This window comes from Phalacrocorax aristotelis, chromosome W (assembly GCF_949628215.1).
Source record: "Phalacrocorax aristotelis chromosome W, bGulAri2.1, whole genome shotgun sequence".
NCBI classification, from domain to species: domain Eukaryota; kingdom Metazoa; phylum Chordata; class Aves; order Suliformes; family Phalacrocoracidae; genus Phalacrocorax; species Phalacrocorax aristotelis.
Genome location: NC_134310.1, coordinates 14,885,741 through 15,174,098, shown reverse-complemented (window position 1 = coordinate 15,174,098; position 288,358 = coordinate 14,885,741). Strand labels below are relative to the sequence as shown.

Genomic DNA, 288,358 nt, shown 5'->3' with positions numbered 1-288,358 from the left:
AGAAAGGTTGGACTAGATGATCCCTGAGGTCCCTTCCAACCTGTGATTCTGTGATTCAGTATAAGCACTACCCAGCAACAACTGAAACATCAGTGTGTTATCAACATTATTTTCATACTAAATCCAAAGCACAGCACTATGCCAGCTACAGTGAAGAAAATTAACTCTATCCCAGCTAAAACCATGACAAGAACCCAGAAGAAAGAGATGTTGAGCTTTACTCAGCCACGTGGCCAAAACTGCTTACAGCATATGCTAACTTAAATGCTTGGATGTCATACAGAAAGTTTCTCAGTCAGAGTTATGAGATTTTGAAGCTATTGCAAAGATTTTGCAAATGCTCCACCTGCCCAACCAGCATATATTTTCCCAGTCTTTGTACTGTACACTGACTGTTCTTCTACGATGCCAACAGAAGTCATATGCCTTTTTTAGTTGTAAATGACAGCCTTAATTTTCACCTGTGCTTGCTTAAATCACACAGTGAAGAGGAAAGGATGGAGGGGGAATGGAAATATTTATTCTAGAGACACTAAGTAACAAAAATTGACAATTAGATGTAGATTACAGTTAGCGCTCAGACATCTTGAGAACATCCACTCACAAACAAAAGTATGTCCTGGACTCTACAAGTTAACAGAGCTGAGAAGCAGCCTAAATACCAAACATCATTAATTTGCATTCAAAGCTCAAAGTGTAGCCATGCTGTGAATGTGTATTAGGGAAAGACTTACTAGGCAAAGAAAGGCAGATAAATTCCACCAATGTTAGTTTCTTCTTGCCAGCAGATAAGTCTGAGAGATGTTGTATAGGAGAGCACAGTCCTTCCTTGTTGGGCTTTTGTTTGTCATAGAATCATAGAATCGTTAAGGTTGGAAAAGACCCTTAAGATCATCGAGTCCAACTGCTAACCTACCACTGCCAAGTCCACCACTAAACCATATCCTCAAGCACCACATCTACCCTTCTTTTAAATACCTCCAGGGATGGAAACTCAACCACCTCCCTGGGCAGCCTGTTCCTATGCCTGACAACCCTTTCGGTGAAGGAATTTTTCCTAATATCCAACTTAAACTTCCCCTGGTGCAGCTTGAGGCTGTTTCCTCTCATCCTATCACTTGTTACTAGGGAGAAGAGTCCGACCCCCACCTCGCTACAACCTCCTTTCAGGTAGTTGTAGAGAGCGATGAGGTCTCCCCTCAGCCTCCTCTTCTCCAGACTAAACAACCCCAGCTCCCTCAGCTGCTCCTCATAAGACTTGTTCTCTAGACCCTTCACCAACTTTGTTGCACTTCTCTGGACACACTCCAGTAACTCAGTGTCCTTCTTGTACTGAGGGGCCCAAAACTGAACACAGTACTCGAGGTATGGCCTCACCAGTGCTGAGTACAGGGGCACTATCACCTCCCTGCTCCTGCTGGCCACACTATTCCTGATACAAGCCAGGATGCCATTGGCCTTCTTGGCCGCCTGAGCACACTGCCGGCTCATGTTCAGGCGGCTGTCAACCAACACCCCCAGGTCCTTTTCCTCCAGGCAGCTCTCCAGCCACTCCTCCCCAAGCCTGTAGCGTTGCATGGGGTTGTTGTGACCCAAGTGCAGGACCAGGCACTTGGCCTTGTTGAATTGCATACCGTTGGCTCCAGCCCAATGATCCAGCCTGTCCAGGTCCCTCTGTAGGGCCTTCCTTCCCTCCAGCAGATCGACACTTCCACCCAGCTTTGTGTCATCTGCAAACTTACTGAGGGTGCACTCAATCCCCTCATCCAGATCATCAATTAAGATATTGAACAGGACCGGCCCCAACACTGAGCCCTGGGGAACACCACTCGTGACTGGCCGCCAACTGGATTTAGCTCCATTCACCACCACTCCCTGGGCTCGGCCATCCAGCCAGTTTTTAACCCAGCACAGAGTGCACTTGTCCAAGCTGTGAGCAGCCAGCTTCTCCAGGAGAATGCTGTGGGAGACAGTGTCAAAGGCCTTACTAAGGTCCAAGTAGACAACGTCCACAGCCTTCCCCTCATCCACTAAGCGGGTCACCTTATCATAGAAGGAGACCAGGTTAGTGAGGCAGGACCTCCCTTTCATAAACCTATGCTGGCTGAGCCCGATCCCCTGGTTGTCCCGCATGTGATGCGTAATGGTATTCAAGATGATCTGCTCCATGACCTTTCCTGGCACTGAGGTCAGGCTGACAGGCCTGTAGTTCCCCGGATCCTCCTTCCGACCCTTCTTGTAGAGGGACGTCATATTTGCTAGTTTCCAGTCATCTGGGACCTCCCCGGTTGACCAGGACTGCTGATAAATGATGGAGAGTGGCTTGGTGAGCTCCTCTGCCAGCTCCCTCAGTATCCTCGGGTAGATCCCATCCAGCCCCATGGACTTGTGAACATCCAGGTGAAGGAGCAGGTCTGTGACTGCCACCTCCTCAACAACTGGGACTTCATTCTGCATACTAGCTCCATCTCCCAGCACAGGGGCCTGACAACCCCGAGGACAACCAGTCTGACTATTAAAGACTGAGGCAAAGAAAACATTAAGTACCTCAGCCTTCTCCTCATCTTCTGTGGCAAGGTTACCTTCCACATCCAACAAAGGAGGGAGATTCTCCCTGGCCCTCCTTTTGTCACTGATGTATTTATAAAAACATTTTTTGTTATATTTAACAGTGGCGGCCAGTTTAAGTTCCAGCTGGGCCTTTGCCTTCCTAATCTTTTCCCTGCATAACCTCACAACATCCTTGTAGTCCTCCTGAGTCACCTGCCCCTTCTTCCAAAGGCGGTAAGCTCTCCTTTTTTTCTTGAGTTCCAGCCAAAGCTCCCTATTCAGCCAAGCCGGTCTTCTCTCCCGCCTGCTCGACTTACGGCACATGGGGACGGCCTGCTCCTGCACCTTTGAGACTTCCTTCTTTAATAACATCCAGCCTTCCTGGACTCCTTTGCCCTTCAGGACTGCCTCCCAAGGGACTCTGTTAACCAGACTCCTTAACAATCCAAAGTCCACCCTTCTGAAGTTCAGGGTAGCGGTTTTGCTGACCCTCTTCCTTACTTCTCCAAGAATCGAGAACTCTGTCATGTCATGGTTGCTGAGCCCAAGACAGCCTCCGACCGTCATATCACCCACCAGGCCTTCTCTGTTTGTAAACAGCAGGTCCAGTGGGGCACCTCCCCTGGTAGGCTCGCTTACCAGCTGCATCAGGAAGTTATCTCCCACACACTCCAGGAACCTCCGAGACTGCTTTCTCTCTGCTGTGTTGTATTTCCAGCAGATATCTGGTAAGTTGAAGTCTCCCACGAGAACAAGGGCTAGAGATTGTGAGACTTCAGCCAACTGCTTGTAGAGTACTTCATCTGTCTCCTCATCCTGTTTGGGTGGTCTATAACAGACTCCCACCAGAATGTCTGCCTTATTGGCCTTCCCCTTGATCCTTACCCATAAGCACTCAACCTTATCATTACCATCGTTGAGTTCTAGACAGTCAAAACACTCTCTAACATACAAGGCTACCCCTCCACCTCTCCTTCCTTGCCTGTCCCTTCTAAAGAGCTTGTAGCCATCCATTGCAGCGCTCCAGTTGTGCGAGTCATCCCACCATGTTTCCATGATGGTGACCACATCATAGTTTCCCTGGCACGCAATGGCTTCCAGCTCCTCCTGTTTATTGCCCATGATGCGTGCATTGGTGTAAATACACTTCAGTTGATCTATGGATCTCATGTCCAACACAGGCATGCCACCCCTAGGCTCATTCCTAGCAAGCCTGGTTTTATCCCCTTCCCCCTTCATATCTAGTTTAAAGCTCTCTCAACGAGGCCTGCTAACTCCTGAGCAAGAATCCTTTTCCCCCTTTGTGACAGGTGAACCCCATCTGTCTCCAGCAGGCCTGGTGCCATGTAAACTGCCCCATGATGAAAAAAACCAAAATTTCACCGCTGGCACCAGCCTCTGAGCCATGTGTTAATGAGATGGGACTTCCTGTTCCTTTCCGTATGTCTCCCAGCTACCAATGGGATGGAGGAAAACACTACCTGCGCTCCTGATCCTTCAAGTAATTGCCCCAGTTCTCTAAAGTCCCTTTTTATTGTCTTTGCACTTCTCTCAGCTACCTCATCACTGCCGAGCTGAACAACCACTAGTGGATAATAATCGGACACGTGGATCCCACATAATGAACATGATGTCTGATACTCTGAACAGCAATATTATATTAAAACTACCCAGCCTTCACTGTTTAAATGGTACCTCTTCTTTAGTGAAGGGCCTTCTCTCACTGAGGTATTCTTACTTCTCTGACTGAAAAGACCCTGGTTCCCCAGATTCCCTAATCCACTTTGATCCTGGCAGGTCTGCTAGCTTCCCCTTCTCTGTGGTTGACTTGCAGTCCTGTTTTTCTTCCCTCCCAAGTCTTTAGATGATAAGGCTGCAATGATATTGATGTATGCTGGTGACCCAGCACAGGTACTAGAAGAATGTTGCTCTGTTTCAAGTGCAAGCCAACTAAGAAAAGGCAGAGGCTGGAGAAAGCAGGGCTTATCCTAAAAGCACACTATCAAAGAGAAGAAATGAAACCAACAGAAGAAATCTTATTTAGAGGAATGTAAAAAGTAGTTCTCCAAGGTCTAGATGTAAAATCAGTTAGCTGGACTAGTATTATAAACTAAGTAACAAGTTATTTAACAACATCGAAGCAGTGTAAGAGCAAGACCTTCAGAAGGAGATTTGAATTAATGGAAAATAAGCCTCAGGTGCCCTACATTTCCTTCTTCTTACAGAAGAACCCTCAGAAACTGATGGCTTAGTATATTTTTGGTGGGCCTTAGAGAGAAATCAGTAGCTTTAGTTCTCTTATGAACATATTGTTCACTTTTGTTCTCATCTCAAATTGTCCTTGCTGCTCTTATGACCATTTACATACATGAATACAGTAACTATAAAAACGTTCTTCACAGCACATGCAGCTGTAATTGTACAAACAGCTGTGGTACTTGCAGGTACAAATACAGACAGTGACAAGACAAATGCTTTTGCATAAAGAACAAGGATTTGTTTTCCAGAAGCCGTCTAGCAAGCAAGATATTTCTGATGTTCTCTCACTGGATATGGCGTACACATCCTCTCTTTCCTCTTTTGCTTTCACTGCTAAGTTAAATAATAAAAATCTTAAATCTCAGGCTGAACTTGACTATACCTCAAGTTTGACAGGATAGCATCATTTCTGACCTTTCTGCCTATGCCTTAGGAACAGTCTATCCATTATGCTTCTGAGACAGTCTGACTTCTACACTGAACCAGCAGAATGCTCTTTTATCAATCAAGTACCTCTGTGCTGGTTTTGGCTGAGAAGGGGTTAATTCTCTTCACTGTAGTGCCTGTGGTGGTCAGGGACCTTTCCAGCTTCCCATGCTCTGCCACGTGGGTGGGAGGCTGGGAGGGGTGGGGCCACAGCCGAGGCAACTGACCCCGACTGGCCAATGGGATGTTCATTCCATACCATGTGACACCATGACTGGTATATTGATGGGGGCAGTTGGTACACAGGGGCTAGTGGTGCCAGGTTAGTGGGTGGTGAGCAGCTGTGTCATGTGCAGGCTTATTTTGGTGGTTCATTCCCCTTCTTCCCCCCCCCCCCCCCCCCGGGTTTCACGCCTCTCATTGTTTTCTTTTTCCATTGCTTTTTTTGTTGTTGTTTTATTTTAATTATTAAACTGTTCTTATCCCAACCCATGAGCTTTACCCTTCTGATTCTCTACCCTGTCCCACCGGTGGGGGAGTGAGTGAGCGTCTGTGTGGGGCTGAGTTGCCAGCTAAACCGCAACAACCTCCGAAGAGCAAATTCACTCTATAGCAGCTTCTGGATCATCTCTGCCTGTGAATGACCTGCAACAGACAGCAGTTCAGTGGTCATGCTGCAAGCCAAGTGAAAAACAGACAAGGATAATCTCCATTCTCTATTGGATGCAGGGGGGAACATTGCCATGGAGGATGAGGAAAAGGCTGAGGTACTTAATGCTGCCCTTGCCTCAGTCTTTAACAGTAAGACCAGTTATCCCCGGGGTATTCAGCTCCCAGAGCTGGAAGGCAGGGATGGAGAGCAGAATAAACCACCCATAATTCAGGAGGAAGCAGTTTATGACCTGCTGCTACACCTGGACACTCACAAGTCTATGGGGCCTGATAGGATCCACATGAGAGTACTGAGGGAGCTGGCAGAGGAGGTCACCAAGCCACTCTCCATCATTTTCCAGCAGTCCTGGTTAAGAGGGGACATCTTAGATGACTAGAGGCTTACCAATGTGATGCCCATCTACAAGAGGGTCCAGAAGGAGGATCTGGGGAACTACAGGACAGCCAGACTGATTTCAGTACCAGGGAAGATTATGGAGCAGTTCATGTTGAGTGCGCTCACCAAGCATGTGCAGGACAACCAGGGGATCAGGCTGAGCCAGCGTGGGTTTATGAAAGGCTGGTCTTGCCTGACCAACCTGGACTTCAGTAAAGCCTTTGACACTGTCTCCCACAGCATCCTCCTAGAGAAGCTGGTGGTTCATAGCTTAGACATATGTACTCTTCAATTGGTAAAAAACTGGCTGGATGGCCAGGCCTGGAGAGTTGTGGTGAAGGGAGCTAAATCCAGTTGGCAGCCAGTCACGAGCAGGGTTCCCCAGGGCTCACTGTTGGGGCCAGTCTTGTTTAGTATCTTTATCAATGATCTGGATGAGGGGATGGGGTGCACCCTCAGTAAATATGCAGATGACACCAAATTCTGTGGGAGTTTTGATCTGTTTGAGGGTAGGAAGGCTCTACAGAGGGATCTGGACAGGCTGGATCGATGGGCCAAGGCCAATTGTATGAAGTTTAACAAGGCCAAGCACCAGGTCTTGCACTTGGGTCACAACAACCCCATGCAGTGCTGGCTGAAAAGGACCTGGGAGTGCTGGTTGACAGCCACCTGAACATGAGCCAGCAGTGTGCTCAGGTGGCCAAGAAGGCCAACAGCATCCTGGCTTGTATCAGGAATAGTGTGGCCAGCAGGAGTAGGGAAGTGATAGTGCCCCCGTACTCAGCACTGGTGATGGTGCACCTCAGATACTGTGTCCAGTTTTGGGCCCCTCAGTACAAGAAGGTCATTGAGTTGCTGGAGTGTGTCCAGAGAAGGGCAACAAAGCTGGTGAAGGGTCTAGAGAACAAGTCTTATGAGGAGCAGCTGAGGGAACTGGGGTTGTTTAGTCTGGAGAAGAGGAGGCTTGAGGGGAGACCTTATTGCTCTCTACATCTACCTGAAAGGAGGTTGTAGTGAGGTGGGTTTTGGTCTCTTCTCCCAAGTTACTGGTGATAGGATGATAGGAAATGGCCTCAAGTTTCATCAGGGGAGGTTTAGATTGGATATTAGGAAAAGTTTCTTTACTGAAAGAGTGGTCAGGCATTGGAACAGGCTGCCCAGAGAGGTAGTGGAGTCACTATCCCTGGAGATAATCATAAAACACATAGACATGGCCCTTCAGGGCATCGTTTTGGAGACATGGTAGTGTTGGGTTGACGGTTGGACTTGATGAGGTCTTTTCCAACTTTAATGATTCTATGATTCTATATAGACCCTTTGCTCTGTTTGGAAAACATAGAGAATGGCTGTAATTAGCCAGCTGAAAATTTCTTTGCTAAGTATGACCAAACATGACAGGAATGAAGTACATGTCAAACAAGATTATAGTGAAGACATTAGTTTGCAGAAGAATATCCTATATTTGACTGGCACAGCTTTCTGCTCCTATTAATTATTTTTTGAGCTGCAATATGCTCTTATATCTAAGTTGTTTCTCAAATCACAAGTGGCATTAATTGTTTCCACATATCTTAGCATCTCTTGTAGGCTTCTCCTCTCACTATAGTGTTCCCTCAGTTCCCCGTGCCTCTGACATCTGGACTTCAGGTGATTTTGCACTGAATGCATTTTAAGAAACTAAAGATATAAATCCACAAAGGAGATGACTGAATGTTTATTAATTGAAGGTTTAGAAGGAGCAGAAGTTACACCAATTTTTCAACTATTTGTACCTTCCACATTCATGTTCTGGTCTATGCAGTCTTAGAGACGGTCTAAGAGATTACCTGTTACTGACCTACATGACAATCAAGGTCAGATAGTACCTTAAGACACTTAATTTCCTATTCAGACACATAAAGATGCTGTTATTTATTTATCATCCATAAAATACCTCCACTTACAGTATAAGCTTCTTCTAAACTGACTAACAGGCTTTGTTGATATCTAAACTCAGTGAAAAACCTCTTTTTTTGTTCCTCAGGAGATCATCTTTTGCAGATACTGGAGCAGGAACTGTTTTGGGGAAGACTGATCACTTTTTTTCTTTTGACCATAGAAAAGGGCAAATGTATGTGTGATTAATTTAAATTTCTGTACCTTTTCCTGAAACAAAGAAGAATACATTTTATAAAATGATTAAGCAAAGTTATTTTCAAATTAGAGGCTGATAACACTTTAATGTATTGGAAATTGCTTGAATTCTGTATCCTTTAGGGTCTCTTGGAGCAACGAACTTCCAGCGTGCAATGTTCCAGCAGACTCTGTGTTGCTTTTATTACTCTGCATGACGTTTTTGCAGACTGCTAGTATCTGTTCTAGATACCTACTGTTTAATTAAAAGAATAATAATTAACTGTCCTTGTTTTGGCTGGGATAGAGTTAATTTTCTTCCTAGTAGCTGGTATAGTGCTGTGTTTTGGATTTAGTATGAAAATAATGTTGATAACACACTGATGTATTAGTTGTTGCTAGGTAGTGCTTATACTAGTCAAGGACTTTTCCAGCCTCCCATGCTCTGCCAGGTGCACAAGCAGCTGGGAGGGGGGCACAGCCAAGATAACTGATCCAAACTGGCCAAAGGGATAATCCATACCATATGACATCATGCTCAGTATATAAACTGTGGGGAGTTGGCTGGGGGTAGTGGTCGCTACTTGGGGGCTATTTGAGCATCAGTCGGTGGGTGGTGAGAGGCTACATCACTTTTTTCCCCCCGGGTTTTTTCATATATATATATATATATATATATGTGTGTGTGTTTTCCTTTTCATTACTATTATTATTATTATATTTCATTTTAATTATTAAACTGTTCTTATCGCAACCCATTAGTTTTCTTACTTTTGCCCTTCTGATTGTCTCCCCCATCCCACTGAGTGGGGGGCAGTATGCAAGTGCCTGTGTGGTGTTTAGCTGCTGCCAGATTAAACCACAACAGTCCTTTTATGGTGTCCAACATGGGGCATGAAGGATTCAAGATAATGACAGATCTGACCAGAGCATTATAAAACAAATTTGTGTTAAGCATTCATTATATTAGTTTAATAGTCACTGGTCAAAATGTTGATTTATTTGTTCTCAGAGGTGTGTTATATAACACGTTACTTGTTCATCAGTGTTTCATAGAATCATAGAATAGTTAAGGTTGGAAAAGACCCTTAAGATCATTGAGTCCAACTGCTAACCTACCACTGCCAAGACCACCACTAAATCATATCCTCAAGCACCACATCTACCCTTCTTTTAAATACCTCCAGGGATAGAAACTCAACCACCTCCCTGGGCAGCCTGTTCCAATATTTGACAATACTTTCAGTGAAGAAGTTTTTCCTAATATCCAACCTAAACTTCCCCTGGCGCAGCTTGAGGCCATTTCCTCTCATCCTATCACTTGTTACTAGGGAGAAGAGTCCAACCCCTGCCTCGCTACAACCTCCTTTCAGGTAGTTGTAGAGAGCGATGAGGTCTCCCCTCAGCCTCCTCCAGACTAAACAACCCCAGCTCCCTCAGCTGCTCCTCATAAGATTTGTTCTCTAGACCCTTCACCAACTTTGTTGCCCTTCTTTGGACATGCTCCAGCACCTCGACGACCTTCTGTTTATCACCTCTGGGAGTTGGATTAAAGTTATCACTTTATTGTAGTGTTATTGGTGATGAGAATGTACTCAGCAATGCTGTCATCCCTGTACTTCATAAGCCATCTCTTGGACACTATTAATAATCACACCTTTTACCTATTCTCTTCAGAGAACCAATCTATGGGGGAGAAGGGGGGTGGGGAGGGACTACACATGGACACATTTTCCCCAGACCCTTCAGTTTTGCTTTCTCCTTCAGCCTAGTTACAACAGCTCTTGAGAATTTTGAATATCCTCGGGGTGTTCAAACCAGCATGGTCCTATTGCTACGTCTCCTGAATATGGTGCGGGCCTTGTTTAGGGTTAAACAACTATTCGATAGTTAAGAGTGGAAGGGTGTATGGGATAGTACGGGCAAATGCCTAGGATGGTGTGCACCTCCAGTGTTTCGAAACTTGTCATGGTTCAGTCTCAGTTGGCAACTAAACACCACGCAGCCGCTTGCTCAATCCCCCCACTACTCTGGGATGGGGAGAGAATCGGAAGAGCAAAAGCAAAAAAAAAAAAACTTGGGGGTTGAGATAAGAACAATTTAATAATTAAAATAATAATGATAATAATGATGATTATTATAGTAATAACAATAATGATGATGTAATAAAATGGAAAAGGAAAAAAGGGAAAATACTAGAAACACAAATTATAAAACTGCTCACCACCCGCTGACTGACGCTGCCGGTGCCCAAGCCGCGATTGCCGCTTCCCTCCCCCAGCCAGCTCCTCCCAGTTAACATATTGGGCATGACATTACATGATATGGAATATCCCTTTGGTCAGTTTGAATCCACTCTCTTAGCTGTGCCCCCTCCCCTCCTGGCTTCTTGTGCACCCAGCAGAGCATGGTAAGCTAGAAAAGTCCTTGACTAGTGTAAGCACTAGCCAGCAACAACCAAAACATCTGTGAGTATGAAAACAATGTTGATAACAAAGTCCAAAGCACAGCACTATACCAGCTGCAGTGAAGAAAATTAACTTTATCCCAGCTAAAACCATGGCAGTATCCACCCCTTATTCCATATCATTTACATCATGCTCAGGTACTATACTATCCAATACAATTTCAATAACTCCTGCCTCCCTTCTCATCCTTTAATAGAATATACTGATTTCATTTATCATTCCCCTAGTCTATGGACCACCCCTGTAAAATGTCCACTGAGTTCATTTAGTCCATGACTTTGGGTTCCATCCATTGTACGATTCTTTCAGAGAGGTGGTGTGTGTGGTGTTGGATTGTTGCACACTGAAGTAAGACCTCGTTCCATCACCACTGCACTGTTAGTCCTTGTTCTATAACTGCTGCATTTTGCTTGGTTCAATTGAAAGTGCTTTTTGGTTTTTATTATTAATTTGGGAGATCCCCACCATGATACCATCGATATGGCATATAGCAACCATAGTAGTGATGACATACAACATTATATAGCAATTAACAGCATACCGTTCAGTTCATTGGCTGTTTTCACACAAAATCAAATTCCCTTGAGGTACACACCAGACTCCTCCATCCTCCCGCATCACTCACCAAGTGCACCCAGGTCCTTGAGCAAAACCAATCCCACAAATGGGTTGGCCTTTGGCTGAGGCAGGAATAACCCAGACTGTTTTCCCCAACATACTTTTAACATGCACTATAGACACTCTGTCCCATTCCACAGTATGTAAGGGTTCTGATTGGCCAGGGCCAGCTTGATTGGCAGATCCCCTAGTGCTGACTAACCAGGTGGCTTTTGCTAAATGTGTATCCCAGTGTTTAAATGTTCCACCCCCACATTGCTCTCAGTGCAGTGTTTAATAGTCCATTGTATCTTTCGATTTTCCCAGAGGCTGGTGCGTGATAGGGGATTAAATACACCCACTCAATGCCGTGCTCTTTGGCCCAGGTGTCTATGAGGTTATTTCGGAAATGAGTCCCATTGTCTGACTCAATTCTCTCTGGGGTGCCATGTCGCCACAGGACTTGTTTTTCGAGACCCAGGATAGTGTTCCAGGCGATGGCATGGGGCACAGGATATGTTTCCAGCCAGCCAGTCGTTGTTTCTACCATTGTAAGCACATGGCGCTTGCCTTGGCGGGTCTGTGGGAGTGTGATAGAGTCAATTTGCCAGGCCTCCCCATATTTATATTTCAGCCATCGTCCCCCATACCACAGAGGCTTTAACTGTCTGGCTTGCTTGATTGCAGCGCATGTTTATCATTCACGGATAACCTGTGCAATAGCGTCCATGGTCAAGTCTACCCCTCGATCACGAGCCCACCTGTATGTTGCATCTCTCCCTTGATGGCCTGAGGTGTCATGGGCCCATCGAGCCAGAAATAGTTCACCCTTATGTTGCCAGTCCAGATCCACCTCAGCCACTTCAATCTTGGCAGCCTGATCCACCTGCTGGTTGTTTCGATGTTCTTCAGTGGCCCGACTCTTGGGGACGTGAGCATCCACATGACGTACTTTCACAGCCAGGTTCTCTACCCAGGCAGCAATATCTTGCCACAATGCAGCAATGCAGATAGGTTTGCCTCTATGGTGCCAATTGTTCTCTTTCCATTGCTGTAACGAAGCCCCACAGGGCATTTGCCACCATCCAGGAGTCAGTATAGAGATAGAGCACTGGCCACTTTTCCCGTTCAGCAATGTCTAAGGCCAGCTGGATGGCCTTTACCTCTGCAAACTGGCTCGATTCTCCTTCTCCTTCAGCAGTTTCTGCTACTTGTCATGTAGGACTCCATACAGCAGCCTTCCATCTCCGGTGCTTTCCCAGAAGGCGACAGGACCCATCAGTGAACAGGGCGTAGTGCTTTTCATTTTCTGGCAGTTTGTTATACAGTGGGGCTTCTTCAGCATGTGTCACCTCCTCCTCTGGTGATAGTCCAAAGTCTTTGCCTTCTGTCCAGTCCACGATCACTTCCAAGATTCCTGGGCGACTCGGGTTTCCTACTCAAGCCCGCTGGGTGATCAGTGCAACCCATTTACTGCACAAAGCATCAGTTGCATGGTGTGTAGAGGGGACGTTCCCTCTGAACATCCAGCCCAGCACTGGCAGTCGGGGTGCCAAGAGCAGCTGTGCCTCAGTACCAGCCACTTCTGAAGCAGCAGCTCGGACCCCTTCATATACTGCCAATATCTCTTTTTCAGTTGGAGTATAGCGGGCTTCGGACCCTCTGTACCCCGACACCATAAACCTAGGGGTCGACCTCGGGTCTCCCCATATGCTTTCTGCCAGAGACTCTAGGTAGGACCATTCTCCCCAGCTGCAGTGTAGAGCCCATTTTTTACATCTTATCCTGCCCAGACTGGCCCAAGGGATACTGCATGAACTCTTTCCTGTTTAATCTGTTCAAAGGCTTGTTGTTGCTCAGGGCCCCATTTGAAATCATTCTTTTTCCAGGTCACTTGATAGAGAGGGCTTACGATCAGACTGTAATTTGGAATATGCATTCTCCAGAAACCCACAACGCCCAAGAAAGCTTGTGTTTCCTGTTTGCTAGTTGGTGGAGACATGGCTGCTATTTTGTTGATCGCATCCATTGGGATCTGACAACAACCATCTTGCCATTTGATTCCTAAGAACTGGATCTCTTGTGCGGGTCCATTGACCTTACTTTGTTTTATGTCAAAACTGGCCTTCAGAAGGATTTGGACTATTTTCTCTCCTTTCTTAAAAACTACTTCTGCCGTATTGCTCCACATGATATCATCAATGTATTGTAGGTCTTTGGGAGCCCCACCTTGTTCCAAAGCATTATAGATCAGTCCATGACAAATGGTAGGACTGTGTTTCCACCCCTGGGCAGTCGATTCCACGTGTACTGGACACCCCTCCAAGTAAAAGCAAACTGTGGCCTGCACTCTGCTGCCAGAGGGATGGAGAAGAATGCATTAGCGATATCAGTTGTGGCATACCACTTGGCTGCCTTTGACTCCAGTTCATATTGAAGTTCCACCATGTCCGGCACAGCAGCACTCAGTGGCAGTGTGATGTCATTCAGGCCACGATAGTCTACTGTTAGCCTCCACTCTCCATTAGACTTCCACACTGGACATATGGGACTGTTAAGGGGTGAGTGGGTCTTACTGATCACTGCTTGGCTCTCCAGTCGACGAATGAGCTCATGGATGGGAATCAGGGAGTCTCGGTTCATGCGATATTGCCGCCGGTGCACTGTTGTAGTAGCAATCAGCACCTGTTGTTCTTTGACCCTCAGCAACCCCACAACAGAAGGGTCCCTCGAGAGACCGGGCAAGGTAGACAGATTTTAATTTCCTCCATCTCTAAGGCAGCTACTCCAAAAGCCCACTTGTACCCTTTTGGGTCCTTGAAATACCCTCTCCTGAGGTAGTCTATGCCAAGGATGCACGGAGCCTCTGGGCCAGTCACAATGGGGTGCTTTTGCCACTCATTCCCTGTTAGGCTCACTTCAGCCTCCAATACAGTTAGCTCTTGGGATCCCCCTGTCACTCCAGCAATGCTGATGGGTTCTGCCCCTATATAGTTTGATGGCATTAAGGTGCACTGTGCACCAGTGTCCACTAAAGCTTTATACTCCTGTGGGTCTGATATGCCAGGCCATCGGATCCACACAGTCCAGTAAACCCGGTTATCCCTTTCCTCCACCTTGCTAGAGTCAGGGCACCTCTATTCCTGATCATAGTGTTCATCACTCACTTCCTGTAAATGTGAATCCAGAGTCTCTCTATTAAGCTTAGAAATAAAATCAGTGCTTCTACTCCTCTGTCTGGGGAGTTGCTTACTGGAAATTGGAGCAGCAGCTTTCCTGGAAGAGCCTCCCTGAGTGACCGTTCTTCCTTGCAGTTCACGTACTCGTGCCTCTAGGGTCGAGGTAGGCTTGCCAGCCCACCTCATCATGTCCTTGCCATGGTCACACAAATAGAACCATAGGGTGGCCCATGGTGTGTATGCTCTCCTTTGAGCAAAAGGATGCCTATTCCTCAAAGCTGAGACTACGCCGTACAGGTGGGGAGCAGGACCTATCTTCTTTGAGTTGCTTGACCTCTTGGGATAGTTTCTCCACAGAGATGAGTGAGGAAGAGGTATTTGTTTCATAATCCCAGAGTCTATCAATCACCTCCGCCACCATTGGTTTCTCGTTCTCTCTCCAGGGCATTATTGCCAATGAGTTTGTATACGAGTATGGTGCGCTCCATACAAACTTCCTCCACATGGGTCATGAGCACTCGGCTTCATCTGGATCTTTGGATGACCGTTGATCATCCAGGTCACCAATCACGTTGAGCACAGCTAATTCCCTTAGATACTGGATGCCTTTCTCCATGGTTGCCAATTTTCCTAAGCGATATGTAACATCTTTAAAGGGATACCTTTCCTTCACTCCGGACAGGAGTCGTTTCCAGAGGCTGAGGGCTTGCGTCCCTTTTCCAATTGCTTTGTCAACATCCCCTTCCCTAGAAAGGGTTCCCAGTTGTTTGGCTTCTTTTCCCTCTAGTTCCAGGCTACTGGCCCCATTATCCCAGCATCGGAGCAGCCAGGTGACAATGTGCTCACCTGAAAAACGGCTGAAATCTTTTTGCATATCTCACAACTCACTCAAGGACAGGGATCAGGTGGTCTCCGTTTCATTTATGACTTCTTCCTCCTCTCCCCATGACAGCCCTGCTGCTTCATCATCCCGTTCTAAATGAGTTGACATCTGCTTCCAATAGTTCGTCTTGTGTATGGGGCAACTGATATTGGTACAGGTTGATTCTCTGAGCCAGCTCCAGTACTTTTGTGGGGGTTTGAGTGGCCACAGTGCCTGTCACTTTGCCTTTCAATCCAGAGACATTCTCTTCCCCTTGGGAGCACTGAATACTGTTGAGCAGGGCTCGGTATGCATGGGCCAGGCCCCAGCACGTTGCAGTTATCTGTGTCTCTCTGGAGTTCCCAGCATAACAGCATACTTTCTCCAAATATTCTACTCATTTTTCAGGATTCTGCACTTGTTCAGGGGTGAAATTCAAAAACACTGGGGGTGCCCACTGCCCTAGGTATTTGCCCATACTATCCTACATGCCCTGTCACTTGTAACTATCAAGCCTTGGGACGGATTTCTGGGTGATATTCTTAAGTTGCTTTCTAACTTTAGTCAAAACCAAAACAACATGTCCAAAAACTAACAATAAGTGCACCTTAACCACCTAAGGATGTTCAAGATACAAAAAGGTGGTTGTAATAAAGGAGGAAACATAGAACAAAGTTGCAAAGGTACTATTCTCTATTTCCTCCATATAAAATCTCTCAGAGGAGGAGGTATAATTGCTAATTGCCTCAACAAGGTGGTATCCAAAGTGCAGTAATGGTTCCAGCAAAAACCCCAAATACCAGAAAAAGCTGAAAACCAGTCTTTGCAAAACAAATCTCTTAAGCAAAACATAGCAGACTAAAGAAACCAACACCAACCTTTAACATAAACTGCAAAAATGAGAACATGTTGCTGTGACCAGCAGCTGTTATCTCAAACCCTTGAGCCCCACATTGGGCACCAAAATAGATTGTAGTGGTTTAGCCAGCAGCTCAGCCCCACACAGTTCCTCACTCACTTCCCCACCAGCGGGACTGGGGAGAGAATCAGAAGGGTAATGCTCATGGGTTGAAATAAGAACAGTTCAATAATTAAAATCAAACAACAAGAAGAAAACCCACAATGGAAACAAAAACAATGAGAGGCATGAAACCTGGGGCAAGGGGGACAACGACACCACCACCGACACCACCACCGACACCACCGACACCACCACCACCACCGACACCACCGACACCACCGACACCACCGACACCACGACGACGACGACGACGACACCACCACCACCACCACCGACGACACCACCACCACCACCACCACCGACGACGACACCACCACCACCACCGACGACACCGACACCACCACCACCACCACCACCACCACCGACGACGACACCACCACCACCACCACCGACGACGACACCACCACCACCACTACCACCGACGACGACACCACCACCACCACCACCGACGACGACGACACCACCACCACCACCACCGACGACGACGACACCACCACCACCACCACCACCACCGACGACGACACCACCACCACCACCACCACCACCGACGACGACGACACCACCACCACCACCACCACCACCACCACCGACGACGACACCACCACCACCACCACCGACACCGACACCACCACCACCACCGACGACACCGACACCACCACCACCACCGACGACGACACCACCACCACCACCACCACCACCACCACCGACGACGACACCACCACCACCACCACCACCACCACCACCACCACCGACGACGACGACACCACCACCACCACCACCACCACCACCGACGACGACGACACCACCACCACCACCACCACCACCACCACCGACGACGACACCACCACCACCACCACCGACGACGACACCACCACCACCACCGACGACACCGACACCACCACCACCACCGACGACGACACCACCACCACCACCACCACCACCACCGACGACGACACCACCACCACCACCACCACCACCACCACCACCGACGACGACGACACCACCACCACCACCGACGACGACGACGACACCACCACCACCACCACCACCACCACCACCACCACCGACGACGACACCACCACCACCACCACCACCACCACCGACGACGACACCACCACCACCACCACCACCACCACCACCACCACCACCACCACCACCACCACCACCACCGACGACGACACCACCACCACCACCACCACCGACGACGACACCACCACCACCACCACCGACGACGACACCACCACCACCACCACCACCACCACCACCGACGACGACGACACCACCACCACCACCACCACCACCACCACCACCGACGACGACACCACCACCACCACCACCACCGACGACGACACCACCACCACCACCACCACCACCGACGACGACGACACCACCACCACCACCACCACCACCACCACCGACGACGACGACACCACCACCACCACCACCACCACCACCACCGACGACGACGACACCACCACCACCACCACCGACGACGACACCACCACCACCACCACCACCACCACCACCACCACCGACGACGACGACACCACCACCACCACCACCACCGACGACGACACCACCACCGACGACGACACCACCACCGACGACGACACCACCACCACCACCACCGACGACGACACCACCACCGACGACGACACCACCACCACCACCACCGACGACGACACCACCACCACCACCACCACCACCGACGACGACACCACCACCACCACCACCGACGACGACACCACCACCACCACCACCACCACCGACGACGACGACACCACCACCACCACCACCACCGACGACGACGACGACACCACCACCACCACCACCACCGACGACGACGACACCACCACCACCACCACCACCACCACCGACGACGACACCACCACCACCACCACCACCACCGACGACGACACCACCACCACCACCACCACCGACGACGACACCACCACCACCACCACCGACGACGACACCACCGACGACGACACCACCACCACCACCACCGACGACGACACCACCACCACCACCGACGACGACGACACCACCACCACCGACGACGACGACACCACCACCGACGACGACGACGACACCACCACCGACGACGACGACACCACCACCGACGACGACGACACCACCACCGACGACGACACCACCACCACCACCGACGACGACACCACCACCACCACCACCGACGACGACACCACCACCACCACCACCACCGACGACGACACCACCACCACCACCACCGACGACGACACCACCACCACCACCACCACCACCACCACCGACGACGACACCACCACCACCACCGACGACGACACCACCACCACCGACGACGACGACACCACCACCACCGACGACGACGACGACACCACCACCGACGACGACGACGACACCACCACCGACGACGACGACACCACCACCACCACCACCACCGACGACGACACCACCACCACCACCACCACCGACGACGACACCACCGACGACACCACCACCACCGACGACGACACCACCACCACCACCACCGACGACACCACCACCACCGACGACGACGACACCACCACCACCGACGACGACACCACCACCACCGACGACGACGACACCACCACCGACGACGACGACACCACCACCACCGACGACGACGACGACACCACCACCGACGACGATGACACCACCACCACCACCACCACCGACGACGACACCACCACCACCACCACCACCACCACCGACGACGACACCACCACCACCACCGACGACGACACCACCACCACCACCGACGACGACGACGACGACGACGACGACGACGACGACGACGACGACGACGACGACGACGACGACGACGACGACGACGACGACGACGACGACGACGACGACGACGACGACGACGACGACGACGACGACACCCACCAACTGCCCCCGTTAATATACCAGTCATGGTGTCACATGGTATGGAATGAACATCCCATTGGCCAATCGGGGTCAGCTGTCTTGGCTGTGGCCCCACCCCTCCTGGCCTCTTGCCCACGTGGCAGAGCATGGGAACCTGGAAAGGTCCCTGAATTCTACAGGCACTACAGTGAAGAGAATTAACCTTTTCTCAGCACATGCATGTGTAATTGAAAGGGTTTTCTCAAATTTGGGAAACTCAAGGTAGGGGCTTCCATTAATTTTCTCTTATATTCTGACTGCCATTCCCTTAATTGTCTATGTTTTAAAAAGAAATTTATCACTGGATCTAATCCCTTCTGGGCTTCCAATTTAGTAGGGTATTGTTTCTTTCTTACCAGCTGGGCTCCTGGTTTTAGTTCCATCTTTATCAGAGGCACATTCTTCGCCCGTCCCGGCATTTGTGATGACCACACCATGGGTATGATTGCATCTGATACCTTGTCTGGAATATTTCCTTCTGCAGGATCCTTCTCGGGTAGCAGGCATATCTGGGCTCTCCATGCATTCTCTGGAGGAATATGTAACTGGATAGAATCTTGGGAGAAGGTTAATTGTGCATTTAATTTACAGAGTAAATCCCATCCAAGTAATGGTAATGGACATTCTAGCATACAGAGGAATTCATGTGTTGATTTAGTATTCCTGATCGTGAGCTCTGTAAGGCTATAAAAACAGCATAAAGGTTTCCCTGCAGCACCAACAATGCTTACATTAGTCTTACTGAAAGGTCCCTTGCAACTAGTTATCACAGAATAGGTGGCCCCACTATCAATCAAAAAATCATTTTTTTCATTCCTCAGCTTAATTGGAACCAGAGGATTGGCTGGGGAAGCTTTAATAGATTCTTCCAGTCCCGTTTGGTCTAATTCTATTATTTCTGCCATTACCCCAAAAGTTTCTTCGTCATTATAAAGATGTGGGCATTTTTCCTTCCAGTGACCCTCCTGTTTGCAATAGGCACATTGGTTCACTCATGAAGGTGTTTCACAGTGATCTCCACTTCTACCTCTGTCCCTTCCCCTTCCAGCTATCAGAGGGGACTGCAGTCTGGCTTGGCCTCGCCTTTCTTTTTCCTCTCCCTTTTTCTCAGTTAAAGAACATATTCCATTCTGGTATTTCAAATCCTCCAAACCACATATGCAGTAGCAGGGTTGTTTTGTTTCTACACGTGTCGTGGTTTAGCCCCAGTCAGCAACCAAGCACCATGCAGCCACTCACTCACTCCCCCCCGGAGAGAATCGGAAGAGTAAAAGTGAGGAAATGCCTGGGCTGAGATAAAGACAGTTTAATAGGTAAAGCAAAAGCTGCACACGGAAGCAAAGCAAAGCAAGGAATTCATTCACTACTTCCCATGGGCAGGCAGGTGTTCAGCCATCTCCAGGAAAGCAGGGCTCCATGAAGTGTAATGGTTACTTGGGAAGACAAACACCATCACTCCAAACATTCCCTCTTTCTTCCCCCAGCTTTATATACTGAGCATGACGTCATATGGTATGGAATATCCCTTTGGTCAGTTTGGGTCAGCTGCCCTGGCTGTGTCCCCTCCCAGCTTCTTGTGCACCCGGCAGAGCATGGGGAGCTGAAAAAGTCCTTGACCAGTGTAAGTGCTACTTAGCAACAACTAAAACATCTCCACATTATCACCACTGTTTCCAGCAAAAATCCAAAACATAGCCCCATACTAGCTACTACGAAGAAATTGAACTCTATCCCAGCCGAAACAAGGACAACATTGTATTTGTATTTGGAATTCCTACCAAAGGGAGAAAATCACAGAATCTTAGAATGGTAGGAGTTGGAAGGGACCTCTGGAGATCATCTTGTCCAACCCCCCTGGTCGAGCAGGTACACCTAGAGCAGGGGGCACAGGAACACATCCAGGCAGGTTTTGAACGTCTCCAGGGAAGGAGACTCCACAACCTCTCTGGGCAGCCTGTTCCACTGCTATGTCACCCTCACAGTAGACATGTTTTTTCTCATGTTTAGCTGGAACTTCCTGTGTTTCAGTTTGCGCCCTTTGCCCCTTGTCTTGTCACTGGGCACTACTGAAAAGAGTCCAGTCCCATCATCCTGATACCCACCCTTTAGTTAATTATAATTATTGATGAGATCCCCCCTCAGTCTTCTCCAGGCTGAACAAACCCAAGTCTCTCAGCCTTTCCTCATAAGGGAGATGCTCCAGTCCCCTGATCACCTTGGTAGCTCTCTGCTGGACTTGCTCAAGCAGTTCCCTGTCCTTCTTGAACTGGGGGGCCCGAAACTGGACACAGTACTCCAAAATCTTTATTATGCTAGTAAGGAATTAAGAATTGTACTTAAACCCAATGCCAGTCCTGTATATTTACTAATTCTTTATTAGCATTGTAAAATGTGTTCATCTGATTCGTGTCAATATGGAACAATGCTAGGGCCACACGGTGAAGTGTGACCCTCTAACATTTGACCGTTCTGTTTGTGCTTGTGTAACCGAGGGCCGTTCAACTGACTTGTTAACTGTCTTAATGGTTGGAATGTTGATTGGCGATTTGTTAAGTTAATTGTTAAGAAAGAATTTTAGTTAGGAGTAGAAACTAACACCTGAGAATTTTAACTAGATAATAAATAATGCTTAGGCCAGACAAGAGGGCGTTAGCAATGAATGCTGCATTGACAAGAAGCCTCCTAAAAAGATACAATTCAGTAGAATTTCAAGGACTAACAGTGGAAACATCCTGCTACAAAGGAGAGTGCCAAGATAAGGGAAGGCCACAAATCAGCCAGTAGTGATAACAGGGAACTTCTTGGCTCAGAAGGCGCTGAAGCATGGAAATTGGGGGGAAGGTAATTCCGGCAGGGGGAGAGTGCGACCACCGACCCAATTCAGGACCAAAAAGACTTGCCCCCCCCCCCCCCCCCCCCGTAAAGAGCATGCGGGCTAATCTACATGGCAAGCGTGGCTAATTTAACTACGGCTGACCAACGGCAAGTGGGATGCTTATCACTGACCAATGAGTGTAAACTTAGGCGGTTTTTTTACTAATTGTTATTAAGTAACTGAATATAAACCCTGTAATTTTGTATGACGGGATGCACGTTAGGTGGAAGGATCCCCCGTGCATCCAGCGCTGCTTGCTTGTCTCTATTCAATAAATTGTAAACTTTAATTGAAATTCCGTTTAAGGCTAAATTAATTATAACAGCATGGATCCAATATTGATATAAACCCAAGGTAACACTGAGAGTTACTCTGTTAAACATAGCTTACAGGGCAGTGGAGATCTGTATCATTCCACTGGAAATAGCAGGAATGTAAAGTAGCCATTTTCACCCTCAGCTACAAAAAGGCTGCAATTCTACCTGGCATTTTCATGAGCTGCCTAAGGCAGGGAGAACTCCTGAGCCATTCTTTCCTCTGCTCATGTGTAAAAGAGACCCTAGCTCCAAGCAAGCACCTGAAGATATGGTTCCCTAAGAAAGGTATTTTGCCTTCATTACAACTGTTAGAAACAACTTCCAGTCTGACTCTCCCAGTTTGTCTCTCAAGAAAATTAACTAGGTCTACTTTTAAAAGAAAATCAATTGTGTCTTTGAAATGAAATACCAAATAGAATAAAATGTTGTTAGATGTTCCTTTAAAAAATACAATCCTTTCCTAAAATCATATGTGATTTTGCTCTGATAAAGTTCAGTCCTTCTCATCTGAAAAAAAGCAAGTCACCTAAGACTCAACAGAAGCTTGTAACTGTACAGATTTGTATGCAAATACTGAGTATTAATCTTAGATCTAATCCTATAGAACAGTCTATTAGTATCAAGCAGGATGTTTAAATACTTTCCAATTTCCCTCTTAACAGAATTATATATCAAGATTACATTTTATCTCTTTCATTATTCACTCTAGTGATGAAACTGTCCTCCTCTCCTATCACAAATGACCTGCAAATATCCAGGCTGGTCAGCGGTGATCAACAGTATGTCATTTCATTGTGTGCAGATGGCAACAGTATCTGGAAGCAGAAATTTTGCTGCAAACTCTCCTGAGACTAGCATATTAAAAAATTGCCTTTGTGTTGACCCAAAAACTTGGGTCCATTACCTGGTGCATGTCACCCAATTTACACACAGTCAAGGTATTTTCCTTTATTACGTAAATGTGAAGATATAGGTGCAAGGTACAAACCAGCACACCCTTGGTGGATAATAACAGTTATTTATACACAATATAGTAATCATCTAATACATATTCATTGTTATTCTGTTAAATGATTGGTTAAAATTCCTCGCCTACCATGTAAATAACTATGCATGCCCACTATGATTTTTGAGACCTTTGCTTCCTTAATCTCTTGGGTCAGTGGATTTCTTGAGTGGGTGGTCTTTGAGTCAGTGGTCATGATCTCCCCCTGCCAGAATTACCTTTCCCCTAGTTTGGCAACACTAAGCAGTCCTTCACAGGCCGTTAACAAAGCAGACTATCATTCACTTTGGGGCTTTTGTTCTGAGACAGAGCTATATGCCATAGTATTGTTAGAGTAAAGTGAGCTAAGTTAATCTTTATCGATATCAGTTGTGGAGGGTGGATGTGGATGTGGTAGGCCATTTACCATTTAAATAAATGTTGACATACTTAAGGGCTTTAAATATATCAACATTTAATTTACAAAATGACAGGGGAGTGTGTAATATGTATACACTGGTACTATAACACACCATGGCTGTGAAAAATAAAAAGCAGCAGTTGATGCCCCATGTGTAGAAGCAATATGTTATTTCTGTAGCTGCTCCTTGTGCATTGTGCTATATTTCTAAACAGCCTTAACCATGAAAATCTGTAGGATACACTTAATATATTCAAAACACAGAAATGCTTCCCTACTCTGCTGTCATAGTGTCATGGTATCCAGAGGGAAGGCATCAGGCAAAGCACAAACTTCTTCAAGAACATTAGCATTTTCTAATAAACAGTTAAAAAGGAGGAAAATGAAGTTGACACTTCTGAAGTGCAAATATGACAAAAGGGAGAGGTGCCATATTCAAACACTACTGTTGCAAAAAAATGTGAGTATGAGTATTTGCACTGAGTAGCTTATAGCCCAAAATAAAGTCTCTATGTTCTTTCACTGAATTTTATTTGCTACAGTGTAGGTCCAATTTAAATAAATGGAAAAAGGTATTTTCATCTTTTTAAAAAAAAAAAGACAATACAATAGATCTTGCTGGCTACCATGTATCTCGCTAGGGTCGGATATATCTGTGGATAAAACACCATAAATAAAGCCAAAACTGGGTACTGAAAGGACAACTTTGGTGTTCACAAAATCCTCTGAACAAGCACCTGACAATGAAAATGACCTTCCTGTTTGTGAGGAATATCTCATTACTGTAAATGTATTCTAGTGGTAATTCTAATAGCACATTTTTAACACAGGAACTTGCAAGTCAGACTGATTTCCTGAATCTTTCACAAGAGATTGGGTGTGTCTGTTCAGAAGAGTGCAAAATTAAATTGTAATGAATAATTAGCAGCACACCTTGAGAACAGAGAATCCTCTTTTCCGGTGATAGAGTAGTTTTCCAAGTCTTACTGTCAGAAGGGATAAGAAACCATTAGAGAAACCAGACCAATAAACCCAAGCCATTCATTGGTACAGAAAGTTTCTGACTTTTCTATCTAAATATGATGGGAATTAAGTTGTTTGTGAGTGCAACATAGCCTTACAACAACTTCCTGGGAACTGTGAAATATGAATACTAGTTGTATAGAATGCCATCATAGGGAGCAATTCCATCTCAGTAACCCCAGCACATTTCTCTGCTTACAGATGCTTGGGAATTTTTCTGCTGAGCATCTATCTACAATTTCTCTCTTCTCATCTCATTCAGTCCTGTCTGGCATTTGCTCCTCTTCATTGACAAGTTTTTTTATTTCATACTTAGCAGAGCATTACACAGCCCACCATTGTCATCAAGTTAATCACATATCAAGAACTCACTGATATTTATTTTCACCCTACAAGACCCAGGTCAGAGTGCCTTGCTACTCAGGCAATACTGAAAGGAAAGTCACATAAATAGAAACATATAAAAGAGAATTGGAAAGTGCACTCTTTCTGTGGTTTTTTTTTACATAACTGATGTTGCCAAAACTTTTTGCTTGTGTGCACAGCTAAAAAAAATCTCTCCCCAAACAATTTTCAAGATGTAATGCTCATATTTAAGGACCTTACTCTGGCCTATAATAATTCTTAGCTTATCTGGTTTTATCATAATGATTGTCCAGTAACCTAGCAGCATATTTGTTTAATAGCAATCTCACTATCTTGGCAAACACAAAGGTGTGTTCATTTCTTGGTGCTACATGAAAATTATGTAATTAATTTCTTGGTGCTATGCAAAAGTCATGCATTTCACAATTCTTTTTATATCCTATTGGAGTCCTCGTTGATTGGAGATACTATATGTAACGTAACCTGGTTGATTAAAGTCATCCAGTCCTTAACGCTTATTTTTTGCATCCTGTACAAGGCAACAAGGCAAGTTCTAGGTCTGGGATAATACTATAACCTTCAACTTACTGTCCCAGCCTTTTCACTCAAAAGAGTGGGATTTCTCCACTGAAATTATGTCAAATTCCTATGACATTCAGGTGTCTTTGTGTTACTGTATGAAACAACCCTTTTCATCCAGGATATTGTAATCTTCTCATCCCCACTTATTTTTCGTGGTTGGGTGCCTATCTGGAAATGCAGGCCATAACTTTATGTATGTCTTGAGCCAAACAAGCCAGCAGTGCTGCCAAACAAGAAGTCTTACCTTCTCATTGTTCACACCTCCACAACATTTTCCTTGTCCTGGCAGAAGTGCTTTCCCAGCCACAAAGTGAAGCACCTGGCAAAACTAGCATAGGCAAAAAGTAATGTTAGTTCACTGACTGATAGGGCTCGCTTACTGTAAGACCGGTGCTAGGACAGACAAGGGGCTTATAGTAGCGGTGAATTAGGAGAGCAGGACAACTTTGTTTTGGCAGTGCTAGCTAAAGCCAAATTAAACCATTTACCTTAGTTTCAGTTAATTTATATCTGGAGTCACAAACCACTCTTCAGTTAAACTTTGTATGTCAAGAAAAACAACCAAATCTTCATTGCTGCAGGCTTTTCAGAGCTTTGTCCTATTGCTCAGTATCAATGATTCTGCAGTTCTTGGAAAACTGTAGAGAAAACTAGGTTCTTTTCTGCATTTGCTCCTTTTATTAAAAGGACACAGAATCACAGAATGGTAGGGGTTGGAAGGGACCTCTGGAGATCATCTTGTCCAACCCCCCTGGTCGAGCAGGTACACCTAGAGCAGGGGGCACAGGAACACATCCAGGCAGGTTTTGAACGTCTCCAGGGAGGGAGACTCCACAACCTCTCTGGGCAGCCTGTTCCACTGCTATGTCACCCTCACAGTAGACATGTTTTTTCTCATGTTTAGCTGGAACTTCCTGTGTTTCAGTTTGCGCCCTTTGCCCCTTGTCTTGTCATTGGGCACTACTGAAAAGAGTCCAGTCCCATCATCCTGATACCCACCCTTTAGTTAATTATAATTATTGATGAGATCCCCCCTCAGTCTTCTCCAGGCTGAACAAACCCAAGTCTCTCAGCCTTTCCTCATAAGGGAGATGCTCCAGTCCCCTGATCATCTTGCTAGCTCTCTGCTGGACTTGCTCAAGCAGTTCCCTGTCCTTCTTGAACTGGGGGGCCCAAAACTGGACACAGTACTCCAGATGTGGCCTCACTAGGGTGGAGTAGAGGGGGAGGATAACCTCTCTTGCTCTGCTGGCCACACTCCTTTTAATGCAGCCCAGAATACTGTTGGCCTTCTTGGCCACAAGGGCACATCGTTGGCTCATGATCAGCCTGCTGTCCACCAGCACTCCCAGGTCCTTCTCAGCAGAGATGCTTTCCAGCATGTCAACCCCAAACCTTTACTGGAGCATGGGGTTGTTCCTCCCCAGGTGCAGGACCTTACACTTGCTCTTTCATGAGGTTCATGAGATTTCATGAGGTTCCCCTCGGCCCAGCTCTCCAGCCTGTCCAGGTCTTGCTGGATGGCAGCACAGCCTTCTGGTGTATCAGCCACTCCTCCCAGCTTGGTATCATCAGCAAACTTGCTGAGTTTACACTCTGTCCCTTTGTCCAGGTCATTGATGAATATATTGAACAGGGCTGGACCCAGTACAGACCCCTGGGGAACACCACTAGTGACAGGCCTCCATCCAGACTCTGCTCCATTGATCATGACCCTCTGAGTTCTGTTGTTGAGCCAGTTCTCTATCCACCTCACTGGCCACTCATCCAACCCACACTTCCTTAGCTTGCCTGTGAGGAGGCTAGTTGAGATAGTGTCAAATGCCTTACTGAAGTCAAGATAGACAACATCCACTGCTCTCCCTTCATCTACCCATCCAGTCACACCATCGTAGAAGGCCATCAGGCTGGTCAAGCATGATCTCCCCTTGGTGAATCCATGTTGACTACTTCTGATAACCTTCTTGTCCTCTACATGCCTGGAGATGACCTCCAGGATGAACTGCTCCATCACCTTTCCAGGGATGGAGCTGAGGCTGACTGGCCTGTAGTTTCCCGGGTCCTCCTTCTTGCCCTTTTTGAAGATTGGAGTGACAACAACGACACAACAACCCTCTTGCCTGACACCACTCATTTGTGTTGTGATCTCTCCATCTCTTAATGAAAAATGTTTGTCCTTGTATCAAATCATCTTTCTTTCATGTTCTATTTTAATTAGATGCACTCCTCATTTTTTTATAGCTCACAGAATTTTATTTGTAAAATGCAATTCTTACTATCCTTGCAAGTACTTGCTATTCCCAAATTCACGTCCATCTTTCCTACATATTAGACCTTTACATTAATACCTAAGTCTCACAGAAAACTTCACTCAAAACAGCTTGTAAGATTTCATCCTTTTCAGCATTTCAGAAAGGCATTTTTCAATTCATTCTGTCCATATGCATTTTCATTTTGAGAAACCACTTTCCTTCAAAAAACTTAATGGATTTAAAATATCAAGTAATTTAAATATTGTACGAGGTCATGGCAAGAGAGGTCAACAGCTACCTACTTTCTGAGGCTATTGCTACTTGTGTTTGCTTATACCACTTGGCTGGGAAGCATGAGCAGCTAGAACCCCTGAGTACAAGGAAGCTTATCTCTACTGTAGCACAGCACGTATGAGGGTACCTTAGGCATGTCCAGGTTTGATAATCCATATTGTTGATTCCAACTGCTAGTATATTCTTCTCTACATTGGTGCTTCACCTACATGCATTTAGCCCTAAGATTTCCAGGAACGGACATGAGGCTCTTTGTGCTTCACCAGCTAGATCTGTTTCTCAATATGCTGTTGGAAAACTTGTCTCTTCTTTCTGTAACTCTTAGTGGAAGTGATTTCAGCTCATCTGTATATTTTAGCCGAAAACCAATAGCTTCTAACTTCCTGCGTGAGACCTCCTCTGTGACATGCCACACTGGCTGGTACTTGCTGCATCTTTACAGCTTAGCTATGAATGTTGAACAGACTGAGAACTTTCTGCTACTTCAGATGCTCTTCTGGAAAATAGGTTTGATAGTTGAGACCACTGGATTGTGGCAGGTGATCTATGACATAAATTCCCTAGCTAGACTGGACTTAGAGTGGTATGCTCTAATCTCCTTGGACTGTCCTGACTGGCCTAGAGTTATCTGCTGCATGAAACAGTTGCCAGGATCATCTCTCTTGAATAGGATTGCATTTGGAATGCTTTAAGGGCATTAAATCTAGGCTCCTGGCAGACCAGAGACTTGCTCTAGACTAGACGATCCCTCTGACAATGAAGAAGATGACAAAGTGGACTCTGGTGGTTTTGCAGTGAGGGTGCTTCCCCTACGTCCTTGGTGTCAGTTACCTATGAAACCCTGTCACAAAATCACAGGACTTTGGACTGTCAGAAGTTCAAGTTCATCTCCTTGCTGAATATCTGATACAACTTTTCATAGAACTGGCAGGTAAGCTGAGTTCTTGTCTTCCTGTAGACATAATACAGCCTTGAGTTTCCTGAACTTGATATTTGTCAGTTTATGTGAAGATGCCCAGCTTCAACTCAGTATCTTCATATTATTGCCTGGGAGCTTTCCCAGTAGTGGAGACCTATATCTAGTAACAGTCCAGACAAACATTTATCACACCTCAGGTCTCATAGGTTGTACTACTTTGTGTCAGCACTATAGCTCCTCACAGATGCAAACTAAAAATAACTGCTTTCTGGGCTGCTAGGCACAGCCTTTTATAGAGCCCTCTGGAAAATGTGGCCTGCAATTGTGGAAAAGTGGTAAGAACATGAGGACTTGGACTGCTAGCAGCCCACAAGGCCTGTAGAGTTACTCTTGGAGGACTATAGTAGGCAAAGAGACAAATTTGCCAAGGACCACTGTATTGGGTCTGGCTGGGATGGAGTGAATTTTCCCCATAGCAGCCCTCATAGTGCTGTGCTTTGTACTTGCAGCTAGAACAGTCTTGATAACACACCAGTGTTTTGGCTATTGATGAGCAGTGCTCACACAGCATCAAGGCTGTCTCTCCAAACAAAGGCCAGTAGGCTGGGAGGAAAGAGGTTGGGAAGGGATATAGCCAGAATAGCTGACCCAAACTAACCAAAGAGATATTCCATACCATATGACATCGTGCTCAGCAATAAAAGCTAAGAGAAAGGGGGTGGGGGGCATTCATTATTAAGGAGTATGTCTTCCGAAGCAACTGCTATGTGTACTGAGACCCTACTTCCCAAGAGGTGGCTGGACATCGCCTGTTGATGGGAAGTAGAGAGTAATTTGTTGTTGTTGTTTTCCATTGCTTCTGCACACAGCCTTTGCTTTTCTTTATTAAACTGCCTTTATCTCAACCCATGAGTTTTTCAACTTATTTTCTCTCACTGTCATAGTTTAGCCCCAGTCCGCAACTCAGCACCATGCAGCCACTTGCTCACTCCCCACATGTTGCTGTACGCGTCTATGGGAGAACTTATCTTGGGCCGCATATCTCCGGGACACAGGGCTCTACCCACCCTGGGGACAGTGATGCACAGACATCAATACGATGGATACAAAATGTCCGTTTATTTAACTGCGTCACACGCTTATATAGCTCTTGCGCTTCCTGTTCCTGCCACTCCTATGGGGAGGAGTCTATCTTTCCGTCACATCCCGTGATCTTCCGGTCGCCGATCCCTGTCTATTCCCCTACACCCACACAATGGGCTGGGGGAGAGAATCAGAAGAGTAAAAGTGAGGAAATGCCTGGGCTGAGATAAAGACAGTTTAATAGGTAAAGCAGAAGCTGCGCATGGAAGCAAAGCAAAACAAGGAATTCATTCACCACTTCCCATGGGCAGGCAGGTGTTCAGCCATCTCCAGGAAAGCAGGGCTCCATCAAGCATAACTGTTACTTGGGAAGACAAATGCCATCACTCTGAACCTGTCCCCCCCCTTCCTTCTTCTTCCCCCAGTTCTTTTTTGCTGAGCATGATGTCATATGGTATGGAATATCCCATTGGTCAGTTTGGGTCAGCTGTCCTGGCTGTGCCCCCTCCCAGCTTCTTGTGCACCCGGCAGAGCATGGGAAGCTGAAAAAGTCCTTGACTAGTTGTCATGGTTTTAGCTGGGAGAGAGTTAATTTTCTTCACTGTAGCTGGCATAGCACTGTGCTTTGGAATTAGTATGAAAACAATGTTGATAACACACCGATGTTTTAGTTGTTGCTGGGTAGTGCTTGTACTAGTTAAGGACTTTTCTAGCTTCCCATGCTCTACCATGCTCTGCTTTTGCTCAAGGACCTGGGTGCACTTGGTGGGTGATGCGGGAGGCTGCAGTCCAGCGTGTACCTCAAGGGGATTTGATTTTGGGTGAAAACAGCCAGTGAACTGATGGTATGCTGTTAATTGCTATACAATGTTGTATGTCATCACTACTATGGTTGCTATATGCCATATCGATGGTATCATGGTGGGGATCTCCCAAATTAATAATAAAAACCAAAAAGAACTTTCAATTGAACCAAGCAAAATTCAGCAGTGATAGAACAAGGACTAACAGTGCAGTGGTGATGGAACGAGGACTGACTTCAGCATGCAAAAATCGAACACCACACACCACCTCTCTGAAAGAATCGTACAATAGATGGAACCCAAAGTCATGGACTAAATGAACTCAATGGACATTTCACAGACATTTTACAGGGGTGGTCCATAGACTAGGGGAATGATAAATGAAATCTGTATATTCTATTAAAGGATGAGAAGGTGGGTAGGGGTTATTGAAATTGTATTGGATAGTATGGGACCTGAGCATGATGTAAATGGTATGGAATAAGGGGTGGATACTGCCATGGTTTTAGCTGGGATAGAGTTAATTTTCTTCACTGCAGCTGGCATAGTGCTGTGCTTTGGACTTAGTATGAAAACAGTGTTGATAACACACAGATGTTTTGGTTGTTGCTGGCTAGTGCTTACACTAGTCAAGGACTTTTCTAGCTTCCCATGCTCTGCCAGGTGCACAAGAAGCCGGGAGGGGAGGGGGCACAGCTAAGAGAGCGGATTCAAACTGGCCAAAGGGATATTCCTTATCATGTAACATCATGCCCAGTATGTTAACTGGGAGGAGCTGGCTGGGGGAGGGAGGCAGCACTCACGGCTCGGGGACGTGCAGCATCGGTCAGCGGGTGGTGAGCATTTGTATCATTTGTGTTTCTGGGTTTTTTAACTTTTTTATTATATTATCATTATTGCTATTATTATCATAATCATTATTATCATTATTATTTTATTCTAATTATTAAACTGTTCTTATCTCAACCCACAAGTTTTCTTTCTTTTACTTTTGCTCTTCTTATTCTCTCCCCATCCCACAGGGGTGGGAGCAGTGAGTGAGTGGCTGTGTGGTGTTTAGTTGCCGACTGGGTCTGAACCATGACACTAGTGTAAGCACTAGTTAGCAACAACTAAAACATCGCCACATTATCAGTGCTGTTTCCAGCACAAATCCAAAACATAGCCCCATACTAGCTACAGTGAAGGAAATTAACTTTATGCCAGCTGAAAGCAGGACACCTGCCTGTCCTGCTGAAGAGGGGGAGTGATAGAGCAGCTTGGTGGGTACTTGGTGGCCAGCCAAGGTCAACTCACTACAGTCCTTTGTGGCTCCCAATATGAGGCACGAGGCAACGGTAGTTTTTAATTAAGTGTGCTATAGTTATAGTAGTTATTAAGTGGCAGCTTTTGTGCAGATTACAGAGTTTGCTGGCTGCACTGCTTATCTCTTTATTTTGCTGAGCCTGGGTAGATGTTAATACAAACAATGGCTATGCACTTGGCCCTGGCATTGATATCCATACTGTGTGAACTATCTTGTAGAGAGGATGAGGGAATATACCTCCCTCTTCCTATCTGGGATTCATGTGGGTGGTTTTATTGTGCAGGCTCCTGAGGTCCTGAGGTCCTTGTTCACCCTTACATGAGCTGTTTAATACTACTAATTAACACTGTTGGTATATTGTCAGGTTTGTGGAATCTGGTTTGGTCCTGGCATAAGAGAAGACAACTTTTGGGTGAGGTGACACTGAAACTTGCCCAGAGGCAGCCAGTCTCTGGGTGCCAGGGTTTGTGGAAGGATTTTGGCAGGTGCCGAGGGCAGTTATCACCTCCTATAGCCTGTGATTTTACACCTGAACAGGCAAGTAATCCTGGTAAATTGACATGCCACCTGATAGAAGGGTGCTTTGCCTACCCCAATGAAAACCAACAGCTTCTAGCACTGTACTGGGGACTGGCCTGTGCCTATCGAGCCACAGTTCAGTACTCTCAGAGGACTGTGGTTGAGACAGGGACCCAAACTAACTCTGAGAATGCCATGACTGAGACGGGGACACAAACTACATCTAAGAATATGATAGTTGAGACAGGCACCCAAGCTGCATCTGAGGACATTGTGGTTGAGATAAAGACCTAAACAACAACTACAGTAATTGCCCCAGTAGTGAAAAAGAAACAGTGGACAAGGAAGTCAATGGGTCCATATCATCGATTAGTAAGGGAGGAGAAAGAAGAGGAAGGGTTTGATCAGGAAGCCAGTCCTTCAGCAAAGAAACAGGAAGAAGTGAGAGGAGTCAGACAAGAGGCAGAAACTACCCAGTTGCTGACCTTGAAAGAACTTCAAGACATGCAGAAAGATTACAGCCACCAGCCAGGTGAGTGGATTCCTGCCTGGTTGCTCCAATGCTGGGATAGGGTGGCCAACAGTCAGCAATTGGAAGGTAAGGAAGCCCAACAGCTGGGAACCCTTGCTAGAAACTGGGGAATTGAGAGAGGACTTGGAAAAAAAGGCAGCAATTTGCAGTTTATGGAGAGGGCTCCTCTCAAGTGTGAGGGCAAGCTATCCATTCAAGGAAGATCTTGTGAACTGTCCAGGAAAGTGGACTACCATGGAAGGCATCCAGTACCTGAGAGAATTAGTGGTGCTGGAAGTCATCTACAGTGATCTAGACAACAATGAGGTCTCCAAAGATCCAGATGACATCCTGTGCATATGGGCCATGTGGAAGAAGGTGGTCCAAAATGCCCCAGTGTCATATTCTAACAGCTTGCCCTGGTCAGAAGGAAAGGGAGCCCTAAGTGCATGCCATGTGGCATGCTCTGGTTCTTCCTGTGTGACCAGGGGGAGGACATGAGGAAGTGGGATGGTTAACTCACCTTTAAGCTGGAAGCCCATGTATGTGAACTGAGAGGGAAGACAGCTGTTAAGATGAGGCCACCCAAGAAGGCTGTCAGCTTAGTTGCTGTAGAGGTGCAAGAAGGCAATCAGCAGTTTCCCAGACATAGAAGAAATGAGATCACCTCCCTTTATTCTGGTGAGGGAACTTCTGGTCTGGCATTACAAGGGTCAGACAGTGAATACACCAACCAGGAACAGGAATAGAGGGGCCCTGCCTCCAGCCAGGAGGAGGAAAGGGATGACCAGGTATAATGGACTGTGCGGATCCGATGGCCTGGCACATCAGACCCACAGAAGCATAAGGCTTTGGTAAACACTGGTACACAGTGTATGCTGGTGCCATCAGGGTATAGGGGCACAGAACCCATCTGGATCTCTGGAGTGACAGGGGGATGCCGACAATTGTCTGTATTGGAGGCTGAGATGAGCTTAACAGGGGACAAGTAGCAAAAACACCCCATTGTGACCAGCTCAGAGGCCTCTTGTATCCTTGGCATAGACTACCTCAGAAGAGGCTATTTCAAGGACCCGAAGGGGTACTGATGGACTTTTGGTGTAGCCACCATGAAAACAGAGAAGATCAAACAGTTATCTACACTGCCTGGCCTCTCGGAAGATCCCTCTGTTGTGGGATTGCTGCGAGTTGAAGAACAGCAGGTGCCAATTGCTACTAGGATGGTGCACTACTGGCAATATTGCACCGAGACTCCCTGGCTCCCATGCATAAGTTGATTCATCAATTGGAGAGCCAAGGAGTGATTAGCAAGACTCGCTCACCCTTTCACAGTCCCATATGGTCAGTACAGAAGTCTGACAGAGGATGGAGGTTAACAGTGGACTATTATGGCCTGAATGAAGTCACGCCACCATTGGGTGCTGCTGTACCAGACATGTTGGAGCTTCAGTATGAACTGGAGCAGACAAGCAGTATGCTACAATTGCTATTGCCAATGCATTTTTTTCAAACCCTCTGGCAGCAGAATGTAGGCCACAGTTTGCTTTCACATGGAGGGGTGTCCAGTACACCTGGAATTGACTGCCCCAGGGCTCTAAGCACAGCCCCACCATTTATCATGGACTAATCCAAACTGCACTGGAAAATGGTGATGCCCCATAACATCTACAATTCATTGATGACATCATCATGTGGGGAAACAAGGCAAAAGAAGTCTTTGAGAAGGGAGAAAGAGTATTTCAGATTCTTCTGAAAGCTGGTTTCACCATAAAAAGAAGCAAGGTCAAAGGACCTGCACAGGAGATCCAGTTCTTGGGAGTAAAATTGCAGGATGGACATCATCATATTCCTATGGATGTGATCAACAAAATAGCAACTATGACTCCACCAGCTAACAAAAAAGAAACACAAGCTTTCTTAGGACTTGTGGGATTATGGAGAATGCATATTCCAGGTTACAGTCAGCTTGTGTGCCCTCTCTATCGAATGACACAAAAGAAGAAAGTCCTGAAGAGCAATGGGGTAAAGGAAGGCTGGGCATTCTTCAACAAGGAAGTCTTAAAGGTGCAGGAGCATGCTGTCCCCCGTGCCAGAAGACGAACCGGCGGGGAAGACGACTGGCCTGGCTGAACAGGAAGCTTTTGCTGGGAATCAGGAAAAAAAGGAGAGCTTACCACTTTTGGAAGAAGGGCCAGGCAACTCAAGAAGAGTACAGAGACCTCATTAAGTCATGCAGAGAGAAAATTAGAAAGGCAAAAGCCCACCTAGAACTGAATCTGGGCACTGCTGTAAGGGATAACAAAAAATATTTTCACAAATACATTAACAACAAAATGAAAGCCAAGGATAATCTCCATCCTCTATTGGATGCAGGGGGGAACATTGCCATGGAGGATGAGGAAAAGGCTGAGGTACTAAATGCCTTCTTTGCCTCAGTCTTTAATAGTCAGACCAGTTATCCCCAGGGCTGGAAGACAGGGATGAAGAGCAGAATAAACCACCCATAATTCAGGAGGAAGCAGTTTATGACCTGATGAGCCACCTGGACACTCACAAGTCTATGGGGCCGGATGGGATCCACCCGAGAGTACTGAGGGAGCTGGCGGAGGAGCTCACCAAGCCACTGGCCATCATTTATCAGTAGTCCTGGTTAAGAGGGGAGGTCCCAGATGACTGGAGGATCTCCAATGTGACTCCCATCTGCAAGAAGGGCTGGAAGGAGGATCTGGGGAACTACAGTCAATCAGCCTGACCTTGGTACTGGTGAAGATAATGGAGCAATACATCTTGAGTGTGCTCACCAGGTCGTGGTTTAGCCCCAGTAAGCAACTAATCACCGCAGAGCTGCTCTCACACTCCCTACACCCCACTGGGATGGGAGAGAGAATCAGTAGAGAAAAAGTAAGAAAACACGTGGGTTGAGATAAGAACAGTTTAATAATTAAAATAAAAGAGTAGTAGTAATAATGGTAATGATAATAATGATTATGATGATGATGATAATAATACTAGAGATATTATAATGAAAAGGAAAATAACGAGGGACAGAAATGAAACCTGGGGGAAGAGAAAGTGATGCAACCACTCAACACCTGCTGACCAATGCCCCGCCAGTCCCTGAGCCACAATTGCTGCTTCCCCCAGCCAACTCCCCCCCAGTTAATATACTAAGCATGACATCATATGATATGGAATATCCCTTTAACCAGTTGGCATCAGCTGTCCTGGTGGTGCCCCCTCCCCTCCCAGCTTCTTGTGCACTCAGCAGAGCACGGGGAGCTGAAAAAGTTCTTGACTTCTGTAAACACTACATGGCAACAACTAAAACATCTCCACATTATCAACACTGTTTCTAGCAAAAACCCAAAACACAGACACATACTAGCTACTATAAAGAAAAACTAACGCTATCCCAGCCAAAACCATGACAGTATTCACCCTTTATTACATAACATCTACATCATGCTCAGGTCCCACAATATCCAATACAACCTCATTAACCACCACCCGCCTTCCCATCCTTTGATATACATATATAATACCCTTAGTCTATGTCAGGCTGGTGCATGACAGGGGCCATGATACACCCACTCAATGCCATGCTCTTTGGCCCAGCTGTCTATGAGGCTGTTTCGGAAATGAGTCCCGTTGTCTGACTCAATTCTCTCTGGGGTGCCATGTCGCCATAAGACTTGATTTTCCATGCCCAGGATAGTGTTCTGGGCAGTGGCATGGAGCATGGGATATGTTTGCAGCCAGCCACTGGTTGTTTCCACCACTGTAAGCACATGGGCTTTGGCGGGTTTGTGGGAGCATGATATAGTCAATTTGCCAGGCCTCCCCATATTTATATTTCAGCCATCGTCCCCCATACCACAGAGGCTTTAACCATTTGGCTTGCTTCATTGCAGCACACGTTTCACATTCATGGATAACTTGCGCAATAGCGTCCATGGCCAAATCCACCCCTCGATCACGAGCCCACCTGTATGTTGCCTCTCTCCCTTGATGGCCTGAGGTGTCATGGGCCCACCGAGCTAGAAATAGTTCACCCTTATGTTGCCAGTCCAGATCCACCTCAGCCACTTCAGTCTTGGCAGCCTGATCCACCTGCTGGTTGTTTCAATGTTCTTCAGTGGCCCGGCTCTTGGGGACGTGAGCATTCACGTGACGTACTTTCACAGCCAGGTTCTCTACCCAGGGAGCAATATCTTGCCACATTGTGGCAGCCCAGATGGGTTTGCCTCTGTGCTGCCAGTTGTTCTGCTTCCATTGCTGTAACAACCCCCACAGGGCATTTGCCACCATCCAGGAGTCAGTACAGAGATAGCGCACTGGCCATTTTTCCCCTTCATCAATGTCTAAGGCCAGCTGGATGGCCTTTACCTCTGCAAACTGGCTCGATTCACCTTCTCCTTCAGCATTTTCTGCTACTTGTCGTATAGGACTCCATACAGCAGCCTTCCATCTCCGGTGCTTTCCCACAAGGCGACAGGACCCATCAGTGAACAGGGCATATTGCTTTTCATTTTCTGGCAGTTTGTTTTACGGTGGGGCTTCTTCAGGACATGTCACCTCCTCCTCTGGTGATAATCCAAAGTCTTTGCCTTCTGTCCAGTCTGTGATCACTTCCAAGATTCCTGGGTGACTGGGGTTTCCTACTCGAGCCCGCTGGGTGATGAGTGCAACCCATTTACCCCATGTAGCATCAGTTGCATGGTGTGTAGAGGGGACCTTCCCTTTGAACATCCAGCCCAGGAGCAGCTGTGCTTCAGTACTAACCACTTCTGAAGCAGCTTGAACCCCTTCATATACTGCCAATATCTCTTTTTCAGCTGGAGTATAGCGGGCTTCGGACCCTCTGTATCCCCGACTCCAAAACCCTAGGGGTCGATATCGGGTCTCCCCTGGTGCTTTCTGCCAGAGGCTCCAGGTAGGACCATTCTCCCCAGCTGCAGTGTAGAGCACATTTTTTACATCTTGTCCTGCCCAGACTTGCCCAAGAGCTACTGCGTGAACTACCTCCTCCACTCTATGTTAGATTTCTGCACTGGCCATATGGGACTCAAAGGGTGAGCAGGTCTTATTGATCACTATTTGGCTCTCCAGTTGACAAATAAGCTCATGGATGGGAATCAGGTAGTCTCGGATGGTTCGATATTGCCGCTGGTGCATTGTTGTGGTGGCAGTCGGCACCTGTTGTTCTTTGACCCTCAGCAACCCCACAACAGAAGGGTCCCTCAAGAGACTGGGCAAGGTAGACAGCTTTTTAATTTCCTCCATCTCCAAGGCAGCTATACCAAAAGCCCACCTGTACCCTTTTGGGTCCTTGAAATACCCTCTCCTGAGGTAGTCTATGCCAAGGATGCACAGAGCCTCTGGGCCAGTCACAATGTGGTGCTTTTGCCACTCATTCCCGGTGAGGCTCACTTCGGCCTCCAATACAGTTCGCTCTTGGGATCCCCCTGTCACTCCAACAATGCTGATGGGTTCTGCCCCTATATAGCTTGATGGTATTAGGTTACACTATGCACTACTGTCCACTAGGGCCTCATACTCCTGTGGGTCGGATGTGCCAGGCCATCGGATCCACACAGTCCAGTAAACCCAGTTATCCCTTTCCTCCACCTAGCTGGAGGCTGGGCCCCTCTAGTCCTGATTGTAGCATTCGCTAGTCACTTCTAAATGTGAATCAGAAATCCCTCTATTCAGATCAGAAATAAAATCAGTGCTTCTACTCCTCTGTCTGGGCAATTTCTTACTGGCAATTGGAGCAGCAGCTTTCCTGGAAGAACCCCCCTGAGTGATCGATTTCCCTTGCAACTCATGTACCTGTGCCTCTAGGGTTGAGGTAGGCTTGCCATTCCACTTCTTCATGTCCTCTCTGTGGTCACGCAGGTGAAAATATAGAGAGCCCTGTCATGTGTATCCTATCCTTTGAGTAAAGGGACACTTCCTCCTAATGGCTGAGGTATTGGTCCATAGGGGTGGGGAGGAGGACCCCACTTCTTTGACTTGCTGAACCTTCCGGGACAGTTTCTCCAGACCTGAGATGAGGGAGGAAGAGATATTTGCTTCGTAATCCCAGAGTCTACTAGCCACTTTCCCCACAATTGGTGCCTCTTTTTCTTTCCAGGACAGAATTGCTAATGAGTTTACATGCAGCAATGGTGCACTCCATACAAACTTCTGCCACATGGGTCGTGTGCACTTGGCTTCATCTGGATCTTTGGATGACAGTTCATTGTCTAGGTCATCATAAATCACCTCAAGCATGGCTAATGACTTCAGGTACTGGATACCTTTCTTCATGGTGATCCATTTTCCTAGGTGATATGTAACATCTTGTTTGAAGGGATACCTTTCCTTCACTCCAGACAGGAGTCGCCTCCAGAGGCTGAGGGCTTGTGTCCCTTTTCCAATTGCTTTGTCAACATCCCCTTCCCCAGAAAGGGATCCCAGTTGTCTGGCTTCTTTTCCCTCTAGTTCCAGGCTACTGGCCCCATTATCCCAGCATCAGATCAGCCAGGTGACAATGGGCTCACCTAGATGACCATCGAAATATTTTCACATATCTCGCAACTCACTCAAGGACAGGCATCGGGTGGTCTCCATTTCATTTATGACTTCTTCCTCTTCCTCTTGTCGTTATGGTCCTGCTTTTTCATCATCTCATTTAGAAAGAGTTGACTTTTGCTTCCAAGATTTCTTCTTGTGTATGGGGGCAGCTGATACCGAAATGGGTTGATTCTCTGGTTCAGCTGCAGTGCCTTTTGTGCAGTTTTGAGTAGCCACAGTGCTTGTCTTGGGGTTTGAGTGGCTGCAGTGCCTGTCACTTTGTCATTCAATCCAGAGACCTATTCCTCTTGGGAGCCCTGAATATTGTTGAACAGGGCTCAATAGGCATGGGCCAGGCCCCAGCACATGGCAGTAATTTGTATCTCTCTGGAATTGCCAGGGTGACAACATACTTCCTCCCAATATTCTACTAATTTTTCAGGATTCTGCACTTGTTCAGGGGTGAAGTCCCAAGACACTGGGGGTGCCCACCATCTTAGGCATTTGCCCATACCATCCCACATACTCTGCCACGCATAGCTATCGAGCCTTGGGGCAGATCTCTGGATTATATTCTTAAATTGCTTATTAACCTTAGACAGAACTGACACCATCTGCCAAAGCAATACCAACAGATGTATCTTAACTACACAAGGATGTTCAAGATACTGAAAAGTTGTTGTAATGAAGGAGGAGACATTATATAAGATGGTAGCTAAGGTGCCATTCTGTATTTCTTCCATAAAAACCCTCTCAGAGGAGAAGGTATATGTGCTGGTTTTGGCTGAGAATGGGTTAATTCTCTTCACTGTAGCACCTGCAGTAGTCAGGGTCCTTTCCAGCTTCCTGCACTCCGCCACATCAGCAGGAGGCTGGGAGGAGCAGGGCCACAGCTGGGGCAGCTGACCCTGACTGGCCAATGGGATGTTCATTCCATACTATGTGACACCATGATGAGTATATTAATGGGGGGCAGTGGTTCCTTGAGTTGGGGCTGTGTTGTGTGTGGTTTGTTTTGGTGGTTCATTCCCCTTTGCCCCCATGACCCGGGTTTCGCACCTCTCGTTGTTTTCTTTTCCATTGCATTTTTGTTGTTGTTTTCTTTATTTTTTATTTTTTATTTTAATTATTAAACTGTTATTATCTCAACCATGAGCTTGGACAGGAGTGTGGGAATGCCAAGAAAGAATTAAGCCAAAACAAATGATGTAACGCGAATAGAACAGCCTATTGGAATATAGCATAAGGCGTGTGCTTAGAGCTAGAGATAATAGAGCATCCTATTAGAATGTAGCATAAGGCGCGTGCTTAGAGCTAGCTGACAAATAACAGAAATTGTTTGTGCGCGTGATCGTGTGAGGAATGTGTCAAAAAGTTATATAAGCAGTGAAAAGCTGACAATAAAGGTCTTCTGCAGAACATCTGTCAGGAGTCCGTGACATTCATCCCTGCAAATGGTGACCCCTGACGTGGGAGAGCAACGCTGAGGAGCAGCATCCACAGGGATCCCAGCCGGACAAATCAAGCTGATGGCGGGACTGCAGCTTTAATCCTGGGACATCACCTTCATATTGCAGGTGAGCGGCTGGGGCAGTAAGCATGGGAGCTAATCTCTCTGCCGAAGAAGAGGCAATTGTTAAGTTACCGATTCAGTTATTGAGCAAACGAGGCATTAAATATGATGCTTTTAAAGTTAAGTTATTACTGAAATTCCTGCAAAAGCATGGGGCTCCATCAACAGTCTCAGCAGTGTTCGATGTTAAAACATGGGAAGGAGCGGGACAAATGGCAGAGAAATGGTCCCGAGCTCCGTCCCGAGAGCGGCGATAATCCCGGCGCGGAGGAAGCGGTGCCGGGGGCTCTAACGCCCGCGCCACCCCGCGAGGGACCGGGGCGGCGCCGGTACCGGGGAGGGGCGGAGCGGAGGCCGCTGTTGGCAGCGCGCCGTTCGCAGGCGGCAGATCGGCAGCCAGAAACCGATGCCGGAGCCGCACATCCGCGGCGGCGCCGACCCGGGACCCGCACCCGCGCCCGCCCGACCTAGCCGCCAGCACCCACGCCGAGAGAATATGAAACAGGAGCCAAAATGACATCCCGATTTGGAAAGACCTACAGCCAGAAAGGGGGAAACGGCAGTTCCAAGTTAAAAAAAAAAAACAACCAACAAGATGAAGATGTGTTTTCCAACAAACGAACACATGCACAGTCAAACTACTACTCCAAAAACAAAAAGAGGGAGATAGCCAAGAAACCCCGCACAACTAATTAGCAGAAATATTATACGTGATGAACCATTTGTCACTACCATTCCAAAACGATGATACCCCACCTATAGTAAAACACTATAAAGCCATGGGCAAAGCCGTGTTGGAACAGGTTTGCTTCTGGAGGGACTGCAGCCAGCCATGGGCAAGGGGGGGAGTTCATTGCAATGTTAAAGCCGATAACCTGGCCCAAAGGGGCCAGGGGTGGAGATTGTAATGGTTCTACCTTTAAATTGTTGTAACCTGTGATTTGAGTTGCATGTTATAGGAATTGCTACAGCAGGAACCACCCGAACCAATGGAGGACAAGCCTTTCAAGGAGCAGTGCAAGTGCAGCAGTGACCCGACCTGAGCTGGCTTTGGTGCCCAGTAACTCCACGCAACACACCACCTCTCCTGTCCTGAGTGACCACAAGAACAGATGGAGACCAAAGCCATGGACTAAATGATATCCATGTATTTTATCAAAGGATGGGAAGGGGGGTGGAGGTTAATGAGGTTGTATTGGATAATGTGGAACCTGAGCATGATATAAATGGTATGGAATAAGGGGTGGATACTGTCCTGGTTTCAGCTGCGATAGAGTTACATTTCTTCGTAGTAGCTAGTAAGAGATTATGTATTTAACAATATTGGTGGCAAATATTCGATGAATAGTTTACATCTGTTAGACTGTCTGTTTGTATGGACCAGCAATGCATAACTCATCTTCCTAGAACTGCAGAACAGTCATTAAATGGAAAAATTAAAATTATTTGGGTGCTTAAACTACTGGCAGTTCAAATCAGTGTAAAATTAGGGCTTTTCCTTAAAGCTGATAGTTCTCGCTGTGATCTAATACTAGACCAGAATACTAGAATAACTCTATTTACATGTCTTTGGCAAAATAATAAAACACCCAAGAAGTGAGGCATGCTTTTGTTTTTGATAGAAACTTAATCCCACTTCTTTCTTAATCTTCTGTTGGTGGTGAGGTAGCAGGTTTTTACCCCTAGACTACTCTGAGGTTTTGAGCAGAGAATTACTTTAAATATACACAGCTGACTATGCAGCAAAGGGTGAATCTAAAATACGAAGATAACTGGGTTTTATATTGATACCCTTCTGGAAGGGAGGAGGAGAGGACATAGAGCTGTTCTACTGTGCTGGTTTTGGCTGAGAAGGGGTCATTTCTCCTCACTCTGGGGGTCGGCTACCTTTCCAGCTTCCCGCGCTCTGCCGCGTGGCGGGGGGGGCTGGGAGGGGCAGGGCCATGGTGGGGGCGGCTGACCCCGACTGGCCAATGGCAGGTTCATTCCATACCATGTGACACCATGACCAGTATATTAAGGGGGGGCAGGTTGCGGTTTTGGAGTGGCGTGGCATCAGGTGGTGAGTGGCTGTGTCGCGTGCGGCTTGTTTCGGCGGTTCGTTCCCTTCCCCCCTCCCCCGGGGCTTTGTGCCTCTCGTTGTTCTCCTTTACATTGCATTTCTGTTGTTGTTTCTTTTAGTTTTAATTATTAAACTGTTCTTATCCCAACCCACGAGCGTTACCCTTCTGATTCTCTCCCCCATCTACCGGTGGGGGAGTGAGCGAGCGACTGTGTGGGGCTGAGCTGCCGGCTAAACCACGATAGTCTTTTTGGCGCCCAACGCTCTTGGGATCCCCCTGTCACTCCAGCAATGCTAATGGGTTCTGCCCCTTTATAGTTTGATGGCATTAAGGTGCACTGTGTGCCGATGTCCACTAAAGCTTTAAATTCCTGTGGGTCGGACGTGCCAGGCCATCGGATCCACACAGTCCAGTAAGCCCGGTTATCCCTTTCCTCCACCTGGCTGGAGTCAGGGCCCCTCTAGTCCTGATCATGGCAGTCACAACTCACTTCCTGTAAATGTGACTCAAGAGTCTCTCTATTAAGCTCAGAAATAAAATCTGCGCTTCTACTCCTCTGTCTGGGGACCTGCTCACTGGAAATTTCCTGGAATAACCTCCCTGAGTGATTGTTCTTCCTTGCTGTTCACGTACCCATGCCTCTAGTTACGAGGTAGGCTTGCCATCCCACCTCCTCATGTCCTCTCCATTGTCACAGAGGTAGAACCATAGGGTGGCCCATGGTGTGTATCCTCTCCTTTGAGCCAAAGGACGCTTATTCCTAACAGCTGAGACACTGCTCTGTCGAGGTGGGGAGCAGGACCTATCTTCTTTGAGTTGCTGGACCTCTTGGGATAGTTTTTCCACAGCAGAGACGAGGGAGGAAGAGATATTTGTTTCGTAATCCCAGAGTCTATCGATCACCTCCACCACCATTGGTGTCTCGTCATCTTTCCAGGACATCACTGCCAATGAGTTTGCATGTGAAGATGGTGCGCTCCGTACAAACTTCCGCCACATGGGTCGTGTGCACTTGGCTTCATCTGGATCTTTGGATGACTGTTGATCATCCAGGTTACCATAAATCACCTCACTGTGCGGGGGGTGGGGGGGGGGGAGGGAAGGGGAATTACCGCCGAAACAAACTGCATGCGACACAGCCACTCATGACCTGACGCCGCGCTGCTCCCGAGTCGCCAACTGCCCCCCCTTAATATACTGGTCATGGTGTCACATGGTATGGAATGAACATGCCACTGGCCAGTCGGGGTCAGCCGCTCCCACCATGGCCCCGCCCCTCCCAGCCCCCTGCCATGTGGCAGAGCGCAGGAAGCTGGAAAGGCAGCCGACCCCCCCACAGTGAGGAGAATTAACCCCTTCTCAGCCAAAACCAGCACAACTATAGTAGCTATAAGCCACTCCAAGATGTGCAGTAGTCATATATTTGATGTAATTCTCAGGTGGATGAAGGCAAAATGCAATCTTATTCTTTACGGTTTATTACTATAATCCAAGTAATTAACACCTCCTTATCATGTATAGACCTCAAACAGAAATGTAAACTGACATTCCCTTATGTATTGTAAATCACTAATATCATTCCATATAAAAATCACAATGTAAGATACACAGCCCAGTTAGCCAAACATGATTAAAATAAGCAAATTGAACCCGTCAAAGGCCCTCAAGCTTTGACAGTCTGCCTCTGTTCAATGTGTCAAATGGTCTCATTCTTAAGTATAACCTATCATATACCCCCCCCAAATCCTGCAGAAACAAATAAACAAACAAATATAAGCAAGCAATCCACAGAAGTTTGTTACCACAGAAGTTGATTATCATTCCAACTGTAGACCATCAAAACTATTCAGTGAAGCTCAAGATGGATTTTTTCAGAATCGGGAGAATGAGATCAGCATAATTTGCATCATATCTAATTTTTGCAACCTATTTCACACTGCTGGTATAGGCTTTCTGCTGTTTATGAAATGTCCAATATTTGCCTCTTTATGAATGAAGATGAAAGAGACATTACTGAGCTGATGTCTGAGGAGGCATGGAATGGAGAATAGGTGTCCTGCACCCACAGAAGAGAGCTTAAAAAACTAGTCTGTCGTCGTTCAAATTAGTAGTATTTAGCTTGGGACTATAATAGGTAATGATGCATTTATAATGAAGAGAAGAATACTGAAAGGGTGTTGTTCTGTGGCCAGAATAAATCAAAAGAGAGGAAATAATAAATGATATTCACTTTGCAAATATGCTTGCATAAATAAGTCATGTTGGGTAGCAGTAACACAAAAGTATATCAGATTAATTTTGGGTCCCCCTTTGCTTGATTGCACTATCCGTAAGATTTGTGTTGTAAACACACCCAGAAGTCATACAATCATAGAATCGTTAAGGTTGGAAAAGACCCTTAAGATCATCAAGTCCAACCGCTAACCTATCACTGCCAAGTCCACCACTAAACCATATCCTCAAGCACCACATCTACCCTTCTTTTAAATACCTCCAGAGATGGAGACTCCACCACCTCCCTGGGCAGCCTGTTCCAATGCCTGACAAACCGTTCGGTGAAGGAGTTTTTCATAATATCCAACCTAAACTTCCCCTGGCGCAGCTTGAGGCTGTTTCCTCTCATCCTATCACTTGTTACTAGGGAGAAGAGACCAACCCCCACCTCGCTACAACCTCCTTTCAGGTAGTTGTAGAGAGCGATGAGGTCTCCCCTCAGCCTCCTCTTCTCCAGACTAAACAACCCCAGCTCCCTCAGCTGCTCCTCATAAGACTTGTTCTCTAGACCCTTCACCAACTTTGTTGCACTTCTCTGGACACACTCCAGTAACTCAGTGTCCTTCTTGTACTGAGGGGCCCAAAACTAAACACAGTACTCGAGGTGTGGCCTCACCAGTGCCGAGTACAGGGGCACTATCACCTCCCTGCTCCTGCTGGCCACACTATTCCTGATACAAGCCAGGATGCCATTGGCCTTCTTGGCCGCCTGAGCACACTGCCGGCTCATGTTCAGGCAGCTGTTAACCAACACCCCCAGGTCCTTTTCCTCCAGGCAGCTCTCCAGCCACTCCTCCTGAATCCTGTAGCATTGCATGGGGTTGTTGTGACCCAAGTGCAGGACCAGGCACTTGGCCTTGTTGAATCACATACCGTTGGCTCCAGCCCAATGATCCAGCCTGTCCAGGTCCCTCTGTAGGGCCTTCCTTCCCTCCAGCAGATTGACATTTCCACCCAACTTGGTGCCATTTGCACACTTACCGAGGGTGCACTCAATCCCCTCATCCAGGTCATCAATGAAGATATTGAACAGGACCGGCCCCGACACTGAGCCCTGGGGAACACCACTCGTGACTGGCCGCCAACTGGATTTAGCTCCATTCACCACCACTCTCTGGGCTCGGCCGTCCAGCCAGTTTTTAACCCAGCACAGAGTGCACTTGTCCAAGCCGTGAGCAGCCAGCTTCTCCAGGAGAATGCTGTGGGAGACAGTGTCAAAGGCCTTACTAAAGTCCAAGTAGGCAACGTCCACAGCCTTCCCCTCATCCACTAAGCGGGTCACCTTATCATAGAAGGAGACCAGGTTAGTGAGACAGGACCTCCCTTTCATAAACCCATGCTGGCTGAGCCTGATCCCCTGGTTGTCCCACATGTGCTGTGTAATGATATTCAAGATGATCTGCTCCATGACCTTTCCTGGCACCGAGGTCAGGCTGACAGGCCTGTAGTTCCCCGGATCCTCCTTCCGACCCTTCTTGTAGAGGGGCATCACATTCGCTAGTTTCCAGTCATCTGGGACCTCCCCGGTTGACCAGGACTGCTGATAAATGATGGAGAGTGGCTTGGTGAGCTCCTCTGCCAGCTCCCTCAGTATCCTCGGGTGGATCCCATCCAGCCCCATGGACTTGTGAACATCCAGGTGAAGGAGCAGGTCGGTGACTGCCACCTCTTCAACAACTGGGACTTCATTCTGCATACTAGCTCCATCTCCCAGCACAGGGGCCTGTATTTCTGCTGCTTCATTTTAAAACATAGCACTTACCATATTTTATGTTGTATCTGCTTCTACATGGTGAATCAACTTACTTATTAAATACAAAAGCTAGCAAGGTGAATGTAGCATTCTTTAGCAACCAATCATAAAGTGTATGTTTTAGTTTTCTGTCGTGGTTTAACCCCAGCCAGCAACTAAGCCCCACACAGCTGCTTGCTCACTCCCCCCACAATGGGATGGGGGAGAGAATAAGAAAAGTGAGAAAACTCGTGGGTTGAGATAAAGACAGATTAATAGGTAAAGCAAAATCTATGTGCGTAAGCATAGCAAAACAAGGAATTCATTCACTACTTCCCATCAACATGCAGGTGTTCAGCCATCTCCAGGAAAGCAAGGCTCCATCATGCATAATGGTTACTTGCAAAAATTCCATAACTCCAAATGTCCCCCCCTTCTTTCTTCTTCCCCCAGCTTTATATGCTGAGCATGACGTCATATGTTATTGAACATCCCTTGGGGCAGTTGGGGTCAGCTGTCCCAGCTGCATCCCCTCCCAGCTTCTTGTGCACCCCCAGCTTACTCACTGGTGGGGTGGTGTGAGAAGCAGAAAAGGCCTTCTGTGTAAGCACTGCTCAGTAGTAATGAAAACATCCCTGTATTATCAACACTGTTTTTAGCACAAATCCAGAACGTAGCTCCATACTAGCTACTATGAAGAAAATTAACTCTATCCCAGCCAAACCCAGCACACTTTCTCATACAGCTTGCATACTAATTTGTAAAACTGCTCAGATTAAATCAACTGGTGTCTCTCCTCTACAACAAAAAGTATAAAGCATTTCAGCCAGTCCCCCAAAGAACAGTGTTCCCTCCCAAAACCACAATACTTCATCTTCCCAATTCTGTTCCAAAATAATAACTGATATTGAGAAGTTCCAGTATTCTTTTCATAGCTAAAACTGATACCAGGTTACTCTTCTGCCACTTTGGTTTAGTACTATTGTAACCCACACTGGTGTTTTTCCTCTGCCTAGAAATTGCAAGACACACACTGAATATAAAATAGTCTCTTCCTTTGAACTTTGAAAGAGAGTCATCATACTTTTTTAATGCAGAGCATCAGAAAATGATATGACTAAAACATTTTTATTTTGTTTCACATTTCATTGACCCTAGATCAAAGATAACTTTTTACTGGTCTGTCATACTTCCCGTAAGTTTCATTTCTTTGTAAATGCATGTGCTGTCTGCATATAAAAAAAAACATGAACAAATTTTGCTGTTCACTAAGTATTGACTCAGTTCTGCTTCTATTGATATCAGCAATTATTTTTCCATTGATTTGAGAATATATATAATTATGATCTGTGCAATTATATAGACATGGCACCTTCTCTTTAAATCTCTTCAGCAATTTCCACTTAAGGCAGATTACATTACTTTCTCAGCCATAATCAGGAGCTCCAACACTAAACTCTACCTAATCTTGTCTGATTAGAAAGCTAACGCTCTGTTCTGGTGATAGGATTTATTGTGTTCAAGATTTCAGCACGTGAGTGTCTCATGATAATTTATCATTTAAATTCTCAAGGTGAAGATCTTTTACTGCCTGCATCATTAAATACAAGAAGAAACACTTATAAATTGCCTTCTAAATTTTAATGCAGCTGATAAATAGAATTCTTTTATTCTTGATAATTATTTCCTTCATTGAATTACAGGCTCAGCAACAGAATCTTCAGAAACAACATGATTTGCTAATTTGTATGGGAGGTTTTGATAACTGTAAATATAAACAGAAAGGTAATCTATTTTTCAATAATATATTAAAGGACTAAGGTATTTAGAAGATAAGACATTAATTTTGTCTGTAAAAAATTTTAATAATGTCATTTTCTTAGCTTACAGAATAAAGATAGTGAACACAATGCAGTATATAGTAAGATTTATATTAAAATTATATGCAGTTAAATCTTCCTATCCTACTTGTCTTAGAAGAACTTCTAAGAGAAACATCTTAAGAGGAACATTAGAAAAGCTATCACTCAAAATATGTGATGATCTACAACATACTACTTGAATAAATATCCAGTTAAGAAGTGTATGCAAGTCTTCAGTGGAGTTAAATGCAAAGCCATATTCATAATCGACAAGTACATTGGTATTCTAAATACGTTCTTAGGGCCCTAACTTACATCATTGAAATTCATGGAGTTTTGGTCATTCTGGTTAACATGAGCAGGATCAGAAGTTGTCACAGAGTTTTAACTCAAAGACAATGGTCTGTCATATTTACCTGAAGTACATTAAATCCTTTGAAATTTTTGACACAATTATGTTACCAGTGGAAAAGTTGGCTAATCAGGGAATATACCTAAACCTCCAGATTGAAAATTGACTCATTAATTTTGGTGAGGCAAAAACAAATGTATATGAAGATAAACATGATGATGATTATTTTTCTTATTCAGGAAAAATTTTTGCTTTTCTCAGCCCCTAACTGAAAGTGTTTCTCACATGCATTATTCTTAATTACCTCAGTCTCTTTAGTTACCCTGCTGTAACTGCTGTAAGAATGGGGATCATTTTTTTGTTATGGTTATGTACAGGATTTCCCAGTGTGGGAGGTTAAGAAGGAATGGGACTGACCTACAACAAAACCAGTAAGCAGTAACTCTGCAGGAAGCTTCAAACTGTTATGTTTAGGTGAACTCCTGTAGGTAATATTACTCCACCCTTACTTTTGGGTCTTTTCCCAAATAAGTTGTTAACAGAAGAAAGGGATTCTGCTTTTAGCTTATATTTGAAAAATCATACTTTTTTGAATTAAATGTTATTGTCATGAAAAATAAAAAAGCCATTTATCTTTTCAGAAGGTGGACCTGAAGAAATCCATTTCTCAGAAAATGATGGTAGAAAATAATCCTTTCAAACAACAAAGTTCTTTCAAAATTTTTTTGAAGTAATTTCCTTGTAAATTATAATAAAATAACTACAGTAAAATTACATTATTGATAAAGAAAAACACATGAGAAAATGGAAATAGAGCTTCATTAGCCAAGGCATTTGCATCAGACATTATCAGTGCTGGCAGTAAATGTCCAATAAAAAAAAATATTATTTTTTAAACAGATAATGTAATCTTTCTATGTGTCCAAGCACTGAATTTAGCTTTGTAATATAATATAGTCTTCATCAACTCCTTCTTGTTTTGTAATATTCATAATATTAATAATATGTATAAGACAGACCATAAAATCAGAGAAGCAGAGGGAAAAAATAAGAGATGGATACAAAAATTGGATCGGGGAGGAGATTGTTATATAAATTAAAAAAAAAAGTAATCTACAAAAATAGAAGAGGATTAAATAAACTAATATTGTCAGTCTCCCCAAGTAGCTAAGTAGTTTGTTTCCCAAAATTTAGGAAGGGCTTTTTTAAAAGGAGAACTGCAAGGTTGACAATAGGATATAGTCATGGAATGAATAAAGACTGCAGCAGAAGTGTAGGCAATATGAAGTCACAGATTTAAATTGTAGTCCAGAGGATTAATAAACAAATGGACACAATGGAGATGCTGAATGACAGAACTTTTGGGGGACTTGATTTTTCAAAAATATCATTAATATATGATCACAGATGAGTGAGAGTAGGGATATGAAAAATCAGAACCCTAATTTCTGAAGTACTTATTAGCAAAAACCTTCATAATATAGTAACCAGAAAAAGCAATAGGGATTAAACAATGATAAACTGTACTTAACTGGAATGGCTATGTACAAAGACCACATATTTAGATCTCTCTTGTGAAATATGGAGGTATCAAGTGAATTGCCCATCACTGCAAGCAAAAATTTACATTTTTTTAATAAATCAGTGAGACTGAAAAAGACATGTTTTCACTCTCACTGTTGTACCTTTATCACAAGATTACATGAAAAGCCCAACACTTCAAAGAATGAAACGAGTGCTGTCTGTGTTAGCAAGTAGCACAGGGCAATAGGAGTCCATTTGTGCAGTGAAATCATTGATGCTGAGGACCTATGTCCTTTCTGTCTGTGTTGCAGGCCTCGGTCCTGTGAACTGAATGACCATTAGTGGTTAGACTGCGTTAGGTGCGCTGGTGTGCACATCCTGGTTCAGCATTCTCTGAGACTGTTTTGCAATGCAGACCAAAGCTAAGTGAAATAGTTGCTTCAAAACTAAAAAAACTAATGAAGATGCACCTTTGATTGATGATGCTAAGTGAATACTGAACCAATACCATGGCCTAATGATAGAATGGTGTTGAGGAAAGCACTTTTTTAAAGAAACAACACCTTAAAGGAAAGGCATTGTGGACATTGAGAAAACCAGGAGATGATGAAGGGAAATAAAAACCTGGTTTACTTTTAAATATGTGTCACTTTTCTATGGAGAAACTAATTCTCTTCATATGCAAGTTTAGGATTTACAGATTAATTTGAATAAAATTTAACTAAGTGCTAATGCACCCAAACTTGCTATAACTTTATCCCTGGAAAAACATTGAAGACACCCCAAAAGGAATATAATTAGGTAAGTTTTCAGACCAGATATTCAAATCATGTAAAGCATGATTTGAAGTCCTACTGAAACCAACAAGGTGTCTCTTTTCTTGTTTACTATTATTATCTGGGTTATCTACCACCCAACAGCCTTGATCATGGTCCTAAATAATGAGCAAAAAAAAAAAGACATTACCTGTTTCAAAAAGATTACAGTATCGCCTTCAAATACAAGGAAATTAAATAGATAAGGTATGTGCAAAGAAAGGGACAAAGTAGCAGTTAAACAAGAAAGTTATTCAAAATTATATAATGTTGCTAAAAATGAGCACAGTATAGTCATTATAAGCATCATGGGAAAAGACTTGGAAAAGAACTGTGAAACAAATTACTTCATTGGTTTTGTCACAAGAGTTTTTCCCAATTACAGGGACCAGAGGAGAGAAAGCATAATGGATGCTACCTGAAGGAGTAGACACTTGTTGGGCAGAAGAGACTGAATGTTGCTGGTGTGAAGACTGAAATCAGCTTTCCCATACATCTGTAATCCAGCAGAGCAGGGCAGGTGCTAGTAATAAAACCTCTAGAGGACAGACAGTGGTTGTTTTTACTGCAATATGTAAAAACTAAAAGAACATCATATGAGAATATTGTCTATTTTTTTTCACTTTGGAAAACGCAACAGAACTGAGTTGTTACATAATTCTCTAGAAAATGTTTCCTCCTGTACTTCTTAAAGATGCAAAATACAAAATAAGTTAAATATAGGTACTTAGTCATTTGCTTCAAGTGGTCCACTGTAGGCCAAAAACCCTGTATCATATATACAAAGACATAAAATCAGATTAGTCTGGATTTCTTTTTATGGTTACCATTCCTTTGTAAACATTAAACAGCAGAAATAAAAAAATCATGAACTGGGAAAAAGTGAATTTCCATTCTGGAAATGACCCCTATACTCCTTGTCTTTTCTAATATCACAACCATACAAAGGCTGTGTTATACAACATAAGACACAAATTGTAATAGCTTGTTGGAATAATAGCTGCTCATGAAAGCCATGCTAACTCCTTTAGAGCCTAGCTCTTTTTAAGTGCATAGGAAATTCTTACTGACAGTATTAGATTTTAGGTCAGGCCCCTTATCATCCCTGAATGATTCATCAAGCATATGCATCAAATACACAGAGCAAAACTATACTACAACCATAATACATACCTTAACTAAAACACAGAAGACACTGAAATGTGTTATTTGAAATAGAATCTACCCAACACACACAAGAAAGCAGACTAACCAGTGAGAGCTACTTCCACTGCTTACACAGGAAAGTCATCACCATCACCATTGGATTTAAAATCTACAATCCATGATTACCTTGGACAATTCCAGGTTTCCTTATATCCTTAAACCATCACAGCTACCACACCACTCTTATAACATCTGAAATGTAGCTCATCAATAATAAAGTAAATATAATAATAAAGCAGAAAGTATCAAAAGCAAATCAATAAATCAAAGGCAATTTTTATAGCAAACTCCTTACTGTTTTCAGCTTGAGGACTTGTATCATCTATGAGTTTCTGTAGTCTGTGGGGGAAAAAAAGTTAAGATGCAATAAAATTTATTATTCACTAATGTGCATAGTGTTAATGGCCAAAGAGCTTCTTGGCTGCAGCTCCATACTTGAAATTTCATTTAATATTGCTTGATATTTTAAATGTAGTACCATAGTCAAGACCAGCCTCAAGACAGCCACTGCAGTGGCCAGGGAATCAGATTTACAAGTGAGGTTCTGCAGCTGTTGTCTAATACAGATTCATTAGAAATAAATTATTTCAAGATAGGTATAATCTGAAGGATTTAAAATCAAAAGACTACATCAAATCAGTCCTCCTTGAGAAAGAATTCTGGCTTTACCTTCCTGTGCTGGTTTTGGCTGAGAAGGGGTTAATTCTCCTCACCGTGGGGGGTCGGCTACCTTTCCAGCTTCCCGCGCTCTGCCGGTTTGTTTTGGCCTCCCTTCCCCTCCCGGTTTTGCGCCTCTCGTTGTTCTCCTTTACATTGCATTTCTGTTGTTGTTTCTTTTAATTTTAATTATTAAACTGTTCTTATCCCAACCCACGAGCGTTACCCTTCTGATTCTCTCCCCCATCTACTGGTGGGGGAGTGAGCGAGCGACTGTGTGGGGCTTTGCTGCCAGCTAAACCACAACACTTCCTTATATTACTGTGGATCTACAGGTTACTTGGAGGAAATACATTCATATAGGCCACAAAAACATGTTCATCATCAGTGTCTCATAAGGGAGATGAAATTTGTTCATATTCTTTCTTGCAAACTTACATTCCAGCTGGAACCTAAAAATGCAGGTCTCCTGCTTTTAAAATCACAATGTAAATCTTTGCCTGCATTAACAGAGGACAATCATTCAGATAAAAACTATGTTTATTTACCTTGCCACTACTCTGTACCTTCTTCTCACAGCTGACTTCATTCTGTAAAGTAGATATAAAATCTAAGAATCATAAAGAATTGACATGAAACTCATTTAGTCCATTCTCTTGCCCAAAGACAAGATCTAGACTATACATAGCACCTGTTCTTAAACCTTCAGTGACAGAGATTCTACAATCTGACCAGGCCATCTACTCCAGTATAACTACCTTGGTGTGAAAACATTGGATTTTTTTCTCTCCAATGCTTAACTTAAATTTGCCTTCCTGCAAACTGAGATGTTATTTCTTCTCCCACACAGAGCAAACATTGGTGTTCCCCTTGCCATTTTTGGATACACTTTGCATATTTGAACACAGTTCTGAAAGCTTCCTCAAGTCATCCTTCTTTTGGCTGAACAGCCTGAATTCATTCCAAGTTGTTAGGCAGGTCATGTTTTCCAGAAGGTTATTCTCATTGATCCTTTGTAGGTTTTCTCCAGATGTCCAAAACTTTCTTGAAATACAGTGATCAAAACTGAACAAAATACTCTAGGCTTTATCAGTTTGGACTTTAAACAGGTTTATCTCCTGATATTCTGCCTCAGAGCAAGGATGTGTGCTTCAATATACATGGTAATATCTTATTCCTCTTCTTTTGTCTGTCCTTCCTAATAAGGTTTACCATTCTATATTCATATTTCAATCATGAGACTTATCAAATGAAGTTACTGTTAGGCCAAACAGATCATAATCTTAATTAGGTAACAAGATTTCCACTGTCTCCTCTTTATTTTGATACTTTTTGGGTAAGTATACCATACTAGAGGAAATTACTTAACATGGAGGAGGCAAGGTGACATGCTGATGCCAGTAGTGTGTTTGGGACTGGCTGGGCATTTTAGGAGCTTTTAGATCCACTTTTATTTCTCCTTCCAGCATCACCAGAGTTTCCCTCCTCACTGGCACAGTGGCTGCTCATAACAGGCCTCATCTACCTGAACAGGACTGGGAGAAGAAAAGAAAGGGAGGGCACAGGAACAGTGATGGGAGACAGGGTTTGGAGTGACAAAGGCACAGGCAGCGGCCACAGGGGCAGCCCAGGGTGCCGCTCAGTCAGGAGTCCAGTAGCTTTCTTGAGTGCAAATCATAATATCCGATGTACTGAGCCAAAATCTGCTCAGTAGAAGAGGTGTAACAAACAGGCTAATGGGAGTCCTGAGCATAAATGCAAGTAACTCGACAAGATTTCATACAAACTGTTTAAGAACTGGGGGCTTGCAGGAATGTCACGGACTCCTGACAGATGTTCTGCAGAAGACCTTTATTGTCAGCTTTTCACTGCTTATATATCTTTTCAACACATTCCTCACATGATCACGCGCACAAACAATTTCTGTTATTTGTCAGCTAGCTCTAAGCACGCGCTTTATGCTACATTCTAGTAGGCTGTTCTATTTGTGCTATCTCATTTGTTTTTGCTTACTTAAATTCTTCTTGGCATTTCCCATGTTCCAGGCTGTCTTTTACTGCCGCCTTGCTTCAGTTCAAGGACGTGTCAAACAGTGCTAAGTTATTTGCAAATTCATCCCTCGCACCTTCCCTGTTTTTATTTTGTATTAGCTACACATCTTTTACTGTTCTCTCTATTAATTGCTGCACTGACAAAAAAATGGCACAATTAAAAGCAAAACAAGGAATTCATTCACTATTTCCCATGGGCAGGCAGGTGTTCAACCATCTCCAGGAAAGCAGGGCTCCATGAAGTGTAATGGTTACTTGGGAAGACAAATGCCATCACTCCAAACGTCCTCCCCTTCCTTCTTCTTCCCCCAGCTTTATATACTGAGCGTGATGTCATATGGTATGGAATATCCCATTGGTCAGTTGGGGTCAGCTGTCCTGGCTGTGTCCCCTCCCAGCTTCTTGTGCACCCGGCAGAGCACGGGGAGCTGAAAATTCCTTGACCAGTGTAAGTGCTACTTAGCAACAACTAAAACATCTCCACATTATCACCACTGTTTCTAGCACAAATCCAAAACAGTCCCATACTAGCTACTACGAAGAAATGTAACTCTATCGCAGCTGACACCAGGACAGTATCCACCCCTTATTCCATACCATTTATATCATGCTCAGGTTCCACATTATCCAATACAACCTCATTAACCTCCACCCCCCTTCCCATCCTTTGATAAAATACATGGATATCATTTAGTCCATGGCTTTGGTCTCCATCTGTTCTTGTGGTCACTCAGGACAGGAGAGGTGGTGTGTTGCGTGGAGTTACTGGGCACCAAAGCCAGCTCAGGTCGGGTCACTGCTGCACTTGCACTGCTCCTTGAAAGGCTTGTCCTCCATTGGTTCGGGTGGTTCCTGCTGTAGCAATTCCTATAACATGCAACTCAAATCACAGGTTACAACAATTTAAAGGTAGAACCATTACAATCTCCACCCCTGGCCCCTTTGGGCCAGGTTATCGGCTTTAACATTGCAATGAACTCCCCCCCTTGCCCATGGCTGGCTGCAGTCCCTCCAGAAGCAAACCTGTTCCAACACGGCTTTGCCCATGGCTTTATAGTGTTTTACTATAGGTGGGGTATCATCGTTTTGGAATGGTAGTGACAAATGGTTCATCACGTATAATATTTCTGCTAATTAGTTGTGCGGGGTTTCTTGGCTATCTCCCTCTTTTTGTTTTTGGAGTAGTAGTTTGACTGTGCATGTGTTCGTTTGTTGGAAAACACATCTTCATCTTGTTGGTTGTTTTTTTTTTTTAACTTGGAACTGCCGTTTCCCCCTTTCTGGCTGTAGGTCTTTCCAAATCGGGATGTCATTTTGGCTCCTGTTTCATATTCTCTCGGCGTGGGTGCTGGCGGCTAGGTCGGGCGGGCGCGGGTGCGGGTCCCGGGTCGGCGCCGCCGCGGATGTGCGGCTCCGGCATCGGTTTCTGGCTGCCGATCTGCCGCCTGCGAACGGCGCGCTGCCAACAGCGGCCTCCGCTCCGCCCCTCCCCGGTACCGGCGCCGCCCCGGTCCCTCGCGGGGTGGCGCGGGCGTTAGAGCCCCCGGCACCGCTTCCTCCGCGCCGGGATTATCGCCGCTCTCGGGACGGAGCTCGGGACCATTTCTCTGCCATTTGTCCCGCTCCTTCCCATGTTTTAACATCGAACACTGCTGAGACTGTTGATGGAGCCCCATGCTTTTGCAGGAATTTCAGTAATAACTTAACTTTAAAAGCATCATATTTAATGCCTCGTTTGCTCAATAACTGAATCGGTAACTTAACAATTGCCTCTTCTTCGGCAGAGAGATTAGCTCCCATGCTTACTGCCCCAGCCGCTCACCTGCAATATGAAGGTGATGTCCCAGGATTAAAGCTGCAGTCCCGCCATCAGCTTGATTCGTCCGGCTGGGATCCCTGTGGATGCTGCTCCTCAGCGTTGCTCTCCCACGTCGGGGGTCACCATTTGCAGGGATGAATGTCACGGACTCCTGACAGATGTTCTGCAGAAGACCTTTATTGTCAGCTTTTCACTGCTTATATAACTTTTTGACACATTCCTCACGCGATCACGCGCACAAACAATTTCTGTTATTCGTCAGCTAGCTCTAAGCACGCGCCTTATGCTACATTCTAATAGGATGCTCTATTTGCGCTACTTCATTTGTTTTTGCTTACTTAAATTCTTCTAGGCATTTCCCACGTTCCTGTCCCTGTCTTTTACTGCCGCGTTGCTTCAGTTCAAGGATGTGTCAAACACTGCTAAGTTACTTGCAAATTCATCCCCCACAGGGGCTGAGTGACTGATGCCCACCACAGGCAGTTCTCAGGAACATGCTCGGGCATTGAGTGCTTCTCCAGACATCTTATTACACTAATGTTTTGGAGTATTCTAGATACACTGTGTTCTTTAAGATCGATTTAAAATGTCAGTGTATACAAAAAATACTTTTGGCTATGAAGTGATTATACTGTGGCATCTTTGAATTAGAGGCCCATAATAAAAATTTCTCAAGAAAGCGAGGAACTGGGTTCTTTGATCTGCACCTAAACAGAAGGAAACTGAGGGCACTTAAAATGTTCATGAAGTAACTGATGTAAGAGCAGCTATTAGTGATAAACATGAGAGCTTTCCATCATACTAAAAATATTTCTGTAGAACCATAAGCATGTGCAGTGCTTCCCAGGCAACTATGAAATGCCAAGGCCACTTCCTCTGAGAAACTCTGAAACTTAAAAGCAAACCAAACCCACACAGACTAAACGAATAAGGAGCATAAAATGAGGTAAATAGGAGGGATATTGTCTTTGGGAAGCCAAATTAAATTTTTTAATGTGATATTTTCTTCTATATGATTAATAAGAACATTTATTGTCTGCCCAATTACTCCTAAGTACCAGCTGAGTAGTATAAGCAGTAATACTGTGGTAACAGTATATATGGAGAGTTCACATACTAAAGAGAAAGACGTAAGAGATTGAACTACATTATAACAATGGTGGTCCCTCTGGGGCACACCAGTGAAACAGCACCAGGAAGTTTGCATTAATCATTGTTCCTGTGCTATTTGGTTTTTTGTGGATAAATAAGGACTTCAGTGCACTAAGCTAGCAATCCAGAACCTTTCTTGAGCTCTACATTAACACATAACCAAAAATAGCATTTAATTAAGAAAAAGTTGCAGTATGTTTTTGCAGTCAAAGGGAAGTGTGTATGCTGGAGGAAAGCTATTAGTTTAATAGTACTGTAACTTTTTGCTTGGCACATACACAGTTTTAAGAATTTTTCCTTTAAATTTTTGCAGATGAAAAGAAAACATATTCCTAAAGGCAATAACTAGCTACAGCTACCAAAACATGTACTTGTATTTCTAAAGCCTGATTATTACATGTCTATAACATGTGAAGTTATAACATGTGAGGATTATTACAGGTCTATAACAGGTCTATGATGTGAAATTTTCTATTTCAGGCATTTTGGCATCAGTATATAGTATTTGGAATGAAATTTTGGGGAACTGGACAAATTATATTTATTACATGTGAAGAGCACCAGCCATAAAGAAGTCTCATATAGACATCTATGAATTGCTTTTAGAAGAGGGTAAAGCTGTTATGAGGCCTGCTAAGAAAAACATTCATTTAACTATACATATTTGTTTTTATTGTTAGGAGGGAAGGTTATTGAAGGAGTGAGAAGGAAAAAAAAAAAGATGTAAGTATCTGCTGAGGATAACCAGTTTCATAGATTGTGAATGTTCAAAGCTAGTACTTTCCCAAACAATTCCTGGAGTTAGTGTGAGTCAAGAACCATTCCCAATGGGCAGTAGATGCATGTGACTATCCTGTTTTGAAGAATAAAAGGGTTTAATAATAAAGGCATAAAACATTGCATGGCTGCCAGCCTCAATGCCAGAGAACAGTCCCAGGCATTTTTAACCTATTAGTTTATATGTAGCCATTGAATCTTTTGGCTGAGATGGTTTTTAACAGCCTAAACCCAAGAAGCTCTCTGTTTTAAATCTTCTTTTTACTGGCAAGTTCATTAAAAAGGGAGTGACAAGGCATTTTAAGCATGATATGATATTCTCAGATTTCTTTAATCCATACAAGTGTGGCTTTCAGCTTGCACTGAATACAACAGTCCATTAGGCCAATTTTTAATTTCTGTCCTTTGACAGAAGATGAATGTCCAGATTAACTTGCTGGCCCATGAAGCTGCGTTGATTTACCTTTACACCTTAAAAAGTGAAAAAAATTGCCCAAATGTTTTTATCTTCATCTCTCAAAATAATCCCTCACAGCTCTTGTATAAAATTGCACAGGATTTGTTATGTAACTGTCATGCAGTTCTATATCTCCATTATAAAACATGACAGTAAGTTGCTTTCCCAGTGCCTAAAACAAGAATTTTTAGAGGATAAAGGCATATGAGGCTCAGATTAAAGAAAAGAAAAAATGTGGGAAGTTCAGGAAGTTATAGCAGGAATGGTACCTGCTTCCTTTCTGAAGTTCACCAATAGTGAATCCACAGAAAAGAGCCTAAAGAGCATCTTTAGCCAGATTTCTTTCAATGATAATGTATAACTGATCATTTATCTTCCCTACAAAAACAACTGTTATTAGGTCTGTTCTTATAGCCCTAATATAACAATACCGGGACAATCTACTTGTCCAGCAGAGTAATCTATCACTGACCTCTTTCTGTTATATAATGTATTTTATTGTTATATATATTTTATAGTCTAAATTACATATTTTACATTATCTATATTTTAACTTTATTCAGAATCCCACGTGCCTTGCATAATCAAAACCTGACTGTAACATTCAAATGAAAATACTAGAGCTTTGTCTTCTATAATTTTTCCTCCATAGAGAACTGTTTTTTACAAGTATACATTTTAAAAGATATATTTGACATAGAATTCATATCCCTTCTTCGTACAAACAGAAGCGCATTCTTAACATGGTAGAGAGTGCAAGTTTGTCACTTAGAAAAAAAATTAAAAAATAAAATATTATTATTTCATTCCATATGAAATTCTTGCTGGCAAATTATGCTAAATAATTAGAATAAGAAAAAAAAAACAAACCCCAAACCTCCATATGGCTTACTAGAAAAAAAATCAGTAGTTACCATCAAGTGACTTGATTGTCACTTGACTGAACTAAACTTAGAGCAAGTACCAATGCAAATATTTTATTCCTCAATCTGCAGGCTTCCTAGGCTTTTATTTTACCTGTATCACTGAAGGCCTCATCTGATATTTAGGTTGCTTACTTCTCATGATGAATATTCCCCAGTGAATTAATTACATGGTGCTATTATTTGCTCCTTTGAACTAAAGTCAATACAAAGAACATAACTTTATCTTACTTGTCATACAGCATTCATCATTACATTCTTCCTATTTGCTGTTGTAGTCCAGCCTTAACACCAGATTCCCAATTATTTGAATACTTAAATTTAGGATGATAGCTATATGATTGCATTACTATATTACATTCAGATAATGAGCTGAGTTCCTTTCAATTATTAAAAAAAATTTTAAAATATACCATGATATTTATATCACATTTATTTAAAAATCCTGCTCAGAAATACATACTACCTATAAATTGCTAACGGGTAAATATAACAATGTTTGTGCATCCCATTAACAATTTTAAATGACAAGTACCTGTATATTATACCAGCCTTTAAAAAGACAAAAATGGAAAAGCACAATACATTTTTCATTCATGCTACAGAAAAAAAAATCAAATGACAACAAGCAAACTCTAAGAAAATATTGGTGTCAGGTGTGTTTTTACTATAATATTACGTGCTGTCCAAAATTTATGAAGCTGTATAACAACATGCAGCTGTCAGGGAAGTTAACATCGGAATGAAAAGGGCAAAGAGGTTTCTTCACTATTTTCAACAGTGTACACGTGTACACACACATACTGACTTTATAACAAGAAAGCTTTTTATCTCAGTACACAGTTGTAAACAGCAGCAAGAGTGGTACCTACAACTTCACATATTTTTTTTGTGAAAATGGCTTGAGAAATAAATTTTTAAAACAGTACTGTCTGCATGAAGATCTTTAATTCCTGCCTTTTAAAGTTACACTAAAAATACTGAATTATTGGTGCTCTTTGAAGAACAAGAAATTAGTCTTGGAATAACTGACTGTGCAAATAGTGTAGATTTATGGGAGCCCAATCATTTATTTAGGGCAAAAGACACATTCTCTTTTGACATCAAAGGAAGGAGGATTAGGTTCTAAAGCTTTATCCCGAAACCTGCAGTTCATTTTCAGGACTATATAGGTGTGGATTTGTCAGGGGAATTCAGAGAGTTTTGCCTTCCTTTGCACTGCCAACAGCTTTGTTTAGTGTAGTGTACACTCCTTAGTGTGCCACAGTCATGGTTGTATGACTGCATAGTTTCTCTCATACAGACTGGGGCCACCTCCACCCCGTGACTAAGGTCTGGAACAGAAATAAGGTTTAATGTATCTTTTGATATACTTTCCGGTAATATTCTGAAATACTTGTTTTTAATCCCTTTTTCTGGGCATTTCAGGCATAATGAGATGAACCCCATGCATACTAAAATATTTTTAAGAACGTAGTGAGCCTTCATTCCGCAATAAATTGTTGTGAGTGGACCTTTGAAGACAAAAGGAATACAAGGAACCACTTGTCTGAATGCAATGGAAGAATTTGCACTTTCCTTTTTAAAAGTGGATTACAGTAATATCTAATGGAATAAAACATATTTAAGTATTTAATTTCCCTTAATGAAAAAAAACAATCCTGATTTGCTCATGCGCATTACACCACCACCTTCTAAAACAACTAATGACCTAAATTAGTTGTTTTCTTGTGCAGGTAATAACGTCACAGTATTCAGACAAAATAGCCATTTCTACAAATTCTTTTAGTTGAACGGGATTTAAAAAAACCATAAAATGGTCCAGTGATATTCTCACTGGAAAATTCCAACAGAAACAAAGTAGTCAAATAGGCGTTGTGTCTTACCATGATGTTTGTACTGGCTAGACCATATTTGATACAGAAGACATCTGGTATTTGAAAAGCAAAATTTCAGTATTTAAATTTTATTTACACACTAAATCACCAATTAAGAAAAAAATCGTTATATAAGTTACTAAAATCACATAAAGACTCCATCAACATGAATTGGTAACAATCAGAAGTAGATTGAAGTAGTATTCCTGGGCCAATTTTGTAATTTTAGAATCATATTTTCCTTTTAATTCATAGGTGTATATGTCTGCATACATATGTGTATGTGAACTCTAAATAGGTAGTTTATTAAACTGTAGTTTCTTACCAAAAGAAGATATTTTCCCCCTTGACTTAGAGTTGCAATGTATTAAATTAAGCCCAAAGACTTATGAATGTGCTTCATTTACTACACCATTTCTCTCTATTTCAAATGGATAACTTGAAGTTGTGAATGAATAAATTATAGGATTGGGACATTTTATATTAACTTGGAACAAAGGTATATAATAAATTTCTTTCAGAGCCCAGTTTACTCTGTCTCCATTAAACTTACATGAGCATGTACCCATTAGATATTAGTATTTCCAGTACTGAATTATCATATTCTCCAATGCCATCTTCATTTCTGTACTTTCAAACAAAAACACACACTTGTAAAACAAACTTTGATTCATCCAACATTACAGATTTAATAGGTCTTTAAGCTTGAGAGGCATTTTAAATCTGTATTAAAGACAGAGCATTATCCAAGAAATCCTAAGACTTGGAAAGTTTCAAGTGCATTGGTGTAAGATATTACCCCTTTGTGCAAATAAAATACATCCAGAGCTGAAAGGGTGTGTTTATATGTCACAGGATATTTAAAGCTAGCTGTGCCCAACTGTATGGCTGAATACCGAAGTCCACAGACAAGGAAGGCTTCCTCTAAAAATCAAAGGGCTTTTGGCCAAGCAAAACGACATGAATAGGAAAAGACATAGTTAATTCATCAGATATAAATGTTATTATCCCATTCTATGATTATTCACAGTTTTACCTGTACAGAGGAAAAACAGAAAATCTTTCTGACTAGGACATTCTCTTTCACCAAACACTCCTTCACAACGCACAATTAAAGTATTTCCAGTAAATCTGGTGGTGGTGGTGAGCATCAGCCTCCAGCAAAGGGTCCTTCATCTGAACATCAGCGTCTTTCCCCGTGCTCGTCCAAAAAGGTTGTTTTTAAAAGCCACTCCAGTTCGGTATGTCCACCTGGAAACTCCTCACCCCAGCAATGCTTTCAACATCGGGTGTTTCAGTTCCTGCGACGCGGCCTATTTACACCCCCAGAGATGGACACGAACGATAACAGTAACTTCAGCAAGTGTTCCAGGCCTGACACATCTCATCCGCTTGGGCGGGGGGACGACGACGACGACACACACGACGGACTGCCACCTTTGTGGGTTCATTTTAAGACGCCTTTCTAAGTCTGCCTCCTGCGAAGTAGCATTTTGCAATCCTCCTCCCCACCATCCTTAAGGAAGTCAAAAATAAAACCCAAACCACGTGTGTTTTTTTTTTTTTCAACAGTCACTTCATCACAAATCACTGTCTGCCTTCCTCTCAGCGCAGGCCTAGCGTAAACTCCGGTCTTGTTCCACACGCCAGAAGGTGAGATATAAGAAAGAGAAACGCGGGCAGCAGCTGAAGGGAGAGATAGAGACGCAGCGAAGATTCAGTTGTGTCTGCTGCTACCAGGCGAGGCAAGGCGGAGGGAGCGACTCCAGCTGCAGCGGAGCTAGAAGAGGAGCGGCGTGGAGCAGCGCAGTAGCGGCGGCGGAAGCGACGCTGGTTGAGCGAGTGAGAAAGGGACAGTAGAGGGAAGGGGGAGGTTGTTGGTGTTTGGCGCCGGTGGAGGGAGTCATTCCTGCAGCTGCACTTCCGGTCGGCATTTTGTTCTGAGAGGGAGCGAGACACACACAGAGGATCCTTTCCTTTCCTTTTCTTTCCTTTCCCTTCCCCCCCCTTTCCCCCCCCCCCCGCTCAGTACCGACTCACTGTGCCTAGGCTGCCATCTCCCACCCTTCTGCACTCGCATATACAAAGGGAGCGGCGACGGTCCCTTGGCAGCTGCCCCCTCCCAGCCACCCCTCTGCTCCCCTGCGGCTTGGAGTGTGCCTCGGAACCGGTTCAGTTCGGCCCGGCCCGGCTTGATGTTGTGAAGCAGCCTCAGGGGGAAGGGATTTGTCTCGGCCGCTCACTCCCTAGCTCTACATGTTCGTTGCACTGAGGAGGAGACGGAAGAGGAGCCAACCCCCCTCCCGGCCCGGATTATTGTTGTTATATTATCTCCCCTCCTCCTCCCGTTCCGCGGCGGCAGCGGCCTAGCAGAGGCAGCAGCTCCTCTGAGGAGGGAGGGGGACGGATTTCTCCCCCCCTCTCTCGGATTCTCGTTGGATTCAGACGCCGATTTGCTCAGGTAATCCCCGCTCCTTGTCTCCTCTTCCCTTCCCTGCCCTCTCCAGCAGCGGCCCGGGCCTCCTAGCCCAGGCGGCCCAGCGCTGCCGGGAGGAGAGGGGATTAGCTGTTATCTAGGGTAGAGGGGAATAAGTGGCAGCCAGAGGTGTTTATTTCGTAGCCCTCCTTCCTGCTCGCTCGGGTTTGGCGGAGGAGATTGGTTTCTTCCGGGCTGCCGGGAGGCCTAGGCCCGGCGGAGAGTGCAGGCCCGCCGGCCAGCGCCTTTACTCTAGCTCGGGGATTAGAAAGGCGAAGCGGCTTCTCGGTGACAGGCCTCAACCCGGAGAGGAGCAAGAGGAGGAAACAATACAATTAGCCGCAAATGTGCACTGATCCTTTTGCCATAATTATAACTTCACCTAGGGCAAGGAAGGAAGGTCCCAGCGCAGACACCCCTCTGAAGGAGTAAGTGGAGGAATAGGGGATGAGAAACAATGTAAATACCCAGAAATAAAAATATCAACTCTTTTCACTATTACCTTCTCCTTATAACCAACTCCGTTCTGAACATTCAAAAGTTCGAATGCGCATGGACTTAGAATGCGTAGAGGTTTAATCTCTAAATAATATAGCGATTGATTAGTGTGTTAATCACTTAGTATATTTATAGCATAAAACTAGCGCTTGTGAGATGATTGATACAACACAGACACAGGAAATACAGATAGACAAACATATTGTGTCAGGTACTCCACACAATCTCAATGTTCATATGCTGTATATGTTACAGGAATATGTACTAAATTCAGACGAAATACTATTTTATAATATTAACAAACAGAAAATGGGAGAGGGGTCATGTGTAAGGTGCTACGTTTATGACATTTCAGGGGCCAAGGTGAAGATGAGATCTTGCTCTAAGTACTTGAGAATCAAGAGTAAATTAAGTGAAAAGTGAGGAACACTTAAAAAGTGTCATCCTTTCTTGTCAGGCCATATCACTTTGAGATCCTGAGGTTGTTATTGGCTGTTTGTGTCCATGATGTTTGAATATATAATTAGGTTTCATTTTAACAGGTCAAATATGTTTTGTAAATGACGGTTGATTAAGTGTCAGATCTTTATTTATGAATGGTAGCTAATTTAAGGTAAAGTAAATCTTGGACTTATTCTGTAGTACAGTTGAGAGTGTTATTAAAATTTGAGGTAGACTTAAACCAAACACCCTGTGAACTAATAAAAATACTCCTACAGAAATTACATAATTGAGGGAAATTTTAAAATACCAAGTTTATTTTTCATATAGAAAACAAATTTGTAAATGGCAAGCAAGTGTCCACGTTACATTTGTCTATTTTTCATTAGTTTTTTTTTTGGTTATTCATGCAGATCTGTTATTATAAGTAGTTAATGTATCTAATAAAGTAACTTTTTGGTATATTGTATTTAGACTTATAAACTGTGCTATCCTGTCTCTGAATGCCCTGATACGTGTTTAAAAGAGTGAAGTTAATATAGCTGTCACGTAGAAGGTGTGTTTTTACTGCTGTAAATCCGTGTAGTAGTCGGTAGCGTGTGTCCCTGATTTGTATTGGTCAGGGAGCAGTTTGAATTTTAAAAAGCCTGAAGATCCTGCTGAGCCCCAATCCCGGCCTCCCTCCCTCCCACTAATCTCCCATTCCTGTCTTTGTGCTGCCTGGTCCTGTTAGACACTGTTTGCAACAGGGCCCCAGGCCTCTGTGCGTGGAGAGGAACCATTTACACTTCGAAAAAGCAGCTTTTTATTTTTAAACTTTGTGAATTGCTGAGGGAGCCGCAAGTTGCCTCTAACTGTCCCTATATCTGTGTGTAGCTGAATTGCTCTTTTCTTTTGGTCTGTAGTATGCATAGAGGCCGAGTGTAACTCTGCTTTACAGGAAAGAAGGGACTGTATTTGTAGTTCTTGGGTACTTTTCATCATCAGGAAGTGACATGAGCTCTAATATTTCTTTTGTCGTCTGTTTCAAACAGCTCTCATTTTAACAAAAATGAGTTTAAGCTAGCAGTAGTGAACTTCTCTGACTTATTTTTCATTTAAGGAGGTTTGCTTTAAATATACCAGATAAGAGCAGGAAATGAGCTACTGTAGTTTTGCAATTTCTGTCAAGTTTATCTTGCCAGGGTTGTGTTTACAGTGCTGTGTGGATTTTTTTTTTTTTTTTTAAATCAGAAAGCATGCACTTTTCTGGTATGAGGAATAGGCGTATTTATAGAGGGAAATTTAAGATGCTGCCTATTTGTAATGAGTGTTTTGGTTTTGTTCTTCTGAACCATCTGTGGTTAATCGTGGATTAGTTGCATTATCACAATTTCTGAGATAAAGAAATTTACAACTACATAAGAAATGTATTTAGCATCCAGAAATACTTAATGTGGAAATGTTTATAAGATGACTTATTTTTGGTTTAGATTGTATTAGCACATTTAAGAGCGTCTGTGTGGGAAGCAGGACTGTCACTTTCATACTCCTTTTTCTCTAGTGTTAGGAGTTTATACTGGTCTACTGCTTATCAGAAGAGCTAGCTGCTTAAGGAGGATGTAGTTATTTTATTAATGTTCTAGAAATAGAAAATTATTGTTGAGGTGTTAGTTTTAACAATTATTTTAACTGAAAGAGGAAAATATTTTCTTCTTGTTTTCTTTTATTTTGTGCTTTTGACTACCTTGTACATTTGGAATTTGTTTCCTGTGTACAGGTTTTATTTCTCTTTTTCCTTTTGCTATCTTTTAAAGCTGTTTATACTTTTTTAAAAACATACAAATAAAAATTTATTTATTTTTTTTTTTACATTTGAAAAGTTTAAGTTTTGATTTAGGAGAAACAGAACATGGGGCAGAGAAGCAAAATTATACCACTAAAACCATTTGCAGATCCCTCTTTTACATAAGAGTACATGTACCCCGGTGCAACCTGATTGCATGTTTGAGACTCCATGTACGTTAATATGACTCTTCTTGCAGAATCAAGGCAATAGATTGTTCTAACCCAAGGAAATGACTATGTTTTTTGTTGTACTTGTATGATGATTAAGGTAATACAACCTTAATCCTAAATGTTTCATGTATATATTGCTCTGTAATATAAACAAACTATATTTTGAAGGATACTAGATGAAAAATAGTCAAAGTATGAATTAATTTGAGCCAGGAATGGGTATAACAAGTTTCCTGTTGCAATTTTCTGTGTGTTCAGTGGCAAGTGTGGTACTTTTATGTATGTATGATATTACAAAGTGTTAAAGTAATGATATTAAATTTTCTATTAACATTTACTTCATAACTGTTGCACAGGAAACGCAAAGTTAGTGGACAGTTGCTAGTAACTAGAAGGGAAAAATATACTTCTGAATATCTAGATGTAGGAAAGAATTTAAGTTTCAAAATCAGAAATTTATGCTTTCTAGGAATTATTCTAGAGGAGTATATAATAATTGCTGTCAAGATGTCCACATGTTGATGATTATGGGCATACTTAATTGGAAAAATATGAGTTGTGATAGCTTCAGAGTTTGGTGTCTGGTACGTGTGTGGTGGATCATCCAGTGTTAGAACCGCTATTTAGTGTCGCAAAATACATCACTAGAAATATTTAACACTTAAACTGTCCATTTCAATATGAGTTTTTAAGGGAGAGTATGTAATCGTGCAGGTTGGGAACTGAGATGCAAAAGTTGGTCTTTATAACTTTGGAAGTCCAACTGGAGCAACTGTAGGACCTGAATTTTAAGTTAATTTGATTTTTTTGTATCATAATGTGTATGATAATATTAGAACAGATTTTGTTACTTTTGGTTATAAATATGACTAATCAGTGCTTCTTCAAATTGGGCTTTGGAGCATGCAGGAAGAAAGGAACACAGAAATATTTACCATTAGTAATAGAAATAGAATCAGATTCCCAAGAGTGGCACTTTTCTGTTTCCTGCTATCTGATCTGCAGCCTCTTTCGCTCACTCACTTCTCTCTCATTTTTACTCGAAGTTGGAGAGTCATGTATACAACAGACCATACAGCCTTATGAATAGCCTCTGATTCATTTCCAGAGCAGATCCTTCCTGTAAACTGAATGAAGATTGGGCCAGGGGATGGGAAGGGAATGTTACGTAGTTATATAATCCAAAGACTGTCAGAATTCTTGAGTGTAAGGGGTGTTTAATAACTTTTGATTGACTTCGCAAATGTGATCTTTCAGCCTGGGGGGCGTGGGATTTCTCCTGATAGAAGTCTAGAAAGCTTTGAATTGATACACAGAAAAAAGTAATGTTTGAGTATTTGTTGATGATGGCTTTTCTGTGTTGAATGCTCTGTTTTAGAGGGCTTTTAAAAAGTCAGATCTTCAACATCACTTTTAATATGAATTTTAACATATGGAAATGCATTTTAAATATCTTTTTAAGCATTGCCTCGTAAACCAGCTGACACAGTGCAGTAAGTAAAATTTATAATCTTGATTTCTGCATCATAAAAAGGAATTGGAATGAGATCAAAAAGGGACTTCTTTGTTGTGATACTGCTGTTGAATAGGTCAGCCCCTGAGTGTCAATCACAAGTTTGAGATGTGTGCATGCAAAATGGAACTCTCAGATCCTGTGGTGTTGAGCAAAGGATCCATATTGGTTAGTCAATAGAAAACACTGAAGATATTTTTACCTCCTGAAAGAGAGTTTAAATAAATTTATTTTGATAATCCTATTCTCTCAGGCTTTTTCCCTGTTCTAATTAATTTTCTTTGCACTGTGATGTAGTACTCATTCAACAAGAGAAAGGGAATGCTCGCTACCCCGTTAAATCTTAGAGCCAGTTGAAGACTCTAATGGATAGTGACAAATGCATATTTGGACCTCCTGCTGCTGAGGAGGATGTTAGAATCTGGGTGTCTGATATCCTGAGCAAGTGCCCTTCCTCTGTCCTGCCGAGATTTTGAGTGAAGGGATGGAGGTGGTGGCTAGTACGCAGTGCGAAGTACTCAGTTTTGTGTGTTAGGCATATTCAAAGCATGTGTGTATGACTGGACTTTCCTACTCTGAGGATCTTGCCTAGGCTTAGGTATAAAACAGATGTTGAGCTGCTTAGTTCTGCAAAAGTAGTGGCAGTTCTGGCATACACTGAAGCAAAGTTGTAGGTGAATTTTTCTGGTGATAATTTAGGTGACTAATGGCTTAGAGAGTTGTAGGAACACACTGTGCAATCTAAAGTCACTATTATAAAAGATTACTTAGAGTTATGGCTCTGCATATTTATTCACTGTAGTAATTCCCTCTGGTTCTATCTAGCATGATATAAAGTTTAGTCATGTTATTTACAGAAATAGATCACTTATTTTTACCATGGAAAATATAATTAAAATATGTTGGGAGTTGCAATAAAAAGGTATGGTTTTAAAAAACTGTTTTATCTGTAATTCTCTAAATATCATTACACGAACAATCAATCATAATACTGCAAGGTAAACATTCTCAGTTTTCATCTCACACTATAATCTTAGCCTGTGGAAGAATAATGAAAGCTACTTATTTAATTTAGTGACATGTTAAATAACTATATTGAATTAGTAGAATTCAGGATAGGAACTCTCTCTTTTTCTGTAAATGTTTGTGTTTATTCCTGACAAATCCTTTTTCTAGGCTCAAAGTAGACACATGATGTCATGGGATTAAGCAAATTCTTAATCACGTTTTAAATAATTAGCCAATGAAGTCTTATAAAACGCTCTGTAGATGGACTTCTAAGGATTCAACATAACTTGTTAAGTCCTGGCAATTTGAAGTTATTGCATGCTCAGCTACAGTGAATGTTCGATTGTATATATGTAGCTTGTGGCAATTGCACATAACTTGATTTAATTTAACCCTGTTTCATTGCTGGCTAAGAAAGGTTGAATTAGTTTGCATTTTTCATGGGCTGAGTGTATATGTGCAATTACTGAAAGTCAGCTGATGCACAGTAACTTGGGAGTCTGGGCTAATCAACTTGCCCAAATGTGGCTGAGACTCCATGTAACCCTATGTGAATTCGGGAGAGAATGATATTTGTCTGAATCAAACAAAACTGTTGAAGGTATCCTACCTGCACCTAATTACTGATACAGGTGTAAATTTGAACAAGTGCTTTGGTAAGGATGGTAAAAATGGATGAAATATCTCACTGTAAAATACATGAATTTTGAAATCCTGTTAGAAGATATCATAAAGCTTGTTATAGATATATGCAGATAGCTGTTTTAAGCAATAACAAAAAACCCTCATCTGTTATGATCATGAAGCTTACATGCTTATGCTATTTTGTAATGAAAACCAAAGAAAAATTAGAAGATAAATGTAGTTTAGTTTTAAAAGTGACCCTGTAGAAATAGCATTAAATTTGCTGTACAGAACTTAGAGGTTTTATTAGTAAAATGACATTCACCTTGATAGAAAGAATTCAGTTTAGTTTCATGTGCATGGTTATGACATAAATATTCTGTAAATCAAGTTGTATACAGGTTCATTAGTGGAGTTGTGCATCAAATAATGTTTTAAAATTATACTTCTGCAAATGCATTGCCCTCAGTGGGTTTATATAGGTATAATTACTTGAAACAGATATATATCAACGTATTTGCTTCCTGAAATAAGTTAGAATTTTAGTTGGACTTTAAATAGGTTAGTCCCTAAATCTTAGGGTATTCAAATATAGTAAAACATTTATTCACTGAACTCAATGATTATAAATTGGTGCATACAAGATTAATTAAGAAGTATTTTTGGTTTTCTTTAAATAATCTACAAAATTAGTATACATTAAAGCTACTGTTGGCCTTAATGGGGTAAATCTAATGATTCTGTCATAGCTACTTAGCATTATTCTTGTGGTTGATTATGACAAAACCCAAATTATTGTTAAGCATTTTATGAATCTTTGTGAGTTAAAGATGTTTGCATTTTTTTGAGTGGGTGGGTTGTGGCCTGGAGTGCTAATTGCTAAGTTGTAGTGGTAGGCTCCCACTTGTTGCAATTTCTTTGCAATAACTTTCTGAATTCTGAACATAGTTTAATAAATTCAGTGCTCATGTAGCTAACATACTTATCAGCAGTATGTTAATGTAGATGATGTTAGCTTCAGATAACTTGAGAGAATTCTTATAATCACCTGTGTGAAAGGGTTATATATATGATTTGATAATAACCCAGATACTTGTCCACTGAAAAGGACAGTCATGTTTGAAAACTTGCCTTAAAATCTTTTAGAAATGAGAAACACCTACTTGACAGCCAGTGTCTTAGATCTAGAAAAGGATGCTTGCTGTGAGTAAACATTAGGAATAATTAGGGGGGGTGTGTGTGTGTTTAGCTCAAGTTCTTTGTAATACAAACCTGGAAAACACAAATGTAAATGAATATTGAATAATGTGAAATAGCAGTTTAGTACTCTACAGGATACTACTGTCAGTATAGATTTGTGTGTATCAAATATTATCATGTGTGCCCAAGCATGCAGACAGTCACATCAAATGTGTGGACTGGGAAGGCCACTTGTGGTTCTGCAAGCTCTAATTTATGGTCTCCCACGGCAACTGTTAAAGAGAGAAAAAAGGATTATGAATTGATATGTGTCCCTGGATAACATCCTGTGAGTTTAATGTGAAGAGTTCATTTTTTTTCATTGAGGAGGTAAACAGCCTGTTGTCACAGGAACAGATCATTTTTCCATATTGCTGCTACTTAGCTGTTCCCCTCTCAGTTGTATGTTTTATCACAGAGGTTGGTGGTAATTTAGATGATATGCTACTGGAAAACAGGACAGGAACTCAGTAGTCTGAAAGCCTGGGTGAATAGCTAGCAAAAGATAGCATCCCTATCCATATAGGTGCCTCAGTGTCAAATGAAAAAAGGAAAGACAGGGAACTGAGAACTAGCTACTTGAGTGTATGTCAGTCTTGATGCAAGTTTAAGGTAGTTGAGGCCTGATCCATTTCAGCTGCTTCTGGTCTCTGTTTAAATGGCATGTGAAGGAAACTAGAGGGGTATCATGCTTAATTTTTTAGTGCTTCTGTATTGCCAGAACATACCCATAAAGATGTGTAGTCTCTGGGTCTCCTTTGTGCTAAAGTAATTTCCAGTTTGGAAAAAAAGCAAATGGATTCTCTTCCTTGTACAATAGGAAAGCTGCAGAGAACTGAGAATCTTCTCCAAAATGAGCCTGTGACTTGTGAAATAACATTCATGTTTCACGTTAGAAAGATTGAGCTACCTCTCTAAAAGGTGGGTGTATGTCACCTGCATTCCAGGGAAGACTGCAAAGATCAGCTTTAGTTTTTCCCTCGCAGGTATTGCCCACAGATAGCAGTGCTGTGCTTCACATCTTACTTTGTGTATATACTTGTTTACATTCGTCAGTGAATGATGGTAGGCAAACAGCTATAATTGTAATTTTCTCATAACAGGATGACTTGAAATATATAACACTTATTTTAGGATATTTTAAAATGTTTAATTTTTAAGTAATTAAAAGATATAGTGATGATGATCCCGTTTCAGTGGGGTGTTTGTTTTTTTTAACATATGTAAAACTCTCTGTGACACTTCAAATATTTATCTGCATTTTAAAATCCATCCCCTTGCTAGAAAAAAGGGATACTTCATTGCAAATTGTTGCAGTTGAACAAATTACAAAAATAAAGTGCTCAGCATGCAATTGTGTAAATCCTATTAAAATTAAAAACTTAAGCATGACTGAGTAATCTGGTCTTCAGTTTATTCATTGATTTGATTTTTCTGCATGGTCAGTTGTGGCTGTTCGTGTATCTGTAGCATATGGGTCACAGTTTACCTTTGCCTTAGCAACAGCTGGGACAATAGTGCTGTCTGAATTCTGTAGTAGAAAGCTTTGTATTAAGGCCTCAGAGAAATTGAGGGCTATAATTAGCCCTCTCTTCCACAGTAGAGAGTTTTAGATCCTTAAGGAGAGATGGTAGTCATTTGGAGTGAAGTGCCTGGAGAATAAAGTACTCAGAAGATAAGCAGAACATCTGTAGGTTGCATACAGGCAGAGATGGAAGGATTCGGTGTGGATTGTCTTGGTGTGATCCTGTGAGGACTGATCTAACTTCATGGAGCAGTTCTTGGGCCTTCTCCATCTGCCCGTAACATAGTCAGCTTGGTAGTTCAGTCAGTAACTTGGAACTGTGTCCCTGGCCTAAGACTTGCTTCTCTTTTATTTTAGCATAACAGTTTAGAATTTAGAGATGTATTCATAGGATGTATGTGGATTTTCATTTAATCAATAAAATGATATCTGCAACTCGTAAAGAAAATTCACAAATGGGAAAATGCAGTTTTTGCTGTTTCAGTCACTAATTGATGACCAACTTTCTCATATTGGAATGGGTGACTTCCTCATATAAATAATGAAAAAATATTTGTCATATATTAATGAATAGCGAGGTAGTAGCAGTGCATTTATCCTCTCTGAGACTTTACCAGTCACTTCTTTGAAGAAGTAATTTTAAGAGCACTGTTTTTCTTTTACTATGTAGTTTTTTGGCCATATTTTTTAATTTGTCAACCTCATTATCATCTTGCTTTTGTAAGTGAGAGCTTGTATATGTGATGTAATTTGAATATGCTTTCTGGAAAGGTTATGTGAATACTTCAGTAATTGAAGTTGGAAACAGGTTTAACTAAACCAAAATAAGCTGCTCTTACACTGATACTTAGATTTCTGTATTTCTTTGATGTTATTTTTAATATCCTACTTTAAAAAAAAAAAAAATCCTTTTCCATTAGTAAAGGCTTACTCATCTTTCCCCCTTCCTGCCCTCCCCCCAATTTTGAAATTGGCTTGGCTGTTTAATCACTAACTCTCATAAGGCAGTGAAGAAGCTGCATCATGAAAGACCTCTCTGGGGGGGGGGGGGGGGGGGGAAATCTTGTCCTGTTTTACTTTGGAGCACTGAAAGAAGAGGTTGGTTGGGTGGAGTATGGATGAGGCTGTCTTTCTCTGGTTTGTGTGTTACAATAGATTAGCAAATGAGAGCTTTGCAAGTGTGTGAGGTGAACAAGATGGAAAGGCTTTAGTCCCTTTCTCACCTTGCAAAATATGTACAGGCATATTTCAGCTTGGGTAAGTTTGTGGGAGAAAACTTGATTTCTGAGGGTTTTTCTGAGAAGGCATGTTTGATTTTGGTTTTGTTTTACAGTATTGCAGTATTTGATTAAAAATATTTATAAATGACTTAGGAATACTGACTTTTAAAGTGTGTTACTAAAATAGGTCCCGGAAATGTTTTAGCTGATTGGAAGATGTTAACAACTTATAGATTTTTAGTATAATAGAACAGATAGCTCTGCATGGTTCTTTGTTTCAATACACCTCTTATTTCCTTGGGTTTTGGGGAAGTATGGATTAGCATATATGAATACATTGTCTTGTTTGCGTACTTGTATTTAGTTTTAGCAATAATGTGAACTAGTGTGAACCTTCTCTCTATATGGTATATTGTACGGTTTTCAATTATATTCTACTCCAAAGCAAAATTTAAAAAATGTATGGCAACTCTGATCAAATTTCTAGAAAAGTTATGTCAGTAAAAATATTTAGATTGACATTTGAAAACAATATAGTGGTTTGTGGAAGAAAATCAAATCAAAGTGTGCTAAACCTTAAATTAGAATGTAACTGAAGTGTTTTGTTTTAAAAATATTTTAATGGTATAAAGCTGAAACACCTTAGTTCTGTTATAGTAAAATAAAGTCTGTTTAAACTGAAGCATTTTCTAAGCTATGTCCACTTTGACAAATGACAGTTTTCAGTGAAACTTTCTAATTTAAAAATTTCTCATTCAGTTTAATGGACAGCTGTCTGAGAGCAAAGATCCACATAAATCCTTTCTCTCTAGCCATTAACGGTGTGGGAAGTGGGATTTTTACCAGTGTCTCTCCCTTGTACTTTATTTATAGTGGCTTTATATGCTGTAATGTAATCTGAATAATCTTAAACTTCTGGCTATCAAATGATTTCTCTTTTGTACATGTATAAGATAGTAGCTCTTGGATCTCTTACAGATCTTGCATGTGCTTCTTGCTTTTCCTGTTATTTTCTAGATCCTATCACAGTCTACTTCAGAGAGCCTTAGACAGCTTTGATCTCATGGACTACTTTAAGTTTTGCTAAATAAACAGGTATACTAAGATGATGGCTAGGACTATTGGAGGAGGCTTAGTTGTCTTGGCACTAATGTGGATGTTTTGGATATTCATTTAGCAAACAAAAATGCTCAGTTTACCAGATGTGAATTTAGAAAATGCAAGACACAGAGTTAAGATGCCTATAGTTCAGTTTTTCACCTCTCATCCATAACCTTACCTACTGTGCTGCTTTTTTTGTCAGGTTCATATGACAGGACAGTGGTCGCATAGGTTGTACAGCTTCCTGTTTTCAAGACTGCTACATCTAAATTACCTTAAGCTTAAAAGAATATGATATGTGCAGTGATTATATCAAGGTCAGCTATGGAAATTATGGCAGTCAAGGAAATATAGCTTTATAGCTGAATCTTCTAATTTCTTGTACTTGAAAAACTAACAACTTTATAGTTTGACAGTGTAGTATTTGGAGAGCATAAAACCCATTAATATAAGCTTTTGTGGATAATGTGTTTTGGTGTCGTGGTTTAGCCCCAGTCGGCAATTAAACACCACGCAGCTGCTCACTCACTCCCCCCACCCCTGTGGGATGGGGGAGAGAATCAGAAGAGCAAAAGCAAGAAAACTGGTGGGTTGAGATAAGAACAGTTTAATAATTAAAATAGTAATAATGCTGCGATCGCTGCCCGCCCCCGGCCAGCTCCCCCCAGTTAATATACTGGGCATGATGTCACATGATATGGAATATCCCTTTGGTCAGTTTGGATCAGCTGTCTTGGCTGTGCCCCCTCCCCTCCTGGCTTCTTGTGCACCTGGCAGAGCATGGGAAGCTAGAAAAGTCCTTGACTAGTACAAGCACTACCCAGCAACAACTAAAACATCTGTGTGTTATCAACACTGTTTTCATACTAAGTCCAAAGCACAGCACTATGCCAGCTGCAGTGAAGAAAATGAACTCTCTCCCAGCTAAAACCATGACAGGTTTAACCCCAGCCAGCAACTAAGCACCACACAGCCACTTGCTCACTTCCCTCCTTCTCCCTCCCCAAGAAGAACTTGTGGGTTGAGATAAAAACAGTTTAATAATTGAAAAGAAATAATAATTTAAAAAAATTATAAGGAAAAGAGGGGAAAAGCCCCAGAGAGATGAAAATAAAACCTAAGAAAGAAAAGTGATGCAAATGAAAACAATTGCTCACCACCGACTGATGCCCAGTCAGTCCCTGAGCAGCGGCCCCCTGCCAACCTCTCCCGTAGTTTTATTGCTGAGCACAACACCATACAGTATTGATGCCATGAAAAGCTGAAATCAGGACTCAGTAGTCTGAATGACTGTTAAGCAGGGGATCACTCCTCCTAAAGTGTGTCCCGCACAGGGTTAGTTGCATAACTTATACAAGCTTTACATACATATTCATTAGTTTTCCGAGAAAAGATGCATATTCATTATTTTCCAAGAACCATTATCATATGCAAATGTCCTTTGCGCATGCCTGTTGGTGTCTCCGGGTGGTCGTCAGGGGTCTCTGGATGAAGGATATATTCTTCCTCACTGTGTCTGCTAGTTAACTTTTACTTTTGTGCAGACTCAGTTCTGAGATCGCGTATATACTGTCCTTGAGGGACGGTCTGTTCTGGTTTAGTGTTTGCTCTGCAGTTCCTTATCTTTATGGTTCTGTACATCTGCTTCTTCTAAGATCAAATGTCGTCATCGTAAATTTGTTTAGGCGCTTCTTGTCTTGAAGCCTTTCTGACTCCCCCAAAGCAACAAGTTTTAGTCATAACAGTTCTAACACTATCAGTATGGGTTATCTCTTTGGTCAGTTGGGGTCAGCTGTCCCAGCTGCATCCCCTCCCAGCTTCTTGTGCACCCCCAGCCTACTTGCTGGTGGGGCTCTGTGAGGAGCAGAAAAGGCCTTGACTCTGTGTAAGCACTGCTCAGCAGTAATGAAAACATCCCTGTATTATCAACACTGTTTTTAGCACAAATCCAGAACGTAGCTCCATACTAGCTACTATGAAGAAAATTAACTCTATCCCAGCCAAAACCGGTACAATGTGAAATTAAGTTAGTATCTGTTTTCAGAGTATAGGAGCTTATTAGGAGTGACTGTGCTTAGTCATTACAGAGCCTATACTAAATTATTGAATAGTTACTTTGTTTAGTCAGTTTGTTTACCTGAACAGTAATGCTTTATCCACAATAGGTAGAGCAGGAGTTTTGAAAGTTATTAAAATTGTATAAATCCAGTTTATTCAAAACTGTTGAGTTGTAGTGCAAAATAGTTGATATTACAGGGCCATGATCTTCTCACTCTCTAGAACTGGAAAAGTAAGGAAAAAATGCTTTTATTTAAAATTGATTAATAAAACCTCTCTCTATCAAGTTCTATTTACTTTTTGTGTAAGAACCCTCCTTAATACCTTGGATTTTATGGTTTAATTTATATCTGTGAAAAGGGCAGTCTTTAAAAAGTAGATTAAAAATCTGTGATAGTGCTGCTGAACACAATTGTTACATATTGACTGAAGAGTCCATTCTGGATTATATATTTCTCCCTTCCCTTGTTTTGTGTTTGAGGTGGAAAATGTAGGGGTTTGTGTGTGTTTGTTTTAAATCATGTTACCACATAGGTTCTCATATGCAAGAGTTTAACCCAGAAAAACACTCATGGAATCCAAAATCCTCTGATGATTTCCTAGTTTTACAGTGTGTTTTCTCTTAAGCCTCATCTTGATATTGCTTATCTAACCATGCCTGTAACTACAGCTTTAATTTGCCTAAACTAAAACAGTTAATTTAGGTACTGCTACTGGCCAGAAACTTTCTTGATGGACTTGATAGCATTAATCCTGCTTGTGTTATCTGAGTATGTGTCTATATATAATACAGAAAGAACTGACAAATTTGAAAAACAATTTGAGTACCAAGCAGGAAAAAAATCCCCAACTGGCAGGCAGTCGAACTGTGACTCTAACAAAAAAATGTCCCCTCTAATTCCTAAAATATAGTATTTCAGAATATTTGATTATTGTTTTCTAAAACTATGGAGGATATGTCTTGGTGTGTTGGAAATGACTTCCCCCCCCCCAATTTGTCTATCCAACTGAATGTATTAAACCACTGAGATAGTACGAGACCAGATCTTAATATAAGCAGTAATCACGTAACTCTTCTCTGTGCTTCAAGTTACCTGTGCAGTATAATTTCTTAGCTTTTCAAGTTCCTAGCTTGAAGAGCAACTGGCTAAAACATGGTAAGATGATGTAGAAGGTGGTGGTATTATAAAAGAAAAAAACCCAAAGCCTTGCAACTTTTAAAGTTTCTAGCACCTTATCAGTAGAGAGCATTTCTGCACCCTTTGTCTGGTCAGGTATCGTACACACCTTGTGCCTTATGACTCTTGAAACTGGATGACTGATATTAAATTGTAAAGAAATAACTTTTTTCACCTACTGGTCGAGAGATCTGTCACGTTGTGGCAGAAATCCTGACAATTGGATAGCAATTTTTGGTTTTTTTTTTTTTTTAAGTTAACTCTTGCTTAACTTAAACCAAACAAAAACCCTCCAAAAAACCCAAACCAAAACTCCACCCCAGTGATTTGCAATACACTGTTTTTGGGAAACAGCATACAAACGGATATTTTTAAAGAATGTTTTCTTACAGTCTGTTGGTTAAGTTTTGTCGTAACAATATATTTTTGATTTAACTTTGAATTTGCTGTTTGATTAGGAGGTCTCACTGAATTCCTGTGTAAGGTTATATCTTAGACAAATTATACCTTGATCTCCAAAACTGTCAGTGGTACTTGATCTAGGCAGTTTCAAAGATTGTCTCAGTTTCTACAACCAAAGACTGACTTTTATAATGCTTGCTCGTAATTTCTCAGAAGTACCAGGTGCTGGAACATGCAGGCTGAAACTGGTAAAAGTAAGGGAAATCTTTCTTAGCTGACCTAAACAATGAAATTGCTTTTTCAGAGGGATTAAAAACATAAACAAGTATTATAAGTATAAGAATTAACTGGAAAAAAAATAATGAAAAGCTTTTGGATAAGAAAGGTGTTTTACTTTGTGCATTACCTAACACGGGATCTATTCTTAATTGAACTTTCTTGCTAGTGGGGCTGTATCTGATTGTGACTAGTATTAAAAACTGACATGGCCTATGATTAAATCATTTGCTAGACTAATGCAGTTTTGTAAAGCAGTCATAATTCTGAAACTAAGTGCCATATGTGCCTGGATAGGTTTGAGGTATCTTTGTTGGTCCTATTCAAGCAAAACCCTCCATTTCTTCTTACTGCTCATGCCAACTGAAAGATTAATATTGTTTTGAATATGTTATGCTGTGGTGGGTTGACCCTGGCTGGATGCCAGGTGCCCACCAAAGCTGCTATATCACTCCCCTCCTCAGTTGGCCAGGGGAGAAAAAAAATAATGGAAGGCCATTGTGGGTCAAGATAAGGACCTTATCAGGACTCCTTCCCCTGAGGAGGAAGGAGCAGCAGAGACAACATGTGATGAATTACTTACTTGGAATAGGTTATTCTTACCTCTGACACTAGTGTGGCTTATGGCTTTGACAATTTTAGACAAAGAATATGAGGAAAAAATCTGTTAAGGGAAAAAAAAAAAAGTACAAATTTAAACAGACAACCAACCTTAAACCTTGATACATTAAATTTTCCTTTATGAAAGTATTTTATTAATTCTTTGGCATATTTCCCTAGCTTTTCCTGTCATTGTTACGTTTAAATTTGCATATATTTTTTCCCCCACTCTCTTACTATCCTGATTGAGATGGTGATGTAATTTCTTCTAAGGTTTCCCCTTATTGGCTCAGGAGAACCTTGCTTTAAGGATTGTTTCCAGTGTTTTGCTGTTACTGAATGCACTTTGAATTTTTAACACCATGATATTTTCATGTGCAATATTTTTTCTCTACTTTTTTTTTTCTTTCCTGAATGGTAAGAATCAGAGGTTTTTTTCATATTTTAATATTACAACTTTCAGATTGCATATGTTGTGTTAAAAATTATTTCTTTGTAATCGAGGGGAAGAAAAGCAACAAAACCAAACCATATCAGAAGTTATGGAATTTGAAAACGCTTGTTCTTAGTAAACTTGATCATACTTTTAATTTTGTGATGGTAATTTAAGGATGCTGTCACTGTATGAGCCTTATTCCTTGTTCACAGAATTCAAGCATAAGAATTTTTTTTGCTAAAAGCTGGAAAGAACTACCTGCAGCTTAATGGACAAGTGCCTCTCCCTGTCCACCACATCTTGTATTGATCAAGCATCTTTGCCTACTGCCTTTTAAAACCCAGACAACTTTCTGCCCCTTGACAGGCCAGTGAAAAAGTCTGCAAGACCCATAAATAAAGGTGCTTTGTCAGCACCTTTAATGCTACTACTTTCACTCAGCATCTCTGATTCTCAGGTTGTCCTGCATTTATTTTTTTTAATATTAATTTCTGTTTACTCTTCCTGTTTCCTGATCCATTAATTTAGAGAAAGTCATGGGGCTAACTTCTGTCAGCTGGTAGTACTACTTTTTGCTCCATTTTTTTCTGTTTATGTACACAATATGCTAGGCAATTTCAGTTCATTTATATTGTGAGTGGTCTAAATTAAAAATAGCAGTGGGGTGATTCAGACTCCTGTATATCTTCTTTAATCCATCTTAAAATATGAAATACATATTTTGGAGCCTGTGCTCCTTAATGTTTTTCTAAAAGATCTGGATACAGGAGTAGAATGTACATTAAGCAAGTTTGCCGATAATACTAAACTAGGAGTTGCTGTGGACTCCCTCAAGGGGAGATCTGGATAGACTAGAGAGCTGGGCAATCACCATCTGCGTGATATTTTACAAGAGAAACTACCAGATTCTCCACCTGGGATGGGGTAACCATGGCTATACATACAAATTGGGGGACAGAAGGCTGGAGAGCAGCTCCACAGAAAGAAATCTGGTGGTTTGGGTTGATGGCAAGTTGACTGAGTCAACAGTGTGCCCTGGCAGCCAAAAGGGCCAACCGTGTCCTGGGGCGCATCAAGCACAGCATAGCTAGCCAGTTGAGGGAGGTGATTGTCCTACTCTACACTGCCTGGGTATGACCCCACCTCGAGTACTGTGTGCAGTTTTCAGCACCTCAATATAAGGAGGACATCAAACTATTAGAGTGTGTCCAGAGGGCAACCAAGATGGTGAAAGGCCTTGAGGGCAAGACTTATGAGGAGTGGCTGAGGTCACTTGGTTTGTTCAGCTTGGAGAAGAGAAGGCTGAATGGTGACCTCACTGCAGTCTACAGTTTCCTCAAGGGGGCAAGCAGAGGGAGAGGTGCTGATCTCCTCTCTCTGGTGACCAGTGATAGGACATGAGGAAATGGAATGAAGCTGCATCAGGGGAAGTTCAGATTGGACATTAGGAAAAGGTTCTTCACTGAGAGGGTGGTCAACCACTGGAGCAGGCTCCCTGGGGATGTGGACCAAGCACCAAGCCTGTCGGAGTTCAAGGAATGTCTGGATGACACTCTTAATCATATGGTTTAGTCTTCGGTAGTCCTGCGAGGAGCAGGGAGTTGGACTCGATCTTTATGGGCCCCTTCCAACTCGAGATATGCTATGATATTTTGATAAAATGACCATGCTAATGCAAAAGTAAATGAAACAGAAGGCTTCCTGATGTATAAAGCAAATGTTTTCTAGGGTTAAACTTCCATTGTCAAAGTATGATAGCATAATATTTTCCTATATTGACGGGGCATATACAGCTGCTGTTGCGGAAAGACTGATTGGATTTAAGGGGGGAAAAAATTCACAGTGAATCTCCATCCTTGGAGATAGTCAGAACTTGATGGATATAACTTTGAAGTTGTTCTTACTTTGAGCAGAGGGTTGGTCCAATGGTCCCTCTAAGCCTAAATAGATCTATGATTTTATGGTAACTTCTGTTGAGAATTATTGCCCTGGAGTGTGTCCAGAAAAGGGCAACAAAGCTGGTGAAGGGTCTAGAGAGCAGGTCTTATGAGGAGCGGCTGAGGGAGCTGGGGTTGTTTAGTCTGGAGAAGAGGAGGCTGAGGGGAGACCTTATCCCTCTCTACAACTACCTGAAAGGAGGTTGTAGTGAGGTGGGTGTTGGTCTCTTCTCCCAAGTCACTAGCAATAGAACAAGAGGAAATGGATTCAAAGCTGCATCAGGGGAGGTTTAGATTGGATATGAGGAAAAATTTCTTTACTGAAAGAGTGGTCAGGCATTGGAACAGGCTGCCCAGAGAGGTGGTGGAGTCACCATCCCTGGAGGTACTTAAAAAACGTGTAGACGTGGCATTTCAGGGCATGGTTTAGGAGACATGGTAGTGTTGGGTTGATGGTTGGACTTGATGATCCTAGAGGTCTTTTCCAACCTTAGTGATTCTATGATTCTATTATCTATACTTGTGTAGCAACAGGTGTTATTGAGGGAAAGCAGTGTTAAAATACTGGACCAGTTAAATCTTACTTGGATGACATATTCAATACAATCCAAATATGAACATATAGTTTGATTTAAGCACAATACCTGGCAGTTTTTCTCCTGTGTAAGATGACTTATATGGTACCTCTCATGGATTTGATGAAATTAGATAAACATCTTAATCTGAAACATTTAAAAGGTAGCTTTTAAAATGTATTTTCAAATTTCTGTAGCTAATTTTCTGTATTTGCATATCCAGTTTTTGAAATTCTATGTTTAAATGATGAAAGAAAGAGTGGAAATAATTGTACTAAAGTGTCCTGTGCAGAGGTGTTTTCTACAGGGTGTTACTCAAAGCAATCGTAACTACAAGTTCAGTTACTATAAGATTTTATTCTTTGTCTCCTGTTCCTATGGACGGCTTGCTTTTTTTTTTTTTTTGGAGATAGATGCTGTTGTATAGTATAAATTCAGTGTGCTTTCACAGTAGTGATATTTAAAGAATATATTTTGATCTTTTCTAAAGAACATGGCTGAGTTGAGACATGCTGGTCAAACCGAAGAGTAAGAGGGAACTGCACAGGCAGAAGCAGCAGGGACAGGTATCCTGGGAAGAGTATAGGGACACTGCCCAGTTGTGTAGGGATGGGGTCAGGAGGGCCAAGGCATGGCTGGAGCTGAATTTGGCAAGGGATGCAAAGAATAACAAGAAAGGCTTCTACAGGTACGTCAAGCAGAAAAGGAAGGTTAAAGAAAGCATAGCACCCCCACGCCCCGCAATGAACAAGAATGGTGGCCTAGTATCAACAGATGAGGAGAAGGCTGAGGTACTCAACAACTTCTTTGCCTCAGTCTTCACCGGTAACCTCTCTCCTCACCCCTCCTGAGTTGAAGGACCGCAGGATGGAGTCCAGGGGGGTGAAGCCCCTCCCACTGTAAGGGAAGATCAGGTTGTGGTTTAGCCGGCAGGTCACTCCCCCACCGGTAGATGGGGGAGAGAATCAGAAGGGTAACGGTCGTGGGCTGGGATAAGAACAGTTTAATAATTAAAAGAAACAACAACAGAAATGCAATGTAAAGGAGAAAAACGAGAGGTGCAAAACCCTGGGGGGGGAGGGGGGAGTGGAACGAACCGCCGAAACAAACTGCACGCAACGCAGCCGCTCACCGCCCGCCGACCCGACGGGCGTGCCGCCCCTGAGCCGCAACCTGCCCCCCCTTAATATACTGGTCATGGTGTCACATGGTATGGAATGAACCTGCCATTGGCCAGTCGGGGTCAGCCGCCCCCACCATGGCCTTGCCCCTCCCAGGCCCCCCCCCCCCACGGCAGACCCCAGGAAGGTGGAAAGGTAGCCGACCCCCCATGGTGAGGAGAATTAACCCCTTCTCAGCCAAAACCAGCACATTCTCCACCCCTTATTCCATACCATTTACACCATGCCCAGGTCCCATACCATCCAATACAACCTTACCAACCACCACCCCTCCCCTTCCCATCCTTTAACATAATACACAGACATCATTCCCTTAGTTCATGGACCTTCCCTGTAAAATGTCCATTAAAATGTCCATTGAGTTCACCCAGTCCATGACTCTGGGCTCCATCTGTCATATCAGGCTTTCAGGGTGGGAGAGGTGGTGTGTGTGGCGTTGGGTTGCTGCATACCGAGTCAGTCATCGTTCCATCACTGCTGCACTTGGCTTGTTTCACAGTTTATCTTCCATGGGTTGGGAGGCTTGTACTCTGATATCATTGATACAACACAGAGGTGACACACAATATTATATAGCAGTTCACATTGTGCCATTCAGTTCATGGACTGTTTTCGCCCAAAATCAAATCCCCTTGAGGCACACATCGGATTTCTCCATCCTCCTGCATCACCCACCAAGTGCACCCACGTCCTCGAGCAAAAGCAATCCCACGAAAGGGTTTGCCTTTGCCTGAGGCAGGAAGAACCCAGACTGTTTTGCCCAGCATACTTTTGCGTGCACTAGAGGGACTCTATCCCCTTCCACAGTATGTAGGATTTCTGACTGGGCAGGGCCAGCTCGGTTGGCAGATCCCCTCGTGTTGACTAACCAGGTGGCTTTTGCTAAATGTGTATCCCAGTGCTTGAATGTTCCATCCCCATTGCTCTCAGCATAGTTTTTAACAGTCCATTGTACCGTTCAATTTTCCCCGGAGACTGCTGTGTGATAGGGGATGTGATACACCCACTCAAGGCCATGCTCTTTGGCCCAGGTGTCTATGAGGCTGTTTCGGAAATGAGTCCCGTTGTCAGACTCAGTTCTCTCTGGGGTGCCACATAAACTCAGGACTTGTTTTTTCAAGACCCAGGATAGTGTTCCAGGCAGTGGTATGGGGGACAGGATACATTTCCAGCCAGCCGGTGGTTGCTTCCACCATTGTAAGCACATGGCGCTTGCCTTGGTGGATTTGTGGGAGTGTGATATAGTCAATTTGCCAGGCCTCCCCATATTTATATTTCAGCCATCGTCCCCCATACCACAGAGGCTTTACCCGCTTCGCTTGCTTGATTGCAGCGCATGTTTCACATTCGTGGATAACCTGTGCAATAACATCCATGGTCAAGTCCACCCCTCGATCACGAGCCCACCTGTATTTTGCATCTCTCCCTTGATGGCCTGAGGTGTCATGGGCCCACCGAGCTAGAAATAGTTCACCCTTATGTTGCCAGTCCAGATCCACCTCAGCCACTTCAGTCTTAGCAGCCTGATCCACCTGCTGGTTGTTTCGATGTTCTTCAGTGGCCCGACTCTTGGGGACGTGAGCATCCACATGACGTACTTTTACAACCAGGTTCTCTACCCTGGCAGCAATATCTTGCCACATTGTGGCAGCCCAGATGGTTTTGCCTCTGCACTGCCTTTTGGTCTGCTTCCATTGCTGTAACGAAGCCCCACAAGGCATTTGCCACCATCCTGGAGTCAGTATAGAGAGCGAGCACTGGCCACTTTTCCCGTTCATCAATGTCTAAGGCCAGCTGGATGGCCTTTACCTCTGCAAACTGGCTCAATTCACCTTCTCCTTCAGCAGTTTCTGTGACTTTTAAAATAGGACTCTATAGAACAGCCTTCCATCTCCGGTGCTTTCCCAGCAGACGACAGGATCTGTCAGTGAACAGGGCATATTGCTTCTCATCTGCTGGCATTGTGTTATACAGTGGGGCTTCTTCAGCACGTGTCACCTCCTCCTCTGGTGATATTCCAAAGTCTTTGCCTTCTGTCCAGTCCATAATCACTTCCAAGATTCCTGGGCCACTGGGGTTTCCTACTCGAGCCCGCTGGGTGATCAGTGCAACCCATTTACTCCACGTAGCATCAGTTGCATGGTGTGTAGAGGGGACGTTTCCTTTGAACATCCAGCCCAGCACTGGCAGTCGGGGTGCCAGGAGCAACTGTGCCTCAGTACCAGCCACTTCTGAAGCATTAGCTCGAACCCCTTCATATACTGCCAATATCTCTTTTTCAGTTGGAGTATAGCGGGCCTTGGACCCTCTGTATCCCCGACACCATAACCCTAGGGGTCGACCTCGGGTCTCCCCATGTGCTTTCTGCCAGAGACTCTAGGTAGGACCATTCTCCCTGGCTGCAGTGTACAGTACATTTTTTACGTCTTGTCCTGCCCGGACTGGCCCAAGAGCTACTGCATGGACTATTTCCTGTTTAATCTGTTCAAAGGCTTGTTGTTGCTCAGGGCCCCATTTGAAATCATTCTTCTTCTGGGTCACTTGATAGAGAGGGCTTAGAATCGTTCTGTAATTTGGATTATGCATTCTCCAAAAACCCACAACCCCTAAAAACGCTTGTGTTTCCTTTTTGTTGGTGGAGACATGGCTGCTGTTTTGTTGATCACATCCATTGGAATCTGACGATGACCATATTGCCGTTTGATTCCTAAGTACTGGATCTCTTGGGATAGTTTTTCCACAGCAGAGACTAGCGAGGAAGAGATATTTGTGTCGTAATCCCGGAGTCTGTCAATCACCTCCGCCACCGTTGGTGTGTCATCATCTTTCCAGGACATCACTGCCAATGAGTTTGCATGCGAAGATGGTGCGCTCCGTACAAACTTCTGCCACATGGGTAGTGTGCACTCGGCTTCATCTGTATCTTTGGATGACCGTTGATCGTCCAGGTCACCATAAATGACCTCAAGCTCCATAGTTGTCCATTTTCCTGGGCGATATGTAACATCTTCTTTAAAGGGATACCTTTCCTTCACTCCGGACAGGAGTCGTTTCCAGAGGCTGAGGGCTTGTGTTTTTTTCCCAATTGCTTTGTCAACACCCCTTTCCCCAGAAAGGGATCCCAGTTGTTTGGCTGTTTCTTCCTCTAATTCCAGGCTACTGGCCCAGTTATCCCAGCATCGGAGCAACCAGGTGACAATGTGCTCACGTGAACGACGGCTGAAATCTTTTCGCTTATCTCGCAGCTCACTCAAGGACAGGGATCGGGTGGTCTCCGTTTCATTTATGACTACTTCCTCCTCTCCCTGTGATGGCCCTGCTGCTTCATCATCCTGTTCTAAACGAGTTGACGTCCGCTTCCAGTATTTCGTCTTGTGTATGGGGGCAGCTGATACTGGTACGGGTTGATTCTCTGAGCCAGCTCGAGTACTTGTCGTGGGGGTTTGAGTGGCCACAGTGCCTGTCACTTTGCCTTTCAATCCAGAGACCTTCTCTTCCCCTTGGGAGCCCTGAATACTCTTGAGCAGGGCTCTTTATGCATGGGCCAGGCCCCAGCATGTTGCAGTTATCTGTGTCTCTCTGGAGTTCCCAGCGTAACAACATAATTTCTCTAAATATTCTACTAGTTTTTCAGGATTCTGCACTTGTTCGGGGGTGAAACTCCAAAACAATGGGGGTGCCCACTGCCCTAGGTATTTGCCCATGCTCTCACACATGCCCTGTCACTTGTAACTATCAAGCCTTGGGGCAGATTTCTGGGTGATATTCTTAAGTTGCTTAGTCATGGCTCTGCCCCTCCCAGCCCCCCACCACGTGGCAGAGCTCAGGAAGCTGGAAAGGTAGCCGACCCCCCATAGTGAGGAGAATTAACCCCTTCTCAGCAAAAACCAGCACACAGGTTCATGACCATCTGAGGAACCTAAACATATACCAGTCTATGGGACCTGAGGAGATGCATCTCAGAGTCCTGAGGGAATTGGCTGATGTAGTCGCTAAGCCACTCTCCATGGTATTTGAGAAGACATGGCGGTCAGGTGAAGTCCCTGGGGACTGGAAGAAGGGAAACATTGTGCCCATCTTTAAAAAGGGTAGAGAGGAGGACCTGGGGAACTACCAACCTGTCATCCTCACCTCTGTGCCTGGGAAGATCATGGAACAGATCCTCCTAGAAGCTATGCTAAGGCACATGGAGGACAGGGAGATGATTCAAGACAGCCAGCATGGCTTCACCAAGGGCAAGTCCTGCCTGACCAACCTAGTGGCCTTCTATAATGGAGTGACTGCATCAGTGGACAAGGGAAGAGTTATGGATGTCATCTATCTGGGCTTCTGTAAGGCCTTTGACATGGTCCTCCACAACATCCTTCTCTCTAAATGGGGGAGAGTTGATGGGTGGACTGTTCGGTGGATAAGGAACTGGCTGGATGGCTGCATCCAGAGGGTAGTGGTCAGTGGCTCAATGTCCAAATGGAGACTGGCGACAAGCGGTGTCCTTCAGGGGTCCGTACTGGGACCAGTGCTGTTTAATATCTTCATCAATGACATAGTGGGATCGAGTGCACCCTCAGCAAGTTTGCAGATGACACCAAGCTGAGCGGTGCAGTTGACACGCCAGAAGGATGGGATGTCATCCAGAGAGACCTAGACAAGCTGGAGAGGTGGGCCTCTGTGAACCTCATGGGGTTCAACAAGGCCAAGTACGAGGTCCTGCACCTGGGTTGGGGCAACCCCCAGTCTCAGTATAGGCTGGAGGATGAAGGGATTGAGAGCAGCCCTGCGGAGAAGGACTTGGGGGGTACTGGTGGATGAGAAGCTGGACACGAGCCAGCAATGTGCACTTGCAGCCCAGAAAGCCAACTGTATCCTGGGCTGCATCCAAAGAAGCACAGCCAGCAGGTTGAGGGAGGTGATTCTGCCCCTCTACTCTGCTCTGGTGAGACCCTACCTGGAGTCCTGTGTCCAGCTCTGGAGGCCTCAACAGAGGAAGGACATAGAACTGTTGGAGCAGGTCCAGAGGAGGGCCACAAAAATCATCTGAGGACTGGAGCACCTCCCCTATGAAAAAAAGGCTGAGAGAGTTGGGGTTGTTCAGCCTGGAGAAGAGCAGGCTGCAGGGAGACCTTATAGTGGCCTTTCAGTACTTAAAGGGGGACTATAGGAAGGATGGGGACAATCTCTTTAGCAAGGCCTGTTGTGACAGGACAAGGGGTGATGGTTTTAAGCTAAAGGAGGGCAGATGTAGACTGGATATAAGGAAAAAATTTTTTACAGTGAGGGTGATGAAGTGCTGGACCGGGTTGTCCAGAGATATTGCGGAGGCCCCATTCCTGTAAAAATTCAAGGTCAGGATGGAGGGAGCTCTGAGCAACCTGATCTTGTTGAACATGTCCCTGCTCATTGCAGGGGGGTTGGACTAGATGATCTCTAAAGGTCCCTCCCAACCTTAACCATTCTATGATTCTGTGAAAAAAAGCATATGCAGTTTTTGAATCCATCAGGAAAGGTATGTCTGTGTAAAGATATTAAAGTATCACAGTGTATATATGCATTGAGATTGCATCTGTGCATGGTTCCTTTTGTGCTCAGGAAAAAAAAAAATCAGGTGCTATCAAATAGAGATGTTAGTAACATAGTTGGGAAAATTTATGTGAAAACTTCTAAGAGGAGAGTCTCAGGATAACTCTCAGTGCAGCAGTCTGAACTAATTTGTTTAAATGGCTTCTGGGCTACAGCTGGCTCATGTCTAGCTAGCTCAGAGTGATACTCTAATATTTTACCTATTCCTTCAACAATTCCCAAGCTTTTCTTCTCCGTTGTTCCATTTCTAAAGTTGTGACCATGTTGTTTGGTTTTTTGTGGGTTATGTTGTTTGTGGTAGTTTTTTTGTTTTGGTGGTGTTTTTTTTTTTTTTTGAAGTGATACTCCTGATCTGTAAACTGCATCTGTAAGCTCCATCTTCAGTGGGTTGCTGAGGGGTGGTACTAATGAGCTCCCTAAATATTCTGGAAGGGTTCACATCTGGAAAGGAAAGGACTTACAGGCAAAGATGATGGAAGAAAAAGGGAATATAAGATGACTCTGAATAATTTTAGTTTGGAAATTGATTTGAAGCTCTAAAATGCAAAAGAATGAGATACTAGAATTACTTTGCAATAAGAATGATGAAGGCAAAATGCTTAACTAGTTAAGGAAGAAAAGTTGATCAAATTACTAAATGCTTTAAATAAATTTTGTGATATTATTGATGAGGGTGTAATAAATTGTTTAATAATGTCGTATGTATTTAATGTGAAAAAGATAAAAATCTGTAAATAATATAAGTTATGAGAACCTGAAAATTACTTTACACAACAGCTACATTTAGCCATATTCAGTGTCAGGGAATTACTGTTACACTTCCAGCTCCTGCTAGTTTTAGACTGTACCTCTCTTTGAAAAGGAACTTTATAAATTATCTAATTTATTCAGATGACTTTCTAAAGTGTATTCTGAACATCACATTTTTACACTGATAGCTAAAGTTTCTGTTCTTTTTTTCCTGTTGGGAATGTAGAGTCATTGCTATTACTAGAAGGTGAGATTAATTTGTCCCACTCACTTCGCTCAGTTGGAACATTATGATTCATATGTAAATCCATTGGTGCTAATAGGATTAAGGTTTTTCATATCTTAAGGTGGAAATGAAACAAACATTTATAGTGTTGAACTCTTTTTATTGAAGGATTTGTGGGAGTGTAATGCAGAACCTAAAGAAGTTGTGTGCTTGAAAGGAAGAACCTGATTGGATGCTGTGGTTGTAAGTGGACACTTGAAAAGGCAAACATATTTGCTTTGCATGTTGCTTTTTCTTTGAAATGAACATGGTAAATGGTCATGTTGATTGTAGTCATACTGCTATAGGAGCTATTTGTTTGAGGTATGAGAATGATATTGTGCTATGTGATATACAAAAAAAGTAAAGAACCTGTTTTGGAAAGCTTACTTTCTAAATGCATATTTTATTATTTGTTCTCTTTACTAAAACTATTTCTGTTGCTAAGGTGCATTCCTTTGTTTCAAAGGAATAGGCTTGTCTGTTTCATTTCTAGCCCAAAACAGTTTTAGTCTGTCCTCATGACTTCACAGAGGGGAAGTTTGTGAATGCTTTTGTGAATGACCATGTTTGATAGGTTTTAGAAATGTAACCGTGTGGAGGGGATAAGGGAGGCTGAGGAGTTGTGTGTTTTGTTTCCTGTTTAACTTATGGCAGAAGTGCTTTGAGCAGGTGTACCATTCCTTTTCTCTTCAAATTTGAAGAAATGTAGACAAAAGGGATAAAGACAGAAGAAAAATTGAGGCACCAAGAGGTGAATTTGACTAGGTCAAAATCACATAGCAAATGAACTGATAGCCAAAAAAGGAACCACGGTCTTTCTAGCCCAATTTGGAGCCCCGTTATTTACTATGATTTTAGTCCAAATTCTGGGAGCTAAATAATGCATTGGTTATAGAGAAAACTGTATTCTATGAAAATCAGAGAATACAAGTTTTATTGCCACCTTGGACTGCAGCCCTATGAATCTTCCCTTCCTTCCCCAGCAAGGTCAGAGCTCCTCAGCTGGAGAGTGGAAGGCACTTCTCCAATTCCCCTATCCCAACAAATTACTAAATAGAGTGAATAGCATCATGATACTTGGCTGTATCATTATTCTTTACTTGGTGTTAGTATAATGAAAGTTTCAGATAGTATTACTCACTTTGTGTACTGCTGACTAGAAGTGGTTCAGACAATTTCTGTTCCTGACAGTAGAAAAAGCATGAAAACTTTCAAGTACTAACTGCTGCTGTTATGCTTCCCTCCCCCATAAGTTTTTTGATTAGTTGGAAATTATTTTGAACTGCTTTGGAAGAAAAACTTTTAAGTCTGGCAGTTATAGAAAGATTAATATTTAAGTTCTTGAAGTTTATAAAATTGATGTAAAACAAAATTTCTAGGTTTAGCAAAATTTAGAAGCTCATGCAGTTTCAGTTGTATCAGTGAAGTAAAGATACAAATTAATAGGGGTTGAATGAGACTTTGATTATATTACTTCAACATTCTAGGTTACTGTTATATCACCTTCATTTTCATGACTTGCTAAATTGCAACAGCATTTCATCGTGAGCCCTGTTCTTTTGAATCGGGGATTTGATAAGTCACCTCTAACTCTGAGTTAAATTGCTGGTATGTTCAATTTGCTGACTGTCATGTCACTTTCTGTAGTATTTCCCTATCTACTGGTAAATGCTTCATAAGATCGTGAGTGCTATGTGATTCCTTAGCTTGCTTTCTTACAGAAAGAAGCACAGTTGTACCAAATTCTGAACTGTCTCTGCCAGTATCAGCTGTATCTGGAAGAGGAGTGCAACTCTTAAGTTTTAAGACAATTTGTTATTGCAGGCTTCATGAAGACTGTCCTGGCTGAATGTGGTATAAGCCCTAATTAGTCCTCCCCTGCCATGTTATCTTAGAATAAAATCAGTCATAACTTCACTTTATAGCATTAACCAGCATTCATGTACCACTGAATTAGGAGTAGGATGTTGTGTGTCTATATATAGTACATCTGGATAGATAAGGGTTAAAGGGTGATGTTTAAGTTACTGTGAAGGTAGGATACAAAGCTGCATGAAACAAGTTTTTCCTTAGTTCTGCTGCCAGCTGTTGTGCTTTAGCCCCAGTTAGCAAATGAGCCCCACACAGCTGCTTGCTCACCTCCCCCACCCCAGTGGGATGGGGAGAGAATCAGAAGGGCAAAAGTAAGAAAACTCATGGGTTGAGATAAGAACAGTTTAATAATTAAAATAAAACAGTAATAACAATATAATGAAAAGGAAAATAACGAGAGAGAGGTGAAACCCAGGGGGGAAAACAAACCAAACAAACCAAAAAGTGATACAACTGCTCACCACCTGCTGACCAACACTGCCAGTCCCCGAGCTGTGATCACTGCTTCCCCTGGCCAAATCCCCCCAGTTAACATACTGGGCATGATGATACATGATATGGAATATCCCTTTGGCCAGTTTGAATCCACTCTCTTAGCTGTGCCCCCTCCCCTCCCAGCTTCTTGTGCACCCGGCAGAGCATGGGAAGCTAGAAAAGTCCTTGACTAGTACAAGCACTACCCAGCAAAAACTAAAACATCGGTGTGTTATCAACATTGTTTTCATACTAAGTCCAAAGCACAGCACTATGTCAGCTGCTAGGAAGAGAATTAACTCTATCCCAGCCAAAACCATGACAATGTGGAACAGCTTGTATTGTTCTTTGTATTTCCCTGTACCAGGGAGACAAGCAGAGAAAGTGTCTTAGGTCATATCTAGAGCTTCTGATGATAATGCCTTGCTTCTTTCAATCACTGGCAAAGTATTTGGACTCTATGAAGTGTGCCAGAATTCTCAGACTATAGGCTTAAGCATTAATTGGTTTAAAACTGTTCTGGCAATACTGGGAAACCAGTTTGAGAGGGCAAACCTTGCAATTTTAGGCTACTTTGTTACCAGGAGATACACTTAAATAGCAAAACAATTCCCCACCCCCAAGCTGAAACAGTTTTGCAGAGCTGAAATACAATTTTTAAATTCTCATGTGCTTTCTTTCTAAAATCTAAAAAAATCCCTTCTAGTCTGTAATAAAATTGAGTCTATAATGGAGAAACATTTCTGACCCGAATTATGAAGACATTAATTTTAATTTTTCTTCTTACTTTTTAAATGTACAGAGTTCTGCTCATCTTGATGAGGCTTTTTGCATTAAACTCTTGAGTGGATGTTAAAACTGTAAGGGAGAATGGATTTATATTTTTTTAATATCTGTGGAAGTGGCTATCAGTTTTCATTGGTAGCAAAGGGTAATTTATAAGGCAAACTACCTTGACTTGCTTTTCTCTCCTACTCTGTTGTAACATTTGTTGCAAAAAGCAAGTGCTTCAGGTTTTCATGATGTTGAAAACTTCCCAGACTCAGCTTGAGCAAGAATGAATTTTGTGGCACTTGCAAGGTGAAGGTTGGCAGATGAGTTGACTGTGCAATGGAGGAGTAGAATAGTTGACTTAAAAAACTCTGGATTTTCCAACAGTGGCTCCCCTCACATTAAAAATCTTCAAGAATCACTGGTAGATGCTCACCGCTGTCGTTATCTGTGCCATCAGTGGTTTAAATCTGCTTTAGCTGTCATGTAAGGTAGAATCGGAAATGCTGTGTTGTGTTTTCACTTCCAACATGATAATGCTGCACTATATTATTGAAATATTTCTTTTAGTTATCTTGGAATATTTAAATTGCAATAATGTTACCATCTGGATAGCACATTGTCGTGGTTCAGCCTCAGCTGGCAACTGAACACCACGCAGCCGCTCGCTCACCCCCCCCCCCACCCCTGTGGGATGGGGAAGAGAATTGGATGAGCAAAAGAACTTTTGAAATCATTCTTTTTCCGGGTCACTTGATAGAGAGGGCTTACGATCAGACTGTAGTGTGGAATATGCATTCTCCAAAAACCCACAACGCCCAAGAAAGCTTGTGTTTCCTTTTTGCTGGTTGGTGGAGACATGGCTGCTTTTTTGTTGATCACATCCATGGGGATCTGACGACGACCATATTGCCATTTTATTCCTAAGAACTGGATTTCTCGTGCAGGTCCCTTAACTTTACTTTGTTTTATGGCGAAACCAGCTTTCAGGAGGATTTGAACTATTTCCTTTCCTTTCTCAAAAACTTCTTCTGCTGTATTGCCCCACACAATGATGTCATCAATGTATTGTAGGTGTTCGGGAGCTCCGCCTTGTTCCAAAGCATTATGGATCAGTCCATGGCAAATGGTAGGGCTGTGTTTCCACCCCTGGGGCAGTCGATTCCAGGTGTACTGGATGCCCCTCCATGTGAAAGCAAACTGTGGCCTGCACTCTGCTGCCAGAAGGATTGAGAGGAATGCATTAGCAATATCAATTGTGGCATACCACTTGGCTGCCTTGGACTCCAGTTCGTATTGAAGTTCTAGCATGTCTGGCACAGCAGCACTCAGTGGCGACGTGGCTTCATTCAGGCCACGATAGTCTACTGTTAGTCTCCACTCTCCATTAGACTTCCGGACTGGCGATATGGGACTGTTAAAGGGTGAATGGGTTTTACTGATGACTCCTTGGCTCTCCAGTCGACAAATGAGCCCATGGATGGGGATCACAGAGTCTCAGTTGGTGCGATATTGCCGCCGGTGCACTGTTGTGGTGGCGATCGGCACCTGTTGTTCTTTGACCTTCAGCAACCCCACAACAGAAGGGTCCTTCGAGAGACCGGGCAAGGTAGACAGCTGTTCAGTTTCCTCCGTCTCCAAGGCAGCTACTCCAAAAGCCCACTTGTAACCTTTTGGGTCCTTGAAATACCCTCTCCTGAGATAGTCTATGCCAAGGATGCACGGAGCCTCTGGGCCAGTCACAATGGGGTGCTTTTGCCACTCATTCCCGGTGAGGCTCACTTCGGCCTCCAATACAGTTAGCTCTTGGGATCCCCCTGTCACTCCAGCAATGCTAATGGGTTCTGTCCCTATATAGTTTGATCGCATTAAGGTGCCCTGTGCACCGGTGTCCACTAAAGCTCTATACTCCTGTGGGTCAGATGTGCCAGGCCATCAGATCCACACAGTCCAGTAAGCCCGGTTATCCCTTTCCTCCACCTGGCTGGAGGCAGGGCCCCCCTAGTCCTGATCATAGTATTCATCACTCACTTCCGGTAAATATGAATCACGGGTGTCTCTGTTAAGATCAGTCAGGGCATCAGCACTTCTGCTCCTCTGTCTGGAGAATTGCTTACGGGAAACCGGAGCAGCAGCTCTCCTGGAGAAACTCCCCTGAGTAATTGTTCTCCCTTGCAGCTCACGTACCCGTGCCTCTAAGGCTGAGGTAGGTTTTCCATCCCACTTCTTCATGTCCTCTCCATGATCACGCAGGTAAAACCATAGGGTGCCCTGTCGTGTGTATCCCTTCTCTTGAGCCAAGGGACGATTACTCCTAATGGCTGAGATACTGGTCCGTACTGGTGGGGAGTAGGACATATCTTCTTTGAGTTGCTGGAACTCTCAGGACAGTTTCTCAACAGCAGAGACGAGCGAGGAAGAGAGATTCGCTTCATATTCCCGGAGTCTATCAATCAACTCAGCCACCGTTGGTGTCTCGTCATCTTTCCAGGACATCACTGCCAATGAGTTTGCATACGAGGATGGTGCGCTCCGTACAAACTTCCGCCACATGGGTCGTGTGCACTCAGCTTCATCTGGATCTTTGGAGGACCGTTGATCGTCCAGGTCACCATAAACCACCTCAAGCACGGCTAATTCCCTTAGATGCTGAATGCCTTTCTCCATGGTCATCCATTTTCCTAGGCGAAATACAATATCTTCTTTGAAGGGATACCTCTCTCTCACCGCGGACAGGAGCCGCCTCCAGAGGCTGAGGGCTTGTGTTCCTTTTCCAATTGCTTTATCAATACCCCCTTCCCTAGAGAGGGATCCCAGTTGTTTGGCTTCCTTCCCCTCTAATTCCAAACTACTGGCCCCATTATCCCAGCATCGGAGCAGCCAGGTGATAACGTGCTCACCTGAATGACACCCAAAATCTTTCCGTATATCCCGCAACTCACTCAAGGATAGAGATCAGGTAGTTTCCGTTTCTTCTGCACATGGTTCCTCCTCCTCCTCGTCTTCTCTTGATGTCCCTGGTTCCTCGTAATCTCTTTCTAAACCAGTTGACCTTCTCTTCCATGATTTCTTCTTGCGTATAGGGGTGACTGATACTGGCACAGGTTGGTCCTCTGGTTTAGCTGCAATGCTTGGCACTGGGGTTTGAGTGGCCGCAGTGCTTGTCACAGGGGTTGGAGTAGCTCCCTTCTCTTTCCCTTGGGGGTACTGAATAGTGTTAAATAGGGCTCGATAGGCATAAGCCAGACCCCCCCCCCCCCCCCCAGCACATGGCGGTGATTTGTATCTCTCTGGAATTGCCAGGGTGACAACATACTTCCTCCAAATGTTCTACTAATTTTTCAGGATTCTGCACTTGTTCAGGGGTGAAGTCCCACACCACGGGGGGTGCCCACCGTCTTAGGCATTTGCCCATACTTTCCCATATACCCTGCCACCCATAGCTATCGAGTCTTGGGACAGATCTCTGGATTATATTCTTAACTTGCTTACTAACCTTAGACAGATCTGATACCACCTGCCAAAGCAATATCAACAGATGTATCTTAACTACACAAGGATGTTCAAGATACTGAAAAGTTGTTGTAATGAAGGAGGAGACAAGTAAAAAAAAAAAGATGGTAGCTAAGGTGCCATTCTGTATTTCCTCCATAAAAAAACTTCTCAGAGGAGGAGGTATAATTGCTAATTGCCTCCATGAGGTGGTAGCTGAAGTACAGTAATGGCTTCCATGCAAGACCTAAATAACCGATAACAGTCAAGGCCAGTGTTTTAATAACAAGTCTCCTAGGCAAAATATCTCTAATCACTGCAGAGCAGCAAACTGACAAAACCAACAGCAAGTTTTAACATGTACTTTACAATCAGCATGGTAAAGACTGGACAAACTAATACTGAGAGCAGATGAATCAATGATGTGACCAGCAACTGTTATTATCTCAAACCCTTCGTGCCCCATGTTGGGCGCCAAAAATAGACTGTCGTGGTTCAGCCTCAGCTGGCAACTGAACACCACGCAGCCGCTCACTCACCCCCCCACCCCTGTGGGATGGGGAAGAGAATTGGACGAGCAAAAGAACTTGTGGGTTGAGATAAGCACAGTTTAATGATTACAATAAAATGATGATGATAAATGATTATGATAATAATGACAATAATGTTAATATAATAAAAGGGAAAAGGAAGGGAAAGGGAAAACAGGAAAAAAAAAACCCACGGAAACACAAACGATACAACTGCTCACCACCCACCGACAGACGCTGCCCGTCCCCGAGCCGTGATTGCCCCCTCCCTCCCCTGGCCAGCCCCTCCCAGGTAGCATACTGGGCATGACGTTACATGATATGGAAGATCCCTTTGGTCAGTTTGAATCCGCTCTCTTAGCTGTGCCCCCTCCCCTCCCAGCTTCTTGTCTAGCCTCCCATGCTCTGCTGGGTGCACATGTCCTTGACTAGTATAAGCGCTACCCAGCAACAGCCTAAACATCTGTGTGTTATCTCAACAGGTTTTTTTTTTTCCCATGCTAAGTTCAAAGCACAGCACTATACCAGGTAGAGTGAAGAAAATTAACTCTATCCCAGCTAAAACCATGGCACACGTGTAAGTTGTGTATTTTACTGATACATATAATCAAAGTAGTTTAGAGTATTACTTCCATTAGTTTTTAGTTTGTCTGGGATACCCACTGAAAATTTCTATTGCCAATGACTTATGTTTCTGTAGTCAAAGTATGCAAGTTTAGTCATTATTTTTTTCAGCATAAATTCCTCCCAGCTTTTAAAATCTTGAGTTGCATTAGTTTCCTTGCTTTTGACTTGTGATCAGGCAGTTAGAACTGTGTGAGTTATCATTAGTGTAAACTTCATGATATGTAAAATATGTAGCCTATGCATTATGGTCTTAAAACAGTAAATAAGCAAAATTAATGTTTTATTTTTAAAATTATCAGAATGAAAAATATAGGCTGTCATCATCCACAACATGCATGTAGTATGTATAGGTTTAGATGTTGAGAGGATTAAATCTAGTTTACTTGAATTATTTTTTTAAATGTTATATTAGTTACTGTTTTTAAATGTTGTTACTGGTTTACTTAAAATTTATTTAAAGTTACTAAAATGTTTTAAAATTAGTGTGTACAAAACTAAACCAGACGGTCTCAAGGTAATGATAGTAATTTCTTGAGGGAGATTCTACATGGAAACAAAATTCAGTCCACACAGATTGAGATGAGGGGACAGACATTTAGAAGTTGTTGCAACAATTGCAGGAGCTAAGAGGGACAAATGAGAACCAGTGTTACAGGGTCTAAAAGTTCGACTGCTTTTTGTTTAGTCCTCAGTAATCTGGTAAAGAAGAAAAACAAAATTATCAGTCTGTGCTGGTTATTGGTCAGTTCTGTAGTCTCTTACAAATTGAGCAAAGTATTGCTGATCAATGTAAAAAAACACAGAATAATTTGTAAAACATTCAGTTGTGTCCACAGGTAAAAGAAAATGTCTCAGTATCTATACAGGCAGTACAAAGCAGCAGTCCAGCAGTTGACAGTGTAATCCTTTGCATCCAGAAGCTCTGTAGCTATCATTTAAAATGGAATAATGGATTACTGAGTAGTTGGCTTTAAAAAACAAACAAAACCCAAACGAAACTGTACAACCACAGAACTATTGTAGTCTTCAATTTTGCATGGGCCAGTATTTGTTTAGCTTTCTAAGGCAGAATTCCAACTGTAACCAGTAAGTAGTGTGTAAAATAAGTGTGAGAGAATCATGCATAGTTGGGTTTTTTTTGTCTTGGCGTTTGGTATGGTGTGTGTTTATATTTTTTTCTTTTTTTTTTTTTTTGTTTATCTTGACTGCTTAATACAGACACTTTTTTTTAAACCCATTTAAACTATATCTGATTCCTTTACCCATACCCAGAGAAGGAGCCAACGCTGTGATTTTTAGGATAGACATTTATTAAAAGAAGATTCCTGGGGATTATCTCTTCAGAAGATGGAAGGATTTAACATATTGTTAATTGGTAGCAAATTGATACCTGAAGGGTCTAGAATGAAGCTTACTGTAAGTTGATCAGCATCAAACCTGAGGAGACATTTAATTTCCCTCTTATAAGACATAGTTTATCAGATGAGATACGGAATCAGTGTGGTGCTTTGGTGGGAAATTGAACTTAAGTAGATAATAAAAATAAAGGATTTCTCATCCATTTCATAGAGGTTTTCAAAAGCAAGATTTCAGTTGCACGGGAAAGCTATGATAAGAGGTTCAGTGTATCAGAAGTAATCTTATACCAAGATCCTGGCTGTTCATGATTGTTACTAGTTCTGTTTCAGTGTTCAGAAGGATAGTAATATTAACCTGAAACTTTTAAACGCCTTGTATGTCCAACCAGAATTACTGGAGAAGTTGCATTTATCTGCAGTTAGAAATTGTGTATCTGTTACATAACAGCTGACATAGAGCACGGGTCAAAATAATTTTGTATTTTAATTTGTAAATTGAAAAAAGTTCTGAGATCCTTTTTTGAAAGGCACTATTATAAATGAGTCAATATCATTAGTCAAACACTTCAGTGAGATTCTTTATCTTTACTTGCGTTTCTGTGTGTTAGAGTTTTGCATTTCTCTCACAGTGCTTTCTGGTTTTGTTTGGTCTTTGGTGTGCTGAGATCTCATGCACACTGCAGAAGTCTTTGCCTTTTTCTAGAGTGTTTTTGATCTTTGGTTTTGTTGTTTGCCAGTATAACCAATGCTCTGTTAAAGTGACCGTTGGTGATCAGTGCTTTTTACCAAATTACATTTTATTGTGGGAAAGTATTTCAGTGGATTTCTGAGTTGGTTTTTTTTTTTTTAATCTCAAATTATCCTTTAAAAGTTACGGTTACCTCTTTCCCTTCAGATTACATGTTAAATTTTGTTAAACAATTAAGAAACACAAGTAGTTCACCAACTAAATATCAACTCTATTTAAGCCAAAGTACCTGTTTTAGATGGAGTAAGTAGGGACGTTAAAATTTAAAATAGTGGCTTTGATTCCTGTTTTGCTTTTACAAATTCTCCCCCTATCCTCCTTATGGCAAGCCTTTGTAGATAGTTTTTCTGCTTGCTGTTTGTTCTTTTTCTATGTGACTTTGCTGTCTTGATGAAGTTTGCATTGTTGCTTCCCTGCATAGAGCAAAGGATGCATACATACTGAGCCTGGGTGCCTCTGGATTATGGTCAGCAATTATCATGTCATTCTTCAACAAAAAAATAAAAATAAATTGTGAGGACTTTGAAGTCAAGTAGAACTTGATGAACCGACAGGAGTAGTAGAACACTATACCTTATGATGGATTCTCCTCTTCTTTTAGAAGACTTGCCATGTGCATTTGAAGACACCTTAGATTGTATTTAGGAGACCAATTTCTTTCCTGCATGACACCTACTGTGATTTTTTTTTTTACTTGTCTCTTTGCATAAAGACTTACTTAAAAAAAAAAAAAAAACAAACCACAAAAAACTTGCAGTCAGCAAGGTTTCTGAATCAGCACTTTTGAAGGTTGTCGTGGTTTAGCCGGCAGCTCAGCCCCACACAGTTGCTCGCTCACTCCCCCACCGGTAGATGGGGGAGAGAATCAGAAGGGTAACGCTCGTGGGTTGGGATAAGAACAGTTTAATAATTAAAATTAAAAGAAACAACAACAGAAATGCAATGCAAAGGAGAACAACGAGAGGCGCAAAGCCCCAAGGGAGGGGGAAAGGGAGGGGAACAAACTGCATGCGATGCAGCCACCCACCAGCCGCAACCTGCCCCCCCTTAATATATTGGCCATGGTGTCACATGGTATGGAATGAACCTGCCATTGGCCAGTCGGGGTCAGCCGCCACCACCATGGCCCTGCCCCTCCCAGCCCCCTGCCATGCGGCAGAGCACGGGAAGCTGGAAAGGTAGCTGACCCCCCACAGTGAGGAGAATTAACCCCTTCTCAGCCAAAACCAGCACACAGGTGCATGTGAATATTTTCATTCAATCTCATGCTGATGTTTTAAAGAGCTGTGATGTGCAGTACAGGCACAAGGAAGGAAAGATGTTATTTTACATGTGTACAGACGTTTTTAATAGGCTTACATGGACCTATGCTAGTGTGTTTGTGGTGACATGGTAGTGGCTTCTGAAAAGGAGCTCCTTGTTTTCTCTCTGTACTTGTTGGCCAGAAAAAATCTTCAGCTGAATATAGTTTAGGTAATGCATGTTTTCTCATGGCATACACTTACAGTTTATTCTCGTGCCGTTTTACCTAACTTGCAACACCTTTGAGAGAAGAACATAGGAAGGAATTAGCAGGATTTAAATTAAAATCTGAAGCTAAATAAAAAAATAATTAAAATAAAAAACTGATAGTGGATGTACATCTTCAATCGCTATCTCCATATTATAATAACAATACTAGAATAATATAATAGTATGGGTTGGAAGGGACCTTTAGAGATCATCTAGTCCAACCCCCCTGCAATGAGCAGGGACATGTTCAACAAGATCAGGTTGCTCAGAGCTCCCTCCATCCTGACCTTGAATTTTTACAGGAATGGGGCCTCCGCAATATCTCTGGACAACCCGGTCCAGCACTTCATCACCCTCACTGTAAAAAATTTTTTCCTTATATCCAGTCTACATCTGCCCTCCTTTAGTTTAAAACCATCACCCCTTATCCTGTCACAACAGGCCTTGCTAAAGAGATTGTCCCCATCCTTCCTATAGTCCCCCTTTAAGTACTGAAAGGCCACTATAAGGTCTCCCTGCAGCCTGCTCTTCTCCAGGCTGAACAACCCCAACTCTCTCAGCCTTTTTTTCATAGGGGAGGTGCTCCAGTCCTCAGATGATTTTTGTGGCCCTCCTCTGGACCTGCTCCAACAGTTCTATGTCCTTCCTCTGTTGAGGCCTCCAGAGCTGGATACAGGACTCCAGGTAGGGTCTCACCAGAGCAGAGTAGAGGGGCAGAATCACCTCCCTCAACCTGCTGGCTGTGCTTCTTTGGATGCAGCCCAGGATACAGTTGGCTTTCTGGGCTGCAAGTGCACATTGCTGGCTCGTGTCCAGCTTCTCATCCACCAGTACCCCCCAAGTCCTTCTCCGCAGGGCTGCTCTCAATCCCTTCATCCTCCAGCCTATACTGAGACTGGGGGTTGCCCCAACCCAGGTGCAGGACCTCGTACTTGGCCTTGTTGAACCCCATGAGGTTCACAGAGGCCCACCTCTCCAGCTTGTCTAGGTCTCTCTGGATGACATCCCATCCTTCTGGCGTGTCAACTGCACCGCTCAGCTTGGTGTCATCTGCAAACTTGCTGAGGGTGCACTCGATCCCACTATGTCATTGATGAAGATATTAAACAGCACTGGTCCCAGTACGGACCCCTGAAGGACACCGCTTGTCGCCAGTCTCCATTTGGACATTGAGCCACTGACCACTACCCTCTGGATGCAGCCATCCAGCCAGTTCCTTATCCACCGAACAGTCCACCCATCAACTCTCCCCCATTTAGAGAGAAGGATGTTGTGGAGGACCATGTCAAAGGCCTTACAGAAGCCCAGATAGATGACATCCATAACTCTTCCCTTGTCCACTGATGCAGTCACTCCATTATAGAAGGCCACTAGGTTGGTCAGGCAGGACTTGCCCTTGGTGAAGCCATGCTGGCTGTCTTGAATCATCTCCCTGTCCTCCATGTGCCTTAGCATAGCTTCTAGGAGGATCTGTTCCATGATCTTCCCAGGCACAGAGGTGAGGATGACAGGTTGGTAGTTCCCCAGGTCCTCCTCTCTACCCTTTTTAAAGATGGGCACAATGTTTCCCTTCTTCCAGTCCCCAGGGACTTCACCTGACCGCCATGTCTTCTCAAATACCATGGAGAGTGGCTTAGCGACTACATCAGCCAATTCCCTCAGGACTCTGAGATGCATCTCCTCAGGTCCCATAGACTGGTATATGTTTAGGTTCCTCAGATGGTCATGAACCTGATCTTCCCTTACAGTGGGAGGGGCTTTACCCCCCTGGACTCCATCCTGCGGTCCTTCAACTCAGGAGGGGTGAGGAGAGAGGTTACCAGTGAAGACTGAGGCAAAAAAGTTGTTGAGTACCTCAGCCTTCTCCTCATCTGTTGATACTAGGCCACCATTCTTGTTCATCGGGGGGGTGGTGGTGGTGGTATGCTTTCTTTAGCCTTCCTTTTCTGCTTGACGTACCTGTAGAAGCCTTTCTTGTTATTCTTTGCATCCCTTGCCAAATTCAGCTCCAGCCATGCCTTGGCCCTCCTGACCCCATCCCTACACAACTGGGCAGTGTCCCTATACTCTTCCCAGGATACCTGTCCCTGCTGCTTCTGCCTGTGCAGTTCCCTCTTGCTCTTCAGTTTGACCAGCATGTCTCAACTCAGCCATGCTGGTCTCTTCCCTTGCCTGATTTCTTATAGCTGGAAACTGAGAGGTCGTGTGCTCTATGGAACATGTCGTTAAAGTTCTGCCAGCTCTCTTCTGTTCCCTTGCCCTGAGGACTGTTTCCCAGGGGGTCCTTCTGACTAACTCCTTGAAGAGCTGGAAGTTTGCTTTTCTAAAATTTAGGGTTCTAACTATACTCCTCAGTTTTTTCATATCCCTCAGGAGTGGGAACTCCACCAAGGTGTGATTGCTGCAACCCAAACTGCCTCTAATCTTGACGTTACCATTGAGCTCACTTGCATTGGTGACCATCAGGTCCAGTATTGCACCCCCTCTGTCGCAAATAAAACTTTGTGGATCCTGCTGTCTACGCCACATTGTCAGGAATATGATTTGTTACACGGCTTTGGTTAGCAATTGAAGATTTATTAATATTTGATATAGAACATGGTATCAGGTTTTGTAATTTTTAAAAAACGGTGCTTTGAACTTAAGGACCACATCCTATCATCCTTACGTATGCAGTCTGCATTGGTACTTAATTCTAAAGAATAAACATGATAAGGAGAAACTGGATTTAGACTTATGTCTAATTTTGCTGTAGCAGAAGATGTATTAATTCTAAAAGGAAAACAATTATAAAAGATGGTACTGCTAACTCATGAATACTGAGAGAAGTTGTGAAGTGTTTCTCATGAAGAATGCTGAAAAAAACTTTACTGTTGAACTGTTGAGACTTGTCTTTGGTTTTATGTTTCATTGGAGTTTAACATTTGATGAAAATTCTGCTTTAAAAGTGGTTATACTCTAATTTTTGTACTTACTCATATAGTAAGTATAGTCATTCTTGATTTGGGAAAAAAAAAAGATGATGAGCTAGGTCTCCTAAATGCTTTTCAAAGTAGAGCTATGCCCTAGATGACTGTAGATGGAATTGTCATTTTGGAGACTCGTAGTGTGAACTTTTCCAGTTTCCTCAAATTATTATCTCAAATTGATTTCTAGCTAGAGTTTATTCTTGTATGATATGCAATGGAATTCAACTTTCCTTTAATATTAGAAACTGATTTTGTCCATTATCTGTTAATAAGCAGTGAGGTCGGTCTTACTAAATTTACTTCAAAAGAGGTAGGAAAACATAATGGAAATTTTATGGGAGTGATTGCTAACAGCTCTCCAAGATTGCCTGTCTCATAATATCCTGGACACTGAAATAGCACTTGTGTAAGAGGTTTTACATGCTTTGTGAAGGCTAGATACCAAAATTGCTTTCTGAATGAAGAACTTGGAATCAGCTTAAGAGCAATAGTAATTCTCGGTACTTTTCCCATCTAGTTTCAAAATCTGTGGTGAGGAGTGATTCTGAAGGACTTCCTTCCAGGAGGAAGTGAGGCCTAGTAAAGGTGATTCTAAGAAACAGTATCTTAAGAAGTTGTTTTTGTCTATGTGGTGTGTTTTTGGTTGTGTTTTTCTTTGTGTGGTGGTTTTTTTTTTTTTTAAAAAAAAACCTAGCATGCACTCTTCATCATCATTCAAGCTCTGTTAAGTTTTGTGTGACGGACAACAATAATTTCCCTTGGGAGAAGGTACTCACTTGCGAAGTCCTGCTAGAGGACTGAATTGAACTGAGGGAAGCCAGATGATCATTACCAGCAGCCATATACATTTCTAAAACAGTTGCAAAAGCTGTGACTATTGCTTTGAAGCCAGCAAAAAAGTTTCAGGTGTGTCACATACAGTAAAAGCTACTTAGGAAGAATTGAGCAATTGGCCAAAATGTTTTGTTATTTGAAGGCTTGGGAAGCAAACCTTTCGCTTGGGAATCTGTATGCTGAGCGTTAATGGTTACTTCAGCAGTTCAAAGGCATTGTATTTTGTGATCTTGGAGAAGGGTTGCCAGAAAAGGAGAAATCTTAGAAACAGGTAGATTTTCGTCTTTATCCAACAGTGCACCTTATTAAAAATGGTTCAGTCTTGTTGGAGCCCTTAATTTCTCTTACCATTCATAATAAAGTTGCAGGCACTGTAGTTTTACCCTTTTTACTGGTGTTTGTTACAAAGTTTGCAAACTGTGTTGCATATTTTCCAAAAGAAGAGAAACGGGGTGAAAGTACAACAGAAATAGCAGATGAAGTAGTTAGCTTTGATTAGATAGTGATTGATAACATCTTGTAATGGTAATGCCATGTTATGTTTAAGTTTAAGGCTCAGATTTGTACTGCATCATGTATTAATCAGGGTAGTTTATCATCAGTAAAACTCTGTAGGTGTATTAAATGAAAGTTTAAGGAAATAGAAGTTTTGTATTTAAACTATTGTAATGCAGACTGATGATTTAGTATAGTACACAACTGAAGTATAGTACTTCAGCCCCCTCCAATTAGAAAGGGCATGGCTTTGCTGGTTGGAGATGTATTCTTTGGGGATTGACATACATAGAATCGTAGAATGTCCTGAGTTGGAAGGGACCCACAAGGATCATTGAGTCCAACTCCTGTCCCTGCACAGGACAACCCCAGATGCACACCATGTCTCTGAGGGCGTTATCCAAGTGCTTCTTGAATATCGCCAGGCTTGGTGCCGTGATGCCTCCCCGGGGAGCCTGTTCCAGTGCTCCACCACCCTCTGGGTGAAAAACCTTTTCCTAATAGCCAACCTAAACCTCCCCTGGCGCATCTCCCTGCCATTCCCTCAGGTCCTGTCATTGGTCACCATAGAGGAGAGATCGGTGCCTGCCCCTCCTCCTCCCCTTGTGAGGAAGCTGTAGACCGCAATGAGGCCTCCCCTCAGTCTCCTCCAGGCTGAACAAACCAAGTGACTTTAGCCGCTCCTCATACAGCTATCCCCTCTAAACCCTTCACCAACTTTGTGGCCGCCCTCCTCTGGACACTCTCTAGTAGCTTTATATCCTTAATATACTGTGGCGCCCAAAACTGCATACAGTACTCAATGTGAGGCTGCACCAACGAGGGGGACAATCCCCTCCCTCAACTGGCTGCAATACAGTGCTCGATGCACCCCAGGACATGTTTGGCCCTCTTGGCTGCCAGGGCACACTGTTGGCTCATGTTCAACTTGCTGTCAACCAGAACCCCCAGGTCCCTCTCTGCAGAGCTGCTCTCCAGCCTCTCATTCCCCAGTCTGTATGTACATCTACCAGGGTTGCTGGGCCCCAGGTGTAAAATCCGGCACTTGCCCTTGTTAAACTTCATACGGTTGGTGATTGCCCAGATCCCTCTGCAGGGCCTCTCTGCCCTCGCGAGTGTCAACAGCTCCTCCCAATTTTGTGTTGTCAGCAAACTGAATTAGTATTCCTTCCAGTCCTGCATCCAAGTCATATATGGAGACATTAAAGAGTTCTGGCCCCAAGATGGATCCCTGTGGAACCCCACTAGTGACAGGCCATCAGCCCGATGTAACCCCATTTACTACGATCCTTTGAGCCCGACCCATCAGCCAATTGTTCACCCACTGCATTATGTGTTTATCCAGCTGTATGCTGGACATTTTGCCCAGGAGGATACTGAGAGAGACAGTATCAAAAGCTTTACTGAAATCCAAAAAGATCGCATTGACTGGCTTCCTTTGGTCAACTAGGTGGGTAACCTTGTCATAGAAGGAAATCAAGTTTGTTAGGCAGGACTTTCCCCTTGTGAACCCATGCTGGCTAGGACCGATGACTACATTGTCTTTCAGGTGTTTTTCGATAACTCCCAGAATAATTGTCTCCATAATTTTACCAGGCACAGAAGTGAGACTGACAGGCCTATAGGTACCAGGGTCATCCCTGTTGCCCTTCTTGAAGATTGGGACAAAGTTTGCCAGCTTCCAGTCATCTGGGACCTCTCCAGATTCCCAAGAGCATTGAAAAATCATTGAGAGAGGACTCGCTATGACATCAGCCAGCTCTTGAAATACCCTCAGATCAATCCCATCAGGCTCTATCGACTTATAGGGCTCTAGCTGGAGCAGCAAGTCCTGCACGAGTTCAGGGTTGACTGGGAATTTATCATTCCCACAGTCATGGTTCTCTAGCCCAGTGACCATCGGTGTCGAAGACCGAGGTGAAGAAAGTACGAAACATCTCTGCCTTGTCTGTGTCCCTGTTTGTGAGGTGACCATTCTCATCAAGTAATGGGCCAATGTTATTTCTGGCCTACCTTTTGCCATTAATGCATTTAAAAAGCCCTTCTTATTGTCCATAAGGCCCTTCTTATTGTCCCTGGTTTTCATCCTGGTTGAATAACTGTAGTGGTTGTTCTAAACTATAGCTACAGTCTAATTGGGGAAGTAGAAAATTTGGATCCTTGGATTGAGTGTTTCCAGTACATCCACTTCATCTGGTTGCAGAGAGCTTATTTAACCAAAGGTCTGCATATTTGTCAAAGAAAAAATAGGAAACCCGTGGCTTGTATTGAGTACTGGCATTTAAAGCTGGAAGCTGACTCTTTTCCAGTTCCATGAACCTGTGAATAGAATAGTGGTGACTTTGTTGCTTCCACTGACGACATAGGAAGAAATGCCTCTGTCATTATGAATACTTCTAATTTTGTTTAAAAAGACCATTCTAGTTGGAGATGTTGAGTTACCCATTTCTTTTTGCAAGATGCATTTAAAAAGCCTCTAGTAGTTGTGTTGGGTTTTTCTTTGTTTTTGTTATTGTTCTTTCTTGCAGTAAAATGGATTTTTCTTTGTAATATGATTTTTCTGTGTATATGTCAACTCTCTTCAAGCAAGTAACTTAGTTTCTGTCTTCCATCGAAGTAATACATGAATAGGAATAAAAGCCAAAAGTACAAGCTATGACATGGAATAACTTTGGGAAATGAGTAAACTTAAATTCTTCGCAGAATTTAGTGCAATTTCTGGATTACTGATGCTGTTTTACCTTGTGATGGCTTTTATAGCTGTATGTACTCTTGGCGTGTGGTTATGTGTTAATTGTAACTTATTTGGTGTAAAGAGGTTAGTGTGGTGAACTTCAGGGAAAGTTTTTGCATTGTTACTGTCAGTGTCAAGATTAGAAATGTTAGATGCAGCTTTCCTTGGTACCTTTGTAATCTAAAAATCTCACTATTTTTCAAATTGAGAAAATGCCTACTTTTAGAGCAGGAGTTGAAAAAATAAAATACTCTGCAATTGTTGAAAATTTTAATTTTGTTAATATAACGTTTCTTAGTGGCTTGTTTACACTTTTATCTTTGGAATAGGGAACCTCAGATTTTGGGAAACACTTTTTTCCTCAGTTTAATAAAATATGTTGTCTAAATGGCTGAATTGTCTTTTGGATTAATTTTGTTGTAGAACAATTCTCAGGTAGTTATGCCATGTAAAGTAAAGATTATTGCTAAAGAAATTAAAATATTTAGTCAGTTTGAGTACATGGATTTTTTTATTATTTTTTGTGTCCCCCCCCCCCATCTTGGTGTCCCTGCTTGAGCAAGAGGTTGGACAAGATGATGTCCAGAGGTCACTTCCCACCTCAAACATTCTGTGATTTTGGGAGAAAAGCCGTGAGATACGCAAAATCATGGATGCATGCACACATTAGTAGTCCTCTATTCCTTCTTTCCTTCCCTCTCAAAGGCGGTGGGAGGGGAAGGGAAGAGAGAAGGGAAAATGAGTATATGCAGTGTCTTTGGTGTTTGTTGCCATGGACTGTCTACCTCATTGATACTAAAAGGCATTGTTCAATGTGGTGGAGGGTAGTTGGTAATTTTTAGTTCTGTCAAACTTGAAGTGACTTGTTTTGTGCTGTTCCTTGTGTTGTATATTGAAAAGGAGAGCTCTACAGAAATATCTGTGTGGGCAGACTGTGTTTTATGGGGGAATGGGATTAATACATACATCATGGACATGAGGAAAATGATTAGCTGGGGCAGGAGAAAGGCAGGTCAGGAAAAAGCAAGATTGTGTGTTGTGCCTTACTTAAGCTGTGTTTGTAAAAGTTTTGGGAAGTCTAACTGTCTTCATTTTGACACATTTGTCTTTGTGCTGTCTGCTGAGTCAGCAGAAGCCCTATTCCGTAAGAGGATAGGAATCCCAGTTGTAGTTACTGATTGCATGTATTTAAACTCGTTCTTCCATCTTCTTCCCCAGTCTCTATACACATACATGCACACCTGTCTGAGGAACTGAGCTGCTGCTTTCTAACTCTGGATCTCAGTCTCATAATTGGGAATTGTGAAAGACAGCTGGTGAAACATAAACCTAAAGGAACAGAGCAAAACCAGACTAGAATAAAAAGACATGAAATTTAAAAAAAACATCTTGGATGGGAAAAAGGGCAGTGAAGGATAACTTGGTTGGTTGGTAATCACAGTAAGTCTCATAGACTGTTCTGTAAACTCTTTGGCTTTTTGTCTCCTCTGGCCATGTGCCTTCTGGAATTGTTGTGGAAAGAAGAGGTAGTGGTTATAGAAGTGCTGTGTTCTGTGGTGGGTTTTTTTGTTTGTTTTTGTTTTTTAAATAGTCTGCAAATGAAGTGAAGACTTCTATCACAGTTCCTCAGTGGGAAAGTTTCTCGGCTTTTTTTTGGCATGGATTATGGTCCTGCTTTGCTCTTTTCAGTGAAAATAAAATCCAGTCACCCACAGTCTAATCTCTTTGTGACCTGCATTTTTTACTTGGTCTCCAGTGATATGCCTTGGTTTTGACATTGTTCTCCCTCTAGATTGACAATTGATCAATATTGAAATGTCATAATGAATCTTCTGTTTTCTTTTATTTGTTCTACCCACTTTTATTCTGATTGATAAGTTTATACCAGAAATTATGATAGAAATTTCCAATGTGATACTCTGAATTTTCCCTATTTCTTGGAAAACCAAAATTGAAGCTAGATCACAAACATATTTGTGTTCAGCTGAACTATTTCAATATGTGACTGACTTTGTCCAAGTAATTAGAAATAAAGGGATTACTGAAACCTTGTCTATGTAAAGGCACTTAAGGCTTTTAATGTAAATTAACAGGAGAAATTAGTTTAAAGTGGTTTAGTTGAGCTACATTAAACATTTGAGTTGATATTCTCATTCAGAATTAGTTTGAATTCAGTTATTTTTATTTTACTGTAAAATTAAATTGCATTGAATGAACTCTATTTAATTTGAAGAAAATTTCCACTTGATTCGAGGTGGTTAAATCTGTTAAAAAAATCAGATTAGTGTGTTTGGTAATTACTATGTATAAGGATATTTTCTTCAAAGTAGTGTTCTTCATTGTACTTGTTTTATACTAACTGGTTTGTGGTAGTCCTCTCCACACAAATATTTAGCTGTTTTGCTTTAATTATTACTTCTACAAGAATGCTTTCACTGTTAACAGCTATTCCATATTCCTTTGTTTTGCTGCTGGGCTTGATGCCTTGTAGAATTATTCCTGCAGTACCCAGTGGAGGAGAGCTGAGTGTGTTTAACACTGACAGGTCAAACATTAAAAATCCCCAAGCAGTTTTGTGCATGGCCATCATAATTTTGAGACTCCACCTGATTGTTATTGATGGAATATTTGTTTATGCTGTGGCATTGGTAATTTTGGAAAATTTGAAAGTTGGGAAGCTTAAGCTTGACTGAAGTAATCATAGCCTGTGAGCTGCTTTGCAAACCAATTGCTGCAATTGCCAGGTAGCTTTGGTTTAGATTTGTGGCACCTGCAGCCTGTCAAGAGTAGGATATTGAAGATGATCGGTAAGGTGAAAGAGACACTGCTTTAGAGAAATGCTTTTCTTGGAACTGCGTCCCTCTTTTCAGAATGGTTTGCGAGCTTAAGAAACTTCTATTGCGTTTGTGCTGCAGACGTAGGAGAACCAGCAATAGCAGCAGAAGTTCAAGATGACATAGGACACTTTCCTGGGTAACTGTATGAATCACTCCCCAAACCTACAAAGGCCATACCCCAATATACTAATTTCCCTAGCTATTGAGATACCTGATTGTTATAATCTAGCCCCAGTTGCTCATGGTGAGCTGGTCATCATTTGAACTTAGTTGACTAACGGTAATTCCAACACAATATCTCTAAATGTTGTCTGCTGTATGCTTCAGGGTTTATTAATAACTTTGAATGTGTGTGCTTTCCCAGCTGTAGTCTCAATTTGTTTCCTATGCTGTCTTTGAGTTTACTGTGCTCCAAAAATTTAGCTGACTATAATGTTCATATGAAGAAAAGCCTTTAGTCACCAGACTGTGTGCAGTTGGGAAAAAGAAATATCTTGACTGACTAGTGATACTGTTTTACATGCTTGTTGATATTCTCTTTATTTATAATGTTATTAGGAATGACTACCCTGGAAGATAATAAAAAAAATAATGCCATAAAGTAAAGAGTCAGGGACTCCTGACACCAATCATACTTTTGTAGTCACAAAATCATGAAGCTCTATATTTTTTTAGGATTGCTAAATAGGATAGCGTGTATCAAAAAATTTATGTAATCCTGAATTTTATAATATAAATGCTAACTAAAATCAGTTATCAATAGATAAAATTTTTCATGTTTGAAGCACCTTAGTTATTTATTAGACACACTGCATTTATTTTTTTGAGTTACTTTTGTGTTTAATCTTTCTAAGCAATGTGTTTTTGCAAGATGTTAATAATCTTAATTAAAATGTTAAATTCCATTGATTGTTTTGGGATTTTTAAATTTTTATAATGTTAGCATACTTTCCTTTAGAGAGAGTATATCTTATCTGTATGTTGCATGAGCAATATAAATTACCTCTTGTAAAATGAATCAAACGGAACAAATTTTGGATAGTGAATGCTATAAAATTACAAAAATAACCGCATTACCAGTAATTGTGCAAATGCGTACAATAGGGCAGTATAACCAAAGCTCTTTATGTGGTTATGCACAGTTGGTCAAAACACTGATTTATTTAATTTTCTGCCTAATGATCATGGCACTTGTTTAGCTGTAAGTTTCTCCATCTAATAATTTTGGAAAGTATCAACTAATTTCAGTTATATTTTACAGGGGGTGAAAGTCTCAAGACAGTTTGTGAAAATTGGTTGTTGGATAGAGGAGATACTCATGTCCCCATTGAGGAAGAGGCTGCAGCATATGCCATCTCTCTTCCATCTAGCAGTTCAGATGTGTGGGAGTGTATTTGATGTGAGGGGAGGAAACTGGGCGTGTTACAGAGGGCTGTTGTAGAGCCTTTGGATGGAGGAATTGCATCATTGTGGTGAGGGGATGAGGGGGAATAATACACCAATCCAGAAGAAAAGCATCTTAACCACCTATAGTGCTGTACAGCATTTCTCTTAGATGTGCATGAAACTTAAGTTGAAAAACAGGCAACAAGATTAGGACAAAAGGGAATAACATACTGCAGGTCAATATTAATTCCAATATTAAAAGGCAGTGAGCCGCTTTTGAAATGCAACACACCAAAACTGTTTATATAGAATTTTCCATTGGCGTTTATTGTGCATCTCTAAAGAAATGTTATAGTTGTGCATCTGTTTTCTTAGTGTGTATTAAAGAAGCTTAGAGGTATTTTAGTTGTTTTTCAGAGGCAAAAATGGTGTGACTGCAACACTTGTGCAAAATCAGCTACTGCCTCAACAGGTGTATTTCTTCCCAGTTTTGTTTTATAAAGGTTATGAATCGTCTGGAAGAGTTGAAGGACAGAAGTGAAAGATGAAAAGTTGGAAAAGACTCCTGAATTAATAGGGTTTGGTCCAGTGTTCACTCACTAGGTTTTCAGACTGGTTAAGAACCAGCCTAAAGAGAGAGAAGTCTTTAAAATCTAAGTAATGTAAGTACACAGTTGTTTTTAGAAGAGGGTAACGCTACTACCAGCTAACATAAATGAGACATTCAAGAAAAAGTTGGAAAAAAAACCCAAGTTACTACTTCCTCTCTCATACCCGTCACAACTGTTTTGTTAACAAAGATGTGTGTTGCAACCTAAAGTGCTCCTCATTTGACAGACCTGACCTACTGAACCCTTTTAATTGCTCTTGCTCTTCTACACATCTCTTAGCTATTTTCTTTCAATAAAATGAACTGTGTCTAACATCAGCCACTGCTTGTGTGCCTGACCAAGCAAAGGGGCTGTGCTCACCAAAAAGAGCACAATTACAGATGTACTTTCTTTGTCGCAATAAAAGTTGCATGTGGAATATGTAGTGCAGATGGGAAATAAATGTATAAACTACAAAATTAGCTCGGGGTTTTCCCTTTATTGGAATTTCTCAGCTATGCTTAATATGACTGCTTCCAAGCAAAGTTAGGTTTTTACAGTTTAATTCTATGTTTGCTTCTGCAGAACAAAAAGAATTCAGTAGCTCTCAGTAGTGTCAGAATCTTTGACATGGAGAGGCTCATAAAGAGGATATTAATTGTTTAAAAAGATGTAAAAGGACCAGTAATAAACTTCCTGAATAACTGAATTCTCCCTGACAGAAGTTGAAGATGCTTTATTTTGCAGAACTGGTGAACATAACTACCCTACTAAAGTATTTCATGTCTAATAGCTATTAATGTTATTGTGCCTGCAAAAATAATGTGTATTTTACATAGCTAAACTTTTTGAAACATACCAGTTCTTTGGTTTAGGTTTTGCTACCTTATCAGTAGGGCTTCACCTTGTATCATATTTCTAGTGAGAAGGAGCCAGTAGTATCTTATTTTGGAACCAGGTGCAAGACTTCTGTTCCATTCACTTAAATTTAACCTCCATGTTTTAAGAAGACAAATCAGCTGCCTAACAGTAAGGCTTGTTAAATAGATTTTGGTTTGCGTTAGTTCTCTAATGAAATAGCAGGAAATATACTTTCCTTGTGGAACAGTGTTCTTGGTTATTTGCATAGCTCCATTGATACATTGGGAATTTTCCTTGAAAATCAATTGTTCTGAGATTTGCATTTGCCTTTTTGGCTGAAATAATCTATACTTGTTGATAATCACAACACTTTGTAAGTACAATTCAGTCTTCAGCAAATTTCTAGGACAGGTTGTGTTGCCCTAATGAACAGGCTTTTCACTTGATGCTTAAATGTCTTTCTTGTGTGTGAAGGACTTGATATGGGCTCATATTAAAGAGTTCTTAGTGCTAAGGCAACTGAATTAAGTATTTAAGGTGTTATTTTTAAGTGGAGAACACTGTTCATAAGTGCTTTTTAATTTTTATATGAAATGAAATTAATGAAAAGGAAAAGCTTATGAGAATCAAATGGCTTCAACATGAAAAGGTACTAATGCTGTTGGGGACCTACTCCTTCTTTTCACGAAACTGTTCTAATGAGTTTTCACCCCTTGTTTCCCTTTTTTGCTACCTTGCAATCACATTTCCTGCTAGACATTCGTGTAGTGTACTGTATGCCTTCAAATCTAGTGCTCATTAGTGGTGCTTTTTGCTTTCGCTGCTTGCTGTATCATCTTACCCTGCATTGCCTGGGAACGTTCTAACAACAGCAATGGCCAGGCGCCTGGGCTGGCAGATGGCTAGGGCCCCGCTGCTGTTTCTGTGGTCGGGTATAAGCCCATGCCAGAGCAGGTATATCTTGAAGCATCTGTGGCCTTGGTTATGTCTGTGCCACAGCAGGTATATCTCTGAAAGCATTGAGGCCTATGCAGAAGGCCACGCTGGAACAGGCGCACCTCAAAGCGACTGTGGCTCTGGATAAGTCTGTGCTGCAGCAGGTGTGCCCCTGGAGAGACTGTGGCTCCTGGGTAAGGCTCCACTTGGAGCAGGTACAACCCTAAAGGACTACACTCTGTGGATAAGTCCAAACCAGACCAGGGCAAGGGGAGGAGTTCATTACAATGTTAAACCTGATGATCTGATCCAAATGGACCAGGGGTGGAGACTGTAATGGAAATACCTTTAAATTGTAGATCAGGGAAGCTGCATACTAACCATAGGTGTCTGCTCTCTGCACATGGCTTAGTCAGGTTTTTCTTCTGTTGTTGTTGTTTTGTTGTTTGCGTGGGGTGTTATGGTTGGTTGGTTTTTGTGGGGGTGTTGAGGGTTTTTTATTTTGTTTTGTGGTTTTGTTGTGGTGTCTTCTGGTTTTTTGGGTTTTTTTTGGCTGGAAAAGTCCTTGACTAGTACAAGCACTACCCAGCAACAACTGAAACAACGGTGTGTTATCAACATTATTTTCATACTAAGTCCAAAGCACAGCACTGTGCCAGCTGCAGTGAAGAAAATCAATTCTATCCCAGCCAAAACCACGACAGTATCCACCCCTTATTGCATATCATTTACATCGTGCTCAGGTCCCATACTATCCAATACAATTTCAGTAACCCCTACCTGCTTTCTCATCCTTTAATAGAATACACAGATATCCCTTAGTCTATGGACCACCCCTGTAAAATACCTCTGAACAATCCCACGAATGGGTTTGCTTTTGCCTGAGGCAGGAATAACCCAGACTGTTTTCCCCAACATACTTTTAACGTGCACTATAGACACTCTGTTCCATTCCACAGTACGTAAGGGTTCTGACTGGGCAGGGCCAGCTCGATTGGCAGACCACCTGGTGTTGACTAACCAGGTGGCTTTTGCTAAATGTGTACCCCAGTGCTTAAATGTTCCACCCCACCATTGTTCTCAGTGTCGTCTTTAATAGTCCATTGTATCTTTCGATTTTCCCAGAGGCTGGTGCATGACAGGGGATATGATACACCCAACTCAATGCCGTGCTCTTTGGCCCAGGTGTCTATGAGGTTGTTTCGGAAATGAGTCCCGTTGTCTGACTCAATTCTCTCTGGGGTGCCATGTCGCCACAGGACTTGTTTTTGGAGACCCAGGATAGTGTTCCCGGTGGTGCATGGGCGGCAGGATATGTTTCCAGCCAGCCGGTGGTTGCTTCCACCATTGTAAGCACATGGCGCTTGCGTTGGTGGGTTTGTGGGAGTGTGATCTAGTCAATCTGCCAAGCCTGCCCACATTTATATTTCAGCCATCATCCCCCATACCACAGAGGTTTTACCCACTTCACTTGCTTGATTGCAGTGCACTTTCCACATTCATGCATAAACTGTGCAGTAGCATCCATGGTCAAGTCTACCCCTCGATCACGAGCACACCTGTATGTTGCATCTCTCCCTTGATGGCCTGAGGTGTCATGGGCCCATTGAGCTAGAAATACTTCACCCTTATGTTGCCAGTCCAGATCCACCTCAGCCACTTCAATCTTGGCAGCCTGATCTACCTGCTGGTTGTTCTGATGTTCTTCAGTGGCCCGACTCTTGGGGACGTGAGCATCCACATGACGTACTTTCACAGCCAGCTTCTCTACCCAGGCAGCGATATCTTGCCACCATGCGGCAATGCAGATGGGTTTGCCTCTATGGTGCCAGTTGTTCTCTTCCATTGCTGTAACGAAGCCCCACAGAGCATTTGCCACCATCCAGGAGTCAGTATAGAGATAGAGCACTGGCCACTTTTCCCATTCAGCGATGTCGAAGGCCAGCTGGATGGCCTTTACCTCTGCAAACTGGCTTGATTCTCCTTCTCCTTCAGCAGTTTCTGCTACTTGTCGTGTAGGACTCCATACAGCAGCCTTCCATCTCCGATGCCTTCCCACAAGGCGACAGGACCCATCAGTGAACAGGGCATATTGCTTCTCATTTTCTGGCAGTTTGTTTTACAGTGGGGCTTCTTCAGCACGTGTCACCTCCTCCTCTGGTGATATCCAGAAATCTTTCCGTTCTGGCAAGTCCATGATCACTTCCAAGATTCCTGGGCGACTCGGGTTTCCGACCCGAGCCCGCTGGGTGATCAGTGCAACCCATTTACTCCATGTAGCATTAGTTGCATCTTCCCTTTTTGAACATCCAGCCCAGCACTGGCAGTCGGGGTGCCAGGAGCAACTGTGCCTCAGTACCAACCACTTCTGAAGCAGCTCAAACCCCTTCATATGCTGCCAATATCTCTTTTTCAGTTGGAGTATAGTGGGCTTCGGACCCTCTGTATGCTCGACTCCAAAACCCTAGGGGTCGACCTCGGGTCTCCCCTGGTGCTTTCTGCCAGAGGCTCCAGGTAGGGCCATTCTCCCCGGCTGCAGTGTAGAGCACATTTTTTACATCTTGTCCTGCCCGGACTGGCTCAAGAGCTACTGCATGAACTATTTCCTGTTTAATCTGTTCAAAGGCTTGTCATTGCTCAGGGCCCCATTTGAAATCATTCTTCTTCTGGGTCACTTGATAGAGAGGGCTTACAATTAGACTGTAATGTTAAATATGCATTCTCCAAAAACCCACAACCCCTAAAAATGCTTTTGTTTCCTTTTTGCTAGTTGGTGGTGACATGGCTGCTATTTTGTTGATCACATCCATTGGGGTCTGACGACATCCGTCTTGCCATTTGATTCCTAAGAACTGGATCTCTTGTGCGGGTCCCTTCACCTTACTTTGTTTTATGGCAAAACCAGCTTTCAGAAGGATTTGGACTGTTTTCTCTCGTTTCTCAAAAACTTCTTCCGCTGTGTTGCCCCACACAATGATGTCATCAATGTATTGAAGGTGTTCTGGAGCTTCTCCCTGTTCCAGTACAGTCTGAATCAGTCCATGGCAAATGGTAGGACTGTGTTTCCACCCCTGGGGCAGTCGATTCCAGGTGTACTGGACGCCCATCCAAGTGAAAGCAAACTGTGGCCTGCACTCTGCTGCCAGAGGGATTGAGAAGAATGCATTAGCGATATCAGTTGTGGCATACCACTTGGCTGCCTTTGAATCCAGTTCGTACTGAAGTTCTAGTATGTCTGGCACAGCAGCACTCAGTGGTGGCGTGGCTTCATTCAGGCCACGATAGTCTACTGTTAGCCTCCATTCTCCGTTAGATTTCTGCACTGGCCATATTGGACTGTTAAAGGGTGAGGGGGTCTTACTGATGACTCCTTGGCTCTCTAATTGACTAATGACTTCATGGATGGTTATCAGGGAGTCTCGGTTGGTGTGATATTGCCGTGACACAAGGCTCCATTACGTGTATTGATATGAGTTAACTCCTCGGTTTTGTTTCATCTCAGTGTTTGGTGGGGATTTTTTGTGTTGGTTGTGTTGTGTCTACCCTGTCGCCCCCCTGCCCCACTCCCCTGAAGAATTCAGTTGTGTATAGATAGGGAAGCTTTGAAGAGTTAACTTCAGCGGTTCATGAAAGCTTTCACCAGGGAAGAGTTACTCACTTTCTTTGTCTTGCTTGGAATCTGTACACATGTATTAGCACCGTTGTCATATAATTGTCATTGGTGTGGCATAAGAAATAATGATATAAAAATTACTAAGAAAATGACAGTGATCTTTTGGTTTATTTGTATTGTATATGTGATTTGCAAAAATGTTGGCTTGTAAATAATGTAAGCAAATCATGATTTCAGCATCTTCGGTAGACAACATAAACACTGACAGAAGTCTTTTTTCACTGTTTCATGAACTGTTAACACAGGAGTGTGTCTATAATAGGTAAATGTATATGTATCAAGTTCCTTTCTTTTTTCTTTTGTGGTCAGAAAATATGCTGAAATTTTGTCATTTCATTAGTATAACAATGGTGGATTCTAATGGGTGATCTTTGTAAATTTTTGTTGTTTTGGAACGGCATTTGACATTATTGTCATGCTCTCTTTTGGTTTCTTTTTGGGGGGGCGTTTTTTTTTTTTTGTGGTGTGATTTTTTTTGTGTGTGTGTTAATAGAGTCAACTTCCTTACAGTTGGGATCTTTATAGTTAGTGAAAACTGGATGAACAAATTCCTCTTCAGAAGTTGGGTATAAACTGTGCTGTTTTACAGGAAATAAACGAGCTCGTTCAGTGGTGACTAAGATTTTGTATTTGTTTACTACTTGCCTTTTACATTTGTAAATTATTCCTTTTGTTTTTGCTAGCATCTTATATGAAAAATATCTTCTTCTCCAAAACTGGGAAGTGAATATAGCAGCTAATTACTTAAACTGTTTATGGATTAAGTGCTGTCTGCTGCAGTATGAACCAACAGAAGTTTTGTTACCAGTTTTTGAATTGGTTCTGTATAACCTGAGCAAATTTTCTTTTGATTGCCTTATCTTGCATCATTTTTGGTGAAGGGCTCTGCTTCTGAGACCAAAAGCTTGCCTTTTGATTGATTAATGCCATTTGATATTTAAATTCTAGATTGTTCTACCCACTTCTGACAAAATTTACTTAGTATGCAGCTGAGGTTATAGCCTGTGTTTCATTTATGTTATTGAACTTAAAATTCTTTTAAGTAAACTGAGATTTTTAATTTGGTTTTGTATTTTTTGTGTGTGTTTTGTTGTTTTTTGTTTTGTTCTGTTTTGGTTTTGTTGTATGTGTTTGGTTTTTTTTAGTGCTTGGGAGATGGGAAGTAATGATAGCTGGCACCTGAACTAAAATATCTGTGTAGGCGCTACCATCCCAGAACTTCAGGATGAATGGGGATATGCCTCATGTTCCCATCACTACTCTTGCAGGGATTGCTAGTCTTACAGACCGTAAGTACTCTTCTTTTTTTTGTCTTTTACTATGTTCCCTTCTACCTTTTCACTAAATACCTGCATTTTCAAAATACTAAAAATGGTTGTATTTTTAAAGTTCCTAAAAGTAAATCTGTTCAAAATCAGATTTGGTATTAAAAATGTTAATTTTGTCATTGCTTGAATTTTAAGAATATATTAAAACAAAATATGCTAACTTAAACATGAAATGAAATGTAGGTTAAAAAAAACCAACTTAAACATGAAACAAAAATTCATTGTTTGTTTTGAATATCATTCAGTAACATATCTGGGTACTCCACAAATAAAGAAAAACATAAATGAAAAAATAGTTCTCTAAAACATACATATCATCTTCACTGAAGAGAGAGAAAGAAGATTAGATTGATGTTCATCTAGAGAGAGTTGTGGAATATGCTGAATATACTTGAAACCTAGTTCCTTAGTTTTGGACAATGTACAAAAAAGGTTGCTCTAATTAACAAGTGCAAAGAATGGCTGCTAGAATGGAAATAAGCAGCTGAACCTATGAGGCTTCTTTCTTGGCTGTTCAGCCTACAGAAGGAGCAGATGAGGTGTGTGTGCTGTCTTTAAATATGTCAGGAGAACAAAATGCAAGGAAAGGAAAAGAACTATTTACATTAAAAGCTGATACTGGTGCAAAACCAAATGGTTATAATATGACAAAAAATAAATCTCTAGTGAAAACTAAGAGGAGATTTATCATTACTATAATGAGGCCCTAGAACAACCATTCCAGTAAGAGAAGTTGGGACAAAGATGCATCTTGTTTATGAAGTGTAAGCCATAGTTTATAGCTCGGTTATCTGTCTGAGGATAATTGGACTCAGTGACCCGAGTGCTTCTTCTGAGCTCTTGTTTTTATTATTATACTGTTGAAATTTGGAGGCTTTCCAAGAGACACTGGAAGTATATACCCAGCAATTGAATTTAATTGCCTACAGTGAAAAAAGCAGATGTAATGGGGGGGGGGAACAACCCCCCACTTCTTCATGTCTTTTTGATATTCTGAAATATCAGATTGGATCATGCTGCTTATATATTTATATGTGTATATATGTATCATTATGTGTGTTTAATAAGGGGCCATCAGGATTAAAATCATAAGTTTCTGGGCTATGGGCAGTTTTCCAGCACTAAGTATTTGCAGGTAAGGTTCTAAAGAAGTCACAGTACTTAACTGGTAGAAGTCACTGGTCAGATTCCTGGTGCAAGAGTTCCTTGAAACACTGAACTACCTTTGGTGGGATTAGCCCTTGTCTTAGGTGCATTTGCTGCTTTATCTGTTATATTTATCTGATGCTTAGAAACTCAGGAGTAGGTAAAAGAGAAAGGCTTGTCACTGCTTCACTTTATTTCTCTCTGTGAAAAGAAGGAACTGGAATGGACAAGTCCTGTTGCCCTAAAATAATTTATACTATTTTAATAAATAAGTTTTGCTGATCTTGCTATTTTTTCCAAGTTTCAAGGCACATTCAGAGTAATCTAATGCAAGTAATGAAAGCTATCTATTTTAATATATTATAGGCTTTTATTTGAATTGCAGTTTATTTCTATATATAGTAATGATATACGTTGTATAGAGGAAAAAAAATAACCTGGAATTCTGCCCCCCCCCCTTTTTTTTTCTAAAAGAATTTCAAAATATAAAAGAGCCAAAATATTGTATTTCACAGATGGTTTTTTTTCTGAAGCTATTTCTAATGTAATTGGCCTGGGGACTTGAAATCAGTCAGCTTGTTTTTGTGGACCCATGAAAGTGAATTTCCAAAAACCAGGCTTTTTGGCCTCTTCTGGTTTACTCTCATCTCTGTAGCCCTGCCAAATAATCTGGTCAAGGCTTCTTATTTGGTATACTTCCTTGTTATGCCTGTAGATATAAGAATACCCTCTGAAAGTATAATATGCTCATTTATAATCTAATTGAAATATCATGATAGGTGTTTTCATTAAACAAATCTTTTTACCAAGATTTGTGAAGAGGTATATTGACTGAATTGACACTTTAATGATAATACAATACTGGCCTTTTCTTGAGAAGATAACTTACACAGAAATGAGTACAACAGGACAAGAATAAACTGAGAATTTAATTAGTGGCTTAAATTGGTTGTTGGGTCGTTTAGGTGTTTTTGGGGTTTGGTGGGTTGTTTTTTTATCTGCCATACAAAGTGGAAACACTAATTAAATATGAGTTCAGAGTAGAAAACTTAAAGTATATGATAAATGCACTTACAGTACTGCATGCAACTACAAGGATTTTGCATTTCCTTCCTTACCTTTATTCATGCTTTCAGCTCCAAGAGAAAACTTCCATAATATTAAATAACTTAATATTCTGGAATGTTTAAAAGAATGTTTTTGTTCATAATACTTGCCCTAGCACAGTTAAATATTTACAATAATATAATAATATAACTTATGAACTTGACTGCATTACTTTGTTTAAAACAGTGTCTAGCCTCTGTGTGTGTGTTCATGATTTTAAAAAAAAGTAAGAAGGTATCCATCTTTGTATGCTTGTTTCATTAAATGATTCTGAACTCCTTTCTGTTTTCTGATAACAGTTTTGAACCAGCTGCCTCTTCCATCACCTTTACCTGCTACAACAACAAAAAGCTTGCTTTTCAATGGACGGATAGCTGAAGAGGTGAACTGCCTTCTGGCTTGCAGGGATGAAAATCTGGTTTCACAGCTTGTCCACAGTCTCAATCAGGTGTCAACAGATCACATGTATGTATTCTGAGTTTCAACTATATCATATCATCATCCTTATTCCTTGAAATTAAAATGAACTGAATTGAGAAAGGTGTTTGTGAGAATCTGAAAATTAGAATATGTAGGTGTTTTTTATTAGGCTTGCTTAGCAGATTATCACTCTATAAGTTAGTTGTTTCAGTCAATCAGAATGTTAGTAATTGTCCGACAGCCCTTATACATAACTAATTTTTTTTAAAATAGTTCTGCTGTTTGTTCCATTCTTGCTAGTTAGGAGTGCAAACTTTGTGGTATTGATTGTACAACAGTCATTTGTGTTCCACTTTGATAAATAATGCACATAGTGGGTATATAATTTATTACACAAAAAGATACTTGAGACACCCATGTAAGACCCATGTCAGTTCTGATTAGATATTGAACTTAAATATTTTAAGAATTAAACCAGCAAGTATGCTAATGTATTCTCCTTTTGTTAATATATTTATTTTGTCTTTTCATTGTTCCCTGGTGTCCTTTGAATTGTCTTATGTTGACAGCCCTGTCTTTTTCCTACATGTTCCAATCAATTGTTTTGATCAAATGGAAGTAGCTTTTAAAAGTCCTCAGAGCAAACAGTAAGTGAAAGCATGGATGCATTTATAGAAAATCCATTACACTTTTCATGGTTCAAAGGGAATCCTGTGATGTCAAAGATATGCCAATTTTCCTTTTTAAAATAAAAGATTCTCAAAGTGTTGGGCTGCAACCTGAATGTTATGTTTTATAATAGTATGAAATTGACAGCCATGTATATATAAGTGCTTATTAACAGAAAATAATTTTGAAGGCTAGTAGGAATACCTCTTCTTCCATTCCTTAAACAGGAGAGAAAAAAAAAAGAGGCAGGGAACAGTGCTTTGCAGACTTGTTTTTTTTTTCTATATTTTAACAGTAAATTGTCATCTTTTGGTTTTAGTTGGGTGTGATTTTTTTTGTTTGTTTTTCCTTGACTCATGGTTTCTTGTAATTTGAAAATGCATTTGCCTCTTTATTTGCTTACTTCCACAATTCCAGAGAATTGAAAGATAACCTTGGCAGTGATGATCCAGAGGGAGATATACCAGTCTTGCTGCAGGCTATACTGGCAAGGAATCCTAATGTTTTCAGGGAGAAAAGCATGCAAAACAGATACGGGGTACAAAGCGGTAAGGATTTTTGATTATTTATTGATTGCATTTTATGTTGTCTTGTATGTTTAGGGGACTGATACTAATCACAAATATACATGGAGCACAACTGTGATATTTATGCCTTACCTTGTATTTGATAATGATCTAAAGCTATGTATCTTGACATCTTCTAAGAGTGATTGTATTAGAATAAGCATGGAAATAAACTCTACCAGGTGTTTTTGTAAACAATGTTTAATTTCACTACAAAGTTTAATTTCTGGGATGATTGATTGGATTTTATTTTAAAGTAATTTTATTTGAATGTCTTTATAGCTAGGTCCATATATTTGTCTTAGTAAATAATTGAAGCTGGGAAGATATGCCTTGATCTTACTGAAAATCTGTATGATTATAGTGTATCATTGTAGTGGTAGTTCCTAATAGTTCTGGGGTAAGGAATAAGGTTGAATGAACCATACTTAATAGCTCCTCCCTGCCATTCCTCAGCAATTTGTGATGCCCTACAGATTTTACTGTTTTGACAGCTAATTCTTTTCTGAGGTTTAGTGAGATATACTGCTGGATAGAAAAGATGCAGAAGCGGAGAGACCAAGAAAAGGATTAATCAGATTCTACTTGTAGATCTGGAGACTTCTTTATTTGCACCTGAAATCTTTTCTTTAAATGCTAAGCTATGAAATGAGTAGGAGAATTTCCAGAGTTTTTGCAGAATGAGAATAAAGCTTTGCTAGCATTGTAGAGATATAGATAGAAGTGTTACTGGAGTCCACAGGGGATAGAAATTGTAGGGTGTTTTTGGAGGGGAAAAATAATAAAATGAGATTATTAAGTTTGTTCACCTAGGCTAGTGAGTAAAAAGCCATACAGTGTTTGAAAAGAACTTGCTAAGGACAGAACACATAATGTTCCTTGAAAGAATGAAGAAATTTCCTGGAATGAAAACGTGAAAGGCAGTGCTAAATATTTAGTAGCTCATTGGTACATGTATCCTGAAATTTAAGCTCTGAAAATAGTCTCCAGATTCTGGGTTTGGTGGTAGCTGTTGCAGAGTATAATTTTTCCAGCTGTGGAAAAGTTGTGACTGTCCTGCCAGTTTGCTGAGTGGTTCCACAAAGAACATACGCTAGAATCAGAGGTTTCCACCAGTTTTGTAGAGTAAAATATTTTTTTTGCCAATGCAAAAGGGAGACATTGTTTTTGAAATTATTTGTTCCAACAGAGGCTTTTGAAAGAAAGAAGATTTCTGTCTAATTTTTGCTAATTCTGTGCCTCAGAGAGGGAAACACTTTTGCAGCTTGATTCAACAGGTTAAGAATAATCCTTAATGAAATAAAAGCACCTCTATCATTAATAAATGTGCTTTGGCCTGTGCTTGAAGGAAGGTACTAGTATAGAATTAAAAATAATTCAACATGAAACTTAAAAGAATAGTTGATGTTATTTTAATAAAGTTAACAAAGTGGTTTCAGAGAACCAGAAGAGAACAGACTTTAAAACTTGCTTGAATATTTAATTTTCTTACATAATTTTGAATACTTGTACCAGTGCAAACATTGCAATGTAAGTGTAAAATCAGAAAAATTGAAAGGGGGAAGAGGGGAAAAGCATAGCTGTAGACCAAGTATTTTGAGAAGACTGCAGCCCTGGAATGAATGTTTGGAAAAGCTAGGCAAAGCGTGACACTATTTTCTATGGAGAAAGGCCACACTCTTACCTAGAAATAGGGGGATCTTTAAGCTAGATGCTGGCAAATTGTGGTTAACGCCTCCCATTCAGATCTCCTAAGGCCAAAGGAGGATATGCTGATATGTAAATTCATCTCTTCTGCTTTCCTTACTGTCTTCCTTCTGAATATTGTCCTGCCGAGCCCAGCATGTGGTGAAGTTGGCACTGGGTACCCAGTATTTGTAATGCCCAGAACTGAGAAGGAACAAAGGCAGTGGGACTCCCTGCCTATTTCCTCAGCCTGGGGTGGGCCTCTGCACCATGATCCCTTGAGTATTAGTTCCAGCGTTAGTATGGACAAACTGAACTCAAATTCATTTCTCCCAGCCTTCTTTTCTAACTCAAGAACAGAAAGACCACCTGGCTAAAGAATGACATTAAATGTGGAATAAAATTATCGGTTCAGTAAAATTTGTCAGGAAATAAAGGCATCTTAAGTAAGCTAAATATTATGTTTTGAATGTGATCTTGGGCTGTGTTTTTATATAGTGCGTTCTTTGGCATTTAGTAGGAATGCTAAAATGGATTTATGCTGATGCCGTGAAAAGCTGAAATCAGGACTCAATAGTCTGAATGACTACTAAGCAGGTATTCTTTATTGCAGCGCTGGACGCACAGGGGATCGCTCCTCCTAATGTGCATCCCGCAAGTCATGATGGACAAAGCTTATATTGCTCAGTTACATACATCTGCATTAGATTTCCTGGAACTAATCATAACACTTGCATCTTAATTACCCACGCATTTTAAGTCCCTTCTTCCACATATGGTCATGAGTTGGCCCATCGAGTAATGTTGTCACAGTGTATTGCAAGGTGTGTTGGCTTCAACTGGTGTTCTGACTCTCATCTAGATGGAGGTGTCCTTAGGTCCTTTTGCCTTGGTTTGGACTGGCACCTGCTGCTAGGTTGTTTGCATCCCTCCAGGACGTTCCCCATCAGGCTTGCGAAGATTATGTCCTTGAGTGCATTCTTGCCTGAGGCCCCTTACAACAGTGGCAGTCGTGAGGCTGTTGCAGGTTTGTCCTGGGTGCTTCTGAGTGGAACCTCAGGGGTCATGGGGTGGTTTCCAGACAGGAGTTTGGTAGTTCTGCAGTGTCCTTATCTTTATGGCTCTGTACACCTGCGTCGCAAATTTTGTTTCGGCACTTCTTGTCTTGAAGCCTTTCTGACTCCCCCAAAGCAACAAGTTTTAGTCACAACAGCTCTAACTCTGTCAATGCGTATCACTTCTTTCCAAGCAAAAAAAATTATAGTCAAGACTGGGAGTATGTATTACGGAAACTCATTCTAGGAATGTTATTACTAGGATGATGTTTTCTCAAAACTGAACATTACCAACAATCAAAATTAAAGTTGCATTTAAAAGAAATTCTTAAATATTTTAAGGTATGGAAATGCACAGTGGAGCCATAAATCTGCACCTTAGTGATACTGTTGTCCCACAAATGGTTTCTTTCACCCAACGTGCAATAAACCAATCTTGCACACAGAGCCGAGATATTTGTTTATTCCATGTTTGCACAAAGAAGGCCGGTGCTAGGTGGTAACCGCAAAGCTAGCACACCCAGTCAAAATCGCAGTAGGTATTTATACAGTTAAATGTGTTAGTAACGTCTAATATTCACGCCCCCCAGCTAGTCATGGGTTAGTTTCTTTCTCACTTCATCTTAAAGGTACAGCTCCCTTTAAATTTACTACACATGCTCAGAGAGTAAGGGGCTTATTTGAATAGGGGCTTTTTTTAGTTAGGAGGTGTGGTTTTCATATTATAATGAGATGGTTCGACCTCGGGGCATCAGTTTAGGGCATTTTGCTGAGCTGCTATGTAAACAATACTGAACCTCAAGGATATATGTCAATTGTTTTAAACTTATGTCCTTCCTCCCTTCCTTGAGGTTTCTCTAGAGTTAATTATCTCAATACACTTTCTCTTAAAGGTCAGCATAACCTTAAACAATCAGTCATCAATATGACAACAACGTAAAAAATGTGCAGGAAGATATTTTAGTGTTAATGGCTACAGACTAAGTTCAACTCCTTTTTAGACTAAATGTTTGGGGCTTATTTTTACTCCTTCCTCATTACGTCATTACTAGGCTGACTTATCTGTGGAGACACTTGTGGTGGGAGTTATTTTGTTTGGGTTTGGTTTTTTTGGTTGTTGGTTGGGGTTTTTTTTGGGGGGGAAGGAGGGCTTGTAGGTTGTGGGGTTTTGGTTTTTTTTGTTGTTTTGTTTGGGTCCTTTTTAAGTTATCTAGATTGCACCTCCCATGTCATGCCACCCCATTCCCCCCAACAGAGATAGAGAAGTGAGAACTGTGTGTCACAGAATAAGTTTTAGGGTTTTTAAAAATGGCATTGAAAATGGATTCATTTATATGTTTTCTGTCATTCTTTTAAACCAAAAACTACTGCATCTGTGGTTCAAAACGTGTTTTAAATTTAGGGAGGAGAAAACAAATAGATATGCTTTTAAAGTATTTTAAAAGTGCAGTTTTTGCTTTAAGCATAAAATGAAACTTCAGCTGTATAGTCCATACTCATACAGGTACATTATGTCAGGTTTCTGTACATGAATGTTAAGGATTAGTAGTTTAACTAACTACTGCCTACTACCACTCTACTTGGTGAGAGTGGCTGTGAGAGGCGAGTGAGTAGTGGGCATGCTGGCTGCTGCCTCCAACACAAAAACCTTCGAGTTTCTTCCTCACTTGTCTCTGTGAGAGGCAACCAGTGTTCATTTAAACAAATTTTGTTACTCGGATCAGTAAAATGTCCTCTATACTGAAGTATGGAAGTCTCTGGGTTTTGTTCACCACCACCACCACCCCCCAGCACAACGTGGGACTTTCACTCCTACTCTGGGCTAGTTTGTGTGTGCTAATGTACTTGGAATGCAGTACTTCATACCTACTGGGAGGCAGTAACAGCTGCATTCCTGGGAGATTATCACACCTCTTCTCTGCTGGGGAGAAGGGAAAAGAGGGTGACAGGGAAGATTTCTGAAACTAGCTTTGCTTTTGTGAATATTGCAGTAATTGAAATCAGTGACAGTAGTTCAAGGACTGATGGCTCCCAAACACTCTGGATTGGGGACTACTGTCGGCCTTCTGTCTAACCTTTGGTTTAAAATATTTGCATTAATGATGTGCTTTTACCCACAGTCGAGGATCATTTGCTGTGGCTTCCCAAGCTGCAGTGTGCATGTGAATTCTGATGCTGTTTTAGCTGCAAGACATTTGATACTGTTGTTAAAATCACCAGGTTAAAAGTCATATAGGTTTTTGTGCACCTGCACCATTTCAACTTCCAGTGTCACGTGGTGGTTAGGAAATTCTTTATACCTGTATTGAAGGGGTGTGTGTGTAAGATTCCTTTAAAATCTTCCCAATAAAGATGCGAGTTAGTTTCAAGCACGTTGGTACTTGTGGCTTGCCATCTAGTACAACTCCTTAATTTCCAAAGCGTGACTGTGGGAATCTACAGGCTGTGGGAGTCTACAGGCGGGATATTGGTGGTTCTTTGCAATTGAAAATATTTCAGCACCTTCTTTGATAACATTCCTTATAAGCATGGTGGAGGTGAAATAGAAAGCTTTTGTTCCTGGGTAGAAAGCAGCCACTAAGGCATTACGGAGAATATCTTGCACCGCTCAGCCTGAGATGATTGTTTGCTGTACCCGTTTTAAAAATGGGAGATAAGTTTTCTGTGTTCTTCTGACTTACTGTGACATATCTAAATCTTTTCCTTACTGGCACAATGAGTACTATATACACCAGTCTGGGGTGTGGAGTATATGTTCTGTTATAAAATGTTTCTATCTACTAGCAGGCTTTTGGCTAAGGAACAGAGGAAGGAACTGCTGTTGATATTTATAATTGAATTAATACTGCTTTAGGGAACACTATTTTTATGTCATGGTGTAAAATGGACATCTTGCGTGGAATAGATTTTTTCTTTTAATGTTTTCTAACAGTTGTAAGTAGAAGATGTTAATGTCCGTAAAGTTCATAATCTCTTTGTATATAACAATTTCTGAAATGAGAGACTTCATTGATTAAAAAGGAAATGCATGTAAAGTAATTCTGCTATTTTCTCCTTAATAGGGATGATGATGTCGCAGTTTAATATTTCTCAGAATTCCATGCGAGGTAGTCCTGCATCTTCCAATTATCAACAAACCACTATCTCACATAGCCCTTCCAGGTAACGCTTTCTTTTAAATGGGGTGAGATGGGCATTGAACTGCAAATACTTCCTACAGTGACAGTCAATTCTTGTTGCAAGTATGTGAGTGGAAGATGATCAGTGTCAAGACAGATTTTGCATTTGTCTGACAGCAGGGTGAGTTTATTCAGCTGGCAAAGAAACATCTTTTTGTTAGTGAATTAATCTTTATATTCTAAGGACTAGTCATGATTCCCTGCTCTCTCTCCCTCCCATAACTTTGGCAAACTTTCTTTCCTGCCTAAGGAATCCTCCTGTCACCCATCCAGCTGTTCTCTACCTGTGGCAGAGGCTGAGACTGGTGGCAGGAGGATAGGAGAGGCTATGTGTTCTGGCATGTATAACTGTACCAATGTTATGGGAGGGTGGAAAAGGAGGCTTGTAAAAGCGTGAAGTACTGCTGTAACAGTTATACAAAAGGCTGCTCAGAGGATAGGCCCAGTAGTTTGGCCAGTCTTCCAGCAGCTTCCTCATCAATTTTCTGTTTCTTTTTCAAACTTTGAGTGTTGGATAGGTAGCCTTTGTTAATATAATAAAGCACCCTGGACTAGAGGAAAGAGTTCTGCATGTAGCTTCAACCCAGTTACTGGGCTTTAACAGATTTAAACTCCAGTTATTGGATATCATTATTAAAATTTATTTCACTTCAAGTTAGTGTAATTGTTTTGGCAAATGAAATGCTCTGTATCTGCACAAAAAACAGTACAGTTTTTACTTTTATATCTAAAAGTGATAGTGAAGGTTTTTTGAATTGTGAAGTCTTCTCAAAATCCTTGCAAAATCCTTGTTACATACTTTACTATTTCTTTCTATGGAAGCTTACCTTCATAGAGTTGCTATCTAGAACTGAGGGTTGTGAAAGCATGTATTGTACTTTCTGAAGTATTTATTTGGTTTATTTTTATTTTGAAAAGCTCATATAAGAATGTAAGTTATAATGTACATGTATTATTGTCACAACCCTAATTTATTTTTATGGCTTCCTATTTTTAGGATGAGTCTAAGATAAAGCCAGTGAAATAAGAAGTTTTATTCAGTGGACTTTGGGTCAGGTCCTACCTACCTACCTGTCACATTCCTATATCTTGACAGTATAGTTCTGTTAGATGAAGTTCGTTGAAATCTAACTGAAAAATCGTATTTAGAGTAGATGGCTCCTTGTTAATCATAGCGAGCTAATTGTTATATGATAATTAAACCTTAGCTGTCACTTTGAATCAAACTTCTAGAACTTTTGGAAATTGCATATCTTGTTTTAATAAATCTACAGATCTTATTTTAATAAATATTTGTGTAATTGTCCCTAGGTGGAGGTCTTATGAATGCTTTTTATTCTATTCTTTACTTTTACTAATGCAGTACCCAATCTGTGGCTTTTAAGTAATAACTGAAGTTGGGAAGGTATCGATAGCTTAAAATACTGCTTTTGAAGGTACTTCTTGACTGCGTTGGAATTTTGTCTCTACAGAAGTTATAATGTTCCAAAAGTATAATATTCCAAAAGAAATAATAAATTTGTCTAAATTTGCTTTTCCAACGTTTTAAAACTTTTTTTTAAATTTTTAGCCGGTTTGTGCCACCACAGACAAACTCTGGTAACAGATTTTTGGCACAACAGAACAGTCCAGTGCCTAGTCCATATGCTCCTCAAAGTCCTGCAGGATACATGCCATATTCACATCCTCCAAGTTATACACCACATCCTCAGATGCAGCAAGGTAAGTCTGTGATGTTTGCTTTATTCTCATGTCAGCTTTACCTTCATGCGCACGTTTCACAGCTCTCTAATTTCTTTGAAGGTGTCACATGCTTAATGCAAATTTTTGAGTTGATAGGGAATTTTTTGGGTATGTTTAAGCTTTGCTTTCTTGACTGTACAGAGTGGTAGTATATAATTTATTAAAAAAAGAAAAAAGGAAGAAGAAAAAGTAAAACACATGTTCATGTTACACTGCTCCTCCCCTATGTACACCCATTTTGCATAGTTGTCATGTATACATGACAATAGCAAAATCAAACAAAACGTTTATTTGTTAGCTATGGAAATTGTTTATCTATACTAGTGAAAACCTAATTTTTGCCAGTGTAACCTGCTGCCAGCTTATTTAGCCTTACCAAACCTTTGTAGCGTAGACTAGTCTAAGTTGGCTAGAATTATGCTCAAGGTATGCAGTAACTGGCAAAGATTACCTTCAGAACATGAACACTGTTAAGTATCTAGGCTTTTTTTTGGGTAAGTAGAATTCTCATTGGATCCTTTAAAATCATCTATTCTTAAAGTTCAGCGGTATGCTTAGAATTTATATAACTGTTCTGTATACAATGTTGTGTGTTTCATGAATGCCTTGGAAGGTACTAAAGGTAGTGAATAGAAATTATATAGAGGAAAATAAAGTTTTCTATAACCTATAAGAATATGATACTGACTAATTAGATAGATGTGGAGAGAAGCTTGGCTAATCCGTACATGGAATTTAGGTTTTAAATCCTCTTGAAAATTCAAATCTTGGATATCTAATTTTATTCAAGTTATTTGTGGCAAAAGGATTCAATCGAGAAGGTTGGATTCTTGTTCAGGTTCCAGACCTCTTGCATCCAACTCATTAATATCTGCTATTATGGTGTTTTCTGTGAAATTTTTTTAGAGTTAACAACAGTGTGAATATATCAGTATACTTTTTTTTGTATTTCAGCTTCAGTATCCAGTCCTGTTGTCACAGCTGGGATGAGGAATCTCCATGAAAATAAAGTTTCAAGTCAATTGTCTGGAAATTCAGCTAATCATCATGCTGATAGTTCTAGACATGGCTCAAATGAAGACTACCTACAGATGGTGCACAGGCTAAGTAGTGATGTATGTTACCTAGATCAGTTTATTATGATAAAGCAAATATTTACTGTGATAAAGCAAGTATGTGTTTAGCTGCCTTAGAAGTCAGATATTTTACTATGTTGTTGTTGATGTATAAAACCACTGAAAATATATTTCAGTTTCAGATGTGTACACTCACCCATGCAACTTGAATGTGAGAGATTTAATTTTTTTCTAGATCTCTCTTTCCTTTGGAACAGTTTGTAACATTGATTCTGATGAAGTTATGAAAAGTAAAAAAAAAAATCATACTCATATGTGAGTTTATTTTAAAGAAATGCAAACAACACTAGATTCTAAATAGGTATATAGTTAACTTGTCTTTCTGAAGATCCCCATAACTGTCAATTAGACTTGACATATTTGAATAACCTATTGGGTAATATAGTAGCGTTGTCAAAGGCAAAAATTCCTTTGGAAACTTTTTCTTACTGGTCTATTATGTGCTTTTATGACTTGGTTTCTTTATAAGAAGTCTTCCCTTAGTGACTTCAGTTCATGTAGGAGAAATTCTTTCTGAACTCGTGAATGTAAAGGGGAAAAAACCCAGCAACTTTCTCCCATAGTGTTTTGAACTTCTTAATTGTCTTCTTAATGAGCATCTCATCCTGTGGATGAAGCATGTTGGGATTCTTCTTCACAAGATTGGCACACAGTATCTTAACAGCTCTTAAGGGGAGAGCACTGAAGTTTCATTTTTATTTTGCCTTTAGCTCTTTGAACAGTGATCATAGTGATGCCTACAGCAGTAAAAAACTTCATCAAAACCTGGTGGCAAGGAGGCCTCTTCCCCCCCCCCCCCCTTTTTTTTTTTTGTGTGCGCATGTGTGTGTTTAGCTTATAAAAACTGTGGGCAACTCTTGTCTTCCTAAATTAGCTTGTGGAAGCAAAAAAAAGTGTTGTATTCAACAAGTGTACTATTAACACCAGGCTCCCTAAATCTCTTACCAGGATTAATACACTAGAACTCCAAGAGAGTTGTTAGTTTTCTTAGTCTTATTATTTTCAATCAGGATAATTCCTGCATTTAAAAAAAAAAAGCTAAGAAGTAGTATGTTCAATAAGAGAGTTTTGTAATGAAGGAATCTATCATAATACACAATCATCAGATGTTTCTCTCAGTCTCTGCTTCAGCAATGGAAATTCTTCAAAATAAGAAGCTGTTCTTGGCATTAAGTGTACATATATCCCCCAACTATGTTAAAGGTACACCTTCAAGAAAATCTTGGTTTTGTTAAGACAAGATTTTTGGAAACTTTAATATTAGGATAATTTATTTCACAGTGTTTAAAGAGGAAGTATTTAAAAATATTCACTCCTAATTTTGTGAGCCAAGCAATGTAACCACATCCTAGTTCATGAGAACTTAGAAATGAAACTTGTTCAAAACTGACAGACTATGAAAACATAAAACATACCCTCATTGCTCAGTTTAATTGGAGAAATACTAAAGGTAAAAAGTAATTATACCTTTAAAAGCTGATTTTAGTAGCTATCATGTAGAAAACAGTGATGCATTTGGATTAAAGTTTTGCATCTATGTATGAATAATAAGCTTAATCAAATCATAACATTGCAGCCTTTTCAGAAGCAGCGTGACCTTTGGCACAGGTAGTTATTAATGAGGATTATTAAATCATAAAACTTCAAAACTTTAATTATTGATCAGCTCCATCATTTCAATGTATTACATAAACGAGTAACTCGTACGTCATTTGCAGTAAAACACATGCAAGTTTAGGATATAGTTCTTTTTATTGCATTGAATCTGAATATTAGATTTCTTTGCACATGAGGCTTTCCTCATGTGAGGCAACAAGTCTTTTTGCAAGCATTGTTGCAAAAATAAGTGTAATTAATAGCACAGCATGACATTTAGATTAATTTTGCTGGGGGGAATCCAATAGAATTGTTTTCTTAAATGTCCATGGATGGTGAAACTGATGAAATCTGGTTTCTTAGAGATTTATATTCTTTGTCTTATAAGCACGTTCAGACCATAAATATCAAACTTTTTTTCCTTTTCCCTAAGCAGTGTGAACTACGCCTTCAGAAGGCATAACATGTACAGTGGCTAGTCCACTGCTATGCATGTGGAAATTGTCTGTTTGGCCATTGTCAGAGGGAGTGTGTAGTTGCCGTCTGTCTGTCTGTCTGTCTGTCTGTCTGTCTCTATCTATCTATCTATCTATCTATCTATCTCAGCTGCTGCAATGGGAGTGCTACAGATTTTGTTCAGTTCTGATGTGTATATGCTGGAGGGCATAAATACAAAGTGTTAGTTTGCTTAACTATATAAGTAAGATGACATTCTAATAAACTTTAAGGGTAGGTTAAGTGAAAAAATGGCGAGTCTGTTTTAAAATATCTACTTTTTATGCTCAGTTTCTTTTAGTTGGTATTGTATAGAGTTCATCTTTCTGCTTTTCAGATCTTTACTATGAGTGCATGTAGCAAGCTTCTAAATGGAATCTTAATGTCAACCAAAAGGGCTTATTTAGAAGACATATACATAGATTTATTTTTGTGTGCATGTTCCGGTTCAAGATTCTTCCTAAGGCTGACTGTGCTTTGGAATGTTGCCTATGTAGTAGTCTAATAGCAGTCTAAATTAATAATGTTAATTTTTTATCATTGTCACTTTAGGATGGCGATCCTTCAATAAGGAATGCTGCATCTTTTTCCTTGAGGTCACCACAGTCAGTCTGCTCTCCAGCTGGAAGTGATGGAACCGTTAAAGGTAGTCTAGCAGTCATATACATCAATGTATTTTTTTCCCAATTTTAAAGAACAGAGAGTTTAAAGAGGTATTTAGTTAGTTCTCCTGACTTCTGTGTTCAAATAGTACTAAAAATTATGTAATTAAGTTTTGGATACAAAATTATTTTGAGCCCTGATCCAGAAAAAATTTCTGAAGGTCCAAAAATTGACTAATTGTACTTCAAAACAAAGCTCAAATTCATGGAGGACAGAAGAATTTTAAATCCTTTCCAATATGAGGATTAAATTCTTCATAAGAATGGTTTCAGTTGCTCTACATAAGTAATGGTTTAAAGGCAGCATTATGAATATTGAACTGTTAACCAGCTCAAATTTTAAGAAAGTGAAGTTAAAAGTAGTTCAATGAACACAATATATATAGCATAAATGAAGCCTGAAGACCTTAGCTGTGGAGAAGGAATAGGATGAACTGTCAGTCAGCTGAGAAAATAATTCTTTACGCTAAAATCTGGAATGCATACTGCTGATTTTAATATTATCCCTAAGAAGCAATGACTGAGATACATGTGACTTAGCAAGGTAGGGGTTTGGGTGTGTTCTTGGTAATTTAGCTTTTCGGTGCTTATGTATTTACATGGCAATAGTGAAAAGATGCAACAGTGCTTTCTTCTCTTTAGCCCTGAAACAAAATTAAGTCTTTCTGGATGGTCAGGCTAGGTGGAGAGGGAGAACAGGAGATGGGGGAGATTCCAGAGAAGGTGAGGGTAGGCTTGCGCAGCCTGGATAAAAAAAGTCTTTGGAGGGGGTGGATGGGATGACACATAATGGACGGACGTGACCTTAGAGCAGTCTTCTCATACCCATGAAGAGATTATCAGGAAGACTTGAGTCAGGCTTTTCACAGTGTTGTGAAGGAAGGATGAGAGACAATGGACTTAAACTGAAATGGGAGGTTCTGACTAGGTAGAAGGAAAAACTTTTTCACTGTCAGAACAGTTGAGCATCGGAAAAGCCCAGAGAATCTCTGCCTTTTCCATCCTTGGAGGTCTTCAAGACCAGGCGGGATAAAGCCCTGCATAACGTAGATTGACTAAAGACCTCCTGAGGTCCCTTCTTAACTGAATTATCCTATGATCCTGTGACTGCTAAATGATCTCTGTGGTTCATCTTCTGTAGACATATACTATGTTAAACAGCGTTAGAAGAAATGCAGCTCAAATGCAAGTGAGAAGTACTTGTATAGCATGCCAGCAGCATCAGTATTTTAGGAGGTCTCATGCTGAAGGACTTGTAAGACTTGTGTAAAGGGCAAAGACTATGTGGTGGTTTTTCTTTAACTTGGTACACAAAATCCATGTTTGTTTGAGTTTATCAGTTTAACAACATTGTGAATCTAAGCTACTTCCACTCAAATATATGATTACCACTCAGCCAGAAGAATATTTGATTATTTTTTTTTTTTTAAAGTTGCTGCTGTTTCAATTGGTTGTCTCGGAACCCATTTTGAAGGGATACCTGTTCAGATTATTTCTGAAAACAATCTGATTGTACAATTTAGATTGTAATGTTTCAGCATTAGAGGGGCTGAAAGTGCAAGAGGAGCTTTTTGATTTATTTACCTGTATGTTAGCTTTGCTTTTCTCATTGATAACACACACAACTGAAATACTGTTACTAATGGTGCTACCATTTTGCCTTCTTAAAGAGATTAATGAACTCTGATTGAGAGAACTAGTTCTTGATGCTGCAAAAATCTTGCCAGACATTTACTTCCTCTAATCTTGCATTTTTAGAAATGTATTGAAGAGGTGTGGATAATTACAGTGTTACTTAGAATATGTGATCCCTGATAGTGAGGTTTTGGCCTATGATTTGGAGTGAAAGCAATTGGTTATGCAGATAAATTTTCCAGCAAAGAACAAACAGCAAGTATCTACGCTGAGGTCTTTGTTGCTACGCTCATTAGTCCTTGAAAGTTTGGTTGACAAGTTTCAAACTTTGATAAAGAAAATTAACAAAATATTTAATTGTTTGGGAAGACAAAAAGAATGGCACTAGACATCATCTTCATAAGTGATCTGGATAACGGGATCAAGTGTAGCCTGATGAAGTTTGCAGATGACACCAAGTTGAGTGGGGAAGTAGACACTCCAGAAGGGAGAGCCGCTCTGCAGGAAGATCTGGATAGGCTGGAAGAGTGGGCGAACAAGAACCTTATGAAGTTCAGCAAAGACAAGTGTAAGGTCTTGCACCTGGGAAAGCATAATATAGGAGTGCAGCACAGACTGGGATCCACCTGGCTGGAGAGCAGCTCTGTGGAAAGGGACCTGGGGGTCCTGGTGGACCGGAAGCTCAACACGAGTGAACAGTGTGCTTGCTGCGGCCAAGAAGGCCAACAGGATGCTGGGTTGCATCAAAAAGGGCATCGCCAGCAGAGAGAAAGGAGTCGTCATCATCCCACTCTACTCAGCGCTTGTCAGGCCACACCTGGAGTACTGTGTACAGTTCTCGTCCCCTCTATACAAAAAGGATGTGGCCAGGCTGGAAGGGGTCCAGAGAAGGGCCACCAAGGTGATCAAAGGACTGGGAAGCCTGCCATATGAGGATAGGCTGGGAGAACTGGGTTTGTTCAGCCTTGAGAAAAGGAGGCTTAGAGGGGATCTCATCACCATGTACCAGTACTTAAGGGGTAGCTACAAAGAAGACGGCGACTCCCTTTTTACAAGGAGTCACCTGAAGAGGACAAGGGGGAATGGACACAAATTGCTCTTGGGGAGATTCCGATTGGACAGGAGAGGGAAATTTTTCACAGTGAGGACAGTCAACCATTGGAATAATCTCCCCAGGGAAGTGGTTGACTCGGCCACGTCGGACACCTTCAAGAGTCGTCTGGACAGGGTGCTGGGACATCTTGTCTAGACTGGGCTCTTCCTAGAAAGGCTGGTCTAGATGATCGCTGAGGTCCCTTCCAACCTGGGATTCTGTGATTCTGTGATCATCAGTCCAGAGAAGGATCACAGGAAGGCTGTTATAATATCTAAGCTTTCTTATATAACATAGAAATGTGAAGCAGTTACCGAATGTACAGGTACAGGCTGCATTTCTGTACTTCTGACATGGAAGTAGCGAGGACTTCTGGATACTTGGAGAACGTGATTGTACAGCCTTGAGTTACTGAACAACAAGACTGAACAATAAGATTGAACAATATCTGTCTGATTGACAGAATCTGAATGATGAAGAAGTTTTGTTTGCAACTCGCAAATATTTGAGAGATGGCAGAAGTTATATTTGTTCTTTTGGTTGGTTGTTCATTTATGCAATGGAGTAAAATTTCTCTGTTACAGAAATTTTTGCCTCACTTCTGCTCCAGTAAAGGTACCAGAGCAGCTGAAGTTTGATCCAGAAGTTCTAGTCTGGTCTTTATCCTTTCTTTTTTTAAGTAAAGTTTATATTTTTAGCAATGCAAATAGAATAGCGGCCCTGATTTCATGCTATCATCTGTTACCACATCTGCTTTCACAGAAAATTCATTTCTATGAATTCATCTATGAAGAATGAACATGAAGTATTTTCCTTCTGTTGAGTTCAAAATATTCTGTGGTATCTGTTACTCAAGATCGATTACTCATCAAAATCGGTTATCCATTTGTTCTACTTTCCCACTACTCTGGAATCTCAGAATTTTAAATTTTTTTTATTAAGAAAACTTCTAAAGCGCGCTATAAAGGAAAGCCTTCCACAATGTTTTTAGTCCATTGCTTTCCAAAGAGAAGAGTTCATATATTTACAGTCCTGTTTCCATAAAGTTTCCTAAATACCTGTAAGGAATAGCAACAACCCTTATAAAACTATATGATTTTGCACTCTTTTCCAGAAATAAGTTGTATTCCCTCCAGAAATTGTTAATGGGTACCTGATGATTTTCTGAATAATTTGGAAAGATTACTTTTATTTTCTTGGGGATTTATAGGACTTCTCCAGAGAGATTCCTCTCCACTTGGTCTTTGACTGTATAGTGGGTGGCAAGAAGAATTGGGAACCTTTGCAAATCTGTAGTACAGACTTCAGTGCTCTCAAAGGTACTTGTTAAGAAAAATTATCATCTCACCCTCTCTCCTTCAAAAGAAAGGTAGATCAAATTTATTCAAAGATAGTTTCTGACAGGGCCAAAATAACCATTCATTCTTGTTTCTTTTTTCAATTCTTAACTTTTTATGCAAGGATGCTTCTGAATACAGCAGTCCTAAGCTAGAACAGCCAACACTGAGGTTTTTCATGAGGCATTTGAAGCTCTGAAGAAAGTGGTGGGACTCTTCCCTGAAAATTATTGAAAGAGTATGTGGAAAGTGAATGCAGTCTGACCCAAAAAATAAAAACCTCCCAAATGTGGTGTTCTTTTGTCTATCTCATATGCTATCCCTTTAAGTTTGAATTTTAAATTAGGCTATGTTCTTTGAAAAACAAATGGTAATATAGTATGTTAATCAAAATAAGTAATAATTTCTTTATCTAGTACAAAAGTTGGGAAGATTTCCAGATTTTTTAGAAAATACAGCAGGAAAGGGCTTGGGGGCTTCCCATCTTCTTACCCTCATGTTGAATGAGCTGTACCAGTATCACTCCTAATCAAATTCTTAGTGCTAGAAAACTCTTCTCCCAGTGCTTTGCCTGAATTGTTCTTGTTGCAGTTAGGCATGACACTTGTTGACTTTTTTTCCAGTGGTCAAGGAAAAATAACTTGCGTCCTCTTTTTTTTTTTTTTTATAGCAATCATTTACATATCAAAGAATGTTATCATGTCTTGCACTAATCTAATTGTCTACAGACTGAACAATGTGGTTTCTTTCTATCGTCTTTACATAAGTAATAATTTCTAAGCTTTTAATTGTCTTTGTTTTTATCTGTATTCTAATTGGTCTGCATTTGTCTTGATATTGTACTGCCCTAAGCCGTAGATAAAACTCTATTTGAAGACTTAGAAGGATGAGTAGTCAGAAAAGTACTGTAGGTGACCTTGTATGATACTACTGTTATATATGAGAATATAGCTGCTCCTTGGTGATAACTTAGATTCATGTTGCAAGCTGTTATAAACATATTGCTGTTTTTCTATAGTGCTTATCTATCTTCCTCTCATGTTGTTACAATTTCTCTGCTGTACTTGTTCACCTATACGCTGTTCATCCATTTTTACCAGGAACAACTGATACTCTGAACACAGTTTTGTACTAAGGTACACTGCAATCCTGCAGTATTTTTGTCTAGACCATACTTCCTCGGCTTGTTAGTGAAATTGTTATGAGAAGCTATATAGAAAACCATGCTAAAGTCCAGGCATGGCATTTGGTTCTCCTTAATCCACAAGACCTATTGCTTTATGGAATAAAATGATTTTGATTTGATGATACTTATTCTTAACAAATTCACTTTGGAATGCTACCTCTTTGTTATTATCTCAATCCTTATGGAGAAATTGTTCTTCTAGTATGTACTTAAATCATACAGACTATATATATAATACTCTGGGCAGTTCTCTACCATCCTTTTGAAGGACTGTTCTTCCTTTCGTGAATCTGCTGGAGGCACAAATTCTCAAGATGTTTATTACCAATTCTGAGACTGGTTTAGCCAGGGTTCCAGGGTGATCCCATTTTCATGAAAACACTCAATTTATGTGAAGGTGATAAATAGGATTGTATTAAAAAAAAAAATAGACTTTTCCATTTACCCATTGTAACTGCAGTCTCTTAAAATATGAGGCAGCAGTATGTGAACGTTCCTCAGGATCTGTCATCACCGAGTTCTCAGATTTTTCCAACAGACAAACATCAGTATGAGTACAATATGGATACTCTAGTCATCCTCTCCAGCTTCTGCCTTCAAGAATTTATTTACAGAATAATTACTCAGATTTGAAGTCTAATAATCCATGTGTAGAAAATATGCATTCATTAAAGCCTTTCTTTCAAAAGACTTTTTACTGAAAAAGTCTGGAATGGTGTGTCCAGGTTTAACAAACACCAATTTGGTACCCACATGAAAAATGTTCCTGGAGTCTCAAGGGTCACTTTGCTATGGATTTAAAAAGGCATAACACTTGAATGTTCCTGATGTTTCTCTCCAGTGTGCCATGAATCAAGTATTAGCCATCAGTCTTCATTTGTTCACTAGTAGGGTTTTTTCCCCGGCTTTCATGCATAGGGAACAATACTTCTGGCAAAAGAGCATGTAGGATGGATGAAAGACTTACTTTCAACATCTGGGAACCTTTACCTGCAAGGAGTTTAAAGGAATAGGCAGATACTATTTTGAGTGATCCTTTTGAAGTTGTTGTTGTGCAAGTGGAAAGCTAATACATATTTTAAAGAATTTAAAAGAATTTAATCCTAAGTTCCTGGTAACCTTAATAGTTGGTTTTTAATGATGCGGATCACAACAAAGAATGTGACCAGTGGTGGGACTTCGGTGCATCAGCTTTAAAAGGTGAGTGGTATTTCCTCTGAAGAGGCTTAGAGATGGTCAGGCAAAGTATCATGAATGTTTAAATAATATGTGAGTAGAATAGAATATTTCAGTTGGAAGGGACCTACAATGATCATCTAGTCCAACTGTCTGACCACACGTTAAATCAAATTGTTAAGGGCATTGTCCAAATGCCTCTTAAACACTGACAGGCATGGGTCATCGACCACCTCTCTAGGACGCCTGGTCCAGTGTTTCACCACCCTCTCGGTAAAGAAATGCTTCCTAATGTCAAGTCTGAACCTCCCCGATGCAGCTTTGAACCATTCCCATGCGTCCTCTCACTGGATGCCAGGGAGAAGAGCTCAGCACCTCCCTCGCCACTTCCCCTTCTCAGGAAGCTGTAGAGAGCAATGAGGTCACCCCTCAGCCTCCTTTTCTCCAAAATAGACAAGGCCAGAGTCCTTAGCCGCTCCTCATAAGACATGCCTTCCAGACCTTTCACCAGCTTTGCTGCCTTCCTCTGGATGCGTTTAAGGACCTTAACAGCTTTCTTAAATTGTGGGGCCCAGAACTGCATGCAGTACTCAAGGTAAGGCTGCACCAACGCTAAAGACAGCGGTATAAGTGCCTCTTTTGACTGGCTGGTTATACTGTGTTTAATGCACCCCAGGATGCGGTTTGCCCTCCTGGCTGCCAGGGCACACTGCTGACTCATATTGAGCATACTGTCAACCAGCACCCCCAGATCCCTTTCTGCGGGGCTGCTCTCCAGCCACTCTTCTCCAAATTTATACTTGTGCCCGGTGTTACTCTGTTCCAGGTGCAGAATCTGGCATTTGGTCTTATTAAATTTCATGCCACTAATTGATTGCCCAATGCTCCAGTCTAGATCCCTCTGCAAAGCATCTTATCCCTCGAGAGAGTCAACAATACTGCCCAGTTTGGTATCATCAGCAAACTTGCTAATGGTGCATTCAACTCCTGCCTCCAGATCATTGATAAAAATATTGAAGAGACCTGGCCCTAGAATTGAGTCCTGAGGAACACTGTTAGTGACTGGCCACCAGCCAGATGTAGCCCCATTCACTACAACCCTTTGAGCCCTGCCCTTCAGCCAGTTCTTTACACAGCGCACCTGCTCATCGCACAGTTGGGCAACTTGTGCAGAAGGATTCTGTGAGGGACAGTAGCAAAAGGCTTACTAAAATCCAGAAAAACTACATCCACCGCCTTCCCTTCATCCACTAGGCAGGTGACCTTATCGTAGAAGGATATCAAATTAGTTAAACAGGAATTTCCCTTCGTGAACCCATGTTGACTGTGCTTGATGATTGCATTGTCCTTTAAATGCCTTTCAATAATACCCAATATAATCTTCTCCATAATTTTTACAGGTACTGAGGTTAGGCTAACAGGTCTGTAGTTTCCTGGGTCTTCCCTCACGCCCTTCTTGCAAATTGGAATAACATTGGCTAGCTTCCAGTCAATGGGGGCCTCCCCTGACTCCCAAGACCTGATCGAGAGGGGTCCTGCCATAACATCCCCTAGCTCCTTCAGTACTCTGGGATGAATCCCATCAGGCCCCGTGGACTTGTGAACATTCAGCTGATACAGCTGCTCCCTTACAATTTCAGTGTCTACAAATGGAAAGTCACTGTTCCTGCAGTCGTGGTTCTCCGACTCAGAGGACCTGGCAGCCCAAGGCCTATTAGTATTATTAAAGACTGAGGCAAAAAAAAGCATTGAATGCCTCTGCTTCTTCTTCATCCCTATTTGTCAGGTGTCCATCTTCAACAAATATTGGTCTAATGTTTTCCTTAGACCTCCTCTTGCTATTAACATACTTAAAAAAGCCTTTCTTGTTGTCCGACACAACACTGGCCAGTTTCAACTCTAGTTCAGCTTTATCCTTTCATGTCTTCTCACTGCATATGTGAACCACACCTCTGTAATCTTCCTGCAAAGCCTGACCTCGCTTCCAGAGATCATACCATTTCTTTTTCCTCTTGAGCTCCATAAGGAGTTCCCTGTTCAGCCAAGCTGGTGTTCTGCCCCACTTGCTTGGCTTTCGACACAATGGAATTGCCGGCTCCTGTGCTTTTAAAAGGCAGTTCTTAAAAAATTGCCAGCACTCATGGACCCCTAATTCCTCAAAAGCAGATTCCCAGGATACTCTGCTAAGTAGCTTCCTGGGTAGCTTAAATTTTGCTCTCTTGAAATCCAGGGTAGCAACTCTGATGACCTTTTTTTCTCATTGCACTGAAATTTTTTAACTCGGCCATTTTGTGATCACTGCGACCAAGACAGCCACCTACCATCGCATCTCCCATGAGTCCGTCTCTATTTGCAAACAAGTCTAGGAGGGCATCTTTCCTAGTTGGCTCCCTGAGTACTTGTGACAAGAAATTATCTTCAACAAGCTTCAAGAATTTCCCAGACTTGCTTGTCACAGCAGTATGGTATTCCCAGGTGATGTCTGAGAAGTTGAAATCTTCCATAGGGACAAGGGCTACTGATCCAGAGTTTTCTCCTAATTGCCTGTAGAATAGCTCATCAGTGCTATCACCCTGGCTGGGTGATCAACAGTAGACACCCACTATGACATCTCCCTTGTTTTCCATCCCGCTAATCCTCGCCCAGAGGCTCTCAATTGCATCATCACTAACTGTAAGGGCTGTACAATCAAACCTCTCCCTTACATATAGTGCGACAACTCCACCTCGCCTGCCTTGCCTATCCCTCTGGAACAGCCTGTAGCCCTCCATCCCAGCACTCCAGTCATGGGACTCATTCCACCAAGTCTCGCTAATACCAATGACATAATATCTCTGGGAACCAGCCAATGCTTCCAGTTCATCCTGTTTGTTTCTCATACTGCGTGTGTTGATGTACAAGCATTTCAGATGTGCTCCTGAGCCCTCTGTGCTTCCTGGAGCAGCATAAATATTCCCACTAGCATTGCCACCCTCAGGTGATGCCATGTCAACCCTTGTCTTACCTACTGCAATCCTGTTGGTATCCCCTTCCCCCATCAATTCTAGTTTAAAGGTCTCTCAATCACTCCCACAAGTTTACGCCCAAAGACGTGTTTTCCCTATTGGGACAGGTGGGTCCCGTCAGGCCCCAGCATATCTTGTACCTCGAAGGCTCTTCCATGGTTATAAAACCCAAAGTTTTGGTGGAGGCACCAATCCTGGAGCCATGCATTGATATCCTGGGCATGTCTGTTTCTTCCAAAGTCTCTCCCCATTACATGGGGGTCTGTACTACCCGTGCTCATGAAATTTTTAGCACTCTTCCCAGGGCTCTGAAATATTTTTTGATTGGCCTCAGACTTTTTGTTGTGATATCACTAGTACCCACATGTAAGAGCAGGAATGGATAGTAGCCTGAAGGCTGTGCTAAGCTCTTCAGTTGTCTAGTGACATTCCTAATTCAGGGCCCAGGGAGGCAGCAAACTTCCCTGAAAAGAGGGTCTGGTCTGAAAATGGGTGCTTCCGTTTCGCACAGGAGGCAAGAACCAATGACCATAACTCGCCATTGTTTCAGTCTACTTGTATAGGTTCCTCCTCTTCTGTCTTAGTGTGTGCTTCGTCCACCATACCCAGGGCCTCGTACCTATTCTGTAAGGGTATCGTAGAGGGTAAGGAGGGGTTTATCTTGCAGCTTTATGTAGAGTACTGTGGTATAATTAGAAAGTGTGCAGACAGAAACTGTAAGATTTATATGTCAGTCATGTGTACAGTGTGCTGAACAGAAGCTTATTTGTTTGTTACCCAAGTTACCGATGTGCAATGAGGAAGTGAAGCTATTCCATGGTAAATAAAAAAGATGTTTTTGACACTTTATGTTTTTAAGAAGGCTGAGTGACTGTCAGTGCAGTGCATGTTATAGTTGCTTGCATTATAAAGGAGATGATAAGAAATCAGCCAGGAGTCACATGAAAAAAAGTATTCACAAATTGCTACAGCAGTTGATAAAATTTCTTCCATACTCAGTGCCACCTACTACTAGGAATCAGTAGGAATACCAATTAGTGCAGAGAACCAGTCTCATGATTATCATGGGTGGTGAGGATGACTGTTACTGAAAGACTGGAGGTATTCTTGATGGGTGTATTTGTTCTCTGTAGAGGCCTTATTTCCTATCACATTACCTGCTTTACAGCTACATTTTGTATTATCTGGATGACCATTAGTATTTGTTGTTCAGTAATGATACAATGATCTTCTGAAATCAGTGGAGAATCTCTTTTTATTTCACAAGTTTTATATATTTGTGGCATGTAAAAAGAGTTTGGACAAAGTTCTTTTACTGATTAGCTACAGAAAGCAATTATTTTCTTTCCTGAATTACCATGCAGCCCTAGATTTAGACTCAAAATCTGCCTACATATTTTTCTATTCTAAAAGAGGTATCCATTCTTTTTTTTCATCTGTAGGTCACTACATTGCTTAATGATTCTTAGTATTTCTTAAAATATCTGATAGAAATTTAAGGTTCAGAATAAAGTGGCTTTGTTGTTTACTGGTGTATCTTGAATGAAGCACATGGGGACTTGTATTCCAATTAGGTTGAGTGCTGTTGGAAGTATTGACATATGATGACCTAAAACAGAATGACTAATAATAATCTCAGTCACTGCTTTCTGAAGATTAGTATTCCCCAGTGGATGAATGGGATCAGATAAATGTTTGCTTTGTTTAACAAGAGGAGGCTGGCCCTATTGGTCCAGCCAATAGGCTTTTTTTTTTTTTTTCACACCAGTATTTCTTTTTAAGCCAAAAATTATAGCTCAAAATTATAATTGGGACAGGTTGAAAACCTCCTCTGTTTTTCAAAGCTTTTTCTGGGCTAACAGTTATGGGGAGCTGGTTTAATTTGAGGAACAAAAATTTAATATGATTAATCGGAGAATGTTTTTAATAAATGTTCTCTTAAAATTTCTCTAGATATACTCAAAGTATGAAATAGGTGCATGTGGAAGTAAAAATACATACTTTAAAAAAAAGGGTAAAAAGGAGGGGAGATAAGTGTCATGGTTTTGGCTGGGATAGAGTTAATTTTCTTCACTCTAGCTGGCATAGTGCTGTGCTTTGAACTTAGCATGAAAACAGTGTTGAGATAACACACAGATGTTTTGGCTGTTGCTGGGTAGTGCTTGTACTAGTCAAGGACATGTCTAGCTTCCCATGCTCTGCCGGGTGCACAAGAAGCCGGGAGGGGAGGGGGCACAGCTAAGAGAGCGGATTCAAACTGGCCAAAGGGATATTCCATATCATGTAACGTCATGCCCAGTATGCTACCTGGGAGGGGCTGGCCGGGGGAGGGAGGCAGCAATCACGGCTCGGGGATGGGCAGCGTCGGTCGGTGGGTGGTGAGCGGTTGTATCGTTCATGTTTCTGTTGTTTTTTTCCTGTTTTCCCTTTCCCTTCGTTTTCCCTTTTATTATATTAACATTGTTGTCATTATTCTCATAATCATTTATCATTATCATTTTATTGTAATCATTAAACTGTGCTTATCTCAACCCACAAGTTCTTTTGCTCGTCCGATTCTCTTCCCCATCCCACAGGGGTGGGGGGGAGTGAGCAAGCGGCTGGGTGGTGTTTAGTTGCTCGCTGAGGCTGAACCACGACAATAAGGCATGGAATGATAGAAAAATGCTCTAAGACAATTAGTATTTTCTAGATAGTAATGAGTGGGGTGTGTGTGTGGAATGAGTTTATCTAAAATTAAAAAAACAAACAACCAAAAAAAGCCCCCCAAAAAACAGTTGAAAATGAACTGTCTGTATCAAAGTTAAGGAGGTTGTGTATGTTTTGATTTTTTTAATATATATTTTTTTTAATTACTTTAAAAATGTGTGGCTGAAATGGCTAGTGCCTATACACTGATCATTAAGTGTTCGTCACTGAACCTTATTAAGAATCTTTTTGATATTTCCTTTTTCTGTAGTCAACTTGCTTTCATTGACTATTTTCTAATAGTTGATATTCTGAACCTGTAGGTACTATTTTTATCTGTTCTTTTTTGGTGGTGGATTTTTTGTTCCATCTTCTCTGAAATCTTCTCTACCTGCAGTGGACAGCTAAAATTCCTAGGAAATACACTGCAGCTATCTGGATTACATCTTGATCTAGGAGTGATGTGCTTCCTACCAATCTTATTTAGATCTTTTGTGAACACAGATATATGTACAAATACATATTAAAATTATGTAGGTTGTATTTAGTGTGTTTGTATATAAACATGGGAACAACATAACTGTTCAGTTTTTCTGAATTATTATTCTAGGATCAAGACAACCTTTAATCCAACAATCTCAGCCTCCACCTTATTCATCACCTAGAGATGTTCCCCCAGACATATTGTTAGATTCTCCAGAAAGAAAGCAAAAGAAACAAAAGAAAATGAAGTTAGGCAAGGATGAAAAAGACCAGACTGAAAAAGCTGCAATGTATGATATCATTAGTTCTCCTTCTAAGGACTCCACTAAGCTTACATTAAGACTCTCTCGTGTAAGATCTTCGGATATGGACCAGCAGGATGATATGCTTTCTGGTTTGGAAAACAGCAGTATGTCAGAGGGTGATATTCATTTTAATGTGCAGTACCCAGGACAGACTTCTAAAACGCCCGTTACTCCACAGGATGTTAACCGCCCACTAAATGCTGCTCAGTGTTTGCCACAGCACGAACAGACAGCTTTCCTTCAGGCACAACAAGTGCCTGTTTTACAACAGAACACTTCAGTTGCTGCAAAACAACCTCAAACTCCTGTGGTACAGACACAGCAACAGGTTTCGCAACAAGGAACTATAACGTCATACGATGAAGTAGAATTGGATGCATTGGCTGAAATTGAGCGGATAGAACGTGAATCAGCTATTGAAAGGGAGCGATTTTCAAAAGAAGTGCAAGATAAAGGTAAAAGGATTGTGTGTGTATACACTATATTATATAAATATATATGCATATAAAACCCATATATATATAAAAACCTTCCTGTCATTGTCATATAGTTCAATTCTGTTTATTCACTGTAGGTGGTTCTACGACATTCATCTCCATTCCCCTCCAACAATGAACTGTAATTTCTCATATATGCATATTTTTAATATCTGGTATTCTTTATTTGGGATCTTGATGGATGGAAAGTGAAGTTCTTGTGTTTCAAAATTCTTTTTAAGCTACTCTTATTTTGAACCATGAGACTGAATGAATTGGCGTTGTTTATAGTTTCTAAAATCCCAGTAGTACCATAAGTAAAAATTTGTAATAAGTTTTGGTAGTTGAACTATTAATTATCTATCTATGTTGCCTAATTTAAGAAAATACAGGAAAATTCTTTTATGCCATTTCTGTTCATATCCCAGTTTGAACCTAATGTGAAGTAGGTGTTAGATTAAAATCACATCTATTCTTTTAAAGGTGCTGTAATGATTGGGTAATATATACTACTATATTGTCTCCAATGTTTGTTCAACTGGATATTCATTATTATGTAGGCATTACAAATTTTAGAGAACTACCATCTATCCATATGGTCTCTAGCACAGAACCAGATGAGCCTCTGAAATATTTGCTCTTCACTTCAGTAGGTGTATTGGTTGTCTTAACTGATTTCATTGAATCTATTCTCTTTGAATTTTTCCTCCCCCCCCCCCCCCCCCGTTTTGAAGGTCTTAAGCTTCAGAAATATCAAAAGTGGATGCAAAACCCACATGTAAATCTTGAAGATAAGATGTGGTTTATAAAGTAGATAGTGATAGGTTAACATAAATATTTTTCAGAAGTGTCCTTTGCACTGTGTTTAAATTCTGAGAAAAAAAATTATAGTATAATGCTAATTTATTAGATACTCCCAAGAAAAATCTTGCAGAGTGGAAAACAGTGCAGATTCTGATTTTGGAAGTTCATAGGTGAAAATGGTCAATTTTGGACATAATTGCGTGGAGGCGACTAAATTTACATATGGTTTGGGTCTTTCACCAGCAGAGAGAGCACAAGTTTTCTCCCTGTTCAAAGATTTTTCTTCTCCTTTCAAAGATGCCTGGAGAAGAGAGAGAATGAGTTTGTGGTGTTTGTGTGTAAATGTTCTTGTTGCAATTACTAAAAGGATTGACTTTTTAGGTATTTCTTATTTAGTAACTAAATCAAGTCTTGTTAGAAAACATTATTTGTGAATATATAGAGAAAATGGGTGCTCACCTCAAAAGATATCGCTACTGCCTTTAATTCTGATTCAGTGAAATGGCAGAATTCATTACTTCGCGTTTCTTCTAATTTTAAATTTATTTATGGAGAGCTTGTGCTTTGTCTCCTACTACTTAAAAAGCTACTTTCATATCCCCACACATTCTCCAGCACATTTTAGCTGAGAAGCATTTAAAAAAATGCAGTTTATTTTTGATGGTGCAAGACTAAAACACTTTCTTTTTTGTTGTGGCTTTCAGATGTTGAACATTAGTTGTGAAGTTTGTTTACCATGATTATATAGCCATGGGCAGACTCTAATTTTGTTTCTTTTGGGGAAAGGAGTGATTTTTATGGAATGTGGTCTCTCCCTTTCACCACTGCTCAATAACCATCTTACCAAAAAATAATTCAAACCTTATGCTTCCCTTCTGCCACCATCCTCTGCTAGGTCTCAGTTCTTCCTGAGTTCCTGTAATTGCTATGAATCAGGTGCAAGAGTTGCTGCCTTATATTGGGACAAATGACCACCATTTATTCACTGGTGGTAAGTTGCCCCTATGCTAGACAGCAGCTCTTCTCACTTTAGCTGCTGAGGTTTCAGCCATGAATGAATTGTATTGAGTAGAAGGCTTTTTAACGGTCTTGGGACAGATTTCCAGAGAAGTTGTTACCTTGGAGAAAAATGATTCTAACTTTTGGGTAATGCTTTTGCCATTGCTTGTAAGCTTGTACTAGGTCTACAAGTTGATACACTCTGGGATTGTTGTAGTTATAGCCATGTGACTGCAGGAGGAAGCTTCCTCTATTGTTCCTATGGGAATGTGTCTGTTAAAAATATATTCAGTAATTCTAAATATGTCATTGATTTTTGTGAAGTTGCTTACTGTATTTATGCAAAAGCCTGGCATTTGTGCGTTTTAGTACATATACTGTAACTTCAGATCATATTATGTCAAGGAAATAGATTGTAGCATATACTCACTCTAATTAGAACAGGAACATATAGTGCTAGCTAACGCTGTACATAGCAAGTGTCCCTCTAGAGAGCTTACTCTAGATGCTAGCGCATGCTAAAATCAACATGAAAGCATCTTTGCTGCTTTTGTAATTGAGGCATGGTGTGCTCGTTTTGGCTGGGATAGAGTTAATTCTCTTCACTGTAGCGCCTGTAGTAGTCAAGGACATGTCTAGCTTCCCATGCTCTGCCACAGGGGCAAGAGGCTGAGAGGGGCGGGGCCACAGCCAAGACAGCTGACCCCAACTGGCCAATGGGATGTTCGTTCCATACCATGTGACACCATGACCAGTATATTAACCGGGACAGTTGGTGTGTGTGGGGGCAGTTGTGGCTTGGGAACTGGCATCGTCGTGTCGGCGGGTGGCGAGCGACTGCGTCACAGGCTGTTGGTTTTGGTTGTTCATTCCACCTTCCCCACCCCAGGTTTTGCGCCTCTATCGTTATTTTCCATTTCACCGCATTATTGTTGCTGCTGTTGTTATAGTTTTAATTACTAAACTGTTCTTATCTCAACCCATGAGGATTACCCTTCTGATTCTCTCCCCCATCTACCGGTGGGGGAGTGAGCGAGCGACTGTGTGGGGCTGAGTTGCCAGCTAAACCACAACAGTCTCTTTTGATGCCCAATGTGGGGCTCAGAAGGTTTGAGATAGTAACAGCTGCTGGTCACACCACTGTGTTCTCGTTTTTGCAGTTGGTGTTGAAGATTGCTGTTGGTTTGTTTAGTCTGCTGTGTTCTGCTGTGATTAGTAACGTTTTGCCTATGAGATTTGTTATGCAAACACTCGTTTTCAGCTTTATCTGGTATTTGGGATTTTTGCTGAAACCGTTACTGTACTTTGGATACCACCTTGTTGAGGCAATTAGCAATTATACCTCCTCCTCTGAGAGATTTTATATGGAGGAAATACAGAATGGTATCTTTGCTACTTGATTCTCTGACGTCTCCACCATTATTGCACCAACCTTTTTGTATCTTAAACAACCTTGGGTAGTTAAGGTATACTTGTTAGTTTTGGGGCATGTTGTTTTGGTTTTGACTAAAGTTAGAAAGCAACTTTAAAATATCACCCAGAGATCTGCCCCAAGGCTTGATAGTTTCGAGTGACAGGGCATGTGGGAGAGCATGGGCAAATACCTAGGGCAGTGGGCACCCCCAGTGTTTTGGAGCTTGACTCCTGAACAAGTGCAGAATCCTGAAAGACTAGTAGAATATTTGGAGAAAGTATGTTGTTACCCTGGGAACTCCAGAGAGACACAGATAACTGCAACGTGCTGGGGCCTGGCCCATGCATACCGAGCTCTGTTCAACAGTATTCAGTGCTCCCAAGGGGAAGAGAAGGTCTCTGGATTGAAAGGCAAAGTGACAGGCACTGCGGCTGAATCAGAGAATCAACCCACACCAGTATCAGTTGCGCCCATACACAAGGCAAAATATTGGAAGCGGATGTCAACTCGCTTAGAACGGGATGATGAAGCAGCAGGGCCATCACGAGGCGAAGAGGAGGAAGAAGTCATAAATGAAATAGAGACCACCTGATCCCTGTCCTTGAGCGAGTTGCGAGATATGCAAAAAGATTCTAGCCGTTGTTCAGGTGAGCACATTGTCACCTGGCTGCTCCGATGCTGGGATAATGGGGCCAGTAGCCTGGAACTAGAGGGAAAAGAAGCCAAACAACTGGGATCCCTTTCTGGGGAAGGGGGCATTGACAAAGCAATTGGAAAAAAACACAAGCCCTCAGCCTCTGGAGGCGACTCCTGTCCAGAGTGAAGGAAAGGTATCCCTTCAAAGAAGATGTTACATATCAACTGGGAAAATGGACAACCATGGAGAAAGGCATCCAGTATCTAAGGGAATTAGCTGTGCTTGAGGTGATTTATGGTGTCCTGGATGAAAAATGGTCATCCAAAGATCCAGATGAAGCCCAGTGCACACGACCCATGGGGTGGAAGTTTGTACGGAGCGTACCATCCTCGTATGCAAACTCATTGACAGTAATGCCCTGGACAGAGGACGAGGCACCAACAGTGGTGATGATTGATAGACTCCGGGATTATGAAGCAAATATCTCTTCCTCGCTCGTCTCTGCTGTGGAGAAACTATCCCAAGAGGTCCAGCAACTCAAAGAAGATAGGTCCTGCTCCCCACCTGTATGGAGTAGTCTCAGCTGTTAGGAATAAGCGTCCTTTGGCTCAAAGGAGTGGATACACACCATGGGCCACCCTATGGTTCTACCTGCATGACCATGGCGAGGACATGAGGAGGTGGGATGGCAAGCCTACCTTGACCCTAGAGGCACGGGTACGTGAGCAGCAAGGAAGAACAAGCACTCGGGGAGGTTCTTCCAGGAAAGCTGCTGCTCCAGTTTCCAGTGAGCAAGTCCCCAGACAGAGGAGTAGAAGTGCTGATTTTATTTATAAGCTTAATAGAGAGACTCTTGATTCACAGTGACAGGAAGTCAGTTTTGAATGCCATGATCAGGACTGGTGGGGCCCTGCCTCCAGCCAGGTGGAGGAAAGGGATAACCGGGCTTACTGGACTGTGTGGATCCGATGTCCTGGCACATCCGACCCACAGGAGTATAAAACTTTAGTAGACACTAGTGAACAGTGCACCCTAATGCTATCAAACTATATAGGGACAGAACCCATCAGTATTGCTGGAGTGACAGGGGGATCCCAAGAGCTAACTGTATTGGAGGCCGAAGTGAGCCTTACCGGGAATGAGTGGCAAAAGCACCCCATTGTGACTGGCCCAGAGGCTCCGCGCATCCTTGGCATAGACTATCTCAGGAGAGGGTATTTCAAGGACCCAAAAGGGTACAAGTGAGCTTTTGGTGTAGCTGCCTTGGAGACACAGAGAACAGAACAGCTGTCTACCTTGCCTGGTCTCTCGAAGAACACTTCTGTTGTGGGGTTGCTGAGGGTCAAAGAACAACAGGTGCCAATCGCCACCACAACAGTGCACCGGCGGCAATATCGCACCAACCAAGGTTCCCGGATTCCCATTCATGATCTTATTTGTCAACTGGAGAGCCAAGGAGTGATCAGTAAGACCCACTCACCCTTTAACAGTCCCATATGGCCAGTGCAGAAATCTAATGGAGAGTGGATGCCAACAGTAGACTATCGTGGCCTGAACGAAGTCACTCCGCCACTGAGTGCTGCTGTGCCAGACATGCTAGAACCTCAATATGAACTGGAGTCAAAGGCAGCCAAGTGGTATGCCACAATTGATATCGCTAATGCATTCTTCTCAATTCCTCTGGCAGCAGAGTGCAGGCCACAGTTTGCTTTCACTTGGAGGGGTGTCCAGTACACCTGGAATCGACTGCCCCAGGGGTGGAAACACAGTCCTACCATTTGCCATGGACTGATTCAGACTGTACTGGAACAGGCAGAAGCTCCAGAACACCTTCAATACATTGATGACATCACTGTGTGGGGCAACACAGCGGAGGAAGTTTTTGAGAAACAAGAGAAAACAGTCCAAATCCTTCTGAAAGCTGGTTTTGCCATAAAACAAAGTAAGGTCAGGGGACCTGCACAAGATATCCAGTTCTTAGGAATCAAATGGCAAGATGGACGTCGTCAGATCCCAATGGATGTGATCAACAAAATAGCAGCCATGTCTCCACCAACTAGCAAAAAGGAAACACAAGTGTTTTTAGGGGTTGTGGGTTTTTGGAGAATGCATATTCCACATTACAGTCTAATTGTAAGCCCTCTCTATCAAGTGACCCCAAAGAATAATGATTTCAAATGGGGCCCTGAGCAACGACAAGCCTTTGAACAGATGTGCTGGTTTTGGCTGAGAAGGGGTGAATTCTCCTCACTGTGGGGGTCGGCTACCTTTCCAGCTTCCCGCCCTCTGCCGCGTGGCGGGGGGGGGGGGGGCTGGGAGGGGCAGGGCCATGGTGGTGGCGGCTGACCCCGACTGGCCAATGGCAGGTTCATTCCATACCATGTGACACCATGACCAGTATATTGAGGGGGGGCAGTGGCAGCGCGGAGGCGGCGTGGTGTCGGGTCGGCGGGCGGTGAGCGGCTGCGGCGCGTGCGGTTTGTTTCGGCGGTTCGTTCCGCCTCTCCCCTCCCTTCCCCCCTCCCCCAGGGCTTTGCACCTCTCGTTGTTCTCCTTTACATTGCATTTCTATTGTTGTTTCTTTTAATTTTAATTATTAAACTGTTCTTATCCCAACCCACGAGCGTTACCCTTCTGATTCTCTTCCCCATCTACCGGTGGGGGAGTGAGCGAGCGACTGTGTGGGGCTGAGCTGCCGGATAAACTACGACAACAGATTAAACAGGAGATAGTTCACGCAGTAGTTCTCGGTCCAGTTCAGGCAGGACAAGATGTAAAAAATGTGCTCTACACCGCAGCTGGGAAGAATGGTCCTACCTGGAGCCTCTGGCACAAAGCACCAGTGGAGACCTGAGTTAGACCCCTAGGGTTTTGGAGTCGGGGATACAGAGGGTCCGAAGCCCGGTATACTCCAACTGAAAAAGTGATATTGGCAGCATATTAAGAGGTTCGAGCTGCTGCTTCAGAAGTGGTTGGTGCTGAAGCACAGCTGCTCCTGGCACCCCGACAGCCGGTGTTGGGCTGGATGTTCAAAGGTGGAGGGTCCCCTCTACACACCATGCAACTGATGCTACGTGGAGTAAATGGGTTGCACTGATCACCCAGCGGGCTTGGGTAGAAAACCCCAGTCGCCCAGGAATCTTGGAAGTGATTATGGACTGGCCAGAAGGCAAAGACTTTGGAATATCACCAGAGGAGGAGGTGACACGTGCTGAAGAAGCCCCACTGTATAACAAACTGCCAGAAGATGAAAAGCAGTATGCCCTGTTCACTGATGGGTCCTGTCTTGTGGGAAGGCATCGGAGATGGAAGGCTGCTGTATGGAGTCCTACACGACAAGTAGCAGAAACTGCTGAAGGAGAAGGTGAATCGAGCCAGTTTGCAGAGGTAAAGGCCATCCAGCTGGCCTTAGACATCGCTGAACGGGAAAAGTGGCCAGTGCTCTATCTCTATACTGACTCCTGGATGGTGGCAAATGCTCTGTGTGGCTTCGGTACAGCAATGGAAAGAGAACAACTGGCACCATAGAGGCAAACCCATCTGCATTGCCGCATTGTGGCAAGATATTGCTGCCTGGGTAGAGAACCTGGCTGTGAAAGTACGTCATGTGGATGCTCACGTCCCCAAGAGTCGGGCCACTGAAGAACATCGGAAGAACCAGCAGGTGGATCAGGCTGCCAAGATTGAAGTGGCTGAGGTGGATCTGGACTGGCAACATAAGGGTGAACTATTTCTAGCTCGGTGGGCCCATGACACCTCAGGCCATCAAGGGAGAGATGCAACATACAGGTGTGCTCGTGATCGAGGGGTGGACTTGACCATGGACGCTATTGCACAGGTTATCCACGAATGTGAAACATGCGCTGCAATCAAGGCAGCGAAGCAGGTAAAGCCTCTGTGGTATGGGGGACAATGGCTGAAATATAAATATGGGGAGGCCTGGCAAATTGACTCTATCACACTCCCACAGACCCGCAAAGGCAAGTGCTATGTGCTTACAATGGTGGAAGCAACCACCAGCTGGCTGGAAACGTATCCTGTCCCCCACGCCACTGCCCGGAACACTGTCCTGGGTCTTGAATAACAAGTCCTGTGGCGACATGGCACCCCAGAGAGAATTGAGTCAGACAACGGGACTCACTTCTGAAACAACCTCATAGGCAGCTGGGCCAAAGAGCACGGCATTGAGTGGGTGTATTTAATCCCCTATCACGCACCAGCCTCTGGGAAAATCGAAAGATACAATGGACTACTAAAGACTACACTGAGAGCAATGGGGGGTGGAACATTCAAGCACTGGGTTACACATTTAGCAAAAGCCACCTGTTTAGTCAGCACGAGGGGATCTGCCAGTCGAGCTGGCCCTGCCCAGTCAGAACTCCTACGTACTGTGGAAGGGGATGGAGTCCCTGTAGTGCACACAAAAAGTATGCTGGGCAAAACAGTCTGGGTTCTTCCTGCCTCAGGCAAAGGCAAACCCATTCGTGGGATTGCTTTTGCTCGAGGACCTGGGTGCACTTGGTGGGTGATGCGGGAGGGTGGAGGAGTCCGATGTGTGCCTCAGGGGGATTTGGTTTTGGGCAAAAACAGCCGATGAACTGAATGGCAAAATGCGAACTGCTGTGTAATATTTTATGTCATGCCTGCTGTGGTTGGTATATTGCATATCAGTGATATCGTAGTACAAACCTTCCAATCCATGGAAGATGAACTTTAATGAAGCAAGCAAAATGCAGCAGTGATGGAATGATGACTGACTCAGTACGCAGTAACGCAATGCCACACACGCCATCTCTCCCACCATGAAAGGCTGATATGACAGATGGAGCCCAGAGTCATGGACTGGGTGAACTCATTGGACATTTTTATGGACATTTTACAGGGAAGGTCCATAAACTGAGGGAATGATGTCTGTGTATTTTGTCAAAGGATGGGAAGGGGAGGGGTGGTGGTTGGTAAGGTTGTATTGGATGGTATGGGACCTGGGCATGGTGTAAATGGTATAGAGTAAGGGGTGGAGAATGTGCTCATTTTGGATTGGATGGAGTTAATTCTCTTCATTGTAGTGCCTGTAGTAGTCAGGGACTTTTCCAGATTCCCATGCTCTGACATGTGGGAAGAGGCCGGCGGGGCGGGGCCACAGCCAAGAGAGCTGACTCCAACTGGCCAACGGGATGTTCATTTAATACCACGTGATGCCATGGCCAGTATATTAACTGGGGCAGTTGGCATGTGGGGGAGGCAGTTGCAGCTTGGGGACTGGCTGTGTTGGGGGGCGTTGAGTGGCTGTGTCACATGTGGTTTGTTTTGGTTGTTCATTCCCCCTTCCCCCGCCCCAGGTTTTGTGCCTCTCAGTGTTTTTCTTTTCATTGCATGATTGTTGCTGTTGTTATCCTTTAATTATTAAACTGTTCTTATCCCAACCCACGAGCTTTACCTTTCTGATTCTCTCCCCCATCCTGCCGATGCGGGAGTGAGAGAGCAGCTGTGTGGTTTTGAGTTGCTGGCTAAACCACAACACATGGGAATAAATATTACAGTCACACCAGACTTTCTGTGTAGGCATGTATTGTTGTCTTGCGTAATTTGAGTAGAATTGTACTTGCAAATTTTGATATAATATTAGTGGTCTTTTCTGTCCTCTTTTTAGGCATGAAATCTCTACTATGCTTCATCAGAGGTTTTCAGATGCTTCTTTTTTAACAGTAAGGCTTTGGATGGACATGACACATTCTTTCTGAGTTTGGGAACCAGTAGTGTAGTAGAACTGTTTATTCCAGAGGAGAGGCGGAAATGTTTCTTTTGGGAGTTCTTGCTAAAAATTATACAACTACTACACTTACCTAAGGAAATGCTAAGGTCTTTTTTAAATTTTGAGGTCCTTTTATAATATTTGGTACAGGTGGGAAATGGAGTTTGGACTCCTTCAGAAATTATAATACTTTTCTGTAATAAATTCCTAATTCTAACAAGACTTCTGAAATATTTAGCATCCACCAAGCAATGTCTCTCAAAGTAGGAGGCAGTCTCCATTCCAGAGTTGGAACTAACACAGGGTTTTGCAGAAGTGCCACTACCTTTGAAAAGCAGCATATCTTTCTGGAACTTGATTGTCATGCTTTTGCTTTCTGAAAAAGGAATTCGTAGTGTAAAAATCACTAATGCATAATCTGGCAGATTTGACCTAATGTCTATCCAGATATGCATATGGTGATATTTTATAATATAGACCTTTTGCCTCCATATCTGAGTGCTTTCCAGAGCTCTGTCTTTATAATTTTATCCTTTTGGTGTAGTTGGATCTTGGATTAGGTAGATTATATGGTCTTTTCATCATGATAGAGAGGTGCAAAATTCAAAGAAGTTGGTTTTGTCCTTGTCCTCTGTGTGGAAGGACAAGAGTCCATCTCTTCTTCCTGCTTTTTCCATCAAGGAAGTCTCTATGTATTGATTAATTTTGCAAGTAATTTGTCTGTATTTGTTAATGAAAGGAAAAATTGGAGATTTTGGAGATCAAGGCACTCAGCACCAAAAGTTATAATGTAATACATCTATTATGTTTAATAGCTTCTTAACAAATAAGTCAGTGGAACATGACAAGCCTCAGGTTTTCAGTTCCCATTGCTCACTCACAATGGCCTCTATACCCTCATCAGATACAAGTTGTCAATCAATACTAGATCATATCTTCTCTTTTGAAAGGATGTGTAATATCACAGATAGATCCAGCTATTGTTTATCAAGACTCAGATTATTTGACTAGAAAAAAGTTATTTGGAAGAGTTAATACAGAAAGGGATTATCTTTATTCCACAACAGTCAACAAGTGAACCATCCTCTGCTTCAGTACATCAGGATACCTTACTAAAGAAATTGGAAATTGGAAATAATGAAGCTTCACGCACACTTTCTTCTAATCGCTGTCAGTAGTCACATCTCCTTTACTACTTGGTGCTCTTGAATGCTTTCAAAACAAGCAGAGGTCCATATTCTGAACCTGTTTTGTTCACTTAACCGGAGCTGTGTTTAGTTAATGTTCTGAAGTTGAGTACTCCAAGAAAATACAGGAAATCCTGTGGAGTCTTAAGAAAATTATGTCCCAGGAAATTCTGTTCTTCTCGGGAATCTTTTTTTCCTTTGGCTTGAGAGAGAAATTTCATTTTGGTAACCCCAGTGCTTTGCCACTGTTCAGATATAGGTGGGTTATTTTCATTTATACTCAAGTAGTTCAAAGCTAGTTAGTCACTTTTGGTCTAAACATTTCCCAGAACATTACATAAAGTTCTTCTTGTTCTTCAAGATTTAGATCTGCTACTGAATTAATTTCCATGTTCAAAGTTCCTACCTCAAGATCTTTCATGCTTTTCTAAAGATCCAAAATACTGTGAATCAAAAATATTTAAGATATTAATGATAAAAGGAGCTCCGAGTCTTCTAGAAAGGGGAAGAGGGAAGATAACCTTGAAAATTACTTGAAAAAACAGAAAGCAACCCATCTTTTTTCAGAGGCTCTTTTTCAAATTACTTTAGTTTAGTTTATTCAGATTTGCTAAATTTTAATTTGAGCTCTTCCATATCGTGTTCACTGTTAGATTTTAAGCTAAGATTTTAAGACACTTTTATATAATGCACCTGTCTTAACAGATTAAGGAGTTGTACTTTTACTTGTAAAAAGCACTGTTCTCTGGAGTTTAAGAAGAGTCATGAAATCATTAATCACTAACTCTTTCATTGAGAGGCTTATATATATATATATTAAACTTAAAAGCATTAGAATCATTTTTTAAAGGAGACAAACCTACTCGTTTCTGTGGGTTTTTTTCCCCCTATATATTTTACCTCTGAGGATCCATTTTACCCACTTTGGGATCTTACTATAGATTCTATGAAATTAGGAAGAAGGGAAGCTGTAATAATAACTTTATTTCCAAAAATAGGATCAGTTAGGGGGCGTTTGGATGCCTGCTGTGGGCCCTTCTTTTTTTAGTTAATTCCAAGCCCATAGCAGCAGACACACATCCAAGAGTGTGAATCTGCCAGAGCAAAACTCGAAACTGCAGTTATAGGTAAGTAAATTTTCTCTTACCTTTTAAGTTCTTATCCAGCTCCTCTCCCTTTCTCCCCATTACCCATCTCCCCTAAAGAGGAGACTAACAGAAGAACACTATTACGAATTAAGTTTGTTTACATCTGATTTTATGTAGCTAATGAATGAAATGACAGAATGTCATTATAACCAGTATATTACTACTAATTTCCAAAAATATGTTATAGGGGGTTTATTTACTTAAAAATTGAGATACGAGTGTAGTCATTTGTATCGTAATCTTGCAGAAGATTATAGTTGCTAATACCAGAAGATGAAATGAGACAGTGTAAAATATAAGTGTGTTTGTCTCTATGTAGTAGGGCAGTGTGAGAATTAGGGTATCATGTATTTTGTGTATACAAACTTTCATTAGGTCTGCATTTTGTAGTGTTATGTAATGGATGAAACTGGCACTTCACGTAGCTTTCCCAAGGAAAAGCGGGTTTGCAGTGTCCAGTTCTTATAGATGACAGACTTTTTTTTTGTGTTCAGATGTGTTTTAAGAAAAGTAAGGGGAAGAAATTCCTCTTCTATCTAGAGAAATTGCAATGAATGTTTTTTTTAAAGGATGTAATACTGATTGAATGAAAAACATGTTTTTTTTTTTTAAAAAAAATAGTAGAGGCATATTTTTAATGGTGTTTACTTTCTTTTGGTGCTCTTGTGTAACATGAAAGCAAATTCCCATGTTTATCCCAGGTTGTGCTTTTTACGTAGGGTAGTTAAGAAACCTGCTCTTGTAAGCTGGGTTTTACTTATTTTCCACACCTGAAGTTTGGCAAGAAGTGTATTTTATTTTTATCTGTAGCATAAACTAAGATTATAAAATTAAATATAATATGCATGTAGCATATGCCCTTGATTGTACCTGTTAAATGGATGGGAGGATTTATAATATTACTTACCCAGTAATGACTTCATTTTGTTCTGGGGCAGTCACTTCTCTATAATGGATTTAAATCTTGATAAAGAAATGGTGTGTTTAATTAATAAAGCTTATTAACAGTGTAATCCCAGCATTTATGTAGTTCATAGTCATTAAGGTCACTCCAACATCAACCTAAGATGACACAGACTTTTTTCATTATCATCCCATATAAATATTACTGGATCTAGTTAATTGAAGATATTTTTGAATACAAGGTATGATGTCACAATGAAATCAACATCTGGAAGGGAGATTAAAAGTGTTCGCCAATAAATTTCAAAATAATTTGCTTATTTCTAAAGTTTCTTGTTCCTACAAATGAATTTTAAACTAATTGGATATGTTAATCTGTAAGTGATACACAAAATAAGTAGATTTCATTAAGTCTACTGTTAGTGTGTTGCATTTTTCTTGTGAAATTAGGTGCTGCATTGTGTATTTAAAAAGTTCACTTCAGTGAAAAAGTGCACTTCGTGTTTTGCTCAGATTTTTTAACAACTGAGTTTACAAAACTATAATTCTTCACAAAGCAATCACATGGATAAGACCCACAATTTGTGTCAGAAAACTATCTCATAAATAAATTTAAATCATATTGTTTGTAAAAGCAATATTAAATTCAGGGAGGTTAAATTACAGCTTCCAGTCTCTAAACAAGTGGAGATGCTTGATTATAACTTGCTGTAGTTCAGCTCTTGTTATTTTCTAGTGTAATATTTATTTTGTATTGCTATAGTTGACAGGGAGTAATGAGTTACGAAACATCCTTAAGTAGAAAAACTCGTAAGATCACATTTCATTCTCCAGTTATGCTGACTACATTATTGTCATATTTAAGAAAACAAGCTGAACTTTACCAAAATGACAATTCAGAATTCTGCAACACCCTAAGGCATGTCAGAGACTCCTGTAGTCGTTTTGGGGTTTTGGGTTTTTTTTTTCCCCTGAATGAGTTTGGACATCCCTCCTGATGGGCTTTCTTTTTTGTATAGTGACCAGAAGTTTGATAAAGTCTTTTGACAGATTGCTAAAAATTAGCAGCTGTTTCTGCTGATTCTCAGAAATCCCTTCCTCTGAACTGCAGCAGCTGGAAGCCCTCTGGTCTCTACTTTGGAGCCTTTGGAATTATGTTCTGTTCTATAAAGCTTCCTATACCATGATCATGACTGTACTTTTTAAGTTTCTCCTGTAAGGGAGCAAGCAGTGAGACTAAAATTTCTGACCTATGTTTGCCGAGTCTCTCCTTCAAGGGGAGGAGCCAGTGCTGTGGGAATCTCTTCTACTGATAGGAAGGGGTCTCTTTAGTTGTTTAATTCTTTGCTTATTGGAATATGGTTTTGTGGGGAGGTCAGGTGAGAGCAAACTCTCATGGCCAGTAATGCTGAACATTCATGAAAGAATAGAAAGATAAGAATGGATATTTGCCCTCACTCCATTGATAGGTCATCCATCAGTACCATTAAAGTAATTTAAAATCTTCTTTGTATCCAGATTATATTTATTGGTTTAGATTCTTGTGGTCTACACAACACTGTTGGTTGGGGTGGACAGGGTGCTTGGACAGCTTTGAAGAGATCAGTGAAAAATAACTAGGAGAAGAAAACTGTTGTCAGTAAATGTAGTTGGTTTGTTTTGGTTTTAAGATAAGCTTGTAATTTGCCTCTGGCTGACTTGTCTTTGATGTTGTTCAAAAATGGAAGGTTTGACAATAAGTAGTAACTGCTTAGGACTGGTATATTTTGTATAAATTTGTTAATTGCTGATTTAAATAATGCAAATAAGTGGTATTTCAAATGAGTGGAGGCATATCCCAATAATCTCTGAGAAGTGTTAGAGCTTTAAAATATTAAACTCTTAAGTGTTATGCTTTAAAAAAAGAAAGCTTGTACTCGAGTCATCAAAATGGTTCATCCAGAACTCACCATTAGAGGATCAATCTTTGTGGTTATGAAGAGGAGTACATTCACATTTAACCACCTTGGATATGAAGTCTTCAGCTGAATCCCTTGGAAGGTGTAAATGGGGAAGTGGTAATTTATCTGTTGTCTTCAAGATCATTCAGAAATCTCTGGATTTTAAAGTCTACCAAACAGTATCAATAGACCGAAGTGATACTATTCTGCTGAAACAAAGTTCAGCAACCATGTGTGTGGTTCTTATTTAGACTTATTAACCTTTCACAGGTATTTATAAAAGGCCCATTTCAGTTTGCTAGGACAAGCAATTCTAGAAGTTTTTAGGCTATCATTCTATTATACTCATTTGTTGAAAGAGTTTATTCTGGGACTTAAGACAATCATCAGGTTTGCAAGAAAGCAGTAACATCGGAGAGACTTCAGCACTAGTGGTGTTCTGGCTGCTGCTTTGGAAATATTTCAGATTAAATGGAAGAATGGAGATACTTCTTTAATACAGCTCCCTTCATCTGGCTGCTGTCCCTAACACTTGCTCAGCTTCCGAGTATATCCGTTGTCAGGATGGATATTCTTCAAATCACAATTGACTTGCAGTTTCAGCAGAAATGTGGTTATTCCAGTGCAATGTGGTTTTCCACAAGGGTTCTGCAGTAATTATTTAATTTCTAAATCTGAAAGTACTCATTGTTTTGACACACAGATATTTCCAAAGATGAAGGCCACAACCTATCTCCAGGAATATTGTTCATAACAGGACAGGTGAGACATAACTGCTTGGAAATCCAGCTAACCTTTTTTTCCATTTCAAACTTGTGGTTCCTGTAATATTTTGTTTCTTGCACTACAGTGACCCATTTAATTTGACAGAACATCTCTGCTATATTTTAGAATAAGTTAGCTTATGATCTTACCTTGAGTACCAAGTTACTGCCTTTTGGTGAGCATGTTGCAATGTAAAGAGAACACCCATGCATATTTGCCAAGCCAAAAGAATGCATACATAGGAGAATAACTAGGATCAGACTGTATTCTGAACTGTCATAAATTTGTTCAAGGAATTGAACAAAACGTAGATACGTTTTGGATGTAACTACATTCTTGGGGGGGGAGGGGAGCGAATAATGTTTCTTAAAAGACACTGAAAACAACAAACTTTGATATCTGATCTCTAATATAGTCAGAAAGCTCTTCTGTGGCTTACTACATATTCCTTTATTTACAAAAACTGTTACAAAGAGTGAAGCAAAAAGATCCTGATAACACTTCATTGGTCTCAAGAGCTTGTGAGTCTACCTGTTCAGAACTGTGGCAAGATTTGAACCTCAGTCTGCAGGATTGAAAGAAAAATATTAGTCTGATATTTTGGTGAAGTCCTAGATCCTGATAATAAAAAGAAATTCTACTATCTATCGAATGAAGTGGACGAAGCTTGGATACTAATGCCTTGAAGGATATGAAGTATATTTGAATGGATATTGTAAAAGTTCCTAAGTTCATCTGTTCATTAAGACCCTAAGGGGTCTTGGGACTCATGCCTTATAAGGCAGATTTATGCAAATTTGCATATATTTGATTGTAAAAGAGAAGACCTGAAGACATCTGTTTTCAGAGGTTAATTGCTCTCTCCTCACTTCTCTGATACTCTATTGATTATTCCCATATAGTTCATAGTGAGTTCAAGATTTGATAAAGCCTTCAAAGCCCAGTAGTGTTTTTCACCTTTCATATTTCTGCAGCTATGATGGCATCCTAAAAAGTTTTTGTGTTCATTCAGTGGGGTTTTTCCATTATGCTCAATGAAGATAGTGGTACTATGTACTCATCCTGTCTTTAATGCCCTAGATCAACCTGATATTTTCATATACTTGGGCCAGCTTTCTTGTCCTAGATCCAGAAATCTCATAGAGGCAAAACAGTAATGATCAAGTCTAGTTCTGAGGATTGCCATCAAGATGCACTGGAAATATGAAGAAATCTGTGAGTAATCTGTAAGTCCATCTGCAATTGCCTTGCCATTTAGGAAAAGGAAAATTTTGAAGGCATCCCTTTCTTCTTAGATAAGATGTCAACAGGTTGTGGTTATAACTTGCTAAAACATCAGTACTCAGTTGTCAAGAGAAACGAAGAAGGTGCATCAGAAGAGCTCTGTATTTAGAGGGAATATGCCAAGTTGTGATGTGATCATCTATTTATATATTCTCGACTTACAATTTGATGTTTTGGATGATGATGAAGAGCAGCATTTTGAGCCTGGTCGGTTATGGAAGTTCAAGAGAGAAAATTGGTCCTACCTGAATTGTTTTGGTTGTTTAATCTTGGAGCCCTCAGCATGAGGGCTCTGAAAGGTGAGTTTTGGTTGATCCAGCTACAGCAGTTTAAGGCATCACAGCTCCTGGCCATTTGCCTTGCTCCTATAGTAGGGGTAGCAGAAGGAAACATTTGCTTGGCTCTTAGCTGACTTGTTCATTCTAGTAGGTTAATGCAAACCATCTTCACTAGTGCCTTAAACTGATGCACTGGACAATGAAATGCACTTGTGGAAATGTGAATATGTGTTCCCTTCTGCTACAGGTGATAACCTCAGTTAAAGGAACGGGGCAGATAACCGTTAACAGCAGTGTCTTAAAGGTTACTGTTATATCTGCCATCAGAGCTTTACAGGACTTTTTCAGTGTGGCTGACGTTTCTGGGTTAAAATGAAAAAGCTGGCTGACTTTTTGTAAAGAACACAACTTTCTCAATTGGTGTTTCAAAATTTAAAGAGTTTTGATTGAGAAATAAAGTAGTGATATGTGTATGTATGTATATTTATGTTTAAAAAAAAATCAAATTTGAAATCTATCAGTATGGAAGTTTCTACTTCATGGCTATTCCTAAGACCTGCCATGAAACTCAGTGACGTCAAAGCCCTCTTAGTCACAGGGAGAAAAATAATTTTTGTCATTGCATGAAGATTTTAAAAAATACATTTGTTTTAATGAGTAGTATAGGGAAGTTAATCTATATAAGCTCTCATATGAATCCAACAGTTGTTGTTGCCATGCTAAAAGGCTGCACCTTGAATTTGGCAAATTTATTTTGCTTCACATGTCTACCATTAAGTTGGCAGGTGTTCCTACAGGTTTTTGTTGAACTTTTCAAAGTTCCTTATTTGCAGTTGACCAGTTTCTGCATGGAGTTTATTGTATCTGTCTTTGCTGTCTTCCAGCCATTAAATGTCGTACATAATTTTTGAGTTTTAGGAAGTTAGAGATGTACAAATAGATTTGAGAATGAAAATGATTGGAGAAAAAAAAAAAAAACAAAAACAAACCCCGAAACACAAACCTGTTCGCATCACTGGAATTGACCGTGTTCCTACTTGTTACTGTGTTCTAAAGTTAATTTTGGAGATGATCCTTCAATTTTTAATTCTTCTGAACAAGAATCTTCTACAGGTATAGAAGAAATTAGAAGTCATATGTTATAATTTTGGTTTACAACTTGAGAGGTTGGGTGGTTTTTTTCCTTAGAGTTTAATTCCCTCTTCCTTGATTGCATCCTCCTTTACCCTTCCCCTGCTCCCAAAAAGAGAGTTAATTACATCTGGTGATAAGGCACCAAAAATCTAGGCACAAAATAAGTTATTTTTCTTATATTGCATTTGTGGTGTAAACATTTTGATAATAGATGTACAACAGAATTTCCAACCTATGTTTGGTTATTACTTAGGCTTAAAATCATATTCCCTGATTACAGAGAAAATAATTGCTTTTTTTGAGAAATTACAAAATGATAGCTGAGAAATGAGAATATAAGCCTTAGTGCAGGTAGGGCTTTTGAGTTTCATGGCAGAAATTAATTTGAGTACCATGTTGGCAATAGGTTGTTTTAAATGAATAGAACATATTCTTTTTGATATTTCCATGTGCTTCTCATTTCTATGAATTCTACCAAATTACAGGGTATGTGGTTGGCTCAGTTTTTATTTTTCTGTATTCTGCTCTTAATGATTTTTCTTTTAGTGTAAACTGAAAGGATTATTGCAGAGTCAAGCTCTTGATGCTACATAAAATTATCACTGAACTTCCTATTTCATCCATGAAAAGCATTATGGTTGCAAAGGGAAAATATTCAAGCTTTTAAGTGTGTAGTGATCCCCCACCTAATACATATGTGTTATGGTATAGACTCCAACTCTTGATATACTCCTTGTTTCAAAGGGAAGCATGGAGTGTTGGAGTTACTTTAATCATTTTTGTTCGTTGTTTGTGTGTTCCCTGGCTACATATGTGTGAAGTCCAAGTAGGGAGAACCTCTGTCTTAATTATTGCAGATCCTTGCTTAGTTCATGTATAATGAAGCAGGCTGAATCTGCAGAAGAGAATCTTTTATAGTAGTATTCCTCAAAACTTGCTTCAAGTGTAAATTGATTTTTTTTTTTGGTTGTTATGTATTGCAGCTGCTTTATTAGATGATTCTCTTGGGAATTTTACAGGGATTATGATTTCATATGTTTTAAGGGCGTTTTTTTAAATGATTAATTGGTACATGGGGTAGACTGGCAACGAATGATAGCCTGTATACATTTAAAAGTATTAGAGAAGTTCTGTTCTTGCGTTTAAATTCAATGGGTTTTGGTGTGTGTGCACATACATGCTGAGGAGGATTAATTGGTGGGGGTGGAGGGGAATGGACATTTTTGCTTGGACATTTACCTGTTTCTATATATAGCATTTGTGATTTTTCTGATTTAATTTGCAGATAAGCCTCTGAAGAAGCGAAAACAAGAAAACAAACCACAGGAGGCTGGAGGTGCTACTGGAGGAAATAGAGCAGCTTCTCAGGAGGCAGGTTCTGCAGGAAATGGGGCAAGGCCAGCATTGATGGTTAGTATTGATCTGCAGCAAGCAGGAAGAGCGGACTCTCAGGCAACAGTAACTCAGGATTTGGACACCATCAAAAAACCTGAAGAAATTAAGCAGTATAATGATGGGTTTGTGTGTGTTCCCCAAGAAGACACTGCTGGAGTTCTTAAATTTAAACCTGAAAACCATCCCGAGATTTTTAGGAAAGAGTCAGACTTTGAGCATCAGAAGACAGATATCCAGCAAAATGAAAACAGACAAATGGAATTTCAGCAAAATGTGAGCAGGCGGTTGGAAAGTAAACACAATGAGAACAAACAGGTAGAAGCTAAACATGAAAGCAAGCATGAAAGCAGAGAAATGGAAGTGAAACACAATGAGAACAGACAGACAGAATCAAAACAAAACGAGAGCAGGCAAATGGAGATGAAACAAAATGAGGGAAAACAAAATAATGGCAAGCAGGAAATAAGGCAGAGGCCCGAAATGCCAAAACAGAAGAGTGAAGGGCGGCCCGAAACACTGAAACATAGATATGATAACAGAAGGGACTCGAGTAAACCATTGTCAGATAAGAAAATTGAAATATCGAGGCATAAACTAGATGTGAAATCTGATCCTTCAAGGATAAAATCAGAAAGTAGATCTGATCCATCAAAACAAAGGCCTGATAGGTGTTCAGTTTCTGATATGCCGAGGCGTGACCACGATAGCCTTAAACAAAGATGTGAGGACAGGGAGGAGTCAGAGAGATACAGAGGAGATCCATCCAAGATTAGAAGGCCTGAATACTTGAGATCTTCAAACAAAAATGAACATGATTCTAAGCATGGTATTAAATCTGATGGTTCAAAAATTGAGAAATTTGAACGGAAACATAGACATGAGTCTGGTGAATCAAGGGAAAGGTTTTCTTCTGGAGATCAGAAATCAAGACCTGACAGCCCTCGTGTTAAACAGGAAGGTAAAGGAGATTCTAGTAAGTCAAGACCTGATAAACTTGGTTTTAAATCACCCAATAGCAAGGATGAACGAAGGACAGATGGTAATAAGAGTAAAGTAGATATTAATAAAGCACATTCTGATAATAAAGCAGAGTTTCCCAGTTATTTGTTGGGGGCAAGATCTGGCGCATTGAAACATTTTGTCATTCCAAAAATCAAGCGTGATAAAGACGGCAGTGTCACTCAGGAATCAAGGAAAACTGAATTTAAAGGTGAACAGAAGGACAAAGTAGAGAAGATTGGGCTAGTTGAAGATCTAAATAAAGGAGCTAAGCCTGTAGTTGTCCTTCAAAAGCTTTCATTGGATGATGTGCAGAAACTTATTAAGGATAGAGAAGATAAATCAAGGGGCTCTTGTTTTAAACCTAACAAGAACAAGTCATCCAAATCTAATAAAGGTAAGATTGTGGCTTTTTTAATGTTAATTGCATTATATCTTGTACACTCCTGTTCTTTTAGATTTGCTACTCCTGTGGTTAGAAATTAAATGCAAACATTTGATAGTTTATATGCTTGCTTATATGGTGATTTTGTGGAACAAAGTGAAACTTGTCTGTGGGATTGTCCTTATTGGAAATCTTGCTACAGTGTAACTGAAATGATTTGTTTACTCCAATGCAAGTTCCTAATGTGGGAACACTAGTCTTAAGCTGTACTTCAGCTACATTAGTTTAATCTGGTAATTTATCTAGTTAAACATAACTGCTATATGAATTACTTAAACTGGTTTGAGTGTGTCATTATAAGGGACTGGTACTACTGTAACTAAATCAGTGTAGCTGGAGTGGTGGGAAATACTACCTGCACAAGCCCTAAGATACTTTTATCTCTTTAATTGGAAAGTAAATGTGATTTTCCAAGGGATGTTTTGACATGATAAAATAAGAAGGCAGTTACAAAGTCCCATCTGCCTCTTTTACACTATAACTACAACTCTGTTGGGAAGCCTCTGCACTTTAGGCTGTGTGACAATAAGCTTACAAAAAGGTCCTGTCTTTAGGAGAATTCAGATGTTCATGTCTCTAGGGTCCAGTGTATGCGGAAAGAGGAAAGGAACTGGTAAACAATGAGCTGGCATTTTCAAATTAGTAATATGAACAGGAAACTATTCAGAATAGTTTGTATGTTTGATAACTGTTTGTCTCTTCTGCAGATTTAACCTTTTTTTTTTTTTATAAGATTGCTTTTCTTCTTGGTGCTATAACTTTGGCTTCTTTGGTTTCAGACTGAAGCAGATCATTTCACATTGTGAAATCAATGTCACTAACTGGTCAGGGTTCCTTTCTTTTTTAATGTTTAGCATTTAAAGCATTTAAATTTCTTACATAGTTATGTTTATAGAGCTGTCATGTCTCAAAAATAGAGTGGTAGTGGAGAGGATTTCAGCTGTATACAGGATTATTTATGAATGCACTTCCAGGTATATCATTGCTCATTAATTCAAGATTAAAATGTTTTCTTACAAAGTTTATCTGATAAGAAATGATGTAGAAATCATCTTTGTGAATGTATATCTATGTTTATGTGCATGTCTACAGAGTTGATATCTATATAATGAATTTATTGTGCTACATCTGTTCTGTCTTCTAACCTGATTGTATTGACTCTTAAAGACTTAATAATTCAGGATGACTATTACTTATTTATAAAATATTATCCTCCTTGTTAAACATTTTCTCTTTATCCTTGAAATATGAACATTTCCCCTCTCCCTTTTTGAGGTTCAGAACAGGCAAAATTTCAATTTCTATTAATAATAGGTATCTAGAGTCGGACATAAAATTATGACATTTTGCTCTCAGATTAGTCTAAAGATTTCAGATTAAACTTCTATGTTCTTGATAGGGAATACTGAAAACTTTCCAATGGAATTCAGCTCTAGTCTCAAAAGGATAGACTTTGAATTCACATAATTCTATGTGCAGAAAATCAATAATTTTTAGAGCCCTCAGAGCCATATACAGTGCATGTATACTTTCTAAAATGATTCTGAAGTAGACTTTTTTTTGTAGTCTGTATTGAATGTGGTTATTTATATAGTGTATTTTAGTAATGTGTAAAGGTTTTAATGACTCATCTGATTGGCATGACTCCACTGTGTCACACATGAGCAATGCATTCATTTTAAAGTCAGGTTTATAACTTTTCTGCAATGTTTTTGTGTATTTTGTGTTTTCTGAAGTCATATATTTCTTAAATATTCTGAAATAACTTGGGACATATTCTTCAGGGGGAAAAAACCCCATTTGAATCTGATATCAGTCTCTTTGTTATTGTATCTAGAATAAGGTTCTTAAAATGATACTAGAAGTAAGTTTCATGGAAAGAATAATATTGTAACTATGTTTCTCTTGCAAATCAAGTTTTGAGTGTTCAGCCAAGCAGGTTTTGGAGAAAGTGTCTTTGAGCTTCATATTTTTATGTATATTTTTTGTTTTATGTTTTTTTTTGCCCAACTTCCTGGTAACCTACTTTCTAGGATATATTATGCTAAATAATTAGGTGTTTTAAAAGGTTCATAATTCATAAAGATCTCTCTTCATAAGCCAAAGTCTATTTGTCAACAGCTGACTGATACAGGAAAATATTCATGTCGTTTCCACAATGTCCTCACTCCAATTGAGAAAAATAGTATTCACTCTTTTACTTGTGCCGCTTTTGTTATAAACATTGTAATACACTAGATGTAATTTTCATAAATATTCTTCATTTAGTTAATTCTTCATTTAGTTAGTGTTACTCTCTATTTAATAGATTGTAACAAATCTTTTCTAATGTTGCCTTTTAGCGTTATTCCACTTCTCTCATCCCTCTTATTCCATGTAGCTTAGTATATTTTGCTTTATCTTCCCTTCTTTTACCTCCTTGTATTTCTTGTCCTTTGTTTTTCCTTTCTCATCCATCCCTCCCCCAGGAAAATGTCGTCTTCTGGCATTCTCACGTAAAACATAATTGTTGTGATTTATCTGAAATCCAGTTTAAAATAGGATTAGTTCAGCTAGTTCAAAACACCATTTAGCTACTCATTCTGTCTTAAGGGGCTAATGCCCATTCATTATAAAACTCAGTAAAATTGACTTGTTTTAAGCTAAAATTAATGCTATGTATAATGAAATGTATATGCAACTTTTTTTACATGGTTTTGGTAAATTTTAAATTTGAAAATCATACCTTTAGTGTGCACATGGATAAGCCTTGCATTGTACTGTAAAAAAACAAAATAACATTTTAATCAAATTTTATAGACAGGTTTGAAATTTTGTTATTTATATGAATGGGATAGCCGTAGTACGTGATTAAGGTTGAACTACCCCCAGTCCCTTTTGGCCTTTATAAGGAAGAAGCTACATTTTTCTCTCCTGATCTTTGAGCAATTTTCTGAAAGATGCACTCTAGCTCAGAGAAAAGTTATGGAAGGGGTTTTTTTCATAGTATTTTTGTTAAGGGGTCTTATGGTGAAATTTTGTGGCCTCTTTTGTCCAGGACAGAATGAATTGTAACACTTTTTTTTTTCTTCTGTTTTTAACATCTGTGAATGCCTTTTATCTTGGTTTTAATGCAAATGTATGTTGTTGGGGAATCCATGAAACTTTTCCCTTCGAGTTTGTGCCTGCAATGAGGAGGTCATGTTTGCTATCGTTTCTTTTCAGAGCTTCAGCAAATACCTTCTCTGCTGCTTCTTATAGCTATACTGATCAGCTATGTTGAGATGGGAACTGTTACCAGTTTTACAGTTACTGCATTCTGAACAAGACAAATTTTACTTTGTTAAAGTATGAAACAGATATGAGTAATGAGAGAAACTGTAACTGTCTGTGTTAAGGAGATGTCTGAGTTGGTTTATATTTGAAGGATTGGCTTTCCAAAATAAGCACCACATATGTAATGCAAGTTTTAATTCTAGGACAAATGAGTGCACATTTTTAAAGGCTTCTGCAGAAACACCTTTTGGGTCTTCAAATATCACCTAAAAGACTTTGTTTAAAAAAATAAATAAATTATAATTTCAATGCAGTATCTAATGCCAAATGCTACTCCTTCATTGTGTAGATTGTTGTTATAGGATTTCATTATCTGTACAACACCGAACTTTAAACACAGCTTTTCATTGCTCACTACAAGTCTTCCTAAATATAGTGTTCTCTGCTGCTGTGATCTGAAATTTGAGTGAAGATTTGCCATTTCTTCAAAGGTCCTCTTCATATTTTTACAGTTGCAACTGAAAAATTTACTGCTGCTTAGTCATCTTTCTCTCACAGAGTTAAAACAGTGCTTCTAGATTTTTGTGTTCTACGCTTGTGTGCTTTTGGGGGGGAGTTGGGTTGTTTGGGGTGGTGGTGTTGTGGGTTTTCTTTTTGTTTAGTTTTGTGTTTTAATTCCAGATGACTTTTTCAGAGCCTATAATAACTATAATTTGTAGTCAGTGGTAGGTTGTAGCAATGTAAAATTCCATGGCATTTGTGTAACATGATGGTCCATCTTTGAGTTCTAGCACTGCTGAAAACAGTCTCACTTGTGAAGCAGGGTAATCAATTAGGTGCTCATCTTCTAGGTAGGAGTGATGAGACGGGGAATATTCCAGGATGAAAAGCTGTATCCAGATTGTGTTGGCTCAGTGAACCATCTTCTGATGCTTCTCACAGTCTTCTGGGCAGCACAGCAGAGCTACTCACCAATACTTCTCAGCTGTACCAAAAACTGTAGACCAAAAGGGAGTATGAATTTTAAACATCTGTTTAAATCCTTCATGTATAGGACTTCTACAAAGACAAAATTAGCAAACCTTTGAGAAAAATATTTGGATATTGGATATTAACTCATCAAGAAAACTAACACTTATTTCCAAAATAACAATCTTTTGATGCTGAAACAGACATACTGTTGTACTCACTGAAATCAGTGGGGCAAGCAGCTGTGCTGCAAGGAAATAACTGGAGTAAAAGCATATTTCTTTGGAAAGGAAAAGGCTACAACACAGATTGCTTATTACAATAGCACAATCTGTAAAGATAACCATTGTGAAAGTCTGTAATTCCACAATCTGAAATTAGGAATCACTGTTTTTAGAATTCCTGGTAGCAACTGCATTTGCATGTGGGAAGGCCAGAGTAATAACCTCCTGTCTTGCATGTGCATGTACTGCCAGGTGGATCAAGCATGCCGTAACTTTCTCTGAAGTTCTCTAATAAATTATGCCATGTTTCAGAGAAGTAAAGGATATATTTCATGATTTACAGCAAGGAGTTTGTCATGGTTCTTCTCAGCTGAAGTCTTTAAAGCGTCTCTTAAACTCTAAATTTAACTGAATTTCATAGAATCGTAGAATGTCCTGAGTTGGAAGGGACCCATAAAGATCATCAAGTCCAACTCCTGTCCCTGCACAGGACAACCCAAAATTCACACCATGTCTCTGAGGGTGTTATCCAAATGCTTCTTGAATATCGCCAGGCTTGGTGCCGTGATGCCTCCCCGGGGAGCCTGTTCCAGTGCTCCACCACCCTCTGGGTGAAGAACCTTTTCCTAATAGCCAACCTAAACCTCCCCTGGCGCATCTTCCTGCCATTCCCTCGGGTCCTGTCATTGGTCACCATAGAGAAGAGATCAGCGCCTGCCCCTCCTCCTCCCCCACTTGTGAGGAAGCTGTAGACTGCAATGAGGCCTCCCCTTAGTCTCCTCTTCTCCAGGCTGAACAAACCAAGTGACTTTAGCCGCTCCTCATACAGCTATCCCCTCTAAACCCTTCACCAACTTTGTGGCCGCCCTCCTCTGGACACTCTCTAGTAGCTTTATATCCTTAACATACTGTGGCGCCCAAAACTGCACACAGTACTCAATGTGAGGCTGCACCAACGCAGAGTAGAGGGGGACAATCCCCTCCCTCAACTGGCTGCAATACAGTGCTCGATGCACCCCAGGACATGTTTGGCCCTCTTGGCTGCCAGGGCACACTGTTGGCTCATGTTCAACTTGCTGTCAACCAGAACCCCCAGGTCCCTCTCTGCAGAGCTGCTCTCCAGCCTCTCATTCCCCAGTCTGTATGTACATCTACCAGGGTTGCTGGGCCCCAGGTGTAAAATCCGGCACTTGCCCTTGTTAAACTTCATACGGTTGGTGATTGCCCAGATCCCTCTGCAGGGCCTCTCTGCCCTCGCGAGTGTCAACAGCTCCTCCCAATTTTGTGTTGTCAGCAAACTGAATTAGTATTCCTTCCAGTCCTGCATCCAAGTCATATATGGAGACATTAAAGAGTTCTGGCCCCAAGATGGATCCCTGTGGAACCCCACTAGTGACAGGCCATCAGCCCGATGTAACCCCATTTACTATGACCCTTTGAGCCCGACCCATCAGCCAATTGTTCACCCACTGCATTATGTGTTTATCCAGCTGTATGCTGGACATTTTGTCCAGGAGGATACTGAGAGAGACAGTATCAAAAGCTTTACTGAAATCCAAAAAGATCGCATTGACTGGCTTCCTTTGGTCAACTAGGTGGGTAACCTTGTCATAGAAGGAAATCAAGTTTGTTAGGCAGGACTTTCCCCTTGTGAACCCATGCTGGCTAGGACCAATGACTGTGTTGTCTTTGTAGAAAGACAATTTGTAGAAAAACATCGCTTTCGTAAGAATTCTACAGTCTTCCTGGTTTTCCTTCCTCTTTTCTGAGATATGACTACCTCTTTTCAACTTAACTAGTCTATAAGAGGAGCTGGCTGTTCCCTGTGGCATTAGAAGTATTTAAAGATATGTTGGATTTGGAGAGGATCCATTTTAATATACAGTTTGTCCATTTAGACCCAAATATTTTTTTTATGCTTTCTGAAGAGCCTCATAGTTTGAAAAATATTCCAGGCATTGTTTAGTCAAAAGCCAAAACCAAACTATATGATATATATATATAAAACCAGTTAAATCCAATAGTCTAGGAAGATCTCTGTTCCCTAGCATGGATTGTTCCTACTTGCAGGGATTTTTTAGGCACTGTGCATCTGTCCTATCCCAAAAAGTATGTTGGGATGTGTGTGGGCATTGTATGTACTCTCTGGGGCCTTTATTTTTGGTGTTAGTTTTTCAGAAGATGATGTTGGATAAACTGATATCGGTAGACAGCAGGAATTCAGCAATTGCACACTGGATTCCTTTCCCGTGTTGATCTGTTATCAGTACAATAGGAGACATTTTCAGCACACTGCTTTGCCTGGAGGCTGCTTGAGTTATTTCCTATTTTTGTCTTTGCCACTAAGGTAAATATTTTAATTCTTGTTCTCACAGTTGTTCTTAAGTCTTCTCTGGATAATAAGAGTGAACTTTGTGTGTTGCACATCTGGTTCTTAGCAGCAACGATAAACTTGACCAAATCTATTAGTTTCATTGTACTTTGGTTCATTTGAAATATGATGCTTTATCTGTTTGCAGATTTAGGAGTGCATTGTTTAATTAGTTCACTTTTGAAAAATTACTTTGGCACATGTAATTGATAGAAATTTATTACCTAATTTGTCAGAGGAATTCATTGAAAGTCTGAAAGTGCCTTTTGTTCGTGGGCTTGTATGCTTGATCAGGTTCCTCTTATTTCTGGGAGCTATTCTAAAGCTATTTTGCATAAATGATTTTTGCAACAATGTATTTCAATATGTGAAAATGTGGGCCAGCAATTTGTCTGACATTACGATATGCAATGCAGACCTGTTTGTGTGTCTAAGTATCTAAATATCTATGTTATTCCTTGGCTTATGTGCAGGTATATGTGATCAAAATTTTTGGTTTGAATTTTCTTCTAGACAAAGGGTAAATTTGGCAAAATACAAATAGGGGAAAGCCTCATATTTGCTTCTGGTAAATGAACTTTTCTGTTGCTCGACATTCTCAACTGTTTTAGGTGATGTGTTTTTTTGTGTAAGAAAATTTAAACTGTTTACTTGAAATTTGCAATTTATTTTTGCTCCATGGGAATGTTACCAATGAACATAAAAGAAAAGGATGACACCTTTTTTGTTCTTCAAATTGCCAAACTGTTTGCATCAAATAAAGGTTCCTTAAATATACTTACTGTTTAATTATCTTCTGAGCAACTTTCCTGTAGTATTTGATATTAAAAGCTAAAATAGCATTTTTTTGTTTTTGTTGTTAATGTAATTAAGTTACTTTGAAGAAACAAAACAAGAGCAGCTTCACGTGATATTTTCAGTGATATAAAGGCTGAGGATCTTTCCATGACAGAGCAAGTTAAAAGCAGATCTTCTTGATGTGCCTATAGTCACAAATCAGATACAAATAATGGTATTTGTTTTGCTTGTTCTCTGCAAAGATCTTGGTTGTATTATGTTAATTATATAGGAGTTTTTCTTTTATGAGAAGAAAAACTGAGGTTTAATTTGATTAAATATAATGAAGGTCTTTTTTCTTAGGTGAGGCCCTATGGCTTAGTTTTTAAATTAATCAGAATATATGGTTAGGAAAATGCATCAATCATAAATTTCAGATTCCAAACATTAATAGTAGCTGAAAATTACATGCTGTGTTTTGCAACTGTACAAAAAACTTTAAATTTTTAATACAATAAATTGAGTTGGCTTAAATTTCAATGGATATGTTCAAAAGGAATGATAGTGAAATTCAAAAGCAATTCATAAAAGTGAGGTTCTTTGTGCAGCACTGAATTTATTTCAGTTACTGTTCTTGTTCCATTTTACTCTGAGTACTGCTGTATTTTTTGTGAATTATCTTGCAAAACTAGACTCCTAGCCTTCTTTTATTGTTGGTTGTTTGGTTTTTTTTTTTTTTTAATATCTATATAAAGATGAGAAGTCATTGAATAGCAATAAGGAATAAAATAACTTGTGGCTATAGTTGCTGCAGCAATTGGATAGCTTGAGGAAATCATTGATGCCGATGTAATGTGAGTTCTCATGCTTCTTGGCATCTTTGGAGAGTATCCGTTGGGTATATTCCTTGTTCTCTGGATCCTTCAGGGTGATCTTTGGAAACCTCTTCCCTCTGTCAAAAAATGTTTCTTGCTTCTAAGAGTATTTTGTGTTATTGTAAAATCCTTTTTGGAGCTGTGCTGCTTAGCCATGGGCAATGATGGCCTCTACTACATCATGGAATTATTCAGTAGTTGTGTCCAGATTCTTCTCTGACCCACCAACCTGGCTGGGTCCCATTTCTCAAGGCCAAATCTAAGGACTAGAATATAAACAGGGAGCCTGAACCTCTCCTTCTGTTTAGCCTGAGGCTGAGTGCCTTCCCTTTGTGCCAGTATTGGGGTAGATGAGGAAAAATTATTTTTAAAGGTGTGTTCAAGCAGGTTCTATGGAATGATATAGGACATACTTCTTCCTAACGCTACTTCTCTCCTTCCTGCCAAATCCATTGCAGCAGAGAATCCTGTGGGTGCAGTCCCTTGGGCAGTGGTGAGGGGATCTCGGTCTCCCTCCCTCTTTCAGGCATGTGTGTGTGAGCTGAGCTCAGGAGTTATCCCTTCATGGATGTAGTCAAAAGGGTGATGGTTAAGGGGCTCAATAGAGGGTTATATCCTGTTTATAGGGTGTAGCTGTATACCCTTCCACAAACTTTAAGGCAGAGAATGGGAGAGGAAAGAGGAAAGCCACCGAAATAAATGGACAACTACTCAGATTATTATCATCAGTATTCATCTTGATGGTGTGTTTTTCAGCTGATGATATGGTATTGAGATAAAAGTAGAACTTCTCTCTTATGAGCAGATGGACTTTCCTCATACCTTAAATTCTTCTTTGGGAAAAGGGTTACGATTTCCCTGTGTTTCCTTTTCTGTTCTTAAAATTCTCCAGGGCACAGAATTATTTGGAAGAGTGTGATGCTGGTGGGCAAGGGACTCTGATCACCAAGAACTCAGATACGAAGAACATACTGGAGCATTTTAAGGGAGAGCACAGTGGAAAGGATATAATTAAATTTGCACGCTAAGGGATAGCTGAAAATTTTCAGCTTTAACCAGTAAGCTGTTGATCAATCACAAGTAGTCATGTGGCCCTTTGCACTGTAGTGCCTGAGTGTGCTATACTGTAACAGTACTTAAACATTTTTAAAGGGTGTTTATTTTCCAGGCATCTTCATAAAGTAGGGAAGTACTCTTAATCCCCTCTTTTTTTCTTTTAGTTCTTAATCTAAAATGGAACCTTATCTGCATGAGTGGTTGTAGTAGAATTAAGCTGTGTCTGTGCTGTTGTAGTGACAATGATATGGCTATCCAACAACAAGAAAGAAGGCACTCTTGTTATGGAGTAAGAGTGTATTTTATTTGATTTAGCACTGAGTTTGAAGGTTGTTTGAGCTAATCCAGAAACAAACTGCTTTCCTTCCTGTATATGTTTGACAGAGGAAGTTTTATCAGTGTAGTTATAGTGGTGACCCAAAATGACTTGAGAAAGTTAGACAGTAAGCTGGTCATCTATAAGGGAGGTGGACCCAAAACCACTGGAACATCCTCTATCAAATGTTCAGAGAGGACATGTAAGGAATGTGAGCTTGTCCTCTGTGGAATAACAACAAGACTGGCTATACTAGTCATCAGCAAAATGAGAAGAGTCCAGTAGACAGTTAATGTCTTCTGTGGAGTGAGGGGAGGGCAAAATTGAGCTGTAATCTGTAAGTTCTTATTTTTAATGTCAAAATGAAGATGTGTGGCAATTCATTAGTGTGGAAGATCCAGAATGTGGGGAGTAGCTAAACTTTGCATTTCTCAGTGTTTAGAAACTTCAGATTCATATCCCCACCCCAAACAAGTGGCACTGCTCCCTCTTAGACCCTTGTGTGTTCTTTTCTGTAATGTCTTGAAATTTGGAAAAAGTTGCATTTTAAAATACAAGGTATATATAGAGATTACAAATATGAAATTAATTGCAGTTTTGCTTATACTTTGCAAAGTATTAGCACACAGAAATGGAAAAGATAATATTTATGGGAGGCTGATTTATGCAAAAGACTTAAACCTTAGTTTTGAAAGGAACTTCAAGGCAGTTTTCCTTCAAGCACTTTTTCATTTGTTGCAATAGATGTATGTGCAAACAGGCCATTTTGATGTCGTGAGTATTTTAAAGTAACCATATAAGCAAACTGATATGGATTGTTTCCACAATAGTTATGGAAGTAGCAATTCAGAGTTAAGGTTTCTAAATGTTTTTGAATCTTGATGGCTTGTTAGTTAATAGGGAATTACACCAAAATGTAAACCATACATCTGTTTTCCATATTTTGGAAAACAAAGATAAATCATCACTGAGAAGATAACAGAGTTTATTAGTGTTGGTTTTGATTTTATGGCAAGAACAGCCTCTCTGATCCTGGAAAGCTGACCTATGCATCAGCAATCATCATCCCCTTTTCCATAGCTACTTCTTGACGTTACCATATCAAGCCAGGTGAAACTAATCTGAACACACTGATTCTGTCAAAATATAGTTGTGCTGTCCATATTGAATGGATCTAATAAAAGTCCATAATGATGTTACATTTTTTGGTGGTTTTTTTTTAATGTTCAACCTCTCTTGAAGGCATTCTGGTGATGGATGCATCTACCTGAATCAGGGGCATCTATTTGACTTGCAAATTCAAAGCAAAGTGATTTTGGATACTTGTAACAGTTAGATTTGTATAAATATTAGCTAAAGTCTGTTCTACAAATTTGAAACCACTCATCAAGTTATGAACAGAAAGCAATGCTGAATGTTGAATCAGATCTGTGCCTTGCCATTCTTTTGTTAAGCCCTACGTGAAGAAGGGAAATACTATATCCACTAGACATTTGTAGAATTTTCTACTATACATGGCAAAACCCTTTGAAAACTTCCCAGATTAAAATAGAATATGGGAGGAGGTTTATGGACTAATTCATTTTTAGCTAAGATTCTTTGGCTGGTTTTTAACTGTATTATATTTTTGTCAAGAATTGCTTGGTGAGAAACAAGTATCCTGAGTTAGTGGATATTCAGTAACAGCTGAAGATTCTTGAATATCTTCTCTAAGAAACCTTTTGATAATGGCAAACAAAAACAAGCATGTATGCATTTCTTCAAGATGAATTGTTGATGAATTATTCTTACAGCTACTGTGACTTGCTCTTCAGTTTCGCTAATGTGGAGTTTATCAACATTGTGATTCCTTACAGTGCAACAAAGATTTGGTTAGGATGGCAGTTTTCTTGTGGTTTTGTTTCTTTGTTTTAATAGTTGTGGCAGCTTTGAGAGTATGCATAGAATCATAGAATTGTTAAGGTTGGAAAAGACCCTTAAGATCATTGAGTCCAACTGCTAACCTATTACTGCCAAGTCCACCACTAAACCATATCCTAAGCACCATGTCTACCCTTCTTTTAAATACCTCCAGGGATGGAGACTCAACCACTTCCCTGGGCATCTTGTTCCAATGCTAGACAACCCTTTCAGTGAAGAAGTTTTTCCTAATGTCCAACCTAAAATTCCCCTGGTGCAGCTTGAGGCCATTTCCTCTCGTCCTATCGCTTGTTACTAGGGAGAAGAGACCAACCCCCGCCTCGCTACAACCTCCTTTCAGGTAGTTGTAGAGAGCAATAAGGTCTCCCCTCAGCCTCCTCTTCTCCAGACTAAACAACCCCAGCTCCCTCAGCTGCTCCTCATAAGACTTGTTCTCTAGACCCTTCACCAACTTTGTTGCCCTTCTTTGGACATGCTCCAGCACCTCAGTGTCCTTCTTGTAGTGAGGGGCCCAAAACTGAACACAGTACTCGAGGTGTGGCCTCACCAGTGCTGAGTACAGGGGCACTATCACCTCCCTGCTCCTGCTGGCCACACTATTCCTGATACAAGCCAGGAATACCCATACAAGCCATACTGTTGGCTCCGGCCCAACGATCCAGCCTGTCCAGGTCCTCCCTCTCTAGGGCCTTCCTGCCCTCCAGCAGATCAACACTCCCACCCAGCTTGGTGTCATCTGCAAATTTACTGAGGGTGCACTCAATCCCCTCATCCAGATCATCAATGAAGATATTGAACAGGACCGGCCCCAACACTGAACCCTGGGGAACACCACTCGTGACTGGCCGCCAACTGGATTTGACTCCATTCACTACCACCCTCTGGGCTGGGCCGTCCAGCCAGTTTTTAACCCAGCACAGAGTGCACTTGTCCAAGCCGTGAGCAGCCAGCTTCTCCAGGAGAATGCTGTGGGAGACAGTGTCAAAAGGCCTTACTAAAGTCCAAGTAGACAATGTCCACGGCCTTCCCCTCATCCACTAAGCGGGTCACCTTATCATAGAAGGAGACCAGGTTAGTGAGGCAGGACCTCCCTTTCATAAACCCATGCTGGCTGAGCCCAATCCCCTTGACTGGAGCTCCACAGTATATAATATTCCTGAATTTCTTCAGAAAGGATGGGGAGTCCTTTTCCATGTATATCAGAATTTTTCATACATGTGCAGTCATGCTTAACTCGTACTGCATGAGTAAAACTCTCAAGATTTGGTTATTTACAGTCCTCAGCAGCTAAGGAAATTGGGCATGCAGCAGGCTTGTTCCAGGGAACATTGTGACAGAAACAAAAACTTTATAGATGGCTTATAGAGCACTTTAATTCTGTTTGCTCTCTTTTTTGCTATTCCCTTATTGAGTAAAGAAAGCTTTTCATATTCCCTAATAAAAGAAAAAGGGGGAAGGTTATACTGTCATCTGAAATATCTGTAACAGGAGATAGTGCAGTTCAAGCATTAGTTTAATTTAGCATTGGAGAACATAAAAAATTTGGAACCTTTGAGAAGGAAATAAAGTTATTTTTCCAAATATTTAAAGTACTTGCATTTTTATTTTTTCGTTGATGTCTAATTAACACTGTGGTAACTGACTTATTCTTAAAGATTGAGTAGTGTTCAACCCCAGGAACAAAATCAACAAGGAAAGCAAGAATAGATATTCCTAGGAGGTAGGAAAGTAGTAGCCTGTGGTTTGTGTTTCTTGTTCCAGGGTTTTTCGGGTTTTCTAACTTAAAATATTTCACCTTTCATCTTACTGAGATGTTCTTTGTGCACAGTATAAGGAAAATAAAGAACAAAATCTGTTCTTAACAGTTCCTCAAAGCAGTGATCCCAATCTTAAAATTACATGATGAAACATTCAGGCATAGTTTTGAAATTGAGTTTGAAATTGAATTGAATTAGAATTTGGTCATGGAACTCTTGCCAATCCATTACTGATTTGTTTCCTTTTCTGATTTCCTCTCCAAGCAATCTCTTACTAGTTATTCTGTTTTTAAATTTATTTTTCATTTTCATTGTAGATTAGGAGAGGCTTAAAGATATATTTGTAGAGAATACTCCTGTTAGTGTAAGCACATCTAGCCCATCTAGCTTTTAAGCATCTGTATGAATCTTAATGCAACTTTTGTTCCTTTATTTGCAGCTGTTTTTTGCAGTGTCTTTGGCCAGATTTGCTGTAGGCTTTATGCTCTGTGTGTTGTCCTGTTGATTTCAATGAAATTACCAACAATGCATGAAATTGAGAATGTGTTAAAAAAACAGGATCTGAGGCCCTTTAGCAATTTCACCTGTGGAAATTGCCTTAAAACATGTATGTGCAAATTTTTCTCTAGTCTGGGGCTGAATGTAAGCTAACTCTGTTCAGATACTGTATAGGTGTGCAAAGAGACATGGAATATTAGTGTGGGAACACCACTGCTCAGACATGGCTGTGCAGCGTCCAGATTAGACCTGGCTGGCATCCAGTCAGGTGGTGGTATACACAGTGGAACTGATCTGTCCATGCTGTCATACTACTTCCTATCTTCAATCAAGTGCCCAGCCCACAAAGAATAATCATTTCACAGTGCCATGATAAACCACACTGTGAAATGTTTTCTAGCGTTTTTGAAAGCAACACTGAGAATTTAGGTAACTTTGGCAGGTGGTGATTATCAAAGGATAGCAATTTAAAGCAAATAAATAAGAGTGACCACAGCATGGGGGAAGCAGGGAAAACTTATGTATAAAGTAAAACTGATAGCAAATTTCCCTACCTCAGTTCAATAAACCCAATATTTTAAGTTAAATCTTTTTTAAAAATGCACTTATATGGGATGACTTGCTGAACATACCTGAGAATTATAGAAAAATAATTTTCTGATCATTAGTTTCATTGCTTATAGGCAGTGTTTTTATGGATGTAGAGACATGTGAAACCGGTAATATATAAAATTTTGTTGCTGGAAACTATTTTCTCATATTAAGGCTCTTCTAATTACAGTTAGAGTTGATGGGGTATTAGTGTAAAAATGGAAATACATTTTAGAAAGGTGTGATATAGTGAATGCAATTAAAAAGTGAATTATCATACAGAAGATGATTTCTTGGAGGATTTTTGTGTGTGTATAGTAACTGACAGGTGATTTCCTCTCTAAATAATATAGTATGCCTTGGGAAGGAGAGAGAGGCACTTATGTCAAAGGCATTTGTTCTGTTGTTGGAAAAAGGTTAACAGTTTAGTTTGATAATCTTAACATCTATGCAATAGGTTCTTTGATAAATAAAGGTAAGACATCAAATAAACAAAACCCCAAGAAATACTTTTGAATTAATTTGGTTTCCTTGTGTCACTTGTAAAATATTTTGATTGTAAATCTTGTTCATACTGACTGCATATGGGCCTGATAGTGGTTTCAAAATGTGATGAGAATTGTGTGATGATGTCTAACTATTTACCTCTATGGAAAAGAAACCTCATGTGGTCCAGCTTGCTGTTTGTCTATATTAAATAAAAATCTTTCAACTATGCTTTGTAAAAAAATCAAGCAAAAATTTGGGTTGCATTATAAAACTAGTAGTAGGAGGTAAGAAAAAAAATCTGAGGCAGAGGTTGGGATGTCAATGATTTGGTCTGTATTTAGGGATAAGACCCCAGAGATTCTGCCACAGGTTGTCTCTACCTACTGGAAAAGGGAAGATTATGGTCTTGTGTACACTAAATAATATGAATGAGAATAAACAGAACTCTTTATGAGGCATAATGAATCCTTAATTTACCTACTCTGTTAGGAAAACCTGTTGAATTCAGAGGATGAACTGAAATAAGACTGTTTTGTGGAAGTAGAGCAAGGATGTCTTTTTACAAAGGAAATTCACCAATTTGAATTTGTTTATATGCCTGACAATATTTTATTGAAGATGTGTATGCAATTTATTATGTTAATTTGCAGTGTGAACAATAAATGCAACTTTAGAAAGGGCTGTCAAATACAGCCAAGTATATTTAACTGTGGTATTATTTATTAGTGGATATAGAAGAAGCAGTTCCTGAGAAAGGACTGTAGTGTTGGGCCCTTATTATATTCAGGTTCACATTTACTCTTCTTGCTCTCCATTAATAGGTAGCATAGATCAGTCAGTGTTAAAGGAGTTGCCTCCCGAGCTCCTGGCAGAAATTGAATCCACCATGCCGCTTTGTGAACGTGTGAAAATGAACAAGCGCAAACGTAGCACAGTTAATGAGAAACCAAAATATGCTGAAATCAGTTCTGATGAAGACAATGACAGTGAAGAAGCTTTTGAATGTAAGTAGTACATCGTTTTGTTCCTATTCCTAAAGGCTAATATTTTGCTTTTACGTAAAGATATACTTTTTTTTTTTGTTGGCTACCCTAAAACATGAAAACAAATTTGCTGTCCAGACAACTACTTGGCCAAGAACCTTTTTTTTCTTTTAAAAGAAAAATTACTTGATTTCAATTTGTCACTCAAAATGAAAAGCAGCTAGTTGTTAAATTTCTTTCCGTAATTACCTTATGGGAAGCCACTGCCTAGATTTTTTTAGTTGTGCAATGAAACATTTTTAGTCAATCAGAGTAAAGAAAATATCCCGTAAAGCAGCTCAGAAAACTTGCACACAAAGCTATGCAAAGAAAAGTTTTAGTAAACTTATTTTAAATTATTGAGTTTCATTGATAAGAAAAGCAAAGGAACCCATCTTGTATTTTTCTGACATGATAAATTCAGAATGTTAGTGCCCAGAAGTTACTGAAAATATTTCTTCTTCTATGATTTCCGTGGTATATTGCTTGAAAAACTGGAATTATTGCTGACGGCATCTCAAAATAGCAGTAGTTGTTGATACTATTTTTGAATTAAGTGATTTCAAAAGAAGAGAGGAAGCCTGTAGTTAGATTTTTGCGGTGCAGTCAGGTAAAGTTCATAAGTGTCAAAAAATTGTTATATGCCTCTAAGTTAGGAAGGGATCTCCTACTTGCAAATAAGAGTGTAGTTAGTCTCTATGGTAGTTCAGTTAGCCAACACTGAAAAGAAACTCCATTAAAATGGAGTGAATCACTTCAGTCTGAGTAGCATCTTAGCTGTGTTACCTATGCAGGGCTACAGGAGAAGTGCCTATTGCTGTTAACCTGAGAAGGCATCTTGCTTACAATGATTTTTTTCCAAGACTCTATACTCTTTCCGCCTTTGCTTATCTAAACATCTTACTTAACTTTTCTAAACCATAACATTTTGCTTCTTAGTCTTTCTTAGGGTCCAAAAGAGATTTGTTTTTCCTGCTTTTTTAATGTTTCAAGTTCTTGTCCAACAGATATGCAATCGTATTTACACATACACATAAAAATTATAATAGTGATACCTCTGATCTTTATTAAAGAAGCAGAAAAGAATGTCCTTTTGTTTGTTTGTTTTTTAATTTAAAATAATGCTGCTTTGACTGTGAGTATGAGATCTTGAGGTAACTTGTAAACAGATGATTTGCTTTATTCAGATTCTATAGTCTCTGTTTACTGTATCATTTCACCTGTTTATGATGTTAATAATCTGGAACAGTTAAAAAAGAATAAGTAAAGCAAAATTATTTAAGTTGGTTGGGAATGGAGAGGATTGTCAGGAATTTCAGAGATATCTCAATCTACTTATTAGCCACAGTTGCTGTTGAAATTCTTAAATGCAGAGTAAAGCAAATTAAGGAAAACTTTCACAGTAATTATATGCTTTAAGGGATTCTAGGTTCGCTATATCCACTGAAGAGATCTGGCCATCGTTCTAAACAATTCATTGAGGACATCTGGTTTAAAAATAAATTATAATATTTCTCAAAGGATACTGTAGAACTGAACTGAGTTAAAATAAGAGACAAAATGATCAAGAGAATGAAAGATTTATGACAAATACAGTGAATAGATTTGTACTGTTACAAATACTGTTACAAATATGTATTTCAGAATTCTTTTGGTTGTCTAAAATGGAACTTTAAAAATTATGAAATAGTGATTATTATAGAAGAAGAGAAATTTGAGTATCTCATGAAGAATCAGTTAAGATATGTAAAGTCTTTTCCTGTAAACCCCCTAATTTCTTCTCCAGTATGCTCCCTTCAGGTATCCCAGACAGCTCTCCATTTCAATTGCAGTTAACTCTCAACCATTTTAGAACTGACAGTGTTAGTAGCTCAGGCCTCGTGAACATGACTGTACTGCCTCCAGAAGCAAGTTATTACCTTAAACACTTGGACTACCTCTGTGCAGAAGTTTCATATTATGTTTTCAGAAGTGGGAGCCCTCTAGGGTACAGTGCAGAGCATTAGTATCACCACAGGTTCAGTGTTGTTGCTTTTATTAGTTCTGAGCCTAGGCTGACTATTGACTATATCCTGGTACTATACCAGGTGTGACTATATCCTGGTATGTTTCCTATGCTTCTCAATAAACTGGGGTTATGGAAAGAACTTGTCAGTTCTGTTCCAAGCATTCATACAGAACTGGAGCCAGTTTGTTCAGAAACAACCCTATATATAGTCATATCTCTCTAAACTTCAGGAGACTTGGGTAGAGACACGCAGATGTCAGGGTTGTTATATGCAAGTTCACAAGAATAATAAACTCTGCTAGTCTAGAATGTAATGCTTTGGAGCTGTTTTGATCTTCACAGCACAGTCTGTGTTAGACATCTCTTTGCTAGCCCGCTTATTCTGTTACCTTAGATAATGGAGAGTTGGCTGATTTCATGGATGAAATTACCTCCCCCTCCATATCCTTTTTTTTTTTTAATTACGTCTTAGCACCCTCTCCCCTTCAAGACTGTCTTTGAAAACAACAGAGAACTCTCCATTCCTACCCCCCAACAAACACACGCTATTTCCACCGAGTCTGTTTTTGTATAGAACATTTATCCCAGTTTTCTAATATTCAGTTGGAACCTTCTATGGTATATACTCTCTGCCTGGCCCAGAATTCTGACTCCAGCTTTCTCCTTTACACTGAATTTCCTGTGATATATATCAAGACAAAATTTTAGTTGTCTTGGCAAAACAGAATGTCTTTAAGCAACTAGGTTGCCAAGTCTCATTGGAACTTGCTGTGTTAGATGGGCAAAACAATCACCAAATTGAAATGTGGACACCTAGTAATAGTTGTAATAGTCACAATTTAGATAACTGAAGAAATTATCTGTGTTCTCTTATGAAAGGATGAAACTTATTTTGATTTGTTCTACTTTCCTTACTTTGTTTAAAAGGACAAATGCCCTGTAAATGTGTATTTTTAAATGTTTGCTGGTGTCTTTGCCAGTTTCAGGCACAGTTTTAATGTAATTCAAAAGAAATTGTTAGAATTACGCCATAACAGAATTTTATATGATAGTTTTAAGAGTGTTCACTTGTTTTACAGAACATCTATATGATAGTGTTTAACTTGCAAATGTATAATGCTGAGCTATTAAAAGTAGAATTTTTATACTTATAATAAAAATGCATTTCATTTCTAGCTTCTCGTAAAAGACACAAAAAGGATAGAGATGAAGCTTGGGAGTATGAAGAACATGACAGAAGAAGTTCTGGTGACCATAGGAGAAGTGGTTATTATCATGAAGGAAGGAAGTTTTCTGGTAGTGGCCGTTACCGTAATCGCAGTCCTGATGACTCTGATGTGGATGATTATTCTCCTCCTCCTAGCCTCAGTGAGGGTAACTGATTTTAAAAATTTTATTTTATTCCATAATACTAGTGCATTTTTAAAGGATATGTTAAACATTTAAAAATAAACATCTTTACATGCAGTATTGAATATAAGTGTAAGAAATGTAAACAATCTTTTACTATCTTAATTAGTGGCTAGAAAAATGAAGAAAAAAGAAAAACAAAAGAAGAGGAAAGCTTATGAACCTAAACTAACGCCTGAAGGTAACTTTAGAAGATTTATTTTTTACAGTTTGTATTTTCTGTTTTATATATAAAATAATTGTATATACATTTCTCTTTTTTCACCAGAAATGATGGATTCTTCAACTTTCAAAAGATTTACTGCTTCAATAGAGAATATTTTGGAAAATTTAGAAGACATGGATTTTACAGCTTTTGGTAATATGTCAGAAATTTTCAAAATGCTTCACCCAGTTAGAAACACAAGAAAAAAAAATTTGCATCTCAGTATTTTCAAACTTCCTTCTTTGTGATTTAATTGCCTGTGATACATGCTACGGTATACCGCATTTATATGGCTTCTACCTTGAGTGGAGGCCTTTACCTTTCCAATTTCACTTGCTGCTGCAGGAACAAGATCCTCCTCCTTCCTCCCTGCAGAATCCAAAAGGGACATAAATCACAATGAGACAAATAATAGTCCCCTGGAGTGAAAAGGGATACCTCTTTGGGATGTCATTAGGGTGTTTACTTCTGTCAAACATCTTTGTAAATAACACTAACGTAAGATGGTTCTCTTGCCTGTAATGTCTGAGGCACATAATTTTGCATCTCTTGTGGCCTTTGGCCCAACAGTGCTTGATTATTCAGTTCAGCAGCAGAGTGCTTATGCATGAGGCACTGAATCACTGCATGCTCCTTATCTATTTCAGTGGAAACTAAGCCAGCTTAGCATAAGTGCCTGACGAAGTAGTTCAGGTTGACCAAAATTACTTTCTATTGAAATTGATAATGGAGCATTCATTAATTTTTTTCCTACCATCTTTTTCACAAGATTAGAACAAGGAGAGGAGCATAGCAAACGCATCACTACAGCAATGGTGTCTACAATCTCAGATTAAAAAGTGAAGTAAATGGTTCTTTCTGTATGTCTTGTTGTAACATCATGGGTTTTTTTTTTTTTGTAAGGGCAAATGTGATTAAGACGCAGTGTATCCCAAGGTACTTAATTTCCTATGTGTTTTTCATCTGTTGCCCTTCCCCAGATTTGAACTTTAGAATCAGGACTACAGTCATTTAAGATTTGTTTTACTGAAATGAGGGTTATGGCACAAGAGCTGTAATAAATGGATTTAGTTATATTTAAAATGTTTTTAATTTATGAATTTCAGTCATATTTAACAAGTAGTTGTTTTAACACAACCAAAAGTCGTCATCATCAGTCTTCATTAGATACTAGGTATTTAGAAAATCAGTTCTTTTTCTTCAGTTGGCTTTGTCATATTGGCTGTAAAATACTGGTTTCCTTGAAGTCCTACTAGAAATATGATTGGTAATTTTTTTTTTAAGGTGATGATGATGAGGTTCCACAGGAATTTCTACTGGGGAAGCATCAGCTTAGTGAGTTGGGTAGTGAATCTGCAAAAATCAAGGCAATGGGCATTATGGACAAGGTATACCTTCATAGTATTTAACTCTCTTTGAACATTTAATTTTGTTAAACATACAAAAACTTGTGTCCTCTGTAATGTTCCATCCTCTTCAGGTGTGCATGTGACAGATACTGTGAACAGTTGTGCTTCTGCTGACTTAGCTGAAGTGCTTAAAAAGTTACCACGTCTTAACTGTTACTGTCTCTGAAGCTGAGACATTTTTGTTGAATGGTCCTTCACTGCGTTAGTGCTGACTCAGAGCACTATATGTCAGTAGGTTAAATATGTCTGAGCAATAAAATCTAAAATAATTAATCTGCTTTCACAAAAGCACATCAACCTATAGGCTTTGCTCCTTACAGCTAGTTTTGAGCAACCACAGTAAAACAGAACCTGCTGGCAAAAAAAAAAAAAAAAAAAAATCCACCCTATCTGATATATGCTGTTAGTGTAATGTAAATGTATGATGTCCATCCAACATCACACTGAATTACCTACTTCCTTCCTCTCTCCAAAGAGCCCTTTCACACTTAGGAGATTTAATGCCCCAGGAGATAAGAAGATTAATTTTCTGTAGACTGCATATTGTGGTTTCTTTGCCATACTCTTCGGCTTCAGTTCAAGGGAACGTTCTGTTGGTATCACACCTCTAGAAACAATATTCTTGCTTTCCTTATTGTTCTAGAACTCTTGGCTTTGGGCAGTCTTGTGTTAAATTCTTACTCTGCCACATATTATACAAGTCACTCTGAAGGGTTTTCTTTAATCCAAGATTTAGATATTCCTCCTGGCCTTTTCTTCGATCTCCCTACCTTCCTTTGTAGTGTGTTATCAGCCTGAGTGTTTCTCTTTCCTGGTAGTTCTCACCCTTAACCTCTGTACCCTGTTTTTTTCATATACATACATACATGTATACATAAAATCGGAATTTTGTTGCTTCTAAAGGTGAGCACCAATAGTATCTGGATGAATGAAACTCACTCTCCTGGAGTTTAGCATATTATACAGATGATTTAATCATAATTCTGTAGAACATCAGTAAGTGAGGTTGAGTTACTTTTTTTCAACATGTTAGTTTTTCAAAGTTAACACTGTTATTAAGAATATGTTTCTTTTTTATTAACACTCAAGTATCGGGAAATTTTATTTCTGCTTGTCCATAGAATTTGGATTTTCTCTTAATAAAGCTTTATATAGTCAGTTAGAATTTGTGATTGATACTTGGATTTGGTAAATATCTGTTTCTAGAAGCAAAAGTGTATAACTATACAACATTAATTACAGATATGCAGTTTTAAATACATTTCTATGGATTTTGCTGGTTGAAAATGGAGTTTAATTGCAGACTTAAAACATATTTCACTAGTTTAATTCTATTATCAGCATTCTCAGTTATGCTGTGTCAGAGACCAGACAAGTCAAGATCCAATCCTTATCTCAGATTACTTAAAATTTAGGTTTGTCAGATTACATAACATGTTCTGTCCTTCATCCATGGACATTTTTTTCAGCAGTTTGGAAGCCTTTATGTTCATACAGTTGTTTGATGTGTTTTGTTTCTTGTTTTAGCTTTCAACAGATAAAACAGTAAAAGTCCTGAATATTTTGGAAAAGAATATTCAAGATGGATCAAAGCTTTCTACATTACTTAACCATGTGAGTTTCAAATTATATTGTTTCACACCATTGTGTAGAATAGGGTTTTCTTCAGTTGAGTCCCATATAGTGATAGTTTCAAATACTCTGTGTGTGTGTGTGAGAAAGGAATTTCTGATTCAATATGTGTGTGATTAAGAGATTGCCAAATTTTAAGATTTGAAGTAAAATTCAATTTATTATATTCTTTCAGTACTAAACATATTTTACTATAGTACTGATAACTAACAGCTGTACTGGGAGCAATTGAGTTGTCTTTTGGCTTAATTTTAAATAGTAGAGTTTCATCCTGAAGTATTAATGGTAACTGGTGTAACTTGCACCATTGAACTTTTTTTGCTGTTTTTCTACATGTCCATAAAATATCTCTTACACAATAGAATAAGTATTACAGCTTTCACATAGAGCATACTCTTTTCCTGAGCATTAAGAACTGAGGAAGTGCTTTATTTAGGTCTGATCTTATGCTGCAAAGTTGAAGTTATCAAAGTAAACAAAATTAACAGGAAGTTTAAGAATTTTGGGTTGTTTTTTTTCTGATATACCTAAAACTACATGGGGATTTGGAGGTTTTTATGAGGCTGAGATGTGATATTACACATTTTATATATTTATTTATTTCTACACTTTCTGGTCAAAACAATATTCTAGCAAGAATGGAGTTCTTGAATTTGATGGAAAAAAACCCTTGATCTGCAGAAATAGAGAGTAATTATGTATATTGGAAAGGAAGAATTTGAACTTGAAAATGAAAACCAGAGACACATCATTTGTACCTAGATATTTTAATCTAGATAGTTTTTTGGGTTTTCAGAGTTTCAGTATACGGTTCTGAATGTCTTTCGCAGTATGAAAAATAAGTGAAAAGAAGGTGCTGGTTTACCTGCTCTAATTCAATATGTTTGATTCTTTATGCCATCGCCTTTAAAGTGATATTTTTTTCTTTTATCTTTTTGTAGTAAAACTCAAGATTATTAAGCAGTTAATGAAATTGCCCAATGATTGCAATTCAGAGACAAAGCTTTGATTAAAAAAGAAGTAATCTTTAGCCAAACAAGTTTTAGATTTTTCTTAAAAACCCATTAAACATGATTCAGGGCATTATGGCAAAGAAAGCCTCTGCTGAGGAGTAAGGTTACTTCTTTTACAGTGCAGTGAAAATATTGTACCTCCGTGTCAAGATATTTTTCAGAGGTAGATTGCACTTGCAGATTCTTTTTATTTCCAAGATTAATGAGCAAAGAAAATAGAAAAGATTTAAAACTACTTGGATTTTTGTTTTGGGTGGTGGGTTTTTTGGGTGTTTTTTTTTTTTAAGTCTCCTTTGTGTAAGTAACAAATGATTTAAAGACATTCTATGTGATAAATTTACTGGGATCTCCTGATTTGCAGATTTCTGTTGATTTTATATATATATATATATATAAATAAAATATATAATGCACTGTGATAGTTTTAGATTCTCTTACCCCAAAGTGAAAAAGTTGATATGGTTTCACCAACCCCTTATTTTTACAAGGAAAGCCAACAGTGTTGAACTGTGCTGTTACACAGGCAGGAAAGATTCTTTTTCTCTGTAGGCTATATCTGTATCAGAGAAGTTATTAAAAATTCCACCTGGTTTTGCTATTCATAACATTATTACTATATTTCAGTAGTGCTGGGTGGTCACAATTAACCTCATGTATGTTTGGTTTTATAACTTGTACAAACAGAGATTCTATACCCTGTGCTAAATCTAAATGGTCATATTTGATAAGACATGTTTTAAACCCATTGATAGTAGATGAGTCGGTCTGCAGAGAAAGTTGTATTCTCATGAGTTTTGTGTGACTTAACAGTCTTTTTGTGTAAGAATTCCCTCTAGCGGCAAAAATTATACTGATCAAAGCAGCAACTGGTGTGCATAGTCCACTGAAGAAAACACTAGATGAATGAGTTTAGATTTTGATTAAGGTACATAATTTTTAAGTAGAGAATGTGGCAGTCTTCCTTCATAGTGCTTCCCAATGATAGACAGAAAGTTTTTTTGTGTTTTACCAGAATACAGTGAGATACTGAAGACTTGTGACTTAGGGTTACAAACCTGTTGCTAGTAAAAACAAATATTAGTTGATTTCTAAAACAAACTATTTTTGTATCATAAAGGAAATACAACATTTTGTGTGTGTGTGTATGTAAGTATATTAAAATAATGTTATCTTTTAGTGGGTAAGTATAAAAATTTGACTTGTTCACACTATCTTGTTTTTTCTTGCCTGTTACAGAACAATGACACTGAAGATGAGGAGAGATTATGGAGAGATCTTATTATGGAGAGAGTGACAAAATCTGCTGATGCTTGTCTTACTGCTATCAATATTATGACATCACCAAATATGCCTAAAGCTGTATACATTGAGGATGTAATAGAAAGAGTTATTCAATACACAAAATTTCATTTGCAGAACACTCTCTATCCTCAATATGATCCTGTGTATAGAGTGGATCCTCATGGTGGTTAGTATGCTAAATGTTTTGCATTTAGCATTTTGTTGTCATATGCATACATGTAGATGTGGGTGTCCAACTTCAAGAACTGTTTTAAAAATCTTGGATCCAGAATTGAGAGCAATTATGAAAATATGAAACTTTTGCTTTTCAGCTGATTCTACTAAAGAGTTTTTCTTCTGTAAGCAATTTCATTTATAAATCTGTAGCCATGGAGTTGTTTTGGGGACATTTTTTGAGGAAGATGATCATCTTTCTAATATTTGATGCAAGTGAAACATTGAAAAATTAATAAAGACATTTTTTATTCTCTAGGTGGTGTTTTAAGTTCAAAAGCAAAACGTGCCAAGTGTTCTACCCACAAGCAAAGAGTTATAGTGATGTTGTATAACAAAGTTTGTGACATTGTCAGCAGTTTGTCAGAGTTGCTAGAGATACAGCTTCTTACCGATACAACTATTCTTCAGGTAAGTTTTATCAGAATAATTTCTGTCTGAGAATGTTTGTTTTTATTTTCCCAGAGAGACTGTAAAGTGTGATTGTCTCAATGACATGAAGTATGAAATCAGTACAAACTTTTGAATTATTAACATCAGTGACTAGTTTGTTGTGTAGTATGTAATCTGCAGAAGAGCATTTAATGTTCAAATCTTTAATGGCTTTTATTGTACACTTAAGAAATGTTTAACCTGATTGTATTCAAATATCCTTTAATAACTCTATTTGCAAATAATATGAAGTAATACATGTTGTTGAATACCTTACCTGCTGAATGAATAACCTACTTGTGAAACTGCATAAATATCAGTTTGTTAGTCAAATATACTTACAGTAACTTCTTTCCATTGATAGGTATCATCTATGGGAATAACACCATTTTTTGTAGAAAATGTCAGTGAACTACAGTTGTGTGCCATCAAATTAGTGACTGCAGTAAGTAATTTTTAATTTGCAGTTTCATGTTCCTGTACTTCTGAGAGTTATTAGGGCATTTACATAGGCTGTATTTTTGCTGGTAGAGAATTAGAGTTTAGAACTAATTTTATTCTTGCATGTTTTTACAGTTTGGTATCATAATCTTGAAACAGTATTAAATCTGTCTGAGCTGCTCCTATTTGCAGAGTACTCTATAGGAAGAAATAGCCTACTTAAGACAAGGAATTTACTTAATTTTGGTTAAGTTGTTTAAAGTGTAAATACAAACCACCTGTCCTTTGTCTTAAGGAAAACCATATTGTTAAGATTTCTTATTTCCTTTGTTAAGATTTGGATTTATGCAATGGAATAAGCTACAGAACTAGTAGGATACTTCTATATAATAGAATAAGTCCTTTTCCTCATGGGGCAGATAAAATATTATTTCAGGAAAACTGCAGTGCAACACAGATGTGCTTGTTCAAGTGGAAGTTTTCCATCTTTGTAAGGATGATGTACTCCAGTATTTATAAAAGTAATTCTGCCTAAACAAAAGGAGAGGCAAATTCTACAGTCCTGATCCCGTAAACTGAAAGAACGTTTCATATCAGGCAAATATTAAAGCTTAGGATATGAAGTAAAACAATTTTCTCAAATGTGCTCTAAAACCGTATATGTGTTTATGTTAATTTATGTTACCATGGAGTTTTGCTCTATACTGGAACCTGAAAGCTTAGCATTACACTGTTTGTCTGTCTTAGTGTATTGTACCATTGGCAGAAATTTTAAAAGCATACGGTATTTTTAAGAGCTATTACACATTTATGCTATCTGAAGATGTTTAAAGATCTATATTTGAAAAAGTTTTTATGTATTTTATAAAGAAATGCTTGCTTTGAAAAAACAAAGCAATGCATTAAAAACAAGGTATGCATTAAATATAATTTATTTAAACGTCATGTAAAGTGTATTTTTTTAACAATCTATTTACCAAGCGATAGTTTATGTAACAGTAAATAACTTTTTTAACAATCCTGTAACTGTTGAATAGGTGTTCTCCAGGTATGAAAAACATAGACAATTAATACTAGAAGAAATTTTCACTTCCCTTGCAAGACTACCAACTAGCAAGAGGAGTTTGAGAAACTTCAGGTAATTTATGACCTAGAATGATAATTTTTAGACAGTAGCATTTACAGTTTTGTAGATGTAGGATTTTAGGCTTCAGTTTTAACTTCTTTAAAAATCTGTGACTCTACAAGCTACGCTTTGTTAGAGGTTGATTTTTCAAAACCTCTACAGTGAGAGCAGAATTGCCTGACAAATTGATTTTATAATAATCAGTTTCTTATGCCATCATATTTATGCCTGGTTACAAAAATAATTGAAATATCTTATTTGTCTCACTAAGGATGTAAATGAGTGTAATGTTAGTGTGCATTCAGAGGTTTTTGTTGGAAAATTCTTTCGTTCTGTTTGTTTGGTTTTTATATAATTTCATCATTGCTAAAGCTTAATAGGAAAATTCTGGCTGAAATTCTTTGAGGACACGCTCAGAGCACTTTTTTCAGGAAATCAATCTAATACTCCTTTGAATGAGTTTTATTTAGGAACTACTCGGTTCACTTTAGCTGTCTTAAGTGCTTCAGCTGGATTTCAGCGCATCTTCTGAATAATAGTATAGGTTCCAGTTCAATTTGAGAAAGAATCTGACCTGAACTGGATTTCAGTTAAAATTGAGGTTGGACACTTGAAATTATTCTAAAAAATTTGTTGTTGGCATTGATTTTGTTCCTTGCTTGCATACATCATTTCCCTGGAGACAGACAAATTGTCAATTAAATACGTTGTCCGATCCAGGGTGGATGAACAAGAAATATCCAGGAGAAGAAATTCCCTGAAACTTTGATTTTAGCAACCTTAATGTTAACATGAGTGCTTGTTCCTAGTATTTCCTTGTTTTGGTTATAGACATCAGAGAGATCTAGCAAATAGAAAGGTGGTAGGCATAGGAGCATAAATGGTAGATACCCTTTCTGAATTAGGACCTTTACTAGAAGAAAGTCACTCTCAAGGCCACGACTGCACTGTTTATCTCTAGAGTCTTAGCTCTGATCTGTTGAAGGACATTCCTTGTCTGTGGCTACAGTCATGAAGGGTACAGCTTACCTAAAATTTGATATTAAAATATTTTCTCTGTATAAGTAGTCAAAGATAACTTCATAAAGATGATAATTGCAATGTTTTGTTCCCAGTTATTATTATTTTGATAATTTGGGGAGAATTATGTCAGAGATTATCACCTTTTCATATCATTAAGGGTAGCATTTAGTGGTGTTGATGTACATATGGGTAGTAAACACCGTACTATTTGTCAGGTTAAATCACTTGGAAAGGGAGAAATGTGAGGTAGAGTGTATTTGTACTGGTCATACAAACTTAAAGACGCTGTTGCATGCTGAAGTTTATAGTCTGTTATGCTACCTGAGATTACCATAGGTGTAATTCTTGTAGAAGTTAATCCAGGTCATGGTCGCTATTTTTGCTTGTTTAGAAGTCCTGCACATTTCACAGACATTAAATAAGTAATAAATTATTAGGACAAGTTCAGTATTTTTTTATGTTGTAAAATGTTTTTTATGTTATCATGTAGGTGTTTGATTTATTAAATATTTCTGTCGATTTTTCAGCTGCTGAACTTCGCAGATACTATGATAGCCCATCTGTGAGCTGTTTCAGTTCATCTCTTTGGCCTGAGAATAATACTGGTTTTGTTAGACCAAATCTTTCATTGGATAAGAGAGAAGCAAATGACTAGATAAACATCTAGAACACAGATTTATAGCTGTGTTAATTTTAGATGTTATTTAGGACCAAAAATTTCTGTTTTGTCTTTTTTGTTTAGTTTTAGTGTTAATGCTGTCTTGTTAACAGGTTAAACAGCAGTGACACTGATGGAGAGCCTATGTATATTCAGATGGTAACAGCACTAGTTCTGCAGCTTATTCAGTGTGTGGTGCATTTGCCATCAACAGAAAAAGATTCTAATTCAGAGGAAGAATCAAACAAAAAAGTAAGTTTGGTTTGGGGTATTTTTTGAGAGCGAGCCATAATTTTTTGCTTTTGTGCAGGAATGATTTTGTAAATATATTTTATGATGGTGCTCTAGTAATTAAGCATTGTAATTTTATGTCTGCTGTAATTATTTGATGAATGAGAAATGCTCATCTGGAAGTCACGTTTCTGTGTATGCTAAAATATGGGAAAAATAAATCTTGTTATTTTTAGGTGGATCAAGATGTGCTTATTACTAACTCGTATGAAACAGCCATGAGAACAGCACAAAACTTCCTTTCTATTTTCCTTAAGAAGTAAGTACTCTGTTGCATTCTTTAGTGTATTGATGAAATCAGCTCTGAATAAAATCTGTCACATCTTAAGACAAACCAAACCACTTCAATGCTAAATGCCTACTAATAAAGTTACTTATAACAATATACTTTCTAGATCCCTAAGGGAACTATCTGGACAAAAATTTTTATGGAACAGAAGTTTTTTTACACATTTAATCTGTCTGATAGTTTCTGTAGGATCCTTTTATCAGTGGTCTTTTACTCATCTGAAGCATGGAAGAGAAGGCTGAGTAAAATATTTCAGTGGTAAAACCAGATTCTTTCAGTCATCAGAATGACAAAGATATAAAAAAATCCCTAAAATTACTTTCATTTAGATAAAGTTAGGAATGTCAATAGCTCGGGGTGGGGTGGGGGTGGGGGTGGGGACAGGGATGGGACACACCTGAATAACCGAAGGATTTGTAACAAAAAGTCCTGAGGTTTTTATCGTGTTAATTTCTACTGTTAAGGCAAAAGGCTATTTATGAGCCATTTAGCCATCTCTCTGCATATTTCTGATATCATTAAAGTTAGGGATGCCACATATAAGTGAAACACTGTCTGGTATGTTAGGATTGCATAAAACTGGTTTTCTGGTTAAACAGGATTACTTCTGTTTACATCAGAAGAAAATCTTAACTGGCTCTTAAATTCACTTACAAAATGCATTTTCTTTCAAACAGGTGTGGCAGTAAACAAGGGGAAGAAGATTACAGACCACTGTTTGAGAACTTCATTCAAGATCTTCTTTCCACAGTCAATAAACCAGAATGGCCAGCTGCAGAGTTGCTACTTAGCTTATTAGGAAGGCTATTGGTAAGGGTTTCTTGTTTTTTAACTATTATATTTATTTATTTATTATTACAATGAAGCTTGTTTATTTCAGCTCAAACTATTATAGGAATGCTTTCTCATTGTTGACACACATGCAGCATTTAAGGATTTTCTTATATGTGTCACTATTATGTAATGCATAGAAAATAAAATTTAGGTCAGAAGATCATTGATATGGAAGTTAGTAAAGGTCATATGTATACAGTTTCTCATAGAAATCCACTTCTCCTATTCCATGACATTTTCCACATTAAAAAAAAGTTGTCATATAATATCTAATTAAAGTGTAGATATTAATTGGGAATAAAGTCAGACTAATAGATGTAATTATTAATCTTAAATACTTCTCTGGACTATTCCTTTAGCACAGAACCTGAAAACAATTAAATAGTTTGGTCTTTTACCAATAATAGTACATTTACTTCTGGAATGTGACATTTTATAGAATGTCAATATTTTCATTAATGTGTTTTTTGAGTGTTGTTCTTCAGTATTACAATATAATTAACACAGTAATTTGAGCTGTTTCTTGGAAAAATATTTTATGGCCCTGTTCATGGTAAAATGTAGCTTGCTTTCTTTGTGTGAATAATGAGGAAGTTGCATAAAGGTGCTTAAGATCTATGCTGTTGCAAAGGATATCTGCTCTACTAGTTGTCCAGTTTATTTTTATAAAATATAAATTAAAAAAAAACCTCTAACAGGCATGTTTGTAGAGAGAGACACCCAATAAAGGAAAAAACATTAAAGTAAGGAGTGTATCTGCGATATTACATAATTTTATGCACCATGGAAGTTAGGTAGATTTTTTAATAAGGTCAAGCAATGTCTTGTGAGAAGAATCTCAGCTGCATAAATAAATATTTTTTTAATAACAGTTTATTCTGCTTTTCTTAGGTTCACCAGTTCAGTAACAAATCTACAGAAATGGCATTAAGAGTTGCATCACTTGACTATCTTGGAACTGTAGCTGCAAGACTGAGGAAAGATGCAGTCACTAGCAAAATGGATCAAGGATCTATAGCCAGAATCCTCAAACAGGTTTGTGAGAGATCCTGTGCCAGCTGGATTGAGATGTATCCATTTAGAAATTTAAGCATTTTAAAGATGTGTGGAGAATGAGCTTTTTCATTGTTCAGATTCCTGAATCAAATCTGCTCAATTTATAAGTATTGCATTTGTTAATTCATGTCTTTCTCACACCATCTTCCTAGTGATCATATTAAGCGGTTAACTACAGTGGTAAAACCAGTTTTCTTGTGACAATATAGAGGGAAATAATGGAGCGACAGTTGGATTCTGTCTTAAGAGACCTTAAAAATAGATATGTATGTGCATTTGCTACTGCAAAGTGGTAATTGGGCTTATGGCACTCATACAGAGGCTTTAGAGAGTTAAACTGTGAGGCATATAGGGCTTATTTTATGTGATGTAGCTGGTCTTGGGGTGGGGTTTTTGTGGTTTTTTTGGTTGGTTTGGGGTTTTTTTGTTTTTTTTAACTGGACTTGCATATATCTTTCATTAGCAGAAATGCAAATATGCATTCTCTAATGCTGCTTGTCTCCAAATCTACAAGGGTGACAGCAGTTAATAAAGCAATGTATGCATTTGGGCTCTCTATGGTACATAGTATGATGAGAAAACCTCAGGTCTTATGTGTCCTTTTAAAAATGGGGACTTGCACATTTCTTATGGATGCTGTACATTTCTTTCTGAACTACTAATTATTCTCAGCATGATTAGATCTAAAGGGTGATTTATGCTTTTGGTTTTACACTATCTTGTAGATGTTGAGAAAGTTAGTTTCCGATTCATTAACAAGTTAATTGATACTGATTTCTTCTCTATAACCCCTATGCGGGGAGAAGTATATTGTCTGATGGTCATATACAAAAATCATTGTTCAGTTTACATAGGGTAGAACTATTTAAGATATCAGGATATACATATGTCCTATAAAATAGCCTCTTGGAAAAAATACATTCTGTTTTTAACATTCATACAGTTTAGATATTTACAAATCTGATAGTCTCCAGCACTAGTTCTCAGATTAATATTTCATATGTAATCCTTTTTGTGCATTTTAGAAGTACTTCACAGGAAAATTAAAATTACCGTATTCTGTAGATACGCTTTATGCACTAGGTGGTGGTTTTATAAAATGTATGTTTGTTCTCAAGCTTTTTGACTAATAGATAGTTGAGTCTCAGAGAGCATGATTCTTTAGTGTTAGAGCTCAGAGGTGTTTGGGAACAACCTCTGTAAGTTCTTTACTAGATGGATTGAGCATACTTGCTGCACTTTCTCTGTATGGATGCTTTATCCCTGAAAACAGTTATACCAAATATTTTGCATGTGTTTTTACTGTTGTCTGTGTTTCATATTTATTTTCATTTGACTTTTTTGCCTTTTATCCCTTGTTCACCTGAGAAGTCACTGTTTTAGTATTTAATATTGATGAGAGAGCTAATGATGACTTTTATAGCTTAAACCTTGTGTTGGTCTACTATGTGTGATTTCAGCACTTTTTTTCCTCAGGGACAGAGGGTCCTCTTCCAAGATCATAGAATGAAAATTAATCAAAACAGTCAGTCTGTTTTAAAACCAGTCTTATTCTGCTGTTAATCTTTTTTAGAATTTGGAGTCACAGTCTAATTTGGTTTAGTCCGTATAAAGTTTAGAAGTAATTGATTAAAAATTGTTAGTTTTATTGATAATTGCAGAACATAAACTTCAGTGTATTTTATATGTGGATATGCAGATTTTCAGATGATAATTACCACTGTGCAATATTCTATTTTATAATTATCTTTCTATTTCTGATAGGTTTCAGGAGGAGAAGATGAAATTCAACAGCTGCAAAAGGCTTTGCTAGATTATCTGAATGAGAACACAGAAACTGATGCATCATTAGTGGTAAATTTCAGCTTTCTGATGTCAAGTGTATATAAAAATAATTTCAGTAGCATGTACTGAATAAAATTATTTTTGATCATGCATATTAGTGCTTCAATTAAATTGTCACCCTAACGTATACTGTTGATTGTGTTTTCCAAAATAGGGTTGATGCATTAGACTCACTTAATCTCGTTATAAATTATAAATTTCACTCTTCTGTATCTGTTGGTTTTGTTTTCTGTGTATCCTCCTGTATTTCTCCAGTTTTCTCGGAAGTTTTATATAGCACAGTGGTTCCGTGATACAACTATGGAGACAGAGAAAGCAATTAAATCTCAGAAAGATGAGGATTCATCTGAAGGAACTCATCATGCAAAAGATGTTGAAACCACAGGACAAATCATGCATAGAGCGGAAAGTCGCAAAGCGTTTCTTCGCAGCATCATTAAAACTGCTCCATCTCAGTTCAGTACATTAAAGTACGTTTCAGCACCACTGATTTCTTTAGTAACCATGCATTTGACAATTTTAATCATTTTTTTATAAACATGTCCTAATTAAAACATTGGATTTGTTGCAGGATGAATTCTGATACTGTGGACTATGAAGATGCATGCTTGATTGTTCGCTACTTGGCCTCTATGAGGCCATTTGCCCAGAGCTTTGATATTTATTTGACACAGGTAAACTGTGCTGGAAGTCTTAGTACAGTGAAACAGAGGTGGTTTCTGATACCAAACACTTTTGCAGTAGTGTGCAATATCTGTTAATTGTTGAGCACGGGTATTTAACAAGCCATGATAACACCATGTGCTTTCATATTCTGTATTAAGTGCCTATATTTCTTGCATGCCTTTCATATGTCAAATTGTGCATACATTATTTTATTTGTCTGTATGTATATGGCAAAATCATTATCTTAGATGTACACAGTAAAAGGATAATTACAAAATGTTGAAATCTTTTTTACAGTTTCTGTAAGATGCGTGCTCATTTGCTAACATTAACTCATTAAATTGATCTTAATTTGATTTGAAAATACATGCCCACTTGGTCAGTTGCTTGCAGCGCACATCACTGTCACTTTGGAAGCTGTTGTTTGACCAGTGTGGTTTCTTTCCTTTTTCTGGGAGAAGAGCACTAACCATGTTGTCATGGTGACATGTTTGAATTCCAGTACTGATTTAGTTTAGTTTAGGTTGTGTTACTTATATTGATCTGCATACAGGGCCATTCTTAAAATTATAGTGTCCAAATCCAACTCTCCTGTTGAAAGAACCATGGTGAAAGCCAGAATTGAATGGCAAAAGTAGAGTTTAAAATGAAGGGACTTAAAGTGAACATGTGGACCTTGTGTAAATCCCATTTGGACCAGTCTTAGAGATGTAGCAAATCCTAGTAAATATCCATGCTCAGTTATCAGTGCCACGGAACATCACTTGCATGCACCTTTTTACTGTCTGAGAAGATATATGCAATTTTTAGTAGACAGATATTCTTATTTTAGTTAAATCATTTACATGTTATTCTGCTGCATTTTTGCCTGTTAAACATTTTTTGCTACCTTCCCAAAGCAATTGAATCTTTGTTTTTGTTCTCTTATTAGATTCTGCGTGTACTTGGTGAAAATGCAATTGCTGTTCGAACAAAAGCTATGAAGTGTTTGTCTGAGGTTGTTGCTGTAGATCCCAGTATTCTAGCCAGGGTAAAAAAAATAAAATCCTTTGTGCACATGTGTTTTTCTGTCATGCTTGAAAGAAATCTTTATTTCTTATTTTGGATCTGTTTTATTTGTTCTTTTTAGCTGGATATGCAACGAGGTGTTCATGGACGGTTAATGGATAACTCCACTAGTGTACGAGAAGCAGCTGTGGAGCTGCTTGGCCGATTTGTCCTCTGTCGTCCTCAGCTTGCTGAGCAGTATTATGACATGCTGATCGAAAGAATATTGGTACGGTGACTTGTGATATTTATGATAAGTGTCATTGGAAAAATTTTTTTAAACTGAGTTTATACATTTAATGATATGGAATGATGATCCCAAGAGTAAATTATATCTTATTATTTTAATGGGGAGCATCGTGCTTTTAAGACCAACCTTGTAAAATGCATCACTTGTTTCCAGTGAGACTTTGTTACGTCAAAAGGTAAATATACATAGAAAGTTGTATTGCATCAGAACCAGGATTCCTCTATTAAGGCACAAATTAGGTGAAATGAAGAATTTTGCCACATCTCTGAAGTCTGAGATATGGGTCATTGAGGGCAGTTCCGTAGTGTAGGTGATGAAGAAAGATCTACAACACAGTAATCTAAAGCTGCCATTTGTAATCCAAAAGAAAAAAAGATAAAACTATTGTTTTTCTATGCTATGTTTTAGTGTTTTAAAAGGCTTCTTATTAGTGTTTTTGTATAAAAAGCATTTTTTGTCTGGATGTTCAGATAAAATACAATGTTAATTTAACGGTAAGATAACGCTAGCTTTTATCATCCATGTCAGGTTTTTAGTCAAATACTACTAATTTTCTATAGTTACATGATAAAACACATTTCTGAAGGGTTTTGGAGATCTGCATATGAGCATGCATGAAGCCATTTATCCCGACATTCAGATTGAACAGGTTTTGAACAAGGTAATATGAAATGAAGCTCCTCATCCTTCTCCTTAGATGAAGCCTAGGAAAATGGAAAAGATTTGCTGCATGTATCTTATCCATAAGCTTTATCCAAAGGCTTTTGAAGTATTACAGTCCAGATCTACAAAGGGTCTTGTGTGTTCCAACAAAGTAGCTAAAGCATCATCACATTTAGTTCGTAAGCTCTTGAATTAAGAAGTGGAATTATACATTTGCAACATCATGAGCTCTTAAAAGGGGGGGTATAAATGGAGGAAGCATTTCAGTGTTCTAGGGACTCAGCCAGAACCTTTAGAATTGTTGCAAATACAGTGGTGCAAGTTTTATGCTGACCTTTTGTATAAATGCACTCCAGAATATTTTAGCTGCCTTTTCTAAATACATTTTGCAAGTCAGATTGGGTGATCTTCAAATATTAATTAATGTAATACATTAATTAATTAATATGTCTGATTTGTTTTCAAGAGCATAATGCTTTTCTCTTCACAGGATACTGGTATCAGTGTCAGAAAGAGAGTCATAAAGATACTTAGGGATATCTGCATTGAACAACCAACATTTCCCAAAATTACAGAGATGTGTGTGAAAATGATTCGGAGAGTCAATGACGAAGAAGGCATTAAGGTAGAATGAAACATATCCTTCAGGATTTTAATTATCATAATGTGTTCCTATATTTTGAAACACCCCACACACACACCCAAATCAAAAAGTATTTCATTGCTTCTTCATTGTAATTTTTATGATTTTTATTCACTTTTAATTTTTGAGAGCAAATATCTTGGCTTTCTACATTGCTGTCTGACTTGATTTTCTTTCTTTTCTATTTTATTCAAGTTCTTGCTGACAATCAAAAGACTTTAAAAAGTTATTGTCTAGAGTTTTTTTTTTTCTTCTTGCAAGTGTTGCCTCTGGTACTTCTCTTTTCTAACAAGTAAAATTGGCATATAAAAGTCCTTTCTGCAAACAAACTTTAAGTCAAAATAAAAGTACTTGATGTTAGTACATGCAAGATTTGCAAGTTCAGTGTATAAAAATTATAAAGTATTAATCTGTACTAATTTTTCATTAATTCTGAGTGTTTAATGAATCAGTTGTTCCCCCTAAAATGTTACTTATGTGATCATATTCTATTCTTTGTTCAATGTATATGTAGAAGGGCATAAAATTAAGATTGTGTTGAATCATAAATGTGACATTGATGTTTTTTGTTTGATTTGGCAAAGGTAATTTTTAAATTGCTGTGTAATTAAGAATACACCTGTAATAATTTTGTATCACACTTTCAGTGGGATTTGAAATCTGCAACTTTAAAGCTGCAGCATATATTTTTACCACTTGAGATATGTTAATGCCAAGTGGCTTTCAGAGAAGACTGTTAATCAAGTAGATGAACAGCTGGATCCAAGGTGCTGCTAGGAAAGGAGTATGCCCTTGTTCTCTCTCCTCCTTTCCCTTGCCTTTCCAGCAACCTCAGAAAGATGAGGCAGTATCTGCAATGTATTTTTTTGTCTCCATGGATGAAGAATGCTTATTACAACCATATGCTTTATAAATAATTCAGGAATAATTAGTTCACTTTCATTCTATTCCATCTTTTCCTCCATCCAAACACATAGGAAGGGAACAGACTTCCTATGTTTGGGTTGGGAGACTTGGCTTCTCTCTCTTCCCTACCTTGTCACAGCTGTTCTGAAAATGCCAAAGTAATCCACAATTGCTGCTAATTCTGCTGTAGAAATTGTAATCTTGTGTTCAGTTGTCAGCTTCTCAGGGTACTATGTTTTCCTGAGGAATGCAAATCAGTGCAGGAAAGAGGTAACTCCATTTTCTGCAGCATCCGTTCCTAGCAATCATTCTAGTGAAGCTTGCTTGGAGGCCAGTATAACTGCTGTAATAGTAGATCTGGGTCTGTCTCAGATAACATACTCTACAGCAGTCTCACTTAGGTTGAATAATTCCTTATGAAATGGCACGTATCATCAACAAATCTATTGTATGGATGTATTAGAAATAACGCCTACGAGCCAACATAAACCTATTTATTTCTGCGAATATTTTTTTTTCCTTCAGAAATTAGTAAATGAGACATTCCAGAAGCTCTGGTTTACTCCAACTCCACACCATGACAAAGAAGCAATGACCAGGAAAATACTAAACATCACTGATGTGGTATGTTAAATTCAAATTAAGTTTCGTGCAAAATTTGATTATGTTTTTAGTATCTTTGAAATATTGTCTGTAGTATTTTAGAATACAAAAAATATGCAAGTAATTGTTACCAGATTATTTTCTTTATATGTCTCCTGACACTGAATATATGCTAGAATTATTCATCTGATGGAACAGGCTCTAGGAAACTTTAAATGCTCACTAATCTGCTTGCAGTGATAACTGAGACCACATTACATTCAGGTTGTGTAAAATATTTATTCAGTTAAAACACAACAAATTTCTGTTGTATTTAACATTTTCCAGGAAATGCTAATAGCAGTGTTTAGTTAAGCCTAACTAAGAAGTTGTCTTTCAAAAGAAAAATTTCCTCAATTGATAACATTTATTTTGAAAGGTTAATAAGCTGTCTTAACAAATACAGGGTCATGTTCTTACCCAGGGTAAACTAGTATCTGCATAATTTTATCTACTTTTTAGGAGCAGCAAATTAAATAGCATATCTCAAAAAAAATCTGTTTCAAATAAAATGCTTATACACTTGTAGTGAAAACGTGTTGTGTAAAACCCACTGTGCTGAGAAGGTATTTTATTATCAATTATACCAAGATGTAAATATCAGATAAAAGTACTCACTTCACTAATTAAAATTATGGGTTTAAACTCCATCCTGCTCTTCAGTATTTCAGATCAGTCAGTTTGACTTCAGCCGAATTCTCAGTTCTCCTGCCAATTCTATTTTGGAGCACCCGTGAACTGTTCCTGACATATGATACCAGTGAAGGCTTAGTTTGTTTGTATAAATATATATATACACACATATTCATTTTTAATATGTCAGGCTTGTATTTGTGCTTTAATCTGTACAAAATGTTGTTCTACAAAACCAAATTTTGGTTTATGTTAGAGCCAGCAATCTCCAGTAAAATGTGTAGGCCTTTTATTGTATGGGATACAAATTCTGGGATCTCTTAAATGGTGAGAACTATTTTTCAAATGCAGAAGACAGTTTCTGATCTCCAAAGATATTGTACTGAATGTATACAAAAAAAATACATCTATGCATGTTTACTGATCTTTTAATATGACATCTGTATTGAAGTAATTTTTCTTCAGATGCCTTTTTTAACCCGTTTATTCTCAAAATTACTTTTAGGTTGCAGCTTGTAGAGATACAGGATATGATTGGTTTGAACAGCTTCTTCAAAATGTAAGTAATGAATTTTGAATGTATGGCACAATCACTGTAAGAATTTTAACATTTCTTTTGATACTAAAACACATTGAAGGGAGACTACAAGAGCAGTCCTTTACAGTAGACAAATTCAATTCATGCCCTTTAAACATCTGACCTTTTTTTTTTAAATCTTCATTGTTATAATTTTCTTTGTCTCCAACATAACTTACTTTCTTTCCATATGATCTGTTTTAAAAATACTTCACTTTCTGTTTTGGGGAGGATTTTTGGTTTTCTTTTTAATTTCACAGTCTCTTCAGTAATGAATGACATAACATGAAGTCCACAGCTAAGATACTTAATTCTGAAATAAGGCCTCTAGTGTAATGTAGATTTTTTAAAAATGGTAGATAAGTGTATTTTCACATCCAATATATTTGTTGCATGGTTTATAGAAGCAGTGAATCTTCAGAGTATAGCTTACTTCTACATTATATTTTACTCTGATTTTTTCTAAGACATGAGCTTGTTTTGTTTATCTCTCTCAGCCTGTGTTATCTTTCACCTCTACAACTTGTATGCGCTCATTAATTTTCAAGCAAAATTAACAAAAGCATGCATGGGGGAATTAGAGGTCTCCAAAGATTTTTACTTTAGCCTGGAGTGCCATGAAAATAGGTAGCCAAGTAAACCAAAGTGCCTCTTAATGCCTGCACTGAAGAAAAAGCGACAGTACAGGCTCAATTATATTAACTGATTAAAATGTTCATAGAACTATGTTTCATCTTAGTTTGATATTTTTGCTTAGTGTCAAAAACAACGTTCCTTTTGAATTTGCTCTTTTTTTTTCTAAGCATTTTAAAAAGCCTTCCTAACTCCTATTAGTTACTGCTGTCAAGTACGACTACATTATTTTTTTTTCTGCATTATTTCATTAAGTACAAAGTTATCCTTCATCCCAATGCAAAAATCAGTAGAGCTGTTCTCTTCTGTCTTTTTGTCGCAGTTAATTTTTCTTTACTTCTCATGCATTTTGGTTTGATTTTTTTTTTTTACTTCCCTTAATTTTTTCTTCACCATGTAACTTTTATGGAGAAGTTAAATGCTTTTGTAGTGCAAAATCCTTGTGTATCCATAGTAATTGTTATAAAACCAGCATGTATCCAATGTAAATGAATGCATGCTTAATACTAAATCATTTTCTGTTTCATCTGTTATAGCTGTTGAAGTCAGAAGAGGATGCCTCATATAAACCTGTGAAAAAAGCCTGTACTCAACTTGTTGACAATTTGGTTGAGCACATACTTAAATACGAGGAAACCTTATCAGGTAATATTGTTTACAACCCAGTAGCTCCTTTGAATTTTATATGATACTGTAACAGTGGTTCAAATTATTATCGTGAAAAGTTACTGTTACAGAATTCCTATTAAAAAACTGATGGTAATGAATTATTGCATTTAAGTTCATTTTGAACTTTTGAGCACTGTATAATAATAAACCTTCCCTAATTTTCTCTAACTAACCACAATAACAGAACTACTTTTAAAATAACTTGTTCAAACTTTCAGATCACTAAAACAAAAAAAGTGTGGCAAGCTTTATTTGCATGAATATGTTCTACAGTTGTAATAGGAATCATTGGCTTGGCCAGTGTTCTGTGTACAGTAAGTAGTTTAAAAACTAGTGATGTCTTTGAAGCATCTTTGCTTCTTTTTTCACATATTTTCTGATCACATACAAACGTTAACACATTATGTTCCCATCTCTAATCTATTAAGAATATTCTGTATTGATCTTGAAAGTTATGTTATGAAAGAGATATATGATGTTTTGGCTATATGTTTTTCATTGCTCAAACATTATTTTGTGTATTTTCTAATTTTTTTGCAGATTCTGACAACAAAGGTGTGAATTCTGGACGCTTGGTTGCTTGCATAACCACTTTGTTCTTATTCAGCAAAATCAGGCCCCAGCTAATGGTCAAACATGCCATGACCATGCAGCCATACCTGACCACTAAATGTAGTGTAAGTACAGAAAATTAGAAAATCAGGGTTTTTTTTCCCCCCAGATAATTAAGCATGGAAATTAATGGTTGTCTTGTATGCTTGATGACATTGAAGGTAGGAAAAGAGAAATAAAAATTGTGTTTCTGTTTCATGAGCATCATATATTCTGGAGATGATAGGTCCTTTTGATGATCTCTGTAGCTTCTAAGATGCCGTTTCTCACCCTCTACCTCCACATTTTATAGCCAAATGAAACTGAAACCTGTGCTGCCTCTTTCCCTTGAGGACTAAAACCCAGTTTTTCACCTGCTATGAAATAACTTCTTAAAATTGTTTTGGTTTATAGTCACAATCTTAAAAGTAGTTAAGATTTAACATATGATATGGTTCTGTAAGATAGAGTGATCTAACATAAAGCAAATATATCAGAAGGAAAATGTCCTACTCTATCCTCTTTAGCACTTCACCTCTCCCTTCCCTAGCTCTGGTGTTTTTGTATTCCCCTGTAAGACAGTTTAGCTCACAAAAATAGTAGAGAGCTATAATGCTGAACCCCCCACTCTGGTAAAATGGCCCCCCTCCTCTGAAACATTGCATTGCTTTCTGCAATTTTGATTAGCACAGTTGGCTCAGTGAAGGTTGTGATGAACCCCTGATCTGGCAGAAGGAGCAGGGCAGGATCATGCAGCCATGGCTCAAGGAAGAGCTTGGCTGAGTGGGTGGCAGCGATCCATTACATTAGGTCAGCTGCCCAGGGAAGAGCAGGCTTGAGAATACTTGTTATTGGCTTAGCTTGTAGGTATAGCCTTGCGTTTTACAGGTTCAGCCCTGGAGCATTCTCTAGACACATCCACAACAGACTTCTAGAGCTGCTTCTGATCAAACAGTATAGGAAAGGATTATCTGATTAATTACTTGCTGCAACATCTCTTTAGTGTATTACGTAAGTTTTGTACTTATACAGGTTGAGATGAATTGTAGAATTACCACTGTCAGCCCAAATATGTTAAATAGCTTGATAGTAGCATTTGGGAATTATCCTATCGTGATTAGTGATCTTGATTTGTCAAAAAAGTCAATTTCTAGTAGGATGTATATTTAATATATAAACATTTTCCATAGATCCCTCACAATACATATCCAGTCATGATAATGTAAACCAGTAGTCATTTTAGTTGTAATTTCTATATTTGTGCACGTAACTATCTATTTTGTTTAAGCCACATTCATCCATAGCACAACTTCATTTGTTGTTGATACCTGTTGCCAGGTGTCATGTGTTCTCTAGTGTGCATGTGTCAGGAAGAGTTCCTAGATTTGTTGTAGGACTCCAAAGAATTATCGGGACCAAAAGTTTTTAGGACTGTCACAGCCTTGATGAGAGGTGAAGTTTTGCTTCTACAGATTTTCCCCCACCTCCAGAAGTTCTGTAGAAAACAAGAACTTGCTTTCAAAATAATATGTAATTTAAAAGCAGATGTAAACTATATAAATATTCTTTTAAATCTTTACCAAATATCTTGCATAAGATACATAATTGTATTATACTATTATGGAATTGTATTATATTAATATGTATTTGTATGTAAACATATTAATTAATACATATGTATTGCATAATACATATTACGAATACTTAGCTTATAGGTAACACAGCCAGAAATGTTAAATGCTATAAATACTGTTGTTTCAGACCCAGAATGATTTCATGGTGATCTGCAATGTTGCAAAAATCTTAGAACTTGTAGTGCCACTAATGGAGCACCCAAGTGAGACCTTTCTTGCCACTATTGAGGAAGACCTTATGAAACTCATCATCAAATATGGCATGACGGTAAGCGTTTAATTGCTGCTATTCAGTTGAAATTGTGAAATGCATAGTTTTGATTTAAAGAAAGTCTGTCTTCATTATGAAGATAATTTTTGAGCCATGAAAAATCAACGTTCTTTGTTTACTGGTGTTTGTATGTGTTGTTGCTATATTTTAACAATTATAAGTTTGGGCAGGTTTTCAGAGCAGTCTTGGAGATGGACATTACATCTGTTAGATCGTTAGTTTTAGTTCTACATAGCATTTTCCTACATAACTTCACAAAAATCTCAGATTTAACTTCTAAATATATAACTCATTTGTTTTTTCTTGATCCTAGGTTGTTCAGCATTGTGTGAGCTGTCTTGGGGCTGTTGTGAACAAGGTTACCCAGAACTATAAATTTGTGTGGGCCTGTTTTAATAGATACTATGGTAAGTAAAATCACAACATGTAATTGTCACTTTTCAATTTTGGCTACAAGTCTTGTCCTAGGGATACATCATGATTAAATACTGTGATCAAAACTTTTATCTTACTGTAGGTGCACTTTCGAAATTAAAAAGTCAACACCAGGAAGACTGCAATAGTACAATACTTACGGCCAATAAACCAGCACTCCTTAGATCACTTTTCACTGTTGGAGCATTGTGTCGGCATTTTGATTTTGATCAGGAAGATTTTAAGGGCAACAGTAAGGTAAAAAAACTTGTATTTACTCTCCACATCTTATGTATATTGGATGCTCCACTTCAATTTGAAAGCACAGTATTCCTAGTCCCTCAAAGCTATGTATTTTATCATAATGCATGCAATATATCTTTTTGGTTTGTAAATACATGGTTTTGCAAAGGTCATGCAGTAAGACAGTGTTTCTCCTTTTTGTTATTTATGCTTTTTATAAGAGATTAAAAACATGTTTCATCTTCAAATAGCTATTATTTTTGTTTTAATTTCCTCAGGTTAACATTAAGGATAAAGTACTTGAACTGCTGATATATTTTACAAAGCATTCAGATGAAGAAGTACAGACAAAAGCCATTATTGGCCTTGGTAAGAAATATTAATTATCTTTATTATTCTGCTACAGTCAAAATCCATGCATTTCAGTAGGAATTCATTTATTTGTGTAGTGGCAGGGGAGTTTGTTTAAAATCAAAGTTCACTGCATGTTTTATTTCAGAACTGGCTATAGAAATGTAGTCAAAGTGATATTTTGAAGTTGCATATTTATGCAGCAGAGTGGATGCTTTTGACAGTGAATGCCTTTTTGATGTGTGACCAAGTCTTAAAAAGCATCAGGTTTCCAAACTGATGGAGATGATGGTTTTTTTCCCCACATGCAAGTATGTTGTAACTCCAAATCTTGTTTTTCAGTCCACAAGGTATGGTTAAAGAATAACTAGAAAAAACACTGGAAAAACTTTGAGAATTTCAAGTGTAGGGGCAGATATTCCACAGGAGTAAAGGAAACTCTGGCAGTTTATACCAACTGGGGGATGCTCTGTGAGATTTCACAAGGCATTGAGATGATGTCATAGTCTAAATTTTTCGGTTTGTTTTGTGATTTTGGCAGTACTGCCATTTTAAATAGATTCTTTATCTGAAGGCATTAGTATGGTATCTCAGTGACTTGCAGTAGTAAATGAACTGTCATTGAGTGGTTTGTATCATGTTCATCCTCTGCTCAAGGACAAAAACTGTACACATGAGAGAATCTTGTGTGGGCAGATCGGCCTTGCTTTCTGGAAGAGTTCAGTTCATGGTTATGGTTTAGTCTAAAGAAAGTTGTCTCCCATGCGAGTGAGCTTGCCATTGTATGGTTTAACTATAGACAAGATTTTGCCTCCTTATGCTGCTCTTTAAGTGGCTTTTTAGATATCCTGCTTTGGCTCAGGCTAGGGGAGGACTCTGAAGATAAGGACTGAAGCTGAATCTTGATGCTCTGTGAGAAAATTATTTCAGACAGCTCAGTGTAATTAATGGCTTTAGAGTTGCCTCTGTTGCAGGAGCAATGCTATGGTGTTCAGACTAGCTGGGTGTTTTTCTAGGCATTGTATCAAGATGCACGCTTACTGAGGTCCATTCTAATTTAATTGTCCTCTACAGAATACTGCACGTGGGATAGGGGCTGTCTTCCTAACCATAGACATGATTGCTTTACTCATGGATGCTGAGAATGTTGCATTCGTCAGAAATGTTTCTAAATGGCTGGAGAGCAGCTCTGTGGAAAGGGACCTGGGGGTCCTGGTGGACAGGAAGCTCAACATGAGCAAACAGTGTGCTGATGCGGCCAAGAAGGTCAACAGGATGCTGGGTTGCATCAACAAGGGCATCGCCAGCAGAGAGAAAGGAGTCGTCATCATCCCACTCTACTCAGCGCTTGTCAGGCCACACCTGGAGTACTGTGTACAGTTCTCGTCCCCTCTATACAAAAAGGATGTGGCCAGGCTGGAAGGGGTCCAGAGAAGGGCCACCAAGATGATCAAAGGACTGGGAAGCCTGCCATATGAGGATAGGCTGGGAGAACTGGGTTTGTTCAGCCTTGAGAAAAGGAGGCTTAGAGGGGATCTCATCACCATGTACCAGTACTTAAGGGGTAGCTACAAAGAAGATGGAGACTCCCTTTTTACAAGGAGTCACCTGGAGAGGACAAGGGGGAATGGACACAAATTGCTCTTGGGGAGATTCTGATTGGACAGGAGAGGGAAATTTTTCACAGTGAGGACAGTCAACCATTGGAATAATCTCCCCAGGGAAGTGGTTGACTCAACCACGTTGGATACTTTCAAGAGTCGGCTGGACAGGGTGCTGGGCCATCTTGTCTAGACTGTGCTCTTCCTAGAAAGGTGGGACTTAGATGATCCCTGAGGTCCCTTCCAACCTGGGATTCTGTGATTCTGTAATTACAGACTGAACTGTGATCAGTTTGGGGGAAGAGGAGAAAACATGGGTGGCTATCAGTAGGCATTCTTCAGATTTTTTTTTCGTTGCTTGTAAGCATGTCAATCTTCATTTTAATTAAACCTCAGACCCCTTATACTAAGAAAGAAGGTCTGGTTGAAGATGTGAGGGTTGGGTGTAGCCTTGGCTACAGTGACCATGAGATGGTGGAGTTCAGGATCCTGCATGGTAGAAGCAGGGGCAGCAAGTAGAATTACAACCTTGGACTTCAGGGGAGCCAACTTTGGCCTCTTCAAAGACCTGCTTGGAGGAATCCCATGGGTGAGGGCTCTAGGCGGCAGCGGGGTCCAAGAGAGCTGGTCAGTATTCAAGTACCACTTCCTCCAAGCTCAGGAGGAGCCAGGAGACCCACATGGATGAGCAAAGAGCTTCTAGAAAAACTCAAATAGAAGAAGGAGGCTCACAGTATGTGGAAAAAGGGACTGGCCACTTGGGAGGAATATAGGAATGTTGTCAGGGTATGCAGAGGTGCAACGAGGAAGGCCAAGGCCCACTTGGAATTAAATCTGGCAATGTGTGTCAAAGATAACAAGAAGGGCTTCTTCAAATACATCAGCAGTAAAAGGAAGACTGGGGATACAGTGGGCCCACTGCTGAACATGGTGGGGGCCCTGGTAACACAGGATGCAGACAAGGCGGATTTACTGAATGCCTTCTTTGCTTCGTTCTTCACTGCTAAGGCTGGCCCTCAGGCATTTCAGCCCCCAGAGGTGAGAGAGAAAATCTGGAGAAAGGAAGACTTCTTGGTTGAGGAGGATTGGGTCAGAGATCATCTAGGCAAACTGGATCCTCACAAATCCCTGGGCCACAATGTGATGCACCCATGAGTGCTGAGGGAGCTGGCAGATGCTGTTGCTAAGCCACTCTCAATCATCTTTGAAAGGTTATGGAGAACAGAAGTGCCGGAGGACTGGAGGAAAGCAAATTCTCCCCAATCTTCAAAAAGGGCAACAAGGAGGACCTGGGAACTCTTTAAACCAGTCACCTCCATCCCCAGAAAGGAGATGGAGCAGTTCATCCTGGAGGTCATCTCCAGGCATATAGAGGATAAGAAGGTTATCAGAAGTAGTCAACATGAATTCACCAAGGAGAGATCATGCTTGACCAACCTGTTAGCCTTCTACGATGGTGTGACTGGCTGGGTAGATGAAGGGAGAGCAGTGGATGTTGTTTACCTTGACTTCAGCAAGGCTTTTGACACTGTCTCCCATAACATCCTCATAGGTAAGCTTAGGAAGTGTGGGTTAGATGAGTGGACAGTGAGGTGGATTGGGAACTGGCTGAACAACAGAACTCAGAGGGTCATGATCAATGGAGCAGAGTCTGGATGGAGTTTTGTCACTAGTGGTGTTCCCCAGGGGTCTGTACTGGGTCCAGTCCCGTTTAATATATTCATCAATGACCTGGACGAAGGGACAGAGTGTAACCTCAGCAAGTTTGCTGATGATACCAAGCTGGGAGGAGTGGCTGATTCATCAGAAGGCTGTGCTGCCATCCAGCGAGACCTGGACAGGCTGGAGAGCTGGGCCAAGGGGAACCTGATTAAATTCAGCAATAGCAAGTATAAGGTCCTGCACCTGGGGAGGAACAACCCCATGCACCAGTACGGGTTAGTGGTTGACCCGCTGGAAAGCGGCTCTGTTGAGGAGGACCTGGGAGTGCAGGTGGACAGCAAGCTGACCATGAGCAAGTGTCAGATTTTACACCTGGAGCATAGCAACCCTGGATGTACACAAAGACTGGGGAACAGGAGGCTGAAGAGCAACTCTGCAGAGAGGGACCTGGGGGTTCTGGTCAATGGCAAGTTGAACATGAGCCAACAGGTTGGGTATTAGGAAAATGCTTTTCACCCAGAGGGTGGTGGAGCACTGGAACAGGCTCCCCAGGGAGGTAGTCACGGCGCCAAGCCTGACGCTATTCAAGAAGCACTTGGACAACTCCGTCAGAGACATGGTGTAAATTTGAGGTTGTCCTGTGCAGGAACAGGAGTTGGACTCAGTGATCCTTGTGGGTCCCTTCCAACTCAGGACATTCTATGGTTCTATGAAAGCCTTTGACTCTGTCTCCCACAGCATCCTCCTAGAGAAGCTGGTGGCTCATGGCTTGGATGGGTGTACTGTTCGCTCGGTAAAAAACTGGCTGGATGGCCGAGCCCAGAGAGCTGTGGTGAAGGGAGCTAAATCCAGTTGGCAGCCAGTCACGAGCGGGGTTCCCCAGGGCTCATTGTTGGGGCCAGTCTTGTTTAATATCTTTATCAATTATCTGGATGAGGGGATCGAGTGCACCCTCAGTAAGTTTGCAGATGACACCAAATTGGGAGGGAGTTTTGATCTGTTCGAGTGTAGAAAGGCTCTGCAGAGGGACCTGGACAGGCTGGATTGATGGGCCGAGGCCATTTGTATGAGGTTTAACAAGGCCAAGTGCCGGGTCCCACACTTGGGTCACAACAACCCCATGCAGTGCTACAGGCTTGGGGAAGAGTGGCTGGAAAGCTGCCTGGTGGAAAAGGACCTGGGGGTGTTGGTTCACAGCCAGCTGAACATGAGCCAGCAGTGTGCCCAGGTGGCCAAGGCCAACAGCATCCTGGCATGTATCAGGAAAAGCATGGCCAGCAGGAGCAGGGAGGTGATCGTGCCCCTGTATTCAGCACTGGTGAGGCCCCACCTCAAGTACTGTGTCCAGTTTTGGGCCCCTCACTACAAGGACATTGAGTTGCTGGAGCGTGTCCAGAGAAGGGCAACAAAGCTGGTGAAGGGTCTGGAGAGCAGGTCTTATGAGGAGAGGTTGAGGGAACTGGGGTTGTTTAGCCTGGAGAAGAGGAGGCTGAGGGGAGACCTCATCATTCTCTACAACTACCTTGAAAGGAGGTTGTAGTGAGGTGAGTGTTCGTCCCTTTTCCCAAGCTACTAGTGATAGGACAAGAGGAAATGGCCTCATGCTGCATCAGGGGAGGTTTAGATTGGACATTATGAAAAATTTCTTTATTGAAAGAGTGGTCAGGCATTGGAACAGGCTGCCCAGAGAGGTGGTAGAGTCACCATCCCTGGAGGTGTTCAAAAAACATGTCGACATGGCACTTCAGAGCATGGTTTAGGAGGCATGGTGGTGTTGGGTTGACGGTTGGACTTTTGATGATCCTAGAGGTCTTTTCCAACCTTAATATGTCTATGATTTTATGATATTCCAACAGAAACAGTCTTGGGAATGCTTCAGATAGTTTTCAAGAGAAGACCTTAATAGGTATATGAATAATGACAGAGAGAGGTATAAATCTTAAATCTGAAGCCACTTGGTAGACACCTCTAACCAAGGGGATGCAGTACTGGACCTGATGGTCACCAATGCAAGTGAGCTTATCAGCAATGTTAACACTGGAGGCAGCCTGGGCTGCAGTGATCATGCATTGGCAGAGTTCACACTCCTGAGGGATATGGGAAAAGTAAGGAGTATAGTTAGGACCCTAAATTTTAGAAAAGCAAACTTCCAGCTCTTCAAGGAGTTAGTCAGAAGGACCCCCTGGGAAACAGTCCTCAGGGCAAGGGAACAGAAGAGAGCTGGCAGAACTTTAACGACATGTTCCATAGAGCACACGACCTCTCAGTTTCCAGCTATAAGAAATCAGGCAAGGGACAGGTGTCCTGGGAAGAGACCAGCATGGCTGAGTTGAGACATGCTGGTCAAACTGAAGAGCAAGAGGGAACTGCACGGGCAGTGGAAGCAGGGACAGGTATCCTGGGAAGAGTATAGGGACACTGCCCAGTTGTGTAGGGATGGGGTCAGGAGGGCCAAGGCATGGCTGGAGCTGAATTTGGCAAGGGATGCAAAGAATAACAAGAAAGGCTTCTACAGGTACGTCAAGCAGAAAAGGAAGGCTAAAGAAAGCATAGCACCCCCACGCCCCGCAATGAACAAGAATGGTGGCCTAGTATCAACAGATGAGGAGAAGGCTGAGGTACTCAACAACTTCTTTGCCTCAGTCTTCACTGGTAACCTCTCTCCTCACCCCTCCCGAGTTGATGGACTGCAGGATGGAGTCCAGGGGGGTAAAGCCCCTCCCACTGTAAGGGAAGATCAGGTTCATGACCATCTGAGGAACCTAAACATATACAAGTCTATGGGACCTGATGAGATGTATCTCAGAGTCCTGAGGGAATTGGCTGATATAGTCACTAAGCCACTCTCCACGGTATTTGAGAAGACATGGCGGTCAGGTGAAGTCCCTGGGGACTGGAAGAAGGGAAACATTGTGCCCATCTTTAAAAAGGGTAGAGAGGAGGACCTGGGGAACTACCAACCTGTCATCCTCACCTCTGTGCCTGGGAAGATCATGGAACAGATCCTCCTAGAAGCTATGCTAAGGCACATGGAGGACAGGGAGATGATTCAAGACAGCCAGCATGGCTTCACCAAGGGCAAGTCCTGCCTGACCAACCTAGTGGCCTTCTATAATGGAGTGACTGCATCAGTGGACAAGGGAAGAGTTATGGATGTCATCTATCTGGGCTTCTGTAAGGCCTTTGACATGGTCCTCCACAACATCCTTCTCTCTAAATGGGGGAGAGTTGATGGGTGGACTGTTCGGTGGATAAGGAACTGGCTGGATGGTCGCATCCAGAGGGTAGTGGTCAGTGGCTCAATGTCCAGATGGAGATCAGTGACGAGTGGTGTCCCTCAGGGGTCTGTACTGGGACCAGTGCTGTTTAATATCTTCATCAATGACATAGTGGGATCGAGTGCACCCTCAGCAAGTTTGCAGATGACACCAAGCTGAGCGGTGCAGTTGACACGCCAGAAGGATGGGATGTCATCCAGAGAGACCTAGACAAGCTGGAGAGGTGGGCCTCTGTGAACCTCATGGGGTTCAACAAGGCCAAGTACGAGGTCCTGCACCTGGGTTGGGGCAACCCCCAGTCTCAGTATAGGCTGGAGGATGAAGGGATTGAGAGCAGCCCTGCGGAGAAGGACTTGGGGGGTACTGGTGGATGAGAAGCTGGACACGAGCCAGCAATGTGCACTTGCAGCCCAGAAAGCCAACTGTATCCTGGGCTGCATCCAAAGAAGCACAGCCAGCAGGTTGAGGGAGGTGATTCTGCCCCTCTACTCTGCTCTGGTGAGACCCCACCTGGAGTCCTGTGTCCAGCTCTGGAGGTCTCAACAGAGGAAGGACATGAAACTGTTGGAATGTGTCCAGAGGAGGGCCACAAAAATGATCTGAGGACTGGAGCACCTCCCCTATAAAAAAAAAAAGGCTGAGAGAGTTGGGGTTGTTCAGCCTGGAGAAGAGCAGGCTGCAGGGAGACCTTATAGTGGCCTTTCAGTACTTAAAGGGGGACTATAGGAAGGATGGGGACAATCTCTTTAGCAAGGCCTGTTGTGACAGGACAAGGGGTGATGGTTTTAAACTGAAGGAGGGTAGATGTAGACTGGATATAAGGAAAAATTTTTTTACAGTGAGGGTGATGAAGTGCTGGACTGGTTTGTCCAGAGATATTGCAGAGGCCCCATTCCTGTAAAAATTCAAGGTCAGGTTGGATGGGGCTCTGAGCAACCTGATCTTGTTGAAGATGTCCCTGCTTATTGCAGGGGGGTTGGACTAGATGATCTCTAAAGGTCCCTTCCAATCCAAAGTGTTCTATGATTCTGTGAAACTTTATTTTTCCGTGATCATTATGTTTTCTTTTAAGATTTTATTTTTATATACTCATGATATTTATTAGTTTTTCCACATTTGCTCTTCCTCCATATGAATAAGTCTTTCAGCAGAATGTTTTTCACTAAATGTATTATAAAAACAATGGGTAATTTTTGGCAGTGTTTCTCCCTTGCTTTTGGGAGAGCTTCTAGTCATTCAGATACAGACCAGTACACTGAACATGCTTCCAGACCTGTATAACTCTTAGTGCACCTTCTCTGGGTCAGCACCCCATCTTTATCTGTCAGAGTCATGGCTAATAGAACTGTCACGGCTAACAGAACTCCTTATAAGCTTTGAATGGTGTCCATATGCAAAAGCAATGCTATTTGTACTAGAAAAAGCTATGCTACTGAGAGGAGATAAATTTCATACCTCTATTTTGAAGAAAAACTTAAAAAGTAGAAATAAAATTTCTAGATAATGATGTGGAATATTTCCTCTTTTCTTCCACTCCTAGGATTTGCGTTTATACAACACCCAAGTTTAATGTTCGAACAGGAAGTGAAGACTCTGTACAACAGCATTCTTTCAGATAAGAACTGTTCAGTAAACTTAAAAATCCAGGTGTTAAAAAACCTCCAGACCTATTTGCAAGAGGAGGATACACGTATGCAGCAGGCAGACAGAGACTGTAAGTGTTGAGTTCTTTTGTGCTAATGAGGTATGCAAAACCTAACTTTCTTGCATACAACTACTATATACGTGAACTGAGTCACTTAAGATTGTTATCTAGTCTATAATATTGTACACAAAGTATCTTAGAATAATTTTCAAAAATTCATTATGTGCATAGGTATATTGAGAAGTGTAGCTTATTATTTACTTTCAAGATGTATAAATCCTGAAAGCAATTAGGAATGCATAATTGCTGTAAGGATGGTAGTAATAGTTTTTATCAAAATCTTCTCTAAGGTTAATTTGCAGATACAAAATAAGAAATTTTAAAAATTAAAACCTTTATTGAGGAACAAGACTTTAAAGTTGTGTCTGTCTAGTTTTTTTAAGTATATTTGCCATCAGACTGTTCTATGTTTCATGAGATCATAAACCCATTCTAAGACAGCTGAAATGTGTATGTATCGTAAAGCTTAAAGATCAGTACGCATCAAGTAATGGCAAAGATTATACTGTGGTGAGTGTGCAATTGCTTTTGTCCTTTTTACAGGGAAAAAAGTAGCAAAGCAGGAAGACCTGAAAGAAATGGGTGATATATCCTCAGGGATGAGTAGTTCCATCATGCAGCTATATCTCAAACAGGTCCTTGAGGCTTTCTTTCATACCCAGTCTAGTGTACGCCACTTTGCTCTAAATGTCATTGCACTGACATTAAACCAGGGTCTCATCCATCCTGTTCAGGTATGGTAGACTTTTATGATGGGGGGTTTTGTTATTCAGGTTTTCAGAGGTTTTTATGCTTGCTAAATACATTTCTTGCTTTCCTCTTCCAGCTATGTTACAGTAATTTCTTATTGTAGCAAGGAGCCTTTACCGAAAGCATATTTTGAAATCTCTTTTAGCCAATGAGATTCCAAATGCTGTATTTTCTTGTCTTTGGATCAAGATGTAAAAGCCCAGCCAGGGCCTAAAGAGCACTTACAAATGTACATTGGATCATATTTCTGTTATATTTAGAAAATTCAGGTGTATGCCAAGCTGTTTTCTTTATTTGATTCTTTATCCTGAAAACTGTGTGAGCTTGCCTCCACCTCAGTCCCCATGTGCTCCAAACACTATGAAATTCCAGAGTCAATGTCAGAACTTCAGTTATCATCTCTATTATTCTTTGCTTACACAATATTTTTGTAATTATTTTTTTATACCACAGCCATTGTGCATGTTTAGTCATAAGTGGTGTTTTCTTTTTTTAAATGGCATTTTTTTGTAGTGTAAATTGACTTTAGAGTTTGAGAGAAATGGAAATACTACCTGAAACCTCACACAACTTCTATCATTTATAATGCTGGTCTCTTGTGTATTTTGTACTATCTGCTTGCAAAAAGTAGCCAGGTAGTAAGTTGCATAGAGCTTCCTATTCTAGTTTCTGTAGTAGTCAGAATATAAAAAGAACAACAGTGTAATAGAAGAACAAAGAGTGAGAAAGAGGAGGTACAATGACTCAGAAGAATAATGTCATTTGTTTTTCAAGTGCGTGCCGTACTTAATTGCTATGGGCACAGATCCAGAGCCCTCTATGCGAAACAAAGCTGACCAGCAGTTGGTGGAAATAGACAAAAAATATGCTGGGTTCATTCACGTAAGTAATTCTAATTTATCATTTTACGAAATACTGTTACATTCTCTGACTTAACACTTGAATAGTCCTCAGCTGTAGAAAAAAAATATAAAGTAACAAATAAACAATAACTGTAAGCAGTTGTAAAGAAGATCCTGACTCTTTTCCCTGTTTGGAGATTTCTGTTCTTAGAAATAGAAAGGATATAATAATTTGAAGCATCTCTTCCAGTCGAAAATTTCCTTTAATTCATAATTCGCAGTAGTGTTTTCCTCACTGAATAGTGCATAAGAGCATTTATTTGATAAGAGGTAAGGACAGCTGTTTCATAATGTTTAGCAATGATTTTCCTGTATCAGTAGACTAGGGGAGAGACCACCTTGTAAAAGTAAAGGTCCTTAGTATATATGTATTAGAATGTTAAGGCATCAAGGCTTTATAAATTGTAACATCTTCCTATGCTCCTTCTGCTTAGATTAAGAACTGAGGGATCTTGCTGAAAGGAAGATCTGAGGGCTAAGTGAGGACTTGTGGTGTAGTTCCATTAGTTCTGCTTAAGATCTGAAATTGAGCTGCAGCACCCTCTCCTTATTTCAGAAGGCCCCAGTCTTGGTTCAGTGTGTGTACTACATTGTGGGACTTCCCAAATATGATTCTATTCCACTGAAATTGGAGCATTGCACTGTTCATGGCATCCAAACAGATACCTAATCCAGTAGGTGAAGGCTAGCAGATTAAATTTGCTATGTAGGCAGCTGGGATTTAAGACAATGTATAGATGAAGAGACAACTACGCTGAATAGAAGCAGAGGTGGCATGAGGAGAGTTGGATATGCAGCCTAGCTAGAGATTGTTTGTTCTGAAATTGGAGCAAGAGCCTTGAAGTAAGTAAAATCAGCTGGAAACTACGAAATATATGCAAAACCCCTCATTTTCTGTTTGTCAGTCCTATTGTACTAATATGGACTCAGTTGTTGGTTTCACTACAAGTGACATCAAGTATACACATTTGGTAGAATATTCTGTTCATGTATGAAAACATTTCAGTATTCTTGAATATTGTTTAAATTTTAATACCTGGCTGCAGTGGGTAAACAAATTAGCTGTATGTTTCTAACATAGAATTTACAGTGAAAGCAGTTCACAAGACATTTTGGTCTCTGCCACAAAACCTGTTTTAATCTGTTTGCCAACTCAAAAGGTAGTAGTGCACCTCAGTGCATTTTTGAAAGTTAAACTTCAGATGAGCATCTACTTAAAAGGAAATAAGCTAAAAAACGAGCTGGCAATTTGTTGACAGGCATTTGTTTAATTTTCCACTTTCAGTTTTACTGCTTGAAAGCAATGGTTTAAATAAAAATAAATACTTTTCCATTTTAGATGAAAGCAGTGGCTGGTATGAAGATGTCTTACCAGGTACAACAGGCAATCAGTACCTGCCCAAAAGATCCTGTAAGAGGTTTTAGACATGATGAATCATCCAGTGCATTGTGTTCACACCTATACTCCATGATCCGAGGGAACCGTCAACACAGACGAGCGTTTCTAATTTCTTTACTCAACCTCTTTGATGATACTGCAGTAAGCATCACATTTCCTTAACTTAAAAATAAAATAAAATATAGCATTACAAGCTTAAATTCTTCTTTTACAATGTATTTTTATGACATAATTGTTAACCTTATTTCCCTAAGGTACTTTGTTTTACTTTGTAATATAAGGTGTTTACCTATATAATAGAATTCACTTGTTACTTTTGCATCATTCTGTACCTTTTTGTACTCAGTTTAGATTGATCAGAAAAAATGTATCTTCAGGTATGACTAAATTTTGCATAAATACATGTTGTTTGGGGGGGTATGTAGAATAAAATTTGTGATCATGTTTTTGCTCTAGACTTAGGAACACAGGATAAGTGTATAAATCTAAGATATTTGTATGTATATTTATATGTAACTTTTTTTTTTAACCTCCAGAAAACAGAGGTGAATATGCTCTTGTACATAGCAGACAATCTAGCCTGTTTTCCTTATCAAACACAGGAAGAGCCACTGTTTATAATGCATCACATAGACATTACACTCTCGGTTTCTGGTAGCAACCTACTACAGTCGTTTAAAGAGGTATGTGCATTTATATTTTAGTATATTTATTATGGTGGCATCATAAGCTTCTCTATAATTTGGTCAAGTTTTCAGTGAGTACAGTACCATTATTATGATATGGACCAGTAGCGTTGCTTTGTAACTGGTAGTTAAAAAGCAAACAACCCTCTCTGTTCTGGCCTGCATCTGGTAGACACTAGTTAAAAACTTTCCTTACATTGCTGCTTACGTTATTAAAAAAGAATTACAAATTTTGAAATCTTAACATTAAATCTATATCATTCCCTAATATTGCTGAATTAATTGGAATTAATATTCATTGCATGCATGTGGGAAGTACATGAACACAGAATCATAATGAAATATTGGTTTTGTTGTGGTTGTTCGTATAATTTTAATAATAAAATCCAGTTTGCTGTTTCTTTTGTTGTCAAGTAGCTGATGGCAGTTGCATGCGTGTCGCCTGGAAGACTTTAAATACATTGTTTATTGCAAGAAAAGAGTTCACGATATGTATTTTCTTAAGGTAGCATATAAGAACCCCAATAATGGTATAGTATCTGTTGTTATGGCAATACACAACCCTGTAAGAAAAAGGTCTCTGTTTCTGAAAGACTTCAGTCTTCATTTCCTGGACAACTTTAACAGTAGAAGGTCCAAACTGTCAGGAAACAAACCCATTTCTAGAATTTCCAATCCGACTAGTAAGTACAAGTCAGAGTTGATACCTAGAAAGTTCACTGCTTTGAATTCTCACCCTACCAAAGTCAACTTTTAATCTGCTAGAAAGACAGTACATTCTTTAGATGGGGGGACCAGTGTGTAACACCAGCACACAGAGGATGAGAATCCTACTTAGGACATCTTAAGTTCTGTGTTATGAAAAATCATACTATGTGCAGTAATAATGCAAGTGTGAAATTCTGTAGCTCTACAAGTAGTAGATCTGATTATTAGTAATACTATATATGATGACTTCAGGGTTTCTCTGGTCAGCAGTGTAATTAGTGTCAGAATTTTAACAGAGACAAGGATTAAAACCAGCTTGGACTAGTCTGTACCAAAGTACATATGGAAATATATGTAACACAAAAATTATATTCAGGTGAAACAAAAAATGGAATTTGCTTCCTGATATATTATATATTTGGCCTTCTACTGCATTTTACTGTCTCTGCTAACAAACTTGAGCAGTCTTTTTAAGAATAACATGCCAGTGGAGTACTTATTGCTTCAGTTCCTTCTGTAACCACCTTGCAAAAAAATGTGGACTTTGGATCAATTTTTCAGGGGCCTTGCATTATAATTCAGCATCTTTTTGCTATAAATAATTTTAATCTTTGAATATCAAGTTATGAATTAATAACATTGTTCAGGCAATTCTTCCTAATTTAAGCCAATAATGATTTTGGAAAGATTTTTTTAGAAACATACATGATGCTACTTATCTTAATTTTGGAATGTGTGTTAACTTCTGTCTTGCAGTCTATGGTGAAAGACAAGAAAAAGGAAAGAAAGCCTTCATCAGATGAGGAGACAGAGAGTGACAGTAACAGTGGTAGTGAGAGCGAAAGTGAGGAGGAAGCTTCTAAGCCTCGGAGGTTACGGAAACGAGTAGACTCTGATTCAGATTCTGATGAAGAAAATGATATAAATGCTGTGATGAAATGTTTACCAGAAAATTCAGCTCCTTTAATTGAATTTGCAAATGTCTCCCAAGGCATATTATTACTTTTGATGCTGAAACAGCATTTAAAGAACCTCTGTGGATTCTCTGATAGGTAAGGATATTTAGATAATAGGCCACGTTATTATCTAGTGATTTATTTGTAAGGATTACGTTTGGAAGTTGTTTTAAAGTTGATTGTTAATAATTGTTATAGCAATAGATTTGTATAAGAGAAAAAGCATAAATGTAATAGGTTGAATGTAATGATACTTTGGCTTAGAAAAAGCAATGATTTCATTTCTTACCAGGATGTCTATTGTATATGATTATAACTACTTGTATTGAAGATTTTAAAAGCTTTTCCTTGAAATTGCTTTGGACTTTCCTTAAAAGCTCTTCCCTTTTTGTTTTCTTTAAACAGTAAAATTCAGAAATATTCTCCATCTGAATCTGCAAAAGTGTATGACAAAGCGATAAACAGGAAGACGGGAGTTCATTTCCATCCAAAACAAACTCTGGATTTTCTGCAGAGTGATATGGTTCATTCCAAGATCACTGAAGAAGTGAAGAGGAGTATAGTAAAACAGTACTTAGATGTAAGTAAAGTTGCTTTGCAGAAAATCTGAAATCCTTTCAAACAAGGTAACACAGTATAACCTTGAAAGTAGATGCTGATGAATTGGATGAACATTTCAAAATGTTAAGTTCCTGGTAATCTTATGCGATATACTGATAACTCACCATTTCTTTTCAGGATGTTTAGCAGGATTATCTTTCAAAGTCTTCTAATAAATGTAAACACAATAAAAATGAATTTCAACTAAAGGATATTAATATTTACAGAGTATTTTCTAATTTCTGGTATCCATCTTGTATACCTCTACCATATAACTTGTTCACTTTATCCCTGACTGTTTCCATCATAGGAACAGAGACTAGATCTAGTGTATTTACCTTCCCCCCACCCCCCCTTTAAAATATTAATTAGAGAAAACTTGCAATTTTGGAAACACAGGAAGAAAACTCTTATATTTCTACTAGAAAATGAAAGTAAAAAGTTTGTAGAACAAAACACAAGCTGTTGAAGTTGTCTGCCATTTGTTTTACTCTGTTTCTTTATCTTTTCTTTTGTTTTTTATTTAATATAGTGTGATATGAATGTCTGTTTTTAAAGTTAGAATGTGGACTGATCTGGTTTTTTTAATAGTTCAAGCTCCTTATGGAACATTTGGATCCTGATGAAGAAGAAGAAGATGGAGAGGTGTCAGCTAGCACAAATGCTCGGAACAAAGCAATTACCTCACTGCTTGGAGGAGGCAGCCCTAAAAACAATGCAGCTGAGACAGAGGATGATGAAAGTGATGGGGAGGATAGAGGAGGAGGCACTTCAGGGGTGAGGCGGAGGAGGAGTCAACGTATTTCGCAGCGTATTACGTAAAATTATTTTTATGTGCTTATAAATGTCAGTCTATTATATTAAATGTACACCAAGTAATGTAATCCACATGAAAGAAAGCATTTTGTAGATAGAGATTCTCTACTTAACCGTTTATACAACTTTTGTAGAAAGTTTAACAGAAAAGACAATAAAAAAAACCAACACAAACTAGAAAATGAGATTTATCCCATATAAAAATTTATTAATTTTCCTTTGGAATGTACTGTGTGTTATCCTTTTTATTGTTGCCAAGTTTTTATGTAGCTTTATGATTTGTGTGTATATATAATTTTATATACCAATAAGAGATAAAGACACGGGTACAAATTAAGAGTATGTGGTTTTACAAGGATATGTTAACCCCTTGGCGCTGGCGGTCGCGGTGCGTCTCATTGCCGGCAATGGAATGTGTGCCGGGAAATCCCAACTCCCGGCGTCAAGGGATTAAAAGCAATAAAAGCAATAATTTCACTAAAGTTCTCTTGTGTAACACTTGGTCTTTTTTCCCCCCAATGTTTTAGTCATTGAGAAGGTCAAAACGAAATTCAGACTCTACGGAGTTGGCAGCACAGATGAATGAAAGTGTTGATGTCATGGATGTCATCGCTATTTGCTGTCCAAAGTACAAAGACCGACCACAAATTGCAAGAGTAGTACAGAAAACCAGCAATGGCTTCAGTGTTCAGTGGATGGCAGGCTCCTACAGTGGCTCCTGGACTGAGGCTAAGCGCCGTGATGGCCGCAAACTGGTGCCTTGGGTAGACACTATTAAGGAGTCAGACATTATTTACAAAAAAATTGCTCTAACAAGTGCTAATAAGCTGACTAATAAAGTTGTGCAGACTTTACGATCACTGTATGCTGCCAAGGATGGAACTTCCAGCTAATGAATTTGTACATGCAGCCAAATTTACAGGAATTGAAATAACAGAAAAATTTGAAATATCAACTTCCTGGCAAAAAAAAAAAAAAATCAGTTAAATGACGAGTAAGAATGGAACCTGGGACACAGGAAAAAAGAAGGAAATGTTTGATAAACATTTATGTGGGAGCTTCCTTCGCTGTTGTGCAGCAGAAACTTCTCAGTTCATTTTTACTCCCACTGTATTATAGTTTAACAAAAAATTGTTTATATCTTGAAAAAAACCTTTCTGTTTAAAAAAATAAACAAGTGAATGTTGGAAATTAGTCTGTTAATGTTCTTAATAAAGTGTTCTTGGAGTTTAACCTAGCAGCGGATGGCTTTCTTTAGCTTAGCCCAGTTTCCAGGGAAGCATTGTTTTTCCAGGCTGTAAAATGGCAGAATCTCCTGGATATATAATTTATTCTGTTGAAGAAAAGAAAAGAAAAAAAAGCATGCAGTATCTATGACCTATCTGCAGGAGGAGTTTTTGTAAATGTAGATTTTGATGTATTAGCTCACCCTGAAATAATACAAGAAAAGGGATCCCCAGCAAATCTGGTGGAATGAATACTGCAATAAATTTTTTTACTTCTTTGTTACTTGTCTGTTTCCATTTGAATTTCTTATTGTAAAGATCTGTTTAAATCCATTTATATTCTTTTGAAGTCTTTTATGTAAACTTTACTATATTAGTGGTTTTCAAAACAAGACAAAATATTGTTTATACAGTTTGTATAGGCTGACTTCTGAATAATTGGTATCTTTTTATTTTTATCCCTTAAAGGGTGTAAACACAGGTTAACTCCAGGGTTTTATTGTATCCTGCAATATTTAGTATTAACTATATGATCTAGCACTGTGCCAAACACATTTTCAAGAGTACATTTTGATATAAAAAAAAAACCTATAGTTTACTCCTTGTATGCTTCAATTTCTTTCTAATACTGTCCAAATGGTAATTTATGATAGTTTTAATTTGGGGAAAACTGAATGACTATTCTGCTTGGGCTAACTGGCCATGTATGCATTTCTCTGGGTTAATATAGAGAGGTTTGTGTGAAAAGGAGGATAGTTACCAGTATCTGAGGAGTGAATGGGTATGAATCTGGGTAGTTACGCTACATTCCTTCACTAATGATTTTTTTAAAAAAACTTTGTATATTAGCCTATTTTTTTTACTAATTGAAAGATGTTTTCACATTTTGTAAATTGAAAAAATGCTATTGAAAGCTTTCAGAAGCATTTGTTTTGACTACATTGACACAAGCCTTTCATAAGCAGTTCGCCTTTCTAGAGGGTAACAAAAGCAGATTTTTTTTCTGTTTGCAAATCTGCTAAAACAACTAAACTTTTTAGGGGACTGTTAAACCCTGCTGTGTTTTCAAATGTGTTTATCTAAAACAGGTGTTCCTCAATAAGTAAATATTTCTCTTATGTTTATTTTCTTTTACGAATTTAATTTATGGTAGGAGGCTGTTTTTATGAAACTAGCTTGCAGAATTCTAATGCGTTATTCGATTTGTGAGGAATAGTAACAGTATTCCAAAATATCCTCGTGTACAGAAAAAGCATTAAACTGAATTGATTAATAATAACTCAGAATCTAGTTAGTAATTGTTCCTATGGGAAATGCCTTTTTGCTGTTTCATCACTGGAATTTTCATGAACAGAAATATTTTCTCACCTTTGTTTTCACTGTTCATGGTGTTTTCTTCACTGTACAAAAAGCCACATCTTATGCTAAGATAGGTATTGTTAAAGTAGGGAGAAGTAGAAAAAGCAGAAGTCACCCCTGCAGCTCTGGAAGCAGGACATTTTTGTAGCAAACAATTAAATACTGTATTTCTCAGGGCCAGGAGCGGCTTTTATAGTGGGAAATTCATACTTCGAGAATAGAGGGGTTGTATGACATGTCACATGTAGTAGAAAGGTTTGAAAATACTTCACAAGGAAACTCCTGAATGATAAAAACAAGAATTTCATACAGATGCATTCTAAAATAAAGTTGTCGCTAGTCTGTTAGCCATTTCTGATGCTATTTAAAGAATCTTATTTTTAATAGGTAATACAAACGTTTCCTTGTTCATAAACAAATTGTTTCCTGGTCATGTGGCTTTCCCAATAGTAAAGAGGGGTTTTTATTTCAATTTGTTTGGTATTTATTAAAATAAAATTATGAGAAAAAAAATATAATTAAGCAATAGAAACCTGAAATCTACAGTTGTCTTAGTTGAGAGGATTTGGACCATTACTATATTGCGTAATATGCCAAAGGGCATACATGCTCCTTGATGGGATCTGTTGGCTATAATATAGAATTATAAAGTTAATTATAGATTATTGAATAAATTGAATAAGATTCTCACTAGTTAAGAGTTGAATTTTCCCCTTCTGTACTACCCAGAATAATATCTAGCTTTGTTTTGCCTATCACACATTCAGATTACTTGCTGTGAAAGAAAAAGGTAGCAGAGTTCATTTTGGGGTAACAAATTCCTGTTAGCTGTATATAATGTGGGCTGATGATTTTCATAGATATGAAATAGAAAGCCCAAGGCTGCAGCTGTAATCCGTGCAGTGCTCAGTCTCTGAGTAGCAGTCAAAAGTTTACCAATGTGTGAACCACATTATTGGCAACAGCACTTACCCCAAGATAAGGGGGGGGGTTTACATAAAAAAATAAAAAGCTTTTTTAAAAAAAAAAAAAGTGCTGCAGGGCAGTAATTGATACAGTAACAGAATTTTACTCCTTTGCATTGACATAGCTTTGTAGTATTTTTTTTTCCCCCTGTATGGCTATAGATTTTTACATACATAACTACAAGAATTAAAAAATTCAATAATCATTACTGCATCATTACAACAATTAAATTATTGTTTTTATTCTTCCACTTCAGTACTGTAAAATTGCAGAATAGTTCTTGAGTATTTTCATTATCTGTAGCTATAAAAGATCACAATAGTTTTTGACAAAACCTTAATTATCAATAAGTATTTTTTTAAATTATTCAGTAATGCCCTTTTGTATTTTTTTAAGTTCTCTATTGCTTATATTAACGACTCTAACATGTATAAAGATAGGCATGAGCAATATTCAGCATAAATATTTGTGAGGTGTAGCCGTTAAATTTTAAAGAGCTTTTTAAGTCAAACTTTACCCTTTGTTTTGCTGTTGTGGTGTCACTAGTGAGAATATTGTTACTGTAAAATAATTGGATTGTGCTAAACATCAGCTCTAACATGAAATACCTTGTAGCACTGAAATAGTTCTTAAATGTACTTGTGGCTCATGACAAAAAAAATGTTGTAATTGAGACTGACTCATCTGGTGCTAGTTAAACAGCAGGATGTTCTGCCTAAATGCAGGTGTTAATAATGTTCCAGGGTAATGAATGGATCAGTTCAATTGATCCCTTACTGTAAACCTAACACATTTTAACTCTGAGCCCCAGACAGATATTAAGAGAGTTGAACTCAAACACCTAATGCTTTTGTTATGTGCCCAACACACCTAAGTCTTATGCTCTAGAAATAGTGAGAGCCCAAGGCACAAGTTTGCATCCACTTACCACAGAGCCACACGATAATCATGCAAGCATTTCCATATCCCACAGAGAATTTGTCACTTCATCATTAAAGTACTGAGTTGTAATGGGTGAGTTCTTAATGCAAGTAGTGAGGTTTTAGATTTCATGGTCCCTTGACTAAATATTAAAGTGTTATTGTTATATACAAATAAATTCATAGTATTTTCATATTCCATTTATTTAAAATAAATGTTGTAAGAGTTCAGTTTGGACCCTTCCAAAATGAAACTTGCAAGTTTTTATCCTAGAATGCACATGTGCTCACAATGCTCAAATTATGCCTGGGGCACCTATAAGGCACCCAAGGAATCAATTTTTTTATTATTCTGAGAATTCTTGCTGTTCTGTGTTCAACTCATCAGCCATAACTACATACTTTCAACTTTCTACATGATTCAAATGCGGTTTCCTGCCTAATTTTGGATTTCTTTGTATTAGGAAAGAATAATTTTCATAGAATCATAGAATCGTTAAGGTTGGAAAAGACCCTTAAGATCATCGAGTCCAACCGCTAACCTATCACTGCCAAGTCCACCACTAAACCATATCCTCAAGCACCACATCTACCCTTCTTTTAAATACCTCCAGGGATGGAGACTCAACCACCTCCCTGGGCAGCCTGTTACAATGCCTGACAACCCTTTCGGTGAAGAAGTTTTTCCTAATATCCAGCCTAAACTTCCCCTGGTGCAGCTTGAGGCCGTTTCCTCTCATCCTATTGCTTGTGACTAGGGAGAAGAGTCCGACCCCCGCCTCGCTACAACCTCCTTTCAGGTAGTTGTAGAGAGCGATGAGGTCTCCCCTCAGCCTCCTCCATACTAAACAACCCCAGCTTCCTCAGCCACTCCTCATAAGACAAGTTCTCCAGATCCTTCACCAGCTTCATTGCCCTTCTCTGGACACGCTCCAGCACCTCTATGTCCTTGTGAGGGGCCCAAAACTGAACACAGTACTCGAGGTGTGGCCTCACCAGTGCCGAGTACAGGGGCACTATCACCTCCCTGCTCCTGCTGGCCACACTATTTTTGATACAAGCCAGGATGCCATTGGCCTTCTTGGCCGCCTGAGCACACTGCCGGCTCATGTTCAGGCGGCTGTCAACCAACACCCCCAGGTCCTTTTCCTCCAGGCAGCTCTCCAGCCACTCCTGAAGCCTGTAGCATTGCATGGGGTGGTTGTGACCCAAGTGCAGGACCAGGCACTTGGCCTTGTTGAATCACATACCGTTGGCTCCAGGCAATGATCCAGCCTGTCCAGGTCCCTCTGTAGGGCCTTCCTGCCCTCCAGCAGATCAACACTTCCACCCAGCTTTGTGTCATCTGCAAACTTACTGAGGGTGCACTCAATCCCCTCATCCAGATCATCAATGAAGATATTGAACAGGACCGGCCCCAACACTGAACCCTGGGGAACACCACTCGTGACTGGCCGCCAACTGGATTTGACTCCATTCACTACCACCCTCTGGGCTGGGCTGTCCAGCCAGTTTTTAACCCAGCACAGAGTGCACTTGTCCAAGCCGTGAGCAGCCAGCTTCTCCAGGAGAATGCTGTGGGAGACAGTGTCAAAAGGCCTTACTAAAGTCCAAGTAGGCAACGTCCACAGCCTTCCCCCATACACTAAGCGGGTCACCTTATCATAGAAGGAGACCAGGTTAGTGAGGCAGGACCTCCCTTTCATAAACCCATGCTGGCTGAGCCTGATCCCCTGGTTGTCCCGCATGTGATGCTTAATGGTATTCAAGATGATCTGCTCCATGACCTTTCCCACCACCGAGGTCAGGTTGACAGGCCTGTAGTTCCCCAGATCCTCCTTCCGATCCTTCTTGTAGAGGGGCGTCATATTCGCTAGCTTTTCATTGGTAGGCATGCAACTGCATACACTACTTGCAGCTTACCACATTAGTCTCTTCCAAACATCCTCTTCAAAACAATCCTTAACATGGGGGTTGTTTTGGGGGGAAGTGAAGGGGTGGGAGGGGTGAGTTTATTCTGTGGGGAACAGCAATAGCTTGGGCAACCAAACACCAGTGTAGTGGTTGTACAAGTACATGGCATGCATTTTAGCAATCATTTGTCAAGGGAGTCTACAACACTGGAGTTGTGAAGGTATGTTACCAAATAACTGACTGTCCCAGTTACAGTTTGTGACACAGTGGCAAGTATTTCTCAGTGTTTCAGTGACTATTTAAAGAATTTTTTTTGTTTTACTTCAAAAGAGCTTTTCTCCATAAGTGTATTTAGTGAAGCTGTGTTGAAAGGCTCATATTTTTATTTTGAAAACAAGTATCCTGGTTCCTAAAAGCTAGAATGGTGATTTAGCTGATTTCCACCCCCACCTCCCTAGGGGATTGACTATTAAACAGGATACTACTTCTGTGTTTGTAATGTAGCCTTTGCCTTGTGGAAGCTGTAGTTATGAGCACTAAACCATGTCGCATGGGACACCTCTTCAACTACTAGGTTTGGATGTAAACACCACCCCCCCTTTTTTTTTTTTTTTGTCAATCAGCTCATTTTCAAAACAATTCCTCCTTACCCTTCCCCAAAAATAGCTTCTGAATTAGTTTTACCTATCCCTTATTTGCAATACTCTTCCCAATTAGAGAGGACTACACAATTTGTTGGAAACAACCCAAGTCTGTCACTACAGTTAATTTAGTTTTGAGAAACCATATAGGGAATCATCTGTTTCTTTCTCATTTTGACTTTACAGGCACAGACCGAAGAGTTACGCTTTCTTTGGACAACAGCCTTCTTTCTATCTCTGTTACTTGTTTAGTTCTCTTGTTAGGGTTTATGCTTGTACAGAAATAATACAGAACCTGAACTGCACTTAAATTGCTATAAGCCAGAAATACATGCGTAGAGGAGAAATTCAATGGATTTGTGCTTCCTGCTTAGCCTAAACATTCTCTGTGAGCACAGGCAAATGAAGTATAATAATTCCTTGAGAAAATCCATTTGTTTCACATTCATGAGAATTTTTTGATTCTGAACATTTCTGTGGGGAGATGGATTTTAAAATTCAAGGTCAGCCTTGAACATCTGTCTGATGCATCCCTGCAGTTCTGAACAGTACCACTTCATCTCCACATACAAATCTGCAGGTCAGATTCATGTAATACTAAGTTCTCTGTGATTTGGTCACTCCTCATCAATTCTTTTTATTTGCTGTCCAAAAGTACTGGTTGAAAAAAAAAATAATGCACATAGTGGTATTTTCTAAAAATCCAACAGCTGTTACACATTTTTATAAAATTCTCAGTTCTGGGCAGCTCAATAGCAGGTTAGAAAACTCAGAATTTTAATAAAAATATTTTAGAACTCAGTTTTTCAAAATCAACATCTGTGATGATTTGATTAAACTTGTGCCCAGTTGTCAGAGATTTATGGAAAAGCAGAAATTTATTCCTTAAATAATTTATTCCTCAAATAATTTATTCCTCAATTTATTCCTCCAAAAGGTCTGTCTGCTATGTTCTCAAAGTATTTAAAACCAAAACACCACAAGGAAGCGGGAGGTTTATGTTCTGAACTAGAAAGCAAATTTCTTTTGAAGGTATTGCTCTACTTGAGAGACAGAGAGGATTCCTTTCCTTCCATTCATATTGAAATCCATGTGAAATAACTGGGGGCAGAAGTTGTCACTAAGTCTGTGTTCAGCCTTCAAGTCATCCAGACCAAACATGTAGAGTCTTCTACACACCTACGTTTTGGGCAACTCTGATTAGTAGTGGATGCTCCATGGTTAGTGGCTGAGAAACACACTCAAACAGGTCACTTTCTTAAACGTCATATTAAATACTTTTAGTAGGGTTCACATAGTTGGTCATCATAAGGTATGTATTTCTCTCAGAAGGTCCTTTTCAACTTTGTATTTTCTGAACTTACCTTTCTTCTATTTGTTGTGTGTTTATACATCAGAAAAAAAGAAAAAAGCCCATCCATTATTTTAGCTTATTTAAAAATATTCCAGTTGAGGATCAGAATAGTCTGTTGATGCCTTACCTCTTCTGCCTTACATAAAGCTGTGCAATGTGATTTCAAAAGCAAGTTTCAGGGTTGCATTTATTCTGTGGGTTGTAGCTATAAATGAATACTTGTTCCTTTTTCTTACAAAATTTTACAAATTGTGCCGCAGACTTCAGCACGTGTTGCAAAGCCAAGTACAGTTTCTTGAAGCCTGTGTAGGATCTTTAAAGTAGCTTGTTCCACAGCTAAACACACTCTCTTCCATCTTCAGAAGGTATGAGTGTGACTTTGAGGAGCTAGGAAGCCCAAAATGCACTTACCTTTCTTTGTATGTTCCCTGTGAATGATACCTATTCCTCTTTCTTTACTGAGGCAGTATTTTTGAAAGTAAAACATAGATACCAGCCCTGTGTATCTTAAGCTGTCTTTTCACATAATTTGATATCTCTTTAGTAGTCCCTTAGTTTAAATATCTCAGTCAGAGCTCTGACAGAGACAGACGACTTCTGAAGATGTATAACTAAAGACAGCCAATTACTAGTAAGTACCACTTTCCTTATTACTCTCCGAGTCCCTTAATAATCAAGTTATCATATTAAAGAATAAAGATTGTCGAAGTAGTATCTTCTTACTTTTGTAGCTTTGTCTTTTTCCTCTTTCTGTTTTAATTCTTTTATTTCCTTTGGGATTATTGGTTGGTTGGTGGGTGTTGGTTTTTTTTTTGTTGTCTCTTTATTTTCTTTTTTAATAATTCCTGGAAGAAAGTGTGTTTTTTGGAAGAAGTTGGGGGGGGGTTTCTAAGCTTTCTGACTGAAGCTGCCAAAGACACCAACATATATTAAGATTTCAAATGTGTGGAATTAAGTGCAAAATACAGAAAAAATTTGTTTCAAACAGTTGTTCTTATAAAAAGGATATCTAAATTCAAGTTTCTAAGTCTATGCATATGATTTAACCCAATAAAATAACCTTATGCTTAAAGATGTGAAATTTCAGTATCTTGGAGTCAGATGAATATGTCTCACTGCTAGACTGCTAAAGGAAATTTAGGTTTCTTCAGGCAGGACTCCAAAAAAGTGTTACTGTGCTTTAGGAAAATAAAAATTGCTGTAGCTTGTGCTACTTGAGCTGTTCTAAAAAATTCAACCTTTCTTTTTAAAATACTTTTTATCCATTTCTCATTTTTCTATTAGGTTATTCTAGCTAAGTATACATGAAATCATATAGATTCTATTTCCCACATTTTTCTCCTCTGTATTTCCATATGTATTTTCTTAACTAATTGATACTTCCATCTTTCTGCAACTGATCTGTTTCATAACATACTCTATTTGGCTTACGTGCAGAACCTTTTGGTTAAAAAACAGATAAATCAGAAGTTCTCTCATGAAAACAGGACCATGGGCTAGTATTAATTTTTGTCCTCCCTCCCTCCCTTCCTTCCTTCCTCCCTTCCTTCCTTCCTTCCTTCCTTCCTTCCTTCCTTCCTTCCTTCCTTCCTTCCTTCCTTCCTTCCTTCCTCCTTTCCTTCCTTTCCTTCCTCCCTCCCTCCCTCCCTTCCTTCCTTCCTTCCTTCCTTCCTTCCTTCCTTCCTTCCTTCCTTCCTCCCTTCCTTCCTCCCTTCCTCCCTCCCTTCCTCCCTCCCTTCCTCCCTCCCTTCCTTCCTTCCTTCCTTCCTTCCTTCCTTCCTTCCTTCCTTCCTTCCTTCCTTCCTTCCTTCCTTCCTTCCTTCCTCCCTCCCTCCCTTCCTCCCTCCCTCCCTTCCTTCCTCCCTCCCTCCCTTCCTTCCTCCCTTCCTCCCTCCCTCCCTTCCTTCCTCCCTTCCTCCCTCTGCATCTCTCTCCAGCAGACATTTGGAAAAAGAACAAGGTCATCTCTTACCATGGATGCCACTTTCAAAGATTACAGTAAAACTGAATTTGGAGTTAGCCCTTCCAGTCCAAGGTTCAGCCAACTGCAAGCTGCAATGTGGTGCTCTGCTCTTCTTTTCATAGATAGACAATGTCTCTGTTAATTTTTCTAGTAGGACCAATGGGATATTTGTTCTCACTGAGGATTATGCTGTTGGTGGCTCTGCCAGAAGTATTTCTATTTTTCATTCATCTTGTAGCCGGAGTCAGTACACAACCTCTGCAGAGCCTTTTAGAGATCTTCCAAAACTTACTTGCTAGTTTTCCTGTTATGAGTTGGAAGAAGAGGTTTACATTCATCTCAACATCCCACTATGTTCCTAAGTCTGGACCTCCCTTTGCTCATGGGATAGTAGAGGGAAATCCAATTGCATCAGCATTTCTTAGGGAAAAAAAAGGAATTACTTTAACTGGTTCACAAGAGAATATTTTTATAGATAAGGATTTTTAATACAAAGGAGCATTGTTTGCTCCTGAAGCACTAAAATCTTTTTTTTAAAGAGCATTTTACTTGACCTGCCTCATGTGAAAGCATCACCTACTGTTGCCTCCCAACTGTTAAGTTCTTAGAAGAGAATGATCAAAGTACTCCAACTGAAAAAGTATCCAACCTGTTTGTACGTGTTAAAACAGCTTCTTTTGGCTTTAAAAGGATGCCTTGACCTTGCATCACACTGCTGTGTCTATGTTGACTTGAAATCTATTCTCATGATAGACAGAGGTTATCTAAATCATCAGGAAGACCAGTGTAGTCACCTACCCTCAGTTAAGGATTTTAAGGCAATTCTAAACTTTTTTTTGTTAGCAGAGCATTGCTGAAATGGCTCCATCTTGCTTTTCTAAGTAAAAATTTTCCATCTCCATCACACAAGCTCCTGCACACATTTAATTGCTGCAGATGCACACCTTTCAAGATTCTGACTTTACAGAAACCTGCTCTAGTCTAGTTTGAGAATAACAGAGAGGGCGATTTACATCCCTCTCTCTCCACTTATCACTGAGACATATTTTTCTTTTCTCAAAGTTCCTCAATGACCTGTGGAAACTCATGGCTGGGGGAGATTGTCTCAGCTGCATTTCACAGAAAAGAGCTGCTGTTCACAGCATCTCAACATTGGATTGTTTTGCATTCAATAAAATAGAAATGACAAGTCACTGCTATGAGAACAAAACAAAAACAAGGCTAAGATCTTTTGTAAGAGTGTCATGGTTTTAGCTGGGATAGAGTTAATTTTCTTCACTCTAGCTGGTATAGTGCTGTGCTTTGAACTTAGCATGGAAAAAAAACCTGTTGAGATAACACACAGATGTTTGGGCTGTTGCTGGGTAGTGCTTGTACTAGTCAAGGACATGTCTAGCTTCCCATGCTCTGCTGGGTGCACAAGAAGCCGGGAGGGGAGGGGGCACAGCTAAGAGAGCTGATTCAAACTGACCAAAGGGATATTCCATATCATGTAACGTCATGCCCAGTGTGTTACCTGGGAGGGGCCGGCCGGAGGAGGAGGGCGCAATCACGGTTCGGGGACGGGCAGCGTCGGTCGGTGGGTGGTGAGCAGTTGTATCGTTTGTATTTCCGTGTTTTTTTTTCCTGTTCTCCCTTTCCCTTCCTTTTCCATTTTATTATATAAACATTATTGTCATTATTATCATAATCATTTACCATTATCATTTTATTGTAATCATTAAACTGTGCTTATCTCAACCTACAAGTTCTTTTGCTCGTCTGATTCTCTTCCCCATCCCACAGGGGTGGGGGGGAGTGAGCGAGCGTCTGCGTGGTGTTCAGTTGCCAGCTGAGGCTGAACCACGACAGTCTATTTTTGAGTGCTGCAGTGTCTGTCGTGGGGGTTTGAGTGGCCGCAGTGCTTGTCACGGGGGTTGGAGTAGCTCCCTTCTCTTTCCCTTGGGGGTACTGAATAGTGTTAAATAGGGCTTGATAGGCATAAGCCAGACCTCAGCACATTGCAGTGATTTGTATCTCTCTGGAAATGCCAGGGTGACAACATACTTCCTCCAAATGTTCTACTAATTTTTCAGGATTCTGCACTTGTTCAGGGGTGAAGTCCCACACCACGGGGGGTGCCCACCATCTTAGGCATTTGCCCATACTTTCCCACATACCCTGCCACGCATAGCTATCGAGCCTTGGGACAGATCTCTGGATTATATTCTTAACTTGCTTACTAACCTTAGACAGATCTGATACCACCTGCCAAAGCAATATCAACAGATGTATCTTAACTACACAAGGATGTTCAAGATACTGAAAAGTTGTTGTAATGAAGGAGGAGACATTACATAAGATGGTAGCTACGGTGCAATTCTGTATTTCCTCCATAAAAAACTTCTCAGAGGAGGAGGTATAATTGCTAATTGCCTCCATGAGGTGGTAGCTGTAGTACAGTAATGGCTTCCATGCAAGACCTAAATAACCGATAACAGTCAAGGCCAGTGTTTTAATAACAAGTCTCCTAGGCAAAATATCTCTAATCACTGCAGAGCACAGCAAACTGACAAAACCAACAGCAAGTTTTAACATGTACTTTACAATCAGCATGGTAAAGACTGGACAAACTAATACTGCGAGCAGATGAATCAATGCTGTGACCAGCAACTGTTATTATCTCAAACCCTTCGTGCCCCATGTTGGGCGCCAAAAATAGACTGTCGTGGTTCAGCCTCAGCTGGCAACTGAACACCATGCAGCCGCTCGCTCACCCCCCCACCCCTGTGGGATGGGGAAGAGAATTGGACGAGCAAAAGAACTTGTGGGTTGAGATAAGCACAGTTTAATGATTACAATAAAATGATAATGATAAATGATGATGATAATAATGACAATAATGTTAATATAATAAAAGGGAAAAGGAAGGGAAAGGGAAAACAGGAAAAAAAAACACAGAAACACAAACGATACAACCGCTCACCACCCACCGACAGACACTGCCCGTCCCCGAGCCGCGATTGCTGCCTCCCTCCCCCGGCCAGCCCCTCCCAGGTAGCATACTGGGCATGACGTTACATGATATGGAATATCCCTTTGGTCAGTTTGAATCCACTCTCTTAGCTGTGCCCCCTCCCTTCCCGGCTTCTTGTGCACCCAGCAGAGCATGGGAGGCTGGACATGTCCTTGACTAGTACAAGCGCTACCCAGCAACAGCCCAAACATCTGTGTGTTATCTCAACAGGTTTTTTTCCATGCTAATTTCAAAGCACAGCACTATACCAGCTAGAGTGAAGAAAATTAACTCTATCCCAGCTAAAACCATGACAAAAAGATATGTGCCTCATAGCACAAGACGTAAATTCGTACATCATTTTCATCAAATCCCAGTCAAAAAAGATCTTTTTGACCTTTCTTTCGGTCCTTCCTGAAGAAAGTTAAATATTGGGCAGTTTTTTCCTTCAACTGTTCTTCGCTCCTTTGCAGTTTGCCGTTAAGAACACAACTCTGGGAAGCTAAAAAAAATCATAGTCTTTCATCTACAGCTTTCTCAGTTATGGGATATCAACCCATACCAGACTTCTAGTCACCTCACCTCAGAGTCTACCTGGTGAGTAGAAGTCTGGTCAAAGACCTTGTGGCATGTTACAGCACTATGTGTAGAGAAGTTTTTTTTCAAGGGTGGCTTTGTTTGAAACTGCTTTCAACTTAACTGCAAGACATTCCATTTGCAGCCTTTTATTCTAACAAAGTATAACAGGTGCACAGGATTCCTATGCACAAAGTTCACTCAACACATGATAGTTAAAAAGCACAACAGTATTTATTGCTCTATTATAGCCTGGCATAAGCAGTTACTAGCATATTGTTTTCCCTTATGAGAGTCTTACCAACCCAACTATGCCCGAGACACTGCTGAGCATGAGGGTGACCATTAACAGGGTCATCATGGAGAAGGGAGGTAGGTGCAGCACCTTCAGGGCATCCCCTGTGGTTCGTAGAGTGTGCTCTGTGTCCTCTCTCCACTTTGAGCCATGCTTTTTTATACCCTCAGCAGATTCAGTGGAAAAGTACTGACTAGACATTGCCGCACGCGTAGCCAGCGCATGCAACAAGGCCTGCCACGTGCGTGCTCTGCTGGCTAACAGCGGCTCCCGGATTGCAACAACATATTGTTCAATAACAGTCCTCCCAGTTCCCTTCTTCAAGGTCGCGTTCTCACAGCTGTGTTCAACTTGTAATTTTTCTGTCATGGCCCTACACAGATCATCACCTAAAATCCCTCACACACAAAGTGATAAAGAGGTTTATGTAAAGCTCATTAGACATGTGTTATTAAATGCAGTATCTCTGTTCAAGCATTTCCAAATGCAGGCCCAATTATTGCTGATCAAAGTAATGACAGTGCTGATCAAGGTAAGTGTCATGGTTTAACCCCAGTCAGCAACCAAGCCCCATGCAGCCGCTCGCTCACTCCCACCACAATGGGCTGGGGGAGAGAATCAGAAGAGTAAAAGTGAGGAAACTCATGGGTTGAGATAAAGACAGTTCAATAGGCAAAGCAAAAGCTGCATGTGCAAGCAAAGCAAAGCAAGCAATTCACTACACACCACGGGCCACCCTATGGTTCTACTGCGTGACCATGGAGAGGACATGAAGAAGTGGGATGGAAAACCTGCCTCGACCCTAGAGGCACGGGTATGTGAGCTGCAAGGAAAAAAAATCAGTCGGGGGGGTTCTTCCAGGAAAACTGCCACTCCAGTTTCCAGTAAGCAATTCCCCAGACAGAGGAGCAGAAGTGCTGATTTTCTTTCTGATCTTAACAGAGACACTTGTGATTTGTATTTACAAGGAGTGATGAACGCTATGATCAGGACTAGAGGGGCCCTGCCTCCAGCCAGATGGAGATAAGGGATAACCGGGTTTACTGGACTGTGTGGATCTGATGGCCTGGATCAACAGACCCAGAGTATATAGCTTTAGTGGACACCGGTGCAGAGTGCACCCTAATGCCATCAAGCTATATAGGGGCAGAACCCATCAGTATTGCTGGAATGACACGGGGATCCCAAGAGCTAACTGTATTGGAGGCCGAAGTGAGCCTAACCGGGAATGAGTGGCAAAAGCACCCCATTGTGACTGGCCCAGAGGCTTCGTGCATCCTTGGCATAGACTATCTCAGGAGAGGGTATTTCAAGGACCCAAAAGGGTAAAAGTGGGCTTCTGGAGTCACTGCCTTGGAGATGGAGGAAATTAAACAATTGTCTACATTGCCTGGCCTCTCGAAGGACCCTTCTGTTGTGGGGTTGCTGAAGGTCAAAGAACAACAGGTGCCAATCGCCACCACAACAGTGCACCGGCGGCAATATCGCACCAACATAGACTCTCTGATCTCCATCCATGAGCTCTTTCGTCGACTGGAGAGCCAAGGAGTCATCAGTAAAACCCGCTCACCCTTTAACAGTCCCATATGGCCAGTGCGGAAGTCTAATGGAGAGTGGAGACTAACAGTAGACTACTGTGGCCTGAACGAAGTCATGCCGCCACTGAGTGCTGCTGTGCCAGACATGCTAGAATTGCAATACAAACTGGAGTCAATGGCAGCCAAGTGGTATGCCACAACCGATATCGCTAATGCATTCTTCTCCATCCCTCTGGCAGCAGAGTGCAGGCCACAGTTTGCTTTCACTTGGAGGGGCGTCCAGTACACCTGGAATTGACTGCCCCAGGGGTGGAAACACAGCCCTACCATTTCCCATGGACTGATTCAGACTGCATTGGAACAAGGTGGAGCTCCAGAACACCTTCAATACATTGATGACATCATCGTGTGGGGCAATACAGCAGAAGAAGTTTTTGAGAAAGGGAAGAAAACAGTCCAAACCCTTTTGAAGGCTGGTTTTGCCATAAAACAAAGTAAGGTGAAGGGACCTGCAGAAGAGATCCAGTTCTTAGGAATCAAATGGCAAGATGGTCGTCATCAGATTCCAATGGATGTGATCAACAAAATAGCAGCCATGTCTCCACCAACTAGCAAATAGGAAACACAAGCTTTCTTGGGCATTGTGGGTTTTTGGAGAATGCATATTCCCAATTACAGTCTGATCGTAAGCCCTCTCTATCAAGTGACCCGGAAAAAGAATGATTTCAAATGGGGCCCTGAGCAATGACAAGCCTTTTAACAGATTAAACAGGAGATAGTTCACGCAGTAGCTCTTGGGCCAGTCCGGGCAGGACAAGATGTAAAAAATATCCTCTACACCGCAGCCGGGGAGAATGATCCTACCTGGAGCCTCTGGCAGAAAGCACCAGGGGAGACCTGAGGTCGACCCCTAGGGTTTTGGAGTTGGGGACACAGAGGGTCTGAAGCCCACTATACTCCAACTGAAAAAGAGATATTGGCAGCATATGAAGGGGTTTGAGCTGCTTCAGAAGTGGTTGGTACTGAGGCACAGTTGCTCCTGGCACCCCGACTGCCGGTGCTGGGCTGGATGTTCAGAGGGAACGTCCCCTCCACACACCATGCAACTGATGCTACGTGGAGTAAATGGGTTGCACTGATCACCCAGCAGGCTCGAGTAGGAAACCCCAGTCGCCCAGGGATCTTGGAAGTGATTACGGACAGGCCAGAAGGCAAAGATTTTGGATTATCACCAGAGGAGGAGGTGACACGTGCTGAAGAAGCCCCACTGTTTAACAAACTGCCAGAAAATTAGAAGAAATACGCCCCGTTCACTGACGGATCCTGTCCTCTGCTAGGAAAGCATCAGATATGGAAGGCTGTTCTATAGAGTCCTCTTTTAAAAGTCACAGAAACTGCTGAAGGAGAAGGTGAATTGAGCCAGTTTGCAGAGGTAAAGGCCATCAAGCTGGCTTTAGGCATCACTTAAGGGGAAAAGTGGCCAGTGCTCTATCTTTATACTGACTCCATGATGGTGGCAAATGCCCTGTGGGGGTGGTTACAGCAGCGGAAGCTGACCAACTGTCAGCGTAGAGGCAAACCCATCTGGGCTGTCACATTGTGGCAAGATATTGCTGCCCGAGTAGAGAACCTGGTTCTAAAGGTACGTCGTGTGGATGCTCATGTCCCCAAGAGTCGGGCCACTGAAGAACATCGGAACAACCAGCAGGTAGATCAGGCTGCCAAGACTGAAGTGGCTGAGGTGGATCTGGACTGGCAGCAGGTGTGAGCTATTTCTAGCTCGGTGGGCCCATGACACCTCTGACACCTCAGGCCACCAAGGGAGAGATGCAACATACAGGTGGGCTCGTGATCGAGGGGTGGACTTGACCATAGATGTTATTGCACAGGTTATCCATGAATGAAACATGCGCAGCAACCAAGCATGCGAAGCAGGTAAAGCCTCTGTGGTATGGGGGGGACGATGGCTGGGATACAAATATGGGGAGGCCTGGCAAATTGACTATATCACACTCTCGCAAACCCACCAAGGCAAGTGCCGTGTGCTTACAATGATGGAAGCAACCACTGGCTGCCTGGAAACATTTCCCTTGCCCCATGCCACTCCCCGTAACAGTATCCTGGGTCTCCAAAAGCACGTCCTTTGGTGACATGGCACCCCAGAGAGAATTGAGTCAGACAACGGGACTCATTTCCAAAATAGCCTCATAGATAACTGGGCCAAAGAGCATGGCATTGAGTGGGTGCATTATATCCCCTATCACGTACAAGCCTTCGGGAAAATTGAAAGATACAACGGACTATTAAAGAATACACTGAGCGCAATGGTGGGGTGGAACATTCAAGCACTGGGATACACATTTAGCAAAAGCCACCTGGTTAGTCAACACGAGGGGATCTGCCAAGCGAGCTTGTTCTGCCCAATCAGAATCCTTACGTACTGTGGAAGGGGATAGAGTCCCTGTAGTGCACACAAAAAGTATGCTGGGCAAAACAGTCTGGGTTCTTCCTGCTTCAGGCAAAGGCAAACCCTTTCGTGGGATTGCTTTTGCTCGAGGACCTGGGTGCACTTGGTGGGTGATGTGGGTGGATGGAGAAATCCGATGTGTGCCTCAAGGGGATTTGATTTTGGTTGAAAACAGCCAATGAACTGAATGGTATGCTGTTAATTGCTATATAATGTTGTATGTCATCACTACTATGGTTGCTATATGCCATATCGATGGTATCATGGTGGGAATCTCCCAAATTAAAAAAAAAAAAAAGAACTGTCATTGAACACAGACTAACAGTGCAGTGGTGATGGAACGAGGACTGACTTAAGCATGCAACTATCCAACACCACACACAGCACTTCTCTGAAAGAATTGTGCAATGGATGGAACCCAAAGTCATGGACTAAATGAACTCAATGGACATTTCATGGACATTTTACAGGGGTGGTCCATAGACTAGGGGAATTATAAATGAAATCTTTATATTCTGTTGAAGGATGAGAAGGCGGGTAGGGGTTATTGAAATTGTATTGGATAGTATGGGACCTGAGCATGACATAAATGATATGGAATAAGGGGTGGATACTGTCATGGTTTTAGCTGGGATAGAGGTCATTTTCTTCACTGCAGCTGGCATAGTGCTGTGCTTTGGACTTAGTATGAAAACAATGTTAATAACACACAGATGTTTCTGTTTGTTTCCCTTTTTTCCTTTTCAATTTTATTATATTATCATTATTGTTATTATTATCATAATCATTATTATAGTAATTATTGTTTTTATTGTATTAATTAAACTGTTCTTATCTCAACCCCTAAGTTGTTTATTTTTTTCTTTTCCTCTTCCGATTCTCTCCCCCATCCCACAGGGGTGGAGGGAGTGAGCGAGTGGCTGCACAGTGTTTAGTTGCCGACTGAGGCTGAACCACGACAACTTCCCATCAGCAGGCTGGTGTTCGGGCATCTCCAGGAAAGCAGGGCTCCATCAAGCATAACAGTTACTGGGTAAGACAAATGTCATCACTCTGAACATGCCTCCCTTCCTTCTTCTTCCCCCAGTTTTATATGATGAGCATGATCAAATATCATATGGAATACCCCTTTGGTTATTTGGGGTGAGCTGACCCAGCTGTGTCCCCTCCCAGCTTCTTGTGCACCCCCAGCCTACTCACTGGTGGTATGGTGTGAGAAGCAGAAAAGGCCTGAGCACTGCTCAGCAATAACAGAAACATCCCTGAATTATTAACCTGGTTTCCTGCACAAGTCCAAAACATAGCCCCATATTCACTACTGTGAAGAAAATTAATTCTATCCCAGCCAAAGCAAGCACACAGGTCCATGATATGTTTTCTGCCAGGAGGAAGGCAGCATTACAAGGGATAAGGAGGGGTGGAAGAAGATAAGAGCATGGAGCTGTAAGATAAACCCCTCCTTACCCTCTACGATACCCTTACAGAATAGGTACGAGGCCCTGGGTATGGTGGACGAAGCACACACTAAGACAGAAGAGGAGGAACCTATACAAGTAGACTGAAACAATGGCGAGTTATGGTCATTGGTTCTTGCCTCCTGTGCGAAACGGAAGCACCCATTTTCAGACCAGACCCTCTTTTCAGGGAAGTTTGCTGCCTCCCTGGGCCCTGAATTAGGAATGTCACTAGACAACTGAAGAGCTTAGCACAGCCTTCAGGCTACTATCCATTCCTGCTCTTACATGTGGGTACTAGTGATATCACAACAAAAAGTCTGAGGCCAATCAAAAAATATTTCAGAGCCCTGGGAAGAGTGCTAAAAATTTCATGAGCACGGGTAGTACAGACCCCCATGTAATGGGGAGAGACTTTGGAAGAAACAGACATGCCCAGGATATCAATGCATGGCTCCAGGATTGGTGCCTCCACCAAAACTTTGGGTTTTATAACCATGGAAGAGCCTTCGAGGTACAAGATATGCTGGGGCCTGACGGGACCCACCTGTCCCAATAGGGAAAACACGTCTTTGGGCGTAAACTTGTGGGAGTGATTGAGAGACCTTTAAACTAGAATTGATGGGGGAAGGGGATACCAACAGGATTGCAGTAGGTAAGACAAGGGTTGACATGGCATCACCTGAGGGTGGCAATGCTAGTGGGAATATTTATGCTGCTCCAGGAAGCACAGAGGGCTCAGGAGCACATCTGAAATGCTTGTACATCAACACACGCAGTATGAGAAACAAACAGGATGAACTGGAAGCATTGGCTGGTTCCCAGAGATATTATGTCATTGGTATTAGCGAGACTTGGTGGAATGAGTCCCATGACTGGAGTGCTGGGATGGAGGGCTACAGGCTGTTCCAGAGGGATAGGCAAGGCAGGCGAGGTGGAGTTGTCGCACTATATGTAAGGGAGAGGTTTGATTGTACAGCCCTTACAGTTAGTGATGATGCAATTGAGAGCCTCTGGGCGAGGATTAGCGGGATGGAAAACAAGGGAGATGTCATAGTGGGTGTCTACTGTTGATCACCCAGCCAGGGTGATAGCACTGATGAGCTATTCTACAGGCAATTAGGAGAAAACTCTGGATCAGTAGCCCTTGTCCCTATGGAAGATTTCAACTTCTCAGACATCACCTGGGAATACCATACTGCTGTGACAAGCAAGTCTGGGAAATTCTTGAAGCTTGTTGAAGATAATTTCTTGTCACAAGTACTCAGGGAGCCAACTAGGAAAGATGCCCTCCTAGACTTGTTTGCAAATAGAGACGGACTCATGGGAGATGCGATGGTAGGTGGCTGTCTTGGTCGCAGTGATCACAAAATGGCCGAGTTAAAAAATTTCAGTGCAATGAGAAAAAAAGGTCATCAGAGTTGCTACCCTGGATTTCAAGAGAGCAAAATTTAAGCTACCCAGGAAGCTACTTAGCAGAGTATCCTGGGAATCTGCTTTTGAGGAATTAGGGGTCCATGAGTGCTGGCAATTTTTTAAGAACTGCCTTTTAAAAGCACAGGAGCCGGCAATTCCATTGTGTCGAAAGCCAAGCAAGTGGGGCAGAACACCAGCTTGGCTGAACAGGGAACTCCTTATGGAGCTCAAGAGGAAAAAGAAATGGTATGATCTCTGGAAGCGAGGTCAGGCTTTGCAGGAAGATTACAGAGGTGTGGTTCACATATGCAGTGAGAAGACATGAAAGGATAAAGCTGAACTAGAGTTGAAACTGGCCAGTGTTGTGTCGGACAACAAGAAAGGCTTTTTTAAGTATGTTAATAGCAAGAGGAGGTCTAAGGAAAACATTAGACCAATATTTGTTGAAGATGGACACCTGACAAATAGGGATGAAGAAGAAGCAGAGGCATTCAATGCTTTTTTTTGCCTCAGTCTTTAATAATACTAATAGGCCTTGGGCTGCCAGGTCCTCTGAGTCGGAGAACCACGACTGCAGGAACAGTGACTTTCCATTTGTAGACACTGAAATTGTAAGGGAGCAGCTGTATCAGCTGAATGTTCACAAGTCCACGGGGCCTGATGGGATTCATCCCAGAGTACTGAAGGAGCTAGGGGATGTTATGGCAGGACCCCTCTCGATCAGGTCTTGGGAGTCAGGGGAGGCCCCCATTGACTGGAAGCTAGCCAATGTTATTCCAATTTGCAAGAAGGGCGTGAGGGAAGACCCAGGAAACTACAGACCTGTTAGCCTAACCTCAGTACCTGTAAAAATTATGGAGAAGATTATATTGGGTATTATTGAAAGGCATTTAAAGGACAATGCAATCATCAAGCACAGTCAACATGGGTTCACGAAGGGAAATTCCTGTTTAACTAATTTGATATCCTTCTACGATAAGGTCACCTGCCTAGTGGATGAAGGGAAGGCGGTGGATGTAGTTTTTCTGGATTTTAGTAAGCCTTTTGCTACTGTCCCTCACAGAATCCTTCTGCACAAGTTGCCCAACTGTGCGATGAGCAGGTGCGCTGTGTAAAGAACTGGCTGAAGGGCAGGGCTCAAAGGGTTGTAGTGAATGGGGCTACATCTGGCTGGTGGCCAGTCACTAACAGTGTTCCTCAGGACTCAATTCTAGGGCCAGGTCTCTTCAATATTTTTATCAATGATCTGGAGGCAGGAGTTGAATGCACCATTAGCAAGTTTGCTGATGATACCAAACTGGGCAGTATTGTTGACTCTCTCGAGGGATAAGATGCTTTGCAGAGGGATCTAGACTGGAGCATTGGGCAATCAATTAGTGGCATGAAATTTAATAAGACCAAATGCCAGATTCTGCACCTGGGACAGAGTAACACCGGGCACAAGTATAAATTTGGAGAAGAGTGGCTGGAGAGCAGCCCCGCAGAAAGGGATCTGGGGGTGCTGGTTGACAGTATGCTCAATATGAGTCAGCAGTGTGCCCTGGCAGCCAGGAGGGCAAACCGCATCCTGGGGTGCATTAAACACAGTATAACCAGCCAGTCAAAAGAGGCACTTATACCGCTGTCTTTAGCGTTGGTGCAGCCTTACCTTGAGTACTGCATGCAGTTCTGGGCCCCACAATTTAAGAAAGCTGTTAAGGTCCTTAAACGCATCCAGAGGAAGGCAGCAAAGCTGGTGAAAGGTCTGGAAGGCATGTCTTATGAGGAGCGGCTAAGGACTCTGGCCTTGTCTATTTTGGAGAAAAGGAGGCTGAGGGGTGACCTCATTGCTCTCTACAGCTTCCTGAGAAGGGGAAGTGGCGAGGGAGGTGCTGAGCTCTTCTCCCTGGCATCCAGTGAGAGGACGCATGGGAATGGTTCAAAGCTGCATCGGGGAGGTTCAGACTTGACATTAGGAAGCATTTCTTTACCGAGAGGGTGGTGAAACACTGGACCAGGCGTCCTAGAGAGGTGGTCGATGACCCATGCCTGTCAGTGTTTAAGAGGCATTTGGACAATGCCCTTAACAATTTGATTTAACGTGTGGTCAGACAGTTGGACTAGATGATCATTGTAGGTCCCTTCCAACTGAAATATTCTATTCTACTCACATATTATTTAAACATTCATGATACTTTGCCTGACCATCTCTAAGCCTCTTCAGAGGAAATACCACTCACCTTTTAAAGCTGATGCACCGAAGTCCCACCACTGGTCACATTCTTTGTTGTGATCCGCATCATTAAAAACCAACTATTAAGGTTACCAGGAACTTAGGATTAAATTCTTTTAAATTCTTTAAAATATGTATTAGCTTTCCACTTGCACAACAACAACTTCAAAAGGATCACTCAAAATAGTATCTGCCTATTCCTTTAAACTCCTTGCAGGTAAAGGTTCCCAGATGTTGAAAGTAAGTCTTTCATCCATCCTACATGCTCTTTTGCCAGAAGTATTGTTCCCTATGCATGAAAGCCGGGGAAAAAACCCTACTAGTGAACAAATGAAGACTGATGGCTAATACTTGATTCATGGCACACTGGAGAGAAACATCAGGAACATTCAAGTGTTATGCCTTTTTAAATCCATAGCAAAGTGACCCTTGAGACTCCAGGAACATTTTTCATGTGGGTACCAAATTGGTGTTTGTTAAACCTGGACACACCATTCCAGACTTTTTCAGTAAAAAGTCTTTTGAAAGAAAGGCTTTAATGAATGCATATTTTCTACACATGGATTATTAGACTTCAAATCTGAGTAATTATTCTGTAAATAAATTCTTGAAGGCAGAAGCTGGAGAGGATGACTAGAGTATCCATATTGTACTCATACTGATGTTTGTCTGTTGGAAAAATCTGAGAACTCGGTGATGACAGATCCTGAGGAACGTTCACATACTGCTGCCTCATATTTTAAGAGACTGCAGTTACAATGGGTAAATGGAAAAGTCTATTTTTTTTTTTAATACAATCCTATTTATCACCTTCACATAAATTGAGTGTTTTCATGAAAATGGGATCACCCTGGAACCCTGGCTAAACCAGTCTCAGAATTGGTAATAAACATCTTGAGAATTTGTGCCTCCAGCAGATTCACGAAAGGAAGAACAGTCCTTCAAAAGGATGGTAGAGAACTGCCCAGAGTATTATATATATAGTCTGTATGATTTAAGTACATACTAGAAGAACAATTTCTCCATAAGGATTGAGATAATAACAAAGAGGTAGCATTCCAAAGTGAATTTGTTAAGAATAAGTATCATCAAATCAAAATCATTTTATTCCATAAAGCAATAGGTCTTGTGGATTAAGGAGAACCAAATGCCATGCCTGGACTTTAGCATGGTTTTCTATATAGCTTCTCATAACAATTTCACTAACAAGCCGAGGAAGTATGGTCTAGACAAAAATACTGCAGGATTGCAGTGTACCTTAGTACAAAACTGTGTTCAGAGTATCAGTTGTTCCTGGTAAAAATGGATGAACAGCGTATAGGTGAACAAGTACAGCAGAGAAATTGTAACAACATGAGAGGAAGATAGATAAGCACTATAGAAAAACAGCAATATGTTTATAACAGCTTGCAACATGAATCTAAGTTATCACCAAGGAGCAGCTATATTCTCATATATAACAGTAGTATCATACAAGGTCACCTACAGTACTTTTCTGACTACTCATCCTTCTAAGTCTTCAAATAGAGTTTTATCTACGGCTTAGGGCAGTACAATATCAAGACAAATGCAGACCAATTAGAATACAGATAAAAACAAAGACAATTAAAAGCTTAGAAATTATTACTTATGTAAAGACGATAGAAAGAAACCACATTGTTCAGTCTGTAGACAATTAGATTAGTGCAAGACATGATAACATTCTTTGATATGTAAATGATTGCTATAAAAAAAAAAAAAAAGAGGACGCAAGTTATTTTTCCTTGACCACTGGAAAAAAAGTCAACAAGTGTCATGCCTAACTGCAACAAGAACAATTCAGGCAAAGCACTGGGAGAAGAGTTTTCTAGCACTAAGAATTTGATTAGGAGTGATACTGGTACAGCTCATTCAACATGAGGGTAAGAAGATGGGAAGCCCCCAAGCCCTTTCCTGCTGTATTTTCTAAAAAATCTGGAAATCTTCCCAACTTTTGTACTAGATAAAGAAATTATTACTTATTTTGATTAACATACTATATTACCATTTGTTTTTCAAAGAACATAGCCTAATTTAAAATTCAAACTTAAAGGGATAGCATATGAGATAGACAAAAGAACACCACATTTGGGAGGTTTTTATTTTTTGGGTCAGACTGCATTCACTTTCCACATACTCTTTCAATAATTTTCAGGGAAGAGTCCCACCACTTTCTTCAGAGCTTCAAATGCCTCATGAAAAACCTCAGTGTTGGCTGTTCTAGCTTAGGACTGCTGTATTCAGAAGCATCCTTGCATAAAAAGTTAAGAATTGAAAAAAGAAACAAGAATGAATGGTTATTTTGGCCCTGTCAGAAACTATCTTTGAATAAATTTGATCTACCTTTCTTTTGAAGGAGAGAGGGTGAGATGATAATTTTTCTTAACAAGTACCTTTGAGAGCACTGAAGTCTGTACTACAGATTTGCAAAGGTTCCCAATTCTTCTTGCCACCCACTATACAGTCAAAGACCAAGTGGAGAGGAATCTCTCTGGAGAAGTCCTATAAATCCCCAAGAAAATAAAAGTAATCTTTCCAAATTATTCAGAAAATCATCAGGTACCCATTAACAATTTCTGGAGGGAATACAACTTATTTCTGGAAAAGAGTGCAAAATCATATAGTTTTATAAGGGTTGTTGCTATTCCTTACAGGTATTTAGGAAACTTTATGGAAACAGGACTGTAAATATATGAACTCTTCTCTTTGGAAAGCAATGGACTAAAAACATTGTGGAAGGCTTTCCTTTATAGCGCGCTTTAGAAGTTTTCTTAATAAAAAAAATTTAAAATTCTGAGATTCCAGAGTAGTGGGAAAGTAGAACAAATGGATAACCGATTTTGATGAGTAATCGATCTTGAGTAACAGATACCACAGAATATTTTGAACTCAACAGAAGGAAAATACTTCATGTTCATTCTTCATAGATGAATTCATAGAAGTGAATTTTCTGTGAAAGCAGATGTGGTAACAGATGATAGCATGAAATCAGGGCCGCTATTCTATTTGCATTGCTAAAAATATAAACTTTACTTAAAAAAAGAAAGGATAAAGACCAGACTAGAACTTCTGGATCAAACTTCAGCTGCTCTGGTACCTTTACTGGAGCAGAAGTGAGGCAAAAATTTCTGTAACAGAGAAATTTTACTCCATTGCATAAATGAACAACCAACCAAAAGAACAAATATAACTTCTGCCATCTCTCAAATATTTGCGAGTTGCAAACAAAACTTCTTCATCATTCAGATTCTGTCAATCAGACAGATATTGTTCAATCTTATTGTTCAGTCTTGTTGTTCAGTAACTCAAGGCTGTACAATCACGTTCTCCAAGTATCCAGAAGTCCTCGCTACTTCCATGTCAGAAGTACAGAAATGCAGCCTGTACCTGTACATTCGGTAACTGCTTCACATTTCTGTGTTATATAAGAAAGCTTAGATATTATAACAGCCTTCCTGTGATCCTTCTCTGGACTGATGATCACAGAATCACAGAATCCCAGGTTGGAAGGGACCTCAGCGATCATCTAGACCAGCCTTTCTAGGAAGAGCCCAGTCTAGACAAGATGTCCCAGCACCCTGTCCAGACGACTCTTGAAGGTGTCCGACGTGGCCGAGTCAACCACTTCCCTGGGGAGATTATTCCAATGGTTGACTGTCCTCACTGTGAAAAATTTCCCTCTCCTGTCCAATCGGAATCTCCCCAAGAGCAATTTGTGTCCATTCCCCCTTGTCCTCTTCAGGTGACTCCTTGTAAAAAGGGAGTCGCCGTCTTCTTTGTAGCTACCCCTTAAGTACTGGTACATGGTGATGAGATCCCCTCTAAGCCTCCTTTTCTCAAGGCTGAACAAACCCAGTTCTCCCAGCCTATCCTCATATGGCAGGCTTCCCAGTCCTTTGATCACCTTGGTGGCCCTTCTCTGGACCCCTTCCAGCCTGGCCACATCCTTTTTGTATAGAGGGGACGAGAACTGTACACAGTACTCCAGGTGTGGCCTGACAAGCGCTGAGTAGAGTGGGATGATGACGACTCCTTTCTCTCTGCTGGCGATGCCCTTTTTGATGCAACCCAGCATCCTGTTGGCCTTCTTGGCCGCAGCAAGCACACTGTTCACTCGTGTTGAGCTTCCGGTCCACCAGGACCCCCAGGTCCCTTTCCACAGAGCTGCTCTCCAGCCAGGTGGATCCCAGTCTGTGCTGCACTCCTATATTATGCTTTCCCAGGTGCAAGACCTTACACTTGTCTTTGCTGAACTTCATAAGGTTCTTGTTCGCCCACTCTTCCAGCCTATCCAGATCTTCCTGCAGAGCGGCTCTCCCTTCTGGAGTGTCTACTTCCCCACTCAACTTGGTGTCATCTGCAAACTTCATCAGGCTACACTTGATCCCGTTATCCAGATCACTTATGAAGATGATGTCTAGTGCCATTCTTTTTGTCTTCCCAAACAATTAAATATTTTGTTAATTTTCTTTATCAAAGTTTGAAACTTGTCAACCAAACTTTCAAGGACTAATGAGCGTAGCAACAAAGACCTCAGCGTAGATACTTGCTGTTTGTTCTTTGCTGGAAAATTTATCTGCATAACCAATTGCTTTCACTCCAAATCATAGGCCAAAACCTCACTATCAGGGATCACATATTCTAAGTAACACTGTAATTATCCACACCTCTTCAATACATTTCTAAAAATGCAAGATTAGAGGAAGTAAATGTCTGGCAAGATTTTTGCAGCATCAAGAACTAGTTCTCTCAATCAGAGTTCATTAATCTCTTTAAGAAGGCAAAATGGTAGCACCATTAGTAACAGTATTTCAGTTGTGTGTGTTATCAATGAGAAAAGCAAAGCTAACATACAGGTAAATAAATCAAAAAGCTCCTCTTGCACTTTCAGCCCCTCTAATGCTGAAACATTACAATCTAAATTGTACAATCAGATTGTTTTCAGAAATAATCTGAACAGGTATCCCTTCAAAATGGGTTCCGAGACAACCAATTGAAACAGCAGCAACTTTTAAAAAAAAAAAAATAATCAAATATTCTTCTGGCTGAGTGGTAATCATATATTTGAGTGGAAGTAGCTTAGATTCACAATGTTGTTAAACTGATAAACTCAAACAAACATGGATTTTGTGTACCAAGTTAAAGAAAAACCACCACATAGTCTTTGCCCTTTACACAAGTCTTACAAGTCCTTCAGCATGAGACCTCCTAAAATACTGATGCTGCTGGCATGCTATACAAGTACTTCTCACTTGCATTTGAGCTGCATTTCTTCTAACGCTGTTTAACATAGTATATGTCTACAGAAGATGAACCACAGAGATCATTTAGCAGTCACAGGATCATAGGATAATTCAGTTAAGAAGGGACCTCAGGAGGTCTTTAGTCAATCTACGTTATGCAGGGCTTTATCCCGCCTGGTCTTGAAGACCTCCAAGGATGGAAAAGGCAGAGATTCTCTGGGCTTTTCCGATGCTCAACTGTTCTGACAGTGAAAAAGTTTTTCCTTCTACCTAGTCAGAACCTCCCATTTCAGTTTAAGTCCATTGTCTCTCATCCTTCCTTCACAACACTGTGAAAAGCCTGACTCAAGTCTTCCTGATAATCTCTTCATGGGTATGAGAAGACTGCTCTAAGGTCACGTCCGTCCATTATGTGTCATCCCATCCACCCCCTCCAAAGACTTTTTTTATCCAGGCTGCGCAAGCCTACCCTCACCTTCTCTGGAATCTCCCCCATCTCCTGTTCTCCCTCTCCACCTAGCCTGACCATCCAGAAAGACTTAATTTTGTTTCAGGGCTAAAGAGAAGAAAGCACTGTTGCATCTTTTCACTATTGCCATGTAAATACATAAGCACCGAAAAGCTAAATTACCAAGAACACACCCAAACCCCTACCTTGCTAAGTCACATGTATCTCAGTCATTGCTTCTTAGGGATAATATTAAAATCAGCAGTATGCATTCCAGATTTTAGCGTAAAGAATTATTTTCTCAGCTGACTGACAGTTCATCCTATTCCTTCTCCACAGCTAAGGTCTTCAGGCTTCATTTATGCTATATATATTGTGTTCATTGAACTACTTTTAACTTCACTTTCTTAAAATTTGAGCTGGTTAACAGTTCAATATTCATAATGCTGCCTTTAAACCATTACTTATGTAGAGCAACTGAAACCATTCTTATGAAGAATTTAATCCTCATATTGGAAAGGATTTAAAATTCTTCTGTCCTCCATGAATTTGAGCTTTGTTTTGAAGTACAATTAGTCAATTTTTGGACCTTCAGAAATTTTTTCTGGATCAGGGCTCAAAATAATTTTGTATCCAAAACTTAATTACATAATTTTTAGTACTATTTGAACACAGAAGTCAGGAGAACTAACTAAATACCTCTTTAAACTCTCTGTTCTTTAAAATTGGGAAAAAAATACATTGATGTATATGACTGCTAGACTACCTTTAACGGTTCCATCACTTCCAGCTGGAGAGCAGACTGACTGTGGTGACCTCAAGGAAAAAGATGCAGCATTCCTTATTGAAGGATCGCCATCCTAAAGTGACAATGATAAAAAATTAACATTATTAATTTAGACTGCTATTAGACTACTACATAGGCAACATTCCAAAGCACAGTCAGCCTTAGGAAGAATCTTGAACCGGAACATGCACACAAAAATAAATCTATGTATATGTCTTCTAAATAAGCCCTTTTGGTTGACATTAAGATTCCATTTAGAAGCTTGCTACATGCACTCATAGTAAAGATCTGAAAAGCAGAAAGATGAACTCTATACAATACCAACTAAAAGAAACTGAGCATAAAAAGTAGATATTTTAAAACAGACTCGCCATTTTTTCACTTAACCTACCCTTAAAGTTTATTAGAATGTCATCTTACTTATATAGTTAAGCAAACTAACACTTTGTATTTATGCCCTCCAGCATATACACATCAGAACTGAACAAAATCTGTAGCACTCCCATTGCAGCAGCTGAGATAGATAGATAGATAGATAGATAGATAGAGACAGACAGACAGACAGACAGACAGACAGACGGCAACTACACACTCCCTCTGACAATGGCCAAACAGACAATTTCCACATGCATAGCAGTGGACTAGCCACTGTACATGTTATGCCTTCTGAAGGCGTAGTTCACACTGCTTAGGGAAAAGGAAAAAAAGTTTGATATTTATGGTCTGAACGTGCTTATAAGACAAAGAATATAAATCTCTAAGAAACCAGATTTCATCAGTTTCACCATCCATGGACATTTAAGAAAACAATTCTATTGGATTCCCCCCAGCAAAATTAATCTAAATGTCATGCTGTGCTATTAATTACACTTATTTTTGCAACAATGCTTGCAAAAAGACTTGTTGCCTCACATGAGGAAAGCCTCATGTGCAAAGAAATCTAATATTCAGATTCAATGCAATAAAAAGAACTATATCCTAAACTTGCATGTGTTTTACTGCAAATGACGTACGAGTTACTCGTTTATGTAATACATTGAAATGATGGAGCTGATCAATAATTAAAGTTTTGAAGTTTTATGATTTAATAATCCTCATTAATAACTACCTGTGCCAAAGGTCACGCTGCTTCTGAAAAGGCTGCAATGTTATGATTTGATTAAGCTTATTATTCATACATAGATGCAAAACTTTAATCCAAATGCATCACTGTTTTCTACATGATAGCTACTAAAATCAGCTTTTAAAGGTATAATTACTTTTTACCTTTAGTATTTCTCCAATTAAACTGAGCAATGAGGGTATGTTTTATGTTTTCATAGTCTGTCAGTTTTGAACAAGTTTCATTTCTAAGTTCTCATGAACTAGGATGTGGTTACATTGCTTGGCTCACAAAATTAGGAGTGAATATTTTTAAATACTTCCTCTTTAAACACTGTGAAATAAATTATCCTAATATTAAAGTTTCCAAAAATCTTGTCTTAACAAAACCAAGATTTTCTTGAAGGTGTACCTTTAACATAGTTGGGGGATATATGTACACTTAATGCCAAGAACAGCTTCTTATTTTGAAGAATTTCCATTGCTGAAGCAGAGACTGAGAGAAACATCTGATGATTGTGTATTATGATAGATTCCTTCATTACAAAACTCTCTTATTGAACATACTACTTCTTAGCTTTTTTTTTTTAAATGCAGGAATTATCCTGATTGAAAATAATAAGACTAAGAAAACTAACAACTCTCTTGGAGTTCTAGTGTATTAATCCTGGTAAGGGATTTAGGGAGCCTGGTGTTAATAGTACACTTGTTGAATACAACACTTTTTTTTGCTTCCACAAGCAAAACAAGAGTCAAGAGAATCAAGTCCTCCATCTCTCATGACTTCATAATGCCTGTTTCAGGAAGTCACTGAAATCCAGACTGTTTGCTTCAGCAATCTTGGAACTGCCATCTGGCTAAAACCTTTCAGGAGGTAAATAGAGGTGATTGATTAAAATTGTTCACAACTTTCTAATGAAAAGGATTTTTATGTGGGGGAAAAATTATTTTTATTCTTCTAAGCTAATGCTATATCTGAGGCCTGTGTTGCTTAAATTCTATGCAGGATGTATTCCAAAATGCGTTCTCTGCGTATTACTTTTCCCCTGTATTATGTAGCTGAAGAGCACTACGTCATTGCTTTTTGTAACTTACAGTCTCTAGAATTAACAAGCTAGTTTGCAGCATTTCTTTCTTCCTCTGGCAGTACTTTTCTGTAGGAGGAGAGAGGCTTTTCCTGGAAAGACAAAGAAAGCATTTCCAGCATTAGGTGCAGTAGATCAAATCTACTCAAAAGGTGCTTCAAAATTTTCACCTATGAGCTTGCTTCCTGGACTGCACAGTACTCTTGCTATGGCAAATTAAGCTACTTTGGATTTAGAAAGTGCTTATAAGGAAAGGTAACTCTCATCATTTAACAGGCCAGTGATAGCATAGTTGCAAAATCCTCAGGACAGGAAACCTTCAGGACTGTGAGTCTGACTCTTCCCTCCCAAAATCCAGTAGTACCTTGAACAAGATCTTCAGTATGTGCCTTCATTAAGAAAGTTCTGTTCTTACCCCTGGACTGTGTTAAACCAACAGGGTGAAACAGTGTCCTTTTTGAGCAAAGCTGGGTTTGGCAGAAATTCTGATCCTTTCTGACAGAATGTGACTATTTGGATACGCTCTGCAACAAGAAAAAAAACCACAACAAAACCCAAATACTTGTCTACCACACACCAGTCCTCCACACAACTTAGATCTAACAGGGCTTATTCAGTGTCGTGGTTCAGCCTCAGCTGGCAACTGAACACCACCCAGCCGCTCGCTCACTCCTCACCCCCCCCCACCCCTGTGGGATGGGGAAGAGAATTGGACGAGCAAAAGAACTTGTGGGTTGAGATAAGCACAGTTTAATGATTACAATAAAATGATAATAATAATAATGAATATGATAATAATGACAATAATGTTAATATGATAAAATGGAAAAGGAAGGGAAAGGAAAAAAAGGGAAAAAAACCCCCACAGAAACACGAACGATACAACCGCTCACCACCCACCGACCGACGCTGCCCGTCCCCGAGCCGCGATTGCTCCCTCCCTCCCCCAGCCAGCCCCTCCCAGGTAGCATACTGGGCATGACGTTACATGATATGGAAGATCCCTTTGGTCAGTTTGAATCCGCTCTCTTAGCTGTGCCCCCTCCCCTCCCGGCTTCTTGTGCACCCAGCAGAGCATGGGAAGCTAGACATGTCCTTGACTAGTACAAGCACTACCCAGCAACAGCCCAAAACATCTGTGTGTTATCTCAACAGGGTTTTTTTCCATGCTAATTTCAAAGCACAGCACTATACCAGCTAGAGTGAAGAAAATTAACTCTATCCCAGCTAAAACCGTGACATTCAGACAATGCAGAAAGGCCACAGACATCACCTACAGCCCACTTAGCTGAGAATCAGCATCATACACTGCTTGTGGGGCCAATAAACCTCATCACAATCAGAAGTGCTGGGAATCACAGTGAAGACACATCAAAATGGCTTGCAAAGAACCAGTTTAGGTCCAACAAAACTTTTAGTTAGAAGTTACTACCCCTCCTAAGGTGACTTTCTGCATGACGTTCTTTAGTGCTTCTGATTCTAGCAGGGATGATATAATTAAACTGCCCTTGGACACCACCAGCAGACTCTGTACAGCACTGTCTACATTCAGTGTAATGATCTGCCCTGAAACTTTACTTATTAACAAGAGGTGCAGAAATGTTTAAGTCTGGAAGTTACAGGATTAGCTGAAGTGCCCAATCCTCCTATTAGTCTGGAAAACAAAATTGTATGTAGAAGGAGAGAAAGTATACTGCAGTATACACCTGGATTATATATACATGTGAAATTAATGTCATCAATTTGTAATAATCAAATATCATCATCTCCTCAAAAGATAATAAGCACCAAAGTGCAAAAGAAAGAACAAGTAAAATCCTACGTAATGAAAAAAATTAGAAAGGAAGTAAATCTAGAGTCTGGACAATGGTCTGTGGTCATGTATTGGGCTTGCATGGCAAGGTATTGGCAGCAGGGGGTGCTACAGGGGTGGCTTCTGTGAGAAGCTGATAGAATCTTCCCCTATGTCCGACAGAGCCAATGCCAGCCAACTCCAAGACGACCCACCGCTGGCCAAGGCCGAGCCAATCAGCGACGGTGGTTGTGCCTCTGTGATAACATATTTAAGAAGGGGGGGAAAAAAATCTGCTGTGCAACAGCAGCTGGAGGAGAGGAGAACATGTGAGAGAAACAGCTCTGCAGACACCAAGGTCAGTGAAGAAGGAGGGGGAGGAGGTGCTCCAGGCACTGGAACAGAGATTCCCCTGCAGCCTGTGGTGAAGACTATGGTGAGGCAGGCTGTCCCCCTGCAGCCCATGGAGGTTAACGGTGGAGCAGATATCCACCTGCAGCCCGTGGAGGATTGCATGCTGGAGCAGGTGGATATGCCCGAAGGAGGCTGTGACCCTGTGGAGAGCCCACACTGGAGCATGTTTGCTGGCAGGAGTTGTGACCCCACGGGACCCATGCTGGAGCAGTCTGTTCCTGAAGGACTGCACCCTGTGGAAAGGACACATGGAAGGGACCCACACTGGAGCAGTTTGTGAAGACCTGCAGCCTGTGGGAGGAACTCACTTTGGAGAAGTTAGTGGAGGGCTGTCTCCCATGGGAGGGACCCTGTGCTGGAGCAGGGGAATAGTGTGAGGAGGAAGGAGCAGCAGAGAGAACGTGCGATGAACTGACTACAACCCCCATTCCCTGTCTCCCTGTGCCACGTGGGGGAAGGAGGTAATCATGAGTGAAGTTGAGCTTGGAAAGAAGGGAGGGGTGGGGGGAATGTATTTTAAGATTTGGTTTTATTTCTCACTATCTTACTCTGATTTGATTGGTAATAAATTAAATTAATTTCCCCAAGTTGAGTCTCTTTTCGCCCATGACAGAAACTGCTGAGTGAGCTCCCGGTTCTTATCTCAATCCACGAGCCTTTCTTTGTATTTTTCTCCCCATCCAGTTGAGGAGGGGGAGTGATACAGTGGCTTGATGGGCACCTGGCATCCAGTTAAGGTCAACCCACCACAGTTCATTTGCAGGTAACACTACTGTTTCAGATAATATTTCATTCATCAGAGAAAGTGCTTGTGATATTCTCATACTGTGATGTTCAGATAACAGGGCTCTATGGAGAAATGAAACATAACAGTACATATTAACTCATGCTACCACTCATTTTATTGCAGCTGGCTTGTAAGGCTACATGGTAACCAGAATAGAAGAACATACTTTTGCAATTTCAGAGATTATACACTGACCCTTTTAAGATCATTAGTAAAAAGCTAAAACATTAACAATGGGTTTGACAGAATGAATGAGTCAATGTTGAGGGAAAAAAAAAAAAAAAAAAACAGAAAAAGTATTTGAAAAGTTAGAAATACAGACAAAAGATGAAAAATGTTCAGAGTTTTCCTAAACGGTAAAGCAAACATGAATTATTTATGCTTTTTGTTGAAATGCCATTCATATCTGAACTTTTATAGACAAGATAGTTAAAACTACCTGTCCTGGTTTCAGCTGGGATAGAGTTAAATTTCTTCGTAGTAGCTAGTATGGGGCTATGTTTTGGATTTTTGCTGGCAACAGTGGTGATAATGTGCAGATGTTTTAGTTGTTGCTAAGTAGCACTTACACTGGTCAAGGACTTTTTCAGCTCCCCGTGCTCTGCCGGGTGCACAAGAAGCTGGGAGGGGACACAGCCAGGACAGCTGACCCAAACTGACCAATGGGATATTCCATACCATATGACACCACGCTCAGTATATAAAGCTGGGGGAAGAAGGAGGGGGGGGGGGGGGATGTTTGGAGTGATGGCGTTTGTCTTCCCAAGTAACCATTACACTTCATGGAGCCCTGCTTTCCTGGAGATGGCTGAACACCTGCCTGCCCATGGGAAGGCGTGAATGAATTCCTTGTTTTGCTTTTCTTCTGCACACAGCTTTTCCTTCACCTATTAAACTGTCTTTATCTCAAACCATGAGTTGCCTCACTTTTACTCTTCCGATTCTCTCCCCTGTCCCACTGCAGGGGGCGTGAGCGAGCGGCTCTGTGGTGCTTGGTTGCTGACTGGGGCTAAACCACGACAGTCCATTTTGGTGCCCACCGTGGGGCACGAAATGTTGGAGATAACAACAGGTTTGATTGGAATGTGCTAGATGGAATTTATGGCTGTTATTGCTGTTTAGCTATTAATTGGCAGGCTTCTGTGCTTGCTATGGGGCTTGCCTGACTTACTGTATGCCTTAGAAGCTAGTGCTCATTAGTGGTGCTTTTTGCTTTTGCTGCTTGGAGTACTGCTTTACTGTTTATCACCTTACCCTGCCATGCCTGGGAACATTCTGATAACACAGTGGCCAGGTGCCTGGGCTGGCAGATGGCCAGGGCCCAGCTGCTGTTTCTGTGCTGCTGCACTGGACAAGCTGGAATACCAGTGTGAACTCAAGTCAAAGGGACTGTGACCTGTGGATGAGTCCATGTGGGAGCAGGACACCCCAAAGCATCTGTGGCTGTGTTTAAGCCCATGCCAGAGCAGGTATATCTCGAAGCATCTGTGGCCTTGGTTATGTCTGTGCCACAGCAGGTATACCTCTGAGGCAACTGTGGCCCAAGGATATATCCATCTTGGTGAAGGTACACCTCAAAGTGTCTGTGGCTGTAGATAAGTCCGTGCTGCAGCAGGTACACCTTGAAGCATCAGTGGCTGTGCATGAGGACATGCCAGAGCACCTCAAAGTGCGTGGCCATGGATAAGCCCACAATGGAGCAGGTTGACTTCTGGAGGGACTGCAGCCATGGGCAAGGCCGTGTTGGAGCAGGTATATCTCTGAAAGCATTGAGGCCCATGCAGAAGGCCACGCTGGAACAGGTGCACCTCAAAGCAACTGTGGCTCTGGATAAGTCTATGCTGCAGCAGGTGTGCCCCTGGAGAGACTGTGGCTCCTGGGTAAGGCTCCACTTGGAGCAGGTACAACCCTAAAGGACTACACTCTGTGGATAAGTCCAAGCCAGAGCAGGGGCAGGGGGAGGGGTTCATTACAATGTTAAACCTGATGCTCTGATCCAAATGGACCAGGGGTGGAGATTGTAATGGAAATACCTTTAAATTGTTCTAACCCGGGATTTGAGTTACATATTATGGAGATTACTATAGCAGAAACCCCTTGTTGCTAGCCAGGCTGGGAGCAAGGGGAGTAGTTCATTGCAATGTTAAAGCCGATAACCTGGCCCAAAGGGGCCAGGGGTGGAGATTGTAATGGATATACCTTTAAATTGTTGTAACCTGTGATTTGAGTCGCATGTTATAGGAATTACTACAGCAGGAACCACCCAAACCAATGGAGGACAAGCCTTTCAAGGAGCAGTGCAAGTGCAGCAGTGACCCGACCTGAGCTGGCTTTGGAGCCCAGTAACTCCACGCAACACACCACCTCTCCTGTCCTGCGTGACCACAAGAACAGACAGAGACCAAAGCCGTGGACTAAATGATGTCCGTGTATTTTATCAAAGGATGGGAAGGGGGGTGGAGGTTAATGAGGCTGTATTGGATAATGTGGAACCTGAGCATGATGTAAATGGTATGGAATAAGGGGTGGATACTGTCCTGGTTTCAGCTGGGGTAGAGTTAAATTTCCTCGTAGCAGCTAGTATGGGGCTATGTTTTGGATTTTTGCTGGCAACAGTGGTGATAATGTGGAGATGTTTTAGTTGTTGCTAAGTAGCACTTATACTGGTCAAGGACTTATTCAGCTCCCCGTGCTCTGCCGGGTGCACAAGAAGCTGGGAGAGGACACAGCCAGGACAGCTGACCTAAACTGACCAACGGGATATTCCATACCATATGACATCATGCTCAGTATATAAAGCTGGGGGAAGAAGAAGGAAGGGGGGGATGTTTGGCGTGATGGTGTTTGTCTTCCCAAGTAACTGTTATGCATCATGGACCCCTGCTTTCCTGGAGATGGCTGAACACCTTCCTGCCCATGGGAAGTGGTGAATGAATTCCTTTAGGTTTTTTTGAGTAGTGCTTACACTAGTAGAGGACTCTTTCAGCTTCTCATGCTCTGCCAGGTGTGCAAGAAGCTGGGAGAGGACGTAGCTGGGACAGCTGACCCAAACTGTCTATCATGCTCAGTATATAAGCTGGTGGGAGTTGGCCCGGGGGGATGACACTGCTGCTCAGCAACTGGCTGGGCATTGGTCAGTGGGTGGTGAGCGATTGCACTGTGCATCACTTATTTTGTATATTCTTTTACCATTATTATTATTATTTTCCCTTCCTTTTCTGCCTTATTAAACTGGATTTATCTCAACCCATGACTTCTACTTTTTTTTTCCTGATTTTTTCCAATCACTGTTTTCCAAGAAATATTACTATAGGAAGTATACACTGAAATAAAAGTGGAAAAGACAAACACAACTGTTGCATACAGATCAGTTCAAAGCATTACTTTTGCCTACCAGAAATCTACCTAAAATTGTTGCAGAACCTCATAAAAATATTCAGCAATCACATCAAAAGCTGTTAACAGTATAATAAGCTATAGCAAATATTACAAACTGCATAATATTCCATATCTATATTTTGTGTATAATAAAAAAATAATTACTACACAAAATGCCTCCTGTAAGGAATCTATAAGAAACTCCAGCAAGAAACAAACCTGTTATCATTGAAAGTTTCTAGTTAACTATTTTACTAAAAAAGTTGCAAATTTTCTTTAATATCTGATAAGTAGCTTATGAGACAATTGTAGCTTCAATCATTTCAGCTGATAATATCAAAACAGGTGTTCTAAACCCCAGCTGCAGTTACTTATGTATCAATTGTCTCTTTCCAACTGCCAGGTTTAAAAGCATCATAATCAGAAGCAAGTGTTCTGTTCTACATGCAATGATGCCATTAACTCTTCCCTGGAAAACACAGATCTGTGAAATGTCAGGAGTCTGTTGACATTATATAAGAACTGAACAAAGATATACATGCAGCTTAAGCAAACTGGTTTAACTGCTTGTGCAATCAACAAAGTATAAAACAAAATAAAATATCCTTTCAGCAGGAATTTTTCTGATCACTGTCTGGATTCAGAATCAGAGCTTATATCTTGAATTATACTAAAAGAGCGTAACCCTTTCCTTCTTGAAGATTACTACTAACAGTGATCATCTGCAGTGCGGACAGTAGCCTATTATGTTGTATTTGTGTAACCACCAAAGCATTTCACAAACATTATATAGCAGTCAGATGACAGCAACATTTTAAACCACAGATACAGGTATGAAAAACATTTCCCCTTCAATCTTCTTCCTATCAGCCTGGTAACAGCAACAACCCCTTCATGTCCTAGTGCTATACATTTCCTGCTGTGTCTTTACTAACATTTGCTATGTTATTCTCCTCCAATAGAATTACATCCGATCCCACTTTCTTTGAAGCTGTTGTAAAAACTCCCACTGTTTTCAAAACTAGAAGGTATAGGTTACCAGTAAAACTTTCAAAATGAAAACCCACTTTAAAAGTTTGGCTTGCCTTTTTCTATTATTCTGCACATCTCTTCGTTCAAATGGGTCAACATCAGTTTTCAGTAACTGGATAGATTCAGTTTGGTCTTGCCCAAGTATTGGGCACAGTATGATGCTGGCAGCATTGCTCAAATGCAATGAGATCTTGAAGTGGAATGAGTTTTAGTGCCTGGAAGTGTTCAGAGAGAGGAGCAAAAATGAAACAATGATAAAGGAAACAGAGGGGGGAATCCCAGCCATATTGTATGAAAAAAGCAGGTCCAGTTTGGAACTCCTGCAGCACTTTGTGGAGAAAGTGAAAATGTAATATAAGCAGCATCAGACCAGAATATCAGCTAATGTATACATATGTAAATTATTTCCTGAAAGTAACTTAGAAGAAATGAATTCTCTGCACAGAATGTATTTCAACAAATATTTGCATTTCTAATTTGTGTGGCTGAGGACTGTTGTGATTTATTCCCAGCAGGCAGCTAAACACCACGCAGCCGCTCGCTCACCACGCCACCCCAACCCTACCCACCCCCGGGATGAGGAAGAGAATCAGAAGAGTAAAAGTGAGGAAACTCGTGGGTTGAGATAAAGACAGTTTAATAGGTAAAGCAAAAGCTGCACATGCAAGCAAAGCAAAAATTCATTCACTTCTGCCCATCAGCAGGCAGGTGTTCAGCCATCTCCAGAAAAGCAGGGCTTCATCACATGAAACCGCTACTTGGTGTCGTGGTTTAGCCGGCAGCTCAGCCCCACACAGCCGCTCGCTCACTCCCCCACGGGTAGATGGGGGAAGGAATAGAAGGGTAACGCTCGTGGGTTGGGATAAGAACAGTTTAATAATTAAACTGTTAAAAGAAACAACAACAAAAATGCAATGTAAAGGAGAACAACGAGAGGCACAAAGCCCCGGGGGGGAGGGGGGAAGGGGGGGGAGGGGAACGAACCGCACGCGACACAGCTGCCTATGACCCGACGCCGCGCCGCTCCCGAGACACAAACTGCCCCCCCTTAATATACTGGTCATGGTGCCACATGGTATGGAATGAACCTGCCATTGGCCAGTCGGGGTCAGCCGCCCCCACCATGGCCCTGCCCCTCCCAGCCCCCCACCACTCGGCAGAGTGCGGGAAGCTGGAAAGGTAGCAGACCCCCCACAGTGAGCAGAATTAACCCTTTCTCAGCCCAAACCAGCACATTCTCCACCCCTTGTTCCATACCATTTACACCATGCCCAGGTCCCATACAATCCAATACAACCTCAGCAACCACCACCCCTCCCCTTCCCATCCTTTGACATAAAACACAGACATCATGCCCTTAGTTTATGGGCCTTCCCTGTAAAATGCCCATTAAAATGTCCAGTGAGTTCACCCAGTCCATGACTCTCCGCTCCATCTGTCATATCAGGCTTTCAGGGTGGGAGAGATGGTGTGTGGCGTTGGGTTGCTGCATACCAAGTCAGTCATCGTTCCATCACTGCTGCACTTTGCTTGTTTCACAGTTCATCTTCCATGGATTGGGAGGCTTGTGCTCTGATATCATTGATACAGCACAGAGGTGACACACAATATTATGTAGCAGTTTGCATTGTGCCATTCAGTTCATGGACTGTTTTCACCCAAAATCAAATCCCCTTGAGGAACACATAGAATTTATCCATCCTCCCGCATCACCCACCAAGTGCACCCAGGTCCTCGAGCAAAAGCAATCCCACGAAAGGGTTTGCCTTTGCCTGAGGCAGGAAGAACCCAGACTGTTTTGCCCAGCATAATTTTTGCGTGCACTACAGGGACTCTATCCCCTTCCACAGTACGTAAGGGTTCTGACTGGACAGGGCCAGCTCGATTGGCAGATCCCCTCGTGCTGACTAACCAGGTGGCTTTTGCTAAATGCATATCCCAGTGCTTGAATGTTCCACCCCCCCATTGCGCTCAGTGTAGTATTTAACAGTCCACTGTACCGTTCAGTTTTCCCAGAGGCTGGTGCATGATAGGGGATGTGATACACCCACTCAATGCCGTGCTCTTTGGCCCAGCTGTCTATGAGGCTATTTTGGAAATGAGTCCTGTTGTCTGACTCAGTTCTCTCTGGGGTGCCATGTTGCCACAGGACTTGTTTTTCGAGACCCAGGATAGTGTTCTGGGCAGTGGCGTGGGGGACAGGATATGGTTCCAGCCAGCCAGTCGTCGTTTCTACCATTGTAAGCACATGGCGCTTGCCTTGGCGGGTTTGTGGGAGTGTGATATAGTCAATCTGCCAGGCCTCCCCATATTTATATTTCAGCCATCGTCCCCTATACCACAGAGGCTTTACCCGCTTCGCATGCTTGACTGCAGCACACGTTTCACATTCGTGGATAGCCTGTGCAATGACATCCATGGTCAAGTCCACCCCTCGATCACGAGCCCACCTGTATGTTGCATCTCTCCCTTGATGGCCTGAGGTGTCATGGGCCCACCGAGCTAGAAATAGCTCACACCTGCTGCCAGTTCAGATCCACCTCAGCCACTTCAATCCTGGCAGCCTGATCTACCTGCTGGTTGTTCCGATGTTCTTCAGTGGCCTGACTCTTGGGGACATGAGCATCCACACGACGTACCTTTAGAACCAGGTTCTCTACCCGGGCAGCAATATCTTGCCACAATGTGGCAGCCCAGGTGGGTTTTCCTCTATGCTGACAGTTGATATGCTTCCACTGCTGTAACCACCCCCACAGGGCATTTGCCAACATCCAGGAGTCACTATAGAGCACTGGCCACTTTTCCTGTTCAACAATGTCTAAGGCCAGCTGGATGGCCTTTACCTCTGCAAACTGGGTCGATTCACCTTCTCCTTCAGCAGTTTCTGCTACTTGTCATATAGGACTCCATACAGCAGCCTTCCATCTCCAGTGCTTTCCCACAAGGCGACAGGACCCATCAGTGAACAGGGCATATTGCTTCTCATCTTCTGGCAGTTTGTTAAACAGTGGGGCTTCTTCAGCACGTGTCACCTCCTCCTCTGGTGATAGTCCAAAATCTTTGCCTTCTGGCCTGTCCGTAATCACTTCCAAGATTCCTCAGCGACTGGGGTTTCCTACTCGAGCCCGCTGGGTGATCAGTGCAACCCATTTACTGCACAAAGCATCAGTTGCATGGTGTGTAGAGGGGACATTTCCTGTGAACATCCAGCCCAGAACCAGCAGACAGGGTGCCAAGAGCAACTGTGCTTCAGTACCAACCACTTCTGAAGCAGCTCGGACCCCTTCATATGCTGCCAATATCTCTTTTTCAGTTGGAGTATAGCGGGCTTCGGACCCTCTGTATCCCCAGCTCCAAAACCCTAGGGGTCGACGTCAGGTCTCCCCATGTGCTTTCTGCCAGAGGCTCCAGGTAGGGCCATTCTCCCCAGCTGCAGTGTAGAGCACATTTTTTACATCTTGTCCTGCCCGGACTGGCCCAAGGGCTACTGCATGAACTATTTCCTGCTTAATCTGTTCAAAGGCCTGTTGTTGCTCAGGGCCCCATTGGAAATCATTCTTCTACCGGGTCACTTGATAGAGAGGGCTTACGATCAGACTGTAGTGTGGAATATGCATTCTCCAAAAACCCACAATGCCCAAAAACGCTTGTGTTTCCTTTTTGCTAGTTGGTGGAGACATGGCTGCTATTTTGTTGATCACATCCATTGGAATCTGACGACGTCCATCTTGCCATTCGAATCGTAAGAACTGGATCTCTTGTGCGGGTCCCTTGACCTTACTTTGTTTTATGGCAAAACCAGCTTTCAGAAGGATTTGGACTATTTTCTCTCCTTTCTCAGAAACAACTTCTGCTGTGTTGCCCCACACAATGATGTCATCAATGTATTGAAGGTGTTCTGGAGCTTCTCCCTGGTCCAGTACAGTCTGAATCAGTCCATGGCAAATGGTAGGACTGTGTTTCCACCCCTGGGGCAGTCGATTCCAGGTGTACTGGACGCCCCTCCAAGTGAAAGCAAACTGTGGCCTGCAGTCTGCTGCCGGAGGGACTGAGAAGAATGCATTAGCAATATCAGTTGTGGCATACCACTTGGCTGCCTTTGACTCCAGTTCATATTGAGGTTCTAGCATGTCTGGCACAGCAGCACTCAACGGTGGAGTGGCTTCGTTCAGGCCACGATAGTCTACTGTTAGTCTCCACTCTCCATTAGACTTCCGCACTGGCCATATAGGACTGTTAAAGGGTGAGTGGGTCTTACTGATCACTCCTTGGCTCCTCAGTTGGTGAATGAGCTAATGGATGGGGATCAGAGAGTCTATGTTGGTGCGATATTGCCGCCGGTGCACTGTTGTGGTGGCGATTGGCACCTGATATTTTGAACACTCAGCAACTCCACCATAGAAATGTATTTTGAGAGACCGGGCAAGCTGTTTTGTTTCCTCCATCTCCAAGGCAGCTACACCAAAAGCCCACCTGTACCCTTTTGGGTCCTTGAAATACCCTCTCCTGAGGTAGTCTATGCCAATGATGCACGAAGCCTCTGGGCCGGTCACAATGGGGTGCTTTTGCCACTCATTCCCGGTTAGGCTCACTTCGGCCTCCAATACAGTTAGCTCTTGGGATCCCCCTGTCACTCCAGCAATACTGATGGATTCTGCCCCTATATAGTTTGATGGCATTAAGGTGCACTGTGCGCTGGTGTCCACTAAAGCTTTATACTCCTGTGGGTCAGGCGTGCCAGGCCATCGGATCCACACAGTCCAGTAAGCTTGGTGTAGGGGAATAGACAGGGATCGGCGACCGGAAGATCACGGGATGTGACGGAAAGATAGACTCCTCCCCATAGGAGTGGCAGGAACAGGAAGCGCAAGAGCTATATAAGCGTGTGACGCAGCCAAATAAACGGACATTTTGTATCCATCATATTGATGTCTGTGCATCACTGTCCCCAGGGTGGGTAGAGCCCTGTGTCCCGGAGATATGCGGCCCAAGATAAGTTCTCCCGTAGAAGCGTACAGCTACAGCTTGGCTATCTCTTTCCTCCACCTGGCTAGAGGCAGGGCCCCTCTAGTCTTGATCATGGCAGTCACAACTCACTTCCTGTAAACGGGAATCAGGAGTCCCTCTATTAGGCTTAGAAATAAAATCAGCACTTCTACTCCTCTGTCTGGGGACTTGCTCACTGGAAATTGGAGCAGCAGCTTTCCTGCAAGAGCCTCCCTGAGTGATTGTTCTTCCTTGCAGTTCACGTACCCGTGCCTCTATTGTCGAGGTAGGCTTGCCATCCCACCTCCTCATGTCCTCTCCGTGGTCACGCAGGTAGAACCATAGGGTGGCCCATGGTGCGTATCCCCTCCTTTTAGGCAAAGGACGTTTATTCCTGCCAGCTGAGACACTGCTCTGTCGAGGTGGGGAGCAAGACCTATCTTCTTTGAGTTGCCAGACCCCTCGGGATAGTTTCTCCACAGCAGAGACGAGTGAGGAAGAGATATTTGTTTCATAATCCCAGAGTCTATCAATCACCTCCGCCACCATTGGTGTCTCATCATCTTTCCAGGACATCACTGCCAATGAGTTTGCATGCGAAGATGGTGCGCTCCGTACAAACTTCCGCCACATGGGTCATGTGCACTCGGCTTCATCTGGATCTTTGGATGACCATTTTTCATCCAGGACACCATAAATCACCTCGAGCACAGCTAATTCCCTTAGATACTGGATGCCTTTCTCCATAGTTGTCCATTTTCCTGGGCGATATGTAGTATCTTCTTTAAAGGGATACCTTTCCTTCACTCCGGACAGGAGTCGCCTCCAGAGGCTGAGGGCTTGTGTTTTTTTTCCCCCAATTGCTTTGTCAACGCCCCCTTCCCCAGAAAGGGATCCCAGTTGTTTGGCTTCTTTACTCTCTAGTTCCAGGCTACTGGCCCCATTATCCCAGCATCGGAGCAGCCAGGTGACAATGTGCTCACCTGAACGACGGCTGAAATCTTTTTGCATGTCTCGCAACTCGCTCAAGGACAGGGATCGGGTGGTCTCTATTTCATTTATGACTTCTTCCTCCTCTCCTCATGACGGCCCTGCTTTTTCATCATCCCGTTCTAAACGAGTTGACGTCTGCTTCCAACAGTTCATCTTGTGTATGGGGCAACTGATACTGGTACGGGTTGATTCTCTGAACCAGCTCCAGTACTTGTCGTGGGGGTTTGAGTGGCCACAGTGCCTGCCACTTTGCCTTTCAATCCAGAGACCTTCTCTTCCCCTTGGGAGCACTGAATACTGTTGAGCAGGGCTCAGTATGCATGGGCCAGGCCCCAGCACGTTGCAGTTATCTGTGTCTCTCTGGAGTTCCCAGCATAACAACATACTTTCTCTAAATATTCTACTAGTTTTTCAGGATTCTGCACTTGTTCAGGGGTGAAACTCCAAAACACTGGGGGTGCCCACGCTATCCCACATGCCCTGCCACTTGTAACTATCAAGCCTCAGGGCAGATTTCTGGGTGATATTCTTAAGTTGCTTAGTCAAAACCAAAACAACATGCCCAAAAACTAACAATAAGTGCACCTTAACCACCCAAGGATGTTCAAGATACAAAAAGGTTGTTGCAGTAAAGGTGGAGACATCATAGAAGAAAGTAGCAAAGATACCATTCTGTATTTCCTCCATATAAAATCTCTCCGAGGAGGAGGTATAATTGCTAATTGCCTCAACAAGGTGGTATCCAAAGTACAGTAACGGCTCCAACACAAAACCCAAATACCAGATAAAGCTGAAAAACAGTGTTTGCATAACAAATCTCTTAGACAAAACATTACTAATCACAGCAGAACACAGCAGACTAAACAAACCAACACCAATCTTTAACACCAACTGCAAAAAGGACAACATGGTGCTGTGACCATCAGCTGTTATTATCTCCAACCCTTGAGCCCCACGTTGGGAGCCAAAAAGACTGTCGTGGTTTAGCCGGCAGCTCAGCCCCACACAGCCGCTCGCTCACTCCCCCACCGGTAGATGGGGGAGAGAATCAGAAGGGTAACGCTCGTGGGTTGGGATAAGAACAGTTTAATAATTAAAATTAACAGAAACAACAACAGAAATGCAATGTAAAGGAGAACAACGAGAGGCACAAAGCCCCGGGGGAGGGGGGGAAGGGAGGGGAGAGGGGGAACGAACCGCTGCAACAAACCGCATGCGCCGCAGCCGCCCGCCAACACGACGCCGCACCAGCCAGGAGCCGCCAACTGCCCCCCCTTCATATACTGGTCATGGTGTCACATGGTATGGAATGAACCTGCCATTGGCCAGTCAGAGTCAGCCGCCCCCACCATGGCCCTGCCCCTCCCAGCCCCCCACCACGTGGCAGAGTGCAGGAAGCTGGAAAGGTAGCTGACCCCCCACGGTGAGGAGAATTAACCCCTTCTCAGCCAAAACCAGCACACTTGGGAAGACAAATGCCATTGCTCCAAATATCCCCCCCTTCCTTCTTCTTCCCCCCAGCTTTATACACTGAGCATGATGTCATATGGTATGGAATATCCCTTTGGTCAGTTTGGGTCAGCTGTCCTGGCTGTGTCCCCTCCCAGCTTCTTGTGCTTTTTCAGCATGAGAAGCTGAAAAAGTCCTTGACCAGTGTAAGTGCTACTTCGCAACAACTAAAACATCACATTATCAACACTGTTTCCAGCAAAAATCCAAAACATCACCCCATACTAGCTACTGTGAAGAAAATTAACTTTATCCCAGCCAAAACCAGCACAGGATGGATTTAGGAAGCGTGCAACATAGAGAAGGACTGAAGAAGCATCTTTCAAGGAAAAAATTTTTTAATTCTTTTAAACTGTAATGGGCCAGCATATCAGAGTCTATCAGAACAACAGTTCTCAAAACATTGAGTTCCCAACATCCAGAAGACAAAGTTTTCTTACTAAGCCTTTAAGCATTCCATCTCTTACTGCATTTTTTGTATTTCTGTAAATCTATTTAAATTTCTGTAAAAACAGAATTATTTTTTACCACATAAATATTATCCAGTATTTTAGCTAGTTGATTCCTTATACATTCAGTACTAGCAGTCTGAATGTTGATGAACTATAGAATGTGGAATCAATCTAAGGTTGTTAAAAACATTTCCAAGCTTGCAGCCCATCTCATATTGACATGCCAATAAGATGGTACCATAGTTCCAGATCCCTTCTGGTAGCTGTGCTGAACACTTCCAAATTTCTTACTCTGGAAGCATTAACTTATTTTTGATGAATAGGAAACCATGAATCTGAAAAAAAACCCTGCACCTTAGAAAAATATATTATTAAAACCCAGTGCCGCCTTTTTTTGATGTAAACTAGCATGGAGTAGTAATATTCCTGTGTGCTGTTGTGTTTCTCTGCAGTCAGTCTCCTCTTTTACAGGTTTAACAGGTAATTAAAGTAGTGATTGGCTGTCTTACAACTGTTGGAAGTCTACGTACTGGGTCAAGTTGCAAGTGCAGTAGTGGAATACCAGCAGGGCTGTAGGTAATCAGTTCTTTGTCCATATTCACATTTGCTGAGAACTGCTACTGAAGTGAAACGTCTTGCTGTCCTTCATACTGATCTAGATTCAGGTGTTTGGGAGGTACCTTATGCACAGTTTCTGCCTATCTTTTCTGTTCCTCATGCATTTGCCTTTGGATCTCAGGGTCATATCTACTCATGTTCAGATGTGCTGTTGACTTACTGTTTCTTGGTTTGTATGATGATTGATGGTCCCATAAGGAATCTGATGAACACCAAGCTACTCATAGTATGGGGGTGGTCTAGCAAAAGCTGATGACATTTCTATTGGATGTAAAAAATGCTGGTTTGAAATGATAACCTGATTCAAGCTTAAGCAAAGGAAATCGATTTGAGTAATTCAGTGTTGTTTTTTTTTTTCCAATAGGGATAAGCTTGGGTGTTTTCTGGATGTCTGAGGAAGGAGCTAGGAGATGAAGTGGTTTAGCAGGTGCTGAAGAATGCAAATCTTGAGACAGTGGCATAAATCCTGTTTGTCTGCTGTGGCTTTCTAATAGGCTTAAGGAAACATTCACGTTCAGATGATTCTAAACCAGAAAAGCAAACAAAACAGCATTTACAAATACCTTGAAATAGCAATCATGCACTAAATATGCACAAAAATGGTATAAATCTTTTTTGTCTACAGCAATCACTACAAAAACATTTCCTAATTTAACAGGACAGATAACATATCAGATATACAATCTTCATAAACAACACTTTGCTATACCTACTTTTATATGGCCATTGTTCCTTTCACCTCTTAAACTATTCCTTCGTTGAAAATCAGAGCTCTTTTGATCAGTTTTTCCTTTATCTTCTTGAGTGGGCAGTTGTGTTTTTAGAGGGCCATTGCCTTTGGCAGTGTGTGCAGGCTGGCTTCCTTCCAGGTGAACAGATGGATACTGTTGCAAAATTTGTTGCACGTTTGGCAGGTTGGCAAAGGATGACTGCACTATTTGCATTGAACTCATGAAGTTGATTTGCTATAGCTGGATGCACATACACAAAGTTAATACTGTAAAAACCTTTAATAGGGATCTAAGCAAAAATTCTGTGTCTAGGCTATGTTATAACTGTTCATTGTCCTAATATAGGTGACAAAATAAACAACCACCCAAAGTTTCAGTAATGATTCCATTGTATGATTTTTATTGTACTGGACTTTCTTTTAAGATACATTAAATACCTGCCACAGACAGGTTATGCTAAAGCAAGACAAATTCCTTCACTTTTTTTTTTTTTTGGTGAAATTTAAGTAAATGAAAGGTTAAATAAAATTGCTTCAATATGCTAACAAAAATTAATTTCTAGTATAGCTACAAAGTTATTACAGCTTCAGAATCTTTTCTAATTTATACTATTAGAGCATACCAAGTTATGTGAACTAAAACACACTCAAACTTATTATAATATTACTCATTTTCTTGAGTCAAAATCAAGAGTTAAGTCTAAAATAAGTTTTCACAGTAGTTATGTGGCAGTGGAAATCTCTTTTAAAAACAACAAAACACAGAAGACCTTTAAAACAGTATCCCCGTTGTTTTAAATAGCATAGTTTATACTGTGAATGGTATTTTCAATAATGAGATGCTCTCACCTGAACTAACTTAAACATTTCATGTTGGAACATCTGCCTGACAGTTTCTGACAGTGTTTAGTTCATCTTCTGTAGGGATTTCATTCTTGATGCCTTGCTGCTTTGCACAAATGGAAGTATTGGAGGCAACACTTGACATAGTTGACACAACAGTCTGAGAAGGCTGACCATCACTCAGACAAATCTTTATATTACTTAAGACCAGAAGGAAAAGAACAAAAGTATTAAAAACATTTGTAGTTCAGAACACCTATAGGCAGCTTAAATCAATCCAGAAAATTTGAAAGACATAATTTTTCTAAAGCATATTTAATTTGTAGGATCAATTTAATAATTAACACTGCACAATCTTCACTGGAGAGCATGTATGACATCTTTTTCCTAATGATTCCTAATATACTGAATTAAAAACAGCAGTAAAGACATAAGCTCTATCTGATTTTTTTAGTCACGGGGGTATCCAAAACATTATCTTTGCTAGATACAGGCAGAAACCAATGATTTGACAGAAAGAGGGCCTGTTAGTCATAAAACCAAACAGATGATGGAAAATGGATAAGGACATTGTTAGCTGAAATAAGAGAGATGGCAGATTTACTTTCACTTACATTATTAAATGCACCTTTATCTATTTGGAATTAAAAATCAACAACAAAATTTCAGATCAGAAAACAATTAAAATTAAAATAACATGCACATGATGCAATATATTGAATTTTCTAATTACTCACAGAGATAATTAGATCTTATAGTAGGTAAAGACTGTTAAGTAGATGAAGTACTTAAATGAAGAAGAGAGGGTTAGGATTTACATGAAGTTATAAATAAACTGAAGGACTTTATCTACATCAACAGAAATTGACCCAAAACATATTTCTCTCTTTAAGAAAAATGCTAAATTTGCTACAGGTACAGGCAAACTTTGGAAGATTTTTCACAACTGAACAGGATGGTCTCCAAACATATGAAGAAATAATACAGAAATGTAAAGCAATGGCTAATGAGTAATATTGGAAAGGTTTTGGATATGTAATGGGTGTGAGTGGCACAGGAAATCTTTTGGAAGACAATTAAAATGTGTAAGCATGGCACAAAACCCTAAAGTTGGAGAAAGGTTTTTTAAAAAAAGCTGGCATGAAAAACTCAAGAAGGAAATGAGACTAGAGACACAGGAAAATGGAATCTGAAGGGATGTGTACTATAAACTGAAAAAAACACATATTATAGAAGACAATTCTAGAAGCAAAAGCCTGAGACTGCCTCCTGACCCCTTTTCCCAGTTCCAACTTTCTCCCTGTTTATAGAAATATTAGGTATATGTTTATGTGCACCTAGAAGTTACTGTAGGACATATAAATTTTAATAACTTTATTAAAAATTAGTATAAGTTTATAATATTATTTTATGTGGCAATATATCTTCTATAGTAATATTATATAATTGTAATGATTCTGTCTGGAACCAAAAAACAAGAGTGTCACTTCTCTTGAAATCTGGTAGCTCTGAATTAACATGATTGATTCATGTGATATTCTGGACAACATGCAAGAGTACATGATCCTCAAGGATTACAGTACAAAGAGGTTTCAGAAAAGGCTACTTAGTACTACAGTTTGCAGGTACAATATACTATACCTGCAAACATTTTGTACTCAAATCTACACATCATGTTACTTGAGACTGAAAATTTAGTAGGGGTAGTCCATTATTTATTGTATGAAACATTATAGGTTTACCTTACCTGGGAACTTCTGCATCTTGTTCTAAAGAGAATTAGTAAGAAATGGTGCTAGTAACAACCTCAGTCCTTCTATAAAGGAAAAATTAGTATTGTAAACACTACAATAATTTGTTATGCTGTTTATTTTCATTTTATATACATATATTTTTATATAAAAATATATATAACCATCTGAAAAAAATTTTAATTAGTATGAGATAAAATACCTGAAAGCCACATGATCAGAGCTATACTGATCTGCATTGCTTCTATTACTGCATTATACTGCAATTTGAGCTGGCAAATATTGACATTCATGCTTTGTCTTCCTAACAATCAGAAACTTAAACAAAAGCACTGAAAAGGTTCTTGCTGTCCAACACAAACAGCAGGAAAAAAAAGAGGTTGACTGAGTTGACAGAATGTTGCTGTACGCTTCTATGGGAGAACTTATCTTGGGCCGCATATCTCCGGGACACAGGGCTCTACCCACCCTGGGGACAGTGATGCACAGACATCAATATGATGGATACAAAATGTCCGTTTATTTAGCTGCGTCACACGCTTATATAGCTCTTGCGCTTCCTGTTCCTGCCACTCCTATAGGGAGGAGTCTATCTTTCCGTCACAGCCCGTGATCTTCCGGTCGCCGATCCCTGTCTATTCCCCTACATCTCCCCCTCCCCATGCTACTAAAATTCTACAAAGCTACTTGCGTAAGTGGATACATATTGCGGTCAGGTCTATATTCATGTAACTCTCGCAGGCGCTCTTTGATTTGTCTTATAACACAGCATAACAATGGCAGCCCACAAGTAACCATGGTTACTACACACAACAAGATCCCCCCAATTATTACTATCCAGTCCCAGTTCATATCTCTCTTTTGCCGCCCTCTCCCAGTGTTGCTCTCGTTGCAATATTGCTTGCGGTCTTGTCAAGGAGCTCATTTCTTTTCCGAATGGTACGGCTAGCATGAGGATCCATGTCAGCAGACCCTGCAAAGAGACAACTCAGAAAGGGATTATTCATTGTACATCCTTGCACAGTTCTGCTTTCACACACTTTGCAGGCACCCATTCTATGCACCCTTCGTTCTCAACCGCGGCGTAGCCCCTTCCCAGGCATCTCAGTTTCCATCCTCTCTCCCATTGCTCACTGCCTGGGAACCTTACTCGTACCTGCGGATAGCGCTCGCCTGCTTGAGCTTTGCCAAAGTGCTTCTCCACTGCTGTAACTTGCTCCTGCCCGCGTATAAAATGATTAAGCAAATATAATGCACGCATTAAAATAGTTTGCTGAGCTGCTGCGGGTATAGCTCCCTTATACCCCTCCCCCTCCCCAAGCTGCATTATCTTTGCTTTCAAGGTGCGATGAGCGCGTTCAACAATTGCCTACCCCGTGCTATTGTAAGCAATGCCGTGTTTTAATACAATATTCCAAGCTTTACACCATTCTTCGGTACTTCGAACCCAAAAGCATGGTCCATTGTCTGTTTTTATCTCGGTAGGCTTTCCAAGCCACACCTTCTACAACAGAAGAAGAGAAAAATCTAATTTAAGCAACATTGTTAATCTGATTACAATCTGCATTTCTAAAAAAGAAAACCTAGTATCATAAGAAATCTTTGAGGGGCATCTAATGTGCAGTTATTTTTGTTTCTTTCAAAATAAAGGTATATCAGTTCAAAATTTTAGAGTTCTGTGTCTTTTAAAAATTAGGCCATTTTAAAGTTTTTAACAAATGTACATACACAGGAATATTTATTTATATGCCATCACAATTAATAAGATTTCCTAAATATTAAGACATTCAGGCACTGTATATCAGAGGAAAAGGTTTCATTATTACAAACTGAAATAATAAAAATAGGCTGATATTGTTCTATCATTAAAATAAATGAAAAAAAATCTCAACACACCAAGATTCCTCATGGTAAACAAAGAACCCTGTGTTCACAGAATACAGATTTTCTTCTCTTGAAAAAATTCAGAGAAATCAAACTGGGCAGTAATTGATTCAAACAGACAATGTGACAATCAGGTTTATGGACAGTTTCTATAATTTTATATACATTATATTATAAATGCAGAGATATTTTAAAACAAATTTTTTAAAAATATCACAATGAAGTAAATTTTTTTAATTTCTTAAGTTGTGTAAAATATCATCCTCTCTCTTTCAGGAACTAACCTATCCATTTTTATCTTACCTTCTGCTTCCTAGACACCAATCTCTTTTCTAAATTGTGCAACAAATTAACTGTTAAATTTCCTAGAATAACAGCTCTCCACCTGTATTTAGCCTGAAGATGCTGCTCCTATTTCAGATCTGGAGAAGGAATTGTATATCTGAAAGCTTTTCCAATTATTCTCTATCCTTTGCCCAGATATAAAATACACCTTCCCGAAAAACATGCCTCTCATTTGTTCATTACTAAAATATCCACTCATCCACCCAGCACTTTGTATATGTGAAATAGAAGATGACTTAAATTTTGTTTCAAACTATGACTTTATTGCTATAAACAACAGCAAGAACCCATTGAGATTGGACTGGACTCCATAACTAAAAAAACATACTATAGATTTTTTAAACAAAGTTAAAAGAGAAATTAAAACAACAAAAAGTCTCATGCATTTTCAGCCTTTCCTTCTTTTGGCTTTTTTTGGCTCTTTTTTTTTTTTTTTTTTGCACCTTTTGGTCTTCCTGGGGACTATCTGAAATTGAATAGAAAAAGATGCATCTGAACTTGTATATTTTTATATCCCCTTCTGCTTCAACACAGTATTATTGTATTAGCCCAAGGCAAACATACTTTTGATTAATCAGCCACCTGAAAAAAAACTGATTGAAAAATAATCAAAATTACATACTTTTCAGAAGACAACTGAAGATCAGAAATAAGGAGATATCCTAATGATTTATCCAAGCATCTTTTTTTTAAAGCCATTATTATGAGTTTTTATTTTCAAATTCATATCCATATAGTATTGATACCATGAAAAGCCAAAATCAGGACTCAACAGTCTGAATGACTATTAAGCAGGTATTCTTTATTGCAGCACTGGACACACAGGGGCTCACTCCTCCTAGTGTGAGTGCCTGCACAGGGTTAGTTGCATAACTTAGACAAGCTTTACATACATATTCATTAGTTTTCTGAGAAAAGATATACATATTCATTAATTTTCCAAGAAGTCATTACCATATGCAAATGTCCTTTGCACATGCCTGCTGGTGTCTCCGGGTGGTCGTCAGGGGTCTCTGGATGAAGGACATACTCTTCCTCACTGTGTCTGCTAGTTAACTTTTGCTTTTGTGCAAACTCAGTTCTGAGATCGCGTATATACTGTCCTTGAGGGACGGTCTGTTCTGGTTTAGTGTTTGCTCTGCAGTTCTTTATCTTTATGGTTCTGTACATCTGCTTTTCTAAGGTCAAATGTTGTCATCGTAAATTTTTGTTTTGGCGCTTCTTGTCTTGAAGCCTTTCTGACTCCCCCAAAGCAACAAGTTTTAGTCACAACAGCTCTAACTCTATCAGTACCCTGGAAATATACTCTGCTAATCTTGCACCTCCTAGGTAAGGATGAAAATATGTAAACAACCCTATTATACACAAACTATTTACAAACTAAGGAATTAAAAACAAATGCAGGTTTTTACACATGCCAGAGAGTCACAATAATAAAACGCACTGTAGAATTGAAGAGCACAACACATTTATTGTTTCTAATCCTATTAACTGCACTGAATCTAGAGTACTACAGGCAAGCAAACCAATGCTATTGCAATTCACATTTCAGCATAATAGCCCTTAGCCAATTTCAAAGACAGGAGACACAACCAAAGATGATGCATGAGAAAAAGGCTTGTTTACAGATTCAGACTGAGTTTTCAGGCAGGAGCAAAATAAACATCTTTATACATTTAATTTAAAAACAAGTGAGCAAGCAAACAAGTGGTAGAGTCTTTAGTTAATCACCCTGTGACAACTTCAGAGACAGCACACATTTTTAAACAAAAAAGTTGTTAATACAGCTTGCTAATATAACATAAGAATCTGGTCTATTAACCAGACGACCATCTGTATTTTTTGAATTGACATACTTTTGTATATATGTGTGTATGCATGATCTTATATATTTATAGTTTTATACATTATATAGATTTAACAATTATATATATCTGTTTATGTAGGCATACACACACATTTAGTTTTACAAACAATGAATCAGCTTTCAAAAGTGCTCACAGCAGATCTCACTTTTCTACTGTTTCATTATTTGTTACTTTTATTATTAAGTAGGGAATAAATTTTACCAATTCTAAATATTTTAAACCTTCCATTTCTTAAGTATTTTGAAGGATATTTTGAAAAGAGTATTCATAATAATTTGCTGCTTCTATGCAAGATGGTAACTTGCCTTTCCTCTTTGATGTTCTACAGGTTTGATCCTGACAGAGCTATTGGAGATCTTTGGAGTTTCATATGGCTCCTCAAAGAACTCTACAAAATATACACAATTACTCTAAATTAGAAAACTACATGACATACAGCATTGTTATGTGCTTTCTGCCAACTGGTTACATTAGTCCACTTTTTTCCCCTAGCAAGGAGAAAGGCGTTGAGAGAGAGCTCAGCAAATTCAAAATTTGTGTTACTACTACTGATGATGCATGCATCATCAGAAAAAAAAAAAGCTTATTTTCATGGTAAGAATATGATAAACTTAATCTATGCATACTCAGCTCTTAAAAATTTCAAATTGGATTTCCATGAATATTTTGGAATGAAAGTAAATGAGAGAATTAAATATGTTAATATACATTGTCCTATCTCTATAGCAAAAAAGTTACATAAGTGAAAAACTGATCAGAAAAAATCTTAAGAAAGCATAAAAATATAAAATTTAGTTATAATATAAAAGTGTTACAATAATAATACAGTAATAATTTCAATAAAACTATGAAAACATTTCCATTTCTGATTAGAGGGTCATATAATGCTATTCAGGCAAAACTCGTACTGTTTTATATATCAGACCATAGTAAAAGGATATACCATAAAAACAAACCTTCACTTTCTGATGTTACATCTAACTCCTCCTGAACAAATGGTCCCACTTCATTAAGATCTGCAGTCATATAAGGTACAGAATAATTCCCATGATTAAAATCCTTCTTATAAAAATATGTTGACTTTGTAGACATTCTGGTAATGGAATTAATAAAACATAATAACAGTAGAAACAATGTAAGTACCTGACAAAGTATGCTGTTCCATTCAGATTGCAGGCTAGTAGTGATATCCCTAAGAAAATGGAATTTTTGCAACTGTCTGCTAAAGACATAACAATGAACTATGCAAGCCTGGCAAAACAGAAGTTGAGGGCCAGAGAGGGAAACTGAGAGATAGGGAAGCACTTGTTTTACGACTATATCCTTGAGGAGAGCTGAGAGACTGATCAAAGCAAGCATCCTGCCTTAAAAGATGCTGAGAACTGGGTGATAAAGTGTGTAGTCAAGGAAAACAACTAATTGGGATGTAGATAAGAACTAAACCAAAGTGCCCAGTAGGGGAACTATCCTTGTTATAATGCTAAAAATCAGGCCCATAAGCCAGGAACTACCCCCCCTCTAGTAAGTCCCTTAATCTATGAGCATGCGTGGTAAATTAAAAGGGAGCTGTACTGTTAC

The 288,358-nt window shown here is 40.7% G+C and overlaps 1 protein-coding gene and 1 pseudogene across 6 annotated transcripts; one reads left to right on the top strand and one right to left on the bottom strand.

The window, feature by feature from the left end:
* Window positions 1-61,215: 61,215 nt before the first annotated feature.
* Window positions 61,216-233,244, top strand: LOC142049872 (nipped-B-like protein). Of its 6 annotated transcripts, XM_075078008.1 has the most exons (48): window positions 61,216-65,842; window positions 92,389-92,463; window positions 122,107-122,250; window positions 124,842-125,007; window positions 126,049-126,179; window positions 132,001-132,100; window positions 133,688-133,839; window positions 134,815-134,975; window positions 137,640-137,733; window positions 150,480-151,112; window positions 170,664-172,169; window positions 188,137-188,319; window positions 191,522-191,719; window positions 191,865-191,936; window positions 192,024-192,113; window positions 193,245-193,348; window positions 194,897-194,983; window positions 197,251-197,482; window positions 197,789-197,940; window positions 198,326-198,406; window positions 199,440-199,540; window positions 201,323-201,461; window positions 201,677-201,759; window positions 202,467-202,599; window positions 203,515-203,658; window positions 205,444-205,533; window positions 205,780-205,994; window positions 206,096-206,198; window positions 207,122-207,220; window positions 207,320-207,466; window positions 208,641-208,775; window positions 210,225-210,323; window positions 211,480-211,533; window positions 212,721-212,829; window positions 213,394-213,530; window positions 215,206-215,346; window positions 215,663-215,756; window positions 215,867-216,021; window positions 216,285-216,375; window positions 224,439-224,612; window positions 225,147-225,337; window positions 226,128-226,235; window positions 227,595-227,795; window positions 228,191-228,337; window positions 229,805-230,100; window positions 230,410-230,584; window positions 231,196-231,381; window positions 231,948-232,929. In XM_075078008.1, the coding sequence occupies exons 3-48, from the start codon at window positions 122,187-122,189 to the stop codon at window positions 232,311-232,313; spliced, it is 8,319 nt and encodes a 2,772-aa protein (XP_074934109.1). In that variant the 5' UTR covers window positions 61,216-65,842; window positions 92,389-92,463; window positions 122,107-122,186; the 3' UTR covers window positions 232,314-232,929. The 6 variants fall into 6 exon arrangements, with proteins under 6 accessions (XP_074934109.1, XP_074934111.1, XP_074934108.1 ...); XM_075078010.1 differs by lacking the exon at window positions 92,389-92,463 and having other exon boundaries at window positions 231,196-231,422; window positions 231,948-233,244; XM_075078007.1 differs by lacking the exon at window positions 92,389-92,463.
* A 45,636-nt stretch (window positions 233,245-278,880) lies between these two features.
* The window catches only part of LOC142049668 (ciliogenesis and planar polarity effector 1-like), a 14,950-nt pseudogene continuing 5,472 nt past the window's right edge, over window positions 278,881-288,358 (bottom strand).

Coding starts and splice junctions, on each gene's coding strand:
- LOC142049872 (XM_075078007.1), top strand. CDS start 122,187: ATGAATGGGGATATGCCTCATGTTCCCATCACTACTCTTGCAGGGATT. Junction 191,937..192,023: donor ACCTAAACTAACGCCTGAAG/GTAACTTTAGAA, acceptor TTTTTTCACCAG/AAATGATGGATTCTTCAACT. Junction 201,462..201,676: donor AGGAAGAATCAAACAAAAAA/GTAAGTTTGGTT, acceptor TGTTATTTTTAG/GTGGATCAAGATGTGCTTAT.